Consider the following 288358-nt stretch of genomic DNA (forward strand, 5'->3'; position numbering starts at 1 on the left):
TACTGTCTGGACATCTGAATTGCAGCATTTGTCCAATGATCCTGTACCTTGGTTCTGTAGACATGGAGATCCTCAGGAATGATTGTTTGCATGACAGATTTCCTTGATTTATTTTCATCTGTAGTCAAGATCTAAGGATAAAGTAGCAAATTCAGTTTAACAATCGTATTTGCAATAATGAAAGAAATTTTGGGGAAAAAAAGTTCACATCATTAATATACTTAGCCATTAAGATCTTTGGCTATGAAGATCAGCCTTAACACTAGAGATCCATTCTGCCAGCTACCACATTTTCCCCCGAGGTTGAAATACAATAATTCTTTCCTAAGCTAAGATGGAGTCTCTTTTGCCATAATTGTTTAAAAATGGTGTGAAAGAATCATCTCTGGGGGTTACTGGGAACTACACTTTTCAGTGTCTTTCCTCAAGGTACCTCCTCAAGAAAAGAAAAAATGTTATCTTTCATTCACACGTACATACATACACATGTATATAGAGAGACTTATGCACATGTATGATTTTGATTTTTTTTTCCATCTTCAGGCATCCTAAGTACCCTGCACTACAAAGGAACAAGCTGGGATGAGCAGGTGAGCGGCCAGAAAATATAGATGACAGCTGAAACTTCTATTGGCAAATGCCAGGTAGTGCTATAGACTGACTCGCTTTGGCTGTACGTTTCCCAGGTGAGAACATATAGAACTGGCTTTTGCATAGCAAGTCTTTGAAGGATGTCAAAATGACCTTCAAACAAACAAAACACCAGTATTTCTTTAAAATACATGCACGAGGGGTTTTCTTGTCAGAATAGTAGCTACAGCACATTAACTCATTAACACTATTCAAGCTGATAGCCTTTGGTCTCCCCCATTAATCAAGATCACTCAGTGTCAAAAGCCCAAAAAGCAGCTACAGTTTGCCACATGACTTTAGCAAAAGTTATTTTAATTAACTGGAGAATGAGCAAGGGTAAAGCCTGGGTTAACCTGGGTTATGTTAGTGGTGAATAGCCTAAGGGAATTCATTGTCAAGGAAGTATCAGCTGACTGACCTCTAGGCTATGGCATCACTCTAGTATAGGCCATGCTGTGCTCTGTCCCATGAAGTCTGGACCAGTAACCTGCACAAGTGAGGGCTGAAATCAAGAGGTACTTTGAATATGACCTCTGTGGGGCCAGAGAAAGCCTTGTGAAGATATGGTAGGGCTGAGAGGTGAACAGGCTTGTGCAGTATGATCACAGAGAATGGGATCCAACAGCTCCAGTAAGCTTCAAGTTACACATTCCTAAGTTGCACCAAAACAATGGCCACAATCATCACACCAGGCTTCCAAACAGGAGTCTCTGTCTAGTTCTCCACATCTCTGCCCTTCAGCCACAGAATTTCAAAGCCTTCCTTCCTTCCTCCTCCCTGCTGACAGTTGTTCATTGGTTTTTACACATGCAAAAGGAGCTGTACTACAAAACTGCAAAACTGATAGCAGGCGATCTATTCTGCTGCTCCTATCCTGTCCCTGACCCGGCTTCTCCCATCCAGAATCATTTTAACCTTCTACATATTGTCTCCATTCTTGTTCACATTTCTTTCCTGCACCATAAATTCTCCATCAAGTCACCAAATTCAGCCTGCTTGCTCGTGCTTGAGTACCAACCTTGCATTTAGCCATATATTTTTTTATTCTGTAACTTGTTTTATCCATTTCAAAACCTTCCAAATGTTTGCCAATACCTTTTCTTTTGTGAATCCTGTCTGAATGTATGCTTCCACACACATTTATCGTAGTGATAATTTAAAAGGTCTAGAGAATATTTTCATCTGCCTACTGAGCGAGTAACCAACAGTAAAAGACAAGTCTGTAATGATTTCCATTTACTCCAGCTTAGAAAACTGACACTGCTGAAAATCAAGAAATGGATTTGCAAAACCACAAAGAAGCTCCAAGAATTCCACTCCATGATAAAATGAGCAGAGCGGGGCTGCCTCTTGGAGATCATTCTGCAAAATCTCATTGAAAATGGGAACCATTTCTTTGCCCGAATTAAGGCTCAGACAACAAGGCTGCTTCCCACTGAAACTCCCCCCACAGTTCAACTGAGACCCAAGGAAAACAGATACAACTGTAAATCAGAGTGTCTGATTTGGGGTTCAGATTTGCTCATTCATTTAGTTGCTTTCTGGACATCTTGTCAGATAACCTAGAAAAGGAATTAAAGGAAAGCATGAAGCTATTTGATACACAAGGTGAAAAAAACAAATATTTTAAGTATTTTTACCAATACAAGCTATGGGATGAAAGGACTGAGAGCAGCCCTGCCGGAAAAGATGTGGGGGTACTGGTGGATGGGAAGTTGAACACAAGACAGCAATGTGCCCGCACAGCCCAGAAGGCCAACCAAATTCTTTAAAGGCCCCTTCCAACTCTAAGGACTGTGATTTCAGGGAAATTTGAGAGTAGGAGTCAAAAGTGGTGAACGTGAGAAAAGAAACAGCTGGAAGCTGAGGTGGCATTTGTTTTCAGCAGAAAGGAAAGAAATAAATGAAGCAACACAAGAGTTTGTGGTCATGTTGGTACAGATATCTCTCTGCAGAATGTGATAGAGTTGCAGGAAAATTAATACCTATTTCTTAGCTACTAAGAAATAAGTGCTAGAATATAGGCTGAAAGAATATAGGACTTTTAGTTTTTAAGAAAGTTGTGGACAAATACTTGAAAGCCCATTTTCTTCTATGACCTCTAGAGAGTCAGAGAGTTTTGTCAGCTCTCTTGCAGTACACAATCAAAACAGTGATGCTGGATCCGGCCAAAACTCCCCCTAGCTCTGCACCCTATTTCTGACATTGATCAGAAGCAGACTCCATATGAAATAACACAGGAATAATTCAGCACACAATGGTGCTTCTCATGCTGAGGCTTCCCATTTTCCAGGAAGTGTAATAGGGATTGTTTAATTTATATTACTGTAAATACTGGAATTCTGTACTTCTCTGTCATCCAAACGGCACAAAAGTTTTTCCTGGTATACAGAAGGCACATTCTTTGTTGCATTTTGTGCCCACTGCCTCTTGTCCTGTCACTGGGTGAAAAGAGCCTAACTGCATCGACACCATTAGTTACTTACATGCGCTGATAAAACCTCCCTGAGCCTTCCTGTCTCAAGGCTGAGCATTCCCAGCTCTCTCACTCCTTCAGTATTAGGAGAGGAGTCCAGTTCCCTAAGACATCTTCACAGCCCTTTGTCGAATTCTCTGTTATGTCCTTGTCTCTCTTGCACCAGACAGCCAAGAACTGGACTCTTTATCTCAAGTATAGCCTCACTTACACTGAGTAGTGAGGAAAAATCACCTCTGTTGACCTGTTAGTGGCATTTGCCTAATATAATTGAGAACAGTATGAGCCTTTTTTGTGATAAGGACACATTGCTGATTCATATTCAAGTTGGTGTCCACCAGGACTCCTAGGCCTTTCCTGCAGAGCTGCTTTCCAGCTGGATAGCCTCCAGCATGTCCTAGTGCTTGGAGTTATTCCTCCCCAGGTGCAGCTTCTTGCATTTAAGCTTGTTGAATGCAATGAATAAGTTTCTTTTTATTCCATTTCTTCAGCCTGTTGCTATACCTTTGGATGGCAGCACGGCCCTCTGGCACCACTCCTTCCAGTTTTGTGGCTATGCATCTCTTTCATCTGAATTTAGAGCATGCTCTAAGAATGTACTCAGTAGATCTCAAGCTCACTGTATAATCGTCACAGAACATGATCAAATGGTACCTGAAATTCACAGTTTGGGAAATTCCTAGCGATATCAGTAGAAAATGGACTATAACTGGGCAGGCGTAATCAGTCAGCAGAATAAAACCATCACTGTCATCTTGACATTGCTGCCAGTAATGAACCAGCATTGCTCATTCTTCATCCCTGTGTTGATTGCAGTATATAAAAATAAAAATAAAAGATAAGTAAATAAGCTGCAAAATACTTCTGCTATTTTACATGTGTTGAAGTCAAGAATGATAGAATGGCTTGGGTTGAAATGGACCTTTCAGGTCATCTAGTTCCAACCCTCCTGCTATAAGTAGGGACTCCTCCGGCCAGACCAGGTTGCTCAGAGCCCCATCCAGCCTGGCCTTGAATTCTTCCAGGAGGGGATATCCACAACCACTCTGGGCAATCTGTTTCTATGTCTCACTATCCCCACAGTTAAGAATTCCTTCCTAATTTCTAGTCTAAATCTACCCTCTTCCAGCTTAAAGCTATTTCCTCTCATCCTGTCACTACATACCCTTATAAAAAGTCCCTCCCCAGTTTTCCTGTAGGCCCCCTTCTAGTACTGGAAGGCCACTATAAGGTCTCCATGGAACCTTTTCTCTTCTAGGCTGAAAAGCCCCAGCTCCCTCAGCCTGTCCTTGGATGGGAGGTGCTCCAGCCCCTGATCATCTTTGTGGATCTCCTCTGGTCAATGTCCTTCTTGTATTGGGGGCCCCAGAACTGGACACAGTACTCCAGGTGGGGTCTCACAAGAGGAGAGGAGAGTGGCAGAGTCACCTCCTTCAACCTGCTGGTCATGCTTTTTGTGATGAAGTCCAGGATACACTTGGCCTTCTGGGCCGCAAGCACACATTGCCAGCTCATGTTGAGTCTTTCATCAACACACACTCCCAAATCCTTCTCCTCAGGGCTGCTCTCAAGCCATTACCTGCCCAGTCAGTATTTGTGCTTTGGATTACCCCAACAGAGATGCAGCACCTTGCACTTGGCCTTGTTGAACTTCATGAGGTTGACATGGGCCCATTTCTCAAGCTTCTTGAGGTCCCAGGTCCAGTCACTGTAGAAATATTCTTCACCCACCAAAGAAGACACCTAAAAAAAATGTTTCCCCTGTACTTGCAGAAACTAAAATGCTCCCTGGAGAAGCCTAACATAAACCCTTCAAACTGTTTTCTGAGGCTGTCCTGTATTCATCAGTTATAAGGAGAGACTAATCTTCCAGCAATTTCCTGCCTAAAGTTTGGATATACTCAATAAATCTTTAGAGCACAAAGTGAAAAGTATTTCTATTTGCTGAACTCTTTTCCACTGTATATCTCTCCATCTGCTTCATGTTTTCCTTGTTTGTTTTAACTGAAGAAGGAGAAGAATAGCATTTTTTCCTATTTCTATTAAATAAAAAAAAAAAAGGAAATTAAATGAAACATCAGTTAAATAGGCATTTGCAGCCTATCTGTAGCGTAAGATTCTTTGTTCTTGATGCTCTGCTTTCATACTTTCTCTGTCTGCTTCTGGGTTGATTGAGATCCTCACTCGACACTGTTCTAAAGCACAGCTTTACAGCCACTAGCAGCATGCAATACATTCTCAAGAAACTATGCAACGCAGTATCCTGAGTATCATTTGAAGGTTTACTCCCTCACACATTTCACCGTATGAGAAATACACATACATTTAAAATATTATAGCCTAAATTGAATGCAGAAAGACATTTTTGCTTTGCTTCTTTTAGGGGAACAGATGAACAGTAGTTTTATGAAGAGGCTGCCCTCCACGTGAGAACACAGTCCTGCTGGCTGCTTAGCCGTGCTGTAACTTGAGACACATTACTATTCAGCAACGAAATGGAACAAAGACTTCACACTTCCACCCACATTTATTCCTATAGAGCACAAATACAATTCAGAAAGCACCGAATTTCAGATTTTCGGGTTTTCTACTTATAAAACAGGTAGAATTTTGTCCAAAAAGTATCTAAACCAAGATCTACCTGCATCTGTTCTGGAAATCTTTGGGTCTCATCTTCTTGTTCACTTTGCAGGTCTGACAAGTAGGAGCTAAACGCCAGCAGGAAATGAATGAACATAATACTTCTTTTTTTTTCCAAAATTCTATAAATCAGACATTTCCTAAACAGGAGGCTTGTACAATCTGCTGTGAAGACTGAACCCTCGCGGTTACTGCGTGTACAACACTGCCCTCCTCTGTAGGAAACCGGCAGCTCCTCAGCTGCTACACTTCCTCTGAAGGCCTTCTAAGCAAAGTAGTTCCCTCCAGTGTTTGAAAAACTCTTCAAATAGAAGACACGAAAGCATCATACAGAAATACATCCTGAAGCGTTAAGGATGGATCTGCCACTGCAGCCCACTTCACTGATGTTAAGCAATGAACTGCCAAAGGACTAAGCAGTGTTTACAAATAGTTGTTGTCAACAGAATGAAACACTGCCAAAGCATGGAAAGGAAGTAAGATGTCCCTAATGGCACTCAGGAAGAGGATGAGAGGCTTTATCACAGCTGTGAAACTTCTTAAGATGAATTCAAATCAATAAAATTAGGTGAAGAGAATTGAAAGAAGGAATGGAATTAAGGTAAGGGAGCACTAAAGCAGGCTAAGGAAAATTTAAAAGAAAGCAGATAAGGGTGACTGAAATGATAAGACTTTGGAAATGAGAATTAAAAACACAGCAAAACAAGTTTGTTGGATGCTAGCAACTATTCTTTTTCTTGTGCTCTGCTACTTGTCAAAGCTGCCTGCAGAAAGGTTTTTGAAACTGCAACCAAAAAAGAGAAGAACCATAGAAACATCCCTGTTAAGAAGAACAAGCACAACTCAAACAAACAGTAGAATCAGCAATGCTTAATTTGGAAAGAGTGTAACTAGTGCAAGGCAGCTGGGAGTCGCAAAGAAAGTATCGCCACATTATGTCTCATAATGTCTTCATTTTAAAGTTTTCATCAGCTGTACCTGCAAAATAGCTCCTATACGCGCATAAGTCAAGTTGTAACACCTCTTGCGCTTGGCATCAGCTGCAGCAGAGTGGCAGGGGGTAGCCAGCACTGCCTTCCAGCAGACACGCCAGGCCCACAACCGCTGGCACCTCTTTTGTTTTCTATAGCTTTGGCACTGCTATCTCTGGAGTGGCTAATTACAGGATAGCTTTTACAGTATCCCATCTCTCTTTTACAGGAGTACACAAAAGAAAATACATGATGGTGGATTACACATCCAAAATTTAAAATGGCAAATGCTTTCAGTCCAGTATCCTCCATACTGGACTGTTGCAGCTCAATATTTGAGGAAACGCAGACCTCTGAAGACTGAGAGACACTTCACTTTGATCCAAAATCACAAACAGATTTTGTATATGGCTGTGTGTCATAAGCCTTGTTGGGGACTTGCTTCTGTTACTTGACAAATTCACATAGAAGTACAGCACTCAGGCTGTCATGCAAACAGTGCTGAAAGTATACAAAGAACGAAGGCAGTGAACATGTGCATTTGCTCTGTGGGAACTTGCCATCACCAACATTCTGCCATAGCGAAACTGAAAGGGATTGCTGTTGAATGACCAAGTGATCAATCTTGTATGGTGAACGTCTCAGTAGCCCATCAGAAGAATGTCAAATCTTTGGATTATTTTAACTGTACTCTCTCACAAATACTTTGTTTTCACTGAATGCAATAAGAGAGAAAGAAGGAAAATCTTCAGTGCTTTAGAATACTCAGACTCAGCGGGATGATGGTAAATAAATATATGTACAAATATTTATCTTTGTTCTGATATTTCTGTAAGCAACAATTCATTTTATGCAGAAGCCTGGGCAGCGTGCAAAACTGTATTGCATTTGTGATTGTTTACAAAAGCATAAAGTTTCCCAATGATTGTTAAGCTTTCTGCCTTGGAGCTGTTTTGCTGCAAAGCTTACTGCCTTGAAAATGTATAGAATATGTAGTTGCATTATTTACCAACAACTTCAACTCACTACATAAACCTAAGTAAATTAAAGGGTATGCTATATAACAAAGTACTGTATTGCTGTAATTGTTTAATTTATTCCAAGATATGGGAATTTGGTAGAATTTGCAACCTAAGTAGCAAATTTCTGAATAACAGCTTTCATTTACTTCAAAAGATTCAGGAAAAAATAGGTCTTTCTTTTAAAAAGTACATTTGTAGGCAATCAGGCAATTCCACAATTAGAAGGATGCTATGTTGGCAGAGGTGAAATGTTCTGCTCAGCTTCATCCTGAAGACATGTGTCAGCATTGACTAGAAAGATCTGATCTCACAAAATAGTGTTTATTCAGCCCTTCTCTTTAATACCAGATGAGTTCAGTTAGCCCAGAGTAGGAGGGTGGTTTTGGTCACAGACAATGGGTACCAAGATTCATTTCTGAGACTACAAAACACTGAACAGCATATGAAGTCTTCAGTTTCCAAACCCTATGAGGCATTTGCAAGGCATTTATAAGTTTAGGTTTTACATTTTATTCAACTCTTGTATCTATGAATTCAAACTCACTTTGTCTTGGTTTTTGTCATAACTTAAAAGTCAAAATAATATAAAAAGAAGAAATAATTTTCCTATTCAATTAATTGTATGGCTTTGAATTCTCTACTTTTGCAGAATTCCAAAAGGTATCTGTATAGGAACTGTTGATCACAGCCTGAACCTTTGATTGACCACCTGAGGCAAGCAATGAGTCAGCTGTGGGAGCACAGGCTCCACCTCTCCTAGACCCCATTTAAGTGCTGATGGCCACTGAGGAAGAATCTTTTTCTGGAGATTGCTCCTTGTGGAGTTTTCTGTGAGCCTATGACACTGGTGAGCATTGCCATTTATTTTGCTTATCTTACCATCTTGATAGTCTTACTAAAACCTAACCTCTGTATACCTACTGAATATACAGCTATTGATTGTACTATGACTTATGATCTTATTAAAAGTGAAATCTAACCAACTCATGAAAACACAGGGATACCTATATGGGGCCTGCATGGTCCTCTATTTCCACTTATGTTAATAAAACAAAACTGATTTATGCTAGCAAAGGATCTAGATTGACTAAAATCTGCTATGCTTTCATCCAACAGAAATCCAACAGAGAGAAAGAGATGGATTTGTGCTCCAAGAAGACAGAACAAACTGTAGGCAATAAATTGGCTGCAGGGATGGGTAACTAAAATTAGCAAATTACAGTCATGCATTCACACATATGACTGTATGAAAGTATTGAATGGACATTGCTAGCACTGCTTCTCAAGCATCATGTAACAGCTAGTTGTCTTTTGTTTCTTCCTTTCTTGAATATCAGGACAAAATTTGCTGCCCCTACTTGATCGGATCTCTCCAAATTCCCACAACCTTGGAAAAATAATAGGGATAGATCTTGCAAAGACTGCAAGCAATTCTTTGAGTACTCTGGGATGAATTTCTTGTGCCAAATCAGCAGGACACGACCTATATGGGCAGAGTTTCTAAATCTGCATCTCTTGTATATATTTGTTTTTACTGTTTTTAGATGGCACAGTTACCCTTCAGTGTCCCAACACTGGCCAAAGTACACTTCCTTACAAAAAAATATATGTATATACAACTTCCCTAGATAGCCACAGTACAATTGCCACTTGCTTGCAACAGCCATTCCTAGATTTGAAAGAATTAAGTTATCACAAGGATACCTAATACTATCAATTCATGTGCGATCTACTGTAAAAGCAGATAGAACAACTTGCCTTTTGACACTGAAAAAAAATTGCAATTAAATGCTCTTTACAGCCCATCTCACACTGGTAAATGCTGCTAATCACGAGAGTTTAATTGAGCCAATATCTCATGTGTATTCATTTTAGACATAATTAATCTATTTTTCTATGCAAGCAGGACAACATCCACTCACTTCTTTCTGATGAAAAGAAATAAATTCCTTCTAGAACCCCCTTAGATGAGATAAGAGTTTTCTTCCATTAGGAAATAGCTGTAAAAATTCAGAGTGAAACTGGCTCAACTAAGCAAGATGTAGAGCATGAACTAACAGATACTCAAGCTTTTTCCAATTAAAATTTTAACCTCAGAGAATTTGTAACAGAACTCAAGAGAAATCTGAAGAATGAATTTGACTCAGTTGTTCAATGCATTGTTCGCTACATAACTTCTGCATTACTTAATTTTAAGCTTGATCTTTATCAAATACATGCTGTTTCCCTTCAACTGCCAAAAACAGATTAAAATATGTAGGGGATACTGGTGGATGACAGCTGGATATGAGCCTCAATGTGACCTCATGGCCCAGAAAACCAACCTTATACTGGGCTGCAACAAAAGAAGCATGGCCAGCAGGGCAAGGGATGTGATCTTGCTCCTCTGCACTGGCCTCACCTGGGGTACTGCATCCAGTCCTCAGTACAGGAGAGGCACGGACCTGTTGGAGTGCATCCAGAGGAGCGCCACATAAATGATCCAAGGGATGGAACACCTCTCCTGTGAGGGAAAGGCTGAGAGAGCTGAGGCTGTTCAGCCTGGAGAAGAGAAGCTGCAAAGTGACTTGATACGGACCTTTCAGTATCTAAAGGGGAGATACAGGAAAAAAGACGACAGACTCTTTAGCAGTGTCTGTGGTAACAGAAAAACAGAAATGGTTTCAAGCTTAAAGAGGGTAGATTTAGATTGGATATAAGGAAGATGTCTTTTACAGTGAGGGTGCTGAGGCACTGGCATGGGTTGCCTAGTAATGTGGTGGACGCCCCATCCCTGGAGACATTCATGATCAGGCTGGATGGGCTCTGAGTACCTGATGGAGCTGTGGGCCTCCCTCTTCAGTGCAAGGGAGTTGGACCAGATGGTCTTTAAAGGTCTCTTCCAACTCAAGTGATTCTACGACTTCATGATTCTATGAAAACAAATTTGAAAGTCTAAGTGCATCATTAATAGCATAGGTTTAAAATAAAAATGAATAAATCATGTTCATTTTGATCAGAGTATACCTTTACGTGAACCATACTTTTGTGATTAAGAACCAGGAAACATAGACATAAAAGAGAACTCTATTTCTTTTTGCATTGAATTAAGCCAACTTTCAGTATCAGAAAATGATCTCAGATGCTGTCTCCTCAAGTATGTGAGGTACTTCCCCATTGTACAGGCAAGCCTACAGCTACATTCAGTCACACTTGAATTTTTAATGCCAAAATAAATGCAAATCACTTTCCCAATCCAATGAGAGATATTTAAATTTTCCTGTAACCTTTTTAAAGCTGTATTTTCTTTTTTTCTACTGTATGAAAAATGACTTGCACTAGTTCAGAAGCAGCTGTGTGTTTTTGGACCTGTCATTCATTTGCAGCATTGTGTATTCACAGCTTAATTACCAGGTCATAGTCTGGCCGCTTTACAAAGTTAACTTGCTGGAATATCTAAAGCTTTGACAGAATTCTGCACAATGAGAAAATAAATCAAAACAACTGACATTTTTTCCTTTTAGGAACTGCAGCTCTATATACCATTACTTTTATGTGAATAGTTTTTCCTTAATTGTGTAACTATGGATGGAACAGAGCCATACAGTCAAAGCCAAATGGCTCCAAGGTTCAGGATGTCAAAATGTCAGTTTTTGATAGATTACATACTTAATTGTGGAAGTTAAGATACATGTTGAAAAATTAACCTAGGTTGAAGCAATTTTATTCTATTTTTCAAGAGTTAACAACTACTGATGTGATGTAGAATGTTCCCATTTTGCTATTTATTCCAGTGTCCATTAACCTGAAGAAGGAAAGAAATGCTTAAAAAAAAAATTGTTTGGTCAAATATTAAATGTATTAAATGTAATTGTAATCTAGACCCACAGAGTTCTCACTTTCACAGAGAATGCTGTTCAGAGATAAATGCTTCTTTTCTACATACAAAACTCACCTTGCATGATTATGAAAACACAAGGCTACTAATCAGATTATGTTTAAACACCGTACTGAAGGACATGCATGTATGAATTCATGTTCTTCCAGAACTGACCAAAATCAGGAGTAGCAGACACACCCTAGATATTTTCATTCAGAAATTACACCTATTCCCCTGCTCCCTCAATTACTCTGTACTGCATCCAGTGCATTGAATAACGCTAAGCAGATCAAGCTGATCTATCTTTTCTTGTGGCTCTTCTCCATTCCTCACTGAACATTCCTATTTCTCTAAGTGTCTTCCGACTTCTGGCACATCATTCCAGGCTACATTCCTCTCTTTGCCCTCTTCTGCCAAAGCTCACTTGCCCAAACTGAGCAGATGTCTAAAAAGGAAGGAATGACTTTTGGAAGGCATTGCTAAAAACTCCATCTGTTAGGGCAGAACATCTTGGAAAGCATATGGGCACAAATGTGATTTCTTTCTGATTTTGCATAAATTGATGTTCCATGGAAACAAATTATATCTGCTGTCTTAGCAGCCCCTGCTCCCATGTCCTACTCTTTCTCTACAGACATCTATAGCAAATCTGAAGATGGCAGCTGGATGGAAGTTGCCCAGACCCATTTCAATGGCTGAGTGTGGTGTTCTACAGCAGTTAAGTTCTGAATGATGATACAATGATGAAAAGCAGATGCAGCCAAAACAGTGTGTGAGAGCAGCCGCAGGTAACTTCAGCTGATCGTGAACAAAAAGAGAGTTTAGAGCTAGGAATACTACATAATATAGATCGACTTCTGACTAAAATGGATACAATTTTTTTTTTTTTTAAATTATTTGCTCTTACGCATGGCTGTTCTAACTTATAAAATCAAGTCAATCACAAAAGGACTGAATCTGACCCCTACATGGATCATACAGCTCATTTTGACTTTTGCAGTCTGCCAAGCCATGTATATTCATGATCTACCCTAGGAGGTCAACATAATACAAAAGAAAAAGCAACGCAAGCAGGCACTTCTGCTGTCTGTACCTTGACATAATTAACAAGTGTTTGAAAAGGCAGTGATGAGGACTTCACCACAGAATAACAACTATCTTAAATGGACTCAGAGACTAAATTTGTTTTAGTGTTTTTCCTTCTGTTGTCATCATCACTCCCTAAGAATGAAGTTAGCACATGTAAGCCCATCTCTGTTACACCTCATCTGGACTTTGTAAAAAGGCAAGCACTAGTTATGAGTTTCTGAGTGTGACACTGCTGAGAAGAGAATCACAGAATCACTCAATCACAGAATTGTAGGGGTTGGAAGGGACCTCCAGAGATCATCGAGACCAACCCCCCTGCCAAAGCAGGTTCCCTACACCAGGTCACACAGGTAGGCGTCCAGGCGAGACTTGAATATCTCCAGAGAAGGAGACTCCACAACCCCCCTGGGCAGCCTGTTCCAGTGCTCCGTCACCCTCACCGTGAAGAAGTTCTTACGCACATTCGTGCGAAACTTCCTGTGCTGCAGCTGATGTCCGTTTCCCCTCGTCCTGTCTCCACGTACCACTGAAAAGAGACTGGCCTCACCACTATGGCCGCCACACCTCAGATATTTATAAACCTGGATCAGGTCCCCTCTCAGTCGTCTTTTCTCAAGGCTAACCAGACCCAGTTCACTTAGCCTTTCTTCATAGGGGAGATGCTCCAGGCCCTTCACCATCTTTGTGGCCCTCCGCTGGACTCCTTCCAGGAGATCCCTGTCTTTTTTGTACTGGGGAGCCCAGAACTGGACACAGTACTCCAGATGAGGCCTTACCAGGGCAGAGTAGAGGGGGAGGATCACCTCCCTCGACCTGCTGGCCACGCTCTTCTTAATGCACCCCAGAATGCCGTTGGCCTTTTTGGCCACGAGGGCACACTGCTGGCTCATGGCCAACCTGTCGTCCACCAGGACGCCCAGGTCCCTCTCTGCAGAGCTCCTCTCCAGCAGCTCATCCCCCAGCCTGTATTGGTGCATGCAATTATTCCTCCCTAGGTGTAAGACCCTACACTTGCTTTTGTTGAACCTCATCCGGTTTCTTACTGCCCAGCTCTCCAGCCTGTCCAGGTCTCGCTGAATGGCAGCACAGCCTTCAGGCGTGTCAGCCAATCCTCCCAACTTCGTATCATCAGCAAACTTGCTGAGGGTGGCCACTATCCCCTCATCAAGGTCATTGATGAAGATGTTGAACAAGACCGGACCCAGCACAGACCCCCGGGGGACACCACTGATTACAGGTCTCCAGCCAGACTCTGCACCACCAACGACGACCCTCTGCGCTCTGCCAGTCAGCCAGTTCTCAACCCACCTCACTGTCCACTCGTCTATCCCACACTTCCTCAGCTTTGTTATAAGGATGTCGTGGGAGACAGTATCAAATGCCTTTCTAAAATCAAGGTAGACTACATCTACCCCTCTTCCCCCATCTACCCAGCATGTGACAACATCATAGAAGGCCACCAAGTTGGTCGAGCACGACCTCCCCTTGGTGAACCCATGCTGACTACTCCTGATAACCTCCTTTTCTCCCAGTTGTCTGGAGATGGTATCCAGCACAAGCTGTTCCATCACCTTTCCAGGGATGGAGGTGAGGCTGACAGGCCTACAATTACCCAGGTCTTCCTTCTTGCCCTTTTTGAAGACCGGAGTGACATTGGCTATCCTCCAGTCTTCAGGGACCTCCCCTGCTATCCAAGACCTCTCAAAAATGATGGAGAGCGGATGGAGAGTGTCCAGCTTCCCTACACAAAGCTTTCCACCTGGACTTCTGTGGGAAAACTGCTAGGCAGGCTACAGATATTTCCAAAAAGATTGGTTGTCCTGCTTCTGTACTAAATGAATATAGCAACTATGGGAACATAATCTCTAAGTATAGGAAAAAGAGAGAAAACTAAGCCTTAATATTTCATTCTCTCCTGAACCCTCAGCTTGTCTCAGCCTTATTTAGACAATCCCACTTCTGATGCACACCTTTAGGCAAACAGAATGCTTGCTCCAGAGTTCCTTTCTCAGCTCTAGCTTCTCACTTGTTTGGTTATACAGTCTGATAAGTTACACAGTTCATTCATTCTGCTCCAGGGAACCTCTCAGCCCATTATAATTATGAGCTTCATCACGGCATGTGAATATTTATGGGCACATTCCTTATCTGAGCCATCATTTCAGATTTTCTGCTTTGTTTATTTAAACATCATCTTTTTGTGAGGACTACTTCTTGTGGATTTAGATTAGACAGTATATATATTTAAAGATAAAAAAAATCATACATTCCCTAAGCCCACTGCTAATAATCATCCCCAGACACCTCCTGCAAACAGAAAAACTCAATAATAATGGCCAGTAAGAGTAATTTGATATGGAAAATATCTAAGTGACACAAAATATCATCTTAACAAGACAGCTATTGACATAGCCGGTTATTTTTTTTCTCCTCAGGAATGTTAATTATAACAAAGAAACTAGAGGAAATATATTTAGTTTCTCTCTCACCTACTAAAATTGTACTTGATGGAAGAAGCAGAAAAAATCTTCAGCTGGTTCTAAGAGCTAGTATCATATACACAAAACAAAGGAATTTTAGTCCTCTAGTCACCAGCAGGAGCTAGATATTATTCCTGAAACCCTTTCACTAAGCTCTGAAGCTGTTTTTCAGCCTTTGAAAAAATAAATAAGAATCCACTTTTTCTCCTGTAGAGAAGACCTTTGTGCTGTTTTTTGTTTTTTTTTTGGTTTTTTTTTGTTTGTTTTGTTTTGTTTTGTTATGTTTTGTTTTTCTGAAGAGTGACTAATCCATCTCTTTTTGGCATATAGAGATCCTCTTAAGTTCAACCTGAATTTATCACTCATTACTGTTTTCCAGAATAATTAAAATGCTGCCACTGTGCAACCTGCAGATGACTTAGAATCTCTACCTTAACATGTATTAAGCAGTGCATTTAAACACTTAGCATTAAAGAGGCTACACAAAAGCAGCAAGTGTTCAGGCCAACAGCAGAGCTAGTGAATGTTCCCCTTTGTTTTTTGACTCAGCCTTAATTCAGCTTGCCTAGATATGCTTCAATTTAATGCAAGCTGGAAAAATTGGCTTCATCTATCTGAAGTTCTCTTTACAAAACAGTAGGATAGTGGACAAATAAACATTTTGACAAGCACACAGGCATATAAAGGTTTTTACTGGGGACATTTTTGTCACTCTACCAGGCAGTGCTGAGAAGCACTGGTGCAATCATGTCTCAGTTCAGCCTCAAGGAATTCAAATGATCAGATAATGGCAATGAAACAAATCACAAAATCATTATAAAGAAGTGCAGCAAAAACAAACAGTGCCACCACCATAGTGGAGAGTGCAGCCACTGCTACACTTTGGCTTACCTAGAAGATGCAGACAATCTCTCACAACCTGCCCTTCTGCTCCCTGCTTGACTGCAGTGAGGCAGGAACTACAACAGAAGAACCTCAGACCAAATTATGTTTTCTACATTACTCATTATGAACATGTATTTTGTGCTGAGACAATTGTAACTTCGAGAAAAATATGATGACATATGATGAAAATACAGATGACATATGATAAAAAAAAGCCCGTTGTCATGGAAAAATTGCTTTCAGCAGTGCTTGCTACAAAATCTATAGTAAACAAAGCAACTTGACAGCAATTCCAAATCTAGAAATAAAGCACAGCAACATATTCTCTTTATGTAATTGGTTTCCCTTCCTTCTGGATGCATCCCTTGGATCATTTACAATTGCTGATATCCTCAATTTACAAGCAGGAGAGCTTCCCTGAAATTTTTTCTTACAACATCCTTATTGGATCAAGCATCCATTCTGTATCTGTTTCTACAACAGTAATAAGCAGTTGAGAATTGTCTTTATACATCTAAATGTATTCTGACATGTGCTCCACTACACTGATTTCAGCACGTTTAACACAGGATGTGCCACTTGTTGAGCTTTCTCTAACACGTTCACAATACCACACAGCAGACTGTAAAAACCTGAATCTTATTAATTTACTCCTGAATTCACTTATGCCAACTACAGCTCAGACACTGAAGAGAGTTTTTGCTCAGATAAGTCATAAACTTCGTTAGCTTTCCAAAGTGTACTGCAGACATTTCTCATTTTACTGGTCTCTCCAAGAAGCTCAACTCTTGGTCTTTATTTGGGGATGTTATTTCTTATACATGAACAGGCAACAGAGAAGGAAAACGAATTCCTCACCAGTTCAAATTTTAATTCAAGCCCAGGACACCCAAACCTAATGATTATTTCCTGTCCTTTTTCCATCGGGCAACTTTCCAGACAGTCTCTACCACTGCATGGGGCTGTTACGATCCAGGTGTGGGACCCAGCATTTAGCCTTGTTGAATGTCATGTAAGATTGGTTGCAGCCTATGCAGATCACTCTGTAGAACCTTCCTAATCTGGAGCAGATGGACAGTCTTGTCTAGCTTGGTACTGTCCACAAACTTAGTGTGAATACATTCACTCTTCTCATCCACATCACTGATAAAAATGTTAAACAAAATTGTTCCAAGACCATTCCTGGGGAACACCACTGGTAACCAACCAACTCAAACTCTATTCACAATTCTTTGGGCCTGGTCATCCAGCCAGTTCCTCACCAGCTGAACCGTACACTTTACCAAGCCATAAGCAGCCAGTACCTCCAGGAGAATACTGTGGGAAATAGCATCAAACATTTAAACAAAATACAGGTAGACAACATAGCCTTTCCCTCATCTACTGAGCAGGTAACCTTGTCATAGATGGGCATCAGGTTAGCTAAGCAGGACTCGCCTTCACAGATCCACACTGGCTGCATCTAATTATTCAACTCTCCCATATGTTCTGTATGGTTATTACTGAAGGTGATCTGCTCCATTACCTTCTCTGGAATAGAGGTCATACTGACAGGCCTGCAATTCCCTGGATCTGATCTTTCTTCCTCCCATTTGCTAATCTCCATCAATTGGGACAGCTCTAGTTAGTCAAGGACTGATGGTAAATAATTAAGGATGTCTTGGCGACCTGTGCTACCAGTTACTTCAGTACCCTTGGATGGATCCCATAGCTCCTCAGGACTTGTGGATGTAGTTCATTTACAGTTTCCCACTGGAATATAGGAGCTTTGCTTCATTCTTGATATAAATCAGAAGTCTATGTACCCTCATTTTATCTTATGATACTAGGAAGTCCTCCCAGTGAGTGATCTCACAACCTCAAGAATCATTTTCTGGTCTTGCTTTTTTATTTGTTGTGACATTCTTCTTTATTTTTTTTTTTCTTTCAGACACGGTGGTCATCAGCAACATCAAAAAAACAATCACCTTTAAAATAGGTATAGTCCTCTAGGAAAATTTATTCAATTAATTTACTGAGTAAGCCAATTAAGGCAAAATATATTCTTTGGAATTAGACATGCTTGCACTGAGTACAAATATTAGCTGACTTAACAGTATATTGTGTATGAAAATGTCCTTTGAAAGCGTCTAAGAAAGGTAAAAGCAGAAGAATACAAGTTAAAAAACTGTTTAAGGCAAACAAAGTATTTGTTTATTCTTTGTTTCTTAAAAAAAGTATTATTAACAAAATATTTTCTTCACAATTACTTCAGTATTTCTGAATAAAGATTTCAGATTGTGTGAGCACGGATGGAAGATATTCTTAGCCATGGAAAAAAAAAAAATAATCAGACAAGACCAGAAACTTTTATAAAAAACAGCCCATGACAACAAGAATGCAATTAAGACTTACAAATGTATAGAAAATGCAGGATAGCAAAGCAAGTGATATACATCCCACCATTTTCTAGATCAAATTGTTGACAATTGTAATTTAATAGAGGAAACTAAATGATTACATATAAAATGTGAGGTTTGGAAATAGTGTAGTAAATTACGTTACTGAAATGCAATGCTGAAATAATTTCATGTGTATATGGTATCTGATCTAAAAGTCACAGAGGCAACAATAATCCTGTGCTTTAACTGGAGATGAATCGCATCTCTGCTACAGAAAAGCTAAACATAAAAGAAGAAAAAAAAAAGATGCAATTTGGAAAATTGTATTTCAAAAATTCATTTAGTCCAGACTTCAACCACCTGGGCATGGACTTGTGCTCTTCAGCAATTTACTGTTGCATGTTACTGGAACTACTCATCTACTCAGCTTCAGTCCTGAGAACTTAAGTACACCAAACCTCCGTGGTGTGAAGTGTACCACTTAAGCACAGGCCTTAAGGAAACATCTACAGAAGTTGCCTCCCTACATTGAAATGCACATACAACATACATATTATGCTGTCAACATGTTTATATTACTAACTTAAGAAAAGTAGCTAAACAACAATCCCCATCTTTACGAAAAGTTACCGAGTAACTAAAATATTAAACATCACACCAAATGCCTTTTAAGGTGACAAGTAATAGCACATTCCACTTTATAAACTGTTACGCTATTATCCTACTTATAAATATGTTTGTTCTGATTTCCTCTTTTATGAATTATATAGGAAATCACATAGTTATCAAAAATTGGAATTACTCATTTCCACTACTGGAAACTACCTTCAGTTCTCAAAAAGTAAAATACAGTTTACAAGTAGATTATAAATCTGTGCTGTATCCCCACTTAGAGTATGTAACTTTTACAATTCCAGGATTAAAACCAGTATTCTTTCTTATCATGGATCAATCTTCTTTCAAACGGTCCGAGGTGGCAAATGTTGTTTGTACATCCCTGCTAGAGCCTTGGCTGCGCTGTAGATCATCTGCCGGCGGGACATGCCAGTGAACACCACATGCCAATCAGTCCTGTTGACGTTCAGCAGATTCTTCTCAATCACTTCACCCACTGTCACCAACAGGCCCGACCATCTCAGATTGTAGTCCTGAGGCGTGAGGCTCTTAGCCTGTATAAGATTTTGACAAGTGGTTATTCAAGGAGCATGAAATCAGAACTTTTATTTCTATCTTCACCACTACCAACTTTCAGAAGAAGCCTTTTCACGTCAGCAGGATTACATGGCACATAAAAGAATATCAGAATCCACATTTCATACTGCCCCATAATTTAGAACACTAATCAGACTTCGTGAGATGTGTGCATCACAATCCAAATCTCATCTGAACAGTTCAAAGCTAAAATAACTTAAGAGCATAAAGAAATTCTGTCATTACTATTAAATAGTTTTCTTTTTTGAGGAAGCCAAGGTATGCAATCAATAAATTACATTTTTTTTTAAAAAAAGTAGCTGTTACCCTTCCAAGATGGTTAAATTGTCCCTTCAAAAGTGATAAGTAACAAGACACCTGAGTCTGGCAGAAAATAAGTACAGAGCTATACACGAGATCACCGAGGGAGCACATTCTGTAATTCCCTGATGCTGGATGCAGAAGAAAAACAGTGGTGTAAGCATCACCACATTTATCTCTTCTCATGCTCATCCCAGGCACCGACCTCTGGCCACTCTTGCATATAAAGATGAGTAGGCTTCCAGCCTCAGTAAGACACTTCTGAATATTACTTATTTCTTCACAGCATTGCACATGGCCAAATTCTTCATACAGGTTTTCTCTGACAAATAACCAAGTCATCCTGTTTCCACTGTATGTACAGCAGACCAAAGTTCATTTACTGCCTTGTAAAATAACAGCATATGTAAGTCTGTAAGAATGTCCAGCCTGCTCCAATACGGAAATAATCTGTTACCAAAAGGTACACAAGAGGCAGACTCCTCTGAAAGGGAAAAGTAAATTCAATACTTGTTCTAATTAGTCAGAACATACTGTCAGTAAAAAGTAAATGATCTACCTGGAAGTAGGGAATGAATATCTAATTACACTATCTCCATTATGGTCCACATAATAGTCTAACTCTGAAAAGTTACATTCTACATAGATGCTTTTATCACTATTCCCTTTACATAAAAGAATAAAACACTCTATCAGTGAAAATTATGAGGAATGTAACTGCTTTTCTCATTTCAAATATTTAAATTTTTTGTACTGTGAAAAACAAACATTTATCATCTAAAGCATGTTTCTCCTCTGTTCTTAGTCATAAACACAACTATTCTACAAAACAAAAGCAAATGTCAGCTTTGTGTTCTATGTTAAAAAACTGCTTAGTTCGTATCAATGATTTGTAGACTTGTGACAATTTATGCAGTAACTTCACACAGCTGTGCTTATTTTCAGATAGGCAAATGCAACTTCACTGAGGGAAGTGAGCACTAATTAGTAATTTTTCTGAAGATTCACGTCTAAACCCCTTCTGAGAATACTGTGGAAAAAATAGAGCAGTATTTCTTCTCCTGCTATTCATCAGCTTTTCATAGTTCTAACATCTCTAAAAAATAAGAACTAAAACAATCAAATAAATGATCACTCTACTGGAATTGGTATTACCAAACAAACAAAAAAGAACGGCTATTTGTTTTCTCGAAACAACTCCCCATGAATCAAACACTGAACAGGTGTGGGTTTTTTGTTTTGTTTTTTTTTTAATTCTTTACAGAACCAGGAAAAATAAATTTCAGAACAAATGTATGGCTCATATCTGTCAGGCAACATGTAGTTGGCAAAGTTTGGAGTAATTCCTAGTGCAAGTCCAGGAAATGTAAGCTATCTCATGAAAAAATACAACTGGTGGTATTTAAGAATTACATAGTCCTAGCTGATTTTCAATAGGATGAAACAATTTTTCCAAGATTTCCATCTTTATATTTCAAAAAATTCAAGCCTTTGTCAGAATAGCACAGTCAAAACAGGATATCTGACTTGCTTTTTAGGTATGAGTCTGTTTGTTCACAGTGTCATCAAGCTCGTGCCCAGTTCTAGAGAGGTATCTACTAGGAATGAGTTGTAGGAACACTATCCAATACGGTATGCTATCAGTTTGCTGGTAATAAACCACCTAGAACCTAGGTATTATGGACACTTATGAAAAGCTGAGTGATCTCAGCTCATCCCTAAATGGAACGTTAGCTATTTCACTGAGTTGATAAAACATGCCTGTGTCCACAGACACTTCACTATTGCATAATTTTGCTGAGATTAGATGAAACTCAAAAACTTATGCGAAGTTAAAAAAAAAAAAAAGGAAAGCACATCTTTGGATGGGTAAGAGCGCTTACCTAATGCACCTGGTGCACTTGTTTAGTGCATCATTTGAGCTGCAAAGCTTTCCCTTCTCACCTGAGGAAGTGAGAATATCCTTATTTTACCTATTTAAAGATTGGTAAGGTTTACTTTTAGTCACTGAGCCAGAGAGATGGAAATAGAACAATGATAAAATTATATTCCATTTTGGAGGGACTATTTCTTCTTGGATAATTTTTTTTTGCTATTATTTCCTATCAGTTAATTTCTTTTCAGAATTCTTTTTGATTAATAGAAGAGTAAAACTAATACTTCCATATGCCAAATAATGCAGAATGAGACTCTCAAACAAAGCTTACTTTGCCACAAAAGATGAAACACTTCAGGTAGTACAAACACATGACTTAGAAGCATGTTTTATTTTCATTTCATAAACTGAAAGATTCAAGTGGAGCAACAGTAAGAACTGACATCATAAAGGTGATTAAAATTGAAGTCTTATGTCTAAACTGTGAATCTACCATTGGTTAAAAAAAAAAAATATATCTGAAAACTCACTTGCTGAACATACTGTAGAGGAACTGGTGTTGCCTGGGTAAAAGCTTCCAGATGAATTCCATGAACCGGGTCCTCAATAATCAGACATCCAATGTCAAACCACCTGCAATAGCATGCAAGTTATTTCACATTTGAGTACTGAAAATCACTGTTTAAAAGCATGTTAATACTCAAATTACAACTCAGCTATTTAAGAAAATCTACTATACAGGTATTTGTAATAAAGTTTCATTAAGATTTAATTTTAAAGTAAAATTAGTATAAATCATTTTTATTCATTTGTAATTACAATCCATCTGTGTAGATGGAAAATACTTAAGAAAACTAGAAAGTAGGAATGCAAGTTATATGATTTTGGACATTTTTGACACAGTCCTTGCAAGTCCTCATTAATTTAACCTTCCCTAACAATTAAAAACCTGATTTCTCACTCACGATGCGTATTTAGAACAATGTTCTGATATCTAACCTTACTATAAACATTTATGTTATTTAGTCCTAGGAACAGTTTGGCATCACTCTGAAAAAAGTGGTAGTGGTTACTGAAGCAGTACCCAAAATGTTTCTGTATCTAGCTTGCAAAACAGTAAATCTTTTCTCCCTATTGACAAACTGACAACACTGATAAGATCCAAACAAAACTAAGAGGAATGCATCAATGACTCACTGAATACAATTCCCAAAACAGTTGGACAGTTGAGATGCCAGAGGAGAAACACTCCAGGAAAAGCAAAAACACAAAAGCATTGCCAAGAATCACAGAAGATTTAGAAAGCAAAATACTGCAGTCACTGTTTTATGTATATGTCCTTATGTGTAAATTGTATTTTGTATTTTATCTTCTAAAGAGTGGGAAGCAATAATCTTGCTCTTCTGAATAGACACACAAGACTCCAATTTTAAGAAATGACTGGCAGTCACAATAGCTTAATGTCAGAACAAGAGTGTAGTGGAGCAAATGAGGAAGAAATGGTTCACTTCCACCCTCTTTTATAGGGGGAAACAGCAACTGAATGCACTTCTGATAGAGCACTACTCCTACTTGCAACTACGAAAGACAGTTGAGACAGCTTCATTGTTAAAAATAAATTGTTCCCAATTTATAAAGTAGTTTGAATCTGAAGGGAAACACAACAGAAAAAGAACACTGCAATATTTTCTGCAAATAGTATCCAGCATATGGAAGGGAAGTGATATCTTTCTGCTCTCTCAATGACAATTGAGAACTGGATCATTACTTGGAAATATCTCTTTCATTCACATATGCCTAAGTATGAAAAGGATATCAGCAAAATACAAACCAGATCCCTCATACTGGAACTGTAACGCCACAATGCCCACTTCAGAAACATTATTAATCAATTATTATCATTATGACCTATCATTTAACTGTAGAAAAAATAGGGTCAAAATAGTTCAAATGTTTTTCATAACACTGTGCAAGGAAACTTTCAAGATCACCTGTTCAATAAGAATTAAAGCATGCGTTATGTTCTTCTTTGTTTCTACTGTAACTGATATTGAAGACTAAGATGTTTGTGTGGCCTCTAAAGCGTGGGCAGAAAAGCTAGCATTCCTTTCAATTACTTGCAGTCCTAAGCCAGCTCACTCACGCTGACTACTTTAAGAACAAATAAAAAATATCTGAATTTTTATGAATTAGTAAATTCATAGGAAAAGAACAGCAATTATTTTGAAAAAGAAATCTGGTTGTCAGAGTTACTCCTTTGTGTATGTGATAAAACATCTCAATTGGACTAGATGGAAGTGAACACGAAACCAAAAAGAAAACGCTTTCTACTCCAGAAAATTCACCATCAATCTTCCACTAAGGATACCAAATGGAACTTTAAAAATGAAGCAAGAGCAGAGAATATTGAAAACAAATGAATCAAGACTCATCACTTGAAGAAAAATGCAAAGATGGAAAAAGAAAAAAACAAAACAAACAAACAAACAAAAAAACACATTTAATGTTTTGGAAGCTAATTATAAAACTATTAAAAAATGTCTGTCAAGAAGAATATGAAATTCAGGTTACAATATACTTGAAAGCACAATATTTATGTTTGTGGGAAAAAAAAAAAAAAAATCACAGTAGACCGTAGATTCTGACTGAAAGGAAAATGGTAATCTAGCATCTGAAAAAGTCATATTACTGCAAATGCCAGAACACCTCCAAATATGCTTCTGAATAAAATACAATTTCAGAGAAAGAGAGGAGAGATCACTCACAAAAGTGAGCAAGCTATTAGCCAAATTCCAGGTTTTACAACAGCTAGTTAATTTTGTCAGCTCAGTACTTACAGTATGGAAGAAATAGACAAGGATTTTGTCTATTCAGCTCTCAAAATGTATGGAAAAAAAGCTGAACACCACCAGCAAAATAAAGTCTGACACAGCAGTACTGAACACAGAATCTCTCCTGTCTTCTGCTGAGAAAGGTACTACTACTAACTCCTCACAGGCCCTTGCAAGTCTATAAAGAGCATTCTACTTTCTTTTCTCCTCTCATAGGAATACATTTAAAGTTCTCACTTGTCAGGAAGTAATTCCTCAATGAAGCTTTCCACTGACACAGCAGGCTGTTTTTCATGTATTACTCCCGTCCGACGCAAGCTGTCTATCCTTTCTTGGGCTCCCTGAAAAGCAACAGTCATCTTCAGAAAAAAAAAGCACAGCATAATACTTGCAGACAAATGCAAAGAAGAACAACTGAATGTATTTTTCAAGTTAAAATATGAGAGATGTTTGGAAAAATAAAATAGCATTAAAAAAATAAATTCAGAATGGAACCCCCAACAGTTAAAAAAGTTACAAGACTCATTAAATTTGTTATTTTTTCATGAAAAAGATCTACATTAGCTTTGGAATTCTTTGCATGCTGTAACTGTAACAAGTTTCACTACTAGTTAAAGTATAAACATGTATTCCTGTTACTCTCACTGCCACTTCTGCAGCATAAGATTTGTCTTTTTTGAATCCTTTATCAAGACTGTAAGACTAAAGGAGAACCTGTTATCAAGCCTGTTATCACTCTGAGCTGTAATGAAAATACTACCATTACACAGCAGTAGACAAATAAGTAGAGAAAACATACGGCTTAGCACTGTTGTGACCACTGCCACATCAGTTAGAGAGAGGACTTCATTATTAATAAGTGAACAATTTTCTTATATTTAAGAAACAGAATGCTAACTAGTTTTTTGCAGCACTTTTGTTTATTGGTCAGCAGGTGTTCCACCTATACACCTTACATATATTTATATTCTGGATATTTTCAAATCTCATGAAACACTCTTTGCTAACCCTTTTTGCACAGTGAATTCTCATTTTTTAAGGATTATTGTTCTTAATTATCTTTATTATTATCTGTTTGGGCAGATTCCTGTGATGTGAATCAAGCTATCTTTCATCTGCTGAATTAAGAGGGAGGCAGTCAATGAAATTATAAGTAGGTTGACAAAACTATTCTTCATCTGCTGTAAATGTATTTACAGTAAGAAATTAGAACTTGTTTCAGCAAGCCACTTCACAAAATCCAACTATAACAAATAGCAAAAGTTTGCTTACCTAACAAGTTGATCTCCCTTTACGGAAAGTCAGATTCCTTAAGGTAAATGTTTTTACAATCTCTCTTTTCATTGGAGGTACTTCAGCATTATTACGTATTAACTTACTTTTAAACCTGCAGCATAGCCCACAGGTTGGGGTGCGATGTTAGACTGTGCGGCCTCTCCAGTAACAACAGCCATCCCAAAGACTTCCTGAAAGGCATCTCTAATTGCTGCAACTTTTACTTCCTTATTAGAAGTAACCACTATGTCCAGTTCTCCACCAGTTTCTTTAAAAAAAAGAAAAAAACAAAAAAACAAAACACATTTAGTGTACATATGTATTTCTCTACATTCAGATTAAAGCTAGTTCAAATATATCTCACATCTGAGCGTATGCTTCACTTGGTATTGTCATTATCATGCATCACAGAGAAGTTCTTTCATGAAGCAGACGTAAATTAGGAAGAGTTAGATGATGAGCTAAGAGATTTATAGGTTAAAAAACAAACAAAAAAAACAATAGGAACTTAGAGATGTTCAGTACCTGGAAGAGAACCTTCAATGACAGCTAATGGATTTAGGAGAATACCTCAAAACGTTCATTTCTAAGGATGTTTGTCATTTTGGGAAGCAGTAAGAAATGTTGGTGTGATATAGAAATTCGTTCTTACAAAAGCAACCAAGAACACAGATTCAGTTAATAGAATCCAGTGAACAATTGTCAAATTTTGTAAACTTTTAAATAAATGATCACATTACTTCCTACTAGTGTTTGGACTGCAAATTGTAATGTTTTCCTGTTGCTCACCTTCCTCCCCACAACTTTGTATCATTTTTAGGTATTAAACATCCATGAATCCAAGAAATTGTTAATACTTCTAAAGAATTTCCATATGAAAAAAATGAGTTCCATAAAGTTTCACTAAGCTTTTTTTTAAACAATAAAACAAAACCACTTCATGAATTAAAAGAAATCTAGGAATATTTCTAAAGACTCATGAATTCAGTTGTACTTCAGAGCTGTCTGTCACAGCTACATAATTTTTACTGTCAAACTTAATACATGCAAAAATATCTCAGAAAACTTATCTCTGCTTTAACCAGGATTCTTAAAAATAGCTTGAACTTTTTTCAAACATGGTATATGTCAGTGTAAGTAAACTGTATCAGCAAGCTTAGGGGACGAGATAAACTCATGGTCAGTATGTCCACATGCATTAAAAGTAACAGGTCAGGACATGCCTTTTTTCATCTTTAGTCCATTGGCTGTGAATGATAATTGAGCCCAAAGGGAACAGACTACAGTGAGTCACCAGCTCTGTAGCTATTTATTAAATAGCACTTCCTGTAGTTTCTGCTAAAACAGAATATTGGGCTAGATGAACCACTGGTCTGACACAAATGCTCCGGGGACTGGGGAATCTCTCTCACAAGGAAAGGCTGAACAAGCAGTGACTCTTCAGCATGGAGAAGACAAGGCTCACAGGACACCTCATTGACGTATACATATAAATGACACAAAGGTACAACGGTGACAGAGTGAGGCTCTTTTCATAGGTGTTCAGCGCCAGGACAAGACAGTGGGCACAAACTGAAACATTAGTGGTTCCTCCTGAACATCAGCAAATTTTTGTCAATGTGTGGGTGGGCACTTGCACAGGTTACCCAGAGAGGTCGTGGAGCCTCCCTCTTTGGGTACCTTCAAAACCTATTGAGACACAGTTCTTGGCACATGGTTCTAATGGTCCCTTTTTGAGCTGAGGGGTTGGACAAAAAGACCTCAAGAAGTTTCTTCCAACCTAAAACAATCTATGATTTTATCATCCAAGGGTGCAGTTTTTCAACAAGGGCAGCAAATTAATAAAGAAACGGACTTTTAACTTGTCATTACCAAGATCCTGTGACTGAACAAAACCCAGTTAAACTACACCTGAAAGAAAAAAAGAGCAAAGCCCAGTGGTTTTGCTAAACACTGAATTCGACCTCATTACATCTGCTGATGGGTCTGCAGTCTTTATCTCAAGCTAAGAAAAAAATCCTAACTCCACATCCCCCCTCCAAAGGAAAAAAAAAAAAAAAAAAAAAAAAAAAAGCTTGAAGCCTAAATTTCAAAGAAAAGAAGAAAAGAACATTTTATTCTTTGGCTCATATTACTCAGTAGACTCTGATTACAGGAAATATCTTCTTTTAATGAAGAACTTGCCAGAAGTGTCAGAATAATAGTAAAACATATGTAAGTTCTTTTTAGGGTTTGTTGGTAGCTTTCTTGTTTTTTTTACATATCCGTTAATTTACTGGATGGAATTGTATGTACGTATCATTGAATTCTGGAGCAGTTATTCTAAGCACGGAAAAACAATGACAGTAAATATATAAATTAAGGAATCTATTTTTTCACTGATTTCTTCTTCACAGAGATCAAGCTCAGTAAATGTGCTTTTGCTGAAATTCATCCTGTTTGCAAGCTCCTGGGATAGAAAATCTGCTGATGAGATTTTAAGGCAACAACTGAAAACTATCCCATAACATATCTAATAAACTACTGCAGACTAGCTTAGGAATAGTAACTACGACTCATGCTCGTGTTCCACACAAGTATAGATTATGTTCATCACATATAAAAGTATATCCTTGTTCAACACAGATACTACAGAAAAAAAGGAACGATATTACAGCATTAAATGAAATGAATGACTCTGTCATGCGTAACAATAATACAAAAATATGAAAACCCAAAATGTCAGAATTTCATTTATTCAAGAATTTCATTCAGTGTAAGAATTGATTCAGAGACAGAACTGCCACATCAAGTTAAACTAAAGTTCCTGTACAGGCAATTGCATTGCATCTTTCGTGCTATAAACTATCAGTTCCACAGAAAATTTAAGATTCCTTGTCCTTTTTTGTCATAAAAATAATGATTTTTATGCTTATAATGTGACAAAACACTTACTATACAGACAGAAAATTTCCATTCCACGTGCTCGCCTTAGACTGAGATATTTACAATGAACCAGTGAAATAGTTCTGCCATTTTCCAGATTACCGGAGTAGCATTTGTGCACGTGAAAATATTCTTTTTACTACCTCATCGAGAGGCATTAGTACTTCCAGACTTTGGCACAAGGAATCTGAAATTACTTGAAATTGCAGCAATGGAGTGAGAGCAGAGAGGATGGGACCTCTTGCTGTTGAGGGCAAGACTTCCACTATTCCGAAGTTTTACAAAGTTTACAAATCTCTGTCCTAAGTCCATAAAGTACAATTACAAAATAAATGCAGTATAGCAATGATCAAGATTTACACAGCTACTTTCCTTTCCAGCATCCAGAGAACTTTGAGATAACTGCTGAACTTGCTTACTCTGAGTCTTAGAAGCAAAATGTATTATTAAAATGACTTCCTTCTCTGCATACTGCTGCTCTGCCCAATGAATACAGTGTCAAAGTACAAAAATGTCAGTGCATTCTGACAGATCTCACTAGTGAGCTGCTGGGATGTATTCACTTAGATTTAAGATCATAGAATCACAGAATGGCCTGGGTTGAAAAGGACCACAATGATCATCTAGTTTCAACCCCCCTGCTATGTGCAGGGCTGCCAACCACCAGACCAAGCTGCCCAGAGCCACATCCAGCCTGGCCTTGAATGCCTCCAGGGATGGGGCATCCACAACCTCCTTGGGCAACCATTCCTCCTTGTCCTATCACTATCCACCCTTGAAAACAGCCATTCCCCCTCCTGTTTATAAGCTCCCTTCAAGTACTGGAAGGCCACAAAGAGGTATCCCCAGAACATTCTCCAAGATATCAATCCCAGTTCCCTCAGCCTTTCCTCATAGGAGAGGTATTCTGATCATCTTAGTGGCCCTCCTCTGGACCCACTCCAAGAGCTCCACATCCTTCCTGTACTGGGGCCCCAGGCCTGGACGCAGTGCTCCAGATGGGGCCTCACAGGAGCCGAGTAGAGGGGGACAATCACCTCCCTCTCCCTGCTGGCCACCCCTTTTTCAACTCAGCCCAGAACACTGCTGGCCTTCTGGGCTGCACGCGCACACTGCTGGCTCATGCCCAGCTTCTCGTCCACCAGGACCCCCAAGTCCTTCTCTGCTGGTGCTCTCAAGGAGATCATCCCTCAGTCTGAATAAATACCTGGGATTACCCTGACCCAAGTGCAGCACCCTGCACTTGGCCTTATTGAATCTCATTAGGTTTCCATGGGTCCACTTCTCCAGCCTGTCCAGGTCTCTCTGGATGAAAAAAAAAATACAACCCACCATCCTGGACAAATTATGTCTTCACTTCTGTATTTTAATGAAATAGAAATCTCACATCACTTACAGTCCACTGTAGAAAAAACAAAAATTGCAGAATACCACAAAGCCTCCTAGCAATTTTCAAATTTCATTTGAAATATTGTGCTTTTCCTTCCAGGCTCGGCACTCACAAATGCTCCACACTTCACTGAACTGTTTTTAAAAATTTTAACTTTCCTACTCATTTGATTCACTTTAAATTTGCTACATTTCCTAAAACAAATAAAAAGCACGTAAATAAATATATAAAAATAAAAAATAATGCTGGTGAAACACGTCAAAACTGGAAGAAAGTCTCTACAGTCATATAAATACCTTTATTTTACCCCTCTGAGTCTGCCAATCTTTTGACTTGTTTTAATTTTAATGTGCAATTTTACAAAAAATTAAAATAGACAATCCAATAAGATTAATACACATAATACACTTTAATTTAAACTTCATAACACTTAAATAGAGACACAGTGGGAAAAAAAAGTATGAAACAAAGAGATTATACAGAAGACCTCGTCACTGATTTTTTTTTTATTTATTATTTCCTCACCATTCACAATTTGTACTAAAAGGGGATTACTATGCCAGTAAATGAACTACAGTGAAATACTGAAGCCAAATGAACCCAAAGATACAAATAAAAGAAACCAATCTCCAGAGTAAGTGGCTCATTGGACAATATGCTTGAGAAATCAGTACGATATTCTGTCTTTGAAGTAGCATACTGCATACAGGAACTTCAAATGTGTAAGCAGCATGCTATTAAATTAACCTATTATTTACATACGTTATGTAATGGTTTGTCACAAATACTTACTGATGTACGGAACCATGCCAGGATCCAGTGTTGTGATCATGGACTCCACTGAATGTTTGGTTTTATCAAGAACAGACTTTACCATGGGATTCTCAGCTACACCCTACATTTAATCAGACAGATTTCCATGTTACAATTAAAAAACAAACAAACAACTCTCTTCAAGTCTTGTCTTGCCTTTTTCTTATCACATTTACCTTTTTTAATGACTAGCATATCTCACTCATCAGCATATAAATGCTACAGGAGAAGACTATCACTGCACAGCTCTTCGGGTACAACATACTCTTGATATAATCTTTACCATCCTCTTCTGCATTAATGCGTCTCTCAGATGACTTAAAAAGAAACATCTTCAACAGCAATAATGGGCAACACACTTGATCTAGTCCTGTTCTGGGACCAGAAGACCTGAACATTTAGTAAGGTTGTGGGTTCCCAAAGCTAACTACGGGCATGGTAAGCCCACACAGCTAGATTTAGATTGTGCTAGCTTAAGCCAAGTAGGTCTCTTTCCTACCCTTCCTAAAGACAATACAATCTATTTTTGAATAGTCCGTTACTAAAAAGTATTTCTAGGGCAATTAAGCTGAAAGCTTATTAATAGATTCTACACAATACTGGAAAAAATGCTCTGTACTCTCCAGCCAAATCATAGGTGGAGCTGTTGACAGACTTTGAAGATGATTAAATATAAATACATATGCTACCCTGTGTCTTGCAAGCAGTCTTAATGATTGCCTGCATCTCTTCACAAGTTTATTTAAAGCCAGGTATAATCACAGGATGAAAGAAAGACAGCAGTGCTGAGCAATTGACAGATAAAGCCCAAAAACCAATTTACTGAAACCTTTTATAAAATTTCTTTGGTAGACTGACTCTTTAAAGTGTAACACTTAAACTGCATATGATTACATTTCCTTCACTACAGGACAAGCATTACACATGGTAGCACTGTGTATGCATTCTTTTCGACAAGCGCTTGCTTAATACACATACACATATTTTTACTAGCTCTAGAATCAGAGAAGTTTTAATTATCCCTGAACAACAACTCCTTAGCGAGGCTTCTTTCCCATAGGTATGAATACTATTTCTTTGTTGCAGGCTTAACAGAGGGGGGGGGGAAAAAAAAAAAAAAAAAAAATCACAATCCTACATCTACTGAGATATTACAGAATGACTAATAATGATTAAGTTCCTCACATCTCACAGTGAAATAGTTCACTATTAAATTTATATGCTCTTCTCACCACTGAGCAGAACACTAAGTCTGGTTACAAAATTTGATAAAGAAAATTACACAATTACTCATGCTAGTATAATGAAAGTTTTGGAGCCAGAGCCCACAGTAATCACTTCCTTGTCAACGCACACAACCCCAGCAGCTTTTCCGAATGGTAGCATCCATCTGTTAGCATCTTGTGATTTCTCATTTACCCATAGGATGCCTTCAAGGACAAGACCAGTACTATTCCTCCTTCAGTTCTCTCACAGTTTGAAAGCTTGAATGTTGTTTTAAAAAGAACTGAGGGAATGCTATGAGATCCTCAGAAACATTTGTAGTAACAAGTTTCAGGTCTGAAGTCAAGCAGTTCTTCTCCAAATACTTCCAGCTTAGCTGCCTAATAATTATAATATACAGTCCTTGCAGATTGTCAAGTTCCTGAAAAGCTGGAATTGTTTTTCCACCTGAGCAGACTGGTCTATCACAAAGCAGGGACAAATAATCTACATTTTTCTATCAATGTAGAACACAAAGTTGTTACAACACTGTGAACTATAATAAAATTAGATTTGGAATTTCTATCAAGTCGATGATAAGTCAACAGAAATCCAAATGGAGAATATTCCATACTGGCAGACTGCAAATACAAATCTATTGAAAATTCAGGTACTAACTGCCTCAATTGCTCAACCAGACAAGTACTCAAGATGTGTGGTGTAGTGATTACATTAGTATCAAACTTTGTTTCTGATACACTATATGCAACCAATCTTGGAACTTATCTGTAAGACTGCCATCTTAGACAGATTCAGGGAAATGAAATAGTCTCATTCTATTTCAATCCAACAATCTGTCAATTTTAGATTCTTTTAAGCATTATCTAATTTGAAGGAAATCTGTAAGAAAAGCAAATGATATGTTATAAACACCTGAGATAAAAAAAGCATAATAAAGTTAAGACTATTTACAGAATAGAAATAAGATAATTGCTGTAACTATAATGCTCATTCTTTAGCAGGGAATCCAGGATGTATTTCTGCAGTCATTACTTATTAGCCTCCCAGATTCCATCTGATCTTTAGAAAACAAGAGTGCTAACACACTGAGAACATTATGGCTTAATCAGAATTAACAATTCCTCATTCTCTGACCTACATACATCTTACTACAGTCAGTAAGAAGTCACAACTCCTTGTGAAGGGTAACAAATAAATAATAAAAAAAAAAAAAGTACCTTTATAAACCCCCACAGACCTCCAGCAGGTGCTCCACTCTGGGCAGTAGACACTCTAGGGTCTTCATGCTCCTCAGGAAAAGTGATTGCAGAACCACTTCCTGTTCCAGAAGCCAAAGGTGATGAGAAAGATGCTTGTTGAGTAATAGGATCTGCCAAAACACCTAGTAAGACGGAGAAATAAAACATAAATGTTCATTTATGTTGCTGTACTAAATTTGTTAAAATGCAGCAGCTTGCATTGTTTAATAGGAAATTGAGCAGGAAGAAGAAAAGAATACTGGGCAGATTTGCTTCATTTCTTGAGGGTCCCAGAACAATTCTGCTTGTTAAAGGTTAGCAGATATAACCACTGTAAACAAGTTCAACAATGTCTACCAATAGAACTGAGAATGCCTGTACATTACGTGTAAAATTAAACAATGGTTTTTTTCTTAGCAGGTTAGTTTAATAGTGGTGCTTTTTATTGTACTCAGATATTCATTAGAAGCCCTCTCCAGAGGAAAAAGAGAAATGGGTGTTGCTCTTTGAACAAAGAGACAGGAATGTTCTCATACATAATAAAAAGAGGTAGGAAAATTTCTAACCCTGCACACTGGAAAACGGTAGCAATAGAAAAAGGAGCAAATAACCAAAAATCTTTACATATTTTAAAGAAGACAAAAGAAAAACAATAGAAAAACTCAGCATTTTCCAACACAAGAAATCAAGAGTTATTTTTATCTTACATTGCCCAAATGAGAGGTCTTTTTAAACATTTTCCTAATACAAACCACTTAAAAGAGATATCGACCAGCAACAGTAAAACCATGGCCTGATAGCCAACAGCCAACTTTCCATTCCACTAGCAAAGATGACATCAGTTCAGCAACTACAGCAACCATTTGCATGCAAGATGTTTATTTTTAGCTGTCCTAATGTGATTTAGTGGCTGGAAACAAGAAAACAGAAGCTGATCTCATGGGAAGAGAAGTTTACTATACATACATTATATATGAGATTACAGCCTGAGATACTGCTATAATGGCTGAAATTGATTCTCTGTTCACGTTCAGCTGGACTTTCCCGTTCGAGTTAACAAAAACCACAGCTCTCAAAAAATGGTTTTTCTGGAAGTTTAGATGCTAGCAGAACTCAGCAAAAGGGAACTCTGTTCCAGGCCATGTCTGTGTTCTAAAGGCTACTCTCTCTTCCGCCACATGCAGCTACATTAATTAAATGCACCTGGAATACTAAGAATTTGAACTTGTAGACTCTGGCAGAGTGGTGGAAAAAAACACCCAAGAGATCCCTCATTCTGTCTCATCAATATAAAAGCATACAAACAAAAAGGTAAAAAAAAAAAAAAAAAAAAAAAAGTTACCTGTGACTGGAGGTGCAGAATATGAAGGCATCAGTGGGCTTTGTGGCGCTCGACCAGCATGACCTCTGGTAATATCATAGGTTGAAGACAGAGAAAATCCTGAAATGGGTGGACCAGTGGGAGGTACAGAAAGACCAGAACCAGTTGCAGAGCTTAATGGAGGAGGTGCAGAGAACTGGGGCAGAGAGGTACTAAAAGCTGAAGAGGTAACAGGAGCTGGGGCAGGAGCCAGAGGTGGAGCAATAGTAGAAACTGCTGCAGAAGGCACGAATGAAGGTGTAGCTGAAGTCATTATATGAGGAGGAAGTGGAGCCACTGCAGCTGGCAAAGGTGGAGAGTATGCTGGAGATGATATGCTTGGTGTAGCAAGTGGACTGGATAAAGCTAGGAGAGAGAAGAAGAAAAAAAGCATTTAGAAATATTAAGCCTTAACCTAACTGATTGAGTTACAGAGTTGGTTAGGTTTTTACAAGCAAGTTTTGAAATAGTCTGCTTTTTGCCCTTCCAAGGAAATTTTAGTTCTGCCTAAATTTGCAAAAAAACATTGACTTCAATCAATTCTTAGTGGCAGTATTATGTAAGCCATGTAGCTCTGCATTACTCTTTGCCTTAAGCTAGAAAGATGAGCTAGCATTTGCCTACTGAATTAACAGATGCTGAAGGCTGCCTCAGAAATTTATAGCTAGCACCGTTCTTTCTGAAATGTAATATCACTCATCTAAATACTATCAGTATGTACAGTCATTGGGCACACACACAGTTGGTTTGGGTAGAAAGGGACCTGCGGGGTCATTCATTTTCAAAGCCCCTACCACTAGACCAACCTGCTCAAGTCCCATCCAACCTGGCTTGGAACAACTCCAGATTAGGGCATTTACAGCTCCTCTGAGCAATCTGTTCCAATGCCTCACCACACTAAGTAAAGAATTTCCTCCTAAAAGCTAGCCTAAAACTCCCCTCTTTCAGCTAAAGCCATTACTCTTCTGGCTCATATCAGGCTGCCCTGATCCAGGCTGAAGACCTTATACTTGGACTTGTTCAATCTCATTTGGTTCACACAGGCCCACTTCGCAAGCCTGTGAAGGTCTCTCTGCACAACATCTTTTTCCTCCAACATACTGATCTCACCACTCAGTGTCACCCACAAACTTGCTGAGAGTGCACTCAATTCCATACTCCATGCATTAAAGACATTAAATAGCAGCAATCTCAATATTAACTCCTGTGTTAGACTCCTGACGACTGGATTCCACTTGGACATCAAGCCACTGACAGCAACTCTTTGAATGCAGTCACCCATCAATCCTTATCCACTGAGTGGTCCAGCTATCAAATCCGTGTCTGTTCATTTTAGAGACAAGGATGGGGACAGTATCCTATGCTTTCAATTCAAGCATTAATATACCACATAATATTATTTTTAATACTGAATTTTTAGTGAGAAAAATGTGACTGAATAAGCCTCACTATTATTTAAAATCTTGGTTTAACAATTTGCAATAAAGTGATTCAAAGGTCTGATCTCATGGTCAGTTTATTCTGACATGTGATTTTAGTATCTGTCATAGTTGGAAAAGCTGCTTCACAAAAATACACAGATCCACATGGAGGAAGCACATCACTCACTGTGCTTACTACATTAGGATACTCATTTTCCACTCCCATTCACCAATTACAAAAAGTTTTTTTTTTTTTTAAATTCAGCTTGTAAATTCATGCAAGTTAATAAGAAACAAACAGAATGTACAATAATGTTGAATTTTTAATATTCTAGCAAAAGGATTCAAAATCCACTCAAAATCCACAAACTGATTCTTTTGAAGATTTTTAAATAAGTTATCAAATTGTATAGACATGAGAGTTTGTATAGGCAATATACTTGTATTATTTTCAGCAAAAGCATTACATAATGATGGAAACATTTCCAAACAATCTTTTTTGAAAATATCTGCTAGGTAACAATGTGCTGGCACTATCATTACAGAACAGATCAGAAAATTTGTCTTTTTAGAAAAGAAAAATATGCAACTCAGAAAAAACTTCTTTACAGAAAGAGTTGTTAAGCACTGGAAGAGGCTCCCCAGAGAGCCTGTTTTTGCATTTCTGGTTCCCCTGCCAAAGAGGTGGATGAGTCACCATTCCTGAGTTGTTCAAGAAATGTTTAGATGTGATACTAAAGGACATGTGGTTTAGTGGGGTTATACTGGTGGTAGAAGATGGTTGGCCAACTTCTTCTTATATCTGACAAGTACTCTTATGTGGAGCAGAAGCATCAGCTCTGTTATTTCCTTGCTGCTCACTGACATTCACATAATTAACACTATCACCAATCTGTGATCTCTTCACTGGAATATTTCTAGGCCACATGTCCATTTTGTGAGGGTTCGTTTAGTTAAAACTGGATAATTCATAAATCCACTAACCCTAACACAGACAACACTGCAATACATGGAAAGTGACCAAGCAAGAGTGGTACTGTTCAAGCCCTCTGTGTTAGGGAACACCCACTCTTTCATCAGGACATCTCACGTACAACATGTCACTGACACACAGACCAATTGAGTGAGGGCTAAGGCAAATATTACTCATAAAGCTTGTTTTCTTACTTCACCAAATTGCAGGGACTGGAATGGATAAAAATATATACCAACAGAAGTTCTAATGATTTCTTCCCACAATGTAGTGAATTGCCTTACACCTCCATAGGGTAAACACACAGCACTTTGGAGGTCACTGTACAAACCAGAAGATGTACCAGAAAAAAAATGAAATATTTGGTATTCAGAACATGCTGTTCAGATTCTTGAAAAAAAAATCAGATATAATGCACACATGGCTTTGATTTCCACCTACAGTATTAAAAAAATGATTATCCAAGCTTACTACTATTCCCTACCAGAGTGTAAATTTGTTTTTTTAAACTCCTTTCTATATTGATATTCTAATTATGCACTGCAGCGTAAGTTACAATTTTTCTGTACTCATATCCTTAAAAACCGTAAGTGTACACATGTAACTTTATAAAAATATTTCAAGAACAAAAATACGTTTAAAATATTCTGTATGTCAAATATATGCCAGATAAGCAGACTTCCATGATTAAAAAATAATTTTAATTCTCCAAATTAGTTTGAAAAGCACTGTAATCATGCTGATTGTGACACAGCATTTTTGGATGAATTGCTGTACTTCAAAACACATGATTAAATGTGATTACGTTGCAGAATAAGTTTCTTTACCTAATGAGACAGGCGTAGCAGAGGCAACAGTAGATCCTGCTGTGCTTGGTGGGGGTGTACCAGGTGGAGTTGTCTCTATTCCGCTCTCTTCCATCATTTTCCTTCAGCTACAAATACCTGTCAGAAAAAAAAATTTAAAAAGCATACCTTCAGAAAGATGACAAAGATTTTTCAACTAAAATATGAGGGCCACAACACAGTGACTTATGTTATCCTACAGAGAGGATTCCAACTCTGAAGGGGGGGAAGGGGGAGAAACTAATCTCAAGCACACAATTGTCTCTCCTCTCCTATGCTTTATCCTTATTTTTAGCACTGTAATAAGTCAGATTCCAAGCCTCTTCCTAAAAATCTTACAATGCATGCTCAGTTACTATTTCTAATACACGCTGATAGCATTTAGATGAGTAAAACTACAAAAATAGTTAACAAATCAAATCCCTCATCCCGTTGTAAAAAAAAAAACCCTTAAACTATCAGGTAGCATTTTGCTGCATTACTGAGTGGTAGCAATTCAATCAAGGACTTGCTATTTTCAGAGCTAGCCACAGGAAAGGATGCAAAACATTACAAAGGGCAAGAGAGAGGACCAAAGCGTCTCCCGTTCTTTCAGAAGCAAACCACGACTAACCAAGAAGTTGTAGCCACCTCAGGTTTAGCACCTGAGCCAAAGCACTTGGTTAGACTCCATGAACAGTATTAGCATGGCTGCCAACAGCTAGGAGCCAGCCCAGAAGTTCCTGAGTCTGTGACTTAAAGTCTAGCAGTTTGCTAACCAGCAGTTTCCTCATTTGCATTAAAGAAAAACTTTACTCCTGACAGTAGCCAAGTGAAATCAAATGAAATTTACTTTAAATATGAACACAGTGAAATAGATCAGGCACAAAGAGTTATGAATACTACACTGAATAAGATTTCCAGTGCAGACAATTTCTGTAAAATCCAAATATCATACTATTCTGATAACAGTAGAGCCATAGAAAATCCAAAGTTGGAAAGGACCCATAAGAATCACTGAGTTCAATTCCTGACTCCACACAGCACCACCCAAAAATCAGACCATTTAAAGTCAGAAATGAAAGTAAATGAAAAAATGTGCTTGTATTTTGAAGGCCAAGTTACGTTGCAATTACTCTGTAGCTCCTTTGAATAAACTTGTGGATACAGTACTTCCGAAAAAGTAAAGCTATATGCTTATTAAAGAAAAAATAAATGGAGGTATAAAGCTACAGGAGAAGAAAAGGCAACAGTTAGAAAGCAGTACTTGCGTTGTTGCAGAGGCCCTGGTTCCTCCCAACCCTGGTAAGCTGCACAGCAGCAACTTACACCACTCTCTGAGATAAAATTTCCCAAGGAAATTTTAACAGAAGAAAAACCCTACATAAAGTAATTATATGTATGAAAATTTGAGACACTCGGGCATTTTACACAATATCCATTACGTGAGCAGCTACTGAGAAATGCCAGCTTATTCCCTTAACAATTTGTAGAGGAAAAGGATTAGGTAATGCGATTAAAAAAACTCATATATATAAAAAGAATTCCACTTGCAAAAATACATTTTTTCTCTCAAAGAAATAAGAACAAAATAGTTTTAAAAAATGAGAACAACAACTCTTTAAGCACTTAAAAGCCTCTCTTTAGGCAGGATGGGCAGGACAGTAATTGGTGGGGTCCAGGCTGTCTGTACAAAATTAGTACATCCGCCTTATCATCCTTTAGAAAGGAACTGCACCCAGCCTTCTGTTAAACTTCACAATGTAGAAGAGTTCATACTGATAAGATTCCGCCTTTTAATCAAGTTACATGAGTTTACATTCCCTCCTGTAAAAGCATTGCTGAAGTCATTCTTCTTCCAACTACCCACTGCAAAGCACGAAGGAATTTTCCACTGAGCAACTGATCACAGGCCAAAATCTCCTAGAAACATTTTGTTTTATCAATTCTCTGCTGATCCGCTGCTTAATTTCAGCTAATAACATAGTTCAATATTGTGGCCATGTACAGTGACTGAAAAGGTTCCAGGGAGCCTCTTTTCAAGAACTCCACACAGAACTTAAAGTTTTAATTCAAACAAACAAATAAAAATGCTGTTGTTTTCACATTTTCTCTCCTCATTTGTCCACCTCTGTGAGACAGCCAATGACCCACAAATGCAGCATGGCCAGCAGACAGCATGAGAGGGGAGTCCAGCCTGACAGCTGTAGGACTTGCTTCCCTACCTTGTGCTGTATGGTTCTGAGTACTCACTGCTAGGCATTGTCCTCAACAAGGTGGATGCCCTCTGAGCAATACCATCAGAAGCTCACTGCTGTTTCCCCTCTGCCTGTCCTCTGACCCAAGAACACACCACAGTCTTCTATGATTGGTTGGGTAGGAAGGCAAACAAACTCCTTAATTCTCACAGGTAGCACGCAAAAACAGCTGCCTGCAATATTTTGCTCCCCCCCCCCCCCCTCCCTCCCAATACTTCACTCTTTTCCTTCTCACCTTCTCAACCCTTTGCCAACCAGAGAACTCTGAAACCTAAATGCTCCCACAGTCTTTTTCTTGTGGCTCATCCATCTCCTCACATTTTCCATCTACTCCTGTTTCCTGAGTCCCTTCCGCCCCAAGATACTTTTCTGCACTTGTTTAAGCAGCCTCAAAGGGAAACAGAGCAAGATCCAGAGAACACAGGACTAAGAAGTCACATTACTATCTAACTCATTGTGAAGTTCTGACCTGGCAGCCTGCACAAACATCAGCTTTCTAAACACTGAGTTCTCAGCATAAGGCAGTAGCAGTTTGCATGTGCTGCATGAACTTTTTTTTTTTTGTCTTCTTTTAAATGGTTAAGAAGAAAAGACAGAAGAGAGCACGCAAAAGGTAAGGAAAGAAAAAAGTTGTAACAGATGTAATTGGGACGTAATAGCTCATCATGTCAAAAGAATCCACCATGGTATATAATTAAAACTGATTCTGCAGCACATACAGATTAGCACTTGAACATAAATGGCCTGCCTGAACACAGCTGTTTATCAGAAATCAGGAAGCAAGCAGTATGTAAGAGACATGGAAGAATGGAAACAAAAAAGAACAAGGAAACCAAAGATTTCAACATTTTTCAGTCCTCAACAAACTTTCCAGCGAGGGTTTCCAACTTCCCTCAAAGAAGATGAAGAATAAAAGCTCCAGAAATTCCAGAATTCTATAAATTCCAAAACTCCTTGTTACTGCTGAATGCAGAACTAGCCTGTGCTTAAATGATTTCTAAATAAACAAATAAATACTTTCTTTTAAAAAAGTATCAGTGTTTACACTCCAGGCCACAAACATAATTAACTGCCAAGAGCTCTCAAAAATTCAGTCTCATTTCTTAAAGATATAAATCTTTACAGAAAGCTACAGTGAGATTTTCTGCTTTTACAGACACATTTTTAAGATGCATCTAACTTCTTATGAAATGTTCATCACAGCCAGCTGTGCTGCACATCTGCAAGTTAGGCTGCTTAGACGAAAAACACACGCACATAATGTCAGCTTTACTAAATTGTTTGTTTCCTCTAGTGCTGCTTTTTGGTCAGCAAAGATTTTTCAAATAAAGCCACATAATGAAACAGAAGTAGATGGAAAAATTACTTAAAAAACCCAGCAAATAACAAAAACAAAAGAGACTTCTCCTTCTTGCAAACCAGAACACTTTGTACTAATGAACTAAAGAGACAAAGGAAAAATTCTGAAACAACCGAACTGAAATATGTACAAAGAGGCAAAAATTACATCAGTACTGCCATCTACTGATTTGTATGCAGAAGTTGACTGCAGAAATTTGATAGACTCACCACATATAAGAAAATCTTCATTTATACTTTTACAAAATCAAAAGAAGGGATGTAGGAAAAATAAATACAGTGAAAAAAAAGAAAACAACAACTTATTTGTACTGTGTGTACAACGTTCACTCATCCTTAAATTAACCCCTTTAAGAAGCTGCACGAATCATGTTGAGTTCCCAACACTTGCTTGGTTTAAAAAATATGGCCAGACCCAGAAGGCCACTCTGTAGCTGAGAAGTAACCATACTGATTCTCAACAGTCAGACCTCAGCCCTTAGGTGATTTCCCAAAGGCAAGGTCTGTATACAGGGATGGGAACAATGGACTCCACATCTGACTGAAAATTTTAACAGATCTCATGTTAAAAGCAGGAAGCCCTGCTTTCAATTTGATTTAGAGATTGAACAAGCAAGTTAATCTTTTTTTTTTTTTTTTTTTAAGTTTAAGTTTAATAGGAAGGAATTGCATTTATTTCAGTATTTTGCAATAATCTCAATGACACTACCATACTTCAAAACTGTTCTTCAGGTTATTACTCTAAAATACAGAAATTGACTATTAATGGTAAGATTACCTACAAATGGAGATAAGAAATTTCACATGGATAAGAAGACATTATCCAGAAATCAGACAGGCTTCAGAGTTTATGCTCGATCATATTTTCTGCCGTTCTTATTAACCCCTTCTTGCCTTTCAGTAGACACTCCTGCTAATAAATAAACTCAATATACTTAAGAGCCCGAAGGGGCAACATTGTTTTTTTCAAGCAGTCTGAAATGAAAAAAAAGTAGTTGGAGTACTGATCTCAAGTGCCATTAAACTTCTCATGTTTAAATCATAGTATGCGTATCTGTTTTACTTAAATGTGTGAAGCAGAGCAATGGTCACATACACCAGTGACAGCTACACACAAGATGGCAGCTTTCCAGAACAAGCAGCAGTTACTTATTTCATAGAGTCATAGAATTACAAGGTTGGAAAGGACCTACAAGATCATCTAGTCCAACCATCCTCCCATTGCCATTGCTACTATAAACCACTAAGCCATATCTCGTAGCTCCTCATCCAGACGCCTCTTGAACACTGCCAGGAATGGCGACTCCACCACCTCCCTGGGCAGCCATTCCAATGCCTCACCACCCTCTGAGAAAAAAAGTTCTTCCAGTCAGGAGCCATTCCCAAAGCAACCACCACTTCAATTAAATGTTACATCCCAGGTTGTGTCATAGACACAAAATTCGACTGAACACAGTAAGAGACCAAGGGGGACAGAAAAGCCTAAGAACTCATACAGGTTTGACAAAAAGATGTTAAAAACAAAAGGATCAAGATGTACACAAAAAAGGAAAACAATAAAGAAGGCGACATCCTACTGAAGATGAAGAGAAGCTGATCCCAATCAAAAATACACTGTTTGTGTTCTAAGTACATTAAGTATAAAACCTTCATTCAAAATATTCCTCGCATTGGTTTATTCTATGTTAGAAAGAGAGAAAAGGACATGGATAAAACTTCCTTCAGTGGCTGCAGGAAGATGCCAGAGGGCATACAAATCCTCACGGAAGCCAAAGGAAGGGCACGCAGGGATTGTGAGTCTAATCATCCAATATTAAATGATTGCCCTCAAGTCCAAAGTGAGGCACATAATGTGCAGGAAAAAAAAAAGTAAGAAGGAACAGAACTTTCCCACAGTTGTTTCATACTAATAACAAAAATAGTTGTAATCAAAACACCCACAATATTTTTCACTTAAAAAAAAAAAAAAAAGTTTTTACCAAGCCGAACCCAGACCTATCATAGCACCAAGACAGACTGAAATGCCAGGTGCGCTAGAAGGGCTTGTCCTATTGCTGATAGGGATATCATAGTCCACGTATAATGTTAAAAAAAAAAAAAAAAAAAAAAGGAAGTTTCACTGTAAGCAATATATAAATCATATAAGGCATTTTTACTTGTCTAAAAGCTTTCTAATCTTCTGAGAATTATTTTGTTCTCCACATTCTTAGTATACCGCTAATCCTTAGGATTTGTTCCATAACACATAAAATTTTGTCAAGTTTTTCTTTTTAAATATCACAAAGGCAGTATAGCTCCCAGGACCTCCGATTACTGTTGACCACAGTTAAGAGCTACTGATTCAATCAGCGTATACTATCACAGAATCACTAAGGTAAGGTTGGAAAAGACCTCTGAGATCACCGAATCCAACCAGCAACCTGTTCCCACCATGCCTACCAACCACGTTCCTCAGTGAGACATCTACACGGTTCTTCAACACCTCCAGGGATGGTGACTCTAGCACCTCCACGGGCAGCCCAATGCACTGTTACTCCTCCAGAGAAGCAACATTTCCTAATGTCCAGCCCAAACTCCTTCCAACTTAATGCCATTCCCACTGGTCCTATTGCTGTCAGCTGGGAGAAGACACCAACTCCCACCTTGACACTGCTTACTTTCAGGGAACTGTAGATATGACGAGATGCAATAGCTGCTGCACTTCCAGATGCTGGTTCGTTGAGCTCTTTTTGTGAGATAGTGAGCGTGAATCACTAAAATCAAGGACAATTCACTTCAACAGTGCCTCCAGCGTCTGAGCTGACACCACAGCACTGCCTGTCAAACAGAAGCCAGTCCTCGAGTGGAGGACGGTCAGTGCCCATGGTCACTGACCACCGGCACCGCGCGGGTCGCCCAGGTCGGAGCCGGGCACCCGGAACCCATGGAGGCATTCGGGCAGGGCAGCCGGTGACTCACCGCGCAGCACAACGCGCCAGCAGCAGCCAAGCGGAAACGTACGTCGTGCCGGCCCGGGCTGTTTGCCGCAGGGCTGCCTGGGGAACCCGCCCGGAGCGGGGGTGCCGCGGCCTCGGCCCGGAACCTCTATCCGCACTCACGCGCGGCGCGGCAGCGGCGCGGCCAAGGCGGACGGCTCGATCCCCCGCCGGCTTCTCCCGGCCCCGCCGGCTCCCACCTCCGCGTCCCCCGCGCCGGTCTCGGCCTCCCGCAGCGCCCCGATCCCCGCACCTGCCCCAGCCGCTTCGGGCCCACACCGCCGCAGTCGGACCGGCGAGCGAAGGCGGCGACGGCGGCGCTCCGGCCCCGCCGCCAGGCTCGGCCCGGCCCTCCGGCCACTCCCTCCCGCCGCCGGGCACGACGGGTGACGACGCGGCACTTTCCCGCGGCGCGACGGGAGGCGCCGCCGATCGGCCCCTCTGAGCACCACGGACGGACCGGCGGAACCGGCCCGACGGGAAAGGGGCGACCCGAGCCTCAGCCAGCGACGAACGGGGCGCTCGCCGGCCCCGCTGCCGACTGCAACTCCCGGCAGGCTCTGCGGCGAGGCGCGTGCGCCCTGTTGCCCCGCGGTGAGGTCCCGCCCCCCGCCACGCGTCGCCACGTCTCCTGCGGCGGGGCCGGCGGCCCTCGGGGCGCCCGATGGGGGTGTCCTTCTGCCTGAGGGGCGGGTCGCCAGATGGCGCCGCGGGTTCGGGCGGCGCTGCTGCTGCCGCTGCTGCCACGTTTGCAGGACCGTCTGGTTGTCCGTGCGGGGAGAACTTTCAGCCATGAGGCTTTCTCTCCTAGAGTTCTAATAACGATAATGCTGTATTTTAGTTACGGTCGCTATGGCAAAATACAGCCGTGAGTAGCTGTATAATCATTACAGAAGGGACGCTAGGCCACCATCTGAGAAGTTTCACTGTTCAGTTCCAAGGCGCTGCAGCTTGGACGTTCACAAGCCTCTGTGCGACTCGAGTTGCGCTCGGCAGCGTGCTGGCCTTTCACACCGAACTGCTGAAGAACAGCATCAGCTGATAGATTAGCTTTTCTGGTTAGACTGTGGTTTAACAATATTTTGTATAAAATATCCTAGTATGTTAGAGATTTGTGAAAAACATCAGCTTGAATCTCAGAAGAAAACTAAATTGCCAGTAAGGAATTTTCTGAGGGATCTGTAACTACTGAACTAAATGCAACTTGGAAACTATTGCTGCTTCTTCTGTCTTAGCTGCTGAAAAAATAACCAGCTGCATGCTACAGTGGAACTGAGTTTTGTCTGTTCCTTGACTGTTTCCCTTTTTCATCTGAATCAAATGTCTAGTGGAAAAGAGGATACAAAAAATGTTTTTCTTACAAATATTATATGCAGAGTCCTGTAGTGTTGATTCAAGTGGCAGTTCCTTTCCTCCTGCTTTAAAGGTTGCTTTTCCACTTTGCACTGGAAACTTGCTTTCTTATTCCATAGGGGCTCACTGGCAGTGTTTCTCATATTGTGTCAAGCTGCTTTTTATGTTCTGTCTCCCATGCCCCAGAAAGCTGGACTTGAGCTTGAGCTGAATTCCCCCTTGTCTTTGACTGGAATATGCTAGTATTTTATCTGTCACTAAATAAAAGGCCATTTATTAAATCCTTCATTTAGCTGAATGGAAGACATGCCTATCATGGTATGTGATTACTTACATGAGTTAAGGAGAAGCCCAGCAGAAACTGTCCGCTGTTCACCATGACATTGCTGGGATCACTGAGTTACATTAATTTTTGTAAATAAAGATTTTATATGCTTTGTTCCTAGGAAACCATTCATAAATGTTTAAATTTATTGATTTCTGTCTGACTTCCACCAACTCTTTCGTAGGTTAATTAATAGCATGTACAGGAAACAATTTCTACCACAGAAACATGATTTTTTATTTTGCTTAGTCGAGTTTTTTCAAAACCACTTTGAAAACTTTTATTTTAATAAGTCTTGTAATTCCCTTTATGAAGTGGTATAGTGAAGACAAATGAAATGGTTATGATTACTTGTAGTGGAAATGCTAAGTCATGGCTTGAAGCAGTGATTGAGCGCATGATAGGAAGGCAGGGGATCTCCAGTGCATGCAGTGGGTGAATTGGGCATCTCCCATCCCATGTGTATAAGGTGTGTTTTGCCCCTGCCCCTGAATATGTTCTGGGCATAAATACACTATGGGGTCTGACTGTCCAGAGAGAGATTTCAGACTAAGAGAAAGATGTGTTAGTATTTGAGTGGTGCAAGTGCCATTAAGAGACCATATTAAACATGATCCTGTTCGTCTGCCAGAGCTTTGCTGGATTGCTGATACTAAGCAGTATAGACTCCCGTGGGGCAAGAGGAAATCTCAAGAAGGGTGCAGGAACTAGAAAAAGTAGGCATTGTAAGACCTGCATGCAGCCGATGGACAGATCTATAAGTCTTTAGTCTGAAGACATGAAGGCCAGGGGCAATGAGAGATAAGCAGCTGCCAGAGAAAAGCAGCTGCTGAATGGCCAATCGGCAGCCTTTTGAGGGCTCATTTTCAGAGAGAGAACCATCCAGAAACTTGCATGCCCACAGGCGCTGCTTGTGACCTGTGTCTCAGTCTTATTCCAGGTATAGCAAAGAATCTCCCCTCTGACAATCAGAGTGAGACAGCCTTGCTAGGGGTGCCAGGTGGGCCGCCTCTTAGGGGGCTGGAGGGTGCCCTGGGAGCACCGGGCCTCCCCAGCCGAGTGCTTCCTGCCTTCCTGCAGCCCAGCTCAGAAAGGCCAGCTGCCTCCTGCACCTGCTTCCCAGGGCTGGTTGTGGCGGGGAGCTTGCCGGCACTGCAGCTGAGGACTCAGCTGGACGTGCTGGGGAGCACTTCCACACCAGTACCTGCTGCTGGCAAGTGCAGCGCTGAGGGCGATGGTCCCCTGGTGGGTGGGTGACGGTCCCCAGGACTGGATGGGGCGGCAGTGCCGTCCTCCTGCTCGTGGGCTGCGCTGGTGTGTTTGAGGCCCAGCAGCCTCTGGACCTCCTGGGCACACAGTCTCAGGGTGGCTTCAATGATGATGTCAGTGAAGGGAATGGTTATGGGTCCCAGCGTGCCCTGTAAGCTAGGGCGTCCCTGTCCAGCCCCACCTGGCACAGGTGTGACACGATCATGTTCTTCAACCAGTTGATCTGCACCAGTGCAACACCTGGATGTGTGACAATTGCTGGCTCCAGCCAGGGCAGCACTGGGTCAAGGGTGTCTTGTCTGACCCTGAAAAGTGCTGCCCACTCCTCTGGAGGCCACTCACTCTGTCTGGCTCTGCGGCCATGAGCTCAAGGGACGGTAATGGAGTGGGTGAAAGAGATGCCTCAACACTGTCAGGGCCAGTGGCATTGCCAAAGCTGATGGGCATGGGCAGTGCAGGCAGGGAGACGATGCACTCCACATACTCATCATCTTCCTGCACAGGGACCCGGATGGTCTGCATGGCCATCCTGCACAGCAGGCAGCTGTCTCTCAGCCTCGCCCACTGATGGTTGCAGCAAGTGCAGAATGTGTGATTACATAGAATCACATAGTTGACGTCCTGTTGCACATCACAGCAGATGGAGCACGTCTATGCCTCTTCTGCAGCTGTGGTCTTCTCACTGCAGGGGCTGGGAGAACTGGGGATGATGAGTTGTTCTCCTTCACTGGAGCTGCAGTAGTGGCATCTCACTCTACAAAAGGAAGGGAGGTCACAGTCACTCGCTGTCCCAGGCTGTAAAAGCCATCGGCAGCTCCTCGCAGGTAGCCCTCCCAAGCCCATGCTTGGCCATCTGGTGCTCCCTGCTGGCACAGGGCTGGACTACCCGCGGCTGCCCTGAAGGACCTCACGTGTCCCAGCACCACTCACCTCCACTGCTGCGGGTGCATTCTGCAGGGCCCTGGCTGCCTGCACTAGGCAGGCCCAGGGAAACAGAAGCGATGCTGTGGGGTCAGGCACTGAGATGCTGCGAGCAGCCCCAGGGATGACCAGCACAGCACAGTAAAAACCTTGCTTGACCTCCAAGCCTCGCAGAGCTGCTCAGTAGGGTGCAGGAAGGAGCTGGACTGAGCCAGGCTATGCCAGCACACCAGTGTGAGCAGTGGGGCCCATGTAATCACAGTCCATCCTCTGGTGATGTCACAGCCTATTGCTTGGTGGCACCACATGGATTGGGGAAGACCTTTGAGGTCATCAAGTATGACCTTTAAACGTAGCGCTGCTGGATCTATCTCTAAAACACATGCGTTGATCCTGCTGCCCATGGACTGAATTCAGCCCAGGACAGCTAGTAGCATGGCCCCACTTGATCATAAACTTTTAACGTTACTACGTGATTTTCAGTAATGTTTTTCATGAGTTGATTGCATGCAGCTCTAACGCTGACTGCACATATGGCAACAGAACTCTGAAGAGAGTAAGGCACAGAGTAGGGCTGACTCCACCTTGGGCACCCACCACACACACTCATTTGAACATGCATATAGCATGTTATCTGTGTTTGTGCCACTTGCAGAGTAAAACAGTGATTGCTGATAATTATATTTCAGCCTACATACACGTGTGCATTTCTTGGCCAAGATTAAATATTCCACTAGTTTGTTGCTCTCTTTTTTTCTGTAATGTTTCACTAATTTATTTAAATGTATGTAAAGATTTTTTTTATTATTATATACACTAAGAATATTATATATTACGTACGTGGCCCAAGATAGTTCCTCTTTACTCCATGAAGCCCAGGCAAGCCAAAAGCTTGGGCACCCATGGGTTAGTGCACAGTTCCTCATAGGTTCATACTTCTGGAGGATATTCAGTTATGAGGATTAGCCAAGAATGGTTGTTCCCTATTGCAGGAAGAAAATTTAGGTAGCCAAAGCACAATTAGAGGTCAGTTAGACTCCAGTACCCAATGGGGTACAACAAAAAGGGTGTTTTAAAGTATGTTAACACCAAAAGGAGGAGCAGAGATACAACCAGTCCATTACTGGATGAGGCTGGTCCCCCCACAAATATGGATGTAGATTAAAATAAGGGCATTTAATGTTATCTTTACCTGCATTTAACACTGCCACTGGGCAGGGCAAGGGGTTGTCCCCTCTGCTCTGCGCTGTGAAGCTTCATCTCTAGCACAATGTAAGAAGGGCATAAAGCTATTAAATAGCATCTGAAGGGCAAGGTGTATGAGGAGTGGCTGTGGTCCCTGGGTGTGCTCAGCCCAGAGCAGAGGAGCTGAGGAAAGCCCTCATGGCGACTGCAGCTCCTCACAGGGAGCGGAGGGCAGCGCTGAGCTCTGCTCTGTGTGACAGCGACAGGGCCTGAGGGAACGGCATGGAGCTGTATTAGGGGAGGGGCAGATGGGGGACAGGGAAAGGGTCTGCACCAGGGGGCGGTGGGCGTGGAACGGGATGCAGAGGGCACTGGGCACGGCCCCAGTGCTGGAGTTCAAGAAATGTTTGGACAGTGCTCTCAGGGACAGGTTTGCATTTTGGGTGGTCTTGTGTGAACCCAGGGATCAAACTTGATCCTTGTGGGTTCCTGGTCACTGATACAAATCATTTGAAGCAATATAATTTAGGTGATTGGAATTATTTTCAAAGCCTTCATTGCTGCAACAGATGGACTTCAGGATCTGTACATTTAAAAATGATGATTTCCCACCAAGAAGAAAATCAACTGCTGACAAGAAAAAAAATCACTGAAAAATCAATGAAGAAATAGAATTTATACATGCATTTGTGTGCAGAGTGGATGACTTTCTTTATTTAGATTTTTTTTTCCCTTGAATAATTAGACAAATATATACACATACTTTTAGCTAGTGCTGTACGTTGTCTGGAAGTAGTTAGTAGAGAACTTCAAACAGTGACCAAATGCCCTTTATGCGTGTGTTTGCATAACACAAAACAGTCAAGATAAACTACTTCGTGTCCCTTGGATTGTTCCCTGAAGACTATGTACTCTCCAGAACATTTTATAAAATGTAGCTATATAAGCAATATTTTTAAGTTACTTCTAAATTCACAATATTTTTACTAGTTTTTAATAGCCATCTAAAAATTATACCTAGTTTCAATTTGTACATGTATTTTGAAATAACCCACATAGCTACAGAAATGCAGTAATTTCCTAAGGCTGATATATTTTTAAACTCAGCGGCGTGGCTCCCTACACAAACATTTTGCAAGCCAAAAATAAGATTTTACTTCTCTTATGCAAACAAAGACATAGCAGTTCTCAGAAACCCAACTTGAAAATATGGAAGTGAATAATGACAAATCTTGATACTGGAAGCCACTCAACAATCCTTTGGAAGAAGCAGGCTTTAACTACAATGCCATTGGAATTGCTTTAGTTCTTATTGTTTCACAGACTCGTAACAGCAACAAACAGAACAATGAAATGGCCTTTATTTTTCAAGTGCAGAGCATACCTTAGTCACTCTATCTCCAGACTCATTCTGATCTGAAATTTAAGATGCTGATGAGGTAATTAAACAACTGTTATCAGATTCTGTCATTTTTAAAAACACACGCAAATATGTTTGAGGTATTTCTCTTTTTGTTGGCTGTCTTGTTTAAGGCAGTTCACTAAGTGTGTTCAAGGCTCTTGGTAAACTATTCACTTTCTCTTGCTAGTTAGACTCCTAAAAGTAATCAGGGTAACCCATATGTGCAGTGCACATCTGAGGCATGATCTTCTGAGTAGGTGTCATGCTAGCTAGCTACTACTTTAAGCCATAACCTAATTGAACCAGTTTTAAAAAATCTTTTGTCAAATCCTTCATTCTTGAGCAAACTTACAGTTAAACACCACGGCACCACAACCTGTGACCAGTGTTTTAGGTTCATCCTAGACAGTCTAAGTTTAAAAACAACCACAACAACAGCAAAAAAAACCCAGAAGAACAGTATGTTGTCTCCCACTACTCTCATGTTTGTACTTTAGTTTTGTCTTTGCAATGATCAGTCCGTGGTTATTATCCTAAGAAAAGGATGAACACCTTGCCTTTGGCACTTCAGTACTGCATCTTTTTCAAGGATAAAGCTTTACAAGAAACAGGCTTGAAACAAACACCCAATTCACAGAATTAACTGCTGAACTAACAGTTAGAAAAGTTCAGCATGTTAAAATCCAAAATCAGCCTTCCCATTCTGCAAAGCATATAAAAAATGACTTGATTTTATAAGAGGGAAAATAAATTACATTACTTGATAGTCCAGCAAAGATAACATTATGTTTTCCATTCAATTTGTCATCCTAAATTAAAAAGAAAAGGAAAAAAATCAACCATTTCCCATCTTTCATTAGAAACTTTATTATGTTAACCTACAAATATGTGAAGTGAAATAAATGGTAGTGAAGGACAAAATGATGAACATCAGTCATCTTTGGAAAATAGATATATTTTAACAACAAAACACTTTTTTTGTTACAGCTAAGAAGAAGAAGCCAGACATACTCAATAGGTATTCTTTAAAAATATATTACAATTCAGTCTTCTCAAAGTGAAGTCCTGTGGGCTAAAAAACTGAAAATAGAAGAGTTAGGTTCAGTGCTCTAGCACTAGTTTAAGTGTACCAAAAATGGAAAGATTTTCTATACTTCAATTAATAAACATGCACACATTTGTTTTCAGTCATTTAAACTACAGTATATATATAATCTTTAATATAAAGCATTTTTGTCAAAATTAGCTCTGTATTCTTCAGTCTGGATTTTAGAGCTTCAGTGTAAGAATTTTATAATTTGGAAATACCTAATTAAAATATCCAGTCGTATTCACAGTACTTTGAAAATTCAATGTATTTTAAATAATGCATCCCCACTTCTAATTTTTTACTTAATTTCAATATTAACTTGATTTTGCAGATTGTCTAAGCAGAAAGTACAACAAAATCGTTCTTCTGTAATCTGCATATGCATTTCCAATTAAAAGTAATGAGAATTGTCTGGGTAGAAAAAGATGAGGACAACATTTCTGTGTAACTGTGTGCTGTGACTAAAAATCTTTGATAAAGTAAAAAGCCATTGAGGTTCATTATGTTTCTAAATGACTAGAATTAACACACCTATGCTATTTTAAACCTAATGTTTATACTCACTACACACTTCTAAAATCAGCTATTACCCTTGTGCAGAATTTTGCACTTCATTCTACAACCATATTAGTAGAGGTGAGCTACCTCCATTTTCAGTGCTATAGTTGTCACTCTTACAATGTGAACACGGAGAGATAATGCATCTCTTCCCACTCCTATCTGTGGTGAAGCCAATTCTCTGTGTGGTCAGTATTTGTAAAATTATTATATCAACTTTCTCATTAAGTTCCCACCAGAATATAGCGTAGGTGTTCAAATGTATTTAGGCTCTCTAGAGAGCGCGGCAGAATCAGCAGAAGGGACCATGACAATCAGGAGGATTGAGTTTTTAATCTCATTTACAGTGACAGCAGTGTGCGCTCTGGAGCAAGCCTCCCTAACACTCGTAGAGGAGATAGGACTGCTAAGATAAGTTCCATGTGTTTTGTTGTTGTTGTTGTTTTTCCTTTCAAATGAATGCTATATAGATAACAATTTACTAGAAATGTATTACCCTTGCAGGTAATCTTCTTTTCTGCATCTACCGAGAATCATCTGATTAAGTAAATTCACAAGTCATTTTACCTGATCTAGAGTCACTGCAAACACAGCTCAGTCAGCTTAAGCTGACACCATACCCACATACAGAAAGCTGTTTTTGATTATGTGTATATTTGGAACATACACCAATGGCAGTATTATCAGAAATTCATCTCTTCTTGTGAATGTTTGGCTCGATATATCACTTGAGGATATGTGACATATTGAAAATTTTCAAGCATATTAAAAATCATTTATTGAGCTATTAACTGTTGCATATAGAAAAAAATAACTTTATATGATGAGAATTTAGCTAGGGGTCTCCAAATTTTATAGAGTAAGAAAATTAAATTTTGTGAGTTCATAGTTGCCAAATACAGCATTTTCTATTAATGGCTTCAAAGAGAGGTTTTATTTTAAAATGTTTCCCACAGTACAAACACATGTATGTACCATTAGTGCCACATGTACCAAATGCACACAAATCCAGTCAATATGGAGGGATTAAATGGTGACTGGCTTTTGAAACCTTGCATTTAATGTTTGTGCTGGCAAAGACCAACAGTGTGCAAGGAACTGAAAAACAGTCAGCCCTTACAGTCAGTGAGAAGCAGGAACATTAGGGGGCACTGCAAACAGGCATATACTTTATCAGGCTGGAGAACACTTGTAACAACATCTTGAATGCAGTTTTCAATTATCAACACTTTAGTGACAACAAATAAATGAACTGGTGAGATAAAAGAATAAAAGAAATGGTGTTTCTATTTCAAATCTGTGAGTCTTTTTCAAAAATATTTCCAAAAGTGTTTTTTTTTTTTTATTTTTTTCATCCACCTGATTTTTTTTTTTTTGCATTGACACTCTGTAGTCTTAATCTATCAACTCCTGTTCACATCACAGGTCTCACGTGCCCAAAATGTGGCCCCAATGCAGAAAGAAGACTGGAATGACTTTATACTTCCCATTGTATGTCATATGATGCAACCACCTACATGCTTTCCCCAAGGGAAGCATCAATCCATGGAGAAAACTTCTTCCAACAAGCTACAGAGCTAGAAGTGAGGGAGGGTGGAGGAGACTGCTGGGGTGACCAGTACATTAGCTGTTGGCATCACTGCAAGCTAGAAAATAATACCAGCTACAAATAATACTGCTATAGCTGAGAATATGATTTTTAGGTTTCTGAAAGTATCCTTCCATGAAAGAGAATGCCTAGTCCATATCAAGCATCTTATTTTTAAACTGCCTAAAAACATTAAGAGAACACTTTTCTTTCAGTGGATAGATACACTGGCAAATCTGATGAATTATGTAGATCATAAAGAAAGGAGTCTTCTGGAAGCTTGGTCTCCATCCACATAGTCAACAGAATAATCTAAACTTCGAAGAGAGAGTCTGATTTTTCACTTCTTTCTGCATTCTTATAATTATCCCCAACAAAGACACCTTGATATTTTATTTTTCTAATTAAATCAATTCATAATCTATTACATAATTGCTAACTGCCTCTTAGAGTATCAGTATGACATTATCCTTACTTTAACCCTCTTCTTCTGCCCAGAGGACTCTTTAACCAGACAAAATAAAGGCCACTTGGCAAAAATGCAAGAAAAAAAAATGGACACACAGTAGAATACTTTTGGAAATACAAGCTAGATCACTAGAAACACAGACATACAGCTTAAAAATAGAGGCAGAAATTAATGAAGAATGAGGGTACATGTGTCACGTTATTAGCAATGCAAAAGACCAGCTTAAGCATGTTTTTCCATACATCAACTATAAAAAAGGTGCCTTTTAGCAAGTATGCACAGAGATTGCTTAGTTATTTCTAAGAAAAAAAATCACAACATTTTACTGTTTTTACCCTACTATATTACAGTAATTATTACTACCTGTTTATAAAATGTAAACCGTTCCTTGCAAGTCAGGTTTACATAAATCATCACCTTTTTCCACTCCTTACACACTCAGTCCACACTGACAAAAATAAACTGATTTAATTTACATATTTTATGAAATAATTACTGATATGTTATGGATTATTAATTGTGTTTGGTAGAAATAGTGGTCAGAACAGGAATATGTGGAGTTGAAGTGTAGCAAATATTTGTTGAGGACTGGTGCTGGGTCTGGAGTACCCAGTGATCTTGAGGCATCATATAATTTTGATGTATGCAATGCTGTTATCATCTTGAAAGCTATTCAAATAAAGTATTCCCACCAACAGTAATGGACAAAAGAGCCTGATGATGGACTTCCCAAATAACTGCACTGTTGTGCTTACTTTATCTGATCTTGTTTCTTAGTATGTATGTCTTGACTAAAGAGCAGAATGAAAGGTAGAATTTGGCAAGACGGATTTTGTCCCACATAACTAATAACTATATGAAGTGACATTTGGTAAATTATACTGTCCTGGGAGTATTTGAAACATGACAAATACGAAGTCCATATTTAAAGTAGCTGAAGTGGGATCTGTTATCAAAACTGATCTACAGACTAAGATTTTTACGCCTGTATATTACAGTATAAATGTGTTGCATACTTGTTTCTATAAAATTAACTGCCACCAAAAAAAGAACTCAGGGCCTCCCAAGTGTGGCATTCATTCACGTGTCACTTCTATATGCAATACAAACCTCATGTTGAGATTCCTTTTTGATGTACAGCAATTTTCTGCTGGACAGATTAGGAACCAAATACGACTGTAAACTAAGGAAGGAGCACAACTATGCCACTTGTCCCATTGAGAGTCCCACTGTGCTACACTTCAGCTTTTGGAGTCATTCACTGCCAACCTCCTTTGTAGAGGATGTGGGGCTATCTCGAACTGGTAGCAAGTCATAGTGACACGGAATGTGGCTGTTTTTTGGAAGGTCATAAGGATCCTGGCTGAAACGTCCACTGCTGCTGAATGCTCCTGGGACAACACTCACTGTTGGTTCTGTGATAAAATAGAGCACATACATAGAGTGTGAGAAATGGCAAACAGAAGGCATTGTGTTTCATTTTAGGCTGTGTTACAAAATACTCTCTTCGTTTTGCTTCAATGTAAAGATTCCTTGTTGTGCTGTGTGCTGAAGTGAAGGTACAGAAACAAAAGCTGATATTAAGCTTTTTTGGCTTTGCACTAAACACCTCCAAGTTTGCATCAGAGCCCTACTATGAGTATATTTATGACAACATCTATCTTTGTGAGTGGACAAACTAAAAAAAAAAAAAAAAAGCCAAAATACAGGGATTATAATCTAGATCTTATAAAAGTCCTTATCAGCACAGTGCAGATATTGGCCAGCTGTGTCTTGTAATGTGTGACATACACATCATTCCAGTCCTAAGATCATTATGATAATAACTGTTCCACACAACTCCAAAATTTTCTTTAGCATCAGTAATACAGCAATGACATGGGACCCGTATTAGTAAAATGCCACTTCTATGGATGAAAATGCTTTATTTTTCTTACCACGGACATGAAACAGACCTTTTCTATCCCTCCCATACACTTAAGTCCAGCTGTATTAATTATTTACCAGCCTAATCCAGAGTTGAATTATATTGCAGTTAAATGCTAAGCATATGTTCTGCTGTTCTTTACAGAAAGGCTTTCAAACTAAGAAAAAATCAGAGGTAGCTCTAGGTTATAAAGCAGAGCTGAAGATACTTCAAATGATGGTCATGTGAATTACATCACTTATGAGTTTGTTGTTACAGTTTTTGAGCAGAAAATAGAATTGGATAGCCATCACTTTTTGTGCGTACTTTCTCATATGTTTTCATTAAGTTTAATGGAAGGAAAAGAGCCTTGTGCTCTCTATTTTAAACCTTCAAAATCTGGAAGCAGGTTTTCTACTTACCAACTTCATAAACGTTCTTATTGGCTGAAGCAGAGCTGGCGATCTCAGCATACGGGGAGTCCCTACGCGCTGGTGACTTCATTTCAACATATCCACATTCTGAACTTTTTGGTACAAGAGCTGGTGGGTCTTTTATAGTGGCATATGGGTTTTCAGAGCTGCTTAAGGAGCAGTTACTTAAATTGTATTCTGAATTCTTAACTAGATCTGAAAAAAGAAAAACATACTATTCTCTCAAGCACTCTACATAACATAGATTTTGCTACTAAATGGAGCAAAATTCATTTTCACTGTTACAAAGCTCTGCCAATGTACAAATGTTCTTTAATTCTGAGTTTTAAAAAGTCACTTATAAATGAGTATTTAAATTGAAACTAGACAAAACACTCTAAAATCTTTACAAAGAAATCAGTGAAAAATATGTCTACTGTTCCACTCTTTTATAGGCTTAATCTTGCCATCAGCAAAATGTCTGAGCAACTTCCGTTTAGCTAAACCTGTCAGATGCTCATTAATTTGTGCCTCATTTACATGAAGCTAAATTTGGCTTCCTCTAACCCTGCAAAACAAGGGAATATGTATAACGTCTATATATCATATATAATAAAGCACTGTATGACCTTATATGTCCTGTAAATACGGTGACAAACCAGATGCTCTTGTCTGCATATTTATTTGGCTACACTTTGTGTCCTGTTTGGATATCCAGACATTCTAGTCACCCTTGTCATATCCTAACCGTGTAACAAAAAGTGATGCAAACTAATGTATTCCCATAGAAAGTCTTAAGAGAAAATTGGATAACTTGAAAGAGGAAAATAATAATCACAGCCCTGAATTTACTAAGCTCTTAATTATCCTCTGTGCACTCATACTTCACAGAATCACAGAGTGGCCAGGGTTGGAAGGCACCTCAAGGATCATGAATCTCCAACCTCCCTGCCACATGTAGGGCCATCAACCTCCCCATTTAATACCAGACCAGGCTGCCCAGGGCTCCATCCAATCTGGCCTTGAACACCTCCAGGGACGGGGCATCCACAACCTCTCTGGGCAGCCTGTTCCAGCACCTCACCACTCTCTCTGTAAAGAACTTCCCCCTGACATCCAACCTAAATCTTCCCTCCCTCAACTTAAAACCATTTCCCCTTGTCCTGCTGTTATCTACCCTTTCAAAGAGTTGATTCCCCTCCTGTTTGTAGGCTCCCGTTAGGTACTGAAAGGCTGCAATGAGGTCACCCCGCAGCCTTCTTTTCTCCAGGAGAGTTGTGGACCTGTTGGAGTGTCTCCAGAGAACAGCCACAAAAATGATCCAAGAGATGGAACACCCTTCCTATGAGGACAGGCTGAGAGAGCTAGGGCTGGGCAGCCTGGAAAAGAGAAAGCTCTGGGAAGACCCGAGAGTGGCCTCTCAGTATTTAAAAGGGAACTAGAAGAACAGAGGTGACAGACTCTTTACCAGATCCTTTGTGATAGGACAAGGGGAAAAAATTTCAGACCAAAAGAGATTTACATTGACTATAATGAAGAAGTTTTTTACAGGAAGGGTGGTGAGGCACTGGCACAGATTTTCCAGAGATGTGGTGGATTCCTGGAGACAGCCATGGTCAGGCTGGATGGGCTCTGAGCATCTGACGGAGCTGTAGGTGTTCCTGTACATTGCACAGGATTTGGACCAGATAGCCTTTAAGGGTCCCTTCCAACTCAGAAGATTATATGAAATATATGTGCATAAATGAGAAATACCTCAAGTTACTGGTCCCTTTGATAGTATAGAAATTTTGCAAGTGTCCCAGTGCTGTGGCAAGTGCTGCCTGCTACCAGCTCCTGTAGCCCTTTGGTGATAGGAGGTGCTAGGAGTTTAGGGCAGCAGCATGTTTCAGCATGTTTCAGATTTACTTTGAGAAGCTTTCCAAATGCCTGCAGTAAGCATGAAGACTGTGGTACTGCAGGCTTGTAACCAAAGACAATTTAGAAGGGTTAACTGAATATTAATGTCATTTCATCTAGAAGCATCAGAAAATAAACCTCACCTTTCAGAGATTTTCCCAAATACCCCCTGTCAAGTCCAAAAGCTCCTGAGAAAAATGATATAAAAACATAATAGCTTTAAAATAAAATAAAAGTGATTATATAACACAGCTTCTGCAGCTTTAAAATTAGCTTTGAGATTAATTTCTAGCTTAGCAGAAATATTCTCTTATAAGCACTGTGAAAAAGCCCAGTCAAAGGGTTACAAAAGCTTCTTACAATTTGCTTGCATTCTTTCAGTAGTTCCCTGAATAAGGAAGGTCATAAGAGACTATTAAATTATCACTTTGTCATCACGTATGACACAGGTCATGACATTTTCTGCAGCTATTCCTCAGTGAACCTAATAATTGCTGTTTGATTAAAGTATGTTTTTTTTGTCTTGGTATACGATACCTATCACAATAACACTCTATCTTGACTGGAAACCCTCAGAGCATGGAACTTTCGCTCCAATTCTCAGTATTAGAATTCCAAGGATAATCACTCCCACTGCATGTCCAAGGTCACCTTGTTACAGTTCCTCGGCCTGAGGAAATGGCCTAAACTCACAGTGTCTAGGTCTGCAGCTTTGCAATGGTCTACTTGAAGCAGACTTATCTCAATACTAATCTTAATATAAACATCAATGGTCAGCAATGACTGACAACTCTCTTCCAAGACCTGACACTTAACCAGTTGTTAATCCATTCAGAGCCTTCTTTTCTATGCTAGAAAGTTTACAAGCCCCAAATCACCTATATAGTATCTCTATAAACAAAAGTAATAGTTTTGAAGAATGGAAATACACTATTTGAGAAATCTTTAAACAATAAATTGTATTCCCATACCATATTTTACTAATTAGTTCTCATTTTAGCTGTTTTTGCTAACACTAATGTTCTGGTCACCAGCCTGCAGTTACCCAAGCCACTCACCCTGTCCTCCAGTCCTCAGTATATTACTGATAGTACACTGCAGTAGGTTGAACATAGCTTAGTGTGTTAGTACAAACACTCTTAACTAAGAAAATGTAAAGCTGAGCAAAATTACAACTGAAAACCTTTTCTAAAATCCAGGTCTGAGAAATATCAGGGATGCTCAGGAGGAAGAATAATGGTTCCACACTATTGTTCTGATTCCCAGAACCAGACACTACGAAGGACCAGAAATGAAGGTACTCTACCAGAAATGGTACTCTAAATTATACTGGCACTGAAAATCCCTTACAAAATTTTCACTGGTCAGAGATCATGATCAGTGAAATCTAGGAGAATGGGAAAGAATGAAAAGACGTCAAGAGACAGCATAAAAGCAAGATAACGTAACTCAACAGTTCTTGGGAATTTTTCTTCTTAGAAAGAAGAAGATGCTCTGAGTTTTGGCTAACAGGAGGCTTAACTTAAGACAGTGTTCCTAGAATTTGCATAGGAAGCTCAGATGGTGAGAGACCTTTTTTAAAGCATTGATTCTGTATGGTGGGCATATATATATATACATGCAACCTCTCATTTATATTGCAAGAATCTGAAATTTTGCCAAAGATGACACCTATTGTAAAATACCCATTATATTTTGGCACTAATTAATAATATTTTTTTTAATATTAAAAAAATGAGATATTTTGCATACCATCTCTGCACAGAACATCAGACTGATTGACTGTTCTTTATAATTAGCTTTTTTCATCTTTGAGGATATTGCTTAAAGGAAGGACAAACCCATAACCCTGAACCTCACATTATCTGACAAGCCTGGCATAACAAACAGATTTAGTAGTGTCAAAATGGTACTCAGATACTTCTGATACCGAGAGATTGAAGAACGCTTTCTACATCGAAGAAAATTTCTGCTTTCTATCCCATACTAATATTTTCTCTTCCCTTCTCTTCTTACCAAGCTCATTGAGGTAGCCACCATGTTTCCAATCAGCAGGCAGTGTTCCAGTGTAGTCCATGATGGTGCCTCGCTTTCCAGGTTCCACATTTTTAAGGTTCACAAATAGCTGATTGTTTTTTGCCTATTTCAAAGAAAAATAGATGATGGAACCTGAAACTAACGTGGTGGTTGCTGAATTCCACCAGATAATAATCAAGGAAAGCAAAATAAATCCAATGAGAGACACAAGAAATGTAGTTACATAATTCAGTGGCTAACCTACACAGAATCATTTAGATTTTTCTGCTTTACCTTTGCCAGGGTCAGTCTGTCCATGTTGTTGACATGAGGTGGTGTAGTACACTGCGTTAGAGTATGATAACTGGGGTTAGAGAAATAGTGACTGTTAGCATTTCCACCATTACTATGAGGGATGGTTTCTGAAAAGGAAAAGAAAGAAAAGTAACAACTTAATGTAATGCATCGTATCTTTCTTATTTTTCATAGTGCTGCACTGATTTCAGAAACTGGTCAAGCATGTCTAGCATTTCTTGAATAAAAATGTGGCATACCTCTGAATAAATGAGAGATACAGAGCAGTAGGATACTAGCTATGTCCTTCCTTCCCCAAAGAGCATTCTCAAATGTTATGAGCTGACTTGTCTTTCAGATGTAGTCCGCTGCTGTCTTTAGCAACTGTAATCATGGCACTGTTCTAATTATGGACACTTCTACCCTAAACTTTGCAGCAACTTTTTTTTTTTTTTACTCTACCATTACCTGTGGTGGTACATCCTTCTTTACTCTGACAACTGCTTCTGCTAGCTTCTTTATCTGCCAATTTCCTTTACAGTTATTTGCAAAAGACAGCACTGCCTGCATTATCATTTATCCATTTAATGCCAACTTATGTGGATTTTCATAGCTTGAAAACTCCCATTCTGTTTCAGAAGCATTTCTCCTTCTCTTCATCTGTCTCAGACTTGAGCAGCTCTGTTCTCTGCCTTTCTATAGAACCACAGCTAGCTACAGCAGTCTTTCCATATTCTAGCTGTTGGCATCAAATTTAATATCTCAGCCATTACCACGTTTTGCCACACCTTCCAAGTCTGTTTAAAGCTAGGCACAGAGGAATAGTAAAACCTATACTTCCACTGGTTAACACAGAAAAACATAGTACAGTAAAGCAAGATACACGGTCGCTTGATCCTTTTTTCAGCAATTAACATATTTTACCAATGTCTGTCTAGTACTAAATGCACAGATTAAAAGACTGTGATACACAACAAATTAAATGGCTGTAGATGCTGGACCATGCTCCCTCTGAACACCATCTCTGGCAGCTGCAGGAAGGTCTCACTAGCCTACCACTGCATTCCAGTATTCCAGTTTATCACCAGCATGTCATCCTAGGTGCTGCTCTGCTGGCAAATGGCCATTGGCAAATTGCAGTCTTCCTCTTCCCAAAAAAGGAAGCCCTCCCAAGTCTGTCTTTCTAGGTAGGCTTCCAAGGCAGACTTTCAGACACTCTATGGGAACAAATAGTTTCCTACTCACTGCAGCCCTCGCTGATGCAAAAAGATGAGATGCACATTGAAGCCCTTTTAAGAGCAGATCTGAACCCCTTCAGAATTTGGCTGAAAACTCAAAGACAAGAGGCAGAGGGAAAAATCTGTTCCAAATCTCATTTACCTGAAATGGTGTAATCTGCATTGATGACCCTCATTGCAGGAGTATAGGTCACTGCAGGCATGTTTGTTTCTTTCCCTTTTTGCTTATGTCTGTAAATGATGAACAGCACTAGCAGGAACAGCACAATCAGGACAAGAATGACGATGCCTGCTATAGCCCCTATCTGGTAAGAGTCAGCAGGGATGGCAGTACTGGTACGGCTTAAACTGTTCAGGTTTCCTACTATAATTACACCAGCTGAAATACAAAAAGAAATGAAAATATATTGCATAAATTCAGAGGCTTATGTGTCAGGAGTAGAAGATGGTATTTCACTTCTGTATCTGATAATTTTAACTGTATTTTATAATGCCAAAATAGAGCCACATCCAAAAACAATGCAAAAACAACCTTAGCTTTCAGGACAAGCATTAATCTTTTTGGAGAGGGTGCAGGGGAGGGCCACAAAGATGATCCAGGGGCTGGAATACCTCCTTAGGAAGACAGGGTGAATTAACTGGGCTTGTTCAGCTCAGAGAAGAGAAGTCTGTGGAGAGATCTCATTGTGGCCTTCCAATACTTAAAGGGAATTTATAAACATGAGGGAAATCAGCTTTTTACATGGGTAGACAGTGACAGGACAAGGGGGAGTTGTTTTAAACTAAAGGAGGGGAGGTTTAGATTAGATGTACTGAGAGTGTTAAGGTGCTGGAACAGGCTGTCTAGACAGGTTGTGGATGCCCCGTCCCTGGAGATGTTTAAGGTTGGATGGGGCTCTGAGCAGCCTGGTCTAGGAGATGCTAGCAGCTGGCAATCCTGCACGTGGGAGAAGAGTTGGAACTTGATGATCTTTGAGATCCCATCCAACCCAAGCCATTGCTATGATTGATTGATCTGTGATTCACAGAAAGAGCTGAAAAAGTGAGAACAACTTGTAGGCAAAAGTACAGAGTAAATATATGCCCTATCAGTAGCTTTGGACAGTGCAGCACTGTAAAACATTTCATGCAATCTGCACCTAAGTGCTTTGATCCAATAAACTATCACTGAGGTATCTAATACTTACAAATCTATTGAATATATATATAATTAATAGCAGACTACTGAAACATACTGAACACATAAAAATAATGTAATGGCAATAAATGAAATAATAGGTTGACTAAGTTTTACAGCAAACAGTTATAGTAATTGGACTGCATCTAGGCTCTACCTTGATCACACCTCGCCCCCTTCCAGCCTGGGCTACAGTAACACGTTCCTGTGATGTGGTCACAGGTTGAGTTGTTCAGACAGTCACATATCTGTCGACATCCATATCCATATGTACCTTGAGGGCATTCTGTTCAAAATGAGACAACACAAACACAAAGGAAAAGCAGATGTAGTTAGTGCTTCTGGAATGTTTCAGTATAACAGACCTACAGCACTGTACCTAGTGGTACATTACAGACGTAGCGCTTGTACCTGCTACCAGTTGCTTCTGTCTGACCATGTGTGTCTGTGTATATGGCCAGCAGATGGCAATGTCTTATCAGTGGTACACATACACTAAAAAGATTTCCTTAAGAGGACCTCCCTGCATTTCTGTGTGCATGTATACATATGCGCATATTTAGAGGGAGAAAGAAACTGCATTTAAATTATCATACACTTTTTTTTTTGGTATGTATGCCCATCTCTGTTATAGGTAGATTGTTATATTAGTGTAGTACTGATGGTTTCAGGAAAGGTGGCATTTCTCCTTTTGAGACTCAGCTTTCTCAGTCTCTCAGGATTTTCGTAAATGCATTAATTCGTTTGTCCTTTTAAGATAATCTCACTTGTCTTTTATTTATTCCTGGTTTATAATAATTCACAGGGATATAGATGCCGGAGAACCTTTTTGCAGTCTTGATAAATGCAGATAAAAGTGTAATTTCATGTTCAATATACCTTCTCTTTCATTTGGTTACATTCCATAAAACAAGATTAGAATTAGTGAAGTCGATGGCTGAACTGAAATGAAAAGTCAATTTTTAAAACTGAAGTTCCAATTCAGAAATGTAAGAACATTTAACTTATACTGTTGAAAAATTAATATAATCACTATTACCAAATTATGGGATAAATATAAAATCTATAAAACATTGTAATACTGGCAGACTCGCCAAAGTACTCAAAATAATATTTTGATAAGATTCAAAATAACATTTCAATATGATGACATTTATGATGTTCTTAAAATCTTTATCTTTTCCTAAACATTACTCCGCTTTTGAAGTGAAACATCTTGAATCATCAAAATAGAATAAGATTTAAATAACTAATAACTACATGTTGCCAGTTATTATTTCACTGAAATAAACACACTTCCGAAATTTTCATATTTTAGTGTAGTTGTATTTTTCTTAGGAAAATCAGAATTTCTTTCCTTATTTTTAGCAGATTTACCATAGATGTCCTTGTCTATATAACACTTCTTCAAACTGGAACTAGGTTTATTGCTGAGGGAATTAAGTGTGTCTATAGAGCGAAAGTTCAGCACACAGTAACCTCCTCTCCTTTCAGTTACAGTCCTGCCAAGTGCGACAGGTGTTGCAGATAATTCCTTCATCTATCAAAAAGTCCTGTGCACAGAGCAGATGGCAAGCACAAGTTTAAACCTTCAAAACAGTGATTAAGTAAAATAAGAATATGTAGGATTTGTGTTCAATGGGTTGCTTTGCATTGCAATAATGCATGAAATATTGGAACACCGCTCACTCTGTAACATTAGCTAGAGCTAGACTGATAAGAGTTCTGTGCTTATGAACTTGATTATTCTTTTAATGTTCCACAACATAATACCACAATTGATGTCAGTGGTGTTACTCTTAATTTTCTCGGGTAAAGAATCACGCATGTAAGAAAATAAAATACCATTTGTTATGCTTTTATAATCCACTTGAGTGTAAAAACATATTGCAAAGATTAATTGTATCCACTAGGATTGATGTGGTACTACTTATCTTTAGTTTTCCACCCAATCATTTTCAATGTGCTTAATGCTAATGACTATTACTCAGATTCATTTGTTACTTTTACATTCATAACTGTCAGTTTTTTTAAGCAGTATGTCCAGAGCACCAAGAATGTAGTGAAAATACCTCTCAAATATTTCAACAAATTGAAAGAAACAAGCACCACTATCATAATCAGTCTTAATAGGTATTAATTCTGTGGGTATTTATCTATTTGGAAAAAGCCCAGGTCTGACTCCCAGAGCTCCTGCCCAGTTAAAATGCCCACTGAAGCCAAGAGATTGTATCACAACACCAGCTAAAACAACAGAAGCTCAGCCTCAGGGTTTGGTATTTTTTATCAAGACAACTGGGGCTCCTACTCACTCTGCTCACAGTGCTTCCCCATGAATCCTGTGCGGCAGGTACACTGCCCACTGATGTGGTCACAATCAGCTCCGTTCTTGCACTGGCATATCAGTGTACAGTCCTTCCCATAAAATCCAAGGGGACATCCTGCAATACAAGGAGGAGGAGAGAAAAAGGAGTGACGGGTGCTCCAGAAATAAAATTCAAATATTCTGATTATTGAAAAATCATTTCAATGTGACACTCTATAAACACAACAGATGAAGACCTACCCTGTTTTAAGGGATTTAAAATACTGGTCAGCAAGAACATAAAAATGAGATTGCAAATTGTGAAAATAGCAGACAATCAGAAAAAGGTAGCAAGAAGGACTTCATGCTTTAAGGGAAGCATGAAAGAAAGAGGGAACTTTGTGAACCAGAAAAGGGAGTCTGTTTAGTGATGAATGAACCTTTGGACACGTTATCCAGTGTTCACAGCTGATGTTGAAGCATAGAAGAATAAAAATAATAACATATTGTAACACAGCTCCTCACAAAGATATCAATGTGACAAAGACATGTCGCTGCTAAGAGATCATTATTCACCAGCAGGAAGCAAAATAACCACGATAGCTGACAACTGAACCAAAACTGAATGTCTTCCAGAGGTACATCCATATGGCACTATAGTGCATGCGTTCTTCCTTCCTGCCACTATGAAATTATTCTGCGGAAAAAGGTAAGTTCTGATTTAATGAAAAACATGCATTTAGACACTGAATGTTAAACAGTCTTTAGTTTAAAAATAACGGTTTGCCCAGATTGCAGAAAGGTGTAGGGGTGCCTGTATTGAAAAAATCAGACTGAAGTCATAGATATAACTATTAATGATAAAGAAGATGACTTTATTGATATCTATTGTTTCCCTCTCAAATGTCATATGAAATGTTATCAAACAGATATCTGATAGCCAGTCTTAATAGGTCACCTAGACCTGTGACTAGTGACTGCACTGCTTGTAAATGGAATCAGCAAAGACATCTATCACAGCCAAAGATAAGCCAGAAGCTACTCTCATGGCTTCTGCCAGCAATTGTGCTATGTTGTTATGTTAACTGTTGGGTCTCCAAAGTTAAAATATTTATTAGGGAGGTTGTTAGGGAGAGGGAAACAATTAACATGAAACCATCACCCTGCCTGATGAGGAACATCTATATAGCTAATAGCAACTATGCTACGGTCTGCAGCCATAAACATGCATGTGTAGTGATAGCACCTGAATGTCAGAATGTGCATGTGCACATGACAGACTCTTCCATTGGGGTATCTGCCCGTGGCCAAATACTGTTTGCTCTGAAGAAGGCCTTAAAGGGAGCGCAAATGCAACAGCATTCTGCCACTGCTTTTATAGGGGCTTCCCCTGCAACCATAGAGATTGCATTTCTGGGCCAAAAAGGTTCAGCAGCAGGTGGATAAACTGAGGAATAAAGTGTAAAAGTACTGAAGGAAAATTCTGCCACTGATTTGTAGACCTGTAAGACTGTGAACAGACAGTTAGGATACTTACGTTGCGTACAGTAAAGGCCAGTCCATCCTGGGGTACATTTGCACTCTCCATCGTAGGCACTGCAGTAAGCTCCATTATGGCAGTTGCATGTGTGGATGCAGTTTGGTCCCCAGTGAGAAGGTGGGCAGGCTGAAAAAAATACAGAGCAAGTGACAAAGATCTTCGGTACTCATGGCTGGAGCGCTGCTTTTATATTTCTATCAATCGATACAGTTTTACTGATTGTTTTGAAAATGTTATGATGAATTAATTTGATACTAGGTACTGCTATTAAAATAGTGAAGTGATTAAAAAATGCCAATGACTATTGAGATAGCAGAGAAGAAAATTTTGTTCATGTCAGAACATTACTAAAAGTAAAGGGTGTTGTAAGAACAAGATATGCATATTTATGATTGTTGATCGTCTGAAATTAGTGGTCAGCCAAGAAAGAACTTAAATCACACACAGGTGCAAGGTTAGAAGTTACAAAAAAGTCACTAATTCCAAAAGAAATTAATGAAATGATTATTTTACACGTGAGTGAAAGGCTTTCATACAAAGCAAATACTTTGTCTTAAACCATGAGCCAAGCCTCAACAGTCACATCCACTCATATTGCTAATACCATTTTCTTGCTATTGATTCAGTAAGTACATCTCTCCTCCTAAATATCCTCATTTTGTACACTCTACCAAGTACCTACTTATTTTACCATAACAAAACAGAGAGCTGTCTTGCTACCATCTTCTACAGGTATGGGCCCCACGTTTATTTTGGTATCATACTGAGTTGTAGATGCTAAACTCTTCTCAGACCAGCAAAAGTGTTCTGGTACAGATACAGCTAATTTAGGCCAATCAAACTATGAATGCAGTGAATCTATGAGGCATGTTATTAGGAACACACTTCCCTGGAAATCCCAGCATGGTATCTTTTAAATGTTGATATACTGAAGCCCTATACAGTTTCTTTTCTTCATAAAAAAATTGCTTGATTGAAATTTTTGCATGCATGTGTTGCAGACTCTGCATTTTGGTACCTAACAGAATAAACCACTGTTCCTCTCAGAATTTTGCTTCAGATTACTTTCTTGTCATTAGTGATTTGCACAGATCAAGTAAGGCATCTTGAATGCCTAGTTATTCAATAACATAACTCAATGAAGCAAAAGAAAATTAGGGTCTAGCCTTCTTTTCAAGTAGGTAACTAAATCTTGACTGATTTTAGCATATGAAGACTATATCCAGATAAAGTAAGATAGAATGATGCTAAAAATCCTTATCTTTCAAACATATTTATAACAGGGAGAAATAAAATATCTAATGAAAAATACTTAGTAAATCATAGTAGAAGATTTATTAGTAGCATGAAGAGGAATTCTTCATCTGAAGAAGAATTAGGACATTCCCGTTGACAGAATACAAACTTGTGACAGAGAAAATGTTGGCTTTCTTCTAAGCCTTGCTTTTAGCTGTCTATGCAATGCTAGTTTGTTGTCGGTTATAGGGGTTTTTGTTGTTGTTGTTTGGTTGTTTTAAATGCCCCAGATATTCATATGACTGTCCTACGGATATAAGCCATGAGATGTACACAACACTACTGGGACGTGGCTAACAGCACAGACAAGGAAATAGCTTATGGACCCTGTATCCAATCAAGATTAATCTGGTCATAGACTGTGTTATATTGGAAGAGACCTTTGGCATCATCTAGTCCAATATCATACTTTAACAATTTTCAACAATGAGAATTTCACAGCCTCTTCCAGGATGAGGACTTCGGAGCCTCTCTGGGTAGTTGCTGTGCTTGACCACTCACACCAAGGAATTTTTTTAATGAATTCAGTTAGAGCTGCCCTTCCTACAACCTGTGAGCATTGCCACTTATCTTTTCACACTGCCCTTCTGAGACAATTCTGATATATTTTTTCTACAGCTCCTCTTTGGGCAGCAAGTGGATTCTCCAACTGCATGCAAATGCAATGCAGAAAACTTTAGGATCTCTCTGTAATACACCATGATGTCCTAATTTCTGGCTTACATGGTATTTATTTATCAAAAAATAGAGAATTTGCAAAGATAAACTTTTAATTAATTTACACAGATAAACCTTTAATTAAAAATAAAGGGAAAAATGTTGATCCTTACGCTGAGAGCAGTCGCTACCAATCCACCCAGGATAACACTGACAGGATCTGTCGATAGGGTTGCATGTTCCATTATTGGTGCAGGTGCATATTCCAATACAGTTCTTGCCAAATCTGCCACTGGGACATACTGAGAACAAATTTCAGTTTTAGAATTCCTGAATAATCAGCATAATATATTTTTTATTAGTTAAAGAATAATGAATTTATGTTTGGATTAAGTAAAGTTATTCTTAGTACAATAGTACAGTGACACGTTATGAAATCTGATAAGCCCATTATACGTACTTGTTATTCAAGTACTGTATATAAGAATATGGTACTGTTCTGGAGAAAGGTATTTTTTTGTACTTAAGGATCAAATTTTAAAGAGCTTAAAAACTGCTTAAGATTCTACATTTATAAACTGCACATACCGCTGCATGTAACATTTTTATCCTTATACTTTCAGTAGACAGAATGAGAATTATTACAGTGCTTGGTCTCTGCATCCCACAGAGTCTTTACTATAGCTTGTACCTTCATTACACAGAGCTCCAGTAAATCCAGGTAAACAGTCACATAATCCAGTAATATGGTGGCAGGGGCCACTGCTGTGTACACACTGTGGACATGTCTGGCTGCACCGGTGTCCGTAAAACCCAGGGGAACAAACTGGAATCAGAAAGGACAAACTATCATTGATTCCTGCGCTTTCTACAAGAGTTCTTCAGTGCATTTGTTCCTAACTACCAATTAGCTCTGCTTTCTAAATATGCAAGCGTTGCAGCAGTGGTTGTTAGAATTCATACAGCTCAGCGCTGTGCCCTCACGTAAGATTTTCTCATCTTTCGCAGGAGCTTACTGTGCTCTAATCAGTAACTACGTATTTGACATTTTATAACTTGTCAGGCCACATTTCACTTGTACTATGCTTGAAATGCACATGTACTTCATATATTTGTCCATATGTGATATGTTCTCTACATACATGAATGTGAATATTCTTTAATGTATATCTGAAGTACTTTAAAAACAGATTTAGTTTTATCAACAGATGAGTACAATCATCTTAAACCTTGACTTCCATGTTTCCTAACTTGATAGACAAATTGCCATCACTTCACTGAGAAAAATATACAAATGTTTTCTGGCCATCCTTTCACTTAATTATTCATTGCACTCATTACATGGTACAGACTAACTGCACATCAGCTACTTCTAAAAGACCTTGCTATTAGAAATTCAGTTTTATTAATTCTCTAGCCAAAAGCACTTAAAATTTATTTTAAAAAAAGAAAAATAAAGAAAAATAAAAAAGACTTTTGCATAAAATTGTTTCCTCTGTTGCTCTCTTTCTCACCTTTTTTTTTCTTTTTTTTTTTTCCCTAGTAAACTATGATGTGATTCATCAAGAGAAATAGTTGTTGCACAGCAGCAATCAGCACTGACAAAAACTTGGAACCTTTTCAATATTTCAGATTCATTGAAGTCTTTCAGTTATAAGCTTGATAGAAGTTATGTGGCCAGATCTCTCCAGAGAGATTAACTTTTCCAAGTGAAACAGAGCCAAAAGGTCTTCCTGTTTACTGAACAGGCACTTTCTGATTGGAGTCCAAATTATCCATATGACCTTTGTCTTCCCAGCTTCCAGACCATGCAAGGGCTCTGGGAGCCACTGGCATGGAACCTGTTTGTCCTGGTTTTAGACATAGTTCCAAAACACAAGGAATACTTTTGCAAGTAGTCTTATATTTACTCTACCTTTGGGTTATTTGATTAACTGTAAGGTCTCTACAGATTAGATAGTGAGAATAATTACTGAGCTTAGTTAGAAATCCTTAAGGAATACTAATGCTCTACTGATGTGGGATTTGGTAGTATCAGAGGCAAACACATTCTTCAGCATGAAATCTTGCCATTTGTGGACTGTTCATCTTCTTCTGGTTCTCGTATCTTCTGGTAATTCTAACTTCATGACACGTTCTTTCTTTTCTGCCTCTTCTGGAGAGGCCTTAGTAGCAACACTCCTTGGCTTTATTTCCCCTGCTCCTTGACCCTGTGAAAGTAGAGCTATTTCCACTTTGCAGAAGACTTGCATTTCTCTGCTCTGAGCACCTTTCACACAGAACTACAACTGTGTAAACTGAAGAAAGCTAAACTGCTAGAAAACTGTCACAGATTTTCTTGGGGGCAGATAGTTGTATGTCATATTCTTGCCTTCCTGTTTCAGGTGTGAATTGCCTCATTCTATCTGCATCTCTTCCCTTGGAGCATTTAAATTTTTTAGGAGCATATTCTTCAAATGCAAATATGTGTATCTATGGCATCCTTTACTTACGCCTGATGCTGCTGGCCATTTACCACTGCTTCAAAATGGAAGCCTAAAAAAGGCAGTAGTTACACTAATGATTCCTACCAGATTCAGTGGAAAGCTAAAGTTTTGAGCTTCTGAAACTCATAGATGTTTTATTTACCTGCCAAAATATGCATTATAAAATTAATAATTGTCAATTGCATTTGAAAATGGTGACCTTAGAGCTGAGTCTCCTACCTTATTTATTTCTCAGAAAGCCATGAACATAACAATGTCACTGCACAAAACGTGAATAAAGTTATCACAGATTTGTGAGTTTTGATAGGGACCTCTGGAGATCATCAAGTCCAATCCCCTGCTAGAGCAGACTCCCTGCAGCAGGTTGCACAGGAAAGCATCCAGGCAGGTCTTGAATATCTCCAGAGAAGGAGACTCCACAACCTCTCTGGGCAGCCTGTTGCAGTGCTATGCTACCCTCACAGTAATAAAGTTCTTCCATATGTTTGTATGAAACACACTAAGTTCCAGTTCGTGCCTGTTGCCCCTTGTTCTATTTCTTCATATCACTGAAAAGAGCTTGGCCCCATCCATTTGACACCTGCCCATTATATATATATAAACATTGATAGATTCTCTTTCAGCCTCTCTTCTCCAGGCTGAAAAGACACAGGACTCTCAGTCTTTCCTCACATGGGAGATGCTTGAGGTCCCTAACCATCTTTGTGGCCCTTGACTGGATTCTCTCTAGAATTTCCCTGTCTTTCTTGAACTGGGGAGCCCAGAACTGGACACAGTACTCTAAATGTTGCCTCACCAGGGCAGAGTAGAGAGGGCTCTTTTTAATGCAGCCCAGGACACATCAATGTTCCTGGCCACACAGTCACACTGCTGGCACATGACCAACTTATTGTCCACCGAGACACCCAGGTCCTTTTCTGCAGAGCTCGTCTTCAGCAGATCAGCCCTGAATTGACACAGATGTGTGAGATTATTCATCCACATGTGAAGGACCCTACACTTGTTCTTGATGAACTTCCTCAGGCTCCTGTCTGCCAGATTTTGTTAAATGGCAGCACAGTCATCTGGTGTGTCAGTTATACCACAAAAAGAAGAGCAGTACTACTTGGAAAGATTTGTTGACTTCAGATGACTCTTCTGTGCATTCATACATTTTTACAATTGAAAGATCCCGTTAAGGACTGTTTCACTGTATTTCCTAGTGCAATTAACAAAGCTAATGAGGTATTATATCTTACTCATTCCATGTTGCAATGTAGTTTTAGTTACAGAAAGTTTTACTTTGTCCTTACTTCTCTGACAGGTGGTGCCTCGGTATCCTGGTGCACACTCACAGATTCCATCATCTGGAGAGCATGATGCCCCATTTTTGCAGTAACAAGACAGTGAGCAATTTGGTCCCCACTGTCCCTCAGCGCACACACTGTCACAGTGTATACCTGCAACCATAAACAAGATTGTCATTATATTGTAAATATAAAGAGCTTTTCTAAACAGTTATTTTAAACTTTTGTTTCTCAGAGGACTCATTGTTCAAAACACTGACAACAAAAACTGTTTATGAAAATATCATTAATGTCAAGAGAATAGAACAAGAACAAGGTAAACATACATCTCTGTGCCTGCATTTTCCAGGCCCCTGATTATTAAGTTTCTTTTACATTCTAGAAGTAGTAAATTCTATATGTACTTAAGAGCTGATCCCAAGCTCTGTAACAAGTACTTCCGTAGCCAATTCACATGGCATATAAGAACTCCATGAGATGCTACCTTCAGGCTTCCTTCCCACTAGCACTTTAAGATCTACTAAATAGACAAATGCAAATCCCTCGGTATTATAAAGAGCTCAATCATTTTCCAGGATAAAAATTCTTTTTTTTCTCTCACTTTCACCAACTGTATCAGTAAAGAGAAATTAAAGTAGAAAGTAATTAAAACGCAACAAAATAATGGCTTTTGCTTCTTCCATAATGGCTGCTTCAAAACAGCAAAAGCTTATTTTCAAATTTAATGTTAGGTAAATGCATGACAAAAGGCACTGCAGCAGCTTTTCCCCTTGAATGTAAAAATTCTTAAGGTCTGAGATAATTTTGTGTAATAATGGGGTGCAGAACACAGAACGATTTCTAATTAGTAGTGAGCTGATTACCGCTAAGCCTCATACCAAATGGAAAAATGTAGTGCACACAAAGAGTTTCAAAACACAACACGTGAGCATTCCAAAATGCTTAGCTGCAGCATTGTTAAGGATGCTGGTCAGTCAGTCGTTTTGTCTAACCATTTCTGGCATAAAATTGATTAGAAGTTCACCAGTGTGAACCCCATACATAAGCCGTAACGCAAACCGCTCATTGTAATCACACTTTATCACGTTTTTTTTCTGTTGCAGCACAGAAACATTAAATATAACACTTCTAGTTCCTTCTAACGCTATCTGCCTTCGGAAAGAAAGCTGCATGCTACATGCCAGCAGGCACCACCGCTGTGGAACTCAGACTGTATTGTGTCTACAGTACTTTGCATTAACAATTAAGTATTATTGTAGCGCCTCTACTGAACGAAGCCCTTCGCTAAGGGAAAAGTGGACAACATCCAACCACAAGTCTGTCTTGCTTTATAAGTATTTCCAGAAAAATATGTCACAGGTCCGTGGGCTGACAGAGTTCTAATAAAGCAAAACAGTTTCACATGTGACAAGAAAAAATCTTTAAGTCTGAAGAGCAAAATGCAGTGTTCTTGACAACACTGAAAAATAATTACACTGTTTATGCACAGATCAGACACAGAAGTTACTTCCCAACCCCCACGGCATGGGCTGTGTAACGCTGCCTACGTCCAAGGACCAACTCTCTAATTAAGGAAAGGTGAAGTTGCAGACACTCAAATTGTTTGTTTCTTTGCAAGACAATCGACAGTTTGGACAATCAAATATGTGGCTCAACAGATTGCACCAACTACCGCTAGAAAGAGAGAAAACACTTGATTTTTAGAAGCCAGGCACCTGAGAGCCCAATGATTATTTGGTTAGTACCAACCTGACAAATGAAAGGTACCCCCCAAAATGAAAGCCTTCTTCCACCATGACTAACTTTTTCTTTTTTGCTTGCACAGGCAATGCCATTCTGCTGGTTTTATCTACTACATTTGAGAGGCAGAGAGCATAAGCTGGCTCCTCAGCATCTGGGTCAACTTTTTCATAAAAGTCTCTGCTTGTGTGTGAACAGATATAAAAGAGGGGTTTGATTCTGAGAGATGCTGATGCACACAAGCAGGATGAGATCACTGCATTTTTTTAGAAACAAGACCACTTATTTCAGGCACTTAGGACTGCTCTGCTTGAGGCTCTCAAATTGAAAACTTGGGTTTGTGTCTGTGAAAGCACAAGCTGACACATGCAGGGGCTTTCAGGGCTGAGCCTGACATTCTGTTCACTTGAGTGTTATCCGTCATATCATACAGAGCTCTGCTCAGCGAACCCCAATAGAGAAAAGACATTTTTCACGGAGTCCTAATGAGTTTCAGTGGTGTTCAGTATACAATGGTCACTGTTAACAAGTCAGTGGTTGCCAAGAGTTACCACAGTGCATTATGTGCAGTTATGTAGACCAGTGACATACAATAACACCAGGCTCAATTATATCGTCGTGATCAGTGCACAGAGGATGCTTTATGACAGCATGGTGTCAAAGGGTGATACTGGGCATACTGGGACAGAAAAGACGAGGGATACATACTACACAGATCCACAAGAGTTACAAGAGCGAAGCAGCACTATTAAAAATAAAAAAGAAACAAGTTCCTCCGGTACACATGAGGGAAAATTATCCATTCGGGAAACTAACATTTACCTCTTGTTCCCCCTTTTTAGCACATACAAGGAGGTGGTTGATATGATATCCCTCTGCTCAGCAAAAGCACATCACTGAATAATAGTTGTGACAATTTAGCGTACTGAAAGAGTGCTAATTATGACATCTATTTCACTGTAAAAGCAATTTTATTATATTTGCTGCTGATCATAAACAAAATCAATTGCACTTCTGTGTCTGAGAGTGTTAAGAATGACTGTAGCAGAGAAGAAATAGAAATTGATTCAGTGACTTACTACCTCTCTGTTAATAAAAATATTTTTAAGCCTCACTCAGTAGCTCATAATTAGATAAGATAAAATAAATGGGAAACTGAGTTTCACATTTTCAAAAAGTTAAATATAGATATTTTTGAGAAGGAATATGTCAGAAATATTAAAAGTTGAAAAGTAAAATAAGAATTTCACAAAACCTGATGCTTTACATGCTATGCTTTTACAGAAAAGCTAGAAATGAAGGAGAAGAAAACAACACTTCTTGTAGAAGTTGGAAACAAGATTAGACCCAGCTTTCACAACATTGGTATCAGCAGACTTACAATTGCTGCAAAATTAAGTGACTATTAACTTCATATGCAACAAAATTGGTTTTGATCAGTTTTTGTGCTGATTTTAATACTGATAAGGATATCTGTGAGGAAATGTTTTTGCCAGAGCAATGGACAAAGAACTCTTTGATGGCCTTCACAAGTTGCTAGGCAATAGCTGAATGGTCATGATAAACTTCAGCTAAGCTGCTCTGAAGAAATGCTCATGCATTTTATATCCAGTGCTTTATGTCAGGGGCCCCACATTTAAATCAGCACTCCCCCAGCATCTGTAATTGAATGAATAAAGAAAACAATTATTTAAGGATAGGAATGTTTCTGCCCATGCTAGCAGAGTGTTTACATGCTCTCCATACTGTATTTTTAATATTTTGATACTCAATGATGCGTCCATGTGAGTTCAACATAGAGTTCATTTGTCTTAGCTCTTAAAGGGGAAAAATTCAACAATTATTTCTTATGATCTTCCAAGGTAAAGTTATTATTGGACTTTTGTTATTTTTTTATTTTGTTTTGATTAGTCTGATAAAAGTTATCCAAACATTAATAAGTAAAGATTTTTTTTTCATATATTTGCTATACAATTTATCTTCACAATACGTGGAATTTTCAAGGATACCCTCAGAATTAAACCTTATTTGGACAGTGCCTTACTTTCCATTGTTCAGAACTGAACTTAATATACATTATGAACAAGATTGAGCCTTCAAAATGTTTATTTCTATCAGGCTAATGATGAACTTCCATTATCACGCAACCTTTTATATTTAATTACTTCGGAAAAACTGTTAAACACTGAATTACTACTGCTTAAGTAATCTGAGACTTATGATGGGAGAAAACTGGATCAGAATTGCTTCTCTGTCAAATGGATATGTAGCCCAAATAAGGAAGCAGTAACACAGTGGAAATGGTGGAAAAATTCAGAGGCGCTGCTTAGAAGTACCCTCATTGTCCCTAACGGAAGGGAAGGCCTTGATCCATAGCTGAAGGAAGTGTCTCATTAAGCAGCTACGAAAAGGATTAAAGATTTTTCTCTAGAAGTTCACGCTGCTGCTTCTTCTCTGAAAGCTGTAGAAAAGTTTGTGTCTGGGAGCTCTGGTAGGAAGCCAGGCACAAAAGTTCCTGTACAGCACTGCTATGTTTCTCAAAGCCATATTGTTGCTGCACACTCTCAACCAACCTAGAGATGCTTCTCTTGTCATCTACAACATTTTTGGTAGCCACAGGAATGTAACAGGAAAACATCATTTCCCCCTTTCTTACCTTCAAAGCAGGTAGAAAATGAGTGTACTTAATGAGCTGATGTAAAGTTGTTCTTTTAAGATAGTGATATTTATTTTACTTAAAGACTTACTGCAAGGCACAGGCAACAGAGATGTAGGCACAATGACACAGTTAGGGTGGGCCAAATCCCTGAACTGAGGTTTGGAGAGTAAATACACTGTTTATCATGGCACCATGCACACATACAAATTCAGTTTGTGCTGCACAGAATATTTGCAACAACAGACACTTGCACTTCAGAAGCAGAGAGAAGTTGGCCAGTGTGGAGGAAAGACTGTCTTGGAAGAGGCTCCTGCCTAGGGTGCAGAAGGACACCAGCACTGTGCGCACTCCCAGTGGCATCTCATTCCTCAGTCTGAATGTGAGAAAGGCCTATGGCAGTACTCTTTTATGTCTTTTTCTTCTATGTAGTAGAAAAAAGAAAATTGTGTACACACTAGAAGCTAAGGAGCACGGGAGAGGTCTAGCTGGTGCTTCCCTGGGGACCTAGTTATTTGCATCAGTGGAGAGGGTGTCAGATGACAATCCTGTCTGCTCTAATCCAGCAACAAATGTGCCTCTCAGTAATAATGTTGCGAGCCCATGGAAAGGACACAGCACTTCCTCACAGCAACAGCACATCTGGTGATGGACAATCTGACTAGCATCAGCAGGTGTCCAGCACAGCAAAGTCACCAATATCCTATCTGACACAGCATATGAATAAACACCATGTGCGCTGGTAGAATGTAGGCTGATATTTCTGCATCTGTCTTTTCCATAAACCAGTGCTATTGTTTTGGTTCAGATAGCAGACTACCGGTATTTCACAATCCCTGGCACAACACAGCCTTTAAATTGATTTTTAAAATAACAAGTGTGGTATGACATGACATTTCTTCATAAACAGAAAGGTCCAAGAGAACTACATCCAAGAAAGCACAACAGCAATGCGTTACCACTGACACCCACGTTGTACTGCAGTAAGCAGACTGTCTGCAAGAAAACCTTTGCCTCTTTTACAATGCTTTAATGAAAAATTTCAGTTTGCAAGAATATGGATTATCTGATATTTTAGGCAGTTTGGATCATCTGTGTTCTTGGCAGCTGCTTGCAGAACAGGTCAAGTTTAAGGAATGAAATTAACAGGTACCATGGTGCTTGCTGGATTGTGCGGTTTTTGAGGGAAGGGGTAGAGGTGGCTCTTTTGCAAAAGTTAACTTAAGGTTTTGGTATAAATTATTAGGAGGCTTAATTATCATTACTTGTTGAGGAGGTATGTTTTCTTTGTCTTTCCTCTACCTTTTGGCTTTTTATTTTAATGCTTCTTACTCTTTTCCACTGTCTAGCTATTGCACTCTCTCCAGATGAAGAAAAGTTATTTATAAGTCATAGTGAAAATGTCAAGGGATGAGAGTATTTGGGACAGACATCATCTTCAGTGTGGGCGGATGTTTCTCATTTGTACCATCATGTCATGTGGCTCCTGGAATGTGAGGGAATGGCAAGATTGCCTGGAAAAAAACATCACCCTTAACTCTTGCTTCTCTCAACAGAATTAATCTGCTATAGAGTGAGCACTTAGGAGTGCAGTCTCTAGCAGGAGTCCTATATAGGAAGGGATTTTGTTTAGGATTCAAAATCCAAGTATCTGCGTAGATAAAAGAAACTAAATTTAAAACATAAAGGTTATTTAAACAATTTCAATTATTTCTAGAGTTTTGCCACAACTCCTGACACAGTACTAGAAACAGAACTTACTGATTCACTCATAGCTACTATTTCCAGATTATACAACAGGTGTGTTCGAAAATGAAACTCATTTAAGAAACTAAGCTATCTAGCATCTTAATGCTGACAGAATGCTCAGCTACAGTTCTGTCTTGGGACCAAAGCACAGGAAGCATGTCAGCAAAGCTGGCCTGGCTATCTGAGGTGCATGCATCCTACTAGGGCTCTGGCTGTCTCTAGGGCAGTGCACTTCCTCTGCCCCAGTGCTATGGCACAACTGTATCATCCAGCAAGGGAAAAATCTTCCGCCCCTGATCTGTTTCTGCAGAGTTACATAAACTCTTTTCTCTTTCCCTGAGGAAACTAGAAAAATGCTCTAATCAGAGAGATGAGAAAAGTACTGCATTTAAGTATCTTCTCTGAAGCTTTACATAAATTTGGAAGCATCAGAACATTCTGAGAAATTTGACTTGAATTCACTGATTTATTCTTGTTAAAAAAAGATAATAAAAAAACTGATTTCATATTCATAAGCTTGTTTAAATGTGCTTTTTTAACACTCCCTTCAATGTTTGTTCAGCAAAAACAACCATCATTTGTTTTAGCATCAGACTGATCCCAAACTGAGTTTCCTGTTTGAGTGTTGGTTTTCTGTTGTTGTTGTTGGGTTGTTTGGGGTTGATTTTTTTCTTTGCTTATTTGGTTTTTTTTTTTTTTTACAAATTCTCCACCTGTTTCTCCACCTATTACGCACACACATATGCATACAACAACCTTTCTTAATCCTGAGATCTAATGCTATTCCCTGCAGGGTAACATTATATTACAGCTATTTGAGAACCTATTTCTAAAATATTCTTTCCTTTTTTAAATTTTTCTAAATATAAATGTCTACACAAAGAACAGATTCCTCCTGGGTACAGATCCAGCATGTGAAGTGTGGGAGGAAGATTTTTCCAGACACTGAGTATAAAGCAAGTTATCCCATTTATGTCATGTTGTATGTCTAGACATCACCAACTTGTTGAAACTAGTCTTACACACACTGCTGAGATGACATCATCCAGGGATGGATACCCAATTATATCTACAATCACGTAGGAAGTCTAAATATGCAGAAGAAGCAAGCTTTTACTGAAGGCAAAAATATTTTGTCCTTTTCAATATTTGAATTCCAGCACTGTTAGGATTTGTACAATGCTTAAGTTCTTGTCACTTCCTAGGTTAGTTATTTCCCACTGGTGTTATTTTTTTAATTTGTTACAGAAAGTTGCTGATTTTTGCTACGGCCTTTCAGAACTACTGCTTTTAATTTGGCTTTACTCAGTTACATACTTTTGGTCTCTGATGATTTGTCCCAGTACTTGAAAACTCGTAAGACTTGATTTGGACAGTACATCCATAGCTTGTGAACATTACTAACTCTCCCCACCAAGGTCACTCAAGATCTGCAACTGTTCACGTATCTTTCAATGTCTGTATGCTTTCATAGATTTATTAACTTCACACATTGTATTTTGAACAATTCAAATAAAGTTTTGAAAAAGAATGTGCAAAGACATAAATGCAACTCTGAGTGTACTTGCAAATAAGAACATCAGAGGCCATTAATATCCTAAGAAAATAACCCATAACACAAAGCAGCATCTCTAGAAAAAAAATGGAATAATAATGTTTGTTTGTTCATATAGGTTGGGATTGTTTTTGTTTATCTCCTTGCTTGCTTGTTTTGTTTAATTTGTGTTTTTTGTTTTAACAACCCATTCAGATAATCTCTATTGTTTTTGCATTCTTGTGGTAGCTATTTCCCAGAGGTATCTGAGTGGGTGACAGCAAGTTACACTGCAGCTTGTGGGAGGAGAATAAATTCAATGAAAGCCTAGCACAAAGGTAAGTGCTGGCTTTGGTCTGTCTTTCACACTGAAACCAGATACAGGACAGTACAATAAGGAAAAAGCCTCTTCAGAGAACTTGGCACAAGCGTACAGACAAATTGCACAAATAAGAAGTAGGTAAGCTGTACTCAACTATAACTAATCGACCTGAACTGCAGACATAGACAGAATGCCTGTGATCTACCTACAGAGCTGAAAGAAATAAGCACGCATAAAATTTGGGGGAAAAATCAACAGAGATTGTATCTGAGAAGTCATAAGCTCTACAAAAGCTTTTATGAGCAAAATAATTTGCTAACCATTTCAAATCCATTACTTGTTGCAGATTATCCACTCATCTCCAACTAGTATGGCTAGAAGCACTAGAGAACAACTGTATAATGGACTACCAATCAAGTAGGAAAAATATTAACTTATGAATGGGTGAGGTGATATTAAACAATACTGTACTACATCTGAAATCACAAAAAATTCCTTTCATGAAACAGCAGAAGTTAAAAGGTACATTTTTCTTCCTGGCTTTTCACTATTAAATGGAATGAGTCCATACTTGAAATTAGATCCTTGCAATGCTACAGCAGTGAGTATCTCACAGTGAGACACAGAATCCAGAACATTCTGCAAGACCAACTCATGCCAACTAATCATAATTGAAGATAAATGAGTTTTTCCAACATTTACAGCATAGAGATCTATGTGAGAATTAAATCTTATAAAGGGAACATTTATTTCACAATGGTAGAATCTTCCCCATAGTTCCATCATACTTTCAAAAACCCTGCTTTCTATAAACAACATTTTGACAACACATGAAACACAATTCTGGTGAATAACTATATACATTTCCTAAAGCCACAACAACAAAGCTGCAGGGGGGAAAAAAAAAAAAAAGAAAAAAAAAAGTGCAACTCTTTTCACTCAGGACAAATTATGTAAAGAGAATCTAAAAAGTATGAGAAACTTCAATGGCAATACAGCTTGCGCACAACTTATAACAAAGCTGCTAGTACAAAGTTGATTGTCAACAGCTGTTCGACAGTTTTATAAGGAGTCATAATTTGGAGGTACACAGGTTGGAAGATTTCATCTTCTATTCCCAGTTTTCTATAGATACCACAATGACTGTGAATCACAGGAAGGGACACAACAGCCACAGAACTGGCCCCTTCTCCTTCCAAGCCCACATACTGCTCTTCTACCCACAAAAAAAGAAAGACAAGACCAAATCCCATCATACAGGAAACTCTCAGTGTATTTTGCAATGGTCTCTTTTGTACCTGACCATCCTGGTAGACAACGGCAGTAACCCGTAGTTGGATGACAACCATCTGCATGGCTGCAGTCACAGCGTTCAGCACAATCCATGCCATATGTGCCGTCCTGCAGCCAGGAAAACAAAACAAAACAGAGATGATGAGAACTTGGAGTTGGATGAGAACAAGTTCTGGTCAGTCCTGCCTCAGAAAAAAGAAAACCTCAGATCTCTTCTAAGCCTGTAATCAGCTTACTTAATATAAAATGCTTCTGACTTTTGGAAAATGTTGATGCTCTACATTTTCATTCTTTTATTTGAGCGAAGAAGATAAAGAATTAATTCTGGCTTAATTTTTTACAGAATACAAATCAACCCTATCACTAATAGCAATGTAAGTTTCCTGTACTGTCTCTCTAATTTCTCTTACAGCTGAGTCCCTTGTCTATGACCCAGGAGTCCTAGAGATGGGAAATTAATTCACTTTCCTTCCCGCCTCAGATTTTTTTTCCCATGTATTTGTCAAAAAAAAAGAAAAAAAGAAGGAAAAAAAAAGATGCCATTTAAACCCACAATCTCTAGAAAAAGAATTAAATAGAAGTGAAATGTACTAAAACACATATTCAGCGTAAAGTTTATTTCATAAACAATGCACACTGTAACACTTTCTTTTGATTAATAATGTTGTCCTCTGCATAACAGCATAGAATATATTAGAAAAGAAGCTCTCTGGGTATCACACATTACACAAAATTATATTTTGGCTGTTGAACATTTTTGAACCAACAAACAAGGTTATCAAAAGATAAACATTACAAGTTAAATAACCTTCTCAGTATGTTCAACTGTGCCAAAAAGAACACCGCTGATTTTCATGGAACTATATCAGAATATATGAATTTGATTTCCTGTTCTTCAGGTGCCACAAACTTTTAGACAATAATTTCATATAAGGTCAATCAGAGAAACAAAAAAGAATAAAATTTTTACTATTTTTCAAAAGAAGGCAAAAATACATCTGTAAGTAGAAAATGTAAATAAAACATCAAAACCAAGAAGAAAGGCAAGATAATTTTGAGTAATACTTCTGGGACTACTCACAGCAAAGAAAATAAATAAAGAAAAGATATGTCAGGTTTAAAAGACAATCATTTATGCTCAAGATGAAAAACTGGTCAAAGTTACATTAAAAAGTGGAATAAAACATATAATTCATCCGGTATCTTTTTTTTTTTTTTTTCCAGTAGAGTTTCACAGATCTGTAGGATACAGATATTAAATTCCCAGTCTGTAGTAGAAAAAATCATGCAGTACTTGAGAATAGGGAGAGTTTTGCGTATCTGAAGAATCCATTTTTACAGAGAGAAAAAGAAAAGATTAAGGAAGGCACTTCCTTTGTTTATAATCATATTTGAAATAAAGGAAATTCTGAAATATACTGCTGAAAAAGGGTAATTCTAGTCTGCTATGTATTTTGTCCAAACTTAAGTCAGTCTTGATTAACAATCTGAACAGTGGTATTGATTTTCTAAATCTAACGAAAAAAATGAAATTCATTGATATGTATTTACATATGGAAAAGATTCTATTTGACACAGAAATAAAAGGAAGTGAGTGGAAAGTGAGAAAGTACATGACAATAAGTTGATTGGCAATTGTAAATTTGAGAATTTCTTTTGAGCACTAGCTTGCTATATTTGAAACAATGGAGCAAATGGCATGAAACAATACTGATCTTTTCTAATGACCCACTTTTAGAAGAGCTAATGGAACTTAGGAGATACTTATCAGTGTCTTTCAGAATTAGATGCTAAGTGATAAGCAAAGCTTCTGTAGAAAAACAAAAATTAGTCTTCTAATTGAGATGTATTTGTTAGAAAGGCTGCATAAATACACACAGGAAGCATTCTAATCAGATTTCCAGAATATTTTAGAGTTTGTGTGCCATTTTACTTACTGTATCAGAATGAGCATATGCTAAACTACATCTAAAAAAAACAAAGACATTCCCAAAAAAATCTTTAAGAATGCTCTGAAAGCAGTTGATTCAAAACAAAGGTGTGGCTTCCAGTCACATGTTGTAGTTCAGCTACTTTAATCTTGTTACTGCTAAACAGAGATAGTGAAAACTGACAGAAGCTTGAATATGATGCACAGCAGGGAATTTAGATGGTTCATATTGAATTCAGGCGATTCCTTTACTTTCACATTACGCCACCAACCTGCTAGGAAGGTGGCACTGCAGAAATGAAAGGAGGACAAAGACAGGAAAAGGAGAGCAGAGAGAAGTTTATTAAAAAAAAAAAAAAAAAAAAGAAACAATAAAATTTGTTTAAAATTTCCAAGAAAACTGGAATCTGTCATTAGAAAAGATGGGCTCTGGAAAAATACATTTTTTCCACCAAAAAATTATTTTTGTTTTGTTTATGAAATGTATTTAGAATAGTTGAAAAATAAAACAAACTGTTTGCATTTTCCATCTTCCTGTGTTTTGAAATTAAGGATTTTTATGGCTTCTTATAGTGTAGAACAGAACTGATTAGACACATGTCTGTCTACAGAGTGATTTCTGTCTGGGGTATAATAGAAGCCACAGTCCCAATAGAAAAGCAAAGGCCTGTCATGGGATTGCATGATAAGAATGCCTTCTCATGCATGACTGAGAAAGGAAGTTCTTCATTCATACCTTACCACAGTTATGGCTAATTTAATTAAATTTATGTTGCTACATGTGGAATATGTCTTTGCTATATTTTTCTGTCATTGTTTTTCCTTAAAGTAGTTTGATAGAAGCAGTTTTGATGAGATTTCATGCTGAGAAGGAGGTAAAAACTATGTTTTTCAATAAATCCTAAAGGAGCATAGGAAAAGTCAGGTTAAACTTTCAGGTGTGAAATCAGAAAAAATGTTCATCTGTGCATCTCTGTCTTGTGTAGTCATTTCTTGGATGGTCATCGCTGCTGGACTTGTTATCTTAGAGGTCTTTACCAACCTTAATCATCCTAGTCATTCTACACTGTGCTTCAGTGTGCTGTGCAGCAGCAGTGTGCTGTGAAGCATTTGCTTCATGTCCATAACGTTGAATCTGGTCAAACATGGGATGACTTTTAGGTGCAGTGCTTCTTATGGATTTATTCTCATGAACTGAGAAGAATTATACTAGTGTCCCTTTGCCTGGTATTAACACAATGCCATATTGAGCAAAATGATTGAATTACCTGGCAAGGGAGTTCACACTTTTCTCCTCTCCAGCCCGGGGCGCAGGTACAGGTTCCATCCAGAGCATTGCAAGCCCCTCCGTTAAGACACTGGCAAGTTAAGTTACAGCCAAGTCCCCAGGTACCGCTGGGACAATTGATTGAACAGTCTACACCATGCCAACCTACCATAAACAAGAATTAAAGGGACAAATTAATCAGGTTTTCCCCCAACTCCTCACTGAGCACACATTTCCCTCCACCTCCCCTTTGGAATCTCCAAGGCACACAGAATCACTATAGGATAGTGATACTATTTCAGCTGAAAATTTGTCTGGATTTGAACAAAGACGCAGAAGGGCACCTTGTAACATCTGTGCACAGCACATACTTTGCAGTAGGTGCCAACATACAGGAGCTATTGATGAGAGATTTGAAAGGAAATCACAGACACCTTGAAATTTTGCTGAGAAGCACTAAGTATCTTGAAAGGTTTAAGGGATAGCCTGAAAAAAAATTATAATCTTTTCACTTAAGCTGCTACTTTCATAGTTCTTACACCATTTCTAAATATAGACAGTTCTGCAGTGTGGTTTTAACAGAAATCTTAGATTCTCCTCCCCACCGCACCCCCCCAAAGAAAAAATATAAAAATAGAGGAAATACAACAGTAAAGTAGTGCACAAGCTGGATTTCTCCAAGGATACACAGAAGACCTTGTAGATGACTTCTGCACTTTCTTCAAACGCAAAATAGAACGTAATGGAAAGTGTCTCTGAAATGCAGCATTCACCACTGATTATATTTGATAGTAATGATTCACAGACTGTGCACTGGATAAACAGAAATGTAAATAGGTTTTAAAAAATGTGATCAATTACTGGGTATGACAGAAAACAAGTGAGCCAGTCATATGTTATCATCAGCAATGACACAAGCCAACTTTCCAATTTTGTACCTTGTTTACAGTAAGCGAAGGGAAAAATAATTCAGCAGAGAGTACAATCAATAGACTATGCAAAACAAATGTATTGAAATAGAGCTGCCTCATGTCCTATATTGATAATTTCAGAGTTTAGGGGTCATTTCAGGAAAAAATGTTACACTATAATAGCTAGAAAATTGAGACACTTTCTCTCCAGTGTTTTTCAGGGCTTATTAAAGTTTCCTTCTCTGTCTCCTTAAAGAGCTTCCCATAGCATAAGCAGAGTTAAAAGAGGCAAATGATATCAGAATTGGAATCTTTCAATGGCAGGCAGGTTACATTTTCCAAATGCATGCTGATCTACCCACACTAACCTGCTTTTCTCAGAGCTACAGAGCTGCCTCATCTCTAAATATCATGACTGAAAAGCAATGTGACTACTAATTCAAAAAGCAGAGGAAGAATTTTCGTAGAAGGAGCAAAGCAGGGAAGTGGTAGTTATATGCAACATGTGAAAACTGGAAGGTATTCTCATTTCATTGAAATCTATGGGATCTTCATCATTGTCTTACCTGTGTCAAACCAACCTCCAAAGAACTGGGCACCTGAGTTATTAAACTTATAGAAAATATCCTCAGTTAATAGGGAAAGGATGTAAAGAGACATGATCAGATATCTGTAGCACCTCTCCTATGAAAAGAGGTGGAGGGAGCTGGGCTTGTTCAGCCTGGAGAAGGCCCTGGGAAGATCTCATTATGTCCTTTCAGTACTTAAAGGAGGCTTAAAAACAGGGAGATTTACTTTTTAAACAATATGATAGTGATAGGACAAGGAGGAATGCTTATACTAAAAGAAGGGATATTGAGATTACATATTATGAGAAAATTAATCAGTCAGAGGATGGTGAGGCCCCAGCTGCCCAGAGAACCTGTGTTGCCCCATCCCTGGATGCGCTCAAGGCCAGGTTGGATGGGGCCATGGGCAGCTGAGCCGGGGGGGGCAGCCCTGCCTACGATACGGATTGGGGCTGGGTGGGTTTTGATGTCCCCTCCAGCACCTCCAACATTTTAAGAGTGGGAGAAAACATAAGCTGGGCTCATGGATTTGCCTGCCCCCTCTCTTCTCAGTAATCCAGCATCACAGCTGAGAGATGATGCCTTTTAAAAACTTTCTTACAGCAGAAATGAGAAAAAGAGTACATCCTCAGTGTGTATTTCAGGAAGGGATCTTTAAATAGAGCTTAGTATTATATTTTGTACTGAATGGGAACTCATATAGACCTGTAGATCTTTACATGTGAAAAGATCTCTTCAAAACTTGTCTCTTACTGAGAGACCAACATCAGTGTTAAAGTGGCAGAAAAATAATTGTGTCTCTGTGGTACAAAGAGTGTGGTAGGCAGAGCTGGTGCTCATCCAAATGGAGCAGAAGTAGGGCTGCTTTGGCTAGTAAGCCTAACAACACATAAACTGCATACCAGAAGTCATTCTAGCAAATCCTAGCCCTATCACGAAGAGACAAGTGGCAGCCCATCTCAGACTAAATAAATACTAGTAGTTCATCCAGCCACAATATCCAGCTCTTTCAGATGAATACAAAGTATGTGTCCTCTTCTCTGGGCAGATGCTCTCCCATTTTTCACCTTTCACTGTAGGAGAAGCATAGAGAATAAAATATATGGCCTTACAGTTGGTCTGCTGTTTATTAAATGCATTGCTTCTTCCCAACTTCAAAAACTCAACTTGATTTTATGATTTCAGAATATTAATCTGAAGACACACTTACCTGCTTTGCAGGCACAAGAACCGTCTACTGGTGAACATATGGCTTCGTTTTTACAGTTGCAGACAGAAGAACAATTTACTCCATATGTACCCGGAAGACAAGGAGTACCACAATCAGCACCCTGTGTTACACAAAAGTAGAGTCTAAAAACTCTTACAGAAAGTTCAGGCAATATAACTGTATCTCTAACATCTGGACATGGAATTGACTGATTGTGATGACTGACTCAGATGCCACACAAGTCAGAAAACACACAAGCCACAAATATCTTAGGCTGTCACTAATTTATCCTGAATTTAAGGGAAAAGAAGTCTTTCACACTAAGTTCTCCATGATTTTTAGGTCTACTATAACCATTAGTTTTCTATTTGTTGCAATGAGAGCTCATGTCACATAGCTAATGAACAGCACATGATGAGATCAATAGGTGATATTTTTAGTAATAAAAAAGTCCTTTGCAAAACCAAAATACAGCCAGATAGTAGTTTAATGGAAATTACTGTGGTTATGTAAAATCTTTTAAGAATTAATTTAGTTGAAATATTACTGCTGGAATAGTCATACTGTAAACCACATTTCTGTGTTAGGTTATTAGCATCCAATGCACAAAGAACAACAAATGTGTAAAAGCTATTGAATAATGTATCTTAAACTGTAAAAACAAGTGTCTTTGTCCAGAGTTTCTCTGAATGGAGCACAAGGAATCAAGACCGTAAGATAACAACAAGTTCATTCCTTTATTTACATCTCAGGAGCACTTCCTCATTTGTATATCAATATCCTATGAAGCAGTGAACTTTCCTATCTTAACCATGGTTACATTTCAGTACTTAGAGCTAAACACAAATTCTGCCTTTCCAGGGTCTTATTCTGTAACACACCCTGTGATAGCCAAATATTCTTACCTCTCCTTTACTGTGATATAGAAAGGGCACTCTGGCATCTTTAACCTTTCTGCACTTCAATAAAGAAAGTAAAACTTATTTACCTTAAACCCAGAGGCACAGGTGCATTTTCCAGTCACGCTGTCGCAATCAGCACCATTTTGGCAGCTGCAGATCTGCTGACAAGACTTGCCATAGAACCCTGGAGAACATGTCTCATTGCAGTAGAGCCCAGACCAGCCAGGCTTGCAGGAGCATTCCCCAGACATAGGGTGACAGCTGCCAAGAGGAGATGAAAGGATAAATAATTCAGGGTTAAATGTGACACCAGTATTTTTTTCCAGAGAACAAAATGCTGTTACAGATAGGTTGCATAAAGAATCTTGCATTCTATGCATAGAGATGGGTTTCCTCCCCAAACCACAGAGCAAAGGGCTCTGTCTATACATGTAAAAATGCATGCCAACTAAGATAAGAGAAATTAGTATTACGTATCATACAGACATTTTGGGAGGACACGGAGAGAAAAGAAGATATATCATTTTTCTGTAGCTTGTTGAAGACAATCTTATCTCTTAAAACATAGTCTTTACTATTAAATATATATCCATGGTTACTGATATTAAAGTGATGAAAGCATTAAAATCCCAAAATGTATCACTAGATGTTTGTTTAAACAAGAATAGGATCCTTTTCATAAGGCTGACCAAATTCAGCAGCAATTTGTCTGAGAAATGATGCTTCACTAAAATAACAATACAACAACTAATCCTAAAACAGTAACACAACATTAAATGAGTTACAAGCATGCTCTTTCCAAACCTCTAGTTTAAAAGAGAACAATAGGCGTCTTTCCAGGAATGCTACAAAACCATTTGCATTGGGCAGAATTCAGATATACCACCAGACCAGGAATCTTTTGGCGAATATCTCCCCTGTGTTGGCCATACCTGGTAGCAGACCATCTGTCCCTACCTGGAACAGCAGTTCCATTGAAGGGCCAGTCAGACAGCTGTTGCCTCATAACAAATGGACATTATCAGCTGTGCTAAGATGTATGTGCTGGAGAAGTGGACACAAAGAGGTACTCTGTAGGACTCTGGCAGATAAAGCACTTGCTCAATTCTCACAAAAGGAAAGCCTTAAAATACAAATCCAATATATTTACAATGGGAAGACTGTTTAAAGATATTCGTCTGCCACTGATTGAAGTTTCTTTAAGTGCTGGAAAAATGTGCCTTTGTCCAGGCATGTTAAATTACCCATGACAAGAGACTGATTCTGCGAGATTTGCTTACAATTTGTGGGGGGGGTGTGTGGTGTATATGAAATAAAGTATTTTCCTAACCACTGGAAAGTTTAAAAAAACACCTACTACACTTATAAGTACTATAACATAAGTAATAATCATGTTCTTTGAAAAAGTTGCAGGACAAGGAAAAGCAGTACGAATTGCTCTTAGTGTCAAGATACACTCTTTCAAACCAGAAGTTTCTTGTTATGAAACACAACCGACAGTGTAGTGCTGATCAAGGAAAGAATGAATTATAAAAGCATGGAGTGTTACTGTACAGTCAGTTCTGTATATACAATTGTGTACACTTTAACAATACAAGAATTTGAGGGTCATGAAGAATTAAAACCTCTTTTTAAAAGTATTAAGCTAGCATACATAAAGCCAGGAGGAAAAGTTGTTTTAGCTAAATGATGCATGCAAAATTGATTCAAAACTCATGGGATTCACAGTCAACACTTCTGGTTGTTTATTCAGTTATAAGTATACTGCCAATGAAATTACTTGGAACAGAACTATTCTCATGGAAAACGAAATGCTAGACTAAGAAAACACATGATGGGAGAATCCGATTTGTACCCTATTCTTAACTCCAGCCTGTAGACATTTAGACATTTTGTAGTGGCATTTTGGATCCAATCCCTAGGTTTCATACCAGTGGAAGAATACAGGGCAAGGAATATGGAAGGGTTGTTCAATCCATAACTGAACAGTCATTAGAATATGAATCAGAATATTTTAAGTGTAAAATTAGTTCTGTCATTTTAAGACATATGAGTAAATCCCAGCTTCATTTGTTGTTGGTTCTTTTCCTTTCAGAATAGAGGGAGACTACATGCATGAGCAAGCATTAGGTATGAAGCAGACAGAGGCATCGACATTCTGTGCCCTCCCAGTGAGTGTTACAAGGCATACTTGCACATATATTGATTGACACCAAAATTAGTACTCCATAATTTGTAATTAGATGTAGGAAGCTGGAGTTGTTCTAAAGCTTTTGGTGGGTTCTCATGCAGTTAGCTTAATTGTCAAAAAGATTTATGTTAAGATAGGGAAACAAAGACATGTTGAGAAATACTGCCAGCACGTTCACTTTTATTTGCACTTTTGTTCACACTTTCTAGAAGTACAACCTTACTTTGTACACTGACATAAAATATATCTGTGATAATATATATTATAGCAATTCAGATGAGTATCTTGATTTTCAGCCAGCTAACTCACTCTAGATTTATTCTTGGCTGTCTAGTAAAAAGGAGAGTATCGATAGTGTCACCTAATCACGGAACAGAAGTCTGTGTCTGATTTTCACTCTAGCTCATACCTATGAAAAGATAGGTATCAGATAGGTAACAGAAAAGATCCATCTCATGACTGAAGAAGGTTGTTATCTGCTGCTGTCCAAAAAGAACAAAATCTCTGGAATACACCTGTATCTAACCCTTTATGGGGTGTATGGCTATTTTGGCTGCTACTGTTCATAGCTAGAAGAGCATTGTGCATGCCTTTCATTAGGCAGGAGCTCCATTAACCAACAGCAGCAGCGAATAACTGTAGCTTAGCCTACCCTACATGTAAATTGACTTCAGTTTTTTAAAAAAATGAATTATTGGCAAACTTGTTTTGATGCCATTTCCTCAATCAGAATATCATAATAGCAACGTGTACACAACAGTTTTACATCACAGTGGTTTTTCATCTTTAAACATTTGAAGAAGGCTAGATACCTTCTTGTGTACTGCAACTTACCTACAGATCACAAATGCTCACATGTAAACAGTAGCATATAGTTGGCTGTTTTTTGTCTTTTAAAAAAAAAAAAAAAAACTTTTTAACCTCCATATGACAAATTAAAAGGAACTCAACAGCACAGTAGGTGTGGGAGCATGTTTGCAAGAGCATAATAACCAATGAGGAAAACAAAAAATTTCAAGGCTTCACAATTTTTCACACGTTTCATCTGAGATAAGGAATATTTTTTGCTGCTAACTACTTTTTTTCATTAACCTTTAGTTCATTTTCTTATCTGCGAATGCAAGAATGTAAACAATAACATGGAGCTCAGGACCTATCAACAGTTCCTTTTTGAGAAATCTGTGTCAATGGTCATATGTAGGTGAAAGATCCCAAGAAGTCCCTTCAAAGTCCTGGATATACAGACACATGGAGTTTATAAAAAGAGGAGATACAGTACAGTATCGTTTTAGTATCCTGGGACTACTGACTGCTGTTAAAGGGTTAATGCTATGAAGCTCTTTTGGCTCAAACAAGCCCAAATATTACTTGTGATAACAAAGTACGAAATGAGAATATTCCCTAAAGTGTTAAGAAAGTCGTATCCTGGATGACTTGCTTCTCAAAAAATTGCTAAAAGTGACATGTCTGCAGGGAAGTTCTCACTTCTGAACTATTTGTTTCAGCACTTATTTGGAGCTTAGTTTGGAGGAAGACCAACTTTTTACTTAGGCAGATGGTCATAAGATAAAGGGAAAGCCTTTGAAGTAGAAGGGAGGAAAAATTAAGGTTAGATGTTAGGCAGAAATTCCTTACTCAGAAGGCAGTGAGGTCCTGGTACAGCTGCCCAGAGAAGCTGTGGTGCCCCATCTCTGGAGACACTCAAGGCCAGGCTGGATGGGGCCCTGGGCAGCTGAGCTGGTGGGGGGCAGCCCTGCCCCACGGCATGGATTGGGGTTGGGTGAGCTTTGAGGGCCCTTCCAACTCAATTCCTTCCAATGATTACTCAAATAGTCTTTTAGCCTTTGATTTCTGTTATTTGCTGATATTATTCACCTATGACAAATACACTTTTAAAGTCATGAAAATTTTTGTTTTCCTCGCTGGTTACTATGCCCTTGTGAATATGCTCCCACACCTATAATGCTGTAGTCTTTTTATTTGTCATATGGAGGTGAAGATGTTCAAAAGATCAATCAACCATATGTTACTGTTTACACGTGAACATTTGTGATCTGATTTGATGACAAGCTGTCCTACGCAGTATAAATGAAGAAACAGCTGTGTTGAACATGAACCAGAAATAATCCCTGTAACATCAGCAACACTATACATTGTAATGCGTTTCTGTCAAACAAAGCTTCTGCAACAGTCTACAGACACATTTGCAGAAAAGTAGCTAGCATAATTCATAACGCAATAGTATTCGGTCTCCCAGCATAATTTGAGAGCTAGACAGGTCAGCATTATGATTCCATTTATTCTTGAATGTATTGCCCAAAGTGGCTTGATTTTATGTCAAAAACACAGTTTTTAGTGTTTTCTTTTAAGGCATCTCAAGTAAATGGGATAAACAGAACTGCAAGTACATGACTGTGCAAGCACATGAATGGAAAGTAAATTCAGCTTGCTGTCACATCGACTTGCCAATGAATGGTAATGTTCAACAACTCAGGCAATCCACAAAACAGTTTTTCACAGAGCCCTAGTAGGTTATTTCCACATAGGTGCTTGAGTGCTTTAACATCACTTCTAAATTCTAACTAAAGGCTTTTTTTTTTTTTTTTTTTTTAAATCTGTATACAAAGTACAACAGCATTCTATGCTACAGTAAATAATTTCTGCAAATTTCTCTGACAACAGTTTTCAACAGTTAAGTTCATCATATACTCACAAAAGTTATATAAGGTACTGTGACTATTAACAAAGGTACATGTAAGCAAATGCAGTGACCAAAATATTTCATCAAAGGAACAGTTTTGTAATAAGAATTGTTTTCTAAATACACCGACTTGCTTCAACTGACATTCCTCCTTCACAGCTGAAAGACTGTCTCCAAATAGTTAAGTATACAGATTTTCATAACAGTATGTTCAGAGTGGAGTCCACGAAGACATACAAAACTCAAAAAATAAGACTATGTCTGAGAAAGGAGAGATGGGAAAAAGTAAGACAAGTGCAAAACTACTTTTAGTTGGTTTCTACAGATCAGATTTTAAGAGCTTTCTGGTGTTTAAGTGACAATTAAAAAAAAATTAGATTTACAATTGGTAAGGCTTCAGAAATTTCGGATTAAATTACTCACCTGCTCTAATTCTTACAGAGGGGAGGGAGGGAGAGAGAAGAGAGAAAAATGGATTCTTCTTCCTTACTGGACTCAGTCTTAAGGCTATATACCCATTGATTTCAATTGAGTTCACATTTAAGTATCCCAGAGAATGGACTTCATACATTGAGGAATACAAAGATATATTCATTTGGTAAATATAGAAAAAGTATGACATTTTGTCATAACATTTATGTCATGTACCAGTGATTGAATGTAGAGGTTAATATTAAGAATAAATACACATACTTGTACCAACAATCAGAAGCTCTTTGGAGTTGGTATCTTCTTTCTTATTATGGCTAGAAAATACTAAAGACTCTCAGAAATGTTTAGTTGCTTCCATTTCCATGAATGTATATCAGAAAGCCCTTCTGCATCAATAATTATTTCTTTTCAGATTGTATTCTGATCTCTCAGGCCTACACAGAAAAAGAGAACAGGCTATAGGGTGTAAAGCCTACCTCCAGGTATTATGCAAGTGGCAGGGACACTTTTTGTCACATTTGAGACCATAAACTCCCTCAGGGCAAAGCCTTGTTTCACAGTGCTCTCCAGTATATCCTGGATCACAGAAGCAAGCACCACTGATATGGTAGCATTTTCCACCATTCATACACTGGCAGGTCTCAGCACACTGTACTCCATAAGTGCCCACTGGACACTCATCTTGACATCTGTGCGAAAAACAAAGGAGAAAGCGATTAATTTTACTTTAAGTAAATACAGCTTTTAGGGATTTAAGGGAAATTCTGTTTACGAGGAATCTGACTCAGGTCTAAAATTTGTCATAAGTAGACCAAGAATTTATATATCATTATATTTTAAAATGCCTGTCTCTCTGGATTCCTTTGCTTGCAAGCCAGGCTTAGAAACACTGCCTCCGCAGACTACTCTGGGAAAGATCTCTCTTCTCTCCAACAAAGGAGACAACAGGCATATACAGACCACTGCATTTCATATTCAATAACCAGAACAAAATTGAATCCACTTAAATCAGAAGTTAGGTATGAAATGTAATAAATTTTCAAGAATTTTGTTTTCAAAAGATGTCCACCCATATTTTTTATCTTTATTTATTTATTTATTTTTGGTTAGTGATCTGGATATTCCACTTAGCAATATTGTGAACAGCCAGCAGACATCTGTGCCCCTGCAGACACTCAGGCAGAAGATTCCTTGCAACTGCTCTCAGCTGACTCCAGAGAGAGTATTTTCTAATTATGTTTCCAAACATACGTTATTTTTACGACTTTATTTCCCGAATTTCATTCTGACATTTTTCTTTATATGGTTTTCTTTACCCTTAGTAGATTCATATAATGACCTGAGAAAATCATCAAGAATCCCAAACTCTTTATTTCATCTGACTTTACTGATTTTGTATTTATATGATAGAGAAGACTGGAGTTTAACCCATGGGTATGTAGCAATCATTACTTATTGCTCCTTAAGGAGAATGTCTCCTAATAAATATAGCTGTTCATCAAAATTTTCCCTTTCATTTGCAGAGTGTTTAGAAGATAACTGGTTTAGCTAATTTGTATTTCATTTATCTTTCATACATTAAACACATTTACATAAAGATCAGACTATATCTTTAACTGTCTAGGCTTGACTACTAAAGGACAATTTCCACTAACTTTGAACTTGAAAATCGATTCCTAGTGAGTCCTCTCATAAAAGCTTGTTCAGTGATTTTGCAGATATGATGCAAGCTTCATCTTCTTCATCTTTAACTGTCTGTAGCACTACAGAACCACTAAAGGCTCCAACATCAAGGAAATAATAAAATACTGGTTTGTGTGTGTCAGGGTCGACCGCTCAGCTCAACAGGCTCATGTCCCAGAGCCAGGGATGATAACATTTCATAGCTTGTGTCTCAGGGAAAATATCCATGTTCAACAGTATAAGTATCCTATAAACAATTAATTATGTAAACATAGACAAAACAATAAAATATCTAAATCTCAGAGCTTCTGACCAGAACATTCTGAGACCAAAGCCTTGAGCCTTGTTGTCAGTTCACCAGGGAATAATATGCACATAACATCATCTACAATTTTCTGGGTACATGTACGCTTTATCAATTTACAGATTACCTGATAATATGACACATTGTTAATGCTTTTATCAGTTTAAAACTCGCTGATTTCACCAGTCATAAAAAAATCTAAATGAAAGTCTCTTTCCACTTTTCTTATACAATTAGCATTTAAGACTAAAACTGTATGATTGATGGTTTACTTCAGGAGAATTTCAAAGGCTAATATGATACAAGACACTGCAACACATTCAGCAGAGCCCTGTGAGGTACAATGGGAAGGCATATTCATTTCATGCTTCTGTGGTACATGCCTCAGTCTGGGAATTTTAAGGTGTAACTGGAGACAGTAATAAAATCTCTTTTACTTCAAAGGGAGTTACAATAAAGTGGAATCTATCTAAATTTTTCCTAATAAAGTTATACAGATAAAGCTGAGAATGTAATTTCTCCAAGTGACAACCACTGATCCCACACCAATGAGATAAGATTTATTTCTCCAATTTCTTTTTAATACCATCTTCATCAGTTTTGAAGAGTTCAGCTTTAAACTAAATCCTCTTGTGTTAAATTAGATCACCTAGAAACTGAGTATACTCCAGCAATTCTTTTTTTCTTGCTGTATTACCAAATTCCAGGAGCAGCTAACCGCACTGAAATCTCAGGCAGATACTAGTGAGTTAAAAACAGAAGCTGAGAATGGTTTAGCATCTTTTAAATATTGTCCTTTTGTCCATGCTGCTGGTATGTTCACACTTCCTTAGCTCATTTCTTGTAATATTTCCAACCCTTGCCAATCTACAGCCATGAAATAACTGGCTGTCTATAATCTTGCTTCCGACCTATTCCTGCCCTTAAAGTATCTTGAAAAACAAGAGATTGAAAAATCCATCCTATTTTGTAGGAAAGAGGGAGCTCAGACTTGTAAAAAGGAATCAAAATACAGCAATCTGCAAAGAATTTCAGACTACAGACAGATTTATAATCTGAGACAAAAAAAATTTGCTTTAAGAAAGACCAGAGAGTGATATGTGCATTCTCACATGAATATTCATTTGATTTCCCTGCTGAAATATGTATCTTTAAATGCATCTACCAATTACTGCACTGTTTCTTCAGAGACAAATGTACATAGGTTGCTCCAAAAATAATGCCTCCTATTTATTCCAACAGAATCTACAACAGATACAAAGAGTAAAATAATGCTATTTGACAGAGCAAATTCTCAGCTACAAAATACTCTTTTTCAACATAGTCAACAACCATTAGCTACACATTTTTGCCAGTGATGAACTAAGATCATGCATGCCAGGCTTGCAAAAAATTTGCACCAGCAGAGGTGACCCACTGTTTCACTGCTGCTATGACAGCACTGTTGCTAGGAAAATGTTGCCCATGCTGTGCATCTTTCATCAGCCCAAAAAGAAGAAAGTCAGAAGGCACAAAATTCAGAATATGTGATGGGTATGGTGTGATAGTCCAGACAAGATGGGCAATGTGCTCTACTGTCTTCAAACTGATATGGGGCCTGGAGTTACTGTGTTGCAAGAGAAAGGTTGTCTTCTTCTATGTCCTGACTCTGAAGTTTGAGCCTTCAGTTTAGTCAGCGTTGCAGTGGTTTGTCTGAGTTTGAGGAAATGCAGGATCACTTAACCTGCTGAGGAATGTGCCTTAAACATTTTCTTTGATGGGGAATTCACATTTCCACTCCATGGATTGTTGTTTTGACTCCAGTTCATAGTGGTGACACAACATTTTGTCACCAGTAATGATGTGATCCAGGAAACTGTTACCTTCAGCCTTGTATTGGTTCAGTAGGTCCTGACAAACTTGCATATGATATTCTTTCTGTTCCTGTGTAAACATTCATGGGACCCCACCTGGCATAAGCTTTCATAGAATCACAGAATCATAGAACCATAGAATGGCTTGAGCTGGAAGGAACTATCATCATGCTCCAGTGCCCATGCCACAGGTAGGGTTGCCAGCCACTAGATTAAGTATTAGATCTGGCTGCCCAGAGCCCCATTCAACCTGGCCTTGAATACTTCCAGGGACTGGGCATCCACAAGCTCTCTGGGCAACCTGTTCCAGCACCTTAACACCATCTCAGTGGAAATTTTCCCCCTGACATCTAAATCTTCCATCCTTTAGTTTAAAACCACTTCCCTTTGTCCTATCAATATCTACCCACGTAAAAAGTTAATCTCTCTCATGTTTATAATTTCCCTTTAAATACTGGAAGGCTATAATGAGATCTGCCCGTAGCCTTCTATTCTCCAAACTGAACCATCCCAACATGTCTGTAGAGGAGAGGTGCTCCAGCCCTTGGATTACCTTCATGGCCTTCCTTGGGACCCTCTCCAAAAGCTTGACATCTTTCCTGTGCTGAGGATCCCAGACATAGACACGTATTCTAGCTGGGGTCTCACCAGGGCAGAATATAGGGGGATAATCATTTCCTTTGCCCTACCAGCCACCTCTCTTCTGTGCAGCCCAGGATACTGCTAGCCTTCTGGGCTGCAAGCACATACTGCTGGCTCACGTTAAGTTTTTCATCTACCAGGACCCCTAAGTCCTTCTCAGCAGGGCTACTTTTAAGGAGTTCTTCTCCTTGTCTATATATATATCTGGGAATACTCCAACCCAAGTGCAAAACCTTGCACTTTGCTTTATTGAACCTCATTAGGTTCAAACAGGCCCATCTCTCAAGTTTATTAAGGTGTCTCTGGATGGGCATCTCTTCCTTCTGCCATATCAACCACTCATCTTGGTGTCATCAGTAATCTTGCTGAGGGTACACTCAAGCCTATAACCTATGTCACTGATCAAGATATTAAAGAGCACAAGTCCCAAGACAGACCCTGGGGGGACATTACTCATCACCGGCCTCCATCTGCATCTATATCTGTAGATCACAATCCTCTGGCTGCAATTATCCAACCAATTCCTCATCCACTGAATAGTCTATCCTTCTAATCTGTATCTCTCCAATTTAGAGAAAAGGATGTAAAATGTGGGAGGGAACCATGTGAAAAGCTTTGCAGAAGTCCAGGTAGATGACATCAGTTGCTTTCACTTTGTCCACTGATGCTGTCATTCAATCACAGAAGGCCACCAGATCGGTCAGGCATGACCTTCCCTTCATGAAGCCATGCTGGTTGTCTCGGATCACCTCCTCATCTCAAATGTGCCTTGGCATGTTTTCCAGGAGGATCTTCTCCATGATCTTCCCAGGCACAGAAGTGAGGTTCACCAACCTGTAGTTCCCTGGATCTTCCTTGCTCCCTTTCTTACACATAGGAGTGATGTTTCCCTTCTTCCAGTAACTGGGGACTTTGCTTGACAGCCAAGACTTTTCAAATATGAGGGAAGGTGGCTGGGCTACCACATCAGCCAGCTAAGGACTCAACTCTGTGATATTCATTGTGACCTTCTTTTCAAACACATTTAGGCAATATTCAGCTCTGTACATGGTTCCCTGATCATGATCTACCAAGTCACACAGATGAGCTTATCAAGACATTTTTCATTTTGTGGTGTCACAGCTGTGCATGGCTGTCCAGAATGTGGTTTGTCTTTCTCATCGCTACCACCACTGCTGAAACACACCATCCACCCCCTCACTGTGCTCAGATCCAATGTTTGGTCTCCATAAACATTCACCGAGCATCAGTGAATGTCAATGGGTGCCATTTTTTCTGCATAGAGGAATTCAAGGACACACCTCTGCTTCATACACACTTCCATGTCAGACATCGTTCTGTCAAATTGCCCCTCTGCTGCCATCTGTCAGAAAGCGATATATAATGGCATATCAGTGGGAAGATTCAACCTCATCAACCTCAACTAACATCAACCTCAGACATCACAGATCACCATAATAAAACAGGAAGCATTTATTTCAGAGCAGCCCTCATAATTTTTGCAGGCTCTGAACTAAGTGTGTCTCTTCTTCATATTTTTTTTTTCCTTATGCCTGGCACAGCTTTCTCTATGTCCTGTGAAGCTCATGTGGGAAGAGCATACAGTTATAATACTTACTATTGTTGGCAGAGATCCCCTAGACTGACCACAATGATTAAGACAGTGCTGACTTCAGCAAATGAGTTGTGCGCTGTTTAAAATGTATGCAGGAAAGCTTTTTTTTCACCACTTTTCCCTGCTTCAAAAATTTTCTTTCTTCTGAAATCTACTGAAGATTTTTTAACAGCAAATTAGAAAATACCAAAGTTTCATTTCAGTATTGAACACAATACTTCAGGAGACAACTCTCCAGCCTGCTCACTTTGAAGAGGAACTGGAGGAGCCTTCCTTGCTACAGACCCTGCCAAACATCTGGAGAAAACCAAGAGCTTCACTCCTTACCCCACAGCTCTATCTGTATCATTCTGCACAGCATTCGAATGAAGACCCACAGGACACTGGCAGTGTGTGGGCCACAGCATAAAACTCCTGAAACCAAGCAACTCTTCACAGAAAAGTAATCACTTTTAACTTGAGATCCAATATCTGATAAGTGATGTGGAAAACACTTCACAAAACTTTTAATTATCTAATGGGCTTTTTCATTTGTCTTTCTACCACCTTCTCCAATTTCTCTGTTGTAGCAGATCGCTTGCAGGTTCAGCAGTCTGGCAAAAATATTTTTTTTCTTACCTTTCCCCTGTGTAGCCTGGGCTGCAATTGCATTGACCTGTCATTGAGTCGCAGATCCCTCCATTGTGGCACTGACACTCCTGGGAACAGTTTTTCCCATAACGACCCTCAGGACAAGGCTGACCACAGACCATGCCCTGTGTATGCAGAAAAAGAATCTTACAATTCGATTTCAGGTTGAATAGACAAGGAAGAAAGGTTTGCAGTGAAGGGAGAGTGAGATCATGTCACTCATTTAGTGCAGATCCTGGAAATGAAAGGCCCATCTCCATCTCACAGTCTGTGTTTCAGCATTAAATAGTAACAGTCCTCCAGGATTTCCATTTAGCAGGCCAAAGCTTGTGGAAAATACTATTTCTAAGCAACACTGAAAATTAAAAAGCAATTAAGACTAATTGATGTCAAACTCTTCCCAATTTCTTTATCAGCAGCCATACATATCAAGACATCTGAAAATGCCCTCCAGTGAACAAGAGCGTAGAAATCCACAACTGCTGTAATGCCCCAATTATACGAGTTCGTGATCTCTTGTTGTTATTTCTGATGAAAGGAAAAGCAGTGAAATACCTTAAAAGCTTCTTTTCCACAAGACTTCAATTTCTGAACTGCTAATTACATATTTGGGATTAACTGCAGTTATGTACTGACAGAAGTATCACACCTTAAGACTTTTAAGAAGCCAATTCAAGAGAAGCAGGTTCACAAGTGTCTCATCTGGTGGAAGATACATGGGAATTTTAGCTAACATAAGACACTTAGAGCTTATTTGACTACTTTATGCCAATTTTACACGGAAAGCAAAAAGGTTATGTTAACAAAATTGTCACACAAAATTGAAACATCTAAAACTGTTATTGAATTATGCTTAAATAAATATTTGGAGTGGATAACTAATCTAAAAGCTAAAGAGTATCTTATTAGTTATTAGTTAATTAGTTTGTGCACTGGCAGAAATTTTTCACTACTTCTTCATATGCTGTATTTCTTTACATTAGTGGCATTGAGGCCAATAGAGGAAATACAGGCAAAATGCAAACAACTGTATCCTGTGATCAATAACTTGTGTTCTTCCATCATGAAATGGAATAAATGTTAAAATTACCATACTCCAAGTTAGGTTGACAGGTGAGCAATGCTCAGACAGTGAGACATCATTTGCTCACAGTGATCTACCCTTGCTGGTGAAGAGCCCATGTTACCACTGAACTCCTCATATACCATGAGATAATTAGAAGTTCAATAAATGTGGATTTTCACCCATCATGGACATGTATGTAGAAAAAAAAAAAAAGAATAAATATGACTGTAAATACTATCTGCAAATATTTTCTAAGGAAACTGTTGGGCTTTGACCACTTTCCATCTTCTTGATCACCTTCCAACTTCCTAACTCAGAACTGGTAGTTTGGTAAGGGAGCTTACATGCAAGTGAGAAATTTCATTTGTAGCTTCTTTCCCTACCCACTGACCAGAGGGTAGAAAGTGAAAAAATAAAGGTCAAATTCTGATGTCTTGTTTCTTTATCACCACTTAACACTACACCTTAAAGTTTGGGTTTTGTTTTGTTTTGTTTGAAATGTATACTATACATTTGAAAATATATGCAAAATCTCCTGCGAAAAATGCATAATGTCTCTCTAAGGAGCTTTCAGCTCCCTAGAGTATTAAGTTCTATCTGGAAGTGAACACTTTCTAGACAAAATTCAATGGATACTACCTGTTTAGGTATAATTCACGTCCCTTGCTTCCCAGGACTTTACATGGTTAAAACAGCAGTGCAGAGCTGGAGGATTTTCAGCAACAGATGGTTATTCAAGTATTTTATCCCAGTTTTTTATGCTGAAATACACTTCCTATTACTCCTGGCTACATTTTATGTTCTAATTCACTGCTCTTTTTTTATGCTGTCTGAAATCTAGAAATTTGGAAATTTGGCAGGGCACTGTTGATTTTAGAAAATGTTTTTACCATCCATCCTGGTGGGCATGCACACTCCCCAGTCACGTGGTGGCAGATGCCTCCATTCTGGCAGGGGCATCTTTCCTCGCACTGCGGCCCATGCTTCCCCGGGGGGCAGAGATCCTCGCAGCTGCAGAGGTGGTACACAGCAGACACAACTGTTACTTTGGCATAAGGCTCGCTCTCCAGCTACCTCCGTATTACTAATGCTATCATTTGTTTGTGGTCAAAAGTAGGCAAGAGAAAGCAGTTCACAACAGAAGCAAACTGAATAGCGTTATACAATAGGTTGTATAGCATCCCTGCAACACACCTAAGGGAACAGACCTAGAATGTAACAGAAGTTACCTTCTGTAACTAACAAAAGTTACTCCAAACTTGGTTTCCCCTGTTAGCATGCTTTATACTCTGCATTTCCCCCCTGTATACAACATGCCCTCTACTTACAAGGCTCCAGTGTATCCAGGAGGACATCTGCACTCTCCAGTCACGTGGTCACAGGTGGCTCCATTCTGGCACTGACATTTCTGATGGCAGTCATTTCCATACGTCCCTTGGTCACAGCGCTCCTCGCAGCGCCAGCCTTTGAAACCAGATGCACAGTGGCAGGCTCCAGTGATGGGGTTGCACAAGGCTCCATTTTTGCACTGACAGCGGCTGCTGCAGTGAGGTCCCCAGTGGTCACTGTCACAAGCTGGAAGAGCAGAAGGAAAAATGTAAACCACTTTCACAATAGCTCATGTTAGAGAGCACTGATGAAACTATGAGTCAACCGTAAGACAAAAAGAAAGAAAAAGTTATACACCAAAGTTGTTATTGGACACATCTTCAGCTCCATAATATTTTTGGTGGTAAAACATTATCTGGATGTAACAGATTTGGTTAAATGTGGTCTTCATGATCACTCAAGTGCATCTTTTCTTGTGTGTGCCAATGCAGCCCATTAGAACCCCATAAGTAACTACAAAGGGTATCTCAGAATCAAAAGAAAAAACCTCCTGTTTAGGAAGAATTTTTTTTAAAGTGAGAAACATGGGAATTCTGTAAAGAAGAGGAAGGTTAAGGTCATTTAGAGTTCAACAGGAATGAGCTAATCATATGGTCAAATGACCTGGTTTTATTTTTGTGTTCTATCAATAACAGCACTGCAACAGAAAAGCGTCAGTTGCAGCTACTGAAAGTCTAGGCTCCCCTCAGTGACTGACAACCATTGTTCTCTTAGTCTTCTCCTGGGGCAAAAAAGACAGGCAGAGAACAGGCACGCTTTCCTGGAGTACAGCAAAGTAATTCGAGACAAATCCTCAGGGTAGGAATTGTTCTGCTACAGGAGCTGTTCAATTAGGCTACACAAATGAAAAGGGATTAGAGCCTTTTAAGATTTTTTTCCCAGTAAAGATCACAAGAATCTGTATGCTTAATGGGGATATTGTGAACACCTGCACTCAGCAAAATGCAGAGCAACAGAAAATATTATATGCATTAAAAGTGTCCAGCAATACTGTCAAACTGACAGAATGATTCCACCTTATTGTCACTGTGGTTTCTCCATTTATCGACTTGATGATACTTATTTTCTGCTCTGGACTACACACACAACACCGTACACCCCTATGGCATACAGTTCATTACAAGATGTCTTTACCCACAGTAACACACATTCATTCACAACTTCTACCTACTTATTTTCAGCACACTCACATGGAACAGAATAGACAATCTGCTTACTGAGCAGGTGATTGTCCTCAGACAACTAAATATTTTGGGATATAATTATATATGTAAGAACAGTGGAACTTTTGAGACAGATACAAGTTCTTTCATGACTGAACAGACACCTCTACACTTGTTTTTGTTTTTTTTTCTTAACACATTAGTATGGATTCAGATGACAGTCATTCTTCTGCTCCCAGACAAAATATACAATTTAAATTTCAGTTATTCCTCATGGAATAATAATTAAAACAAAAAAAAAGTTAGGGATGCCTGATAAACAGAAGAACCCAGATCGGCCAACAGCACATGGCTGTTCCAGTGCAGAACTAATGATGAACATGACCTAAAGCCACCCTTAGATATAAAGACATGGCAGAAATGTTTCGTTGATAAATTCCAGTTTGTGCTCTTTTCCCACTAGCTGGTAAGTGGTGTGCAACAACATTCACACACAGTTTGGAGAATTGGTTTAATTAGTTTCAGAGCCATATAGACCAAACCCACCTCACATCTACCATTGCGCAAACACCCAGGCACGGAGACTGTCTTGCTACTCACTTGTGAAGCAGCAGAGCCTTGCTCTCCTTCTGCTCCTTTCACCCATTCCCAATCTGGTGCCTCTCCCTGGGATGCATCTTGCTGACTCCTGGGGATTTACTGACATATGGGATGAACGTGCTGTGCCAATGAACTTGAACCTTTCTAGACTATTTTACTGCAAGAGCATGCACTGCACAGAATAAAATAATTTATTAGCTTCCTGACGTGATTTTCACATTGCATTTGCAGGAAATCATTAAAATAAAAAGCAACAGACGGCTGCTAATAGGATTTCCAGCCTCATGACCATTCTCCTGGCAATGGCCAGGTGGGTAACAAATATTGAGTGCGTGATTCTTCATTACAGCACAACAGTGAAGCATTCCACCAGGACTGTGATGGCTGTACCATAGTATGGATGCACAACAGTCCATTATGCAAGGCCTGTCACCAGCCTAACATCTAACTGTGAGTAATGGGCAGAGCTGTTGAGAAATTTGCAGAATTAAGGGAAAAAAACTAATATTTTTGAATGAGACATGTAAATAGTGTATTTTACCTCTACATCTAATGACTGCTAATCAATAATATTCCCCCTAGGAAATTAAAGTGATTTGTCAGAAACTGATACTCCATTTACCATTAAAGAAAGAAAAAGGCAACGGGTAGAAATGTTTTTTGTGATAACTTTATTTTTAGTTAGTTTTGAAAGCTGAATTTACCAACTATTACATCAGACTGCTTCTGATACTTCCTAGTATTCAGAAACTGAGAAAGCTGAACTGGAAGTTGCACAGCTGCTGATCTGGTGGAATGGATAGTTTCTGCATTAATAACTATCGTCAGATTACAGACTGTCAGCTGGAGTTTAATCAGAGTAGCTGCTCTGCTGTCCTGACTGCACCAAGGTCACAGACACACACACATATGCTAACACGACATGCACACACGCACCAAAGTGCCAGCTACTGGCTGCCAAACAGAGCTGAGGTTGTACATCATCTGTCTCAGCACAGGGTGTGCATGAAAGAGAAGCTAAGTAGAGAAACAAGAGTCCTGAAAAAGCCAGTCTGTGCACCATGGTTAATTTGCTGTATTTATCATAAAGAAATAGCCAAATACTGTTGTTTTATGCAGAGCACTATTCTTGCAAAGGTGAACATAATTTGTTGCCATCTTTTTTTTTTTTTTTTTTTTTTTCTTGCATACATATTGTATTCATCCCCAGTTGCTTGGTTGGCTTTTTTCTGTTTGTTTTAAGCAGATGTGTTATCTAACTGCACTGCTCGATATTGAATTCCACAGGAGACTCCTGAGGTCCTTCCTACCTTCATCTTACACTGCTGGGAAAAAAAATATTTCAAAGGAAATGCTTAACAACATGATGGTGTTGATGCCCTATCTTGTTGCCATTTTTGTTTTTATACTTTCTGCATATCACGCAATGCTACAGATATCAGGTGGGAAACTTTTCCTTCAAAAGGCTGCTCAGTGAAAGTAAAAGCCTCTGGGAAAAAGGGCACCACATTGTATAAACCCTCAATTAAACAAGCAGATATGGTACAAAACTCCAGGATAGTACAAGTCTATCAATACATAGAAATGCTCTCTGAAACTGAGTGCCAAATGTTGATTTTAGGAACATACAGAAGCTCAAGGATTCATGTGTGAAGAAAACTTTTGAGAAAAAAAAAAGAAACAAAAATCCATGATGTAGATTGCCTTTTTTTTTTTTTTTTTAATCTTTTGCAGCATTTGTGAAAGTTTAATGTACTGTATTTCCCACAGCTTCAATGCACACTGTCATTATACGAAGCTGGATGTGTTTTTACGCAAATGGTTTCTGAACCGCTGATGATTTGCAAATTGCAGCACAGGGAAACTTGATATTTTATAACACAAAACATTGATTTCTATAATTATTTAGAAGCATCTTTGAAGAATTTGGTAATTTCTTTCTTATTCTGTATAAACAAATACATTTTTAACAAAATGAGATTGCACAGTTGGTGGGCTTTTTTTGGCTTTTTTCGTTGATTTCACTGAAAGGCCAAAAAAAAAAAAAGAAAAAAATGAATAAGTTATTCTTGACAAACCTATCTTGATCACCTACAATTTTATACTTCTGTAAAGAATGGCCTATAATGAGAACAAAATAAGGCTATCAAATCAGGTCAAAGAACATTTCAGTAAAATTATACTTAGAAACTCTTAGAAATTCTCCTTAGTGATTTTTTTGTGGGTTCTTTTTTTTTTTTTTTTGATTGATTGGTTGGTTTATTTAAGATCTGACTTCTCCTTCTGTCTTTTTTTTTTTTTTTAACTAAGAGGGATTGAAAGCAAAAAATCATAGCAAAACTAAAATTTACTGTTTTTACCATCGTTATTTGAAGCTGTCCTCCATGCACCTCCAAGATAACAGAATGGAATTTTATTTCGGATTGCATGTCTTTCTGCCTTTTTACAGGAAAACACTGTTGTAAATTTCTGGAATTGCATAACATTGTTGCCAAAACAGAGGGGACTCTTATTGGTGTACTGGGCTATAGAGCTTTTATGGTCTTTTAAAACAACTGAGAACAAAATCTCCATCTCCAAAAAGCAGGTACAAAGTAAACCACTCCCTTTCCTGGCATGCAGTACTGTCAAGAACAAATCTAAAATAAACCAACTGTAGCAAATACGCAGAGTTCCTCTCTCTCTCTTCAAAACTTCAAGATAATTTCCTCAGATAAGTCACAGGCAATAGTAAGTGAAAGACAATTTTCTTTGCTCCAGTGTGTAAAATAAATTGAAGCTGCCTGTAATTTCAACATTAGCTCTGATCATCCTTTATTTGTTTCCAAGTTATCATGTCAAGGATAAATCTAAATCTTTGCCCCTTCCTTGGCATCGCTTCTCTGACTCTCAGATATCTATTGGTTTGTCCTTAGTTTCATGGCCTTTATGGTCTAGCACTCATCTATCATTTCTCATTCAGTGTACAAATATCAACCATCACATTTACACTGTCCATGACATTAGGCCCTTTGTTATATTTTGAAACTGTTGTCTTCCTTGCTTCTCCTCAAGTAGCCCCTACAATTTGGCACAACTCTCCATACAACAAACTATAAAATTGCTGAATTGTCCTTCTCCATGTCTCTACCTTTCTATGAAGTCTACAAAAAGTTAACACAAACTGTGAAGCAAATACACTGAAATCGCTGTGTCATTCGCTTCCTCCCTTGTCTTTTAGTGTTTTGAACTTTGTTTTTATCTGTTCTTTGCCATCAATTACAGGATCTCTAAGACAGAGGCAACTTTCCATTCTATATTTTTACTTGCAGAAGGTCAACCATATCCCAAGCTGTAACATAAGAAGTGTGAACATCAGATTGAGGGAAGTGATTGTCACCTTCTACTCCACTTTCACTAGGACCTGGAGTACCAAGTTCTTGTGCCGCCAGCACAAAAAAAGCATGGAGCTGTTGGACTGGGTCCAGAGGAGGTCCACAAAGATGCTCAGAGAACTGAAGCACCTCTCCAGTGAAGAAAGGCTGAGGGAACTGGGTTTGTTCAGCCTGGAAAAAAGAAAGCTCCAGGGAGACTGCACTGTAGTCTTTCAGTATTAAAGGAGGCCTGCAGCAGGAGAGGAACACTTTACCAGGGAGTGCAGTGCTGGACATATAGTATGATAAAATGTCTTCAAACTGAAAGCAGGTAGATTTAGATTAGATATTAGGATGAAATTCTTCACTCAGAGGGCAGCGAGGTCCTGGCACAGCTGCCCAAAGAAGCTGAGGAGAAGCACCTCCTCCTATTGCCGGAGGTGCTCAAGGCCAGGTTGGATGGGGGCTCTGGGCAGCTAGCTGGTGGGGGTATCTCTGTCCATGGCAGAACAGTTGGGACTAGATGACTCTTAAGATCCCTTCCAATTCAAATAATTCTGTCATGCTATGATTATCAGGGAATAACAACTACTAAGTATGGCTAAGTATGGCCAATACTAGTAAAATAGAAAAATACTGAGAAAATGATGATTTATCCGAAGGAATAACTCACTGACAAGCTTGCTAAGTGCCCTAAGGCTGTCTGTATCTTAGAATTTGGATTACTTCTCTCAGCTCCAGAAGTCAGAAACCTGCCTAACATAAATCCACATAATAGAACTAGCATTTTAGATATCCAGTTAAAAGTAGACATAACATACATCATGCTTCAGATCAAAATCTTATCAGAAAATTGGGTCGATATCCTTCTTGACAGAAAAGAGAATATTTCACTTACATAACAAGACTCAGCTAGATCATATTTTACATAAATGCATTACATACATTTAGTCCATGCAAAACTAAATGTGAATAATACTTTATGGGTCCTCAGTTACTCTTTGCTGATACAGACAGGAAAAGTCATAGCCATGCAGATGCTATTCTTAGTGATCTTAATTTCTAAGCTTGTCTCTGTTTAAAACATTTATTGATTAACTAAGAAAAAGCCATAATAAAAATATAGAAGTTGTCACAAATCTAAATCCAGATCATCCTTATACTGGAAAGTTTACAGAGTACTGAAGCTATTCTTTGGTACTACAATTTGGTTAGCTATTAGTCTAAATTCATGGCATTTGTTTCCCTTAAGATACTCCTGCAGGGTAGGGAACAGATAATTATTTTCCCAAGTGAAATTAAAACCAAGTAAATGTCAAGTCCTGCAGATTCTGAAATTAATAAATACTCAAAATTTGAAAAAATGCATAGACCCTTGTCAACCTATGTGTCAGCCTAGATTTCAAGACAGTAAATACAGAATACAGCAAACAGAAATTTCAGAGATGTATCTAACAGGCAAGATAACAATGTAAAACAATGTAAAAAAAAAATATTAGAATAAAAACCTCCTTAAAAAAAATTAATTCAGAGCCTTATTTAATAAACATGTAAGATTATTTTCCATACACTATTGAATATAGTCTGTTCTAGTCACCTTCAGATATTATGAAAATTCATGCGTGTACATATCAGAAAATCTTTTCCTGCAGAAAGTCACTCAGGGTAATTATAAAATATCAATTCATTTTAGTAAAAGACTTATTTTACCTACATCCCAGACACAGCAATGCATAGTGTTTTTTTTTCTTTTTTTCTTTTTTTTCCCAAAATACACATTCTATTAAGTCTGGATTTCCTTTGAGTCTTTTACTTCTATCTGATTTCATTTGTTATATTGAAGGCTTTTTACCCTGTGGCATATTTTTCATTCTTGCTTTTTGTTTCGTGTAAAAGAAAGGATTTTATTCAAAATGCTAAGCTTTAATTTAATTTAGAGATTTATTACTTTTTTCAATTTTTACTTTGTAAAAGCTTTTTGACCCGTGAAGTGGAAGAACAATAAAAATGTGTTTTTCAGATCCTATGAAAGACTGGAACTATATGCCTTTCACATGCCATAAATTTCAAAAGATTCTTTAAAGTGCTTTAGACATTATAACACAAGAGTGGAAAATTGCTAAGGAAAACACATACAGATGGCTCTTGGTGTTCAATTTATCTTGGTACTAAGATGAAATGTGTTAAAAATAATCACTATTACTGTAAAAGTTATAAAATTATAACAATCTGATTGTATTTTTAAAAGCTGACTGCTGTCCATGATCCAGATTTAGCAGATCTCCCTGTAAATACTAGTTTTTATTCTTTCTTCTTTTTATAATATTTTCTAAGATCTTGAAGGTCACCTAAATTTTTACATTAGTCAAAAATATTATCCTGTGTATTTAGCCAGCGACTAAATACATAAGAAATACTGAAAATATGTTTGCATTGTTACTGGGGAAAAAAAAAAAAAATTATGCAGAGGTTTTCCAACAGATCAACTCGGATAACCACAAATACACTGAGCTTTAAAAATAATCAAAGACAAAAAATGATGTGTTTCTCTGATACAGAAAATTTTTATAAAGGAATAAAATGATTACCGATGTCTTCCTTCAGTAAATCTCAACTTAAGTAAATTCTGTAACTGATAACTGAGTTTTGCAGAAAATATATTTATTTTTCTTCATAATTTCCTGTAGTGACTACACTGACAATGAAGGTGATAGCAACTTCCAGTAATGTCTGTTTTTCTTCCTAGCACCTGATCTAACTTGTTATTGGGTTAGTTTCTGAGTCCAAAGGTACTAGCCTTCTTTGAGGTGAAAATAAATTGTTCAGCTAGCAAAATTGGTAAGACAGTCAGGAGATCTGCAGGCATTTCAGCGAAGGACATGGGACTGTTATGTGTAACAGGAAAAATTTAAATTTAAACTGCTTATGGTGTGTTGTCACTTTTGCTAACAGGATGTGTTTGCACATGTGGCCATTCGGAAGCTGGAAGGAAAAATTCTACATTACTTGAATGAGCTATTTCTCTACAACCCGTAAAAGCAAACAGCTCTGTATTAGGACACTGCAGTTTCACGAGTGTGTTTAGCAATTTCTAAGTTCCATGAATTAAGCTTCTGCAGCTTGAGCACGTGTTTAAAATCAGAATTTATTCTTTAAGACTGCTATAGCTTAGTAAACTTAAGCAAGAGCTAGTTCTTTATGTATACCTCGTAAGCTCTTAGAATGCTTTTGAGAAACAAAATCAGAAAGCAGTGCCAGCATTCAAGATACACAGGCTGTGCTATTGAACACACAAGATGTTTCTGGGTACCCTGCCTCGGGGTGTTTTCATTCGGGTGCAAAGGTGCCTGCAGAAAACATTCTCGCATCCGCTTTATAAGGGTTAATGGATATTACAAGCTCCACTGAGAAACTGGCAGCGCCTGCAGCTCACGTGAGTGTCTCACACAAGCTGTGCCAAGCAATCCAGTTTCTGCCATATTCTGCATCTGCCAAGTATCATGAAGAACACAGTAAGATTTGAAAACATCCACAACAGTAAGTGAAACTTACTAACTGTAGCAGAGCTACTGCACCTTAGAAGTTTCCTTAACAACTGTATTTATAGGTTAAAAGATGGTTTTCTGAGATTACAGCTTTAAACACCCTGCTTGAAGTATTAAAGAAAAAGCCAATGCTTCTCTTCTTACGGCTTATAAAACCATGGAGCCAAGTCATGCCTTAATGCCACTTGTTCTACCTCTGTGCCCTTGGACTATAGTACATTATACCATACTCGGACTATATATAGATTTACTATTAATCACCATCAGAATTAATTACAGATGAAAATACAGCAATTCAAACAAATCTGAGATTAAACAATCGAACAGAAAGTGCTTATTCATGTTTCCACAGGCAATTCTAGAATACTTATCATAAACCAGAAAAAAATACACGTCATTCCTTTCTTTCCTTTATTACTCAGGACAGCTGAGGACCAGGAATGATACATCGTTTGCAGTCAAGCCAATGTAATATCAATTTTGGCCTTTTGCCCCTGCTCCAAGCTTATGCAGAAACTGTCCTATTGATTCTGACTGAATTATTTGTGGACTACTAGGCATGAGAAGAAAAACAAAGAGAATGTCCTGATTGCTTACTGGGGCTCCACATTAGACTGCCCGTGTACCTAAAAAAACTGACAATCAGGTCCATATTTTATGTTTTACAGCAAATACTGTTCTACTAATGAGAATAGAAAATGGGCAGAAGAAGTAATTTACAAATGGAAAAGATAGTTTGATCTACACATCTGATAGCCAGCTATCATTGTATATAGCAACTTCTATAGAAGACTGCTTTATACACAGCCTGCTGTCAAAAATGTTCTCACACAATAACCAACTTGACACATGCAATTTAAAAATCTGATATAAAAAATCTAAAATAGGTGGGTTTGGTTAATTTATCTCTCCTCAGACTAGAATTAATTAAATTGTTCTCCTGAAGTTCACAAACATTTCTTCAAAGTGATGCTGACAGCGTGCATGTTGTGCTGACTCACTTGATTTGAGGTTCAGCATTACAGGTTCAGCATGTCTTCTACCCACTCATTTGTCATTCATCTACTGTGCTCAGTCAATAAATTATTATTAGAATAACTTGTTTTGCATAAGTTTCATTGTTTCTTCTAGAATGGAAGGGTTCTGTTAACGAGTGACCACCTAATCCAACTCGTTTTTCCCTTCAGATATATGTATGTTAGGACATCTCCTTCATTTCCCAACAAAAATCAGTGCAAACCAACAGTGAGTTATAGACTGCAATACTTTTAAATAATAAGAAAAGGCCTGAGGAAAAAATACATTTCAAACAGACAACATTCTCCAGGGAGATATTAATTAATGAGTCAAATTTGGAAAACACATCACAGTTTTACTCATAGAAGAAAACATCTATTCATATTTTGCTCTCAAGAAGGGTTTTCAGAAAGGCAGAGAACATGAACGAGGGGAAAGTTAAGAGTTGATTTAGAAACAGGCACTGAATGAGGACAGCTTCAGAGAAAGAACACTGATAAAGTACTCTACTTAAATCTTCATCCCTTTCCCCTCAATTGAAAGCAATCACTGACCTAGGCTATTAGGAGGTAATGGTTGCCACAAAAAGAAATGAGTCTCTGAAAAGTTTAATCCCTGAAAAGGTTATTAGACCGTAGCTCACACTGGTATGCAAAGATCAGGAGGAAGCTTGCTTATTCAGCTTTTACTGTATAATACACCATTTAGTCCATGCAATCACTCTGTCACTTTTAGAGAACATTAAAGTGTTTAGAAGGCACTTAACTGCAATTACCTCCCAGGAATCCACTGCACCACAGCATATGGTTTAAAAAAAATATTTTAAACAAAGTGGGTAAATAGAACTGAGAAAAACAGGTAAAATTGACTGTGGGGTGTGTGGCATGGCAGATGGACAGAAACTACTACAGGCCTTACTCTGTTCTCAGATATTTACAGATGAAATGACAGTGTAAGGAGAATAATCAATCCTAGTAGAGAAAAGATTGTGTTTTGGAAGAGAAAAAAGGAAGTTCAGTTCTGCAGATCTATGAAAAGTTTTTTTGCGAATGTAGAACAGTTGTTTCCAGTGTATTGGTGTCCATGTAAATGAATCAAGAACTCCAATCTGAGAGTTTGCTTAATACCACTCACCCTGAGAATAATATCCTCCTTTTCATCACAGTATCTTATCTGGTCATCAGTAAACGACTACATCCCTGAACGTCTGCCCAACAAAAGTACTAACATGTCTTAATCATTGTTCCTTCTATATTGTTCAATGAAGTAGTCAAATACTTATATGATACATATAAACACACTATTGCAATTTGCATGAACTTTGCTTTTAATTAATAACTTATTGTATCAAGGGAAATGATTACAAAAATAAAGTAGCTCTTTATGCTACCTTATTGTGCTTTTGTGTTACTAAAATTAATCAAATCAAAGATCAGGCAGAAAATTACAGTTAAAAGAAAAACTCCTACATAGGGCAAGCAACAAAATTCAATGCCAGAGATCCAAAGACTTGCTGTCTTTCCAAGAGTACTCTCTGCTTTTCAAGTTGATGTGATCTGCCCTGTAGCTCTCAGACACATAGACAAGGAAATTACACATGGCTAGCAACAAAGAGCTGCACTCAAAAGAACAACTTAGTGAAACCAGTGTCTTACTTAAATTTGTAAATATGGAACAGAACAAATACCAAGCCAAATCTCCCAGCAATGTATGAACAAAACCCTTTCATCTGCTTAGCACCTTCCCGTTCTTCTTCTTGGCCTAGGCTAGCACTCTGAAATAAATATCTGCAGTTCCAGTTAGCTGTAACGCCTGCAGAAGTCTTCAGAGGATCGCAAGACTCTCTAGAGATTGCACAGTTCAAAGGTGCACAAAGGCTCTCTCAGTTTCAGCCTGTTATGTATTCACTTGAGAAAATAATTTTGGTATTGAGACTGCCAAAACAAGCAGTCAAAGGCAGTGAAGTGAAGAAGCAGCACGGGAAAATAGCTGTACATGTATTCAAAATGAATTATAACAGGCAGGTAAGGGAAACGGACTCTAGCAAATCCTGAGAGAGAAAGAATTATTTCCAGAGTGAGATTTAAAGATTCCTGACTCATCTAAATTGCCTTTTCAGTGAGTTTCAGATTTGGAAATCTCAATAAATAACGGTATGTCCTATTCTATGTTGCATAGCAATGCTCACTTTTAAAAATCTGAGTAGTTACAGAGAATCTCAATTTATAAGGCTTAAAGTTGAAGGTATAAAGTTCACAAGGCATAAAGTTATCATTTTTCAATCATTTCCTTTGACAATTCTGCACACTAGATCAAAATTTACATACAGAGTTGCCAACTATTTTATGCTTGAAGCAAAACTTTGCTTCTTTATATCACTTTTAAGTATACATAAAGACCATATACCAAATATAATAATCTTACAGTGACAAGTTACAACAAGTTCTTTTTTGTGTAATTCATTAATTCTGTTTCTCACCCCATATTTTATAAAATAAGCTGCCTTCACAACAGATCAGTTCCAGACAGAGTAACATTAGCACCTTGCTTGCAAAGCGAAACAAAACACGTTTCCCTATTTTTATTAAGTGGGGAAAAAAAATGACAGTGAAAATAAATCCGAAATTCTTTTTAACCTGCTTATGATCTGGGTTTTTCCATAAATACTGTTTTTACAGAAACCTCCTACTAAGTAAACTCATAGCATAGTATCTTTGCAAGACATCCAATCTGTTATATGAATAAGATTTTCATATGTCTGTGAAATTTAAATTATAAACATTTATTTATTTTTTATTAATGACTAAAAATACATATTCCTTTCAAGTGGATAGTTACTATCAGTGACCTTCTTTGAATGTGATTCTAATGAAGTACACAGTTGTAGTGTCAGCCTAAACATGATATTTCCTAACACCTTGTGAAGGGAGAGGAAAGAATAGATAATCTGTTATAATGAGCAAAAGATCCAGAATTACTCTGAGAAACTCCGTTTTGGGTAGAGCGAAGAAAAAAATCAATTCATGGTCTACACAAATGATTATCTTAGACAGAGGAAGAGACAGTACACAAAGATGTCACTTCTGCCATGGAGGAGTTTGTGTCCTCTGTCAGCACCCTGTCTTACTGCAGCCTGGCTCCTTGGCTGCAGCACATGGTCAGCAGGTATAGAAAGTGGTAGTGACTAAAATGGTTATCAAATGCTATTACTTCAGTACTTCATGGATTTAATATTTTGCTGTGTTCTTGTATCGAGTATGTCACAGCCTCTACCTTCATAATTTTTTATTAAGCATGACCACCAGCTGACTGGTGTGTGAGCACAGCCAAACACCAAGCATGATGGTGCCTATCTGTCTTCCTCCTATGTGTGTCCCTGATATTCCTCTCTTGTTGCCCTTCTTTTCTGCACACACTCTTAAAGCAAAGAGGAAGAAGAAAAGAGTTGGAGAAGGATCACTGAAGTGAGAAAAATTGAGAGAGATTGAGCCAACATGGAGGATCTATTAATGCAAGAAGGGAACACAGCTCGGTTTAAAAAGCTGCGGTTTAAAAGCTCACAGCTTTTAAATTTGACCTTGCACTATCATTCTTCATTCATCAAGGAAGCAAAAAAATTGGGGACTTCATCATTCAAATATCATGTTATTTACTTACTGCAGAAACTAAATTCTATACTATTTGGCATATTTCTGAGCATTAAATATACCATGATATTTAGGTGCTGGTGCAGGATAAAGTTATCTGCAAGTAAATAGAGAAATATCAGACCACATATAGTAACTTGATAACTCAAACACCCTGACCAGAAAGCAGGAAACCAAGCACAGGATCAGTGATGATCTTCCCCAAAGAGGGGACAAAGCAGTGAAAAGAGCACAAGATAGGCAGAAGCAGGTGAAAACTCACCACTGGAGCAGTTGGGTCCTCCCCAGCCAGGCTCACACTGACAGGTGTTTGGGGCAATACAACGACCATGGACACATTTCTCAGCACAGTGAGCTGTCAGTGAAGGAAATACAAAAATAATAAGTTACAGCTCCTAATACTAGGAAAAATATTCAAAACTTACCCCCCAATCAAGATGTTTCATGCCTCCAACATTGTTTAAAAGCAAAGTAAATAATAACGCATTAATGTTTGATGGCCTCCCTCAAAATATGTTTTCTAACTTCTGTCTCTTCTATTTTTCCATGTTTTGAAGGCTCCAGCTAAACTATGTTGATATCATTCAAATATGTCTACATGTAGAAAAGAGAAAATCATCCATATTTAGTGAAAAAAATAGTCATAATACAGGTTGGAAAGCTGTCTGGCCATGATAGGGGGCAACTTGCTTTATGTGTCTCTGCTTGAGCAGATTGTTGGATCAGGACTGCCAATCTCAACCCACTCTGTCATTCTGTGAACCCAAGTCTTATGCCAAGGGAGATGGAAACCTCAGCAAGCAAAAACACTGTGGATAAATATGATTTGCAGCATATCAATATCTTAACATTGATTTTTTTTTTTGAATGGTTGGTTGCACAGTTCAAAACACTGATGACAATTAAGGTAACCCACAAGGTATAAAGTGAAGCTGCTTGAAACTTCACTATCATTACTCATTATGCTTTGCAACCACATATATATGTGTTCCTACAGTTATGGCTTATTTCAATATAAGGCTTTCCTTTTAAACTTTTAAACAAAACTTGAAATGGCTCCAATACCCAGGACACCAATATAACTGACTCAGAATACAAGACAGTGAAGAAATTGGCAATCAGCAAGTTGCTGGCAACATACTCATAAAGAAATGCTCTTAGCTTTCCAAAGTACATACAGTGTAATAATTTCCATCCAGTTCAAATAGGAATAAAACTTCAAAAATGTGCAAAGGATGAGAATTTTTTTATACCTTCATTTCCAGAAAAGCTATGACAGGAGACAAAGCTGGTGTTTACGAGAAGATTAATGAGACTATACACAAATTATTTATGTTTTGAAAGGATTGAAAATACTATGCAATAACTAGGAAAAATAACAGGGTAAATTGCAAAAATTGCAATTTTTTCCTAATTCAACATCATGAAGCAGGACAGTCATCTTTACATTTTGTGTGGCCACACAAAAAAGAAAGCCACAAAGTGATAAACAGTATATATTACTGAAATCATTGGTTATTTGGGATCACAGACTACAAATTACAACCTTTAAGTTTCCTTCTTAACTTTTATGCCTTACAAGTCACTTTTTAGATGTGCATTAAAATGATCTTCACTAGAAATTAACAGGGAGAATATTCGTAACTGTCCAGTAACATAAAGTACAAAACTATTTCATATTCCCTATTATGGAAATAGTTACTAAATAATACAGCACACATTTCCATTTTTTACAGCTAGACATGAATTACTTACATCTTTGAAGATTCTTGCCTAACATGTGCTACCTTTGGCGCTGAAGGTTTTTCAGTGGGCCAATTGTGTGAAAAATCTTCCCAGTAAACCAGTAAAAGACAGTATGAGGTAGCAGAGCAAACATATGTCTCTCCATGTGCATGTGTGAAAATCTTAATATCAACACACAAAAGCCATCATCATTAATAATGTATGCATTTTTGACACCGAAAACTCTGCTCACCCTACAAATTAGAATACATGTGGATAAGGAACACTGATGAACCTTATAAAATGTTGCTTCCAAACAAACTCAAAAACAGTTAAAATATGTGGCATACAAATATATAAACTTCTTTCTGAAAGTAGGATAACATGTAATTCTTTACTTTGAAGAGGTTGTACTAAAGCCAAGAATGTTTCAAAGATGCTAAAAGTATATCTGTTTTTAAAATCCTGGTTTTCTTTTTTAAGTTTCATAATGCCAAAAAATATATCCAAACAAGGAACAATTTCCCTCTATATTCCAGATATACATAAAAACCTATTTGGTAACCAAAAGAATTATTCTGTATACACTAACTAGTCTAACCAATTCTTGTTAACAGTACTGTAGTTAACATTCCTAAGTGACTGTCTGTACCAAAATTTTTGCAATGAATACGGGGACAACGGAACCAAAAACGTGCAAGGTGCAAGCAATGTGAGTAGTACTAGAAAACAAGCAGAATAGGCATAAATGTCATCAGGAACAGAGAGAATTTTCTCATTCCTCTTACATAAGCTGTAAAGAAACACACTTATGTGCAAAAGCAAATGAAAAACTTATTCTGAAATCTCTTTAATACTGAGCAGTGCAAAGAACCACCAAAAATTCACTCACAGCAGTAAATTGTCTGAATCATACCTTGTTCCTTTCTAAGCAAAAATCAGTTATCATATGAAAAGCAATCAGAGATTGCAATTGTGTATTTGCTTTTTCATCTTATTTTCCCCATTCTTCTGTGTTTTATTGTTTCCTTCAGAATCATCCCTAAAATTTTGCCTTGTCCAACTCACATACCTATACTTCAGCGGATCACATCTTTGCATTTTGTTAAGCACAGGAGGAAGATTTGCCTTTCCTGACTATACAATATCATCACCCAACTTGAAGCATCCATAAAATATCCTTCCCAGTTCCCCAGACAGAGAGTCACCTGGCTTCTCAAGTTCTCTTCCTATCTCATTTGTTTCTGCCACCAGCCAAATAAAAATGCCCTGGTGAGCAAACTCAGCAACATAAATCACATTGGAAAGATGTGTCTTAAGTGTCAAGGCCATCAATACCACAATTACAGCAAGCTGAAAATAAAGTGAGGAAAGGGCTTCTCAGAAAACAATCAGTTGTAGAATGCTGCATCACCACAGTTTTGGAAGGGGTGCTTTTACCAAGGGAGCTAAGCCATACAAGAAACTTAGTGTATGCAATGCAATTTTACATCAAGATGCCGTTTTTACGTACTGATTATAGGGCTCATAATGATACCAAAGAGAGGAGGGAGATGGTGTTCAGCTCAAGAGAAGACTACAATTCAAACACCTACAACATGCTGATGGACTCCAACATACTACCTTCAGTGGAAGTGCAGACTGCTCCTCCTACTACTTTAAATATCACAGCTGAGAGGAGTAACTCCAGCATCTTATACCACTTCTGAGTTGGAGCGTATATGAAGAGTGGAACATAAAATTTGAATTTTCTGAATGGTATTTTTTGAATCTGTTCTCTATGATTAAGAAAGTGCTATGTAGTTATTTAATCATAAGTCACCACTGGCAACATTTAGACAGCTGTGCATTCCATTACCTAATGTAAAAAGATAGAAAAGTATTTCCAGTAATAAGATCTGAAAAAGACTATTCTTGCCTTTAATTAAAGTTTATGCATGCATTTTTATATCTGTCATTTATTCCCTTTATAAAGCCAGACATAAATCAATTAAAATGAATAAAAGCTTGAAATATTTTGATTGTAATTATGCACATAGATAAATGAGCATGAGAATCCACTACAGTTCCCAGATTAGATTTCCAGCTTTTGAACAAATGAGTCACGTCATCAAATAAACAATTCCTTGAATTTATACCTGATTGCATACCTGAAATCTCCTATTGAGTGAAGTTCTGATCAACTTCAAGGAGAATTAATATTAGAAAGAGCAGAGTGATAACTGAATGAGGTCTGCTTTTGGTATTAAGTATATCTGTATATTATTTATTCACAGAAATTATTTCCAACAAAAGAAATCATAACAAATGTGTGACTCCATGCTTTGCCATTTCTGCTAATACCATTCTAACTGTATTTGGATACCTACAGTCTTTGGAAAGAATAACTTGAAGAGTTACATCCCATTTTTCAGGAAAAATAAGCTTCTTTACCTGTTAAAATTCTCAAAATTTTGTGAGTGATGTTTGAGTGCATAAATAATTTGTACTTAAAATGGAAAAGAATTCTTAGATATTGCATTATTTTATTATTGTATTATATTACCTCTAACTTCCTTTACCTTAATTAAAGTATGGTCCCTCAGCACTTTTTGTGCAAGATGAAATTCATGCACTTTTTAAACTGCATTATAAATGTGCCATTTTCAAATGAAGTCTTTCATTCTACACTGCACGTTAGAACAAATCCTTCGGTCAATCCTTTTTTTCTGCTTTGATATCTGCTTTTTTGAGTGATATTCATTTATGTACATCAAGATAGATTCTTAAGTCTCCCCATAGTCTGCCTATTTTCCATTTTCTGTCGCAGGGAAATTCAACAGGCTTAATCCTCCCTTACTGTTCTTACGAATCTGTTAGACTATAGAAATTGTATGTAAAGTTAATGTTTATACTACCAAAATGCTGCAAGGATTAATCTACTTTGTCAACGCACAACAAATCAACAGATATTAATGCCTGAATTCCTTCATTTCAGTAAGATGGTAAAAATTGGGTGGATTTTGTAAATGTAAAAAAAAAAGAGATGATTAAAAAAAGGGATGATTACGCTTTTTTGTAAAACCATCCCAGAGCGGGCCCAGCCTAGAATCCATATGATAAATCTCCTTGAAATTGAGGACAAAAGTGACAGCAAATTATTTGGAATACATAAAAGACTAAGCATGGAGTTTTTAAGTCTAAGAGTGAATTGCTTTATAAAACTTAATAAAATGAATCTACCTTTGAACCAGCCTGCAGAGTTCAGATCACCTCAGGAAGTCCATTAAGTCTAACTATGAACTATGAACTACTTTCATGGTATATCTGAAGGAAACCTATAAAAATATTCTTAAAAATGCACTGCAATCATTAAGAGAAAATAAATAAATAAAGGGGGAAAAAAAAAACAACAGCCAAGCTACAGTTGTCCTGCACTTCTGCAGCTGTCAATAGTGAAGCCAGAAATCAGAAACTCCATCTCCGTTTAAACAGAACTTATATAAGGAGTTTACAGAACAATGTAGCAGTGGAAGTACTGCTATCCTCCTTCTCATAAACATTCTAGTACTGATGCCTAATGCAATGCTGGAATTTAAGTAAAAATATTGGATTTTTTATCCACCTGAAGGCAAACTCAGGTGGCACAACTACTAAAGGGTGGCGAAGTTTGTGTTCAGAATGACTGAATACTCCTTGCTGTAATTAACTTTGCAAAAGAATCTGTCTACTGGCCAAAGGTTACATAGAAAAAACACTGTTTTGTCATATTATTAACATAATTTAAAATATTGAGCTCGAGCTTTCTCAAGAGGTTCCCTGAAAAGCTTCCAAAGGCTACAGATGGAGGCTGACTTTTGGTGCTGCTTTACTGCTTAATAATAGTGTGAATATCTTACAATTTCCACAAACTCAGAAATACTGGAAGAATGGGTATTTGAGTTGTTTATCAGACTTCTTTGTTCTTTTTTTTTTTTTTCAACAACAGGTTATTTGGTATTTCTGTATCTTTGGTACTCTAACCAGATGCTGATGGTGCTCCCACGGTATCAGTTAAAAATGGCTTCACCACTGACCTTAGGGAAGCCATCTGTAAGTGCCTTCTGAAAATCACATTTCTTATCTGATCAAAGACTTTGTGAGGAGATAGGAAGCCTCAATTTTAGTTGCAAAATGAAGAAACGGTAATTCTTTTGGGGAGTTTCAGAAGGACCTTCCTGAACTACCTCAACCTAAACACATTATATCAATGTTGTTTTTCTGCTGATGACAGTACTGCTGGCAATATTTGTTTCTGTTATAGTCTCTGCTACTAGTGTTACTTAACTGTTTCTGGGAAAAAAAGGTGTGCAGGTTTTTTTCAGCCTGCTAGTAGTGATTGTATCTGTATTTAAAGTGCTGACTTTTAACTGCGATATGATATATAAGCTTATAGGTGGCTTTAACTAAAATAAGATTACGCTAAAACTCTGTGTCTGAATTTGGACAGTTAACAGTACAACGGTCATTTGTCGTTTAGTGAAGAATAAGCAAACAAAATAAATATTGTGTAAGTGATAAAAAAGGCCTGTTTGTATACTCTCCATATGCAAGTTTACCTACTGAATCCACAAATCCACTGAAACTGAAACACAAATATAACTCACCAAAGACAGAATTTAACGTAACTCTCATCTACTGAAAGTTTTCAGAACAAGTATTAAAATTAGAGTCACAATTCCACAGATACCTGGTCCTAAATAAATTCAAGTTAATCTATTCAGTCTGGACTCAGAAAGATTCTGAAAAGTATGTATGTATAACGCATAAAATTCAGACTGTGCTTTTATCTGACCATTGGTCGTTCTTTTCCTACATGAATACAACATTTAGAGCCTTCAGCAATGTAAGACAACCACATTTTTACAATGGCTTCATACAGTAATAAGCAATTTTCTTCCCATTATAAGCAGTGCAGTAGCACTACCATTAATAAGCAGTTACCATAGGGGAATAGCAAATTGTAAGTGTTCATGCTGTAAATTCCCAATTAGTATTTTCAAAAGGAAGTTACAGGATTTCAGTTCATCACTGTAGCAGTGAAGTGTTGACTAATACCCAAATCGTCTACCAGTAGAATTGAGCTTTTTAAATTGAGAAGTCAAATGAAGGAGCAAATATAGAACAGCATATCAACAGCACATGTATTTTACTGTTCTGTTGTTATTTTTCTCCTCTACATCCTCCCCAGAGTAAAAAATAATCCACACTATGGAAACAACTCTAACAGAAATCCTGTTTGCATTGCAGAGCAGCAATGACAAGAAGATATCTACAACACTTGTTTCTTATCCTCTTTTGTCTTAACATACAAAAAAGAGAGGAAGTGCATGTGTATTTTTCAATATGGTCATCATTTTCTTCTAGAGAAATAACTGCTGTTGGTTTTTTGACAGTGACACAGGAGAAGAGTCTTCCTCATGTCACTATCCCTTACAGGTTAATTCCAGTTGAAAACATCACACTTATTTTCCAAGTTAAAATGGACAACCAGCCATATCACACTGTATGCAGGTACAGTCTACTCCAGAATGTGTAAGTGCGGAATGTATAGTACAGAATGTATAAGTTCTGTACTCCAGAACATCTAAGTGAAAAAAGCTAGCTGAACATAAAGCACAAAATGTTCCCCATATTGTGTTAAACACTGAGCTCCTCCATTTTCCCTGAGGAAATGGAGTTCTCACTCCAACTGGTGATCATGAGGAGTGAAGGACCCTCATGCTCATGCAGGTCGATGACTGCAGAATCAAATAAATGCAAAGTTAGCTCCACAGGAGAATTTTAATTCTTATGTAATTTTAAATATGAATCAGACAGATCAGATTAAGAAACTCACATTTATATTGAATAAATAAATTAAATGTACATGCTGATAACTAATTTTCAGACTAAAGACTTATCTTCTTCACTGTGTTCTCCTAAACTTGGTAGCAAAATCCAGTGGCAAAGACAAATATCTCATTACCCACAATTTTGTAGAAGGTTTTGCTGGAGGAGGTTTTGCTCCTGCAAACACTGGAGGAGGTTCACCACTGTCACTGTAGCAGTAACGGAAATGATAAAGCAATGAATGCATCTCTATTTCTCACAATCTTGAGATAAAAGCACTAGGTTATGCACCATAATTCAAGCTGGAGGCATGAGGTCACAGACATGGTGACTTTGGCCAGGATCTCATCTGGGGCTGCACTGTGTAGGCCAACCAGTCCAGATCTTGGCTGGAGGAAGCAGTGCTAGGAACAGATGGAAACTAAGGAATGGAGATAGTTGTTTTCCCATACAGCGCATTCCCATTCTGTTCCCTAAAATTAATAAAAGTATACGCACATATATAATATAGCAAATGACAGCATATGCACAAGACTGTCTCTGAATAACTTAGGCTCTGGCACCTCACCTCCTACAAGTCACCCACCAAAAGGGAGCGAGCAAGGCAATAAACACACAGAATATCAAAGCAAAAAAAAGCTAGACTTACGGACACACATTTCTCTGCTTTCATAAAATCCAGGGCAGCACTGGGATTTACGCCTGTACATCGTTTTTTCACCATGTCTGTAAGCAGTACGGTAACTGATTCTAAAGGAAAGAATGAATGATTGTTGCATACATTTCACTTTGAAAACTGAACGATTTATATTCTTATGTATCTTTGAAAATCTACAGCCACTAGTAAAAGGAGAAGAAAAACACTCCAAGAAGAGACCTTTATTTATCTGCTGTTGAATTCAAGAGTCTTTGTTGTTCCCCAGAAAACCTTATTTCCATGGGCGCCCAGACAACAATAAAGTTAAGCATTCCAGCTACTTAAGCAATGCACAAACAGGAGTATCACAACCTTCACAACTAGCAACTCCAAAGAAAATTAAAGGCTAGCAAAATAAATCCATTTGCTGTATCACTAATGGAATCAGTTTCCAAGGTAGAGACTTCTGGGGTTTATCCTTACAAGGGTGAGTTAGTTTCTATAGGGACAGAGACATTGCTGTCTCTGTGTCTCTCTGTGCTGGTTAAGTGCTGGTTAATGTGCTTTAAGAAATCTTGAATTGTTCCTTAGAGATATTCAAAAGCCATCTGGATGTGATGCAGGACCACTTGTACTAGATGGCTCTGCTTGAGCAGAAGTATTGGGCCAGATGACTTCTAGACATCATCAAATAATATATTTATACTTCCCTTCCAAGTAACATACATTTTCCTGAGAAAATAAGATTCAAAGCAGCAAGGTGCCTCATGACATTTTGGAACAAATACATCTGACAGGATCTGGGGAAATTAATTTAATTTACTGCATACTTTTTTTCTAATTTGTTCTTTTTCTGTTAGATATCTGTGGGATGACATACCCTAGCCTGCTAATAAAATTTATGTGAATTTGTTTGGGTTAGGCATTTTCCAGTTGTCAGATATCTTACGTATTACACGAATAAATTACTATAGTTAAAATACCCTATATATCATGCTATAATTCAACAGACATAAGATCTCTACAAATACATATACAATACCAACATTTTGACAATATTACCAATTATACATCACCTGTGTCGTGTGCACTTAAACCAGTTTAGGATGTCAGTACAACTGGTGTAGTAAATTTGATCAAAAGGATGTGGATATGACTCTTGCACTGTAACTGAATAACTGGGGAGAGACAGAGAGAGGGAGGACATATTATTAAGCAAGTGTTTTAGAGTAATAATTACTGAAACAGATAAAACAACTGTGCCAACCAACAGTCTGTTTAGCAGTCAGAACTTATACTTAAGTCCACGCTTTTTGTTTGCTTGTTTTCTGTTTAATTTTGAACAGAGAACCTTTTTTCAGAAGTAATATACTGAAGGTCTTTTACTGCTTTCTGCCCAATTATGAGTGTGGTGTCCTAGAAATAAATCTGTGCTCTGATATCCAGACTCTCCAGAGCTGTCAGTGGGACCAGAGGAAAAGATCTTCTGCGGCAGTAGGGAAAAATATTGAATCACCCTAGAAAACTCTTGTGCAGACTGTTTGTGCTGGCAGCCTATCAGTCCCTTTTTGCGTAAAAGGGTTAGAAAATATGGGAATGCGTGGTCTCTTCCTGTTGTAGCACTGGTTCCCAGGAGCAGCCAAAACACTTACCGAGTGTATAGCCCATCTGAATTTCCATGCCACCTTTGACCCCTCAGCACCTACTACAGGGTAACAACCACAATCTCCTCCTACTGCTGTCATCACCTATACTGAGAGAAAACATATCCAGATCCATTCATTCCTCACTGTCCAGAACTTGCTCTGTGTTCTCCCTATTTCCTAAAAAGGCAAGCATCTCTAATTCGTCCAGCTGTAAGACAGCCTGACAAAACTGTGCCTGCTTGTTGCTGAACGCCACATCCAGCTCATCCACTTTTGCTGTGATCAGAATTCATCTGTGAAGATCGTTTTATAACAGAACTGGTAGATTTATAGCACTGCCACTGAGCGCAGCAGCAACAAACTTGTATCTGTGGGCTTTACTCTGCTATAGCTGTATTCATTCCCCTGCTGCCCGTTCTAAGAAACAGCACCAGTTTCAGGAAGTTCACTTGCAGGTCCTCCTCATTTCTGAGGCTTAAATAATTAGAGAAAGATAAAACTTTATTCAAAAACTGGATGTGCTTGATGAATATTTTTTCTTCTGCAGACTTTCATCATTTTAAAACATGTTATACTCTGTAAACATTACTGGTTTTTGCCAGTTTATTTTCACTACTATATGTCTTCCCTCAAAACCTTTTATGGATAAAAACAGAAAGTAAAGGATATACAACGTGGAGTAGCATCAAGTAACAACCTCAACTTGTGCCTGAATGTTGTAAACGGGTATTTAGTATGGTAAATTCATATACCAAATACTGTATATACTAAATTGCATGCAAAGTATCTGCTCCTACCCTTGCTTAACACAAGCTGAGATTAACTGCTGAGGAAAGTCCTTAAGAGCAATTTTTAAATGCAGACTTTATAAAACATTAAATACAAGTTTCAGCTTTCTCTGCAAAGATTTAGTCATATCAATTGCATATAAATGTATAGTGGCTCAGCAGCATTCCCAGCGTAAAATACAATTTACTTCCAGTGAAGACAATACTTATGTTTTCAAATGAATACTTAGACTAGCTGAGGAAATAGCTGATCAGTCATGGCCTTAATAAAATAACAGCAGTGAGACATTCAGGCCTCATTTCACTACTATAACCTTCACTCAAGAAAAGTACAACAAATGCTTGCAGTTCAACCTCTCCTACCCACTGTGAGCTACTTGCAATTAACATGAAATTGGTGAACAAATTGATTAACTAAATGGATGAATTTATAGCTGTATGTTACAAATTTCTGAACCTCATCAAAAAAAATTAAACAACAAATCTTAGTTTAGATTCCAAGAATATTGAAAAGGAAAGAATCAGCATAATCAAATTTGGCCAAACTCCAATATGGCTAATTGCATTTTGCATATGTAAAAGCTCCTTTTCACTTAAATAAAAAAAAAAAAAGCTTTGATTCCTTTCTTGTCCTTAGATGGTTCTGTAACATTGCCTGTGCAACTGTTGTGGTTTTTGCATTCTAACTACTACCACAAAGATGGTTGCATTTCACCCTAGCATGAAAGTCTTTTACTTACCCTGAAGTTACTCTGCCCAAGCATAAAATTTTATTCCAATTCATTATTCGATTGAAAGTTTTAAACCGTTTAAAATGTGTTAAGTAATACATACTAGTAAAACATACATTATTACAATCAGTATTTGTATCAAATTTTCAAATAGTTAAAGAAACTATTACCTTTCCCAGTGGCTACACACGTTTGGATCTTCAAGATTCAAAGATAAAGTTGTCCCCAGCCAATGGTACAGGAGAATAATAGGGAATCCAGAAAGGGTGTTCAAATGAAGAAACATCTTTTCAAAAAGGTAGCCTGTAAAATATATATATATATATATTTATGATTTATGAAAAACAAATGATAAAGGAGCCAAAACTAATTACTCATTTTATTAGGATATATATAATCAATGGTTTGGTGGTAAAAACCAATGGGTACTTCAAGAAACATGTGATGCCTGCCCAGCAGCAGTAAATACATGTCCATTTTTGGTAGAAAACAAATGGAATCATTTTCTGTAAGTGGCTGGACAGCCAGCTGGCAAGCAGTACTGACCCATCACCAAACTGCAGTCCTGCAGCCATTCAGACTCAGACCGCTTCATGGTGGTTGTCCCTGCCAGATAACAGATATAGACAGCTGTAATTTAAAGGAAAGACTAGAGCCTCCTGAAGACCACAACAACAAAAATACCCTCATTAAAGGTTTGGCTGTCAACATGTCATCAAAAAGCCTGAACTTGACTTACTCAAAAAAGTGATTTGTGCTACCCCATTGATGGATAGCAGCACCAACTTTTTCAAAACTACAGATAAAGACCTTAGACAGCTTCAGTTGATGTGGCACTTTGTTAAAACCATATCCCCGAAATTATGAACCGGTTTCACAATACAGCCTCTATAAGGATGCCTAAGCACTAAAAACCTGGGCCAGCGAGGGTGCAGTGCCCAGTGTCTGCTCGGGAAAGGCTGCATCTCAATACCTGGTGCTACCTTGATTTTAGCTCGTGCACAAAACACCTCCCCACAGGGGATAGGGAAAGGTTTCATATGATTTTTTATTAATTCTTCAAGATGTTAGACAACACTATTAGTAGACGCAACGTTAGCTCACGATTTGCAAAGAATGTTACAGTGCCTTTTACTAACTAACCAATAATTCCTATGAAAGCAAATGAATTAATAAGAGGACGAGTTTCAATCAATTTGCTTTAAATCATCAAAAGACAGTGTCACATTTTATTCTAGTGTTATTGCTATTTTAAGTCAAATTCCCCATATAGCCTGCATAAATATCCCCTTCGTTACCAGTTTTGCAATTCCCAAATAGAAAAAGCATTCTGCTCGTAAATGAATTAGCTTAATAACATAAAAATATAAAAGACTATCCCAGTACTCTGACTGAGTCTATCTTAGATTTCAAGCAAAGTTTTAATTTACATACCAAATCACTTAGAATATGACTTACCTTGAATTCATAAATGCCAGAATGAAAGCTGGCAGAAGATAATACGTAATGGCTCGAACTACCCTTCTTCCCCTTCAGGGAAACATTTGACCTTATATGTCAATTTTCAAACAAACTTTAACAGTATATTACTTCTGAGATCATACCAAAAAAAAAAAAAAAAAAAAAAAAAAAAAAGAGAATTGAGTCTAATCTGCAGGATAATAAGAAAATAACTTCTGGTTAATGTACTTCTTTTCAAATATTACAAATACTTTTAACAAAGTAAAATAATTGAAAATAGAAATTTGTTATTTAAAATATTATGGAACAGATAAGAGCAAAACACAACAATAAATTATTTTAAGAGAAAAAAGGCTACAAATCCATGAAAATAAGGAAATGGAATAGTCTTCCTCTTCGGAAGTCGACATAAAAAAACTCACCGAAAGAAAATACTGTATTTAAGATATTTGGGAATGCAGAGGTGATCCCATTTTGCTAAATCTCTCTTGAAAAATCATGGCTGCTGAAGGACGTTTCATGGACTGTAACTGTTTCTCTGCATAGCAGAGTAACCAATGTGCAGTTGTTTAAGAAGGAATTAAAGCAGCTGTATTTTCAGCTAATAATTTCAACAAAGTGGCGATTTCCCTCATTAGAAATAGTCACTTTGATTATGTGGACTGTACACTGTATTTCTTTTTTTTTCTTCTTCTCAACTTCAGTAATTTTCCTTTTGGATACATTTAACAAAGTATAAAATTAATGAAATAAAATTAAAAAAAGAAAATTTGCATGAACCCCCTAGTGTAAAACTTGATTGCATTCCCGATCTTTTGCTTAATTATTAAGGAAAATCAAAACAGAAAATCAGCACCACTGATTAGCATTGCTAAAGTGTTTATACTAGCAATAAAAAATGCAGATGACAGATTTAACTCTTGATGTCTGCAGTTAGCACTGAGATGCCCTTTTCAGAAATTCACTTTTCTTCTTACATTTTGCTTAAACCATCTTACCCAATAATACATCAGTGTCCTCTCTACCTACGTACAGTGTACCTTGATTTAAGTAATAAAAATGTTCAGGCTGCAGGATGCCTTATCTCTGTAAATCAGTTATTAGTAGAAGTGAGAGGGAAATAATAACACACACTAAAACTGAAAGCTCCTCTGCCCTGCTACATAATATTGTGTAATTCATAAGCACTTTCTATCAGGCATGTACAGAAAACTTTAAAATCTGATTGTCCTAAAACTTGGAGTAAAAGCCATCTTCATTTGCTTTTGAGAAGGATCTTTAAGGTAAGTCCTGTGCAATGAGGTCACAGTCTGTTTAGATCAGATATATCTCTGTTTCCATGGGCTTTAATGCAGTCCCAAAGTTTTAAAATGTGAACAAGAAAGCAATGCAGCTGCATGAAGCATCCGTAAATCACTCCCATACATTTCTGTACTCCTATTAAATATACTTAGCTCATGACATGTCTACTTTATCAAATCAAGATATTAATAGCCATCAATAATAGTCATATTAACAAATCAAACATCCCAAGGCATACTGTAATTACTAACAAGCTCATTTTTAAGATGGAATAACAGGTGTATCTTAAAAATATATTCCCCAAAATTATAAATACTCACCTAAAACACTTTTAATGTGAGCAACTACATGAACTACATTAATCCCACCAGTAAGCAGATGAAAAAGCCCGTATAGTATATATATGGCACAAACAAAGCTAACAAGTGCTGTCATCTGAGATTTTTAGGCACTTTCTCTGTGAATACCAGCAGTGCTGATACTCCGCACACATTGTTTTGTTATTGTTTTTTCTATACAATGTAGGATCAAAATCAGAATAAGTAACAAAACAAAAAAAAAAAAAAAAAAAAAAAGTATTTTCCTCTGACTACTGAATACTGAGATGTGATTTCAGATGAGTTTCTCTGCCTGCTCCAAGCAGAGCCACAAGCATAACACAGAGGACACAGCTATCCCTTAGACTGGTCTGCACAAAAGGTAAATGGGTGGAACTGGGGGAGAAGGGGAAGATAGAGCAATGCAAAGCAAAAAGTGAAGGTTGCTCAAGGCTGTGAACAAATTTTTTATGGTCAGCAAAATCAAACGTTGCTGGTGAATCAAGCAGGATTAGAACTGCTTTGGCAACAAAGAATACGATGATACAGTTGCTAAAATGACATAATGCACCCAAGACTGAGGGAAATGCTGACGTAGCTTTCTCATTAGTGTTGAAAAAGCATTTTTACACTGCAATATAAAAAATGCAGCAGGAATACGGAATTTAATTAGAGGATGAACTTCAGGACATTAAGATCTTTCTATACTCTGTCGTGATATCTGTAAAATTTTACAACACAGTTCTTTTTGCAGTGGCACAGCATGGGTATGTCAAACAGTGTTCTCTGGGCTGCAGTTCAATGGGTTGTTTTAAATTGCACTTACACTGCATTATCCTCTATGTACAGTAAATCCTACTTTAAAAAATCTTCATTTTGTCTATCACAGATGAACTCTCAGACTGAATTTGTAAACTGCATAGTCACTACTAAAGATTCTGTTGCTGATGGTTCTGTCCTTACAATCTCAAGGCCATGAAAAAGCAAGGGGCCCTTACAGACTGCTACCCGCATGTAGAAATTACAGCTCCAGATGAGATAAAAACATTTTGTAAAGATCTTTTTGTGAATTTTTTGGTTCTTTAGTTCCTACTTAGTATTTCTGATACCTTTAAGCTATTCTCATTCCCAAGGTTCAGATCCTCTACCAGATCCACAATTTGTTTATAAAATCATCTCTTACACAGCTGATGTCAAGTGAAGCAAAATCTGAAACTAATCTTGTCAATAATGATTAGTCCCATGTTAACTTCTATGAAGAAAATCTGATTGTTTTAATTGATTGCATTAGAAAATTAATAGATGGAAGAGCAGAGAGCAGTTCTCCTTTGGAAATCAGTTGGATAATGTCACATGAAACCTCACTCATAAAATAAATACAGACTAACCTGAATAGCATCTTTATCACATAAACCCGAGATGGCTGGGAAAACTTAAAAAAAAAAAAAAAAACAATCACACCGTCTCACCACAAGTGACCATCTCTTCTTAAATGCTCAAAATATGTCACTCTAAAGATATCATTGCTAGTTAGAAGAGAACAAACTACCATTCATCTTCAAAGCTGAGATTTTTCTTTACAGAACTTGTGAAATTTGGACAGTTTGCTAAATGATAACTCAAGAATGGCCTAAACTGAATGGCTCTTTCACAACCATCAGAGATGACAAGGTCCTTTCTTGGTGCAGGTTAAACAAGATAACCCTCTTGTGCTTCTTTAAAATATTGGTTCACAGACAAATGTGTTCTGACAGGCCACTTCAACAGTACTCTAACTAAGGACTTGCTTGCTGAATACGCTAAGTATATAAGTAGCCACAAAATGCAGTAATCCAATCACTAAGCTCACTCCACAAGAGAAGATATTCATTTTCTGATTTCACATCTTAGTACACCAAAGCAACAGTCCCTCCAGGATTCAACTTCACACTCATTTATTCTTCTGCAAGCTCTTTCACAACAGAAGTCCCTCGGGATGGCAGTCATTTATACCAATTGCCTACAAGGCAATTAGCAATATCCCATAGTACTCTATCAATGAAGAGGGTTTCCCTAAGACATTTAAGTACAGTGAAAAAAAATGAAAACCTTGAAAAGTCCAAAGCTTTTCTAAGACAGACCATGAGCAGTTCACTGAAAAAATGATTTCAGACTGATACCTGAGAAATAATCAAATAAAAGGCTGAATATGCTGGAACAGGTCTTTTTAGAAGCATTTTGCTTCTTTTTTCAAGGACTATACTATGGAGGAAAAAAAAAATTACTAAATCACTGTTTTTCCTTTATTTTTCTGTTTCTTTTTAATTATCAGTTGCTTCTATGAATAAAAGGAGCTTAAGTAATTGTAATGTCTGCCTGTATGAATTGGCTTAGTGCCTCAAAAATTCCAAATTGCATTTAAACTGAAATTAACAGAGACCAAGTTCCAGAGTACAGATCTAAAAGGAACCAGGCATTATTTGTGTGTAAGTTGTGGAAATATCTGTTTTGGAATCTATGGTGTCAGGATACTTTAACTAGTGATATAATTTCATAGGCTGCATCGCTGTACTACTAATTCTTTAAAGAAAAAAAAAAAAGTGGAATAATATGATCTTAAATAACAGAAAGCATCTGTTAAACTGCATTTTGGAATGGGCACTTTCTACTTAAGCATGAAAACTTTCAAGTGAAGGGCTGGAGTGGCTGGCCAGTGTCACACTACATATTGTTTCAGAATTGTCTAACGAACTATCAGTGGCTCTATGTCCAGGTGGAGGCCAGTTATAATTGGCATCCACCAGGAACTTGTCTTGGGATTGGTACTCTTTAACATCTTTATCAACAACCTGGATGACTGGGTTGAGTGCACTCTCAGCAAGTCGATACCAAGCTGAGAGGTACAGCTGATAGAACAGAATGGAGGGATCCAGGGGACACGCACAAGCTTGTGAAGTTGGCCCATGAGAGCCTAATAAGATTCAACAAGGACAAATGCCAGGGGCTGCACTCAGGGCAATCCCAGGTATGCATACAGACTGTGAAAAGAACACACAGGGAGTGGAGAAGGATGAGAGGGTTCTGGTGGATGAAAAGCTGCACATGAACCAGCAGTATGTGCTTGTGGCTCAGAACGCCAGCAGTATCCTGAGCTGCACCAAAAGAGGAGTGGCAGCAGGGAGAGGGAGGGGATTATCTCCCTCTACTCTGCCCTTGTGAGGGCCCATCTGCAGTACTGCGTCCAGCTCTGGAGCCCCCAGTACAGGAAAGATGTGGATCTGTTTGGAGTGGATCCAGAGGAGGCCATGAAGATTACCAGACATGTTGAGGGAGCTGAGCTTGTTCAGTCTAGAGAAGAGAAGGTTCTGGGGAGACCTCATTGCTTATAAACAGGAAGGAGACAGACCTTTTTTCTCTGACAGAGACAGGACAAAGGGGAAATGGTTTTAAACTAAAAGAGAGGAGATTTAAATCAGGTGTTAGGAGGAACTTCTTTACCCAGAGGGCAGTGAGGCCCTGGCACAGCTGCCCAGAGAAGCTGTGGTGCCCCATCCTTGGAGGCACTCAAGGCCAGGTTGCGTGGGGCTCTGGGCAGCTGAGCTGGGGGGACGCAGCCCTGCCCACAGCACTGGTTGGGGCTGGGTGGGTTTTGAGGCCCCAAGCCATTCTATTATACCATGATACAATGAAATTGTCAAACTGGAATTAAAAGGAGCAAAAGAAGATAATGTCACAGATTGGAAGAATCAGAAATCCTTTCAGCTCTATATTAGCTATGCTGCCCAGTGTTGCAACAGAGTCCCAGACAACAGGAAACTGAAGCATTTCCTGCCTAGCTTCACCTGCTGTACAAACCCAAAAAAGAGCTATCCCATCACTATCTTGAACTGCATTTTATAGGATTCGGTACTTTTCCTGCATGTCACTCATCAGTATCCTTTTCAAGACATACTCTTACTGTAGAAGATCAAATTAAGGTTTCTGGATTCTTGAAAAAAAAAAACAACCAAGGTTCTCTTTGGACCATCAAATTCACTTACAGTTATGCAGCATTTTCACTATACAGTCAAAATGACAAGGATGACATATCCATTTATCAATCCCCTTCTCCTCTCACATACCAGTGTTAAAAGGAGAGGAAAAGAAAGTTCAGTGGAAGTCAAGTTTGCATGGGGCAAGGAGGCATGGAAAAGAACAAATGCCAGCATGCCAGATCCTTTACAGATGGACTCATTATTATTCCTCTGGGGCAACTTGCCAAGCATCACAGGCATGGGGTCCTTTCACTGTATGTCATTTTGCACTAAACCAGAGCACCGTTGACATTAAAAGATTTTACGTTATTTTCAGGCAGATAACAAATAAAGGTCCTGAACATGCAAGGTCATGATCGTTAAGGTTACCTGTTGCACATGTGTGAATGGCATATGGAGCTTGTCTGAAGATTATTCACACAGGAAGCTGCACAGATGAACTGTTAACTAATAAATCTTTCAACTAAAAGTGCTGTCCAGCTCTTTTCCAACTAGATGAAAAAAACACGCAATAAAGACAGCTGTCTTTATTAAAGCTGTCTAGAATCCAAGACAAAGTACCTGAAAAGTGCAACTTTAGAAGATGAACAGTGGCTAGAACATAAATCCTGATATAAATTCTTTCACAAGAAACATTAGGTGGACTATATAACATGATGTCAAGAAGGTGTACTTCGTATCTGTTTTTAATCTGGGTATCACTGAAGAATGATTTATTGTTTTAACATTCATCTCTTATTAAAAAAAAAAAAAAAAAAAAAGAAATACAAGTTCCTCAAGATGTTTAATATTCTTTCATCCCAAGCCAAATAATGTAACAAGAGTAAGAGATGGTTAAAGAAGCTACATGTGGGATGAGGAAGGACAAAGAAAAGGAAATTACTTCTGAGAATAATTTATTCTTCACCAGTTTGGTAAATAGATCACTGAAAAATGTTAACAGCCTGTGTCCATACTCAATAGTAGCATTGTCTCAGGCTCAAAATTTTAGGTAATCACAACCTATGGCTTTTTACCATGGAAGAACTTAGGACCAAGAGTAGTCCATGTGAAGTGAAGGGCATGCAAAAGCCTGGCTTTAGAAAGACCAACTTCAATTGCTGTACCTTTCTGCTGAGTTTTGTGTGGATATTCAGACATTACTGTTTCTGTGCAAGCTATTGCAGCTGTGGTCTGCACAGAGGTTCACGATTGTCCTCCCTTTTCATTCCCTCTCCACAGCTGCTGATGGCCCCAGGGCTGGCCAGCTGCTCCTGGGGAAAGCCACCAGCCACATTTTAGAAATAAACAGCAGCGAGACACAGGAATGTGCAAGAGCCAGGATCTGACTGGTTCCTTCCCCCCCGGCTGGGACAAGGCCACCAGCACAGGGAACTGCTGTGGTCTGGGGACAGGCACCAGGCACAAGCCTGAAGGGCCAGCAGGCATGGGGCTATGCAGAGATGTACCAGTGGCTTTCAGTCTGTACATAGATGGCACCTGTCAGCACTGGGCATCCTTCCCAGGATAGCTGTTGATGGATAGTAGTAATGAAAGTAAATACTATACTTTTTAATACAAGTGATAGAGTCCAGGACTTGGTCTAGAATCCGTATCCAGACTTCTTCACTCCCTTTTTCTATTTTTAATCAAATAATGTAGTCCTTACTGGACCATCAGTCTGTTTAATTGTACAGATGAAGGCTAGAGAGCTAAGATGCATGTGTTTAGAGAAAATTATTTCTCAAGCTAGATGTCACTGGCATGTAAGAAAGCTCTGTTTTAACAGAATAACTTGGTAAGAAATCTTTACTGAATGTCCCCTAATAAGATAACATCGCCAGACATCTGATATCTTTTTTTTTTTCCCCCCTAAGGCTATTATATTCATGGATGCAACTGTGAAAACTTTGTGGTTGCTGACAAGTTGCCTGGGACAATCCTGTGGTTGCCTAAATACACCAATTCCCTGGTTCCACTTATGTGGAAATTCTCATTCATAGTTTTACCCACTCTTGACCGTAGCTTTTGTGAACTTTATTTTCCTATTATCTCAAGCACCAGCCTTCCAGACACTGTATCCAACACTTCGCTAGTGCATAAAGGAGTACAACCACAGGACCCAGACAACTCCTTTGGCTTCCTATTCATTTAGGATCCATTTCAAATGTGTCTGCCCTTCTATAAAAGTCTTTTGCTTTCTTGTTTCAGCTCTCTTCAAAGACCTCCTCTGTTTTTTTCCTTCCCCAATTACATGCACGTTCTCTTTTTCCACATACACTTCCATATACATTAGATTCTTCTCCTCCCCAGACACAGCCTCTGTCAACACTGACAAAAATCTTCAGTCTGCAGTTCCCCACGCTTCAGACAGCCTTTCTCTGGACTCTTTCTTTATGAACATCACATGTAAAAACATACTCATATTCTTGTTGCTAATAAGTTTTGTAATTTGTGAGCAGACTTGCTGGTAACACTGCTTCAATATATTTATCTTCGAAATGTCATTTTTATATAACATTTTACAGCAAATAAAATTGTTATTTCAGATAGCTTCTGTTTCATTATTTAGACTGAACATTTCATTCCTGTAAATCTTCAACAAAGCACTCCGGACAAACTACCACAGGACAGTCTTTAATTTTCAAAGAAAAAAACAAAAAAACAAAAACCACAAAAAACCATTGCCATCTCATTTTAACAGTCCATGTAGCACTGAAACATTTCAATGCATTATTTACTAGGTTTTGTCTTCCACTTTCAGCAATCCAGTTCAAAGCACCTATGATTCACTGCATAAGACCTCCCTTCACACAACAAAGCAAACCCAAAACACCCTGAGAGAAGAATGGGGAAACCAGAAGTGTCTTAGCTCACATTTCATTCATTCATTTCTTCTACCTTTTATTTTGGCTTTACAATAGTTAGAATGGATATAGCATTCCTCCATTCTTACTCAAAGGAGAAAATTGAGGACTATAATGCAAACCAAAAGAGCCTAAATAATTCTATTTAACAAAACCACAGTAAAAGGAGCAAATCATATTCTCTTGAAGTCAATGGCAATCCTGCCCTAAAGAGCTTTCAGTGACACTACAGGATAACCTGCTGAGGCCATTTTACACAGTGAGGAACATGTTAAGATCAACCATGGGAGCTCTTTTGGAGTTGCTACTGGATAGAATAATTGAAACTGAATCTATAAACCAATATATGCAAGACCAGACCCATTTTCCTGACTAGTCATTTCATTTCTTACTTATCCTCCTCCACTATAGCTAAAATACAACATATGAAGTCCGTAACGAGATGCTATCAAGTGATCACATTATGTCTATTTATAGTGTTGCTCTACTTCATTGCCTCTGCTCCAAGAGAGCCTGGGTATGATTCAATTTTACTGTGTATACCCTTGATAAAGCCTATGAGCATCTGCAGTTATGAAAACAGTGTTTGTATCTGTGAGCCTTGTATTTAAATAATCTCTGTCCTTTACTTAATAGCTTGTTTGATTTCCACTGCTCCCTGACATTACAGGGTGACAACCTGGATTGGTGTCCTATCCGTGGCCTGTTATATCTGCAGACACATAAGCAAGCAGTTATGGAACAGCTGGACATACCTAACTCAATACTTCATTCTTAAAACAAATAAATAAAAAAAGCATTGCAAAACATGTTTGCAGTTACGTAGTTTTAGTGCTTAGTCTCCCAATTTGTCAAAAGAGAAGAAAAAATATTCCTGGAGAGGAATTCAGCTTGTCAGTTGCCTGAGGGCATAGGAGGGATCTCTCTTCTGTAAGTTTGAGTGTGAGCACACATATATGCACGTTGGTGCCTATATATACACAAAGGTAAATGCACACAGACTTGCATAGATTCACTATACTTCTAGCTACATGACAGAAGCTGGAAAACAAGGTGCTGTTTATTAAAAAATAAATACCACCTTGAAGAAATAAAACTGTTACCAACACTAGTGATTGGTAGTAACAAAATATGTTCTTTCCTTGAATGACAAAGTAAACAGCTGTGCACTTTATGCATTAAAACACTTTGATATGAGTCATTTCATATCAAACTTTGCAGTAGTGATTTATATCGATTTCAGTTTTCTCTCACCTCAATTTTGAAGACATCCCAAATCATTAAATTTTTAAATTCATTTATTTTAATGATGAACCAGATTTATCTTTAAAAAGAGTGCCTGGTTCATCATTAAAATAAACTAATGAAAGCAACTGCCTTAGATGCTCTAACAATCAAAAGAAGATGTTTTTAATTTTAATTATTTTTTTTCCAAGATAATTTTTCCTATTAAAATATGTTAATTTACTTTGGTTCCAGGTTATCTGAAACCTTCCTAAAAATGTCTGCTGCTAATTCCAGCCAAAAGCAGTGTAATTTGAAGCTAGAAGAATCAAGACTGCATTTTTATTAACTTGAGCACAAGCTCCTAAACCCCTCAGATTGTTATCCTTTAGGACACATGTTGCATTCTTTAAATCTGTACCTCTTTACAGTATGAGTTTCAAAAGGACAACAGTCGCATGAGCACATATTTGTCATTACAAAAATGGTCTGTATCAACAGATAGCATTCTCTGATACAGCACCTTTAGTGACAAGGCATCCTATTCAGAGATCTAATTTTTGCAGACATTTGTATGCCTAATTCAGAAAACCTCTATGGTGGTGGGTTTAATGAGGTACTTTGTTATTCTCTGTAATAAAAATTAAAAGAGAGACAGAATTCTTCAGCTTAATTGCCACATCTGTTAGTAGGCACTTTACTGTGATTGACTAGAGCGAATGTGTCAGAGATTGTGCCAGAAAACAAGCAAACCTTGTAAGTAGAGTTATAAGTTATAGCCCAAGTGGTGTTAGCAGCATCTCTGTTACATCTTCTGCTGCTGCTCAGTTAAAATTACAGGAACATTGACTTCGGTTCAGACATTCATCAGGAAAAAAAAAAGAGAGAGTTGTGTGTTTTTTTTGTTTGTTTGTTTGTTTGTTTTTTAATGGAAATACAATGCATTCACAATGGCTAGAAAGAAATGCGATGGTCACCTGAGTGCAGGAATATGTCACCTCTCATTAATTAATGAGATATAAACAATTCATAGAACCATAGAGTCAAAACTCCACATTCAGTAGTACATACACTTTTAAGTTTGCTAACAGATGAGCAGCCAGCTGAGGGAGCAGTAAAAAACAGTGCAGAGTTTGCAGAGGGACTGGACAGTCCATTACAGTCAGGGAGCTTCTGGGTAGAACAGTGATGACATGGCACTCTCCTTCGATCAGTGTAGAAATTAGGGATGAAACCTGAACTCATGAAACTACTTGTTCCCTCTGAGATCCTGATCATCCCAGCAGCTCAAAGCTTAGCCAAGTGCATTGTACAGAAATAGCAAACCAGCCTGCAATTTCAGGTGGGGAAAATCAAAGCCAATGTAAGTGCAGGCAATGAGAGGAGACACCCCAGTGCTGGGAGGAATCCCATGGAAATATACTGCATGATGCCGACAGCTGACTTCTGATGGCTGAAGATTCAGACTCATGGTAATTACACCTGGTGAAAAATCCATATGCAGCTGGAACATGACCACTATTGCACTGTCTTTACTACAAGCTGAACTCCTATTGGATTTAAAATCCATGTGGTTTGAATCTACCAGTCCTGATGTAGTAGCAAAATGACTCTGAGCTTACTAAGGCATTCTCCCTCGACTAACTGCTCTTTTTCAACTTCACACGCTTTTACTAAGTGCACAGAAATAAATGTTGCTATTGCTAGCAAGGAAGATGGACAGCCCACCTGTCAAATTGCTTGAAATTACTTCTTTTATTCCATTTCATTCAGGAAGGAGCAAAGAATTATTTGACCTTCCTTACTGATTTTTCTGTGCCATTCTAGAGACTGAGAAGAAAGGGAGGAACGCATGCAAGAGCAATGAAAACTCTACTGATATCCATTGCATCCGCTCCTCAAAGGCAGAAGGATGTCCTTGTGCTGATATCCATTGCATCCGCTCCTCAAAGGCAGAAGGATGTCCTTGTGCTGATATCCACTGCATCCGCTCCTCAAAGGCAGAAGGATGTCCTTGTGCTGAAAGCTAAAGCAAAGCTGTCTACCGTGAGCTGACGCAAAAGATAGGCACTTCATTCAAACCAATCTATCAGCTGCCTTGTCCATGAATAAATCTTTCTTCTCTCTGGAGAGCAGACTGAGATTCAGATTCACTCCCTCCAAGAGTGACCAGTTTTTGGAAAGAGTATTCCCTGCCTCGCGAGACAAGCCAGGGCAGATGTTCTCTCACTATCTGAAGATCTTTGTTGTGCTCTCAAAAGCCCATGGCTGCTCCAGACTATAAGATGTTCGAGCAAGTTCCTGAGTGGTTCCCAACCTTGGGAGTCTCTTTCCTCTTATGCGACTCTTGCAAATAGCTCTGAATAGACGTGCTATCTCCCTTAACCTCTTTAATTTAGCAAAAGATAGGATTTCCTTTACTTAAGCACACTTGCTTCAACAAATATGTCAATAAATTATCTCACATGCTATATTTTTTTTCAGCACAACTCTCTCCAAGAGCTAGAACATTTTTTGTCCAATACTGCAAGGCTTTTTGTTCATAAGGCTACTATCGAGAGCCACAGCGTATATGTATTTAGACTCCTGTCTAGATTTTGTATTTAATTTCATAAGACAAATCAACAGCAGACTGGAAAATAGAAGGGCTTCCTAATCCATGTTGTCAGTGTACCCTTAGAATTCGATGCTTCCAGTTCACTATTTTGCCATATTGAGCTTACCTTAGCTGTAGCATCATTGTTATAATCATAAAAGGCAGATTTTGGGGTCTTAGACTTTCACAAAGTAATTCCCATATGGACTCTCGTGCCAGTTTTTGAGTTTTTTTGTAATAAATTTGGGTCATGTCAGTAGGAGCAGATAATGCCTCCTTATCTGCCTGTTTTTTCATTTATTCTTCCAATTGGCATTCCTTTTGTAAACTATCATGAAGAAAAACACACATACATGCCTAAGAAAAAAAGCTTCATGTACTAAACCTTAGGTATTTCTCTGGAGATAAGCAATACAACAGAAAGCAAGGTAATTTTTGGAAGTCTTGTAAGAGACTATCACAGGAGAGGAAGAGGAAGATTCAAGTACATCTTAAGATGCAGCCTCCAGAGATACTTCTGAATGCCATTGAACATTTTCGGAGTGATTGCAGCGGACTCCTACTTCATTCCAAAAAAATTTTACCAAATAACAAGAGGCAGAAAGCTATCAATTACATCTTCTATCATTGCCAGAGGAGAAAGGGTATTTCCTGCCTCCATCCTATACTATTTTAGCAAACCAATCCAAACAAAAACCTACTTGCTGAAGTTGATTCCCTGTCAAAATAGAAGTCAACTTATAAAAAGGGTGGGGTTTGCATAGAAAACTTGACAATCTTCAATTAAAAAAAAAATTTTTTACTATATCTTAGTGATAACAAAGAAACCAAATTGGGGTGTTTATTGAAACCACTGCATCTTTTGATGTTCACTTACTACGTAGGATGCAATCACTGCATCCTTTGAGGTTCAACTCTTGGCTGTTGTTATACATACACAATGGAAATAGATAAAAACTAGCATCAAGAACGAAAGAACGGAGCACATCTTAAAAGTGCATTAAACTTGCAGAACAGTATCTTTTCAGACATGTAACCAAGTCTCTTCTATTCACAGCTATCTTATGTCTTGAAAGTGGTGAACCTCCACAGCATACCTGTAGAGGAACATTTACAATACCTATGCTCTAGATCCAAACTGACTCTGAAGCACAGGGGGCACTAGTCATGCTATGCGTTCTCAGTAGAGTTCACCACTGACTTATCAATTCATCTTTTCCCTAAAAGAAAAATTAATAATCTGTTAAGAGACTAGTTGTCTTGGCTGTAGAGGCAGTGCTGGACCTCCATATGCTCACATGCCCAACAGCACATTACCCGAGCAAAGCAGGAGGATGTGTTTGCACACCTCACCTCAGCTACCCCTGCTTCCACTGATTTCACTTGAGCGATGACTTTATCCAATGCAAGTGAGAACATCAGGCTCTTAGCCTCTGCCCTCAGGCCTTTTATTTGAGAAGAAGGGAAAACAAAATTTAAAACACATATGTTTGCAGATAGCATAATTTTTCATGACATCTACTCCTCAGTTTTAAATACGCACTTCAGACTCTCTGGCAGACACCCTTCAGTAACAGTTGTTATTTACAATATCAGTCTGGAGGAAAAAGGAAAAAAAAAGAAAAAGATTAAAAGATCGAGTTACTCTTCACTTCCAAACAAGCCTGGGCACAGCTGTACACCAGCTTCTGAGCAACTGCTCTGCAAGCAGACAACAGGGCTTCTGTCTCCCCGCGGGGTTTGCTCGGGTCACCCGTCCTCACGCGCCATGGGCCTGGGCAGTGCCACGACATGGCAGGAAGGGCCACAGGTGAAAGGGAGGTCTGGAGGAGCTCTGGACTCTGGGGAGCAGTGTACCAACAGCCCCAGTGCTGCCCATGGCAAAGGCGTAGGGGCAGAGGGGACCAAATTGATTTTTCTCAGATTTCTCTTGATTGTGGAGGCAGTGAGGGAGGGCTGCCACTGATGCCAGGACCGGCGCAAGCAAGGCCTTGCAGGCTGGGTGTCACTGATCGGTGCAGTCCCTTTGCAGACCATTCACTTCCAGCGCTATGGAGAATTCTGTAAAGGCTGAGCAGGCCAAGGGAGTTGTATTTTGGCTTCTAGTTCTGCTTGTAAATATGGCACTGGGAAAGTGTACAGTCTTCAGTGCTTTTTCTTTCCTTCAGTCCATGCCAGGAGGCAACCCCAGGCACAAAGCGGCAACAGCACCAATCCGGCCACAGGTGCCAAGGGCTTCACTGTGGCAGAAGAAACTACTTCTTAACTGGTACTTGGAACAATCATTTCACTAACTGGAATCCGCTATGATGACAATGTCACCACAACCAGGTATATCACAATAATAAGTCATCTCTGAAGAGATTGATAATTTCCTCTTATCTGTTTGCTTTTTCATTTCTTTATTTTTCTCACTGGTGATCTTGTTTAAACTATGACAAGGAAAAGTACGTATATATGCTTAAGAGAATAGCTTGATGTACTAGAAGTTTGGTTTATTTACATATCAAATATGTTAGTTTATATTAAGAACAAATTTGTATTTTATATCTATTATGTGATTTTATATATTATATATATATATATGTATATATAAATGAAACAATAGTCACCAAGTACAGTAATTTAGAGACTTCCAGTGCAACAGAAAATACCGCAAGGATGAGTAGAACCTGACAGCACTGAGCAGAATGATGGCAGTTTATGCTGTGAGAGACAGAGATACTGTATGTGAGAGGCAAGAATCATACAGCTCCATTTTAGCAGTATGCCATATTCATTTTTAAATACATACTCAAATGTCTTTGTCTTATGTGACCTCAGAAATAAATATGGTGTAGGCTGATGTGATCTAAACATGAAAACATACTTTGGACATGAGTTCATTTGTACAAATCCAAATGTTAGTATTTGGAAACAATTTCCTCTCCCTGAGAATAAAGGCCATGTGAGAAAACAGATTTCAGACTCAAAGAGGCTGCATGCTTTGCCGTCCTTTTTCTAAAGGACAATTTCCTGTTTTGTGTGATTTGCACTCTTAAGACATTAGCAATGACGTTATAACTGAAGAGACTTTTATGCACAAAAAAAGTAATTATATAGATAATTAAAATGCACTGCAATAAAATAGCTTGGCCTATATCCTTTAGTGGCAGCACAGACAGACATCACAAGCATCATTTCCATAGTGCTTCCAGGAGAGAAGGAAGGCCTGGCTCCTATGCAGGCTGGCACATTCCTAAAAAGCTTTTAAAAAATTGTGAAGCACTGATCTTTTTTCTTGAGGACTGTTCGAAAGAGGAAAAAAATTAAAAAAAAAAACAAAAAAACATATATGTATCCTGTCTAGCGCAGCCTCAAAAACATTTATTCACTTGACTCACTCAGAAATCACTCATTCCAGAAGGCATCTATTATCAATGGGAAGGACATCTTAGACCAGCAACTTGGACTCTCTTGAACACAGCTGGGCTGTATTCTCACTATATGTTTTTCTATTAAATCTTTTTCTATTAAAAAGATTTACTAAAATGCATAACATAAATATTGGAGAAGCAAGCTCATCAGGAGTCTAAGTACTAAGTTTGCTCCCTCAAACAAACATTTCATGGTATTTCACCAGGAGCAATGAGACTCTTCAGTATCGGCCATGCACACTAAAGTTTAAAGAAAGGAGCAATCACCAGAAAACATCCAAGCAACAGGTCAAAATTAGCTGGGATTTTTATTGACATACAAAATTCAGAGTAAATCATTAAGCTCTCTAATCCTGATCCTCAATCGCAAGCAGCTTGGGAAAAAAATAATCTGTGAGCAAAAGTGCTGACTCCATACAGATCCTGCAAGAACTCCTAACTGTCATTGGTATGGAGTGCACAGGGTGAGTGGGGTGAGCACACGCTGGATGGACCTTCATTGGTGTAAGTGCAAGCAATAAAATCATCAGTTCCCCAGACACTTATTCATTAAAATACAGCTATCAATACGTCATGTTTTTTGATTTATCATTTGCACCTCAAACACAAAACACAGCCTAAACGTCTTCAGCTTACTTCTGCTGACACAAAACTCTTAATACAGGTGTAAGTAATTTTGCTAATAGCCTCTCCCAATTGAATAGACAAAAAATCCTCTATAGAAAAACCTAATGACAGACTACTAAATAAATAAGATGTATTATTTAATGCAACTCCGTTACAAGTTGCAAAAAAAAAAAAAAATGCTATCTGTTTCTCTTAGCACTTTAAAAGCTTTTCTGAAGTGAAATATTCACTAGGAAAGTGGAAACAAAGTAGAAATGATGTGTCAGTCCAAGCAAAATAAAACAGCAGAACACAGAATTCCTTTGTATCCTGAATTTCTGTATTCCAAAATTTTATTAGTCATAAATGAGAAACACATATTTGAAAGTTTCAGGAAATTAAAAATATTGAACTCATAGTGCTTTGGTTTTATACTAGCACCAACACACCAACAAACAGGCAGAGACCACTCCATAAATCATGTTTCCTTCAAGATGAATGCCTAAGAGCAAGCGTTAAAGACCAGTTTATTAACAGAGTTCTCAATCAGAACTCAAAACAAAATGGTGACATATGGCAGTACATGGGGAATGAGGCAAAAGTACCTCTGCAAGGCATCATCCCAGCCACTCTGGCTGGCATCAGGTGCTACATTCTGTGTGCTGGAGAAGACAATCCAGCCCTCAGGGCTCCACAGGCAGAACAGTTGTTTTTAAACAAATACATTTCTAATTGAAGAGCTTTTCAGTCCAGCTGCTGTACCCTATTTTTTAAGTAGATTTACAATGGCTGAGGCAAGTATGCTGCCTCTGAGGCCAAGACTGTTGCAGCTCACAAGTTGTCAAGGGCATTTCTTCATTTATCAATTATTCTGATTTTTTCCACTGGTCTTGAACACTTTCAAAAGGATTTTTAAGTCACCAGACAAATGCTTCCTACAAACACACATGAGCATTATTTATGCATAACATCTAGCAATCACAACATGTATGTGTTGACACAGACTAGAGTAGTACAAAATTTTGCAAACGCTTCAGAGGAAACTAAAATTCAATTATGCATGCTCAAAAGCACACTGTAGTAAGCAACCTTGTAGCACAGGGCAAAGGAGTGGAAAGATCTGTTTGAGCTCTTGATTTTCTCTGATTCCCACCATCTTTTTTCTCGGTTCTACATCACTTTTGTTGTTGTTGTTGCTGATTCCTGACAGCAACTTAAAAAAATAAAAAAAACAATACACAAACCAGTTATGTCATTTTGTAGTACAGTTTAACGATCTTGGCACACACACACGTACACACACACATACATGTCTTTTTCTTCTTTTTTAACATGCAACTGCTTCCAGTATATTCACATTCTCAGGGCTACCAAGCTTAGTTTGACTATTGGCTTTGGGAGGATCTGATGCCAGCCAGCCATGCATAATGGCCTCTTTGTCTAGCTGTCACATGAACAGTGTCGTGTTACAATTATTGTCACTCCGGGCTAAAACTGCAAGGCATGCTTTCACACAAAACGTTCACTTTGGATCTCTTTTTGGCAAAGCCTCGTGATGAAGACTCTTTCACTCGTGCAGTTAATCAGTTTAGCAATTCTGAAACTTTAAAAATAAGGATTCAGAAGCTCTCATCCAAATCAACTAAAACTTCTACACATAAAGAAAGGGGCAAGTAACAAAAAAACAACCTTGACCTAAATCATTATGCATGAACCAAAACCAGTCTCAAGCAGTCAGTAAAAAACACTGTCATGGTGCAAAAGGTCTGAATGAGGCCAACAAAGTAAAACATAGAAATAAGTTTGACTTAGTTCACCTTTGCAGTATGTGAGCTCATAGTATACCACCACAGTAGTGGGATCCCTCTGAAATCCAATTTAGGAGACGAGCACAGAGTCACAGCTGCAAATTCCTTCCCTTTGTTCAATCAGCTAACAACCTCATTGTTCCTGGCTGTGTCTGTGACACAAGGCAGATGCACCCTGCAGCCCTGATCTTTAGATATGAATTATGAACATGTCTCAACTGCACATCACAACAAGACTGCAGCATATGCCTTCCTCAAGCACATGCTGTCTCCTCGTGTGAAGCCCCAGCATTCAGGCTGAGCCAGGACTGAGCTCTCAGATAGCTCCCATAGCTCCCACACCCAGGGCTAGCATGCAGCAGTGTACAGCCAGCGAACACTATCACGCTGCATAGAGACACTGCAAACTATGGATAAGAATCTCTCACAAGTTTACCTAAACCCTTTTGCTAGAGACTGTTTTGTCTGAAATAACTGCCAGAGACAGAAAACTCCAAGTCAAAGTTATCTCTGCTTTGAATATTTCTCTTCTGTACCTTTGAAAAATGCCCACAAGAAAAAATTATATCAAAATAATGCTATAAAATAAATCCGAGTAAGTTAGGTGATAGTGTTACTACATGTTATGTAAAACCTCTAGATTCCCTGAAAATAGATAAGGAAGATTACAGTATAAAAGAAACTTCAAAAGATGCCGTGAACATGCCAAACTCATTGAGACTGTACACAGATGTTTTTGTTTTCATTAATGCAAAATCTTCTCACAGGGCTAAGACCAAAATATTATGAACTACATCCTCTTTTCTTTAAAGAATTCTGTGCTGCACATATTTGTTTCATAATAGTACTACTCATTTTGAAGAGGGCTTATGGAATCTACCCCTGAAGGAGATGAGCAGAGCACAGCAATAACTGATAGCATACTGCTTTCAATGTATGCAAAACTTTAAAAAGCGATGGCTTCTTTCCAAAAGATGTGGGAGCGTGCATGGAACAACAAACTACCAGCTTGCTTACTGTTTCCTATCTAGTTCATTTTTCTTTCCTTTGCAGAGCTTTAATGCAACATAACTGCTACTAACTCTGGGTTTCATATTCCATCCCGCTATTGCTCCTAGATGTGTCAGTCACCCTAAACCCATCTTATCACTCTCTTGTTCATGTTTCTTCCTTCAGATGCCTTGAGCAGGCCTCCCAGTTCTCAGCATTCTCCCTTACTGTTTCAAGCATAACCTCCCAGTGCCTTCGATAGACACCAGTATGTCAGGTTCGGATCCCGCAATCATAGGCTAAACAACTTCACCTGCACCACAAAGCTCTGCTGGTCTTCTCCAGATCAGGCTGACAACATCTTCTGCATGTCTGTAAGGTCATGACTCCTGAGCCACTATACAGACTCCAGCTATTTTACTTACTGCCCCCAGTAACTGGTGAATCATCTTTGACATAAGTAAATCACAAAATACTCTGATGCTCAGAACTTAAATTTTCTGGATGATTCCTGCAAATGTCCAAATTACAGCTTTCTATCTACACAAAAAATCTCATATATTCTAACATCCACCTGACCACTTTAGCTTTTTCTTGGTGTATCAGAAATCTGACTAATACTTTTTCATACAACTTCAGAAATCTTCTACAATGAATGTTTCCCTGTTTCCACATAGGAAAATACTGTACAGCTCACTGAAATGCTTTCTCAATTGCTTCTTGTTGTTAAAACTCATGCCTCTCATGGCTTCTTCCCATACCCATCAGTTCTGGCACTACATAAAATGTTGACCCTTTCTTTGGCATGACCATGGAACCAGCCTTCATTGCTAATGCACTGTTTTTTTCAGACAAATAGTTTTGAGCTGTCTCCTGTTTGAAGACCTCCACTTAGAAGGAACTGTTACTTGAGAAAACTAGCTTTAATCCCTTTCCACATTTTCTTTATTATTCTGAATAATAATCTGATAGCTGTTTTCATGATTTCATTGTCCCTCCTTCATTTCTATTGACTTTTGTGTTAGATTTTAGACTATAAAGGGCAAGATCGCTTTTGCTACTGTTTTTGTGTTGTTGTACAGTTCCTGTTACTAGAGCCATATAACCCATAGCTGTTAGTAGTGCTAGTATTTCTGCTTTAAATATAATTTTATATTAGGTCTTCATATTCTAGTAACTTTGCAAGTGTTAGCTTGCATTTCTGTATCTTCAAAAATAATTTGCTAGCCATAGAAGCAGTGATCTTTTGCAGCAGCAGAAAAAGAAAAGATTCAACACATTCTCTGAGGTCATACAAGTCAATGTCAAATTTAAAATTACACTTTTTAGTTCCCAATCTATATTTTTCTTGCACATTAAAAGGGCTCAGAATTAGTACTTAATTACTGACTATGAGGTAATTTCTCTGACAACCAGATACAAAACACAGATAAGACATTACAAGCTGGCTGTCTATATTTTAATATAAACCTAATGTGTACATCCAAAGGAATGAACCACAAATCCTTACAGAAGAAAACATTAATTAAAGATCAGACAGTTTGAATGGGTTAATTAACAAGAATGCTGACACAATCAATAAAGCCATTCTAGTAAAGGCAATCTCTGCCCAGAATACCCCTCCCACTTTTCTGACAGATGGCTTTAGATCATGCAAACCCTTTTCATAAGAAAACATTTGGAATAATAAGATAGAGATTCTGGTAATAGATGAAAAAAATAATGCAGTAACACAGCTTCTATTTATTAGGTATCATTCATCAAGCAAGGTGCTGCTTAACAGGAACAAGGGTGTGAGAACCTTGACTGTAATATCACTACTCCTCACCACCCCACACCTAAAAAGAGACTCACATTGGATTTTCAATGTTCTGTGCTAGATTCTGTTTTAAATAATAATAATAATAATAATAATAATACATTGGATTACATCCATGGCACAGCATTTTCCATGTAAAAATCAACCTACCCTAACCTTGACTAAAACTGTAGCACACAGGAAGATAATCTGTCCATTTCTTTCCTTCCTTGAATGCCACTTACTTTCCATAATGAGAACTAAAAGTGCTTAGACAACAAATAAGTATGTGGAGACATGATGCAACTGCTGCCAAGTAATCTGAATATAAATTCAAGGGACCTTCACCAGCTGCAATAAACGTACTCCAAACTCCATTAGATGTTAATCAAACTTAAGTACTTTAATGTGTGGTTCCTGTGCTCTTTGCATAGTTGAGTTAGCTGCTCTTGTTGAAGTGCCTTTGCTTTCGTAGGTGCGTGCTCCCACACAGTACAATTCACCCTTTTGTGGAAAACATGGTTATGAAGGCTGCTGGTGGACTGCTCATCAGCCAAACTTCTCTGTTAGTCTGCAAGGCAGGAGGCTGCTCTCAAAACTGAGATCCCTGGGCACCAGAGGACACAACCCAAGCTCCCAGTTGCCTTTCAGGCACATATGTTAATTTTAACCATGCATGCTGAAGCTATAGCAGCTAAGGGCAAAACTTAGGGGGCACAGAGGAATAAAACATCATGTAACTAGCGCAAAGGCAGCATGGCTTCAATATACTGGTGCTGCTTTTGGAGAGTCAAAACTGGTGAACACAGCTCTGCCCTTGGAGAGCAACTGCAACTCTAGTAGGTGACTTCCAAGGAAATTAAACAGACATAACCAACTCACTGCACACAGGTCATGAGCAGCAAGCAGCTGAATTTTTTATTTTATTTTATTTTTAAATGCAAGAGAGAGATTTGAACTAGTGAGTAAGGCATGGGAAACTCACTCCCAGCCCTGTGAACTGCTCATCTCCTACCAGGGATCTCTTTAAACCCATAACGCTATGACTAATAAATACATCATCCAAAGATGTCAAATGCAAAGTTGAGCAGCCCGAACAGCATTATTAACAATCAATATTAACATGATGCAACTGATCTACCTCCTGTGGGAGCAATCCGCATTTAGATTTGTTTGTGTGACAAGGACATATGGTGATTGCAATTGTATTTGCAAGAAAAATTAAACAGGTTGTTCAATATGAGGTTCTGTGTTCTGAAGCTGTGCAGGCACATGAGTTGTATGAATAAACAAATTGGAAAAAAGGTCTAAATTGCATTGTTTGACCAGATTATTAAAAACTCCTCAACACACCTGCCCAGTTGGCATTTCTGACATGGTATCAGTTCTTGTTTACCACTGCATTTCATCTGCAGGGCCAAAGAGTGGCAACAGGTACAGATGATTTTCATCCATCCAGTCTGCCATTCTCCTAAGTTCTGACTCTGGCTTGGCCAGTTTCACCCCGCTGCATATCCAGAAGGACACACAGAGATAATCATGTACGCTTTCCTCCGTTACTGTGCTATTGGGCACAAGTGCCACTTAGGGGTGTTGATAAGAAAACTGAAGCCAGCTTTCATTTTTAGTCTTCCATCAGACATGCTGCTCAGTCTGAGCACATCCAAAGCTCTCCAACTTATCTACTGGGAAATAAATGTCAGTCTCCAGACTTTTCTTTTTCCTTCTAAGTTTCCGGATAAAAACACTTTTCCTAAGTAGAGTCATTATGTTAATCTGCTTTCTAAACTGCTGCTGCCAAAGCTCAGTTACAAACCTGAGAAAGTATTAATCCCATCAGCACTAATAGCATATCCAAAACAGAGGCTTTAAATTCTGTGTAATCAGAAGCTGGTACCCAATAAAAACTTCAGAGCTCTAAATGATACTGGGATTATATGTCTACTTTGACTACAGGAAAATACTCAGCAATCGGTTGCAGCATTTAAGCAGTTCATAAGATTACAAATAAGGCTGCACTCCTGGCTCGTTCTAGGAAAAGCAGCTGTTTTGGGGTGGGTATTTTTTTCCTAATTGATTTGAGCCTATATTTCTAGTTTGAGTCCGTTTCTTAGCTGAAGCAAACAAACAAAAAATGGAAATATTTACACTGCTATGGATAAAAACAAAAGAAAATATGTACAGGACATCACACAACAGAGTTTTTCTGGGCAGCTCGTGCTGAAAGACATACGCTGGAGCGAAGTCAAGCTGTTAAGCAGATGTGCACATTTCCATGTGCAGGTCATGCTTATTTACATACGTAGACAAACACCTCTGTCTCTCAGTAGATGCCACAGTGCCTGTACAGTCCCTGTACAGGCTTGTCAAAAACTTTCCACGAAAACTACGATAACCTTTAAAAACAAAACATCACCCTTTCGTTCACATAAGGCGTGTGCCCAAATTCTGAGAAGTGTGTTGTCGTTCTTACTAATTCTCACCGCACCCTGAAGCGTCCGCGCGGGAGAGAGACAGGACCCCGAGCCCCAGAGCCCCTCCACGACCCGGCTCACCCCACAACCGCAGCGCACGGGGTGCTGCCTGGTCCCCGCGCACAGTCGTGGTACCGCGCACCGGAGGCACAGCGGGACGCGCCTCGGCCAGCGTAACGCCCGCACTGCACCGCACCGCACCTGCGGGATGGCCGGGCCGCCGCTGCCTACCTGTCCGCGGGCGCCCTCCCCGTCCGAGCGGCCGCTGCGTACAGCCGCTCCGCCGCCGGGTCCCTGCTGCCGCTCCGCCGTGCGAGGGGTGGTGTGTGCAGAGGGACTCAGCCCCTCCCTCCGTCTCTCTACTTCTCTCTTTCCCTCCCTTCATCCCGCCCCGCCGACGGCTCAGCCCGGTCCGCCCCCGGCCCCTCCGCCCGCGCGGGGGGCAGCGTCCCGGCTGCGCAGAGAGTAAGGACGGAGACGGGCGGGTCCCCGCGCTGCTCCCCGATAGCCCCCGTCTGGCCACTCTCAAGAGGAGTAAGACTCAGGGAGCTCAGAGGGTGAGAGCCTGCAGAGGATGGATGTCCTCCAAGCGAATGCTGGAGGGATTTAGCTTTCCCGGCTGCCTCGAAGCTCTCTCGCGGGTCCCAAAAGCGACAGGCAAACGGCCGTGGCCCTCGCGAGCACTGCTCGGCATTACGACTTTCTCACTCGTCTATATTTACACATAACAGTAGAGATGGATGTGCGCTTGTTTTTCAAGTGTTTCGGGTAACTCCCGCTTGTTGACTGAAGTTGTAGATTGGAGCGATGGGAGGAAAATGTTTCGTGCAGCAGCGCAATTAGCGCTTGCAACAGAGAGTCTCGGAAAGACTGACAAATACAGTTCTCCCTTCCTCCCCTCCTCCCTCCCCTCAGCCTTCTCCTTGCGTGGTTTCTGTAGGACAAACAAACGCTGATACGCTTTCAACATAAAAAAGGAATCCTAAATAGCGAGGAAGGTCGATAACCTGCCCAATTAGCTGATGCACGAGGAAGCCCGCCCGGGATAAACAGCGAAGGATGTGCACCCGCAAGGAGCGGCGGGTTTGGGTGCAGCGGGCGCGGCTGCTGAGCGCCGGGCTGCGCGCATTTCCCGAGGAGCAGCGACCCCTGCGGGATGCCGCCGGGCTCCGCTCTGCGCGCACCGGGACAGCCGGCACGGAGAGATCTGCGCGTATCCGCAGCTTGCAGGAGCGAAAATAAAATATCCATAAACCAGACGTTCGCCTCCCGTATATCTGTGTTCCCTCTAACAGGAACTAGTTTTGCTTAGATCTCCTCTCAATCATTTAAAAAAATGAAAAAACGTGAGCAGTGAGCATTTTTCTTTTTAACAGAAAATTTATTTTCAAGTGGATTCAAATTAATTACCCAGATTCCATGCAGATTTTTTAAGACAAACCGGAAAAAAAAAAAAAAAAGAAAAAAAAAAGGGCGGTGGGGGGAATTATCTGCCAAGGAAGCTGATCTCACTAACGGAAGGAGGTCATCTCCTTTCTGTGGTCGTTGCTTAGATTTGTTTAACTTCATTTTATCCACTTTCTTCTTATCAATGCATGTACCTTAGGACTGGTTAGTGTTTTAAAACACCACAATTTCTCCAAGTAATGGTAACTCCATAATTTAGCTGTACGGTTCCCTGCTGTTGTGGTGTCAGAAAAAAATATACCTTTACATATTCATTCTCTGACTTCAGCCAAAAAAAACATTACGCCACTTCTGTATTACTTCTTGACACCTCTTACAAGCTGAAGAGGTTTTCTTTCATCATTTGTTCACCTCTAATGAATACATACAAATAGTAAGAAAAGAGCTTTATATTCCTCATCCTCTTTTGCCATGTGAACCACATTCTTCTGTGAACTGTCTCATTTTCTTTAAGGGAAGTGGCAGAAGAATGAGGAACTGTGCTGTAAGAATGTGGCCCTAAATGCTCTTTTGAAGACAGCTTCCTTTTTAGCATGCTTTTCATGGAAATGTACATGCCAGATAGAAAATGAACAAACTCGGCAGCAAATGATGTGGTGATGTTCTACCAGATAACTGCTTCTCCTTCTCTCTCTCCTGTCTTTGTTTGGTTTTGTATCACTGTGAACCAAAATCTTCAATGGCCTGAAGCCAATAACTGTGTCATATAATCAAGATAAGAATTTTAGAGATGGGCAACATAAATCAGGGTCATTGCCAGCATTATTTACTTTACAAGCATGTTCCCGCCTCTTAGTCTAAAAGCCTGCACCACTTTATAATCATTTGGAACATTATTTTCACTCATTACAAATGTAATATATCGTGTTTTCATTTCCAACATCTGAACCTGACCTCCTTAATAAGACAAAGATTATAACATTGCTCACAGCTTATGTTCAAACTGATTTATCAGTTCAAGCATTGCTATCAAAATCATGAACCTGTAGAGAATCAAACATTATACCACAATGCAGCTCTTGCTAAAAGTTGTGTTAGGTTCAGCTGATAACACAAAGTGCAATTAAACTTAGCTGTGGTAATACACCTGCTTTGAGGTGAGGGGAACTGGCCTCTGAGTCTGTTTGACCATCACAGCTGACCACCGATGACTTGGATTAGATTTTTAGCTTTCAGACAGTGATGGATGGTGTGAGGTGAAAGCAATTCTGTGCTGCACACTCAGAAGAGTTCTGAGTCAGTGGCATTGACTGCAGATTGCTGGCCAGAAACACACATGGAAGTGCAGTCTTCCTGTGAAAAAGCAACAAAGACATAATTTGTGTTCTGAGTACAGGAAAGAACTAAAATGGAGGATTTAGAATGGCTGTAGGAAGAAGTCCTTTACTTGGAGGGCAATGAGGCTCTAGCACAGCTGCCCAGAGAAGCTGTGGTGCCTTATCCCCGAAGGCGCTCAAGGCCAGGTTGAATGGGGCCCTAGGCACCTGAGCTGGTGGGGGCCAGCCCTGCCCATGGCAGGGGTTGGGACTGGGTGGACTTTAAGAATCTTCCAACACAAACCATTATTTGATTTTATAATCCTGTGATCTTCATTACTGCAGGATACTTACTTTTTAATGAAACTTAAACGCCATTACTGATTCACCACATCCTTCTCTCTAAATTGGGGAGGTATGGATTTGAAGGATGGACTGTTCGTTGGATTAGGAATTGGCTGGCTGGGCACAGCCAAAGCGCTGTGATCAGTGGTTCTGAGTCAGGGTGGAGGCCGTTCACAAGCAGTGTCCCTCAGGAATTGGTCTTGGGACTAGTGCTCTTCAACATCTTCATCAACAATCTGGGAGAAGATCTCCTTGAGAGCAGCCCTGTGGAGAAGGGGGTCCTGGTGGATGAGAAGCTGGACATGAGTGTGCATTTGCAGCTCGGAAGGCCAACTGTGTTCTGGACTGCATTAAAAAAGGGGTGGCCAGCAGGGAGAGGGAGGTGATTGTCCCCCTCTACTCGGCTCTTCTGAAGCCCCATCTGAAGCACTGCGTCCAGGCCTGGGGCCCCCAGTACAGGAAGGACATGGAGCTTTTGGAGCGGGTCCAGAGGAGGGCTACTAAGATGATCAGAGAGCTGGAGCACCTCTCCTGTGAGGAAAGGTTGAGAGAACTGGGCTTATTTAGCTTGGAGAAGAGAAGGCTCCAGGGAGACCTCATTGTGGCCTTCCAGTACTTGAAAGGAGCATATAAACAGGAAGGGGAACAGCTATTTTCAAGGGCGGATACTGATAGAACAAGGGGGAATGGTTTTAAACTGAGACAGGGGAGGTGTAGGTTAGATATTAGAGGAAGTTTTTCACACAGAGGGTGGTGAGGCACTGGAACAGGTTGCCCAAAGAGGTTGTGGATGCCCCATCCCTGGAAGCATTCAAGGCCAGGCTGGATGTGGCTCTGGACAGCCTGGTCTGGTGGTTGGCGACGCTGCACATAGCAGCTCAGGACTCTTGCAGGCCTAAGAGGTGGTGGGCCACCCCACTGTGCTGGCACACATCAGTGTCAGTCAGTTGGTGCACAAATATCTCCATGTAGCACAGAGAGCACAGCAGCCAGACCAGGGCCCCCTCTTCCAGGCCAGCAAGGCACAGACTGACATGATGACACTCTTCACTGTGGAAAAAGCATGGTATACTAGGGACATGCTTGAAGTATTTTGCTGGTTTTCATTTTTTCTTTTCTTCATAATTAACTATTTTAGAATATTTGTTGTTCCTTATATCAATGAAAGTGCTGTCATGGTTTGACAGCTTATATGGCCCATGCTCTGGAATGTACCTCCTCTGGCATTTTAGCAAATCTCACTTTTTATGAGAATCATACTTGAAAATACTTCTCCTTGGTTGCTCTAGCAATCCGCTCTCCTCCTTGCAGGCTTGTTTGGGGTTGATGGCATTCTGTGTCTGAATGCGTAGCTCTTTGATAACTACAACAGCATACAGCAGAGTCTGTGCATTTGTGAGATTTGCTGGTGGCTGTGCTACTCTGGGACATGAGATTTCTGGGTGATATGGAGAGGAACCCAGAAAACACCCCAACAGTAGAATATAGGAAGTAATTACCTTGCAATTGGTAGGTGAAGATGAAGTATTAGGAAAACCTGATTGGTTCACTGAGCAGATAAACTAAGCAGTTGCTTTCCTTATATGTTTTTATCATATTGACTGATGCTGTTGTAGGTATGAAAAGGGATGAAGGACTGAAGGAGTCAAGAGTGTTTTTTTCTCATTGGGCTCATTTTGAAAGTATTGTCTGAACAGAGAATGGGACCCTGGCGCTGGGAGTGTGGCATTTTCATATGATCTATGGGCAAAGAGATCTGACCTAACTTTACGTGGACCTGTCTTGACACTTCAGAAATACTATTTGAAAAAATGCTGCTTTCTACAAAGGACTGGTTTGGGGGCCTTGGTGTGGGTTTTGTTTTTTTCTCCTTTTTTTCTTCTTTTTATTTGTTTTGGTATTAACTGTACCAAGTTATGTTCATATTTGAGGTTCATTTCATGTCCTCCTTTACTGGCTTTTGTCTCACAAGCAGCGCTTTGGCGGGTTTTTAATGTAAGTTCACGGGAAAGAGAGCTTTTCAATTATTTGCTTTGGTTGTGCTCAATTCAAGTGGTGGTTACTGTGGTTTATTTTTCTTGGGTATTTCATCTGGGCTGTGCTTTTCTTAAAAACATATGTCCTGATGAAGAGAGGTTTTGTTTTCCTTTCTCTGAAAAGAGTTGAAGAACATACGTGGTCAATAGGATGTTAGGCATGAACACAAATACGTGAGAGCCTCTCTCGTCCATTGAAGAGGAAGTGGGCAGGAAGGGAAGAGCTGAAGTGCTTGTGGCATGTTGGGTTCACATACATGAATGATCTGCCTGTGAGCGAGGTGAAGCCATCACCTTCTGTCCACTGTTCTCTTCTCAGGAGAGCAGGACATGGAAGTGGTGGGTGTTCCTCACCCCATGCAGAAGGAAACAGCTCAGCTGTGGTTGGCTCTGTGTTCCACACACTCGGGTATTTTGAAGTGGGCGCATTTATAACATTTCCATCTCTGTTCTCACCAGTTGGGAAATCACTTATAACGCTGAAATTTCCTTACAAACACTCCTCTGCTTTCATGTCAGCCTTAACACTGGGCTCCAGGACAGCTACTGTTCAGCAAAAAAATGGTGGTATTCCTAGAAATAGCATTTCTTCCATCACGTTAAGCGGGAAGAGGAATTTTGGTCCATGCAGCTAACAGCTACTAGTCTGCTAGTTAGGTGTGGCATGCTAGGAGCCATCCCAGTGGAGCTCAGCTCTGAATCAAGAGCAGCTCTTTCTGACCATCCTTCTGTGCTTTGGTCAGTGTAACTACGGTATACGCTGGAAGGATTTCACTGTTAGGCAGACTGAAACCAAAGGCTTAAAATATTGTGTGCTATGTGCCTAACAATTCACTGTATGATAGAGAAAAGTGCTTTCCTACAGGTTTCAGAGGCATGTACAAAATGCACAAAGTGCATTTTCCAGTGACACAGCATTGTTTGGTGATGCTGGTCTCCTTGAGAGTGAGAGACATAAAGCTGAGGTATCTCTGAACAAGCTTAGCCTCAAAGATAATGTAGGAGTTTTGTTTAATTCACCTTTTCCAAGCTGTGCAGCTTTTTTATATTTCATTTCCATTTTATTAAAACTCTTGGAATAGAAAATGAAACTTGTTTTACATCTATTTGAATTCAATTCCTTTGAACCTTTCATAGTATCAGACATTATTGAATTTGTAGATGGCTGTGCATTTGCATTAGATAAGTATTCAAGATTGTTATGGAATATACATTGTAAAAGTGTTTGTTGATCCAGAAATAGAGTCCTCACCACCATTTAAGAAATACTTTTTCTGAAACTTGTTTCAAAAGACGTGGATTAATTGTACTACTGAGTTGGATTTCTTGGTACATTGATCTGTATGAGCACATTGTTCGTAATTCAACTAGTTTTCCTTTGTTCCCAATCAGTAGATATTTCACAAAGTAATATACCTGTAGAAGTGAAAAAGGGAAGAAGCACATTCTCTTCCAAATCAGTTTTATGAGCTCAGTACTGTTACGTTAATAACGATACCATGTGTAGTATTTTATTTGGGAAGTGCAGACAGAAACAATCACTGTGGTAGGAATGGTGCCTCTGTAATCATGCTCTGTTCCCATCATCCCAGTTTAAATGCCTCAGCATATTCGACTGCTATTCGCAGGAGTGAAGTGACTGGAGTTCAGACCCTTGAGGAAGAGGCCTGTATTTCTCGTTCACTTTGCGTATGTTCATCGCTTCTTCATTAAGTTCTTTAAGGTGTCATCTGTAGGAGCGGTTGTAAGGTCGGCTGGATGTGAGCTATCTCTGGTTACTGCTGTTCAGGAGATGCTGTGATACAACACGGACACATTTTCATGCATGACAGCACTACAGAGCTCCCGCATTGGCCTTGGAGCTCAGAATTCCAAACCTCCAAATCCATTTGGGTGACCAGTGCTTCTGGGGGCTTCAGAGCGACGACACAGACCAGCAGTTCCTGCTGGAGTTCCTCGTGTCTCAAGGGCTGGCTTTGGCTCTGGGTAGAAACAGCCCGTACTCGAAACATTTCTGCCATCACTCACTCTGAAATACAGAGCAAGGGTGGATAGACTGTTCTGTGTGGTTTGGAAAAAAAGAAAACATGTTCTCTTTCTGCTACAGCAAGCTGGTGGGGGTACTGCTCAGAAATAATCACCAGGTGCTTAAAGTTAGCAGTACCCCCAGCAACTATCCCCTGTATGTGGAGCTGGAGGGGAGAGGAGAAGCCCTACAGAAGGCTGTGCACAGCTTGTACTCAGTGTGATTTCTGCAAAGAGGACAAACGCCATAGCATTTGGAGATGGGAAAAGAGGTGTGCATTCCTTGACAGGTGTGATAAGGCTATGGGAAGATGACAGTGAGCAATGCTGAACTTGAGTGCTTGCACACACATAGACCTGGAGCCGAGGGGGTGAGTCCTTGAAGGAAAGTGGAAAAGCACTGAGAGTCTTTCCTCAAAAATTAGCATTAGCTTATAAATTATTTTCATATTTATATATATATACACTTTTAAATGCTTGTAACTAGGAAGTAGCATAGTAAGATATATATTTCATGGTAAAAAATGGACATCAAATTACTGTAAGCACATGGATAAAATGGGTGAGTGACTTCAAAAGGCATTAGTTCCCTGTTTAAACAGGTGAAGGAGTGAAATGAGGGCTGGTATGCTTATGGAAAAGGTCTTAATTGGAACTTAACACCAATAACTTGCTCAAATAGCAGAGCCCTACAGTAGGCATGTCCAACCACTGACCTCCAGACCACATGCAGCCCAGCCCTGCCTGCTTTATGTTTGCCCACTGCCCCACACCATCATGGTGGCGGCTCTACCCGGCCCTGAGCACACACCTATCGCTCACGACAACCACACAGTGGTGTGCAATCAGCACTGTCAAGGCTGAAACCAGGGCATGGGGAGGGCACACTGCAGTGCTGACTTGAGTGATGGCAAATAATTGTATGCATTGTGATATACTGGCTAAACACTGTCCTGTGAACGACAAAAGATAACTAGCTGTGCTTTCTGTTTTGATACAGGAACTTGAGAACAGGTGTCAAGACTGAAAAAAAAAAAATTAGTAGATTAGTCAAAATCATTATCAGTCTTAGTCAAAATAAGTCATCTATGAGTTTTCAAACAAAATATTTGGTGTTGCAATCAGACATTCAAATCAAAATGGCAAATATGTTTAAATGAAGACATTATTCAAAGGCAAAAGTTTCTCTTGACCCTCTGGATGAATATAGTCCTTCTTTTGCACATTTTAGTACCTCATAAGAAAGTATGTGAAATTAATTCTCATAGAATTAAACTTTCCAGTTCATTTTAGCCTCTTAATAAGGTAAATCAAATTAGCAAAAAGAAGCAAAGGAAATTGATTGTTGGTTGCAGAGGTATTCGAGTAGAAAATTCGACACACAGTCTAGTTAAAATCCTGAGGTTGCTATGGAGTGTGATTTATCATTAACATAGAAACATAGAAAATAAATAAATAAGGCAAAGCCATACGCAAATTACCTGTTAAGAATTTTTCTGTTTCTGCTTTTTCTTTTTTTAGTCCAGTTGGTTTTGCAGAAAACTTAAAGCTAAATAATAAATTATGCCTATATATACAAATCCATCCTCAGAGTTTGCAGAAGGAAACTGAGGTGTTCAGAACCTTGTAAAACTGAGTGCAGCATAGATCAGTCAAACCTTTTATATGCAGAAAACAGAAGCAACTTATCACTAAGTTAGGTCCACAGTCGCTGGAATGCTACATTCTGCTTGGCACTCACTGCTGACATACAGATTTGCATTGGGAATAGTCAGAGGTGCCTTATATATATATTTCAGTGCTTAAACTAACAGAATCTGTGGCATTTGGAATTGTAGGGGGTTTAATTAACCCTCCTTAGGATTTAGTGCTTTTTAATTTACTTTAAAAAAAAAAAAGTGTTATGCGACTACTCATTCTGAATTATAAATTTAGGTTAAACAAATGATTGGCCTTCCTTACTAGTGGGATGTTATTGAAAGATAATACAAGCTATATTTATTACTACGTTTCCAGCAGAGTTGGGCATTTAAAAGTCAGTAAAAGGCTGTCAGTCTAGGTAAAAAGAAAGAAAGAAAGAAAAAAGCACACACACACACATACACAAAACCAAAACTGCCAATGCTGCCACATTCCCTCCAATGAAATTCCATAGCTGGAAATCCAATTATATGTTGCTCATTATTTGCTACACGCACTCTGCTCTTACTCAAGTCCTGGATGCTCATATTCCTGATGTAGTTGTGCATTCCCAATGTTTAACATGCTGAATATCTAACTGCACTGATGCAGCATGTATGAGATGATTACATTGCAAACAATATATATATGCAAACAATATATCCTGGAAACAGGATTTCACAGAAAATATACTGATATTGCCTGTAACTCCGAGACACAGCAGATGTGTCTGTGTTCAGCATAGCCCTTATTAACTACTGCACACATTAATAACTCAGAGGAGAGAAAACAATAAAGCAATTATATTTGCAGCTATTCACTGCAGAATCCTTATGATTCCGAGGGTAATAAACCAGGCACAGAAGAGTCAGAGTGGATCTCAAACTGGAAAGCAACATGGCGCTCAATGTGCACTTACAGTAATATTAATTACCTTCGTTGTTGATGTTGTTTTTTCATCTATCTTTTTTAATCCTTTTTTTTTGTTGTTGTTGTTGTGATATAGACTACCTTCATATCTCACAGGAAAGTAGGCCATATTATTTGCTTTCTTCTGTATAATAAAGTACCGTTCATTTTGCTGAGAAGTATTACTCTACCTATAGAAATGACTTACACATTTGAAAGATGCAGAAGCTGTAAGGTGCTTATTAATGTGTATTCCCTTAGTCGTGTTACAGATCCACAACCAGAAGAGTAATAAAACAGCAGCAGAAGAACACTTGCAGGGTATTTTATTCTGTAGTTCAGTGTACTGTCTCACAAACAATTGCAAAAGCTCTAGACACTACGATGTGTTAAAGTACATTTATCAAGCAAAGGGAATACAAACCACAAGTCATAGGAGCAAAGAAAGCTCTTTCTCTATGTCTTCCCAGGAAAATGGAGTTGAGGCTACTTAGTGTAATTCCAGCCACTTCAAAGAAAATATCACTTCACATCCAGCAAAGCAATCAAAAACATCTAACAGGGAAAATAATGACTTGATGAATATCTGTGTACTGTTTTTTAAGTTCAAATGACATACGCTTAAATTCAAACTTTAAACTAAAGACTAAAACTTTAAACTAAAGAGGGGAGGGGAAAGGGAAAGGAGGGGGATCTTCTGATGTCAAACACTGTATGAATTTTGGAAAGAAACACGTACCCTGCATGCCATATTTAGAATATTTGGATAATGCTTTTGAATTTCACAATCAGCTTGAACTGCTAAAAACTCTGTCCAGCAATAAATGGATGTAGGGCAGTTCCTGAAATCCAATAGTGACATATTTCAGTCAGGTTTTCTTCAAATTTGCCAAAATTATCACCTCTGTGCTGTGTTACAACGTAAGAGAATAAATGATTGCAAACGTTCTTAAGCAACTTAATGTTTCAGAGGCCAAATTCATGCTTTCTCCTCTCAAATCCACTTGAAATATGAAAACAATATAATATTTCCTTAAGATCTCCTCACTAAATGTCCCGTTCTACAGTTCTGTAATTCTAAAGAATGGTTCCTAATCCTTTGACAGAGTATCAACATCTCAGACCTGAAGTATGTGATAGTTGATTGGTATCGTGAAGTGTTGTTGATATAGAGAAGGACCTGGGTATCCTGGTCAGCAGTGGGCCCTCATGGCCAAGATGACCAGTGGTATCCTGAGATGCATTAAAAAGGATATGGCCAGCAGGTTGAGAGAGACGATCCTCCCCTTGTATTCTGAATTGATGAGTCTACATATGGAATACTACGTACATTTCTGGGCTTCCCAGTACAAGAAAGACAGGGAACTACTACAGAGCTCAATATTGTCCACAAAGATAATTAGGGGCTGGAGAAAAGAAACCTGGAGAGGTTCAGCCTGGAGAAGACTGAGGGGGGATTTTAAACCTAAAATGTGAGTGTCAAGTGGATAAGGCCAGGATCTTTTCAACCACGCCCAGCGCCAGGACAAGGGACAACAGGCAGAAGCTGGAACATAAGATGTTCCATATGAACATGAGAAAGAACTTTACTGCGGGGATGACAGAGCAGTGGATCAGGCTGCCTCAGGAGGTTGTGGAGTTTTGTTCTCTGGAGATACTCAAAACCAGCCTGCAAACTTTGCTGTGCAAGCAGAACATGCTTTAGTGGGAGTGGAGGGTGGATTCATTGACCTCCAGAGGTCCCTTCCAATCCCAGTGACTCTGTGATTCTTTTATTCTGTGGATGTGACATATGAAAAAAAGCACCTCCAGCATCCCCAATATGTAAATACAACAACTATTAGATATTAATAAGTGTTTCACAGGCTAGTCTAATTTTGAGCAATATACCCTTATTAATCCCTGCTTTCATCCATATAAACAAAATTCCACTCAAACTCAATCCAGTCATCATCCCTAAGACTTCTCTGGGTGGTTTAGGTATACTTTACTGATGACGAAGTACGTCTTATTGTTCATACTGCATAATTAATATCTGGATTTATAGGTTTGTGATTCTGGAACAAAATTCATTACTTCTTTTGTTTGAACCCGTTTAAGCACTGAAAAATTTGTAGCTATTCATGACAGTGTTTCTATTACTACACAAGTAGAGTACCAATCTCTTGAGTGATTACTAAGACTAGCATGTCATTATATCAGCTATGAAAGAAGTGAAAGAAGCTGTAGTGATTTTAGGAGTGGTTTACACAGAATAAGCAAGGCAATCGAGCAAAAGCATAAACAACTGCATCCTTTGTCGTGTTTCACATCAGTTTGTGAAACATAATGCTTTTAAATAACTTTTCTAAGTTGGAGTCATATTCTTTCCCTTGAATACACTCTATCTCATACACAGAGAATCAAGGTTGCTAAAAAGAAATCCAATCTCATGAGATATTTTAATGTGTATTTGATAATAAATAGCATGTACCAGTTATTACTGTGGGACTTGAAATAAACAAGCAAAAAAAGTCAAGCAAGGTGCCACAAGGTGCCGCTCTTCTCAGTGTCAAATAACCAGCATCTTTCTGCTTCCTATTGCAGGACAAGAGAAAATGCTGTAAATCATAATTAGAAATGCAGTTAGGAAAAAAAAAAAATTGTTTTGTATCCTGATGACTCTCCTTGAGGAATGAGGTGTGTTATGATTGCAATTAAAACCATTTAAAAGTCAAAGCGAAAGTCAGAATAAGTGAAGCAACAAAGGAGTGGAGTACAATGTAAAGAGACTCCCAGGCAATTTCCAGGCTTCTCTTTTCTTTTCACTCTATCATCATACAAAATTCTGATCACACACATTAATCCATGGTAATTACTTTGTATCATGTTCAGGCAGCCTCTCAATATTCTGAGGAAGATCTCCCAAGACCACGGCACTGTGGATGTTAGGATGTCACACACAGACTTCTCTTTAATTTAATATTTGTCTCATCCTTCAGCCTCAAATGCCTTCTGACAGTCTTGTCTTGACTTTCTGCATCTGTGAACTACATAAACTTTCTTTCTACTCTTTTCACTGCTTTTCTTCAAGATGAACTGGTCTGGATTTAAATCCGTTTTAAAAATGTTTACAATGAAGTGGTCTTGGCAGGGAGCAGCTCTCTTTGATCAACACAAATTATTGATTCATTTGTTTTTTAAGGAAATTTGAACACACCTTGATAAAGGAATTATAGTCTCTGATGTCATGAGCCAAAATAATCAAAAAGGTACCATTATTTTCAAAGAAGCCCTCATACTAGTACAAGTTTAACTGCAAAAATGTAATGTCACAGAACTAGAGTGGTTACTCTACTGGCAGACAGGTTCAAGATGTCACTAAAAAAGGATGGAATATAGATTTTCTATTAAATTTTCTTAGTACTTACAGTATAATATTCAGTAACTTTATTATTTGGCCTTATAATGGCAAGCTTTTTCAGCCTTTAGACTCATAATTTCAATTTTTAAATATCTTATGTGATGATTCTTACCAGATAGTTATCTTTTTATAGCAAGTAAAAATAATAAGAGGATTAACAACAACAACAAAAACCCACAAACAACTCCTAATTATATCCATTATATAGTTTTAAAAGGGTCTGATTTTCTGACCCTTTTCTCATTACTTCTGAGAAACCGTCCTTGTAAATGTGTGATCTCTCTTTGGAATACAGGAATTCCTTGTTGTGACACGGACAATTTTCTTCAAATTCATGATTAATATTTATTTTTAAAATTTTAGTAACTAATAATGATTGTTGATTTCTTGTCGCATGAGATATCCTCATGAACATCAAGAAAGTCAGTCAGAGAAATGTGTCCAATCAGTATGATCAAGCAGGCCATCATCACAGGAAAGTGAATGCCAGAATACATATCAAAATGTTACACTAGACTAAAAATCAGATGTGTCAGCTGAAGTTTAATGGCTGTATAAATAAGGAGAATTAATTTGTATTTGATTTGGCAGAGAAGCAAGAATCATGGGTTGAATGAAACCAGAGAGGATATACGATGAAAGTAAAAGGATAAGATTTTATTTACATGAAGCAAGAAGAGATTTACATTGAGAAGAGATGCATAGGAGGTAAGATATTTTTACTCTTCTTGGGGATGAAGACAGGCTTTTGTAGCAACACAAATAATAAGTTGTGATCACAGACAATTAAGCAAGATAATTAGGAAAGATCATGGACCACAGATGCTATACGACCAAACTGAGACAGGTCAGCAAAGTGACCACCAAAGGTGAAGCCTGAGTTGAAGAGTTCACCCAGTTGTAAGCCTGGATAATAGTCATTACAGTGGTCTCTCACAAGAGACAGAGGAAGAAAAGGTAACAGTGAAAAAACCAAAAGGGAGATTAATGTTCTGTTTTACTGCCAGAGAACTAACAGCTAAACAAGGGGAGTAGGGGTGTGGGTGGAAATACTTACTTTTGGATAGAAAGGATAAAATGTCTAGTTTGTGTACACGTGTGCTCCGCTTTCAAGTTTTAGAATCTCCAGTTGCACCTAATTGCTCAAAGAAAATACCAAATGGAGTCAAAGAAATACTGTGGAATCAACTATCAACTCATAAAGAAAGGCTACAGTGTTGATATATCTGAGTAGATTATGGAGAAGAAAACAAACAAACATATCTGATAACATTACTCATTATCATACAATTACTTTAATTGGGAAGTGCTGCTGAAATAGAACCATTGTCATTTCCAGCTATTTTATTAAAATCCCAGGTCTGTTTGCAAAACATGATGAAAAGCTTCATGACAGTAACAATAATGAAGTATGGTGGTATTACCACCATTGATATCATACACATTGTCTGCAATGTGATCATAATTACAGCAACACCCAAGGCACAAATTAGCCCATCATGTGTCTGTTTGCAGTACCAGGGACAGTGCTGCACAGTATTTTAGGAAACCATGATTAGCTTTGAGTCCAGTTTGACAGCAGATCCATTCAGTGGTCCATGCAGTATAACAGAACTGAATTTTGCTGCTATCATTCCAAATTTGTTTGAAGTCTAGCTAATAAAGATTGTACAACGCAACACATTTTTGATAGCTACTTTTATATAGAGAATCAGAGACCCTCATCTGTGAAGAAATCACAGTAACACCATGTTCAGCTAGATCACATTACATTGAAAGGTGAAAAAATATTGGCCTTTTCATCTTGGCAATTCAAATTCTTTAAACACACATAGGTCAATCTATACAGCTGTTGCCAAAATCAAGGAATAATGAAGCAGAGGCTGAACTCATAGTAATTCTGCTACAAAAGACTCCACAAGAGCCAAATGATGTGTTCAATGATTGTCTGGGCATTGTCAGAGCACAGAAACCACTGCTGTGCAGATAGCCCCAAAGACAGATACATCCACCGACCTAGAAGATAACTTCCTCCTTTCTAGTCTCCCCTGCCTGAACAATGAACAGTGCATTATTGGTCCCCTAGATGTTTGCAGTGAGGATCATGGATCACTGCAGTCTTGGCAAACTAAAGCAGGTGCTGTGGAAATCACAAATTTTACAAAGGAAGGCTCAGGTGAAGGGTCCAGCAAGCAATGATGAAGCCATCAATTCCTACCTTTACGAAATAACTTAAGAAGCAAATAGTAAACCCACTGTTTAACTTCCTATCCCTTCAAATACTTCTATTGAGAAGACAAGTTGTGTATGAGTTTGAAGACAAACCTCTTCCATTTGTTTATCTTTTAGTTTTCATACTGAAAGGAAAAAAATTTTGCATAAATAAAAAGACATGCCCAGTCATAGAAATTTCTCCTGCAGTTGAATCACCATGACTAAAAAAGTTTTATTACCACTCTTTCACATGAAAACAAAGACCACAATTAAGGTGTTAATGAGGCCCACACGTAGTCAATAGTATGGCCGTGACCTGCCAGCCTTGCACGGAGGGAGGCAGCATGTGCAGGGCTGGCAATGAGCCATGTCCCAGCAACACAGACAGAGCTGAGTGATGCATCCAGACATCAAACAGTGAATGGCATGGGAAGGAGATGGTTGCAAGCTTGTTCAGCCTCAACATGAGGAAAATGAAAAATGCTTCCGTTCCCTCCTAAGGAGCAAGATTCTAAGGCTTTTCTGACAGCTGCATGACACCTTAGTACTGTAGCTTGTATACATAGCTTTTATTACACAGTGAGAAGCTAAATGGGATTATCCAATGATTAAAATAAAGCATATATCAGATAAGTGATTAGCCTTACTAGAGCTAAATTGTTTTTAAATCAACACAAAACACAATGTTACTGCAGTCATTATATGACAGAAAATGCTTATGCAAATATCCATGGCATCAGAGATAACGGGTTACAGTATGGATTATGCCAGCAGAGGGATAGTTACCACGTGACAAAGAAAGAAAGAGTACTGAAAAGAAAAATATCTCTGAAAAAAAATAAATAAATAAAATGAGGTGAATAGAAGTATTTTATACTATGTATCATTTATAATCAGCATTAAAATAACTATAATTTCACCTGTAAATACACTGCTTTATTTTTAAACTCAGATTACATTAAAAACAGGAGAGAATTTTAATGTTTTACAGCATTTAGTAATAGATTTTAAGATTTAAGGGATGGGATATGATTTCCTTGTGTTTGATTTTGAAGTGATGGATTGGAAATAGCAGCAATAATCAGCCTTCGCATAATGTTGACAAAATTTTGTGTGAACTGGAAAAAGAGATGATAATGATGATACGGTATTGGGAAAATTTCCTTTAAAGTCTTGTATCATGAGACAGTAAATAAGAGCATCATATTTTATAACAGTACATCATCAGTTAATACATCATTTCAAAGTACATCTCTAGGCTGAGAAATAAACTGTCTTTTCTTGTTCATTTGACATCTGGGAGGTGGATTCCAGAGCCTCACATTTAGCCTTTTTTTTCTCATTTTATTTTAATCCAAAAATATTTTTTCATTTATGAAAGTGAAGTGTTGTAATATACTATATGGAGAAGATCTTTCTCTTTAGCAGATCAATACAGAGAACACATGGGAAGACATTTTTTAAGGAAAAAGATAGGAATGTATAAGAGAAAAGCCAAATCTTCACTTAATGCCAGACAACTGCTACTTTTTCAAATGTCATTTATGTGTAGACAATGAAATAGTATGGCTTTTTAGTTAGAAAAATGACTGCTGAGACCATTACATAATTTACTGAGGGCACATGGACCAAAATTACAAATATTATTTCATTCCCCACTTATTCAGCTGTGTGATCTTGGAGATGAAAGCAATGTGACATTTACAACATCCATTTATCACAGCAGCCTCACAATTAATTGAAGACAAAGCTAGTGCATATCCTAGACTTCATAAAAAACTTCCTACAAATACTGCCCACTGATATTTGAGTGAAGGAAATGTTACTACGAAAAAACTTGTTAAACACAAACATATTGGACTCTTCTTAGCATTCCAAACTAACACTGCATTTTTTTCCAGTACTATAAGCAAAGGAATGGCCTGACCCAAAGCTCTGTGAAAAGGATGAAAAGAGTCACATTGATTTCCAATGGGCTGTGGCATGGTCTGTAAACAAGTGTCTTGGAAAACTCACAGCAGTCATCACAGCACTGCTCCATTGGGGATTATTAGATGTAAAGCCGAATTCTAAGTGCTATCCCAACCACTAATAGGCAAAATTTATTTTATTTGTCACTACACTTAATGTTCAGATGACTACTGGATTAACAGATAGTGGAAGCTCATATGCAAGTAGACTCTAACTTCACTTATGTATGTCATTAAAGCAAATGAAAACGTTCTACAACTGATGTTCATACTTTAAAAGCCACATTGTGTTTTTTGAATACGTTTCTCAAGCTACTTTGCCTGATGCTAAGATATTTGTCATTTCTTGCAGTTATACCTTATTGCAATAATTTGCTCTAATATTTTCTTGATGTTCTTCTAATCTTTATTTTAAGTTAATGAATCTGTGACAGTGTGGTTGTTCTTTCAATCTGTTACTTTTTGTAATATTTGAATCCATCAAGCCTTCAGAGTTTAAACCAGGGTAGGTATCTCATAGATCTGATGGCTCATGGCATCACATAGAGAACAATGTCCTCCCAAATAAGAGAGAAAAACAGACAGAGATTCTCCATGACCTACAAGAACAGGAATACAGCGCTGGCAGGTGTCAGTGCCTTGCCTTTGCTATGGCTAACAGGGTTGACACAGTCCCAGAGTGCCCTGCAAGCACAAGAGTTGCCATTTTCAGGAGAAAGCTTTGGGAAAACATGGAAAACAGCATCTAAAGTACTAGAAACCTTGTAGTGAGAGGTGTAGAGGATCACAGAGAAGGAAAAATTATATTCTTTCTTTTTCCACAGTGGCATAAGTTTCAACAGAGAGTGCCTCAGCCTTAAAAATATTTATGGATGGGGTTTTCCATATAAAAAACTATGTTTTAGCTGCTATTGTTTTTAGGTTTAATCTTTGGTGATTTTCAGGTTTGATGATTGTGTGCTCATTGTACATTACTTGCAAAGCAAAAATGGCCCAAGATTTATATATAAGATAAACTTTGAAGTCAAAGTAATTCAGAAATCCCCTCCACGAACACTACACTTGTTAACTACCTTGTTTGATGAGAGGAATGATTAAAAACACAGTAATTATTAAACATGCAAATATAAACAAAACATACAAAGGTAATGAAAAGCATATTGTGACATATGTCAAATGTATGGAGTAGCAAAGATAAAATCAAAATACTTGAGAAATAAATATAGAAATCTGGATGCAAACCTAATTGAAGGCCATTAGGTACAGCAATCCATTACAATATGAGTTCTTTTTAGACAGAAATCTTGAAAATAATTCCAGACACTTTTTAAGAGATTCAGTAAATGATCAAACAAATACATAAATCAGAAGAGCTTTGTCCACCATAGGAGGACCCTGGCACAGCGTATTTAACCATTGAGTCACAGCTGCCCTTCAGATCTAAAGACATTTTATGTGCTAGAATGAAAAACAGGATGAGGTTCCACTACTTCCAGGTCTCAGAACATATTTTATAGTAAGCTGCACAGCAACTCATCATATTCCTTAAGCAAAGCAGTAGTGACTCACATTCTATGGTGTTAAATCTTTAGTCATCTGTAACATTTTGCTGCTCAAACAGCTACAAATATAAAGGAGGACTTATCACATAACCAACATATTAAAATGAAAAGTCACTTTGTACTGAGCTATCCACAAGAATGTACCAGAAATCTGAAAAGCAAAACTGGTCAATCAGAGCACCCTAATCTTAGTATCTCTTTACACAAGATGTAGTATAGGGAATTGACCTTTTTTTTTTTTTTCCTTTTTTAATACTTTTTTCCCGGATTCAGAATAGCCCAGATTAAGTTTCTACTTACTAATTCCTTAACTTGGTTAATAAAGTTTATGGATTTTTCACCACTTAATGTATACATTCAACTATTCTATTACTTGCCCTCAAATCTTGTTCCAAACTATAGCTTGCTTTCCATTTTTATTTATTTACTTATTTATTTATTCAGGTTTGGAGTACTGTATTTGGATTCATATTCAATTAGTAACCCAAACTCCAAAAAATATCTATTATTTCTTTTATCCTTCTACAGTCACATATCCTCAAAGGGCACTGCTTTATCCTGACTGGGCTAACTCTTACTTTTAACTTAGCTTCTGTTTAGGGCTGCATTTTGGGGTCTGCCAGGTATCCCTGATACCCACACTCCTAAGCGTATCTTATTCAAGATTTCTGTAGCTTCTGGGGCTATAACCTTGTTTTTCCCTGTTTGTGTTAAAGGCAGACTTAGAATTCTCCATTAGTTAATACTGTTTGATCCTTAGCTCCAGTTTTATTTAATTTCTTGCCAGAATAACCTGACATGTACAAGAATTTATGTATTCCTACTTGTTTTCTCAGTCTATATTTAATTAATCTCAAATAGTAAGCCTTTTCTTATTGGGCATTAGCTCCTTCTACTGTTACAAAATCATCTACGGGCAGTAAGAGGCACCTGTATCCACCAAAAGATAAACTTCTTTATCCTGCTCCCCTAGCTGTAATTTAACCAGTGGATCTGCTAGGGTAAATTTCCCAAATTCCCATCCTTCATCTTTGCAACCAGAGACTGTTCCCTCTGTCTCAGTAATTTACACATTACTTTCATTCCAGTGGGGCGGAGCCCTCCCTGGGCTCTTCCAGCCCCGCCTCACCTCTCTCTCTAGTGCCGCGACAGTTAACAGCTGCTGTTTTTCCCAATTTCCTTACTATCTCTGTTTCTCAGTCAGTTTTTGCTTGTTTGTTTTTCCTTCACATCACTCACCTCTCCTCAGTCCTGACATCCCTGTTACACCCTTCTCATCTTTGCTTTCCTCAGCCTGTATTCTTCCCAAACTTTTTACTTTCCAAACTCTCATCATTACATAAACTACTAACATCATATTTCAGTTTTACCTCCTCCTCTTCAGAGGCTTCCAGTGCTAACAGTGGGATTTCGGGTTTCCTAGATCTCTGCAGAGGCTATTCTCACTTTCAGTGTGCCCTATCCTCTCCGCCTCCCCTTTTGCAAGTAATGTTGTTTACAGCAGCAGCCATCTGCAGCTCACTCTCTCACACCAAGTTCTGCTTGTGGGGGAACAGTGCCGAGGGGTTGCTCTCATGCCAGCCCAGATAAACTCACTTTCTCTTTAACCCTTTTCCTTTACTGCACTATTCGTACCCTAAGTTACACTTCCACGTACCCTCAATTCTACTTCTGTATACCATCAACAATTACACTTTCTTATACCATCAAAACAGTTTGTCCCATTCCTTTCAAAATCCACAAATCAAACTGTACAGTTCTTTAACTTCCACAAACACCCAGCATTTGGTCTCTCATGATTAAGTACTCAATTATAAAATTGGTCCCATTATCCCATTTATGTTCCTAGTTTCTTATTTAATATTCCCCCTGACTCACCAGCAGTGTGTCTCCAGTGAGCCAAAATACACTCCGGGGGTCTTCTCGGCACTTTAGACACCCTCAGTTCCATAACAGCCTCATACATGACATGACATGACATGACACTTTCACGACATGAACATTTAACAATCACAAAGACAGTGACAATAATCAATACAATTTATCCTCAGGATCCTTCCTCTCTCTGCCTCCCTCCAGAGCCCAACCTTCTCTCTGTATTCATTTCCCACACTTGCATATCTGCCCACCTCCTTCTCTAATAAACAACATATTAATGATAATCATCATTTCCATTCATGAGTAGAAATTAGGCCCTAGAAATTGATCTAATTGTTCTGCTACACTTATAGGATCCTCAATTAAGGAATTCTTCTTGAAACTCCTAGCTTTTCTTCTAGTAAAAACAGCAAGCATTAGCATATCCTATTTCCCTTTGATCTAAGGAGACTGCCCTAAGAAGATAAAGTGAAGTATTAGTAAGGTTAGTGTTAGAGAAAGGAAAAGTCTCCAGGTCCCATGAACATTACTCCAATTCCCTCAGTAATCGGGAGTGCATCCTCTCTGCCGCTTGCATTGCTTTAGAAATTGAAGGGGGGAAAGTTATCTAAGGGATCCCATTTATGATCTTTCTGTTTCTCTTCTCTTTTTCTTTTGAACTTCAACTCCTTCTTGTGAGGAACTTTTTACTTCTTGCACCCATTAAGCGACATAAGCCAATTCTGTTTCAGAAAAAGGAGTCTTACTGTTTTACATATAAATACAAAGTCTGACAGGTCCAATCTTTGTCAGACCCCTATTTTGGTCAAAATAATGATTTTCCCTGCAGTGGCTATCTAGGCTATGTCTGTATACAGTATTTATACACCTTTTCCCTGTTCTTTGTCCCTACTTTTGGGGTTGTTTTTCCAATTTTGAAGCTTTTCTCCCAAGGGGCTATCTCAAGGCACGTTTTCAGGGACCTTTTTCCCCTGCTCTCGGGAACTCCTATTACCCATTCCTCCAGAATGCTACCGTGAACTCCCCAGCTCACAGGTTACCACACCCTGAGTTTCGGATTTTGGGCCCAATCCCTCAGGAGTACTATACTCCTATCTCTCAGATTAATAGGGGTGTACTGCTGGCACTTCGCCAAGTGCACAGGGTACCGTACACCAACAGTTCCCTCCCAAGACTCTTCCTTTCACCAACACAGCCGCTTCGTCCGTCCCTGGCTGGCCCCTTGTGGGATAACGGAACCACAGGTTGGGACTCCGCACTCACTTTGCACTAGAAGTGCGTCTCAGTCACACACACTCAAGAGTCTCAACCGACCCCCAAGGCAAGAGTTAAATTCCCTTACCTTGGTCCGTGCACGAAGTTACCGGGTCGCAATGGCCGACACCCGTGCCTACCTGCACCTTGGCTTTTACAGAGCCCGTCCTTTATGTAACAGTCTCGGTTTCTTATCAGCTGTCCCAAGGAGTCACCTCACCACCCAGACAGGACCGCTGAAATCAGCGGGGTGCACCTATCCTGTCCAGGGCAGTGGGGGAAACCCCCAAGGGGCGATAATTATCCCGGATGAGACCCCAAATTGTTGGAAATATCCAAATAGTTTTCTAGAATGGTATCTCTGATAGAGCAGATTTTATTCGCGATTGCAATGGTGGGCCTCCTGCAAGCAGAGGGCATCCAAAAACAGCGGTACATCTTTTATTCCTATTCCCCGACGCTTATCTCTTTCTCTCTTAGTTTCTAATTGGTTCAGTACTTTAGGTTCACAATCTTCTCAACGCTTCACTAAGTATGGAAACACTGGACAAACATAAATTTTTGCTGCATAAGCATAAATCTGTATTTAATTAACTTATTCCACACCTGATCATTATTCTGCAGATATCTGCTTGTCCTTCTTCCCACAAAGATAAGCTCAGGAGAAAGACGGGAGTATCTTGGTGCCTGCCTGTCACATCCCAACCTTCTCATGGAGTGAGACAGTTCAGCCTTGTGTAGAGGCCCTAACTTTTTTGATGTTTGCTAAATCTGTTCTTCTTTTGCTAGGAGTTTCTTATCCTAACAGAACAACTCTATGATATGTTTTCTAATCCCTAACACACTATACTTGCATTGTTTGGAACATTTAACAACTAGTACAGTTTTGCAAGAAAGAATTAATCACATAATTCAGTAATAATGTTTCTAAAACATGCCACTAAGATATATAGTATTTTACTTCTTAGATCAACTATTTCTAAGGATAAGTTACAGAATACAAATGTATTACGTTCTACTTCTTCAAACCAATTGCTCTTCTTAATATCAGATGCAGAAACAACATTCCATTCCCACAGGACCTCACTGGAGAACTACCTGGCTTCAGCAGGAATTCTGTTTGAATAAACTAATCAGTCTGGGGACCGTGAGCCCTCCTCCTTCAGGTTCTTAAATCCTGTATACAGACCCCAAAGTAGGCTAACCTCCTTTTTGGAGTGAGAAGGATAAAACCAGTCTGATACCTGCGAAACCAAGAACACATTTTCCTCTTTACTTACCCCTGCTTTTCTACCAGGCTCTGCTGAAAGTATCCTCTCCTCAAAGAGTCTTCCTTCCATCCCTTCCCAGCATTTAAATGTCCAGCCCTTTCCACTCCACCCATGACTTAAGGTTTCCGAAGTAAGCATTGAAGGCACAGTTCTGCTCCATGAAACATTAGCTGGGCACAGACCAGAGGCAGGACTCCCTGGGAAGACCAAGGGAGAGCCAGATCACTGTGTGCCTTGTGGCAAACTGGAAAGGCCTGTCTTACAGCAAAGCAGAACACCCAAACCTGACACTGGGTTTTCTGATCCTGGCACAAAAATGAACAGCTGCCAGCATTATACTCCTGTTCAGCTGAAGGGATTAAGATAGGGTCTGAAAACGAGTCACTGGGAACTGACTAATCCTCAGCAGGCACATATGTTTACTCTGCTCCTTAATTAGGTATGTCATGGTGGTCGGGTAAGGCAAGTCTCCTGGCAGCTTTCGCGCTGCAGTGATATGCCTCACAGTGCACAGGCATACAGGGGAAACTTCAGATTGTACCTGCAGAAGATATGCCTCCCACTCCCTGGAGTAACTACAAAAGCACAAGCAAGGCACGTAAAGAAATACAGCAACAGAAAGAATGTAAGCCCACAGCCCTTCTTTCCCAGCAGCAAACACTTGCTGCTTTTTATTAAAACACTTTTCCAGAGAAAGGAAAATCAACTCACTTGAGAACTAAAACACTGCAAATTTCCATACGCAGATGAATTTCAAAAGATCCTGAAGCCCTCTCTTTAGGCCATGTAATCTAAAGGAAAGGACAAAAGGCTCATAGTTACAGACGAGAATGCAACGATTAACTTCAGCAGAGAAAGATCCCTCCTTGCGGGACTGTCAGATTGATATCTTCCTTAAGTTAGCATCTTTTCTACTCTTACTGCAACTTACTGTGTTATTTTGAGCCCATTTCCAATCTCCTTTGGATTTACTCATGTATTCCAAAAACTTCACACTGTCCACCAGTATGGCTAGCAAACATACCATGTAGTGCTTCAAGCTGTTAACAGAGAGGAGTACTAAAAAGGAAGAATCTCTGTGTTTGACTCTTTTTCCTCATTTTCCACTCAGTTATGAGTACAGCTGCTGCCTGAATTCAATATTCAAAGGTTAAAAAAAAAAAAAGCAACATATCACACCTTTAACATTCTATTTTATCTACCTGGCTTCTGCTTGAGTCATAGGGAAGTGGACATTTTCCCTAAAATTCAATTTACCACTGGAAAAGAAGAGAGTTTACGCCCACTGCTCTCATTTATTTGCTCAGACTGAGTTCACCTTCAGAGGAAACGTACCTTCCCGCAGGGCGCCAGCAGAGGGCCGCGCACGCCGAGGCCGCGCGTCCTTCCCGGGCGCAGCGCGGAGCTGGGCCGTCCCTCGGCTTCTCCCAGGTGGGAGTCCGTAGCCCCGGCCTGCACGGGGTGAGCTGGCAGGGGTAGAAGGGGGGCGGCGGGAGGTTTTGTGTTGCGGGGCAGTCCTGCCTGCGGCTGCTGTGTTACCCGCGGCGCAGGCAGTGAGCGGGGCAGGCCGCGGTGGTTAGCTCATTGGGCGCCTTTCAGTTTGTATACAGATTTGGGAAGGGGCGGGCGGTAGTGGGAAAACGTGGTGCGCCCGTGAGCGGTTTGCAAATGGAGGCGGTCGGTACAGGGCCGCATGGCCCAGCTCATGCAGTCCTTGCTGCCTTACGGTGTCACCGTGTTTTGTCGTGCCGCGTCATCCTGATCATTAGCAAACTGAAACCCACTGCCAGTAATCGTCTTTTCCTGGCTTACCATACCTGCTTTTGAATCAGGAGGTATAAAAAAAAATGCAAGCCCCCACTGACTTGGCCATCAGTCTGCGTCTGAATCACAGAATGTTTTGTGTTGGAAGGGCCCTGAAAGCTCATCCAGCCCCAACCAGTGCTGTGGGCAGGCAGAGCTGCCCCCCCCAGCTCAGTTGCCCAGGGCCCATCCAACCTAGCCTTGAGCACCTCCAGGGATGGGGCACCACAGCTTCTCTGGGCAGCTGTGCCAGGGCCTCACCGCCCTCTGAGTAAAGAAGTTCCTCCTAAGATCTAATCTAAATTTCTGCAGAAGCCATCATTCCATTGTAGAAGGCCACCAGATTGATGAGACATTATCTCCCTTTGTGAAGTCATACTGGTTGTCTCAGATCCTGATCTTGCATCTGCCTTAATATATCTTCCAGGAGGATCTGTTCCGTGATCATCCCAAGCACAGATCACCAAGCTGCTGTTTCTTCATTTCACCTTTTCTCAAAAATGGGAATGGTGTTTCCTTTTTTTCTGGTCACTGGGGATTTCACCTGACATCTGTTTCTCTTTTCTATGCTATTCCTTTGTCGCACTAGAATGAGGAATTAATGGGGAGTCAAGTCAGCAGAACAGAAATTTACAAGGTTTCTTTAAGACAAACAGCTAGGAGGTATTTAGAACTGGGATCCATTTTAGGCAAAGTTAGTAGTTTTCTTGTTGCTGATATGTTACTGTACAGAAAAAGGGATGATCAAACCCATGCTAAGGTTCCAGAATGAAATAGTGCACCATTGTGCAGTATATACAGACAAATGCCTGTCTGGTCATAGTAATTTCATTTTCAGGTCTACATATACATTCACAGAAAGAAAACAGTATGCAATGCATAATCTTATCCATATATGTAGGTAATTTTGTGTATAAAACAACCAGGAACATATGGCAAGAATCTGTCAGTGATTTGGAGCTGAGACTCAGAATATATAGTGTCCTTGATAGTACAGAGTTAGGGAGAAAGTCAGCTGTACTTATTTTTCAACTACTAATGCTAAGCTAAAGTTTTTACAGCTAATTGTCTTGTCCAAATAATGGCTAGTTTTAGTCTCACATCTTATTTTTCCAGCATCTCAAGATATGGATAGGAAATCAATTCAATTTGGCTTTGCAAAATACACCATGGGCCAAGTTTGAACTCAGAAGTATAATCAGTTAAATTATTGTGTACTATTGTAGTATAAGAAAGGCAAGGTTTTAAGTTGCAATTATCCTTTCCTTTTACATTTATGGGTTAATTTTGTCTCTCAAACAGGTCTTTATAATTGCCCGGAGGCAGGAGAGTGAAAAGCGCAGAGTAATCATGTTGAAAGATTTTATATTTGCTTTTAGCAGTTTAATTTTTTCATGACGGAAGACAAGTCCAACACAAATACAAACAGGATGTGAACACTGTGTGGCACTTCCCTGGCTTTTTGTGAGCGGTGAAACAGGCTGGAAGTGACCTGTGAAGCTGGTCTCTGCATCTCAGGAGCTATGTTCGTCTCAGTGAGGGCAGGCAGTGGGAGCATGCTCCTCCCATGCTGCTGTGGTGTTGGTGTGCGTGTGCTGAGTGCATGGTCCTCTGAATGCTGCTCAGGTGAATTTCACTATCTTCTGATCAGTATCAGCTATGCTGAACCCTACACAACAGTAGAAACCTCCTGGATTCCTGCACCACCACAGCTCTGGGGTTTTATCCAAAACATTAATCTTTTTACTCAAAAGAAGATTATTAACCCCCCTCCCCCCCCTCCCCGATTTATGTGCAGATTTCTGCAGCAGCAGAACCATGGGTTATACTTTGGTAAAGTTTGGGTTGCTCTTTGCTAGCACCTTGCTTTATTGCAGATTGAATGCAGCTGTTCTGGCCACTGCCACATACAGATGCTGTTCAGCAACTGTAGGCTTCAGAAACATAAGAAGTCAAGCTGCATCTTCTGTACTGTGGAAACATGATGGTGTCTGACACTATCTCGCCCTCCCTGTGGGCAAGGTGTCTCAGGGTGCTTGCTTTGTGCTGGAGGAGCAGAGCACATCTGGAGCCTTTGCTGAGACTGGTGTCATTTCATAAATCAGATTAGTTCTTTGAGTCATTCTGTAGCTGGCATTACAGCATGGCCTTAGTGTCATTTTCCAGGGGTGAATTTGGCAACCAAGATTATACAGTCCTTAGATTGTTTATGAAAACATCCAGCCAAAGTCTGTGATCTCCTGCCAAGGCTCTTCTTTTAGTAGTAGTACTGGTTAACGAAGATTTGCTCCTGAACTCTAAATACAGCATTGCTTATGGTTATTTGAAATTGCTGGGGGAGTAAGACACTGGACTGTTGTTTTTATTCTTGTGAGATCCTGAAGCTCACTGTTGCTAGCAGCATATCCACTTGTGTTTAGTTGGTGTTTTGTCAGTGTCGTCCAAGCTTGGATTGGGATGGAGGGGTCTTAGAGCATGGATAGAGGAGAGAACCAGAGTCATTTTACATACATCATACGTGTAAGTGGGGGAATAAATCTGTGGATATCTAGGTTTTAATCATTCTGCTGTTCACAAAATAGTATGGGGACAATTGTCCTTGTTTTGAAGGAACGAAACTTGGCTTACTAGGCTGACAGCAAAAGCATTCATTTAAAATCTTGCCAGAATGCAAACTATTTGTTTTTTGACTTTTTTATCTTGCACGTGTGCAAGCTGACATAGTACATTTCACTGTGCCAAAAATACATCCTCTCTGAGCAGTTATTTAGTGCGGATTTAAATATTTCTAAGTGATTGAGGCTAGTTGCCATCATCCAGATTTGCATTTTTTTCAAAGTGTTTGAAGTTTATTTTGTATTTGCTGCATAAGATTCTGGACAATGAGTTTTCCACCCAGCTGAGTAAAGCAAGAGCGCTGCCCCATGGCACAACTGGCAGCAAGTGTGACAGCAGGCACTGCTCTACGCCTGCAGCTGGCATTCCTGCTGGTACCGAGCTTGGCACACACAGCTGAAGAACTCTTCTAGTTCCAGGCTGAGCAAGAAGCCCCAAGGCCTGTTCACTGCACAATATTCCATTTTGGACAACATTTTCTATGTGGTCAAGGAAAAAAATAAAATAAAATTCTTTCCTAGTATCTGAAATGTGCCCATTTGGGTTGTAATTTTCAGAGGGTAATACTTTTTATTTGTTTGTTCTATTGAAAGTTCTGGAGATGTGGCAGATCACCCTTGCCCGAGTCCTCTGGGAAGACAGATATTTCTGACAGCACAATACAGCAGGTGGAGCTGTGCCAAGTTGCACCTTTGATTTTTCTTGTGGTTGTTGATTAGAAACATAGCTGTTCAATAGTCTTAAGTTCCGGTTCTGTGGCAGTATTTTGTTTTCCTTGTTGGGTGTGCTGGCTAAACTCTTCTGTCTTAAAGCAGAGCAATGTAATATTAATACTTGGAAGTCCAGTGCATACACTGGATTCTTCTTCACTGCACATTCTAAAACAAGATTATCGGTTGCAACTTAGTCCTGCTTTTCTTCTCTTACATTTGTTTATACTTGAGTTTAAACTTGTGCTGTTGCATGGTACGTTTGTGGTCCTCTGCAGTTAGTAGAACCTTAGGCAAGTTCTGCTTGAGTGGAAAATGAACAGTTTGACTTTGTGTAATCTGACTTGATTGCCGCAGTGCAATGGTAAATATTGCCTGTGCTGATGTTCTCTGTGCAGACTCCCTTTTGTTTCTGTTCTTTGCCTCCAAGTCCCAAAATGTCATTCAAAGAATCCCTTAAAATTAAGCTGGGGAGGAAGCACTGTTGTTAATAGTCTTGCTGTAGTTTGATGACTTCAAGAGTCCAATTTGCCACCCTTCAACAGCAACACTTTCTATGAGTTTTCTTAAACTTCCCCAAAGAAAGTAAGAACATATCAGCATCTTTCATAAATTAATTTGCTATTGTAGGAAGGATTCAGGGTGATATGCATGCTTTTATTATACTTTTGTTAACTACTTATAAAGTTAAATTGTCTTGGCTGCAGCATTTTATTCGCAGCAGGAAGCATTATTTTAATATTCTAATTAGGTACAGATTAGTTGCTTGATGGAATAATTTTAAGTAGAATATGTCAAGCGCTGCAGCAAGATTACTGAGGTTCAAAGCATAGCACTTTGATTTGGTTAATATCACGTAATTCTTACTAGCATATATCAAGTTGAAACTGTTAGGCATTTATGCCAGCGTTTGTATTACAGAATTTAAAAGAGACATTTCAGCAAGGAAAAATATATTTTTTAATGGAGCTGCAATTCTTGAGCTACTTCAAACTATTTCTGGTCTGTCACAGAGTTTTTCTGGTTAAAATGTTGATCTGTGAACATAAAAGTGCTGGGAAAATGGTTTGATTGTATATTTTAGAACTGTTACTGAAGAACCACATTAAGCTTAAAATTGAATTTCATTATTTATACCACAAAACAATTAAAGCATATGTTTTATTTTTGCCTTAGCAGGACAATGATATTTTGTTTTCTGAGCAGAACAGTGCAACTAGCAAGTACTTCCAGTCTACCGGGAAGACGACTCTGTTCAGCTCGCGCGAATAAGCCAGTATTGACTCTGTTCACCAAGGTAAAAGTAGTTTTCAGAATAAAGCATCAATATACACAAATCCTAGATGAAATGGCTTGACCTTTTGTGTAGTTTTGGTCATTGCTTTTAGGGTGTTTTTTTACTCTTGGCTTTACAGCGCTTCCTTCTCACAAGCAAGTAGTTACAAGTAACAAATGGAGATTTCAGGACTATTCAATCTCAGTGACACTGTGGTCCATTTTCTAGTAGAAAATTGTTCTCTAACTGCTAGTGTTTCATCCTGGAAATAGACATCAAAAACAAATTTTCATACCTAATCTGTTCAGGACAGGCATAAACGGTCAAAATAGGCTCTTCAAAGCACTCATTTAATTTCACTGCTATATTTGAGACTGAAAATGTATCAGAGTAGTACTGATAGTATACGAGGAAAAAGAAAAGTCTGCTATCACCCTTTCTTTTGCTTTACTCGCTCTGTGAAGCTAACAGGAATAAAATGGAAATAAACCTTTGTCTGGGGCACAGGCTGTTAGGATTCTTAAGCACATGTAGGAAACAGGTGTCATGAGCAAGAATGGTCATCTGTGAGCTACTGCCTTCCACAAATTGTTATTAAGAATCTGGTTTATCTGCAGAGGTCTTTTTCACTTTCAGATGGAATGGCACACTGCAGTTAACTGCATTTATGTCATTATGTAATTTCTGAGGTTCTATAGAATAATGTTAAATGCAAAGCACTGAGAATGTTGATATCAGTATGGTAGTACTTGTTGGTGTTGGGTGAGATTCACATGATTTCCTCTTCCTGAACAATGTTTGTTCATTCCCTTCCTAGCTGTAAAGGAGTATTTAAACTGTGTAACAGAGGAATAGATTTTAAAAGTCCTCATCACTTGTTTCTTAATCAGTGGAATGCATTCTTTAAGAAGGGTGGTACTGTACAGCTTTCTTCTCTGCTTGCCTGATTCAGCATGAATTCATTCACAAAGCAAATGTGATAAGGTAGGGAATAATCTGGAGCTAAGCTCATTAATAATTGGAAAAAGCTCCTCTGTACGATATTGTGTCTCAAAATCTTAAACTAGTAACACTGTATGAAATAAAATTTTCTGGGTGCGGAGTTCAAGTAGCTCTCTAAACTGTCCTTTTTGGCTGAATGTATTTTTAATGTAAAATGTTTTTCATGTCTCATATCACTGTCAGTTGCAAAGAAGAAGGCAGACTGCTTTAAAACTAATGACTGCTCTTAGTTTATATTTATTAATTGCATTTCTCCCTCCTTCCAATTTTTAAGAATGAAAAGAAAAGAGGAAGAGAAGGCAGGAGAGAGCTATGGCTTCTGTGACCACATCAAACTAGTAAATGCTAGCATTGCGAAATGGTCTTCCTCCTAAGAGGCTTTGTTTATGCCAACACAGCATTCATGCAACAACTGCTCCAGGTTTTTGTTTTTGTTTTTTTAAAAAAAGGTATTTTTTTACAGTGTTACTGTAAGTCAAATCAGTTTTCATGTCTCGTTTTACTGTGTAGCTGTATGAGTGTTTATGTTAGTACAAAAGAAGTGGTGGCAGGAACATAGGCATGCTTCCTTCAGCTTCAGCATAAAATGAATACCAAACTGCAGACAGAGTATGCCACATAAATGAGAATTGTCTGTAGAAGTAAAACTTTCCTTCCTAGCGTGTGTACTGTCAAACAGATCCAGCTAATAGTACAGCACAGGTCTCTTTAGGTAGGGATTTTTACTGTGTCAGCAGTAGGAATCCCACTTGCTGCAGTAAGATACCTTTCAGATGGGAGATTGTGTGAGACAGCCTCAACCTGGCAGCCCTATTACATAATAGGATAAATTCATGGCAGAGACCTACTATTGTACTAATTGACTGAAAAAAAATATGGTAATATAAGTAGACCATTTAAACAGATTTCACTGTTAGTGGAGTTAGTTCACTGTCTGATTCCAAACCAGTGCCAATCATATTAGTACTAACACTTGCCTTCTGAGCAGGAGCAAAAACGTATTCTTTGCTGAAAATTAACTTAGTTTTTTAAATGCTTTTGTGTGACTGTTAGAAGGCTTACCACAAACCTAGGAAAACTAAGAATATCATAATAACGCTGCGAAGTGGCTGGCTCTTTGAACTGAATGTGAAGGAGTGATGTGAAGAATTGATGTGCAGGATTCTGGAGCATTTCTATCTGATATGCACTTTTGGGTCTCTAGTATTGGTCTATCCAAAAGCCACAAGCAAAAACCCAGAACTGTTGATGTTTATCATCTTGTGTAGGTTTTCAGAGCAGAAAGATATGTCTCTGCATGAAAGACAGTTTAGATTGGATCTGAATTGAAAGTATTTAATCCAGATGAGTTTACATATGGGAAGTAAGAAAAAGCTACTTCAGATTAACTCTATATATAAAGAAACCGTAGACAGATTTATAAGTGGGAAGGAGTAGGTCTTTTCCAGCTGTAAGTGATGTTTCATGACAGAAGAACCCCTGTATGTTTTGCTGTATGAATTGTAGGCCAAATTCCACTGCTACAGATACTGAAGCAGCATGCCTTCATGTGAGTCACTTTTTCACATGAGCAGTGCTCTGACAGTCATGATACATCATGAAGTCAGCTGATAGCTACAGAGTAAGTCTAGGGAATTTTCAGAAAGGTGAGGTTTTCTTGAACCCCTCTGCAGGTCAGAGCTGTTTCCCAGTTCACTCAGCTGGAGGTTTGTTGCCCTCCTACCTGTGCAAGTTGGGAGGTATCATGTTTAATTTCTATCAGACATTGTCAGCCTATGTCATGTTAATTTGAACTGACACGAGTGACTTGATCTGTAGTGGAACAGAAGTTACTTGTATGAGTCCCTCACTTGCTCCACTTCTGACTAGAACATTATGGGCAGTTGTTTCCAACTGGAGATGGCAACACTTTTACCTCCAGCTGCCAGCCAAAAGAAGGGATGTGTTTATGGCCCTATAAAACATTATGACCTTCTAAACCTTTAGAATAGCAGTTGAAAAATGTTAATTTGTAAGAAAAATAACAGCAAATGTATGCTTTTTGTGGATGAAGCGAGAGTAATTTCTTTTTGTCCATGCTGCAAGGATAAAAATTTAGAAAGCCTTAAGACATGAGAGAAATGGGAGAGGAAAACGACGTTTACAATAATGATAACACCTGCCTGTTTTGTACTTTACAGTGCAGCTAATTTTTGTGTTTTACTTTGTGCTTTATGATGGTCTCAATTTTTCCCCTTTAGAAACCTTGCCCTCTTTGTGATGAAGCAAAAGAAGTGCTTGAGCCATATAAGAGAAGGGTAATGTATTGCAATACTGTACACATTTTATATAGAGAAAAAGTAGTTCATGAGGATTCTTTCTTTGAGAAAGAAAATTGCTTGGATTTATTTGCATCCATTATGCTTTCATGGGTGACCTCTTCAAGACAATTTCAGCACTGAAATTGTCTTGAAGACTGAAAATTTCCATAAAATTCATTATCCAGAAAACATTTTGAGACTATGCAACTGAAATAAGTATTGGCAAACTAAGCCATCGTACACTTAATTGCAAAAGTTTTTAAAATCACTGGACTTGTAAATACTGTTTCCTGTCTGACAGGAGTTTACAATTCTTATGGTGCAGGTGATCATACCATTTGGGAAGTATTTTGGTAAATAGGGCTTCAAATGTTTCAACTGTATTGAAGGACAGTTTTTACTGTCCCTTACAGTTCTTTGCCCAGAGAAGAAGTTGTTAATAGTAGCATTTGAAAGGGATTGCACTGTACTGCCTGACAGTTTGTTGTAGCTAATATTCAAAGGAAGGGGTTCTTTACGGGGGATCAAAAGTACCTGTCTGGACTGGAGTGAGTGCTTTGTAGATGCATAGCTAAGGACTGTGGCTGCATACATTTTGTTGCCACAAAATGGACAATTTTTTGCAATATAGAAGAATAAATCCAAAAGCACGGAGTGAACCTTATTTCATTTCTGAAAAAGAATCTTCGTAATAAGACAAGCCAGTTTTCTTTTCCACTGTCTAGTATGTACTGACATATTTCTTTTCTGTCACAGTTTATTTTGCAGGAGGTGGATATTACCCTTCCAGAGAACTCAGCATGGTATAATAAATACAAATATGATATACCTGTTTTTCATTTAAATGGAAAGTTCCTAATGAAGCATCAAGTAGACATTCAGAAGTTTGAGGACCAGCTTACAAAGCTGGAAATGCATAATGATGGAAAGCATTGAAGAAAATACAGTTGTTCCAGTGTGGTTCTGAAACAACTGTGCAAAATAAATGGTATGAAGAAATACTACTTGTTATCTGGCCTTACTTTTCTTATAACTTATTGTACCTATGTTCTTAAAAAAATTGGGTGACTCATATTCATATTTAGTCCAGCTGCCTCAGTAGCAAGTGTACGGAGCATCTGCTGTATTCCTAGACTGTGACTTTTCATTGATAGAATAAATGTTGCTCCATAGCAGCAGAGAAAATGAAATGTGCTTTGAGATTGTTAGTATGTGTAAGCTACAGGTCTGTAAGAGACATGAAGAAGTATAGGAGTCTGTCCCAAGTGCTCATTTTGAAACGGTGAAGAAGGCTATATAAATGTGCTGTAAATGAAAAGGACACTTGATTAAAGGTAGCATATGCTCAGTGAAGGAGGGTCGTACCTATAGAATAATAGGTACAATTTGATGAAGCTGTTATTCATACATAAACAATTAAGTGGTTTTTTCTCATGGGGTGAACATGTTGCACTTAATATCTTCTACTGCAAGCTTTGAGCTCCTCAGTACTAGAGTTACTCCCCACCACAACTGAGAAAGAAAGAAGAGAATGAAGTACAATAGAGCCAAATGAACAGGATCTGTAATGGAAGCAACATTTATTAACTCCAAATTAATTTCTACTAATGCCATTAATTTCAGACTATGAAAAGGTAAGCAAGAAACCCAAAGAGCTAATTTTAAAATTTTCTGGCTTAAAATAATAGGATTTCTCCCTTAGAAATGTTTTTTGTTTTTTTTTTTTTAGAAATAGAAATTTCTCCCTTAGCTATGTTTTTTTTTTCTTTAAAAGAAAAAAGAAAAAACCCATACATTAGTACATTGTCTTTTGCTCTCCTTAGAGATACTCATAGCATATTTGTCCATCGTTACAAACCAAGTGAGCAGAAAACTTCTTCCTCTAATTGTATTATTGGAACACTGCTTGAGCCTATGGGCTAGGGTTCTGGGGTAATTCAATCCATTCTTTGTACTTTCTGACAGAAAGGAGTCACATTTCTTTTCACTCTACAAGACAGCTGTAAATCCATTTATCATTTGGCAACAGTAACCTTTTGTGAAGGGTACTGCAGTTCTTTTAGTGCATCATTGGTAATGAAAATATGTATGGTAAACAGAGAATGCATATGTTAAATATATTTTCATAAGCAGGAGAAAAGCAAAAAGTCAGCTGTTCTAAGGTGAGTGGTCTGTAGTAAGCACTGAAAAAAAGTCAGTTTAAGGTCTCCTTGATAGAACTTTCTAAAGATAAACTCATACCTATGTGGTGCATTTCTGTTCTTTTCTATCACATGTTCTCTCTTTATTAAAAATGTAAGCAAGGATGCTTAGCAGACACAGTCTTCAGAGAGGGAAGAACCCAGACACAAAACTCAATAAGAACAGCAAGCTGAAATTCACCCAGATCCATTAAGGCTTCAGCTCTTAGGGTATGGTTGAAAAAGAAAACAGCTAATCCACTACTGTGAAAATGAGTAATCCCACTATGATCCCGTCCTGCAGTGTCATCTTCTATTGACTACCCAATTCTGATGGATTCTTTCTGGGCAACAAAAGGTGAGAAAAAACTTTTTTCCAGTTCAGCAACTTGAGTGCACTCTGCAAGGGATCTGAAAATATCTGAGAATTGTTAGAAGAGAGAACTGTAAGTTGTGGAGATTGTTTAAAAAAAAAAAAAAAGAAAAAAAAAAAAAAAAAAGATGAATTTCTTGGGAATAAGTGACTGAACCCAAGTAACCAAACAAAATATTAAATGTAATGTTTCACCAACAGGAGAAAAAAAATGTGGAACCTGTTACAACAAAATGCTTCTTGCATTGTGTGCTGCAGCATAGTGTTACTCTACCCACAGTGCTTTTCACCGTTAAAATGAACACAGGTCCCTAGAGATGAAATCTTCCACACTTTCTGCAGTTTATAATGCTGTAAGTTTGCCACAGGGTACCGTTAAATAATACGTCTGAATTATCTCTTGTGTCAGCAACTAAATGCCAAGAACTTTCTTTGTAATTCGGGATGGTTTCAGACAACCTGGATTTTTCCATGCTGAGAATCTTGTAATGAGATAACTGACACACAATGCTTTTCAAGTATACATCAAACTGTTTTCTAAAATACACCATTATTATCTCAAAGATATACAGGACAGAGATCTTGCCCCGTTTCCCAAAACACATAACTGACAGAGGCTGGAATAGCCATTAGAGAGCAATTTTCCTTTAGTTTTAATAAGCTCTGTTTTTGTGGAGGGAAAAAAGGAAGCCAAAAGCAGGTTACCTCATTGTCCTTATTCATCTGGGTTGTGGAGGTTTCTCTTCTGTAGTCAGTGGCAGATTTTCTTCCTCTTTACTTTGTAACATGGATGGTAACATGAATTTTATAATAGCTTTTGACTGTGGCTTAGCCTTTATCAGTTGGATGGAGGTTTTCTATTTTCGCTGTGGGTACTAGTGGTGTATAATATAGAGAGGAGGGCTGACTGCCTCTTCCAGCTCTTCTTCCAGTTCGGAGTCAAATGCAGCCCTGTCTTATGCACACCTCATCTTATTTTTCTTGTCAAGGAAAGGTCGTCATAGATATGCAGTAGGCCTTGACTTCTGGGTAGGTCTGGAAAGATCAGTTCCAGCCTTCCAGCCACCCAACCTCAACCACCACCCCAGCCATTCAAAGCCAAACATGGGATATAACACCAGAGCCTTCCAGCAGTGTAGGAAAACATGCTGCTGTTCTTCTGTTTCAAGGGAGAAGAAGCTCTCTTGGACAGAAGATGAAAACAGATCATTAATGTGGAGTGTGGTCTTGCACATCTCACAGAAGGAGTGGACCTGCAGTCATTTCCAGGTGAAAACCCCACAGGACAGAGTGATGGGCAAGAGGCTGGTAGTTCATTTTGGACCACACATGCTGCAAGGTTCTCACTGCCAGTTTAGGTTCTGTCAAGGTTGCAGATGTTAATTTCTTTTCTGTTACCATCGTTATTCTCCTAGACTGGGAGATCCTGAGTGGGACCAGAATTTTGCCTTAAATAATTAACTGTTTCCCATTTCCTTTGATGTCCAGGGAAACTAAATGGAATGGTGTTTCTGAGTCTGTTGCTTTCATCTTCCAAAAAGAAGGGAAGGAACAAGTCACATGTAAACTGTTTTTTATGTCCTATTTCTGGAAAAGTGCATACACAATGTCCTGTCTTCCTCCAGTAACTATAGTTTGCAAATACCCACCAAGCTTACCCACTTATCTGTTTAATTTCTCCAGCTTTTTGTTGATGTCTTCACACGACACATCGCACAAATGGGATGGCCTCATTTGAGGAGGGCTGGTGTGGCTCTCTGTGTTGAAGTCTGTTATGGTGTTGTTGAGCTTAGGGCTGGGAGTAATAAGATTGAGTCTCTGTGGCTAAGCATCAGGGGCAGGGCCAACAAGGTGGGCATCCTGATGGGAGTCTGTTATAGACTGCATAACCAGGATAAAGAGACAGAGGCATTCTACAAACAGCTGGCAGAAGTTCATAGAATGGTTTGAGTCGGAAGAGACCTTTAAGATTATCTAGGTCCAACGCCTGCTGCTATAGGCAGGGACACCTCTGTCTAGACCTGGTTGCTTGAAGTCCCATCCAGTCTGGCCCTGAATGCTTCCAGGGAGGGGATATCCACAGACTCACAGGTCAGCCTGTTCCAGTGTCTCACCACCTTCACAGCAAAGAATATCTTCTTGATATTTAGTCTAAATCTACACACTTCCAGTTTAAAACCATTTCCCCATGTCCTGCCGCCACCTGCCATTATAGAAAGTCCCTCCCTAGCTTTCCCTTAGGCCCCCTTCTGGCACTAGAAGGCCGCTATAAGGTCCCCTCAGAGTCTTCTCTTCTCGAGGCTGAAGAGCCCCAGCTCTCAGCCTGTACTCATAGGGGAAGTGCTCCTTTGACGTGCTCCAACAGCTCAATGTCCTTGTGTTAGGGGCCTCAGAACTGCACTCACAGAATCACAGAATCTGTCTAGGGTTGGAAGGGACCTCAAGGATCATGAATCTCCAGCCCCCCTGCCACAGGCAGGGCCAAACCAACCTCCCTTTTAATTCTAGACCAGGCTGCCCAGGGCCCCATCCAATCTGGCCTTGAACACCTCCAGGGATGGAGCATCCACATCCTCTCTGGGCACCCTGTTCCAGCACCTCATCACTCTCTCTGTAAAGAACTTCCCCCTGACATCTAACCTAAATCTTCCCTCCGTCAACTTAAAACCATTTCCCCTTGTCCTGCTGTTATCTACCCTTTCAAAGAGTTGATTCTCCTCCATTTTGTAGGCTCCTTTTAGGTAGGCGTGCGTCCTTGATGTAGACAGACATCAATCTGTTTGCTCTCTCTGTTCTTGGAGCTGGTGGGGAGCAGCAAACTCTGTATCAAGCTGTAACAGCCCACAGCCCTGGAATATGGCATGTTTTAGGAGTTTTTTGAAGGTGGTAACAGAATGTAATGTCTGAGTTGGAGTCCCACATGCCAAAAATGCAGTCAAATAGTTGTGGACCGGCCAAGAGGGTGGGGTGGACTGAGATTCCTCTTTGCCTATAAAGTCTTGGGCAAGCATAACCATACCCACCTTTGGGACCGTCTCTGTTGGCACTGTCGCATGGTGAACCTGGACCTGGGGCTGTTCAGACTCCAGCAGCACCAACACAGCACATACACATGTTCAGGGAGCATGAAGCCCTGCCGATCTGCTGTCACAGCTGGCTGGGCCAGCAAGGCATACGGGAAAGGGAAGGGCCACAGCTGTGTAAATGTTATTTGGTACATAGATGTTATAACAGGTTCCCATCTAGCAGTAAGGCATTTATCCTGTTTCATTCCGGTAAGTACTGATTATTAACATGCTTGTTTCTTGAGCAGCTTGCTGGTTGTCTCTCAGTTTGAATTTTTTATACCACAGCTCACTATCCACAGCAGCACTCATTCCCACTGGTGAAATGCCTGATACTGCATCAAATGTCTCAGAATACCCTGGGAGGAGGAGAGTGTAGGAGGTACAGACTAAGAAAGAAAACAAGACATACTGGAAGAAAGTGATACCAGAAGAGTCTACAGCTTAGAAGTCCTTACATACCTTATGGAATACCTTATGGTATTTCTATGCATGGATGTTATGATTAACATGGCGCTGATGGTAATATACATGAATACAGGTTAAGGTTCATTTTTTATCTTCTCTGGTTTTTTTAATAGAATTATATTCAGGCATGAACATTGAAAGCTATCAACATAATAAGACGTCTATATTAATTTTAATAATATCTCCATTCATTTTAACCAGCTAGAACAGTTTTTTGAGAATGGAATTTATTCTTCTGAAAACACTATTCTTCCAGGCACACAGATTTAGATTTTTTCCCCTTTTGTTCCACAAAAGAAGATTGAAACCAGTTTTTATGTCTGAAAATAGCTACGCATTTTTATGGATCTTGACAAGTAAAGTATTTTCACTTCTGCCTATGTTCTTGAGTGTATTGCCAAAAATGATTATGTTTCATACTATGCTCCTCAGAGTAGTTTAGGAAACATCCTTTTGTTCATTAAAGTCATAACGCTGGACATCAGGAAAATGTTCTTCATGAGAGCGGGTGGAGAAGGAAGAGGCTGCACAGGGCAGTGGGCACGGCCTTGAGCTGCCACAGTTCAAGGATCATTTGGATACAGGGTTTGGGTGGTGCTGTGTGGAGCCAGGAATCCTTATAAGTACCTTCCAAATCAGGATATTGAGAAGAAGAGTTAAAGCAAACTGTCTCAACTATACTTCCTTTGCTTGCTGCATAAGAAAAACTCCTTCCTTGTCTTGTCCAGAGAGGCTGTGGATGCCCCATCCCAGAAGGTGTTCAAGGCCGGGTTGGATGAGGCCCTGGGCAGCCTGGTCTAGTACTAGATGTGGAGGTTGGAGGTCCTACATGCAGCAGGTGGGTTGGAGCCTGATAATCCTTGAGTTTCTTTCCAACCCAAGCTATTCTACCATTCTATGATCTTTCTTTATTTTCTATCCAGTTATCATATCAGAGACAGTGTAACCAAAGAGTATAAGAACTTCATTTAATTTGTATAGTCATCATTAAGCTTATTATGTGAACAGCATTAAAATGTGGTTTCTTACTGAGTGTTGTCCAAAATGGCAGATAGAGAAAAACTGATGGAGTGCAAGCGATTTTTCTGAAGATGACTGCAGCCTTGACATTGAAAGTGTAGACACATACAATAGTGACTTCAGACTCAACATACATGCCTACACTTTCACATCTGGTAAGATGGCCTTGTGAAGTTTGGTGGTAAGGCGTATTTACTCCACAGGCTGTGTGGGTGGAAAGCAGCATGGGCTTGTAGAGAATGCATAACGGAAGTAGTTGCAATTAGAAAGATGCTAGAATGGTGACACTCACATAACTGAAATGCTTCTGAAGTAATATCAGTGATTCTTTTCTGCTAAATCCAGAGCTGGGCTTGTACTTTTCTGTGTGTGAGCAGTGTGCTTCAAAACCTTTGCGATTCACCAAAGCAGCTGCTTTATGGCTGAAGTGGCTGTAGGGTTTTTGAAACACATTTAAATAGGTATACTGCATGCTGCTTCCATCTGTTTGAAAGTAGGGAATAGGGTTTTGGGAATGCATGCTGATAGTAATGGCTTATGAAGCATGTTATTGTTCATTCATTGTGAAGTGGCCCCTTCTCAACTCTCTTAATGTCTGCTCGTCAAAGAGAGCAACAAACACACATTTTGAGTAGGCTTTGCTAAATCAGTCTAATTTTGACTAATGTTCAGAGAGGTAATTTACATTAAAGCAAGTATTATAAAAAAGAGGAGGGGGAAGGGGATTTCTAAACTGCAGTTCTGTGAATAGCTCTGATAAAAAGTATTAGCATTTAATGCAATATTTTAATTCCAGAGATTAATTAAAATAGTTTTTAATCTCTTCATTTTGTTTTCCAGGTCTGTATCTATTCCTTTTCATTGTAATTATGTCCCTTTGGATTGGATTTTGCTGTCTGTGTTTCAAGTGACTGCGTGAGAAAGTTTGCTTTCATGCAGCCATGGCTGATGTAAAACCAAGGAGCAATTTTAGGGCAGTTTTGAACATTGTGACCATAATGCTTTTTAATCAAAACCACATGGGAATTGCAGTTCTGCTATCTCTTTGTGGATAATATTAGCCAAGTTTCATCTTCTTCACACTGTGCTTACTAGAGTCTTAGCTTTGTGCTAAAAGCTTCTGTGGAGGCATTCTGTAAATTGAATGGAGATTAAAACTAATTGCTTTCTATGTAAGTCCTGGTAGAAATTTGAATAATATGTTGAAAATATCTTTTTTCTAAGTTTTTTTTTCTGCTATTGAAAAACTTTATGTCACAGAAGAGGTATTTTCCTCTCATATCCTGCAAAATTTTAATAATGGTGAAGATCAGGCATTGTGTGGTTTGATTAAAAAGACTCTGGGAACAGTGGAATTAAGAAGTGCTGTGATTATTGAGGATCATTTATATCCCCAAACTTTAAACAGTTCAGCAGCAAAATTTGAAGCAGAACTTCCAGTACCTCAGATGGAGATTTTGTGGACGTTAGTCATAGTAAGTTTCTAGCCAAGAAGAAGGCAGGTGTAACAAGCAGTTTTCAAATTTCAGATCTGAGCTTCAGGTTTTGAAAATACCATGTATAAATTCAACAGAGAAGTCACTCAGTAGTGTGACATGAGACACACCAATGTCACAAGTTTAGAAGCCAAACCAATGCATTTTGCCACTATGCTATTGTCTTTTGTGCACATCTGAAAGGTTACATGAGCAGAATTTCTTAGCTTAGAAGGGCTTTAGGAAGAACAGTTCTGTCATTCACCATTGTCTCTAGGCTATTTTGTTCCAGAGTGAGAAAAAGTAAGAGTTGTCTAGACTCATCCTTTCCTGACCTGCTCTTTACAGCTGTATTGGGTACATACACTAAGCATTGGTACTGAAAACAAAACTATACAAAAAAAATACCTTGTTAGAAATACATCCCGAATGAAGGAAGAAGTGGAAGACTTGATCCCTTTTAGTCCCTGATCTGGTTTTGGTTAGGTCTTCTCACCTTTACTTCTGCTTCTGGAGTGGCTGAGCCATAGTATTCCCACCTGAGAATATATTCAGTAAGGGCTACTTAATGCATGGAAGTCAGCACATTATTGAAATGCACAGCATTGCCTGACATAATTCTGTGCCCCTGCTTTAATTTGATTTATTGATTGTAGTAAGTATGGAATACTATCAAGGGGAAAAATACTTGTATCTAATGAGGTAGAACTTATGTTGCTACTTTTACACAAATTCCCAAGTTGCCTGGGAATTTTTCTTAAATGTTAGTCTTCTGTTGCCCACTCCAAGTACGTAATTAAAGCATTTAATTTAAACATGTTAACTATAAATGATTTGTCAGGTTTTTGCTTACTGTTTAATCAGAGAATCCCAATTACTATTTGGCTTTAAAGCATATGATTCTCTTGAATAAAATGCTTGCTAAATAACTATTTTTGTAAAAAATTTCTATAATGCATTACAAATCCACATATGAGCCAGAAAAGGAAGAGGCAAAAGATGCAATTTTATAAATCCACGTGAATCCTCAAGCTTCTTTAGGAAGGTAAAAAGCCCTCCAAACTCTGTTTAACTTTGAAAATTGCAGTTGTTAAAAAAAAAGAGAAGAAGGAAAAAGAAGTGAAAAGAAAAAGTGAGTATGCTTGATACTAATTTAAGCAACATTTTAGAGTGTCACAGAAAGATGTTTTCTGCATCCAGTCTGCTTACGCTAAACTACATTTGCTTGTGCCAAACTGAATCTAGCTTTGGGTGCTGATACAAACCACCCATGTTAGATTAAGTAGTTGAATATCTGCCCGAAAAGCCTGGAATTAGTTGGATGAGTAGGCAGAGTCATGCGATGATGATTGAATTTGAATCTGTTTTATGTAAGCAAGTATTTGTTCACTCACAGAAAGTCCTGAGCAGAAAAAAACTAAACTTATGAATACAAGGTATGCTACACAGATGGTTGTTGCAATAATTTGCAGAAACTTCTGTAGGCAGTTCTATGGATTAAACTCTTCTAACTCTAGACAACAGAATTCAGGCATGTGACCCTTCAGTTATATTTCAGATCTGTGATCTTTGCCAAGCCTGTAGGTGTTCCTGGAATTCCATCCTTCGTCCAGAAACAGTTTTGTTTTAGGACTGGGCAACAGCGGGATTTCAATATTTGTTTGTATTAATCAGTCTCCTCCCAGAGTAAATAGGATGGTGGTGCTCTGCCCATAAAAATTTTGTGTGGACCGTCACTGCATTGTTCCACTTCCATTGTGGTGTTTCTAGCTGTGGTATGTAGTATTCTCTGGACAAAATGATCCTAATTTGGGTAGGGCCAGGCAGTTAACTGTGGGATCGTAGCTACCTTTGCACACTGATTTTCCTGTCAGTACTGGTGACATGCGGAAACAAACTCTATAACCACAGAATAGTTATAAAGCAGGTATGTTTAATCAGCAGTGTGCACACACCAGATGTGGAGAGGATATTTCCACCTAGCCTGCATACTGGAGGGCAAGAAAGGCACATACTTAAAGAGCAAGCTGCTTACATATACATTAGATGTCCAAGAAAAGGTTGGGTTATTAGAATGAGTCCCAGAATGACTGACATCCCTCCCCCACTCCCCCCTCCCCCACTACCCAAGTCTCAGTTTTTTTACACGTGTATCTCTTGGTGCTTATTTGATGGTCTTTCTGATGAAGGCTGTCGTCTTATTTTTCTTTGACCTGGATCAGGTTGGAAAACACCTAGCTGGCTCTAGTTCGTCGTCTCATTGGCTACAACTCTGTCCACCAAACCGCTACTTCCTTGATATTTTGTGGTTTCACATTCCAGAGATAGGAAAGCTAACACTGTTATTTGGAAAAAACAGGGGACCCACTGTCTTTACTTTCTAACTCTGTAGAAAAGCATCCGTTATTTGCAGCAAGAAGCTGGCTTAGCAAGGCCAGATTTGTGGCTGCCAATTCAGCACCCCTTGAAGGCACCTAACTTTTAACCTAAGTTATTTTCCTTAATTTACTGGGTCTGGCCATGATGGAGGTACTTATCTTCTTTGTGGCCCACGTGGTGCTGGCCTTTGGTTGTTGATAGCACAGCAGTGCTTGACTGTTACAGAACAATGACTGCACAGCTGTGAGTCTCTCTCTTCTCTTTCCTATACTCTGCCCATGCAGTGAGCAGGTTGTCAGCAGACTGGGCCTTGGCATTTGGCTGCTGGCCAGAGACATGGAGTCATAGCATCATCATAGGTCATAGAGTGATCTAGGCTGGGAAACACCTTCAGGATTATTAGCAGTCCAACCATCAGTCCAATCTACTAAGTCCCGTTGCTAACCACTCCTTCATGCCATATACACGCATTTCTTAAATACATCCAAGGATGGGGACTCCAACACCTTGCCTGGACAACCGGCACAGAGGAGTAATGGAGCTCTAGTAATCCAGTAGTGAAGCTCTAAGAAAGATTGACTAAGAAAGATTATGTGTGCTGTTTATTTCTAGAAGACAGCACACTGAGGTGTGGTACAGAGGAACTCAGGAACAGCAGCATTAGGTGCTGATTGGATTGGTCTCCTGGGAAGATGCCACTCTGTCTGGAGACATTTTTTTCATAACATGAGAGAAGACGGTGTGGATGATCTTTTAACTTGGGTATGGTAGCAGGCTCATAATTTTTTGTATGTGTGCAGAGATGGAAGTAATTAATCAGGGAATAGGAAGTGCATCAGGTTTCTTTGAGAACTGTTGGGTGATCCAATAGGACTGCCTTGGATCTTGCTGCATCTGGGAGTGATGCAAAGTTTTGTTTTAATTTGCTTGAAGTGCTGCCAGAAAATGCAAGCTGTTTCTGTCCTGATTCTGTTGTTAGATGAGGTGAATGGATGACAAGTAGTTAAACAATAAGTTAATTTGAATGGAGTTCTACTTAATATGTTTCCTAACAAAGAATAACTAACTTTTCCCTTTGCTTTACATTACAGTCACATGTATTACAATCACACTTACTATTTATAAACGATGCAACAATTTAGAATAACTATAATTATCTGATGAACTCATTTTTTTAATTTCCTTATTACAAATCAGTGCAGAAGATGAAAACCAGAACCCTAACTCACATACATAAAGCAATGAAAAAGTGCTTGATGTCATCTATCTTTCTGAGATATCTAACTGACCAGGGAGATGTACAGCTGATGTTTATTTTAAGGTATGTCAATGACTTCATTTTTTCTCCATTTATGCAGTGGGAAATTTCTTCTTAATAAATTTGATTTTTTGTCCTCCTAAAGCCTTTGACACTGTCCCCACTCCTAAACACACTTGCTATCGTTAGCCAGAGGCATTTCATGGTGAAAAACTTGTGCCGCAATAGATGTGGTTAACAAAATAGGAAATCTTGTTCAAAACAACTAAATAGGCTCTTTTCCCTGAGATAAGGGAAGACGTAGAAGTCTGAAACCTTGTGCGTTCTTTTTTTTTGTTTTTTTTCTCCTTCCTTTTATAAATACAGTAATAAAATGAGATATAGTTTGGTTAATCCACTTGGAAGGAGACTCAATTGCTACCGTCTGATGTTGGTCTCAACAAAGTCTAAGAGAAATCACTCCATTCTAAACCAAACTCCTAAATGATTTTTCTAGGTAACTCTTCTCCCACTTTTCTTGCTTCTTTGAATGATATTTATTTTCCTCTTTGATATCATATTCATATAAGCCTCTTGGATCATCTTCAGACATCCCAGTGTCTTCCAGCCATGAGCCAGCAGTGTGCTCTTGCTCCTTGGAAAGCAAATGGTATCCTGGGCTTCATCAGAAGAGGGGTGGCCAGCAGGGACAGGGAGGTGATTGTCCCCCTCTATTCTGCTCTTGTGAGGCCCTGGAGTACTGCGTCCAGGTCTGGAGACCCCAGTACAACAAAGACAGAGAGCTGGTGGAGAGGGTCCAGAGAAGGGCCACAAAGATGATCAGGGGACTGGAACACCTCCCCTGTGAGGACAGGCTGAGGGAGCTGGGCTTGTTCAGCCTGGAGAAGAGAAGGCTGCAGGATGACCTTATTGCAGCATTTCAGTACCTAAAGAGAGCCTATAAACAGGAGGGGAGTCAACACTTTGAAAGGGTAGATAACAACAGGACAAGGGGAAATGGTTTTAAGTTGATGGAGGGAAGATTTAGGTTGGATGTCAGGAGGAAGTTCTTTACAGAGAGAGTGGTGAGGTGCTGGAACAGGCTGCCCAGAGAGGCTGTGGATGCTCCATCCCTGGAGGTGTTCAAGACCAGATTGGATGGGGCCCTGGGCAGCCTGGTCTGGTATTAAATGGGGAGGTTGGTGGCCCTGCCTATGGCAGGGGATTTGGAGATTCATGATCCTTGAGGTCCCTTCCAACCCTGGCCATTGTGTGATTCTGAGATTCTGTGATTTCTCTTCCTTTGGCTGTATATATTTGTCAGCACTGAAGGTGGTTTCTTTGAAAGAACACTTTGGCTGCAGGCAGGACTGGTACTATGGTGGTCTTCTAGAGTGACTGGCAGTGTGGTTGGATTGTGTGTGGTGCCTGATTCACTGTCAGGGTGCACTGGTGTTTGTGCAGTGGCTGGGGCTGCAGAACACAGGGAAGAACACTTCTGCACTTATGCAGTTTATTTTGAGTCTTTAGTGATCCTTTTTCTTTACCTCTACAGTCTTATTTTAGGTGACCCCTACTGTCATCATTAATGTGTCACAATTAAACCTATCTCTCATTTCTTAGCATTTATCTCTCTACCCATTTCCCTTTAGCCCACTTCTCTGAACCTTTCTGAATGAGTAAACATTCTGGTTTTATGGACTCAGTAAACTTGAGCATAAAATGTTAGACAGCTGATCTTTTCCCTTGGATATGAATTTTACTCTTTTTTTCTTCTTGTTCTCAGCCCAGCTTGTCAGACTTGTAACCAGCATGTGTAATTTCTTGCTCAATTGTGCTGCCTACAAAGAACAGTGTTTTTAATTCTTCTTCTGTTTTATCTATGTGGCAGTTCATTTTCTTTCTGACCCTGTCCTCTGTCCTTCAGTTTACTGTAGATTGCTCTAATCTTGTTCTTCCCAATGGCCACAGCAGTCCTCGTTGAGGACTCTTGATCACCCTTCTGTAAGTGCCTCCACAGAATTCAGATCCTTTCTAAAGTCTCACATAACTTTTCCTTCTTTATACTTGTCTTCTGTAGCATGTAAACCCCTTCTATTATCTGCTTGACCATTGACACCTCACTGCATTCTCTGAGGGAGTGTCTCCTGGCCAGTCCCTTGTTTTCATTCGTGTGTGGGACACCCTTCATAACATTGTCCTCAGAAAGTTCGTATCTCCCCTTTCTCATTCCCTTCCTGGAGATAAATGCCTGCCACAATGCTTACAAGAGAAATTACTGACTGTTAATGACACAGGAAGGGTAATTGAAAGTGGTTTATATATTCCACTTAAAAGAGCTTTCCTTGATCTCCTGCACAGTAGCTCTTAATATTAATTGTATATGTTTAGAGCAGACAGTCCATTATGGTTGAACAACAAGGCTCTCTCTTAAGTAACAACTGCATCAATATAAACAATGAGTTACCTGAATGTGAGCACCTTTTACCTAAATAACTTATCTCGTTCTATTCCATTTACCCTCTGTTGCATTTTTGGATTGGGAGTATAAATGTTTTAGGACAAGGACTTCATCTGCTTGGGAAGTACTTCATACATGAGCAAAACCAAAACTAAATAAGAAGCAGATCATCCTTATAACACTATTATTAATACAGAAGGAGTAGATGCAGCATTCCAGAAGAGTTCTGCTCTAATTCTTCATGCGATGTACTCATTATCACATGCTTCCAGATTCTGGAATGCTGAAACGAAATGTAGCTTCAGAGTTAATCAAGGCTGAAGGTCTGCACGTGCACTGTTACTCATTACACTGTCAGTTGATAAATCTGCTTCAAACCAAATGGGTATTTTGAGACCTTGACTTCATATGTTACTAAGAGGAATGTCAAAGCTGACAAAGGCTGATAGGCAGTTCTCCAAAGGGTAGTTTCCTATTTCAATCCAAAAAACATGAAAATTCACTGAGAAAAAAAATAAAGGAAATGGAGTGCATGGTTTGGGAAGAGGAGACTCAAATTAATGCGTATGTCCTACCCTAGGTGCCTAATACTTTGGATAGCAGACCATAGACTCACAACCACAAGACCATAGAGTCATTAAAACCTGGAAAAAGGATGAATGAGTTCTTACAGAACTGCTGATTATTTCCTTTAATATTTGAGATTAATAAGAAGGAACATAGCATTCTTGAGAAACACGGCTGTCTGGGTCATAGTCTCAGCTTCCCTGCAGTCTGTGTTCAGTAACTGCTGGAAAAGGCTAAGAAGAGCTGAAGTTTGTTCACTCAGGGTGTTTGTAGTCTGGTGCTTTCTCTAAGTGACGGGTTGCAATGCACATATTCTTTATTCCATATATATTTTGTAGAATGTATTTTTAGAATGATCTGTACTGTATTGCATACTATAAATATATGAGTATATTTTTTTAAAAAAAAGGAAATCATTGTAATTTCCCTTCATTTCTGTAGTTATTAGTAAGGTTAAAAGCAATACTAACTGGTGCTATGACTAGATTCATCTCTGAAGGGAAAACACTTTGAACTGAATTGGCACTGACTGACCAGTTAGCACTGGCCTTAGGATTCATTATATTTCATAGTGAGAATCATAATGCTAATGAATATTTGCAACACTCTTTGACTTGAACTGTTGATCCTGGACATGTTTTAGACCTGAAAGCATAGTCAAAGAATGATCAAGCAGAATTGGGGGTTTTCTGGGCATTTGTAAATAAGACAGGAGGGAGTGCTATTTATATCCAATGGGCAGCTGGCAGTACAGCAATATGTGAAAAATCTGCAAGTATCTCAGCAACAAACTTTTACAGCAGCATTCTCCCTCCTGTGCAAAGACTGGTTTGTGGTCAGGGATGTAGATATGTGGATTTTACTGTCACAGCAGCTGAAAGTTAAAATACAAATAGTGCGATATGTCCCGCCTCATTAAATGAGCAGTTTGGTGGTTATGTGATCCAGATGGTCTATTAAGAAAAACTGTAACTCCTCCCCTTTCCTGTCTGTTCATTTTTGTGCTTTGTGTGGAGCAGTCACCAAAAACCTCAGACAAGAGACAATGCAGGCTTTTGAAGGGGGATGGGAAATCTTGATCAGAAAAGTCTTTCAAAAAACTGTTAATTAGTATAAGAAGAGGTCTGTGAACAAAACCACACCATCCTTTTAGGAAAGATTAAATTCTGTCCTCTCTAATCTTCCCATCAATTCATCATGGCTGTATGGATAAACTGTGGGAAATGGCAGAAGGTAGGCATTTCTTCCTTACGTGGTAGCATACACAACTCTTCAAGTAACAGAGGAGGTTGCCAGCACCAAATGGAGTCTTCACACATTTCCCTCCAGTAAGAACAGCAAAATGCTGGATATTGTTCTCTCCCTAGCTTCTTTCAGTTCTGAAACTGAAGCTTCCATGTGACAAAGGGCTTCAGATATCAGAGACTTGTGGCTTCATTGCGAAAGTAAACAGAGGAAGCAGGTAAGGGCAGATGAGCATGGAAACTGGCACTGAGCCTCGTGAGCAGCATACATTGACTATGCTAGGTGAAATTCCAGGTGGGAAGCAAGGCACTAGAAAATCTCTAGATGATCTGGAGATGCTTTGGAGTTGATCTTCTAACAGTTGTTTTACCACTGATCTCGGTGGGAGTCAGATCAATTGTTTCCAAAGTACTTCAGATGTTATCTGATAGTGTGGCTGGGCATTTAAACCTCACAGTGGTTTTGATACTTGTCTGCAAAAAGATATTTAGAATTGTAATAATTTGTCAATCTTTGTATTTCTTAATGGTTAAATATTTAAGGCACTAGGTGCCTTATCTTTTGAGTATCCTCCTCACAAGTTCTTCTTTTCCTCTTAAACTAATATTTCTGCAGATGTTGACCTTGTAACCTCCGGCTTCAAATTTATCCTTTAATACTTGTCCCCTACATCAACAATGTTGTAGAGATAAATCTGCCTAAAAATACACTGGAAATATCTGTGATTCCTGTGGCTTGACAGCAAATTCCTAGTTCTGAGTTTCTGGCATGCTGCTTTTATGCAGTTTGCTATTTTCTCTCGCTAGCTGAAGCTTTTATGTGAGGCTCTCAGCAGCTTTTGCTGTAGCACTGGTAATTGTTAGACAGTTAATTGTCCAAACAATTTTTGACATCCTTTTAACATTTTTGCTGTAGATGGTTGTGCTGTAGATGGTTGATCATCAATAGTCAATCTTCCTGCTATTTGGTCAATATTTTGTCAAGAGAATTTTGTCTCAAGAAAACCTGAGATTAAGATATAGCTTCGCCCTGAATGGTGCATGATCCTGCAAGATTCGGGCATTACTGTGCTAGCATTTGATCATGATGTTTGGACATACACAGTACCACCTATGAGATCAGTAAGCTGATGGCTATGATATCAGTAAACTAAGCAATGTTGCTTCTGCATGAAGGCTGAAGTGCCAAGTCCTTTCAAAATATCTTCAAAGTCATACTAGGCGTGCTGATTTCCTTCAGAAAACCTGCATTACACATCTGTTGGTAGATTATTATCCCTTTTGCCAGAGACCACCAATCTCTAGACTTTTCTTAATGGTAGACAGCGGGAAGGGGGATTCTTTATTTCCCCTACCTTTGTTTTTTCGCTTTCCTGTGCTACTTCCTCTTCAAAATTCTGCTGTTGCTTCAGTCTTCTTTCTAAAATGGTAGTGATCAAAGCTTCATTTCACAAATGAATTTGAAAGGATCGTTTGCAAGTATAGCATAACACTTGATTTTTAAACTGCATCAAGCCTCAGTTTCTTTAAGTCATATAAATGTATGCCTTCCTCCAGGAAAAGCATTTTTTTTTTGCCAAATCTATTTTGTATTATTTTTTTTTTAATTGCAGAGTTGTTGCTAGTTAATTATCCCCTTTTATTGCCTTCCTCTATCCACCTTGCTTTGTTACCTACTTTCTCTTCTGCTTTTCTTTTTCTTTTTCTCTCCTACACTTGGAGGTCTCCACACTGCATTTTTCATGCTGACAAATGGATTCTTCAGAGGAACACAGCACTCACCCGTAAAGTCAACAACAAATTCTGTAAATAACAGGAGATAGTGCTTGCTCTTATTATCTAGAACTGTCCTAGGCAGAGCTCTTTAGCAGCATACAGAGGCTACCTCAATTACACCCAGTTAAATAAATAAAAGTAAATTGAAAGAGCTCGTCACTTACCTTTGTTCTAAGTGACAAGAGGTCTTTGAAGGCTGAGACAAATCTGACAGTGAATATCCAAGATGGGTGGCCTTGGTCTGTATCTTTAAGAACTCAAGATGCTTGTGGAAGGTATTGATGTGTTTTTTTGGTTCAGTGTGAACATTCTGCAAGAACAGCCTGGCAAGAACCTATTCTGGAGCTCTGCTGTTGAGTAAGCCTTTTTTGTAGTACAAGCTTGGGTTTTTTCGTGTTAGAAACAGTGCGGTAAGCAAAATCTATTTCATTTCCCACCTGAAAACAGAAAGCCCTCTATATAGTTGTCTGCTTCTGATAAAACCTTGTTACGGATCTGTGGTCCTTTCCAAACTGAAGAGCAGAAATATGAATGCAAATATCTTTGCAATTAAGATGATCATCAATCCAGGCTCTACAGACCTCAGTAGTACGTAGAGCTACAGTGCTACTGCACAATGATGCCAGATGAGACTGTGTCATCATAGAGCAGGGATTAGGCCAGCTAGCATGGATGCCCCCAAACAAACAGAAGTTCTTCAGGCAACTCTGCGTCTGCAAAGAGAGCTGTGAACCTGGTTGACTGCTTGTAATGCTAGGTCTGCTCAGACATTCCGATTGACTCCACAGCCAAGGTTAGATATTTAAGCCCTTTTACCTGAATGAAGAAACAAACACTGCAGGCAAGAAAGTATTCTCATCTCTAAGGCTGTCATGAACATGCACTGAATCCTTGTACGTGATGGTTGTCTTCTGGCTCTAATTGGAAGGTTTAATAATTTCTTCTGAGCATATGTGTAATGTGAGCTCCAGATGGACATGCCATTAAATTCCCAGGCTTGTTGGATTGAGTGTGTGGAAAATCTGGGTCATAAAAGCAACATTTGGCATGTTTTCAAGGCTCACTGTGTTCTTACTGTATTGTAAGTATGCACTGATGTACATTACATCTAAGTTATCTATTTACCTTGTGCCTTCATCATGATGCATATTAGCATGAGAGGTAATGGCCTCAAGTTGTGCCAGGGAAAAAGTCCAGGTTGGATATTAGGGAAGATTTCTTCTCAGAAGGAGTAGTGATGCAGTGGCATGGGCTGCCCAGGGAGGTGGTGGAGTCACCATCCCTGGAGGTGTTCAAGAATGGTGTGGATGTGGCAATGGGGGATGTAGTCGAGAGCATGGTGAGGTTGGATGATCTTAGAGGTCTTTTCCAACCTAAGCAATTCTGTGTTTCTGTTTTCCAGTACAGAGAACATGAGCCGAATCCTCTGTTTTTGGAAATGTGAGCAGAAGTACTTGGGGTATTATCGCACTCTGATCTAGCTTGGCTAATGGTCAGTCCACACAAACTGTTGAAGTAAATGACTGACCAGTGAAAGAGAGATAAGAATTCTATTTGAAAGGAGTTTTAAGTTGTTTACAGGAACAATAATAGCACTGATAAATCTTACATTTTAGAACTGTAATTTTAAGACAAACAAAAAATAGCATGCATGAAATTCTGCTTGGTTACATCTGACTATGGATCTCTGACTGGAATTTCATAGCGGATCTATAAAGAGCCAAAGGTGGAGTAATTAGCCTTGTACCATATGCAGAGGCAAAAATAATTGCATGCTTGTATTGACTACCCTGACTTGGTAGCAAAAGTAAAGTTACTTCTGTAAGTCTTGGACAGACAACCAGTATTCCTCTTTTATGCTTAACAAATGTTTTTTCTACAACTGTTAGTGTTTTCATGGGAAGTTAACTACATGGCTTCTCTGCATTCCACACAGCATGAATAAAACACCGCTGGCAAAAGCTATAAATCAATTTAGAAAGGCTGTTAGTACATGGAAAAACTAAGAGTTTTGTTACTTTAGTGCATTAAGCATGCACACTACTAGACACATTTGTCACTCTGGGGAATTTACTTAACAAGGAATGTCAGACAGCACTAATGAATATGTGGCAAAGAAGTAATAATGGAAAAAGCTGTCAGCTGCTAATTTTTGTTATTTAAGATAGACAAGTGTAAATTTATTAAAGAGTTTTAAAGTGTTATGCAGTAATGTAGGGGTGTTTAAAGTTGTATGTGAGGATGCTGTATGGTTGCTGACAGCTTTTTCTTGCCAAAATAATTTTGTTCTTCCCCACTGTGTGCAAGATTTTATGGCTTGTTTGCTTTAGCAGTGCTGCTGGCAGTTCTCCAAATTGCCTTCCACCCAGAAGCGGCAGCCAAATTAGAGCTATGCCAAATCAAAACTAATGCAGTATTGGTTTGTTCCGTGTTTTAAAATGTGTGATTCACAGTATTTAGCAGGTTGTCATTTACTGATACAGCAGTAGCTGAGTTTCTCATTATATATGCTGAAGCAAAAATAAAATAATAAGAAGAATAAAAACAACAGGAAGGGCTCAAGCAAGTCCTGGGCCTTAATACTCTCTGTATCTTAGATATGACCTGAACCCATTTCTGCTTTGGTAAGGAAAGAGGACAGACTCTGGAACTTCTGCTAGACCCGTCTTACTAAGAAATCTTTTTTTAGTTGTGTTTTGCAACATAATGTCACTTGTAACCTAGGGAAAAAAAGTAATTCCCTTAAGCAATATCTGGTCTTCCATGTCCCCTTTTGCACTGGCTGCTGCCAAAAAAAAATATATATATATATATCAGTGAGACAGGAATGGGAATCAAAGGTGACAAATTGTAAATGTCTTTTGTAAGTTGTTTATTTTTAATAAACAAAAACACACAACAGATTTTGTCAGAGTTTGAGAAATTAATTACAATATTTGTATGTTTACATTTCAGTATTTAGCATCTGTGGATTATTCCATTTATGTGAAGTTCTTGGACGTAGTTCAAGAAAGGAAGGAAATAGGCTAAAAAGAGATGTGTGGAATTGAAAAAAAAAAAAACAACAACCAACAAATAGAGGTATTAGACTTAATTCACAGACTGCCTGCCTCTTTGTAATCACTCTGACAGGTGCTAAATGAAAGTGTGTTACTTCTACTGCTCACAGAAATAATTACACAGAGAAGTACCAGTGGTGGCTCCAATACTGTATTTATAAAGAAAGCAGCAGTAGGATTATGAATAAATCAACAGAACACCTTCAATCAAGGTGAATTATTTCTTCTTTTTAAACACTACTCAAGATTGAAATTGTAAATAAATATTTCTTTCATGTTTTCAGATTAAAGATATATTAGTAACTCTGTTATTTTTCCCCTTGTGCTTTCCAGTTTTAATTTTGAGCATGTAAACTTTAGTAAAGAATGAAATAACTAATCAAAGCCAACAGTGGCTAATGCTTCATTATCTTATGCTCTTTGTAAAATAGTTTGGCAGATGGTAAGTGAAGGGAAGGTAGGACTGGAGGACTACTACTTTCAGAAGAATAGAGATTTAACATGCATTTTGGTGTGGGAATTGTCTCCGTTTTCTTCCATTGAAGGAAGAATCAGCAACTTAATCTCTTGGAGGTTTCTGCTGTTGTGGCCTGAGGATGGGCAGTTTTTCCAACTTTCCCAGAATTATCATGGGTTATGATCAGCCCAAGGAAGCAGTGTGAATGAGCCAGTCCAGACCAGAATGTAGAACTTTGGGCACCATCTTTTTTACAGGCTTAATTTCAGTTGCCAACTCCTTTGTCCACAACTATTAAGTGTACAAAAGCAGAGTTGAGTCAGTGTTCCTCTGTCCCTGAATCTACATGTGAAAATGGCAATTGGGGTGATTTTTCCAAGGCAATACAAAGAAAACCAGAACATGTCACTGTAACAGAATGCAGTTGTCTACGGCCTGGATCTGAACTCCTTCTGCTCCTGCTCAGCCACCTTCATTTCATTTCACAGAGCAGTCATGAACTAGAGTTGCAAGGGAATTTGCTTGGCGGTGTCTTATGGCTACTGATGGTGTCCACAGGAGTCCTCAGGAGGGTAAAAAGAACATAATGGAAAGAAGAAAGAAGAAAAAAGAGGTGAGTGAAATTCAGATAAAGTGTACCATATCTTTTATACCACACCACAGATGTATGCAAAGGCTCAGACCAAATTTCCTTCATCTTGCTGCCTCAGGAAATACTGACTTCATTTTGTCTGGATGTATCTGCCTATGTATTTGTCTCTAAACCACATGTTAAATTACTTGCAGCTAATTTATAGGATGTCTCAGTGAACTGGGAAAACAGAACTATGCTACAGTAATGAGAATGTTCCCCAGGAAAGTCCTGGTTCCCACTTAGCTCTGGGAGAGGGGGGAACAGGGTTCAGATAGCCGCCAGATAGTTAATGCATCAAAAGAAGTGGAGTTCTCTATACACAAAGATGCAATGCTCAAAAGAGGAAAAAGGATATACTTTGAGACTCCACACTTTCCATTAAATGTCTGAAAAGATTTTTATGAAATATTAAGGATGTGAATGTGGTAATTGTTTTCGGTCTCTTATTCTCTTAATTTTCTCTGAGGGTTCATTGAAATAGATATAAGTTTGAATAAAATTTATTCTACTTGTTCTATTTAGAAGGACAAGGAAGAGTGCCTTTCACACAACTCTCTATGCACTTTTCTTATTAGAAGCAGTTTGGATTGAAGAAGTCCAAACCCCGTGTTTGAAATCTTTTCCCCTATTATTTGTCTGCATTCCTTCTTTTAAAGGTAATCTTTTTCTTCTTTCAGGATTCCTGATGCAGAAGCAGATAAATTAGATGTCTAGTAATTCTAAAAGCAGTGATAAATACTATAACAATGATAGTAATGGGTTCTTCTACACGATGAGGCACTAAATGAATCAGTCTTTTCATGACTAATCCATGCTGGCAGTTTTGCACATCAGCCCTCAGACTGGAAATTTCAACCTTGTCTTCACTCTGTTTCCTGGAAGCATTAACATTTTTTTACCACAGTAGAAATGGGCTGAATGTTTCAGTTTTACTCCTGACCTTCGCCTTTTGTCTTTTGAAGAAGAAATGTTGGTGTTAGGGGAGAAGGGGTATGGAACAAGAGGAATAATTTTTAACATAGGTTTAACATGATGCAAAGACTGCTTTTTGTCTATGATAAAGACAGTCAGTTACATGTTGCCAAGCCCAGCTCACACTTTCTTTATGCCTCTGTATGTTACTAATGAAGCATCAAGAAAGACTTGCTGAAGTTAGAAACACGTTGCCCACATTAGTCTTTTCTATTTTTTTCTCAGCACTTTATACCCTGTAGTTTTCTTAATGGATGTCACGCATAAACCCATTCGGATAAAAGAAAAATTGAGACACTGATGACTAACAAGGAGATGGGACTTGATATGTGTGAAGAAGTCCTTAAGAAGATAGTGGTAGGCAGCTGTAAATGCTCAGATGATTGTTGCTCTATGAAAAGGCTGAAAAGCCTGTAAAGATGGGGAAAAAAATCAAAAATATTAGTTTTTAGTGAAATAACACAAGATCATAGCTAACATCTTTCTCCCTTAGCAGATATAAGGGTATGTTAAAGAGATTTTCAGTTAAGCTAACACAAGCTAGGTGTCTAAAGAGAGCATGAGAATGCTCCCAGTTGGAAGAAGGCACTCCATGGTGCATTGAGCTTACATGGCAAAATTTTCGTACCATGAGGGTTGCAAGGGTGTCCTCTGTGAGCTGAGCCCAGCAGAATGCCATGTCAGAGCAAAGCAGCTGGCCACACTATTTCTAATGCAGGCCAGGATGACCTGCATTAGGTCCCTTTGCTCTTCACAATCATCCAGCCACTCATCCCCAAGCCTATAGCACTGCATGGGGTTGTTGTGGCCAAAGTGCAGGACCTAGCACTCGGCCTTGTTGAACCTCATCCCATTCGCCTCAGCCCAGCGATCCAGAATATCTAGATTGCTCTGAAGGGCCTCCTTACTCTTAGGCAGATCAACACCACCTCCCAACTTGATGTTACCTGCAAACTTTCTGAGGGTACACTCAATCCCCTCATCTAGGTCATCAATAAAAATATTAAACAAGATGGGCCCCATTACCGAACCCTGGGGGACACCACTTGTAACAGATCACCAGCTGGACTTAACTCCATTAACCACTACCCAGAATCTCAGAATCACAGAATGTCCAGGGTTGGAAGGGACCTCAAGGATCATGAATCTCCAACTCCACTGCCACAGGCAGGGCCACCAACCTCCCCATTTAATTCTAGACCAGGCTGCTCAGGGCCCCATCCAATCTGGCTTTGAACACCTCCAGGGATGGGGCATCCACAGCCTCTCTGGTCAGCCTGTTCCAGCACCTCACCACTCTCTCTGTAAAGAACTTCCCCCTGACATCCAACCTAAATCTTCCCTCCCTCAACTTAAAACCATTTCCCCTTGGCCTGCTGTTATCTACCCTTTCATAGAGTTGATTCCCCTCCTGGAAGGCTGCAATGAGGTCACCCTGCAGCCTTCTCTTCTCCAGGCTGAACAAGCCCAGCTCCCTCAGCCTGTATTCGTAGGGGAGATGCTCCAGTCCCCTGATCATCTTTGTGGCTCTTCTCTGGACCCTCTCCAACAGCTCTCTGTCTTTCTTGTACAGGGGGCTCCAGACCTGGACACTGTACTCCTGAGGAGTACAAGAGCAGAGTAGAGGGGGACAATCACCTCCCTGTCCCTGCTGGCCACCCCTCTTCTGATGGAGCCCAGGATACCATTTGCTTTCTGAGCTGTAAGAGCACACTGCTGGCTCATGTTAAGCTTTTCATCCATGAAGACCCCCAGGTCCTTCTCTGCAGAGCTCCTCTCAAGGACTGCTCCTTCCAGTCTGTATGGATGCCTGGGATTCCTCCGGCCCAAGTGCAAAAGCTTGCACTTTGCTGTGTTGAACCTCATTAGGTTTACCCGGGCCCACCTTTCAAGCCTGTCGAGGTTCCTCTGAATGGCATCCCTTCTTTCCATCATGTGAATTGCACCACTCAGCTTGGCGTCGCCAGCAAACTTGCTGAGGGTGCACAGGATTTCATACCCGCTGGGCATGGCCCTCAAGCCAGTTCCTTACTCAGAGAAGGGTATATCTGTCCAGGCCACGGGCAGCCAGTTTCCCCAGAAGAATACTGTGAGAGATTGTGTCAAAGGCTTTGCTGAAGTCTAAGTGGACTACATCGACAGCCCTTCCCTCATCTATCAGGCTGGTCACCCAGTCGTAGGAAGAGATGAGGTTGGTCAAGCACGACCTGCCCTTCATAAACCTGTGCTGGCTGGGTTTGACCCCTGGACACCATGCATGTACCATGTGATCTCACCCAAGATAAAAAAAGTTTAGCTGCTTGCTTGAAGAGTGCTAGGGTAATGCATCACACATAAATCTATTCTTTCATCTGGTAGTCTAATGACACATTAACCTATAACAAAACACTGGCTCCCAATGCCTTGGAATCTTGTGCTCTGTATTACTGACATTATAATCCATTTCCATAATGCATCCAGTCAGAGTGCTCTGCAATTTTGTAAAATCACTGCAAGACTGATGTTTCAGGTTTCAGTCTTTGTCCCCCTTTCAGTTTCTGTTTTTCTCTTTTGTTTTTTTCTTTGCTCTTTTTCTATCCTTAAAGCAAAGAGTGTGAAATTAGTGCTCTCAGAATGGAGGTCTAAGTGTACACAGAAGGTTGTACTATAAATTGTGCCCACAGGAAGAAAATTGTTTCTCCCCACTATGTAAGTGAATGTCAAGGCATTCAACTAATGATCTTTTGGTTCCCAGAAAGCCAGTTCTCATTTAAAAGTTTCAAGAGTTGGAGGCAAAAAACTAAAATCAAGCCTGATAATAACCAACTGGCAGTCCTTTCTCTTTAAAAAACCTTTTTCAATGAACTGCCAATACATCTTGCTGTGTGCTTCTGTCAACTGCTGAAGGGCCCCTAAGTGCCCTAACTGCAGATAGCTCTGTAAACATTGCTTTTTCCTCGGCACCTTATCCTTTTCCTCTGCAAGCTTTCCTTTCTTCCTGCAAAGACTTAACCCAAGTCAAGTAAGATTTTGGATCAGAAGCAAGAAGTTTGCACAGAAGTTTGTCACCTAGTGCTTTAATAACATAGCACATCTTTTCCTTGGCAGTTTTCGATTTATTGACAGGATCTAACCAAACCTACTGAGAGATTCTTCAGAGAGTATCCACATCTTTGCCATCTGCCTTCGGGGGCATTGTCCCTTTGGGAAGCAAGGACTGGACAAACTGGACAAAAAACAAAAAACAGTATCGGCTGAAAGGATAAAGACAAGTTGCACACACTAAGAAGATGTTATCATTTTAATCAAACGGATTAGTTTAGGCTCTTAAGATCTTTTAAAATGCAATTGCACAGAGTACTGGCAGATAAGCTGAGAAGCAATTGGTTCACCTGTATTTGTTTCTGTTTTAGGTTTAAGTGCCTAACATTGAAATGGTTAGCTTGAATGCTTTTGAATTCAGAAGCTAAGACGACGTCACAGACGTACTTTCGATATGCAAAAAATGTCAGCTTCATCAGTCTTCCTAGAAGCTATATGATTAGCTACTGACAGCATTTTGAGAACATGTGCAGTTCTTTATTTGCATGGATGTACAGTTGAAGCAGTGATAAATTCCTTTTCAAAAGCAAATGAAGAATTATAGATATAGTAGAGGCCGACTTCCTGCCTGGCAAGTGGTTTCTGAACATTTATGTTCTTGCCTGCCCATTTGTTTCTTGATTACTTCACTGATCAGATGCATTTGCAGCCTCCATTTCAGTTGTCTCACCTGTCCCTATTGTATGCAGATGTCACTGAAATGTCTTCATAACAGAAAGAATAAAAAACAGAATTTGAATAACATTTATGGAAGAATGTTAACTAATCTGATAGGTATCAGCTCCTCTGTATAACTGAGGAGATGCAGCAACTAATCTGTACTTCATTTGCAGCATAACTTTAATTCCAGCATTCTCTAACTCCACTTAAACTGTGAAAGAAACTGCACAATCTGCCTCACAACTGGTATAAGCCATTTCTGGCTGACTTGGAATTTCTAAGTTTTAAAACAATAAAGGTAAAAGTATGCACAAAATATTTGTTAACATAAAATACATAAGTACCAAGAGAAGAATATTCCTTCTAGAAGAAATATCATGATGTCAAGCTAGAAAAAGGAACTAAATTTAATTGTTGGAGATTCTATTTTTATATATATATTTCTAATTAGCAATTTTTCTAAAATGTGTTTCCAAGACTGTTCTAAAAGTATCCAGAAAATCTGATCTTGCTGTTGTGTCCTATTAGCCCTGATGTGTCCCATGTAACGTTAACAGCAAGGAGATCTTGTCACTGTGGAGGTTTATTACAAACCTCTCTTCAAAATCAGTAGATCCAGAGGTCAGTTTTAGATTCACAATTGTAGCTTGGATTTTCTAACTACTGCAATACAAGAGAAGTTTATGACACAGTGATGTTTTATATAGTGATGAGGCTGAGAATTTTAGGAAAAAGAGGTATTACATAGGAAAAAACAGTGAAAATTAGGTACTATCTCATAGGCCAGATCAAGAGGAAGGACAGGGAAGTAATGACCTTCAGTGTGGATATAGCTTTATTTCACAAGGGGCAGAGCCATGTGAGAATGTGAAAACTGAAATGATGCAGTAGATAGGAAACCTTTTTACATTTACTATTGGAAAACCTTGAAGTTATGTGTCATGTATGTTTTACAGATCATCCCTGTTCCATTGATTTGAATACAGGCTCCATTTGAGCTTCTAAAATTACTGGAAATGAAATGTAAAATACAGTTTGACACAAGAAAACTGTCTTTCCTCTTCTATTATTACTCTTTCAATTTTAATGTCAATTTCCACTGATTAGTATGTTACAGAAACAAATGTTTCTGTGTTTTAGAAACAAATTTGGATTATATCAAAAGCCCATTGGCTACACCAAAGCCCTGAAGTAGTCTGAAGGCTACTATGTAGAACATCAATGTAAACTATGAGATAATGTACACAAACAACTTGGACAAAGATTACTGATCCCCAAACTTGCTCATTGAGTGGGTAAAAATCTCTAACAGTTTAGACACAAACATGACATTTTATGGGAAGAAGACAAACTTTGTTATCCAAGGCACAGAAGCAGCTTTACAAGTGACTAAAATGCTCTTCCAGGCTTATTCAGAAGCAAGTTCTTTAATGGCACCATCATTAGAAGAAACACAGTGTTAGAGCAAGGAAGCAGAGGGGTCTGGAACACAAGTTTTATGAGGAGTAGCTGAGGGAACTGGTATTGTTCAGATTGGAGAAGAGGAGGCTTGGGGAGACCTTGTCACCTGGAGGTGTTCAAGAACCATGTGGATGTAGCACGGAGGGATGTGGTTACTGAGCATGGATTGACAGCTGGACTTGGTGATCTTAGTGGTCTTTTCCAAACTTAGTGATTCTGTGATTCTATAAAGAATAATAAGCTTGATGGATCCAGGATTTATTCTTTAGAATAATTATGTACTAACTGAACTGAGAGTTCAGCTTTCAGTAGCATCTGTTCTCTGTGGAACTGTAATAAAGTTGGTGATAGTTGCCATTCTGTTTTATGTAATAGAGTTGTAAGGGTGTTTTGTTAACAGAACTCAAGAAATGAACAATCTTGTTAAACATGACCTGCTCTAATTTGTTGGCTGTCATTGCAACACTGCTGTGCCAAGGACAAAATAAGATTACTTAGGATAACCTAGTCTATAAATTTCACTTGAAGAGTTAGCATATTCCTATTCTGAGCAGATCCTAGAAAAAATAGCATTAATTAACTGACTGGGGACATTTGTTTTAAAGAAAAAACTTACCAATTGAAAATAATTTTATTAAAAGAGAACAGAAATATCACCTTGCTTTAATTATTGAACAATATTTAGTGGTGATTAATCACTGCTGGCATTGCTGCTACAGAAGGGAGACGAAATATTCAATCCATATAAAAATCTTACAATGCTTTAGTCAGATCTTGGATGCTTTTTAGTAAGTTTTATCTTACCTGTCAACATTGCTGGAGAAGCTAGAAGGTCAACAACCTGTGCAGAAGAGAAATCAGCTGTGATAGTATCCTGTTATTACAAATTACCCTCACGTATAACTTTTCCTCATCATATTAGTTTTTCAAACTAATGCACTGAATGATTTATGTAATGATGTTTCTGACACACTATTTCCCACAGCTCCTGCAACAAATGCTCACTGCTGCTGCTCTAGAATTGCCAGCTACTTAACACTGCTTTATGTCTGCTGCAGTCTGAATAACTCTTACCACCTACAAACCACTTTCAGAATAACCATGTGAAGACCATCATATTTTGTCTGAGTTTGCATAATTTGACTAAGCTGTGGAAGCTGTGAGCATCTTTTTTTTTTTTTTTTTACTTCTTTTTTTCGTTTTAAGAATAAAAATCTTATAAAGATTGCATAAATTTGATTTGAATTGCTGCATTTCATGAAGCAGATATACTCACTTACCCATCATGACTACATGGAGGGAAGCACAATGACTTGGATAGTGCATTCAGGAGCTCTTTCACTTCTGATCAATTTTACTAAATATTTTTATGTTGACTGTTCTGCAGAAGACATAGAGGTACATTATGTCCTGTAAAATCAAAGACTGCCAGAATGTCAAATAGTCAAAGCCATGAAATAAACATGTGCATCATGTAGGTTGACAGAGAACCTTAATGAGCTGCTACTCAAATGTTGTGTATTTTTTTAGGAAGAACAGGTTAAAATGGAGCTGTGCTTCCCTTTGTGCTGGAAGGTGGTAGCAGTGAGGACAGTTGGTGTCACTTAGCCCAGCTTTCAACTTTATGATCAGAGAAAAGTCCATGAACAGATTCCCTTTTGAGAATAGAGGGAAGAGCTCCATTAGATTCTGCTGATCATTGCTCTTTTTCGGTATTCTGTCATATTTTTGTCAGTTTGCCCAAGTGTTGCAGCAGCTGATGGTAAAACCACTGGGCACATGTTAATGCATTAATGCATTAAAATTTTCTGCATAGAAGTACCCATGGTGAAAAAGTAAGAGCTACTGCTTCCTGCCCTAACTGTGATTGTCAAGAATGTGCAGGCTTTGCAGAAAGTGAGCCAAAGAATACAGGCAACTGGCACCAAACCTTTATTGGCTATAATATTTATTAGGATGTGACTGTAAACATAAATAAAACAGTGTTATGAAGCTATTTCAGCCAGGTGTTCTGAAGTTTAGTTTTGTTTCCCTATTAAAACTAGCACAAAAAAGCATATCTTATTACAGCCCTTTAGTGGGATTTTATCATGTATTTTAACCCCTATCTTACAATCAGGATATAGTACCGCATAGTGACAGCCAGTCTTCACTGGGGCTGTCTTCATCATCCTTTTTGCTTCCCACTGAAGTCCCCCTGGAAGAAAACCAAAACAGCTAATTCTCTTGATATATTGGGGAACCAAACATCTCCATAGACACCAGAGTGGGAACTTTTGGGAGATAAGGTCTGAGGACACTAAAGATCATGATGCAGCTGCAGAGACAGAGACAGTTCTCCTTTGATATATATATATATTTTTTAATTACAGGCAGTGCGTTATTGAGAGAGTTAGCATGAAGTAAAAGGGTTTTAAATTGTACGCTTCAATAGTTGTTACTGTCTCTTTGGGATGGTCATTGTGTGGTGCCTACCTGTGACTTGGTGTTCCTCACTAAGGATGCTGCAGACGTGCTTAATTCTTCTGTTAAGACACCACCAGTGAAGTGAAGAAAGAGGAAGTAGTCCAAGATGCTTGGACTGCAGTTGAAATGCAAGAGATCTTCCTCTCCTTTTGTTATCAAAACTGAGTGTGGTATCCTAGTTATCAGTGTAGTTGACCAAAACTTTCTCTCAGGAAAGAGAGCAGTGGGAGGCAAGGTGAAAGCTGCACTAGCCTGTACTCTCCGCATAGTTCTGTGTATTGAACAGTGCATGAGCAGCAGAAGAATGCCTTTATCACCTCTGAGTCATTTTGAGGCCTTCATGAAGTTTTTTTTCCTTCCTTATCTTATTCTGATAGAATGGCCCTTGGCTGAAGGTGAGTTATCTTGATTGCATAAATCAGTGGTCTGATTCATCATTCACTAGCATCTGCAAAATTCTTGGAAAATGCAAACTATAGTGCGACTACTGTGTGTTCCTGCTCTTCCATAACATTCCAGCAGCAACTCTGGCTGATAAGTGAAGATTTAGTTGGTGGATTTAAGCAGTTAAGTTTTGCCAGGAGTGGAGCAACAGTACCAGAAGCAGCTTGGTCTGTGGTTGTCATATCAGCATTCTGCAAGGACGTCCAGTTTCCCCACCAGCCCAGTGCTTTGCAAGCCTCACTGGACTGAAAACTGGCAGATTTGTCTGGTACTAAGTATCTTAGGCGTTAGATAATCAGTTTTTTGAGGGTTTGAAAAAGAAGTCATAACTGACAGAAAGTCAGTGTTAGTTGTTTGCTTATCTGCTCTAAGCTATTCAGGAGAAGCATTAAATGCATTTATCTATAACGTGTTTGGAAATAAAAGGCTGTAGCAGCTCATGTTTGTACCTAGACTTAGTAAATATACAGAGCATGTTCAAGCTTCTCCTTATCGACACAGCCATATCATTAAATGCAGCAATATCATCACACAAGTTACTGCCTCATTCTTTGGGCTGTTTGAACCATTAAATAAATCTTTAAGGTCTGATTCTTTTTGAGCTCAGACATCCATAGAACTGAAGAAAATAACAGAAAATAACTTCTGCTGTTGGAAACCTTGTAAACCAGTACAGAAATAATCAGACTGATTTCTCAGGCTGAACCAAACGGGCCAGGTGGGGGCTGAAGCAAATGCTGGTGCCAGCACTCAGCTGATGGAGCCATCCTGAATGAGTCCCTTGCCCAGGTTATGGAGGCTGTGGAAATTCAGGAGGGAGTAGTTGCTGAACTTGACGATGGGCACTTGGTCTCTGAAGCCTTTCTGGGGAGGTTATATCCCTGGATCCTTCACAAAAAGTCATGCTGATTTGAGGCCAGGCTTCTATGCAGGCTGGTGCTAAGGAATCAGGTCAGGGCCTAGTGCGGCTGGAAAGCTTTGCCCTGGGACTGATTGGTGGCCATTGCCCAGAATGTTGTTGATAATGTTCCCTTCCTACAACACGCAGAAGAAATAACCATTTCTAGCAATACAGCTTAAATCACATGCGAGGGAAACAGGTACAGCAGGGGAAGAAGAATTACTCAGTGTGATTGGGAACATTAATAAGACACTATAGATTTTGTCTCCTAAGACTGGCCCCTGAAGATGATCAAATTTTAAGATGTTGGAAATTGAATCCTATCTCTTTCTTTTCCCCTTCCAGCAAAGTGAGAAGTCACTGTTTCAATACTGCTGAAGCTGTAATTTCTCTGATTTATTGCATAGGCCTCTGCCAAGGCAGACAGAAAGATGAATGAAATAGCTAATCTTCCATTCCTACTTTCGTCCTGTGTCTGTAACTTCTCAATCCATGCATCTCAATTGCAGCATGAAAGGATTGCTTCTCTTATAGCAGCTTATTTTAAATTTAGGCTTTGCTAAAATCCAAGAGATCAAAGTATCTTCAATAACACAGGAGGAACTGATCCTTAATAAAGCCCTTAGAGCTAACTTGGAAGTTGTAAGCTGACTTCATTGTACAGGAATGGTCAGTTGGCCATTGCCTATGATTATAGGTTTTGTGGCAGAGGTAAGGGCACATTTTTGACTGGAAGTAATTGTTGACTGTGAGGCTAGTGGGGGATTTCAGCCATGGCCTACAACACAGAGGTAATGCCTAACTGTTATGTGGCAACCTAAGTCTCCAGTGCTGCCCATGCAAACAGCCAGTATTTTACATGAACCACAAGAAATGCATCAGGGAAGAAGAAACAGAAGTACTTCATTTGACATTACTATTATAATCACATCAATACCATTGAGGTATAGAAATCAACAGGCAACTCTCACAGTCCTTTGAAATATTTTGCACACGAGTGTGCTATTCTTGCTTGCTTGCTCTCACTCACCCACTTGTTCATACTCTCAAGAGTTTGATCCGACTGTTTGATTTGAAAGTTTCTCCCAACTAAATCAACATGGAATAATGAAAAATTACAGACCCGAATGACTACTGTGTGGGTTTTGCCACAGGAATTGATATCTTTAGTCTGTTAAAACCAGGTCATACAAGGACATCTTCACCTCATCTGTTACCAGTGGCTAGCAGACCTTCACCATTTGCTTTACAGTTGGTTAGGAGCACAGTGTGTCGAGGAACATTAAGTAGGTCCATCTTTTTTTCTCCCAAAAGATTCAAGTGGAAATGAGCCAATTACTGCTTTTCACTTGCACAGAAAATTAAACAGGTGAAATTTACTAACATCTGGTCTCCTTCACTGCTTCTGCACTGTCCCACTGTCATTACATGTCTTACTTAAACATTAGGCTCCTTCAGTTTTCCTTTGGATAAGATACCTGAGCTTTAGAGAACAGCAAGCCTGAGTATTTGGGGACTGAGAAAGGGAATTTTCTCTTTTTGTTTTGCTTTTTCAGCTATGCTTGGCAGGCACATGCTGATGGATTTATATAAGGAGATAAATAACCTGAGTGTCGTTTTTGGGAATACTTATGTACAAATACCTATCCATGATTAGTCCACCCACAGACTGTATCAGCAGCCAGAAATGTAGTATGCATGAAGAAGACACCGGCAGTCTGAAAGGACCAATATCACAAACATTAGATGCACATATGTGTTTTAACTGAAGTAAGGCTGTGACAGTACAACTCTGGAAAAGAGCTGCAGTGAGAAGAGGTGTGAAGATGGCTTTGACTTAATTTCAACTAATTTTTTTAACTCTTTTGAATAAATGCTCTTTATTAGAGCTACAGATGTGTTGTATTCCTGGAGGTATTGAACAAACAATATGTCAATAAGTGTGCCAAATCATTAAGATGAATTTTCTAGAACTATGTGATACCAGGAGTCATTCTGCATTTGTAGAAATTAGATGAAGATCACAACTTTTGTTATCTTAGTGACGGGGCCAGAATCAGGCTTCAATGGATAGCTAGGCATTTCATCAGTTAAGAGAGCTAGATAGAGTCATAAATCAAGAAACCATTATATATATGTAGTCTTCTAAGGAAATAAATGGCAATGTTACAATTTGGACAACACTTATTAGACTGCTGAAAGGTTCTAGAAGCACTGGTACAAGATGAAGTGCCATCATCAACCTGTTTTTGCTGTTATAGTCTTGTGCCAAATTTATAATAGACACACAAGAAAATCTGCATGTCAGGGTTAATTTCAATGCAGAAGTCAAAATAACACTCAGAGATCAGCACATTCTCCACATTTGGATTGCGTTTATTTCTCATAATATTAGGGCTAAACTTAACTATTCACTCTTTTTCTTATAATTTATGTTGCTAACTCCACGCAGTTCCAGCCCTGTCAATAACACCCTATCAGCCCCCTCTCATCTGCACGCCTACCCAGTACAGGGACATGAGAGACGCACGCCATAGGGTGTAGCTCAAGTGCCAATTTAATGCTGCACAACAACTACCTATATACCGTGACATACGACCGCTCAGTGAACCTGTGACCCGTCAAGTACCACCCAGAAATACCCCCTGTACCTACCACCCACCTTAGCCCAAGTACCACCCACACCAAATACCGCCCACACCTCCCCCCTCTCTATGTCATGCTACCGTGTCCCTACTTTCTACTTTTATTTCTTTCAGTCATTAAAACAAGACTAGTTCGTAGAGGTGCAGATATACCGGATCCGCTGAAAAATTAGTCCTTATCTACGGTGTCGTTGAGTAGAACTGTTCCCAATGTCTGTCACTGGGGGATTCTCCAGGGGCAAGGTCTCCTCTGTTGCTGGATTATCAGTCTGGCAAGAAGCCTAGATTCCCAGGTCATCCCTTCCTTAACATTGAGAGCGACACCTCTGCAGGTGCCATTGTGCGTGCTATTATGAAGGAAGTGTTAACCAGGATCAGCCTTGAGATGTTCAACTTCTTGCAGTGCGCTGTCCAAAGAGGAAGAATGGGTAGCCAGTCGCCGTCTTCAGACTGTCTTGTCTGCCACTGCCTTGGCTGGACTCGGGGCTGGTTTTACCCATTTCACAGGGACCCAGCAAGGGCCACTACTACCTCCTACACACGCGTACCCGTGCCCAAGCACCAAGAGCGGCTGGAGCTCTTTTGACCATGCCCCATCCAGACCTCGAACTTACACCGCCCCAATCGGATGCCGATCCTCCCCAAAATCATGATCACCCCCTCGATGTTCCAAGTGGTTCAAACTGTATAGAGCTCTTAATAACAATGCCAAAGGGCACAGTTCCTCACGGGGAATCTCTCCCCCCCTCTCTAAGAGCCATGAGATGCGCCTTCAGCATGGCATGCGTCTGCTTGATAATGGCCTGACTGGTGCTGTTGCCAGCTATTCCTGTGACGTGCTCGATGCCCCACAGGTTACACCAGGAGCGGAACACGACAGTGCAATAACCTGGGCCCGTTATCAGTTTTTAGGCATTGCGGCACACTGAGAACCGCCACTGCTTGATGCAAGGCTTGCACACAGTGTCGAGCTGTCTGAGCTATTAATGCATTAGCCCATATCATTCCACTGCAAGTATCTACCACAACATGTAGATACTTCTGGCGTCCAAACAGAGCGTACTCGGTTACGTCTGCTTGCCACAACTCTAGGGGAGGCAACTCTTGCGGGTTCACCCCTGGATGTAGTGTGGGCAAATTAGTGGAACAGGCTGAACAAGTTGCCATGATCTACCTAGCAGCAGGCAGCGGTAAGTTGTAAAGGTGAGCAAGGGCCAAGGCGCTTTGGTGATATAGCTGGTGCGAATGCTCTGCGGCTGTGGCTGTGTCCATGTTGGCCGTGTAACATGCTGCATCAGCCAGCTTGTTGCCCTCTGAGATAAAGCGAGGCAACTCCGAGTGACTGTTGACATGCATGAAGAAGACAAGAGCCATGCGCAGGGACAGCGCATTATAGAAGGCAACTGCGGTGGGAGTAGTGCCCCCAGTACAGTCCCTGCAAAATGTAGCCAAGCGAAAGCAATACTGGCTACCAGCTACCACATTCGCAGGTTCTGCCTTGCTAATTAGAGCTAACAGCACTGCTTTCAGCTCTAATTGTTGGGTAGATGTGTCTGGGCAGATCTCAACCCGTTTGCACCACTGCCTCCCATTGTGCCACATCACAGCGTATTTCCCAGTTTTTCCCCAAAGTGTCGGTGAAAAGGGTATGACCCGGTAGTGGCTGATCACTGACTGGAACCTGCGGTATAGCTGTCAGCAGCTTACATAGCTCCCCAGTGAGGTAATTTGCACTGCTCTTATCTCACCGAAAAAACCCTCCAAACTGGTTTGTACCGCAGGACTATTCTGAAGATATTGCGCCCAAACGTCCCCTGCAATCTCAATGGACATGGACTCGGGCTTCTCCCCCATGAGAGTGGTAACTTTTCACCGGACCCAATAAACGGCTTGACTAATAAGAGTGCCCCACTGTGGCAAAGCACCTTTGGGCACTGCCACATAGCCCCATAAGATTGGTAGCTGTATTGCCCTTTGATGTAACACTATTATGGTTCTCTCCTGCTGTAAACCAATGTGACCTCGTAGTCTCTCCCTTGCGACCCAACAATAGAGCGCCGCGGATTGCATGCGAGACAACAGAGAAGAGATGATACGTTTTTGTTGCAATGACAATTCTTGTGGAGCTGCTAGATCTATATCAGCTTTGAGATCGTTGGTTAGGATTTTCATATCCGCTGGCACCAATGGCATGAACTGTTGGAGCCATTGTATAGCCCCTATGAGAACCTGAAAGTCATTCAGGGTTGTCACGGCTGTATCCGCCAAGATGACCTTCTGCAGCCGAATCAGATGCTTCTCCACCAGGGTACCTAAATACTTGATAGGAAACATTCTTTGAGTCTTGTCCTCCCTCACTTTGAGGCCTCTTGCTAACAACCCCTCCCAAAGGTCCTTTTCTATATTGGGAGTTAATTTTTACCCAGCTACCAAAATGTCATCCATATACTGATAAACCATGAGCTGTGGGTACTTCTCTCAAAAGGGTCTCAGGACCAAGGCGACATGCATCTGACAAATGGTTGGGGAATTTTTCATACCTTGTGGCAGTACAGTCCATTGGTACTGCCTTGCCGGTTCTGCATTATTAACAGCTAGGACCACATTTTTGCTGGTTTTGTGTGGAGGGTAAGAAGAGGAAGAGGAAAAACCAAAACTTTTGGAAGACTAACTCCCTCATCCCAAACATCAAAAACTCAGCTACTGCTAACTAAAACATAGCAAGATAAAATAATACGAAGTAAATGAGCTTTATTGAAGGAGAGGGGCTTGTTAGATGTCACCTTCAGAAGGACGTGGGAGGATCACAATCTCAGAATAAGAGAAGGCATATGAACATGTAAAATTATCTGGAGGATGCTAGACAAAGCACCACTTACAAGGTGTTTTGTGTATTTGCAAGGTGTCATTAGGTGGTTCACCACTGAATAAAACTTTAGAAGACTTGAATATACTCCAAGTAATTTTCAATCTCACTGTACTGACAAATACAATGTACAGGAGAGAAAAGGTGTTGGCACTCCCTTCCTTCAGCTTAAGTTTTCATTGTAGTTAATGCACATAAGGTTCAGTATAGAGTAGAGAGAATGCTTTTACTAATGCAGTTTTCTTGCATAGAAAGGCTTTACAGGGTAAGACTTTCTGGACGCATTCAATAAGAAAGACTGAAGTGCTCAGTACAGAAAGTAAATGTTAGTATTAAATGTATTTATGCAGATTAGGTCTAGGAAAATAAATAATTTCATGTACAGATATCTGAATGATTTTTATTTTTAATTTCAGCATAGCAAAAGAGCAGTATTCAGGGTAAGATAATCTTTATTTCAAAAGTGAGGTCTTGAAGAGAAGTCATATTCATGAAGCTTCTATTAAGTTTTGGTTAGCAAGCAGAAGATGGACATAGCTGATATCAGTAGAGTCTGGTACTAAAATGTAAAGCTATTAAATTGAGGAACATTTTTAATTTTCTAGATTTTTTTTTCTAATTTTGAAGTGCTTGTAATGAACATTTTTTTATTTCAATTTCCCATCCATAGTCAGGACTCTGATTGCAATATTTTAATGAGATCATATTTGAGTAAAATCATCACTGCAAGCGTTGTCCCTGTTCTCGAGGTCCGGTCCGCCCGGGGCTAGCGATCTCCCCTCGCTAGGACCATAACAGCACTGACACCAATATGAGGATGCTGCAAATGGCATTTATTATGACTAAACAGCGATTTATATATCCTACGTGCTTTGTCTACACCTCTCAAGCACGCGTGATGACCCACACAGCAGAGCAGGGAGGGTCCTATCCCATCACATCCCAACTCCTCGGTAATGTCTACTACAACATCTCCCCCTCCCCATGCTCAGCAAAGCCTTGCCCCGTTACAGCACGTTATTCGCTTACTGCCTAATTACTCTAACGTAGATCATACAGAGGGTGATACACTACATTCTTAGGTAATTCAAGCTGGGCTAATTAAAGTCACATCCTAAAATACTAGTAAAATTGCAGACACAGAGATTTGAGTGATTACTGGTACCTACAGCAATATCATCTATGAGTATAGAATTATAAGAGGTCCTCATACAAACACACTCTTTCCCAATGTATATAAGCACTGTTTCAAATGTCCCATTGCGATGAATTTCGAAGATGACAAATGTTCTGTTCAGTATCAAGATAAGTGTTTTGATCCTTAAGAGTACTATGAGCAAAAGCGAAAGCATTACATTCTTAACCGGTGCTATTAAGGACACTTTTCCTCAGTGAGTGAGGTCTTCAGAAGCAATTCCTTCTCCTGTTCTTTCGTCGATCCTGTCTGTATTCTGGGCCTTCCGAGGAGCCAAATCTGCAAATGGGAGGGCTCATGATCCAATTAGTTTTTGCTAGTATCTGGCCATATCTTTCTTGACAGAACCCAAACAACTTTCCCTGTTCCCTGGTGCCTAACAGCAGCGAAACCCCTGCCCCAAAACAATATTGACCATCCCCTTTCCCATTGTCCACTCTCTGTTCTTATCTTTATTGGAGGTCCTTCCATCAGGATTTTGGGTTGCCAGTGTTTCTGTACTGGAGTCCAATTACTTTCTCCCTGTTCAAACTGATTCAACGCATAAATAGCCTTAACTGGGATTTCTGCTTGTCTCTTGACCAGGATTCTCTCCCGGTACCCTTCTGTCTCTAAAAGGACACATATCTTTTCCTTGAGGAGGCGACTGGCACGTTCCACAATTGCCTGCCCCTGGGAGTTACCAGGAATCCCTGTGGAGTGGGATATTCCCCAAGCTGTCAACCATTCCTGGGTTGATTTTGAAGTGAAATAAGATCCATTGTCTGTTTTTATCTGGCTGGGTAACCCCATAGTAGCTATCACAGCAGCCCAATGGCTCTGTGCTGCGGATGAATTAGCCTTTGCATGCTGGGTAGCCACGATCATGGTGGAAGCTGAATCCACAGTAACAGCAATCCATGGGCGAAGGGCCATCCGAGATTCCCATGTGAAATCTGTCTGCCAGATCTGCAACGGCCCTAGACTGCGTGGGTTGACTCCTGCACCAATAGTTGGAGCAGAATTGCAATGCAAGCACGCCTGGACTACATCAAGAGCCGCTGACAAGGGAATAGAACAGGCTCGTGCCAAAGCCTGAGCCCCTGTGTAAAGGGTCGCATGAAGATCATGCACGTCTCTGACCATAAAGACTGCTGTACCCGCAGCCTTATCAGCTACTGCATTGCCCATCATAAAAAACCCCGGAACCTCTGAGTGACTGTGGACATGCAAAACTGCAACTGGGGCCAAACGAGTAGCCAATGTGTCTTCTAAGAGACTGGCAGCCTCTGAACTTGGTAAATCTTCTTGACCCATTCGAGCCAGCAGCTTAGCTGTGAAAGCAGAATCCATCACTATGTTACAAGGAATATCTCGCCACATCTCTACTGCGATCGCCACAGCCCTCACCTCCAAGAGCTGGACACTGACAGAGGGGTCGGTAAAGATAGCCGTTTCCCATACTCCATCGAAGCCTTGCCAAACTACTGCTCCCTGTTTCGTGCCAGAGGAGGCATCCATAAACAGAGTGGGCCCTTGAAGAGGAGTGACCTGTACCCTAGTAGCCAACAACACTTGGAGAGGGCACGCTAATTCAAAAACAGGAAGGTAGTCTGAGAAAAGCAATTTGCTTCTGAAACCCTGGAGCGCAACAAGAAGAAGCTCAGGGAGAGGCTGCAATTCACCAAAGGAATTCTGCAGATAGATTATGTCAGGTTCCCGCAGGAACACTCGCACAAGCATCAACCGAGCCTTGCGGAGAAGAGCCATGAGGTGAATGCTCGTGTCGGCTGGACCGAAAAGAGCCACCAAAAAGGCTCTGGCCTTGCGCTTAGAGCGTGTCCCATGACTGCAGCCGCCCCTGCTTCACTACAAGTCACAGCCACTTCCAAAGCTTCAGTGGGGTTGAAACGAGTGAGCTTAGCATCCATACTGCTCTGCAAGATATCGCACCATGCAGAAACCAATCCTGGGGTGAGAGTACGGGGTTCACTGGGATCTGCGCATTTGAGCTGATCATAGAAGGGCTTCATGAGCCGAGCAGGAATCCCCAAAGCCCCTCTAACCCATTGTGTTGCGTCAACCAGCTTTTGAACATCCCAAAGAGTTGAGATGTTCGGCCGGATATCAAGCCCCACCAGGCGGACCATAGCAGGTCCATATTGATACCCCAGGTATACCACCTCCGGGCCTCTCTGAATCTTTTGCTCAGAGATCACGAAACCAGCAGTTGTGAGAGATCCACAACCTTAGATTCCAACAACTGCAGTTCCGAAAGGGAAGGAGCTGCTAGCAAGAGATCATCCATGTAATGACAGAGGACACACTGTGGGAACGCCTCCCTCATTGGCTTCAGTACTCTCCCCACCACAAACTGACATATGGTAGGAGAGCATGCCATTCCTTGAGGCAAGACCCGCCATTGATACCTTTCGATAGGCCCAGCATTATTCTCGGTTGGAACAGTGAAAGCAAACGCTTCCCGGTCTTCCTCTGCCAGAGGAATAGAAAAGAAGCAATCCTTAACATCAGTTACTACTAACGGCCATCCTCTGGGAATGGCTGATAAAAGAGGGCCACCTTGCTGCACGGCTCCAAAGGGGATCAATTGAGCATTAACCGCATGTAGGTCGTGTAGCAGGCAATAGGCCCCTGACCGTTTCTTAATGACGAACACAGGGGTGTTCCACGGACTAAGTGAAGATTTAAGATGCCCAAGGCGAAGCTCCTGAGCAAGCAAATATTTAAGGGCCGCAAGCTTATCACGTGAAGGGGATCACTGATCTACCCAGACGGGGCGGACATCCCATCTCCAGCGTAATGGAATGGCATGAGTGGCAGACAACTGGCAGACAGTGGCCCTAATCATAAATTTGTAATGCATGCTCCAAGCCCCCTCAAGAAGTCCCTCCCTAATAATGTACCTGGCACTTGGGCTACAAAGGGAGTTATCAGGACAGGTTTTTCAGCGGTCCTGTCCCTATTTATTGACATGATTTTGACTTCATCCTTGCCCTCTTTGCTGGGAGAGAACCTCCCACACCCACCACCGCGCGAGATGGAATCAATGGCCAGTCACTTGGCCATTCGTGATCCAATATGACTGTGACATCTGCCCCAGAATCCACGAGTGCGGTAACAAATATAGATCGTGGGCCTGCGTAGTCGGGGGGTAACTCCCCAGCATATGAGACCATAATCTTAATGAGGGGACGATCCTGACAATCCAGTGTCAGCACCACTGTGGGCGTGTGATGAACTTGAGGGGAGGGGCCCTGGGCCAGGGGGACCCTCCCACCTTCGTTTCCCTGCTGGTGTTCATCTCTCCCGAGCATGCTCTTACTTGGGCACTGGCAGGCGGTATGGCCATGGCCTTCGCAATTCCAATATATCTGTCCTATCAGCTCCCTGGCTGGGCCCCGCGATCCTCGCACACCACGTGCAATCGGACAATTTGCCTTAATGTGACCCGCTTGACTGCACACATAACATGGCCCCTGGGGCTGTCGCACCTCAACTGCAGTGACGATAGCTGGCGCTAACCCTTCATTGGTCAGAGATGCTGTTTTTTGCTTATCCAGAATATACTTGGTCATCTCTCCAGACATACTAAGCTATGGAGCCGCACAAATAAGTTCCCTGATCTCCGGCTGGCTCCGCTGCCGGAGGCAGTCCATAATAACTGGACCTTGGCCGATTTCGGGAGCTCTGACCCCTGTATGGCCTTCAGGAGCCTGTCCGCAAAAGTAGAGAATGATTCCGTCGGCCCCTGGATCACTTTGGTCCAAGGGTCCACAGGCTCCACACCCTTGGCTATTCTCTTAAATGCTTGAATCATCGCGTCTGTAGCTGCTATGAGCTCCCCTGGCCTAAGCCTGGCTGCTTGTCCCTGGGGGGTCTCCATTCCCCTGACCATTCCCGCCAAGCACATTAACGAGGACCCATGTAATGGGTGGTCAGGAATTGATTCCGCAGTCCCTATAGCCGCTCGCAATCCTGTCATCCACTCTGAGGACCATAATGTATACTGTACTGGAGACAGCACCATGCGCATCAAATTCGTTATGTCGTGAGGGAGAAGGGGACCTACAGATGTCATGGCCTCTAAGGCATTCAGGGTGAGGGGTGAGTTCAAAGACTCGCTTCTCCACGCAGTCTAACAGGCGGGTAACGCCCTTCGGATCAAGAGGTACTCACTCAGGGTTTCCTCTATTGTTTACAACAACTGGGAAAACTTCCAATGATCTTCCTTCATCTATCAGACTAGACCTGATCTTTCCTCAGTCTATTAAAGCGCCTCTCTAAGTTTCCCAGAACGAAGCTGCTTCTGCCTCCCCCCCACTGTTCTGTTCCCTCAGCTCCGTGTCAGGCTGATAAGGCCTCCGCGCTTCACCTCCCCTCCCTGCCTCCCTCGGCTCAATCCTTGACTGATAAGAAGTTATCTGCCGAGGAGACTCCTGATTGGCCGTGCATTCTCTGATCTCCTTAAAAGGATATCATGGCCACTGTAGCCGAACAGATGGGTCGAGGTACGGTGGTGGGCAGTCAGCATCTTGTCCCCCTCCATCAGGCACAGGCGGGGCGGTTGGCGGCAGTCGAGTGCAGTCGCCATCTTGTCCCCCCTCACTGGGCACGGCACTGCACGAACACCTAAAAGGTATATCGCTCCTCACATCCTCCCCTTTATTCCGGAGATCGTTAATACTTTCACCCCGACTACCCCTCCCATCTCCACCAGCTGCTACAGCTACGCCTCCTGCTCCCCCCGCCAGCAGGATAAGCCCGAGAAGCTGTAGGGCGGCCCCATCGCCTCCCCCTCTTCCTTTGCTGTTTTTAATATCCCTAGCACCAAACTCCATGTTTTAAGCTCGGCACCCGATTGAGCATTCATCGTGTGCTGCGCAAGCAGCAAAGTAATCTCATCCCACTTCTGGGGATTCAAAATATCCCTGGGGCCCTCACACACCCCCTCATGCTCCAAGCGGGACACTATGGCAGCCAATTCCTTCTTAGAAGGCATATCCCTACTGCCGTAGTCCTTACCCAACTCCTTACCCAACTGCAACAATACCTTAACAACCGATTCCATCCTGCGCAGGATCAGGCCACACTCTGGACCTCAGGTCACACACCAGACCTCGGGGGACATTAGGAGGGCAACAGGCCAACGTGCCTCACACGGGGCACCACTTGTTGTCCCCATTCTCGAGGTCCGGTCCACCCGGGGCTAGCGATCTGCCCTCGCTAGGACCATAACAGCACTGACACCAATATGAGGATGCTGCAAATGGCGTTTATTATGACTAAACAGCGATTTATATATCCTACGTGCTTTGTCTACGCCCCTCAAGCACGCGTGATGACCCACACAGCAGAGCAGGGAGGTCCTATCCTGTCACATCCCAACTCCTCATTAACGCCTACTACAACATGCAAGAGCTGAAGCTTGAAGAATGAGATACATTAAAAATTGCAACAATGAACAGCAACATTGAACAAGAGAATTAACAGTTAATCTGTCTGTAGAAACTTTGTGACCATATTTCTCCAGATATTCTCCTTTAATAATTAAAATTTGCTTTTAGCTTTCCATTTCTGGCTGTATTGGTCCTGAAATTTTCCAGTGCCCATCACCTTTGCTAACAAGAGCTACCTATGTTCTTAATCTTGCATGCTGCTACATGAAGAAGCTGCTCAGTTGTGATCCTGCTCAGGAATTACACTGACTAAAGCACTGTGAGTCACATAAAAACACAGGTTTCAAACTGTTCCATTCGTCAGAGAATTCACGTACACAAGCTGTGCACAAACAAGACTTCGTAATAAAACCAGGACATGAGGTAAAGCAATATAATATGTACAACATTTGTAGTTTAAACAAGGCCAGGAGAAATCAGTTGACCTCAGCTACAATTTACCAGTGTGAGAGGAGGACGAAGCACAGAACTTAATATACGGGACAGGGATGTAAATAGGTTGCTCCAAAAGTAATACCTACTATTTATTTCCACAGAAATAACAACAGATAAAAAGAGCTAAATCACACTGACTGATAGAGCAGATTCTCAGCTGCAAAACACATCATAGTCACCACTATTAGCTGTGCATTTTAATCAGTGATGAACAAGAGCCTGTATGCCACACATAACAATTTGCATCAGCGGAGGTAACCCACTGACCCTGTCACCACTGCTGAAAAGCACCATTCACTGCCTCACTGTGCTCACACCGCCTGTTTGGTCTCCATCAGTGTTCACCAAGCATCGACGAATGTCAATAAGTGACATTTTTTTCCACATGGAGGAAATTAATTTCACATCTTTGCTCCATCCAATCCATCTTTGCTCCATGTCAGATGCCATTCTGTCAGACTGCCCCTCTGTTGCCATCTGTCTCACCGCAGCAAAATGTAATAGAATACTGGTGAGAAGGTTCAATCGTTATTGTCACACCACCAACATTCACTTCTGACATTGAGGGCCAACATCGTAAAATAGGAGGTATTAATTTTGGATCAGCCTTCCTTTCAGCCTTACAGTGGCAGTGATGAGAAAATGATGAGAGCTATTCCTGAGCACTTACAGGGGAAAACACAGCCTTGGTTGGACATGAAGGTTGAACTTTGTTCTCCCTTAAGATTTAGACTAGAGGCAATGAACAGTAACGGCAAGTCCAACATAAGACCTCAGTGAGGTCAGTGGTAACTTTTCCTTCAAGTGGAGCCACATTTGGATCAGGTCTGGCTTGACTTGTTCCCTTTAAGACTTAGTGTTTAACAAGTAAATGTTGGTCTCACACTGTATTGCTGCAAGACTGAAGAACAGTCAGCTTTACAACTTCAGTACATTGCAGATGCAATTTGTGTACATTTTCCAGCCATCCCAAGCTGCTCAGATGCAGTCTAACTGCTTAGCCTGGAAACATGAATGCTATGCAAGGTGCGCCCCAGAGGGCAGGAGGAGGTGTGCTGTGTTGGAGGAGAACCCCATGCTCTTGGGTTATAATTTTTCTGGTTAAAAGAGCAGCAGAAATGAAGGATCCAAAGAAAGGAGAACCTAAAGGAGATGACTGATTGGTTAAAACTGCTACTGCTGGAAGGTGTAACAGACAAATTTTCTGAAGAAATGGTGGGTTCTTGCAGAGAGAAGGGTAATTGAAAGTTTTGTGGCTTTTGTGCTAGAGAAAGAACACTGTCAGTAATATATATTGTACTGAAAAAAAGACAGATGATTTTGACAACATCATGTTACTGAGTGATTTTTAAAGCTGAATCCTGACCCTAAAGGACTTGTCCTTTGGCTATTCTTGAACAGAAATGAAATCTCATGGTGCAGGTCTTATGTGGCAGTTATAGGCCAAAACGTAAACATGCATCTCTGATATTAGGTTTCAAAATCTACTTTACACAGCTTTATAATTTAAACTGATTTGGAAAAATGAAAGATAATCAAGAATCTACTTCAAAGCAAAAATGAGCTTCCAAGTCTCTAACTTGCTTGCTTTCCAGTATGTAACTAGACACTAATTCTGTCACTGATTTTTGGTGCTTTAGGCCAAAGTAGTATAAATTGTGTCTGGCATACCTTAAGGTAAAAATAAATCACTTGGAAACAGTGATTCTGTGCACTGCCAGCCTAGCTTGCAAGCAGCCACACTTTGAGCACTTTGAGCCACTCCATCAAGCACTGGATTTATTCACTAAGCTACATGATTTCTGTGAGAAGTTCATGACATCTGATCAAAACAAGTGGAGAGGGAAAGCACTATCCTAGCGTTTAACATAATTCTGGAAGCAATTGTCATTTTGCAGCCTTGGACTTGGTCTTCTTGAAAAAGTATCTTGGGGTCTCCGTCTGAGCAGTAACTACACATGTGATGCTGTGGCCCCAGAAGGGCTGGTGGGGGTGATCTCTCGCAGGAGTAGCCTTTGAAAGACCTTTGACCAAAAGAATCTGTAAGCAAGTGGTGTCTGTCAGACATGTGGCCTGGAGTACCAGGAAGATTGTTACAGGGAATGCCTGGTAGACAGAGAAAGGTGGTCTTCAGCAGAGCTTTTATGCACTATTTGGTGCACACTTCTGGCAAGTGCCAATTAAGTGTACATTTTTGGAGTCTGGCTCATAAGAGCAACCACTGCCACGGGTTTACAAATGCAAAACCGGCAACATATACAGAAACGTTAGTTTATATCTTGGATTATTCATAGCAGAGTGCAGCTAGACACATTAAGCTGTTCCATTCAAGCCTGTGTTCCACTAGTTTCTGAAGGTGCACAGAGCCTAGTCATGCAAAGAGCAGTTGTGAAATATGGGTTTTCTGCAACCCACACTACCCTGGAGAGTGTGGACATAGCTTGCTCATCTTTCTCTGCCTGCAGCACTCAGAAGTTACACTGAATCCTATCTTTCCCTTGTTTTTCTAGTAATCCAAAATGCTTCTAGGAAAAATGAGACAGACTGGCTTTGCATTCTGACTTGTGAGAGGAAAGGCATCTCCACTAGAAAATGCTGGTAGGAAAGAAAATGTACATCTTTCTCTATAACTTGAAAGAAGGTATCACTGCTATTTCCAGATTGGTTGTAAACTACTTTTGTAAGATTAAAATGCCACCCAAATGCAGTATCGTGCTTTCTTAAATGCTTCAGCTAGCAAATATTACAAGCTCTCCTTCTATGCTGGTGACATCTTGCATTTTGACAACTATCAAAAGAAGAAAAATTTACGCAAAAGACTTCAGTTAACATCTGAACATGTAGACATAAAACAATGTATTAAGTTCTGCAGTGCCAAAAATGTTCATTGCTCTTGTGGAAAGTAGTTCAAGGTTCAATAGATGAAAAAAAAAAAAAAAGAAAAAAAGAAAAAAAGAAAAAAAATACTGATTTCTGACTGGGCCATGAGTTTGGATGCATGAGTGGATGGCTATTAAAGACTATTCATGCTGAATTGCTTTGGGCTACTGCCTGAGACTAGCACTCAGTTCTTTGATGTGCATGTTTATAAAATTGTATTTTACATGCAGCATACTGCATGGTAGTCTTTAAAATCCTTAGAGCTTTCTGAAGTCAGTACAACTGAGAAGAAAATGTTATCCATAGCATGAAGAATTAGTAAACTGTGGGCTGAAACACCCTGCCTGAAATTGCCGAGTATTGGTAAAATTCAGTATTGTACTACTTATTATTTTTTAATATTCTCTACAGTGAAATCTTGCAAGGAACGTAAAAGGTTACTTGCCCTCCTCGATACGTAAACAAGCATTACATCTTCCTTTTGCAACACTCTCAATTATCTCTCATGGCTCCTGCGGGGCTTTTTGTTGTTGTTGTTACTGTAGCTGCTACAAAATGAATGCTGTTGAAAGGTTCACAATATTCCTGAACTAACCTGTACGGTCGTGCACTTCAGTAATAGTTGGATCCAGTGAGCGCTTAGCAGTTTAGATGAGATTTTCTTACATGTTTTCCTCTACCCTAAGCAACACATTTATCAGATGTAAACATTTCATTTTCTCAAATTGTAGAAATGATTTTTATATAATGAAGAGCCTAAGATTCTTGTGGGTGTTATTTCCCGTGGGATTCAGATGTTTTTGAAGAAAGTCTCTGTACCTCATTTTGTTTTCTTTTTGTTATTATTTCTGCAAACAAAACAAAGTCTATTATTTATAATAGCACTTGCATCCACTGAAGCTTCAGGAAGGCAGGCCTTTCCCATTATGCATCCTGGTCTTAGTTGGCCTAGGACTCAGTTATTTAAAGAACAACACAGGTGCACACAGGATTACACAACAGGACTGAAACTGAGTCCAGGAGGAAAAAGAAAGAGTAGCTGATAGGCTGGGATCAGGAAGACATCCAAAGGCATGCCACAGAGGATAGCCCCATCCATGAAGACGCTCAAGGTCAGGTTGGGTGGGGCCCTGAGCAATCAGATTGAGTTGTAGGTGTCCCTGTTCATTGCAGATGGTTGGAATAGATAGAAGATCTTTAAAGATCCCTTCCAACTCAAAGGATTATATGACTCTACAATTTTACTGTTCTGTGCTTCTATAATTTTATGACTCTAGTAGCTGGTTGGGAGACTGGGCCATGTGTGCCCTTCTGACAGCTTGTATAGGACAAGATTTGTGTCTTCCAAAATCATTAGAGGGTTGCCAGTTGAAAGAAGTATGGATCACATTCTAAATGATATAATCTACAGCTACAAACACTGCTCAAATAATCACAGCTAAATCCATAATGGTAGTTTAACTGAAGCAGAGTTCTTCTGTGTGGAACTGGTTCATCTCCAAAGGAATTGTGCAAAATAGGGGTAACTTGAAGAGGGACATGTTTTGTAATGAGAACTGCTACAAAAAAGAGATTGTCTTAAGAAGCAAGATGGCAGGCAACAGCCTAAACTTCAGAGAGGGAAAGATGTGCACCTGTTGTCCACCATCACCTAATAAAAGTATCACAGACAATCTTTTGATCCAGTACTTTTTATCAGACTGCAACAGTTTGCAATCCAATGTATTTAAGTAAGATTGTTAGGAGAAATAGAAGCAAAAGACATTTCTACACAAACTGCACCTTCCAGATTGCAGTGTGATGAAGAACTGTATCTGCCATCCAACTCTGCTAATCACCAAGAGCCATCCAAGAGCACAAGTTACTGTTCAGTCAGTGCCAGACTCCGCTGGCAGATTGCTCAGACAGGGCAACAGTGTGGATGGGTTTGTTCCTGCATGACCATCAGGCAAGACGAGGTGCAGCAATGGGCCTTAGTAGAAGATATGGCCCTATCAATTCACAAAAAAACAATGTGTGCTTTGGTTTCTCCTTAATCACAGCTAGTATGCCATTTCTCCTTGATACTGGCTGTTAATTTTATTATTGAACAGTGGACTGCATCTATGGTGGAAAGGGAAATAGTCTTCTGGAATTTAATAACAGAAATTGGAAATAAAAACACATCTCCAAACATTGCATTTTAAATAATGTTGTATTTCTTAGGAAAAAAAAAAAATCTTTAGATAAGAATGTAGTGTTTTTCTTACACTTCCTAAGTTTTGGAGTTGACTGATGCATGCTTGGGTTGCACGTCTTGAAACTGTTTGAGTATAAGAAAAGTTAATGGATTTCCAGGAGCTCTGTGTGAATATTTATTTAGCTTTTGCATCCCACCATTTGAAGTGTAAGATCTATTTGCACTGTGCAAATCAAAATCACTTGCAGCATTAGTGGAAAATTTCCACTGCTTAAAAAAATGTTATGATAATTTAACTCATCAGCACGATAATGCTTTAGGAAATGAGGTCAGTTCAGATACAATAGGATAAAGTTCAGTACGGATTCCAGTTTTTGTTGCTAATTGCAAATGCAGATGTTTTCTTCTTAAAATTCCTTTCCAGGGTAGTGATGCTAGTTTTCAACATCTCCCACTAGAGTGTGATTTAAAAAGAGTAGTAATATTTTGCTCAATGGCAATTTTTTTTTTTAGTCTTGTGGTTTTTCTTGATACAGAAGTCATAAATTTCTTACAAAGAAATATAAGAATGGGAAAGTTAGATGCACTAGGCAGCATATAAAGGAGCATTTGATGAGCTCAGAGGGAGCATGCTGCTAGCAGTAATCGGCAGCTGACAAAGCCCAGAAGCAGCTTGTCTCTGAAACAAAGATTGCAATTGTTAGGCAACATTTGTTTATGGGGCTAAGCCACTTATCCAACGTAGTTCCATTAATTCATGTAATGCCAAGAAGAAAAGTACTCGAGATACCTCTGAATAACTACTACAGCACTAGAAAGCAACCCAGACTTTGAAATTATTTAAAAAATAACAACCAAAACAAGCAGCAGGGGAGAAAATGCAGAGTGTGGCAAGAGAGTAAAATGTTGACCTGTATTTTAACACTGGAGGTAGTACCCAGTGGACTGGGACTGAATAAGGAGAGTAAGTTATCACTGATGTTCTCTGGAATGATATCCAATAAATCATGACGTGGAGAAGGATGTAGGTTGCACTTGAGCCTTCTACCCAGTTCCAGCAGCGACCTCAGATAATTTGCTGGAGCACACTGCATCTCAATTCCCTGCTGCAGATCCTTGCTTCACAGTGATGGCTGGATTTAATTTACTGACTATACATGTAGTACCTGCAGGATTGGTGGGGCTGCAGACTACTGTGATCACCTGAATCTGTAATTGTGTGAAAAAAAAGAAGGAAGTGGACTTCATATTCCACAAGTTGCATTTTTCACTTTTGCAAATAACAAAAGTGGATGCAAAAGTAGCAGGAACGTACATAGCCAAGAATGAAGTGGATGGAAAAAAATCACCACAAGGGCATTTTAATTGGTGACTAGAAGAATGTGTACTTCCTTCAGGAGGAGATCCACTGTTTTATTTCAGACCAGAAATTTCAAATTTCAGAGGACACAGAACAGCTCCAAATATTTTACAGCTGTTTTTTTTTTTTTTTTTCCCCTTGAATGTCACATTTGTAGTACAACCAAAACACATCTTTACACATATATATAATATACAGCCTACATATATGACACAGCAAGATGTCTCAGTCAGTGATCACGAAATGATCTGGAAAATGGGATTTTTAGATATTAAAGTGATTGTACAAGAAGGTGAAGAGAAGAAATACTCCATGAACAGCATAAGCATACAGTGAAAGATGGAAGACAGGTCTAAAATGGGAAGATTACTCTAAGAGACAGTTGGACTTTGCCACTCTCACATTTCATCTTATGGAGGTGAGAAGAGAGAGTCAGAAACTGGTAGCAAAGAAAAGTAGGAATACTAAGATAAGGAAAAATGGAATAAGTATGTCATCATCAGGCAGTCTTAAAATAGATTTTGGATAGACAAGAGATGTGCAAGAGGAGCGGGCGTAGTAACAGAAAAGAAAGAAGAGCTAATTACTATGTATCTTCAAACATCCAACCAGATCCAACCTCTTCTCTCTCAGTTTTCTGGCACCTGAAATAACACTTATAATCTGGCTTCCGTCGTTTAACACACTGCATTCTCCTGAAATCAGGGGGAAAAAAAAAAGTTTTTATAGTCTCCAACATTCTTTAATAAAAAGAAAAAAAAAAAAAAGGAAATAGGTCAGGTATATTTGCTATTCCAAGGTTGGATATTCGTGCAGGTCTGTGCTCAGAAGTTTGAATTAACATCATTGTTGGGACGTTAGACATGCTCTAAAGCTCTGCAATTAGTTGCATCCTCTGATGCTTTGGCAAATTCTCATGGAATCATGAAGTAGCTGATAAATGTGATTGTAACACCTTGGGCGGTCACTTTATACGCAACAATAAACTGACTGTTGTGCTTAATGAGGTCAGTGAAGCATCCAGAGAAGATATACAGCGTGGGTCTGCACTGCCTGGGCTTTTCAGGCTTAATGAAGCAGATCTTCAGCGGCTGGGTATTCTTGTTGAACAGTCTCAGTATGGATTTTAAAACTAGTGTTGCTGATGTAGATGTTCCTCCATTCTCCTTGGAGCACTGTGGCTCCTCCTCTCCTGCAAAGTCTGCACCTTCTATGTGTTAATGGTTTTGACATCAACCATTTGCCTCATTTTCATTTTAAACGAGGAGCAGAGTCTTATTGCCTTTCTTGCCTATTCTCTGAATGCTACATTCACTGTAAGCTGGCTCATCAGCCTGCAGCCTTCCCTCTAGGTTGTACACAGTCTGAAAATACCAACAGGAATCCCATGCAATGTGCACGTTGACGGATGCTTTCCTATTTTAGATGCCTTTCTAAGAACCCAAGTCCCCATGGGAAAAGTTCATCCTGCGAGTTGCATCTAGCGTCCCTGCCACATCCTCGCGCATCACAGACTTCCCGTCATAGCCTCCCGTTCAGGAGGCTACAGGGAGCGGTGCCATTTGCCCACATTACAGGATTTCTCTTAAAGGAAACACCTTCGTTTAAAGAGTGAACGAGCTTTTAGTCTTTGAAGGTGTTGCTTCCCACTGCGGTGCGGTGCAAATAGGAGCGGTGCCTGAGTCTGAACGTTTTCCTGGAGGACCAGAGGCAGCACAGACAGGAACGTGCCCAGTTGCAGCGTGACTGTCACAGCGGTAATCCACGGCAGTCTGGCTCAGTGGCACGCGTCCCGAAGCCGTGCTCGGAGCCTACCCCCCACGCAGGCAGTCAGTACACCCACACGTGCAAGCACGCAGCCTCCTCGCTGTACACCTGCGAGCAGCGACACACGAAGGCACCGAGAGTTTCACTTCCCAACCTCTGTGCTGACCGAACAGTCATCACTTGCTTCCCAGCTGCCACCCGGACATCGCATAAAATACACTCTAAGCGATAGGGAAAGGAGCAGAGAGGAGAAGGACCGAGGCAGGCCGTGATTTCCACCGCACCGCGTGGCAAGGATCACTCCCGCACGCTGTTTCGGCGGCTCCGCGTGACAGCGCCGGTTGCGGGCAGTGGTGCCTCGCTCCGGGCGGCCAGGCGGGGTCCTGGCGGGGTTGGGCGGCCGCTTCGCCTCTTCGCACAGCTTCCCCTCCTCGCACGGCTCCCCGCGCGCGGCCGGGACAGCCTCCAGGTGCAGGGCACGCACGGCAAGGGTTGTGCGCTCCTTGCAGCGCTCGTGTGGGGAGAAGAGGGAGAAGGGCTCAGCCCTCTGAGCACAAAGGTAAAGGCAAAGCCGAGATCACGCTCACTGCCGGCTGCGGTTCGGCGGAGCCGGGGGTCGGCGCGGCGGGGAGCGGCGGGCGGAGACGTGGTGTGACCGCCGCCCCCCGCTCCCTCCGCAGATGTGCGCCCGGCGCGGCGGCCGCCCTCCGCTATGACGAATGGCCGCGGCAGCCCGCCGCCCGCCGCCCCACCGCTCCCCGCCGCGCCGCGCCGTTAAGAGCCCGCCCCGCGGCGGCCCGGCTGGCCCGGGCAGTGGGCGGCCGCGGTATGTCATGCAGGTGGCAGCCAGGGACGGGCAGCTGCTCTCCTCCGTGGTGCGGACCCTCGCCACGCAGAGGTAGGAAACGCGGGGAGCGAGCGGCGGGGTGCGGGCGGGAAGCGGGATCACGGCTGCGCGGCGCGGAGCTGGAAAGATGCGTCGGACGGGGGTTGACCTGGGCTTCGGCGGGACGCGACCCTTCGTCTTGCCGCTGTGGGGTTGCTCACTGCTGTCGCGTGAGTGGCCCGGAGGCCCGAAAGGGCTGTTCCCCCTTTATTTGCAATAACTTTTTCAAACCCGGTGGCTCTGCACGTCCCCGTGGGAAGCGGGCGGGCGCAGAGCTGCGCGCTCCGCCCCGCTTCGCTGCACCCCGCTGTCCTCTTCGCCCCGCTGCCGCGAGGAGCCCCGCCAGCAGCTGCGGTGGAGCGAGCCCGAGCGTGGGGAAGCCGCTGTGCCCCCTGAAGAGAGACTCTTCCGTAATAAAGTTGGTTAAGTTCGGAGTCTCCAGGCTTTCTCTGGAAGGAGGAGCGCCCTCTGCACATAGAGTCATAGAATCACAGAATGGCTTTAGCTGAAAGAGACCCTTAAGCCCATCCAATCGGCAGGGCTGCCACCCACGAGACGAGGCTGTCCAGGATCCCATTCAGCTTGGCCCTGAATGCTTCCAGGGATAGGGCACCCACAGCTTCTCTAGGATGCTGAGAGAGAATGCTGGAGAATTGGCCATGGGAGGAAAGTGCTGGACACGGCATTCCCTTCCCAGGCTGCTCTTATCTACTCTTGGGCAGCAGGTGGGGGATTGTCCCGAGGAACGGTGAGTGACAGTGCCCTCACAGCAGACGAAGCTGTTCCCTCATTACCCTCTCACCTGCCAGTGCTGTATGTTTGTCTTCTCCCCTTTTTAACACCCACAGAACAGACACTGTAAGTAAGCATATGCACATGCCTGTGGCTGTAGCCTGGCAGCCTGCTGCACCGACCACAGAGCAAAGCATGCACCCTGCGTTGTGAATTGGTGGTGTCCCCGGCGGCAGGGCTGTGTGCTGACCAGCAGTGTGTCTCTTCTCCCACAGCAGTCCCTTCAGTGACCGCCCGATGTGCAGGATCTGCCACGAAGGCAGCAGTCAGGAAGACCTGCTTTCTCCTTGCGAGTGTATGGGGACGCTGGGGACCATCCACCGCAGCTGCCTGGAGCACTGGCTGTCCTCGTCCAACACTAACTTCTGCGAGCTCTGCCACTTCAGGTTTGCAGTGGAGCGCAAACCCAGGCCGCTGGTAGAGGTCAGTATGAGGGTCACATCCTCCTGAGCTCAGCCCTAATGAGCACATCGTGTCTGCTTTATGTGGGCATCACAGAGATGCTCTGCTGAAGCAAGAGCAAGCTGGAAGCCTGAGCTCTGCAGGGTGAGGGCAGGAGCTGAAGGAAAGGGCAGGAGCAACAGAGCCTGACCGATAGTTTTGCTTTGCTATAAACATAAGTGAAGGTTTGGGGAGCAGTGTGTGAGGAGTGCATAGTACAGCAGCCAGGGTGGTGATGGTGAGAGGTGTGTCATAAATATGTGGTAGTTTCTACTAGTTATATTCAGAATATTTAATGTGTCAAGAACTATTTTTTCCTTGCTTCTGAGAAAGACAATACAAATCAAGGAGCCTAGGAACCTGGCTTCTGTATTGAGCTCACAAGAAGTAATTGTTTTTGTGCAGTGTCTGTCATTTTCAGCCATTCTGGAATGACCTTTTGGCCTCCTCTTGTCTGGGTACCAGACCAGACCGCGAATTGGTAATTGTTCTTCCCTTATCAATTAAAGTCAGTTTCGGTGAACAATAGATGTTTTAATGAAGCTTGCCAGATTCAGGAAAAGAGGGGAAAAAAAGCCCAAGACATTATCTCTACCATGTTATGTCTTTCTTCTTTCTCTGTTTTCTTTTGGAGGAAAAAGAAATATGATTTACACTGAAATTAAAAGTGAATTACAAATAATAACTATTTTCAGAAATGATGTGAAGTATCTGACCATAGCGATGGTGACACAAGTACTTGCATGCTAAAGTTTGTGCTGAGGGCAAAGTTCTTGCTTACCTTATTACCACAAACTATAGCAGAATAGGTAGTAGTTACGCTGTTGAAAATGAGGGAGAGGATGTTCTGTTTTGCCCTTTTTCACAAGTAGAAAGACACGGGACAACACTGACAGGTGGGATTTGGGTCAGAGCATGGGCAGTGAGCAGTTCTCATTGGAGACCACCAAAGCTGCTCCAGGTTGGGTGAAGTGAGGTGTTCACACTTATGTCTAAATCTGAGATCTTTGTTATTCCTTAGGATCCACAAAAACAGAGATGTGGGAGCTCTTCTTTCAGCCAGATGCCCTGAGCTAGGCTTTAACTCTTTTTGCTTCCTTGTTGGTGTGGTTTTGGTGCAAGGATGTTGCCATCCTGAACTGTTCTTCTAAAAAGAAAGATGAGCAGTCCTGAGAGGGTGCTAAGCAGATTGATTTTAGAGTCTGTCTTCATCAAGCTGTTCCCTTACAGTGGCTGCTCCTGAGCCTTCCTTTGTACAAATAGAGCATAACTTATCTCAGAGAAGCAAAGAAGCAAGCCTCTTTGTGCTAAAAATCAATTGTATTATTATGATATATGATATGATATATATCATACATAAAGTAACAACTTAAAAGCTGCCATTTTTTCCTCAACTGGGTAGAAGTGGGAAGTAGGTGCAGGGACATTTCTGAAATACGGCACACGTTGCTCACTGAAGTTTTTTTCTTTACTACCCAATCTTTTCTTGATTCTCAGCCACCACATCTACCCCACAGTATTTTAATGCAGTTATTGGCAGCTGCAGAAAGGCTTGTAATAAAGCAGCAACTAATTCTCTTACATTCCTTTGCAGTCTTATAGAAGGAGTGTGTTCTGATTTAGAAGAGAATCAAACTTATTCTTTCAAAGCTGAGAGCATCAAAGACAAAAAGTGACTGAGATGGGCTGTTTGCAAGAAGACAAACCTAAGCAGGAAGATGTCAGCCAGACTTCTTGATTTCTATTACTGTGATTTAAGTTTGCACTCAAAGTTTGCATTAATCTATTTCACACAGTGCTTTGTATTTTCCAAACCTCCCCAGGCAAATAATTACAGCCAATCTGAAAAGTTCCCAACATTTAGTTGCACACTGCAGCTAAACCAGGTTCAGATTTCCAGATCCTCTCACTACCTATGCCCTTCAGCACCATCTTATCTGCCTCCCTGCGTTATCTAAAGTAACAGGGCATGGAGAGATGATTATCAGATGGATCAGGGCAAACTTTCACAAAAACCTGCTCTAAATCTTGGACTAATGGCAAGGCAGAGTGACCACCTGCTCTTCTAATTCTATTATGTGTGGATAAGAGCTGTGTGTGTATGTTTGGATGATGGGATGACAAATAAGGCAAGTATCACAAGTATCATCAACTCTCCAAGCTGTTTCTCACTCATGAAGTGCTGGCAAAGCTGACAGTGTGAGGCACAACCAGAGTCAAAGTTCTCTTCATTTAGTAGAATAATTAGTTCTCCAAAGGTTCCTTGGAACTAGATAATGAAAGTGGTAAATGGTCCTCTTAGTGGAGATGAATGATGAGTTTATGGGATGTCAGGAGGGACTGATGTACTCATAAGATCATTTATAGAGTGTAGCCAAGGCAAGCATATCCAGTAATTCCTCATCAGGTCCTGTCTCATGCAGAGACTATATCCCATTCATTGGTCAGTAACAACCAGGATGAAAATGCTTGAAGCAATCAATCATCATATTAATCTTTTCTCTTAGAGATTTTTCTTAAGGGAAAAAAAAAAAAAAAAAAAAAAAAGGAGTTGCTTCTGCCTATTGAAAGAAATATCATTCACTTTCTTAAAAGGGACAAAAAAAGAAAAAAATTCCCCTGACTAGCTTGATTGCTGCTTCTAATGGGGCATAGCCATAAGTGTGTGAAGAAGATCTGAAGATCTCAAAGGAAACAAATTGACTTACTTACTTCCTCTACCCAGAAATGTCATACCCAACAACCTTTCATGTTGTTAGCACCCAGGAGATGCTGCATCAGTAGTGGGCTTGAAATGAAGTGAGCAGAAAGTGGCATGGCTGCCTGTTCAGCTGTCTTCCTTCCTCCCCTGTGCAGTTATTATGGAAGCAGCAGAACATTTCATGCTGCACTTAGTTATTTGGTCAGAGCAGTTTAGTGGACCCATTCAGTTTCTCCCTCGACCATGGTGTCAGTTTGTCATTAGTATATTATTAAATGAGAGCAACTACTCCATGAAAATTTATTGTGAGTTGGCTTTTTGCCTTCTTTTTAGCAATTGCTTACGTTCATGCTAAGGATGTGTGCCCATGCCCTTGAATAGGAGACCTTTAGCTCAGATTAAGGGAATGTCTCTACAGCTGTGTCCTACCTCCTGCACTAATTTGCACAGGATGCAAAAATGCAGGAATCTCACCTTTGCTTTCTCCTCCCGGCTTACATTATGAGCAGCAGCATTCTTTTTTTCTGGATTTTTTGTTGTAAGTTATGGCAAAAGAAATTTGATTTTGACCTTTGTTTCATCTTTCATTTGTTGTATCTTTTCTCCATCCTAAGTTTCTATCTGGTCTACTGAGTTCCAAGGTATGTATTTCTCATAGGAGACTTTCCTTTAGCTGTTATGCACTGCAGGCTTCTGTTTGGTTGAGATACACTTCTCTGTGAATGTACAATATGCTGAAGTAGAGTCAGGAAAGTCAATCCTCCCAGCATTGTGTTTGTGAAGTTTTGGACATTCTTGATGTACATTATCTTAGCCCAGATTCTTTTCCTTAGAAGAATTGTGTTTCTTAACTATGTGATTGGGACAATATGTATTCAGTCTTCAAGGAGTGCGAGTTGCTCTCCACCTTTTCTACCTCCAGGCATCATGCCATGGTTCTGGATGGTAACTATGAAGGCTGTGGTCCTGTGTTTTTCTCTGATGCTGGGACATACAGAGTAATGCAGGAGGAAAACAAGTTTGATGTTGGTTTTGATACCTGTTTACCACACTCTCATTTTTGCCTTTTGCACTGGAAGAAGTGCTCAGTGTGTTGTTCTTCACCAAGTAAAAGAAGTACGCACTGGGGGTGTGCAAGCATTTCATCTCCACGGGTATTTATCAAAGCTTGTTCGGCAGAAAGCATTGCTCTTCTTTACATTCTTCTTTGTCTCCATACCTTTGGTCTCCTTTGTGTCAGAAGTGCTGCCCTGTGTGATTTTACAGTCACTGTTGAGAACCGCTTGCTGCTAGGCACTTCACAGGGTCAGTTGTACAAGTGGTTAGAGTGCAGCAGATGTAGAGTGATAGGGGTTGACAGCTAACCAGGAGCTGTCGCGCTCCCTTCACATGTCCCTGCTTCTGCAGGGATTTTGGCTCAGTGGATGGGCTGATGCTTCTCTGCCTTGGACTTTCATTTCACAGCTACTCATGAACTTGTTCACAGCAGCTGCACTGGAGATAGCTTGGTATGTAGTTACAATAAAGTAAGAGTTGGAATGTGATAGAAAAAGTGCTTTTACAGTACATTTGGACATAGAGGTATGATGCATGGCATGTGCCTAAGGGTGCCTCATCTCAAAGGGAAAAAAAAGCTGCTGTGTTTGTCCCCTATTGCCAGAGGGAGCCTTGTCACAACTAACCCAGAACCTCTAGGCTGAAGCAGCAGAAACTCTAATTGGTGGAGAAAAGGTGAGTCTGATAGTGGGGTTGGTACAGGTAGACCTGACATTGCTTGTGACAGACAAAAACAAATATCATGGAATCAAACTGCAAGTGAGTTTTTTGGATCTTTCACGTTTAAGTAGGATTCTTCTTTCACTAAAGCCAGTTTATGGTTCTTGTGACCTGGAAGTGTGTGACAATAGTCACATGGATGTTTTTGCTGTGTTTAAGCACAAAGGTTTGATAAACTTTATGTGAGTATTAGGTATCATCTTCGCTTTGATTTCTACATTGCAACTGTATTGCTTCCCATGACCTTCCTCCAGAAATATATCCAAAACATGGCACTACAATGTACTGAAGACCAACAAAATGTTAGAAAACAACCAGATGCACCATCAGTGTGGCATAAGAACTTCTAAGACAAGCTAGTATTGCTTATAAGTTATTTACATGTTTTAAACCAATCAGGATTTGGTATCTATTGGTTCATTCTTTCTTCTTCTTCTTATTTTTGCAAGCAAACAAGCAAACAAAAAGCAATTCATTAACAACATAAAACCCATAAGTAAAACAGCATGACTAGGAGAAAGAATAAAATCAGAATAAACATTGCAATATTGAGTAGAAATTAACTACAGTTTTTCACCCATCTATTTCTGTCTCTAGAGGTCATACTAGAAAAGAAAGAGAGGAAGAGTTAAGTAAAGCATGCATTCTGATTTAAAACTTCCAGGATCTTTGCACTGAAACATGAGTTTATTTTTTGTGTAAGGCTTTGAATCATACTTTTTTTATCTGTTGTATTTCTTTTTTCTTTACTTTTCTTCTGCTCAGTGAAACAAATCATTAGCAATTGATTTGTTGCATGCTGTTGATAGAGGAATTGCTCTCCAAATCAGAAGTAAAATGGTGACTTGGTGTAGTCACCACTAGGAGTTGGGCTCAATGATCCTTATGGTCTCTTCCAGACAGGATATTCTATGATTCTATGAAATCTTCTATAAATCTCGGAGCACAGAGGAGCCCCAGCTTTCGGTGCAGCATGGTTGTACAAAACAGGTTGAGCTCTTTTGCCTGCTTCTGCGGGGAATAGGGGGTGCACTTGGAATTGCTGTAGCATGCTTTAAAAATGGGAACAGAGTACTGATGAAGCACCGGCAACAGGGAAAGTGCCCATGATCTACTAATATAAATAGTTGGAAAAAGAGCAAGCAAATTACAGCCTTAAACAAATGAGTAAAGGGACAGCACTTTGGAGAAGAGAGCGCTTGAAGATCTCAAGGCTGTCACAGGGGCCTCTCTATCAGACTGGCTTACATACATAGATATATGTCCTGCCTCCCTTATTGACCCTAAAAATACCAAATAGGAAGGGCAAAGTGGGGGAGATGCTTTTGTTTCTACTTGTTCTCAGCTGCTTAAATGCACCCTTAAGGTCTAAGACACGTGGGCAGAATTTGAAGCAGCTGTGCAATCTTCTGGTAGAAGTGTGTTTGAGTTAAAGCATTGCAAAAAGAAATAGCAATTAACCTTGTGAAACATAGAGTTTTGAAAACATGACCTGTTCAAGACTGCCTTCCGGCCCTTAGAATGCCCTACTGTATTCATTTCTAGTGGGAGAGTCCAGAGATCAAAACAAACTGCTCATAGTCCTGTAAAATAAACAAAGTAGTTAGTGTTCTTTGCAGAAAAGCTTTGCAGTGGTTCTTGACTCTCTGAAGAAAAGGAGGCTTAGGGGAGACCATGCTGTTCTTTGCAACTCCCTGAAAGGAGGTTGTGGCAAGGTTGGAGTCAGCCTTTTCTTCCAAGTAACAGTGATAGGATGAGAAGGAATGGCCTTAAGTTACACCAGAGGAGGTTCAGGTTGGATGTTAGGAAAAAATTCTACTCAGAGTGGTGATGCACTGGCACAGGCTTCTCAGGGAAGTGGTGCTCACCATCACTGGAGGTGTTAAAAAACCGTGTGGATGTGGCACTGAGGGATAGTGGGCATGGTGGGATGGGTTGGTGGTTGGATTTGAACTTGTTAGAGGTTTTTTCCAACATTAATAATTCTGTAATACAGTTCTGGGCCACCAGGTCATCATCTCTCTCCTGCAGGCAGCGTTTCCTACCTGCAGGTAGCAAATGCTGCCTGCAGGAGCCAGTCAAAGGCTGCTGCTTCTACTGAGAAAATAGCTAAGATGGAAAGTTTCAATGTACTGACTTCTGGGAGGGCTATCAAACTTTTATTGACTGGATCGTGGTATTTGCAGTGTGCTACAGTATGTGTTGCAAATAGTGAATCTGCTTCACTTTGGATTAAGATCTAAAACCATAATTTTTGTTGATTGATTTTCTTGATTGCTTTTGTTTTTTTGCCTAATTGGGAGGACATTCACACAAAAATGGAATGGTGGCTTTACAAACACACAGATAAAATGAAATACTGCTCCTCTCCAGTATCACAGAATCTTTTTTCTTGACACATCTTGGAATCTTTTACTTGTTAGAAGTATCATGTGAAATATAAGTGAATTAGAAGTCGGTAATAGGAAAACTGAACAGCAGTAATGTTACAAGATTCAATATTGTTTAATTGGACCTCCAAGAAACGTCATTGATTTTGTGAGCTTAGCATGCCCTGTTGTTTGTTTTTGCTATCACAAAATTACTAAGCCTGTTTTTAGATATTAATGTTGTATAATCCAGAAAATGAACACCACATCTGCCAGCCACTTGTATTATCACAGCTTGGTGAAGCACTATGTATCACACTCCTGCTTTCCAGCTGTCAGGTTGAAAGGTCCAAGTGGCAGAATCTGCTATGGTGTGATAGCTACAGCCTGCAGTACTCTGCTTCATGCTTGCTTCTAGCCCAGGGTTGGTTTCTGTCTGCACTGTTGCTTATGTTTAGGTTTGTTTTTTCAAAACACAATAATTTAAATTGTATCCTATACCACCCTTATAATAAACCTCTTATTCTCTTCGTGTATGAAAACGTGCAAATGAGATTGTTATGTTATTTCAGAAAAGTATCTTTGGCTTGTTCATATATCAGCAATGAATATATTCCCTAAAACTTTAGTTAAAAGGAGAGTTAAGTGCTGACACAGGTATAAACAGGCCATAATGTTGGCATAGCAAACTACAGAGCTCAAATCTTTAGTTTTCAGCTGTCACATAGCTGGAAACTGTCTCTAGGATTGAAGGAGCATTTACACTGGCTATCACCATGGCTCCTCCAAGAGCAGCCCACTGAAGACAGCAGCGTTGCACCAGTAATTGGTAGTTGACCTAAGAAGGAAAAATACCTGAAATAGAAATTCTTTTTTTTCAGTTGAGAAATGTTTGTTTTCCTTGCTAAAACATTTACCTAAAAAGTTTTGAGCGAACCAATAATTCCAAAAAAATCCAAATGGAAACAAATGCAGGTACCAATCTGGGAGACATTTTAAGTTACAGACTGGTAAGCTCTGCTTCAAAACATCCTGTAGAAAAAAAAGCTTAAAACAAAAATTTTTGAATTAAAAAGTATTTGAACAGAACTACCTACCTATTTAAATTAAATTACTGTATATTTCTTGTACATAACTGGTCATCTTGGTATTTAGAAATATCATAGAATCATTAAGGTTGGAAGAGATCTCCAAGATCTTCAAATCCAACCATCATTCCAGCTCCACCGTGCCCACTGACCACGTCCCTCAGTGCAACATCCATACTGTTCTTGGACACCTCCAGGGATGGTGATTGCACCACTTCCCTGGGCAGCCTGTGCTACTGCAGCTCCGCTCTTTCAGAGAATAATTTTTCCTAATATCCAGTCTGAATATCCTTCATCCAAGAGAAGTGCTCTTGGAAAACCAGGCAGTATTGGCCATTCTTGACTTAAAGCTCAAGAGAAAACCCTCCCATTGGGCACCGCCAGAGTGACACTAGAGATGACAATAATTGCTCTTAGTTCTGCTTGCATGTAGGCTGCTTTCACTGAGATTCACTGTAAAGCCATCAGCATGAAAAGAATGGAATGAACTAGCATGTTTGATCTGTAAGAAGCTATTTTTTGGCTCAAAGGGAAACAATTCCTTCCTGTCTTCTCCCCCAGCCTCAGATATGATAACACTATAAATATCTTTAACTAAAAGGCAGGGTGGAGGATTTTCATCATATTCTGCAGAATCTCCCTTGCTGCTGATATAACTCAAGCAGTATTTATGTAAAATCAATTTTCCAAGCAGAATATATTGAACAAAAAAAGGGCCTGCCAATAGAAACTGTGAGTGGCCTTAGAATCTGACACAGAAAACACTAAAGCAAATACTTTAGTTTTTGTGTGTCATTCAATTGGAGTCAGACAGATGAAGTGAGTTCTCCTAGAACCGGGACCTTGGTAAAATACCTCTGACTCCTGGAGGTGCTTTGAGAAAATTTGCTGATTCAGCTCATTGTAGTTGGGTCAATAAGAGCCTCTCAAATGTGCCCTCAGTTTCTTCTTGTTAATTCCTTCTTCAGATGGAAAGCTTCTGCCACATCTTAGTACATGTGTATTAAAAGTGTTTTGGGGTAGATCTGGCTTTGTGCGCAGTTTTAAGCCTAAGTGAAGTTTGGGAAGCCAGTAATTGGCTTACAGGCCAAAAGCCTTCCAGGGATTGCTGCAAATCCACATCAAGTTCTGAAGAGCTGGAGTTGGCATTTAGCTGAAAGAAGCAAGGAGATGCTCTGATGAGGGTCAGGAGCTATGTTTTGTCTTTCTGGGATGAGCAGTCATTCAAATTCACATTGCCTGGTCATGTAACTGCAGCACATCCTGTGTGTGCACAGTGTGTGTGAGATGAAGGTACTTTGAATGTGCTAGCAGTGTTTCCTTCTGACAAATGCAGTATCTCTGATATTCTTTTCAAAAGATAAACAGTTTCCTTCATGATCTGCAGATTCCTAGGAGGCTGTTCCAGAGCTAGAACATCTGAAAGCTGGGAAGTTTTTTCAGTTTCTTAGCCTAGATGTATTTATGACCAATTATTAGCCATTTGTTCTTATGCCAACATTGTCCATTAGCTTAAGTAGCCCTTCTCTTTTGCTGACATCCCCCATCAGTTCTCCTGTTTTTCTGGCCACCCCTGAGATGCACCTATAGACATGATTTTGCTGGGGTAATTGAGAGAACCTCTGAAGTCTGCTCTTATGACAAAGACTCTCAGTCCCCTCTGTGCTCCTTCTCTGTTCCAGCCAAAGCAGAATCCTTCCTCGACTGCAGGAAACCAGATCAGGAAGTTCTCCCAGTCCTGCAGTCTTCAGCATGTTTCTTAGCAAGAGGCGTCTGCCCAGGGATGTTGCCATGCACCATTGCTGCCACCGCTGCGCCTTCTTGCTCTGGCTCTCTGCCTGCATATCTGGAACAGTAGTGGATGTTCACTTCAAGATGGCACTTGGTGATGGCACTGATTGCCAGCTGGGCCAGTGTTTAGCTTCAGTTGTGACCATTTTTTTCAAAAATTGAAATTATTGTTAGAAGTCTTAATTTATGGCGGATGTAATCGAGTGCATTGACACATTTTAAGAGGAAGGGTTTCAGAGTGCCATAGTGCAGGTCTGACAGTTGCATCTGGCCTTGCACCTTGTTCTTTGCCAGCATGGCAGCCCCAACTCTGCTGCCAGAGCCGTTAATCAGCTCAGCACTTTGCTGGAGCTATTGCGTGGGTTTCACTTTCACCGAAGGATTTGCTGACTTGGCTTTTTAGCTATAAAGTAACTTGACAGTGCACATTTTCAAAACAAAAAACTGAAATCTAGAATCTAAACAGGAGCATATTTGAAAATTCGTGTGCGCTACTTCAGATTAAAATGCATGCTGTGACTGGAATCTGTGCAGCTATTGAAATTACTGTTCACGGAATCACTAACCACAGGGATGGGAAATGACCTCTGGAGATCACCTGGTCCAGCTCCCTGCAGAAGCAGGTTCCCCTGAGAACTTTGGACTTCCATTTTAGAAATAGTGAAATTACTTCAGCTTTTAAAAATGGACTATAAGAATTTGAGCTTTTAATTTATTACCTAATGACTTTAAATAACTGTTATTTACTCATCTGTCCTGGCCTCTTCTTGTATCTCAGTTACTTAGTTTTCGTTCTTTGTTCACATGGGTCAGACAGACAGAAATGGTGCTGGGAGCCATTGGATATGAAGCATGCTCAACCTTTCAATCAAGTTAATCTGCAGATCACCAAATGCTGTCTCTATTCAGGTGCACTGTATTGTACATTGTGAAAGTCACAATGGGATGGAGGAAACAGCATCTGCCCTAATGTGTGTGAATCATATAATCATAGAATCATTAAGGTTGGAATAGACTCTAAGATCTTGTTTGTATTCCTATTTCCAAAACTATGAGAAAGATGTGTGCTTTGGAAAAATTATAGAATGATAGAATCATTAAGGCTGGAAAGACCACAATGATCACGAAGTCCAACCAGCAGCCCATCTATCCCCAAAGTGCCCACTAAACACATCCCTCAGTGCCACACCTTGAACACCTCCAGGGCCAGTGACTCCACCACCTCCCTGGGCAGCCTGTGCCACTGCCTCACCGCTCTTTCTGAGTTCAATTTTTTCCTAATATCCAACCTGAATTTCCCCTGGTGCAACATGAGGACATCACTTTTTGTCCTATTGCTGCTACCTGGATGAAGAGGCCACTCATCCCTAATGTGCCTTAACATGTCTTCTAAGAGGATCTGTTCCATGATCTTTCCAGACAAAGAGGTGAGGCTCACTGGTCTGTAATTCCACAGGTCCTCCTTCTTCCACTTCTTGTAAATGGGAGTGACATTTTTCCGGTCCCCAGAGACCTCACCTGACAGCCACAACTTTTCACATATGATGGAGAGCGGCTCAGCAACCATATCAGCCAGCTCACTTAGGACCCTGGGGTGCATGTCATCTGGCCTCATAGGCTTGTATACGTTCACTCTTATGAGGCAGTCTCAGACTTGCTCTGCCATTACAGCAGGAGAGGGATTTAACCCTCCAGTTCCCCCTAGAAGCTCAGGGATGAGAGCTTCAGGGATATGAGAAATATGAGAATCCTGTCTGCCAGTGAAGACTGAGGCAAAAAACTCATTTCATACCTCAGCCTTCTCCGTATCTGTTGTGGCCGGTTCTCTTTTCTCATTTACCAAAGGCGGTACACTCTCTGTGTGCCTCTTCTGACCATTTTACCTATAGAATCCCTTCTTGTTGCTCTTAACATCCCTCTCCAAGTTCAGTTCCATCTGCACCTTGGTTTTCCTAATCCACTCTCTGCAAGTCTGGACACCATCCCTGTATTCTACACAGGTGACATGCCTGATGCCATTGGCCTTCTTGGCCATCTGAGCATTCTGCTGGCCCATGTTCTGCTGGCTGTAGTGTTGCATGAGTTTGTTGTGACTGAAGTGCAGGACACTTGGTCTTGTTAAAGCTCATAGATTCATGCAGTTGGCCTCAACCTATTGATCCAGCCTTTCCAGATTCCTCTGTGGGCCCTTTCTATCCTCATGCAGATTGACAGTTCTTCCCAACTTGTTGTCATCCACAAACATACTGAGGGTGCATTGCACACTTGCCACATGGACACATTCCTGCCTTTCTCCTTTCCATAGATGCATGGCGTTTCTCACTCAGCTATACCGCCTGGGTTCTACTGGCTGTATGTAACCATGCTGAGCATGCTTGGGGAGCAGCCATGCCTCTGTCCTCTGTGGCACTGGGGTATGCAGATGCTGGAAAACTTGTGCGCAGCTGCTGCCTGTGGAGACTGAGATGCAGAGCAGAGATGCAGAGCAGGTGCTAAGCATTTTTCTGCCATGTTACCTCTTAAACAAATGCATGTCACAAACCCTTCTGACAGCTGCTTGTAAAAGCAGAATCCCTGCTGGCAGGCGTGTTGAGTTCCTTTCATTTTCCTGTCAGTTTCTCATTACAGGGATTCGTGGAAATTGAACAAGGAGAAGTTGAAGTTGCAATCAGTCATGTCTAGAATGTCTAGAATATACCCTGAGATTGTTATGCATGCATCCTTTAACACACGGAACAAGACTCCAAGGAAAGTGTTTGCAAGTTTTTCACACATGGCTTTATGGTGTTCAAACTCCATAAACTGCTCATAAGTGGACCTAACCCTTCTCCCTACACACACCGTGGGGGTGAGCTGGGTGTGTTGCTCCTGCCCTCTGCCTGCCCTGCTGCAGTTGTGGGGTGCATTCATTAATGTCAAATCTCTGTCACTGCTTGGAAAGGAAGGAACGCTACTGCACAGTCCTCTTGGAAGAGTGCCTTGCCTTGCATCTGAAGTTGCTAGTGGATATACGGAGTAGTTATGAAGCTCTTCATACTTAAGATTTTGTGCTCTTCAACGTTTTTATCAACAACCGAGATAGTGGGATCAAGTGTCCCCTCAGCAAGTTTGCTGAAGGTGGAGTTGACACAATAGCAGGAAGGGTAAACATACAAAGGGACATGACAGGCTCAAAAAATGGGCTCACAGGAACCCAGTGAAGTTCAACAAGGCCTAGAGCAAAGTGCTGCACCTGAATCAGGGCAATCTTAGATATGTGTACAGACTGGGAGAACTATTTGAGAGTAGCCTCGTGGAGAAGTATCTGAGGTTTCTGGTAGACGAAAAACTGGACATGAGCCAGCAGTGTCTGCTTGTAGTCCAGAAGGCCAACAGTATTCTGGGCTGCACAGAAGAGGGGTAGCAGCAGGGAGAGGGAGGGGATTGTCCCCATCTATTCTGCCCTTGTGAGGCTCCATCTGCAGTACTGCATCCAGGCCTTGGGCCCCCATAACAAAAAACTGTGGAGCTGCTGGAGTGTGTCCAGAGGAGGGCCATGAAGAATACCAGAGGGGTAGAGCACCAATCCTTTGAAAAAAGGCTGCAGGAGCTGAGCTTGTTCTGCCTGGAGAAAACTCCAGGGAGATCTCATTACAACCTTCCAGTACTTGAAAGATGTTTACAAGCAGGACAGGAAACAATTTTTATATGGTCTGATAGAGATAGGATGAGGTGGAATGGTTTTAAACTAAAAGAGGGGAACTTCAGATGAGATGTTAGGAGTAAATCCTTTTCTCAGAGGGCAGTGAGGCCCTGACACAGCTGCCTAGAGAAGCTATGGTGCCCCATCCCTAGAGGTGCTCAAGGCCAGGTTGGATGGGACCCTGGGCAGCATCAGCTGGTGGGGGGCAGCCCTGCCAAGGGCATGGGGTTGGGGCTGTGTAGTCTTTAAGGGCCCTTCCAACCCAAGCCATTCTGTGATTCTTTGATCCTGTTATTTTAAAGTAAGTGACTTGAAAGCCTGCCACAAATTTGTTTAAAAGTATATTTTTATGTTCCTCTGAATTCCTGAGTTATGCTGAAAAAAATGAGTCTGGTGTGCAGCCACCTGCTCCTGAACGCACTCACTTCTGTGCTGCTGTTTTACTCCATATTCAGCTGAAGAGATACATGCTGCATTTATTTTCCTGTAGTGGGCAAAGTGGGAAAAGGTGAAGTTGAAAACAGCAGGTTGGGATACCTGGGTGAGCATGATTGCTACAGTGGCCATGGTTCCTGCTGCACTGAGAGCAAAGGATGAGAGCACTGCCAACCAGAGTGCAGTGCAAGGCCGAGGACTGGTGTATAGCCCTTTGCTGGCTGGGGCTTTTGGGTGGCACCACAGCAGAAATGTTTCCTATCTTTGGTAGTACTGTGCATATCTGAAAAAAAAAAAAGAAAGGAAAAGGAAAACAAGGATGCTGCAGCAGTCACAGAGAGCGACCTGCATCTTACAGTGGCAGAGGCTGCATAGCTCAGTAGTCATCCTGTTTGAATACTGACTTGAATTATGAGGTTTTTAAATTAGAAGGCCTCAGTGCTCTGTTCCAGGCTAAACTTCCTTAACCTCTGCTATCTGAAATCCTGTTTAAAGCAACAGGGGCATGCAGGACTGATAGCTGTTCAATCAGCCTTCACTTCAGGCATTGACTTTCAGGCACTCTGTTTTGCAAGATTAATATCCTCTTAATAAAAGTAACCTTGTGTGCATTCACCTCTGCTTGCATGCAGATATCTGAAGGCAAGTTAAAAGTGGCTTTGCTAGTGTTAGTGGCAGCTTTACACACATACACACATACACACACCTTAAAATAGGACAGAAAGCAGTAACAAGAGTTACTGCTCTGGAGTTGCAGAAGACGTGCTCTGCTGGCTGACACTTGCTTTGTCTGTGCTTTGCCTGCAGTGGCTGAGGAACCCAGGTCCCCAGCATGAGAAGCGGACTCTCTTCGGGGACATGGTGTGTTTCCTGTTCATCACTCCACTGGCAACTGTCTCTGGCTGGCTGTGCCTGCGGGGAGCTGTGAACCACCTGCACTTCAGCAGTAGGCTGGAAGCTGTTGGCCTCATTGCACTCACTGTTGTACTCTTCACCATTTACCTCTTTTGGACCTTAGTGAGTATGGGCATGGGGGAAAGAGTAGAGCAAGAAATTAATTACACCTCTACCACTCTAGAGTGCTGTAGAGTGGGTGAAGCATGGCATAAAACATCGTTTACATTCAGAGATCTCTTCATTCCATGTCTATTAAGTTCTTTGGAAATTCAGAAAGATGCAGACGGTCTGTACTTCTCAAATCCCAAACTCTGGGCAGGATAGTGAAGGGAGAGAGGAAGCAGTGAGGAGGAATTCAAAGCAGGTGCTGCAGCATGGTGATACCATCACAGAAAGCTACCAGATTGGTTGAGCCACAATTTTCCCTTGGTGAATCCAGGCTGACTATTCCTCATGACCTTTTTCGCTTCCAATTGCTTGAGATTGCATCCAGAACAAGCTGTCCCATCACCTTTCCAGGGACAGAGGTGAGGCTGAATGGCCTGCAGTTTCCCTAGATCCTCTTTCTTGCCCTTTTTGAAGACCAGAGTGACACTGGCTATCCTCCAGTCTTCAGGCACCTCTCCTGCTCTCCAAGACCTGCCAAAGATGATAGCAGTTCAGCAGTCACTTCTGCCAGCTCCTTCAGCACAAGTGGATACATCTCATCAGGGCCCATGGATTTGTGCACACTGATCCCACCTAGATGCTCTTGGGCCATCTCCTCCTCAACCAGAGGGAAGCTCTCAATTTTCCAGACTCTCTCTTCCCTCCAAAGTCCAGGAGTCCTGAGGGGGAGTCTTTGAAGTGAAGACAGCATTCAGCATTTCCACCTTCTCAGCATCTCCCATTAACAGGACACCTCCCTCAGTCAGCAGGGGATCAACATTATCCCTAGTCTTCCTTTTACTGTTGACATACTTTAAAAAAAACGCTTATTATCCTTGGTCTCGTTTGCCAGCTTCAGCTCCAGGTGAGCTTTAGCTTTCCATGTTACTTCCCTACAGGCTCTGACAACACTCCTATACTCTTCCCAAGAGGACAGGCCCTTTCTCCACATTCCATTAACGTTCTTCTACCCTTTGATCTTATCCATGAGCTCATTGCTCATCCACACAGGTCTCCTGATTTCCTACTCTTAGGATTGCACCAATCTTGAGCTTGGAAGAAATGCTGTTTAAATGTTGCCCAGCTCTCACAGGCCCCTTTACCTTCAAGAGACGAGATGCCCATGAGATACCTCCAAGTAGGTCCAGAAGAAGGTCAAAGTTGGCTCTCTGAGTAGTCCAGAGTAGCAATCCTACTTTTTGCCTTACTTCTTCCACACAAGATCTTGAACTCCACCATCTCATGATTGCTACATCCCATGCTGCCCTTAACCTTCACATCCTTAACAAGCCCATCCCTGTTGAAAAGAACAAAATCCAGAAGAACCCCCTGCCTCATTGGCTCCTCCACCACATGTGTCAGAAAATTATCTTCAACGCATTGCAGGAACCATCTGGACTGCACGTGCCTGGCCATGTTGCTTACCTAACAAATATCTAGATGATTAAATTCCCCCATGAGAACCAGGACATCGGATTGTAAGGCTACTTCCAGCTACAACGTAGAAGGCCTCATGGACTTCATCTTTCTGATCTGGTGACCTGTAGTACACCCCCACAATGATGTCAGCCATCCCAGCCCACCCATTAATTCTCACCCACAAGGTCTCCACACGTTCTTCTGCCCTCCCAGATGGAGCTCATTACATTCTAGTTGGTCTCTCACATAAAGGGCAACTTCTCTACCTTCACTTCTCAATCCTGTCTTTCCAAAAAAGGTTGTAGCCCTCCATGACAGCATTCCAGTCATGTGAGCTGTCCCACCACAGTCCTGTGACTGCAGTGAGATCACAGCTCTGCAACTGCACACAGATCTCCAGCTCATCCTGTTTACTTCCCACACTGCATGCATTGGTATACAGGCAGTTAAGGTAAGCAGCAGGTGCGGTTTTACCCATGGAGGGACACAAGAAGATTTTGGATGTAGTATTGGCAACATGACCTTCTCTGAGGAGTCCTCGCACGATCCAATGGACAGCTTGGAGGTTTTTCCTGGCAATCTCCAACAGTGACAACATCCCTCAGCTCCAATCTGTCTCCCTCAGAGATTCCTGGGAGCCTCTCAGGCTGCTGATTTCTTGCGGCAGCCCAGCTATCTGCTCAAGCATCTCCTTGAACAGGGCACAGCTGCAGCCATGACAGCCCTCTCCTCCCTCAGGACCCATCAGACCTCCAGATTATGGAGCTCTCCACAGTCATTATTTTGGGTGGTCCACCTGGGTGCACCCATGAACCCAGAGAGGCTGCGTCCCCTCAGTCTGTGTTGCTGCCTCAGCCCGGCTGTGCGACGAGTCCCCACCACGATAATGAAAGAGGCGGTAACACCGTAGAGTTCCTAAAGGAGGAGTGGAGAAAGAAGAAACGAGGCTCCTGCCGTCCCTCCCGCCCTGCCCCGTGCGAGCTGTCCGGGCTAACTGACGAGCATGCCCCGTTCGCACGTCCCGTTCGCGGCCCTCCAGGGTCGCGGCGCTCCCTGAGGGCAGTTTTTATACAGGCGGGGGGTTGGCTGCCCTCACTCCCGGCTCCGCCCACACAGCGCCGGCGCCCGCGGCGGCACAAGCGCGGCTCCTGCCCGCTCGGGGCCGCGGAACTGCCGCGCTGACCTGAGGGCTCTGCGTGGCTGCTCAAGCCGCGGTTTTGGAGATTGGTTATGATTTACCTCTCTGCCAGGATATCTCGTTGCAGTCATTACACGCAAAGACTTCTCCAGAATGGATTTTAAATTTCCCCTTGTCCTGTCACCACAGACTCTGCTACAGTATCTGTCCCCTTCTTTCTTTTAGCCTCCTTTTAGATACTGAAAGGCCATCGCGTCTCCTTGCAGCCTTTTCTTCTCCAGGCTGAACAGCCTCAGCTCTCTTCTCATAGGAGAAGTGTTCCATCCCTTGGATCATTTTTGTGGCCCTCCTCTGGGTGTGCTCCAACAGGTCCATGCCTCTCCTGTACTGAGGACTCCACATCTGGATGCAGTACCCCAGGTGAAGCCTCACCAGCACAAAGCAGAGAAGCAGGATCTCCTCCCTTGCCTTGTTGGCCATGCTGCTTTGGATGCAGCCCAGGATAAGGTTGGCTTTCTGGGCTGTGAGGGCACATTGCTGGCTCAAATTCAGTTGCTATCTACCAAGTCTTTTTGGCAGGGCTGTGCTCAATCCTTTCATCTCCCAGCTTCTACTGGTAGTGGGGATTGCCATGACCCAGGTGCAGACTGTACACTTGGCTTTGTTGAATTTCATGAGGTTCTCCTGGGCCCACTGCTCAAGCCCATCTGAGTCTCTGGATTGCATCCCTCAAGCATATAATTTCATTTAATTGCTTGTGACGTGGACACATCTGACCTTGCTCATTAAGATTTCAGATGTAAGCTAGCAACATCTACTGCTACTGTTTTGACAGGGATGAAAACTTCTAATTCACTTTATAATGTTTCTCCTTTCAGAATCCTACAGAGAAATGTATGCACCCTTTAAAAGTTACTTAGCGCTTGGAGAGTATGCTAAGAGTGATCTTGATATAAAGGCATGCTCCAGCTGGTTTAACCGAGGCACATCTTTAATGCCCACTGAGCTGTGCAAGATATAGTTGAATCAGAGCCATCGCACAGCCCAGCAGGAAGTGGATGGGCAGTGAAGCACTGCATCCATCGGGCGGGCGCGGGGCTTCCTGCCTTTGTGGGGTGCATGGACCTCCTTGCTCAGCACCGAGTTAGCTGAGTGGTGGAGCGGTGGAGCGGGACGCGGTGGGGAAGATGCTCAGGCGCTGTCCGCAGTACTGAAGGTGCCCTCATTTCCCTCTCAGCATTAGCGCTGGAAGAGTTCTGAGATTTATGTGTGTCTGTAAATTAACTCATCAAGCTCAAGTGGTGGTGTATTCATGCACCTCGGCAGAAGGCAGATTTATGAAAGCAAGGTAGAGATTTACAGCAACTACCTTACAACTGGCAGAGGGCACACTCCACCTGTGTGCTCAGCAGCCTGAGGTGCAGTGCAGGAAAGTCCCAGCCCGTGTTTGCCTAGGTACGTGCCAGATGTGCAGATTTCCCTTCAGTTCTTAGTGCTGAGGAGATGGGAGAATCCTGTTCTGCTTGCTTAGTTATGGCTAGAAACATGTTGAGAGCTATTGGGTAAATTACACATGACCTGTGATATAATGCTTCTCTAGGTCCTGAGAAAATTAAGAAAACTAATGTTTAATTTTACTTCCCATAAATCAGCTTATTCTCTTGTAGGCAAAAGCTGGCACTTAGGTAATTTAAGCACCACAGTATCCCAATAAACAGAAAATGGGAGAGGTTATTTTTAGCACCCAAGCAGCTGTCTGATCCCTTCCACTGAAAGGGAGATCCTCCCTAAAAGTCCTCCATAAAATGCTTTTACCTTTCCTCAGTTAATCACTGCAACTGATCTATGCCCCCCAACACACACCCCAAAGAAAGAAAAGTCCTGGTCTGCCCAAGATGAAATCTTCAGGAAAAAAACTGATTTCTGTTTAAGGATTCAGGGCCACGTTCTGCCTCTCCATGCACCTGGCTGACCTTTCTGTGAGACCAAGTTGAGGACTGGGAGCAAGAGGATCGGCCATGTATCTTCCAGTGTAATGTAACTGCTGGTTAAACACCAAGGGTAGCCAAAATGAACCCAAATTAGAAAGACAAATGCTTCCCCTCCCTATAGTATTGAGGAGGTGGACAAAGAACCTCTGTGTTGCAGTGCCCAGTGTGGGAACAGGCATTATTGGTGCAGTGTCTGAGTAGCAGCAAGGCAAGGAGCACTGGTCTAGATGCTCTCAGTGAAACTGAGCAGCTGACATCCCTGGGAAACTACTTCAAGGCAAGAGCCCACTGAACTAGGATATTCTGTGAAATGCTGTAAGCAGACAAGCAATTAAAGCCAGGAGTAACAATCTTCCTCTTTCTTGAAGAATCACATATCATGCAACAGGAGAGCGCAGACTGAACTCCTACTCACTTATCTGGGGCGGTCACAGCACTTTGCATAGCATTCATCTTTGCAGAGTTTTTTTATTTTGTTGTTGTTGTTTTTGTTTTTTTTAAATTGTTTCCTCTCTCTCTCTACCACATTATTTCTGCTGATACAACAGTGACTACAGTGCCTTTTTAAAAGAGATTTCTCATATTCTTACATATGGGCTGTTCCTATATGAGGTGCGGACAGACTGCTGTACTTTCAGGGGGAGCAGAGGAGATGTAAAAGTGGGGAATTAATTCATCAGAGGAAAGAGGTGTCCTTGGGCAACTGCTCAGCAAGCAACGATCTGTTGGTTTCTCTTGAGATAAGAACCTAATAAAAAATAGACTTTTTTTTTCTTTTTTTTTTTTTTGGTCCCTGTATGATTTTACAGAATAGAAAATCATTTATTTAGCTAAAAGCACTCTTTTGCAACTAAAAGGGTTTTGCAGGATATATTCATAGGCATGTAGATGATTAGTGCAGAAGCACTGTGCTCTGTAGCCATCCACACCACCAGCACTACATGTCAGGGAACAGATGCAGCACCTGTGTAGCACCCTCTGCCCTCTGAATGGCAGTGACCAACTGAAGTGGCACAGGTGCATAAAAATCAATGACAAATGATAAGCTGTGTGTGAAAATTGCATAGCACCTCTGTGCTTGCTGCTTGGGTCCCTTCCTGCCTGCAGCTCGGGAACGTCATCCTTGTTATTTGGCACATCTCACCCAACAAGCCCCAAGCCAACTAACAGGTGTTTGACATAGCTGTGTAAGTACAGCATTGCACATAGACCTAACCTGTGCACTTGGCTGCCACTAGAGTAATCAGTAGACTACTTTAAGCCATCTAGTATATAGTCACAGCAGTCATTTCCCTTCCACTATTAGCGGGCCACACTTAGTTTGAAATTGGTTACCTGAGAGCAGTAAAAAAAAAAAAAAAAAAAAAAATCAAAAGACAACCCCGGCCGAGACACCAATTCTGAGAGACAGTGCATGCTGGAAGTCAGTCACACTCATCTCGTGGTACCGATGCAATCCTGAATTCAATACATTTAGCAACAAAGCATTACAAGGTGGAACATATGGCCCTGTTAGTGTCTGCATGCAAGCCTTCTCCATCCAGCCAGCTACAGAAATCATCAGATTAACAACCTCAAATGCAAATTCATCTAGTTATAAATGGCTACTAGCTCTTGGGATAGACTGGCAGGATGTCTGGTTTTTCATTTCAATGGAAGGGAATGAGAACTGCATAGCAGCTGAACGTAGGGCACAAGCTGCTCTTCTCTGCTGTGAAAGCTTGGGGAACAAGCCCTCTACCCATTTGGTTTCATCTTTGCCAATTTTACCCTACCTAGTGAGGCTGCTTGTAGGCTTTCTGTCCCACTCGAATGTGTTCCCCAACCCCTCACGTTGCTTAGAGGAATGAAGTGATTCTGAATGCACCTGTCTCCTTTCTTGGCAGGTATCATTTAGGTATCACTGTAGGTTATACAACGAATGGCGTCAGACCAACCAGCAGGTGATACTCCTCATCCCCAAGTCTGCCAACATTCCCTCCAACCAGCAGTCCCTGCTGGGCCTGGCATCAGTCAAAAGGAACTCAAAGGAGACAATCGTTTGATTTGGGCCATTCTGCTCTGTGGCTGTGCACTAAAGACATTTGCCTCAAACTCACTGTGCTCAAACACCATGCAGAACCCAGCAGCATGCTATCCTGATGCACAAACTCTTCATGAAGAAGGAAACTGCTATCTTAATTCAAATGGTGGACGCTGCAGTCATATGATATTTGCTAAGCTGCCAAATGTGTTTTGTGGAAGCTCATGTTAATACTTGGATCATCAAGTGATGCAAACTTTTCTATTTTTGTTTAAAATAAACTGAAAATTAACAATGCAAAACAGATGTAGAGTGCTTTGTTTTTATTGTTCAGTAGTATATATATTTTGTCCCAATTAATTTTATTTAACGGATGTTATTCCAGCATTTTGGATTATTAAAATACTTTTGTGTAATGAATTCTACTTAACTTAAACATGATGGTACTTAAACATGATGTAGTGAGTGGAAGACTTATCCATTTCTTATTTTATAGGGAAGTTCCCTGTAAGAAAATTCTTCAGGAATATATTTAGAATACATGGAAGAACAAAGTGACACAACTTGCAATAATCTTCCTATTTTGAAGTACTCAAATGTTACATTAAGTAACACAACAAAACTCAGGGAACAAAAATTTTACTTTTTCCCCTCAGAAGCATCAAATGAGGCATTGCATTCTGTACTACAGTTGTGCCAGTGAGTATTGTAGTTAGCCAACCTGCTGTTTACATCAAGGTGAATTTAACTCTAATTGTATAAATTAATTTTGCAAGGCAAACTCCACATACATAATAAGTGAGATCATTAGGCATGTCTCAGGAAGCAGGAACCCACCTTGAATGATAATGAGCTTTACTTGAAAGCCTGCAGAGCCTTTCATTCTTCAGGTGGGATTCAGCAGAGTTGACGTAAACCCTGGCCTCTCATAGCAGTGAGACAGTGGCTTTTCAAGAATGTGTAAAACCACCTACAGTGGTAACTGAACTGTATTTGGAGTCTGAACACTAGACTATATTGTTGAATGGCATTACCTATTTCCCATTTGGTTTCACATCCAATTCACTCAGCAGTTGTGCTCTTAGAGACTAAACACACAGACTTTTTTAAAAACAAGAAATAATGAAATAACATTTCATTAACAAATTCTGCTAGAATTAGAAATTGATGCATAGTTGCTTAAATATATACATTTCTAAATGTAGATAGTAATGCCACTATGTGCATTATTGTTTTCCAAACTCTGCAGCGATAATAGAAGGAACACCTAATAAGAAGTTCACCATCAGAAAAGCTTAGGGCTGTGCTTTAGGAGAGAGATAAACTTAGTACATCAAGACAAATCCATTAACATGACTACAGCTAGACTTGTCCAAATAATTCCATAAAGAAGCTGCTTATCAATACTCCTTGAAGCTGTCAATTTCATAGTATAAAAAGAATCAGTTATTTGAGCAACAAATCTCAATTTTATTCAGACATAAAACCGTAGTTTCATATCAAGAAACAAACAACTCTTCATGTGAGAAAGTTATGAACGTACAGATCTGTATCCTTTAGTTTCACTGTAAGGTCAGGAGTTGATCATGTATTTGGCAGTGGATACCTGCTTCTCTTCCAGAACAAAACCATAGGAAAAATATTCAAAATTCTGAAGAAGTGTATACAAAAGTGTGACTGCTTAAAATGCGTTACCATATCTCTTAAGAACAGTAACTATCTGGGTAGAAGATTGAAAAGGATATAAGCAGTGTTCTAGGTTACAAGAAGTTTGCCCATGAAAAAGTTCAGTCAGAGGTATTCTTTTTGTTCTATTTTTATTTATTTTTTTGGTTTTTTTTTGTTTGTTTGTTTTGTTTTATAAAACAAAAAATTGGGCTGATTTGGAATTCCAGAAGTAACAAGGAAAATAGTAGTTCAAATCAAGCTGCAAGTCATCTACGCACAGATCAACTTCAACAGAAGAACTTGAAATGGCCAGCCTTTGTTAAATCAAGTTTCATTTCTGGTTTCAAGAAAGTTATTTAAGCAGAAGTCATCCTGAAGCAACCAGAGAAAGCATGGTATGTTGCCACACTAGTTTCTGTACGTCACGAGCAGGCAGGGCAGAAACGGTAGGCAAAGACACTACTGGTTGTCTGCCAGGGATTTTCTTGAGAAAAACAACAGAAAAGACCAGACACACATCTAGCCTTTTCCACTAAACCTATGGAAATACTGTGCACTTCACATTCATTCTTGTACTTTCATAAAACACAAAGAAGGTGGGTGATGTTAATATCTTATTCGTAGTTCTGATCTGCAGTGAAGACTTGCAGTCAAAAGGCTTTCCTGAAGCTCTTCTGCCATTGTTGCCACATCAAATCTAAATTCCAATTAACAATTTCAAAACTGGATTTCAGCAGATATTCTACAGCAGTAGCAATACATTTATTGATTAGATACAGCAAACTGTATCTACAGCTACCAGAACGCCTGGGTGTACAATAGTATCTGTTAAGCGAAAATACAGGTTAACTAATAAAAGTTTCAGGAGGTTGTTTTTAATAGTATGTAATTCCTTTTTCCACTTGCAAGGTTCTTTCATGCAGCTGGCCTTGCTGTTCACATTCTTTTTCCATGAGAAAAATGATAGAGGTAGTACATTCAAATCAGTATTTTGAACCAAAAGGGATAAAAACCAGCAACTTAAGTCATCAAAAACAAAACAATCAAGAACCCATCTCTAATGTTTCACACAATGTTGATCCATTCCTTCCTTTCACACTCTGTCTGCTGATGATAGACCACCATCCCTGTATATACCATTAAGCTCAGAGTCCACTACAATTCAGTACAGTGCAAAAAGTCAGGTTTTCCTTCTGTGCAAGCCTGATTTGTCACCAGAACAACAAAAAAGACAAAATCAAGGTGAGATTAAAGAAGTAGTGTGTGGCAAAATTATGATGCTGAAAAGGGAAGACGTTCAACAGCAGGCAGCTATGTAACCTCTCATTCATGATGAGGAGAGTGAAACAGTGAGAGCAGCAGTATACAGCACTGTAGGCAGAAAGAGAGGAGAATATATGCAATGGATAGCAGAAATTTACATGTATGACTATACCACTCTTGTAATGAAGTTTTAGAAATACCACAGCCTTCTGCATGAACATCACAGCATAAGTAGGATTAATGAGTCCTCAGGTTTATTTTTTTGTTGTTGTTTTGTTTTTAACTTGGCTCTATAGTTCTATGGCCAGACTGAGATTTCAAACGCCATTTACATTTTATTTATTTAAAACAGCTCTGCACTGCTTCCCCAGTAAGAACTCATGAAGGGCAGTCGGACAACTTGCATATAATGAGCATTAGGGCCAATATCCATAGACAGTCTTTGATGCAGAGAGATCCCAGCTACCATCAGGAAAAAAAAATAGGAAAAGCTACAAGAAGGACCAGCTGTGCACTGAAAGAAAGCTTGACCTTACAAACAAAGGTAAGATTAAAAATTCCTACTAATTACACTCTTCATCTGTTGATGAGACCAAGCTCTATTCAAAACGCATCTGCTTCATTAAAAAAGGATTTTCTGTGCAAGCAGGAAAATACCTATTTACTGCCTAATACTATTTGGGAGCATCCAAAGTACCTCTGAAGCTGACTGACAATGCAAAGTGCACAACAAAGACCCCTACCTTTATAAATACCTAGCAAGCCTTTAAAAGTCTGAAGTATGGATAAGCACTACATAACACAGCAATGGTAACACTGTACTATGTACCAACTCACTGCTGTTGTTCCATACTTTTTTTCTTTATCCCATGAAGCAACAAGAAAGCTTTTTTGAACCCAAACTAACATATCAACAGCTGCCAAGTCTGCTAGTATCTGCTTTTAGCTTTTATCCAGCTTTCACTGTCTTTTACACCTCACTCTGGCAACACTACAGAAATACCTTCCTCCCTTTGATTACAGAACTAACAACTTTTCCCTCAGCTGTATCCTGAGCATACAAAATACTGTCACAATAAAACTTAAGGATAATGCTGATGTGCTATCAACAGCATTCCACTCTGTTGAAAAGCAAAAACACCATCTTCAGGGGGGAAAAAGGAAATGCTACAGTTGCACAGAAAAATTAATGCTGTAACTGCATTCCATGACTTAAATTAAGTCTGACTTGTTCACCAATAATCTTTTCTGTTCATAAAACAGAACAGCCAAATTAGCTACAATACTTTGCACCCAAATGTTTTTTTGGCAACTAGATGAAAAGCAGCCAACCAGACCATCAGTATAAAATGCTTTACGTACCTTTACCAATGCCATCACACCTAAGTTTTCTTCGTTCAGAGTTAAACACACTGAGAACAAGTTCTGTTATCTATACAGATTCATTAAAGAAAACTAGAGGGAGGCTGCTAAATGCACACTAAGCAAAAACAGAGACAAAGAGTAGCTACTTTTGCTGTGTTCCTGTATCTAGCCGAGAATTATAAATAATTAAGTGCCCCACTGTTTCCTCAATATTAACTGCTGTGCTCCAAGAAAGTCTAAATAAATATTCTCCTTCATCCTACATAGCCTCTGTTTCTTTTATAAAATGCTCTATTTTGGTCAAGAGCTTTAAAAGTTTTTATTCCCATCAACTACTTACCTTCCCTGCCTGGAAAAAAGTACTTCATAGTCAATTAGCATATTGCTTTTTCTTTAAAAGCAGTAGAAGGACATAGTGCTTATAGTGGACATAAAAAGGCATCACTTTCTAGACTTGGAATTTCCCATAAAAACACCTTTTTAACTCCAGAAACTCTCAAATCAGTACAAGAATGCTGGTTAAGACAATTAAGTTTCCCTGCGAGATTTTAAGAACAGCATTAAAACTGCTTCTACAGAAGTCGACAAATTAATCCTTAGCTTCTACTGAATAGAACACACAGTCATGAACAGCTACTAATTTACATGTTTTGATGTCTACTTGGGAAAATATTGTATCGGAATACACAACCGCTAGACTACCTAGGTTGGAAAAGACCTTCAAGATCATCAAGTTCAAACATCAATCTGGCCTAACAAGCCCTATCACTAACCCCACAAGTCTCAGCAATATGCCCATATGTCCCTTACACACCTCCAGGAAGGTGACTCCACCACTACCCTGGGCAGCTTGTTCCAAGACTTGACCACTCTCTCCACGGACAAATTCTTCTTCACATCCACTCTGAACCTCTCTGGAGCACCTTGATACCACTTCCTCACGTTCTATCACATACAGCAGGGACAGATGTTGATGAAACACATAGCAATTTGTAGCATGCAGCTAAGACTGCTTACACCAGCATTTGTTTATAGAGTTGTCCACTACAAACCAACCATGATCTAAATGTTAGTTGCTTTTACTATGACCAGACCTAAACTCAATCTTCTTAGCTAGGAACAGCTGATGGGAATACACTTTGCTTCAGGAATACTCATCATATAATAGCAGTGCTACAGAAGTCAAAAGACTTGCTTATTAAGTTCTTATTCTGATTTTCACAGGAAGAATATATGTTAAAAGATATATTTCTAGCACTGTTGTGTTCATTTTTTTTTTTCCTGTTGCAAGCAGCAAGTTACTAAGCAGCTTTCACCTGCCAGGTACAAAACAGATCAGTATCAGATCTTGATCATCTGTGTTGTCAATTCTAGAAGTGTACCTAGAAGCAATCTTTAACGTTACTCTAGAAGTAGAAATAGGAGCCGGGTCTACAGAGCTAACTAGGACACTGTTTCATTCTTCTCCAGCTCATTAGCTAACTAATGACCTTCAGAAAATGAAAACACATTTTGCAAAGCATTACATTAAAAACCAACAAGCTTATTTTCCAGTGATCTGATACCTTTAAAGAATTCATCCACCTGCCTTCTTTCACCCAAAATGGTAACAGCATTAACTACAACAGTTAAGAGGTAGGAAAAAAACAATACTGACAAAATCACATCTTTCAAGCTTGAGGTCAGTGCTTTTCAAGAGACTAATTAAAGTTGGGACTGTGGTGAAGAGATGAGGACTTTGTTCAGTCTAATAAAGAGAAACTTTCGGAAGCTACTATGGGACTCACATGAAATGTAGGAAAGGTGTTCATGGTTTTTGTTTTGCTTTGAGAATATAGTTCAATAGCAAGATCTCCATCTGGTGGCAGGATGCTTCCACACTAAATTTCAGCAACATACAGCACTTCTCTACTGCCATCTATCGCAAGAGTGTCGACTTACCTGAATATTCAGAAGACTCAAGCAGCTGCTCCTAGGTACATGCTCCCATAAATGTTAAGGTACTGTTCATCATTCTGCAGTGACAAAAAAGGGTCTACAAAAGCTAGAGCCCAGAACACTGATACATGCTAAATAATCTCTTATCAATGGTGAGGAAGAGTAACAGTCCTATCTAACAGAATTGTAATGCTAGTCTGTGCTATTAGTTTTGAAAACAAATAAGAAATGGAATAAACAGTTTACTACAATTTAAGTGTTCATTTATACAGGTAATGCCTGTAACACCAGTGTCTCAGACTATAATAGAAAAACATTATTCTTAAGAAAAACAATTAGACATAATGAGAATATTACAGGATATGAAGTAATACTGAAATTATATGAAAATACTACATAAATACTTAAACGCTCACGTTTAAGTAGGAAATGAAATCAAGTTTTATTTCAGGGTCTAATGCAGTTGTTTAAGCCAATGTTAGTACCAAAAGGAGGAGTCCCACCAATCTCTGTCCATCCACATAAGCCTTGGCCACCTCTAACTTCTGCTGGCAAAAATTCAGAATGTCATGATGTAGTTCATCAGGATAGAAACTGATTTAACATGAAAGACACTAAAAACTTCTGTTTTTCAAGAAACTGATAGCAAAAAAGCACAATGAATTCCCATGCTTCTGGCCATTAAAAAAACCTTCAGATCAAGACGAAGATAACTACAGAAACAGTTATGTAAACTTAGAGGCCCAAAAGAATTCATTTTTGAAATATCGATGTGTTCCTTATTATTTTAAGAGAAATCTTTACAAATCAAGTGCCACTGTTCCACTTACATGCAGGTTTTTCCAAGTTCAAATCCTATCAGTTCTAAATATCTAGCAATCATTCAACTTTTAATTCCATTTTATCACAAAACAAATTTCAAGACCTTAATATGAAGTATCATACTTTATTTATTCTTTATTCAAAACTTTCAAACAGTAAATAAATGCAGAAAGAATTGAAACTTTCCACACTGACAGAATTACAGTTGTTTTCCATAGAAACAGAGTAGATTTCTAGAAGACTTGGATCTGATCCTAAAAACTGTAAGCAAGCAAAGCAATCAATACTAAAATTGACTTTGTTACAAAAAAACCATGTAAGCAAATTTAAGCTGATACACTACCTTAACAATACAACTAACACGTTTAACATGAATCCCCTTTCCAGAGTAAGAAACCTAAGCAAAGTAGCAATAGAAAGTTGTTTTTTTTTTTACTGCATCCTTCATGAATTGAGTGCTTACATGATTTTACGGTTTATCCCCTTTTTTCTTTTTTAGAAAAAGTCTATTTTCTATAAGAAAGTTGTTCGTCTTTGATCGCGCTTAAAAGAAGTCTTCAGTACAAAAAGAGTTCATAGTATTGAAAATGCCTTTCCCTTCCCAAATAGCACCTAAATACAAAGAAGTCAACAATAGATGGCTGGAGAAAAATCAATCCCTGGAATGCAGAAACTTCTAAAGTTTCTATTTAAAAAGACTGGCATATAAAACTATGGGTAGGGAATGTCATTTTCAAACAGTACACAGAGTTCAGAATCACCAGTTCATATCCTAACAGCAAGCTACAGGTACAGTTTCTTTTACAAAACTTCATTTTCAATGTCAGGAAATTAAGGCCATTAGACTTTCAGCTTAAGAACTTACAGAAATAAACTACAAAAATACACTGTGCTTCTGAGAAGGCTATTCTGTAGACAGTGATCACCATTATTTGAAGAACCTGGATGACTGGAAAGAGTTTACATGATCGCACAGTTTCTGTCAGATTTCCTTGGTCTCTCCTGTTACAAACAGAAAAGTCATGACTGGAAAAAAATCCAACAGCAAGGTATTCAGGAATCAGAAACAGTATAATTATATATATAACACCTATTATCAGTGTATAAAATTACTAGCCTGGTATGGTCTAAGCAAGCTGTAATACAATGTCTTGACCCTATGAAGTAAAGGAATGCTAGATATCCTGTTATACGAGGTAATGGAAGATGGGCACCACTGTAAGAGACTGAGAAGCAAGTGAGAAGCAAATAGTTGGTAGAAGAGTAAAAGGAGACTACCACAGTAATGATATGAGAAACAGTTGGAGGAAGGAGCCTTGCAAGGCAGGTATTCCTCCAGACTGATCTCATTATCCTGTGAGGATTACGCAGAGCTGCTGAATTGCAACAAGCAGATTTAGTGGGGAAGGAAGAGATGTGGCAAACTACACCTGTACTCACTTCAGCAGAGACAGAAAGATAGCCACTGAAGCCCCTCCGGCCCACTTCCAGAATACATTAAATCTTGAACTGTTCTTGTGCAGGGGTAGAGCCATACCTCAATCACAACATTAGAGGAGGCCTGGCAGACATCTGAGACCTTGGATTCATTTCTGAAACATTCTGAAGAAGCACTTTACTTCTCCTTAAGGGCCACAAAAACAAATAAGGCAAAGGGCTGCCCTTTCAGATGTGCAGATCCTCCACAGCAGGAACAATCACTGCTGGATCCAAGGGTGAGAACTGTCTCTTTCTATCTGTATTTTTATTTCTCTCTTTTTCTCTCTCTTTTCAAGTTTTATTAGAACAGATGCAAGTCAATTCATCACAGCTTACCACTAAAACTACATTTCTTACATAGCACCAATAATCACATTCCCTAGAAAATTTGAAACTACTCTTGTTTGAATAAACTCGTTAGACTTACTGGTTCTGTTTTAGTATCATCTTCGCCTTCTTCCTCATTCTCAAACTTTATTTTCTTGCCCTGAAACCATCTGTTGTCATTTTACCTTACTGTGCCCCAAGGACACCTCACACCTTACGACTTCCATACTTACCCAGGGTATCTTGAAGTCAAGTCATGACAATCAGAAATAACAAAGGTCATACTGGACTTTATAGCTAAAAGCATCATTGAGATTACACAGCTGGTGAATACAGTAGTGAGCATATACAAATACCTCAGAAATTTTTATATTAAAAAAATCCACTGTAGCATTTCTTTTGCTGAAGAGTTAACAATGCTTTAGCTGGAGAACACACTCCAGAAACCACAGCTATCACAAGAAGCACTTCAATTCTGAAAAACAGTAGTAAAAGCTTACACCTATATCCAGTGCCACTATGATACAACTCAGTTACAGGCCAAAAACATGCCTGGCAAAGAACATGATTTCTCAAGCAATCAGCTCTCTTCATTTTTTCCTGCAGATTTACATACACAACTTTAGTTACTGTTCTACATTCACTCTCCTGACCAATGTTAATACCCATAATAACTGGAAAATAAGTTTTAGCTGAAGGAGCAAAATATCTACAAGATGCATGACCAGCAGGCCAAGGGGGGTGATCGTGCCCCTCTGCTCTGTGCTGGTGAGGCCTCACCTAGAGTACTCCGTCCAGATGTGGAGTCCTCAGTACAGGAGAGGCATGGACCTGTTGAAGCACACCCAGAGGAGTGCCACAAAAATGATCCAAGGGATGGAACACCTCTCCTGTGAGGAAAGGCTGAGAGAGCTGGGGCTGAACAGCCTGGAGAAGAGAAGGCTGCGGGGAGACCTGCGAGCGGCATTTGAGTATCTAAAGGGGAGCTACAGGAAAGAAGAGGAAAGACTCTTCAGCAGGGTCTGTGGTGGCAGAAAAACGGAAATGGTTTCAAGCTTAAAGTGGGTAGATTTAGGTTAGATATTAGGAAAAAAATCTTTTACAGTGAGGTGGTGAGGCACTGGAAAAGGTTGCCTAGTAATGTGGTTGATGCCCCATCCCTGCAGACTTTTAAGGTGAAGTTGGATCAGGCCCTGGTCAACCTGAACTGGCTGTAGTATCCCTGTTCTTTGCAGCAGAGCTGGACTAGATGGCAATCAGAGGTCCCTTCCAACACTAAGAAATCTATGATTATGTGACCTTGGCCTTAGAGGAACTTATTTGTCCATTACAATTACTGTCTTTTTAGAAAAGCTACTTGGTTAAAGAAGTAACACAAAACTCAGAATGCAAACTACTCAGTACACTGTATCGGAGTATTCTCCCATGTTTCAGAACATTTTATACTGCCACTGCAATTTCACACCTTTGCCTTTAGAGTTGCATTTTTTTCATCATGCCTGACATTTTCTCTCCTAGAGGAAATGAAAGATGTAAGTTCCCTAAGTAAGCAACTACAATTTTATGTGAACTAACTGAAGGCAAATGGCATATATTATATGGCATATATTTCCCTCAGTCCAACTGCATCAGAAAGTTTAAGAAAATATCCCATATCTAAAATTTCAAAATTTTAAGTTTAAAAATTTTTTCGAATAGTCCACCATCATGGGAATACATGAAGAATTCTTCCTACTAATTTTAATAATTCTAAAAAGTTATGTTTTAATTCAATTACTGATTTAACAAAACAAAAACAAGAGAACACCCATGCTCAAACAGTTATGATACTTGTGTAAAAAAAAAAGAAATCACTGCTTTTATCTTTTCCTTTTCTATCTAAGCAAATTTGTTAAGACAGTAGTTTTGACAAGTCTTAACAAAATACCTGTTGGTGGATAACAGCTTCAAGAATTTCTTCACCTTCCTCCTCTTCCTCTGCATCTACAGTTGTTTTAAAGACAGTCCTTCTCTGAGCAACTTCCTGCAAGAGGTACATTTTTAATAATTGACTCTAAAGAGCTGATGATTATCTATTTGTATTTTGAGAAAGGGGAATGCCACCTGTTCAGACAGCTAACTGCAGAGTTTGTCTATGCAATGCAGCACGTGGAAGTATATAAACAGCATTCCTAACACTTCAGTTTTAAATCCCTTAACGATTAAAAAACTTCCTAAAAATGCACATGTCAAGCCTTTTTTTCCCGTAACTATTACAAGAAATTTGTATTTTATTATTTTACTTCAATTGCTGCATGTCATAGTCACTGATCTACTTAAAATTAACACTTATTTTCCTAACTCCTCATTAACACAGTTTTCATGGGAACAAAATAAAAACAGAGCACTGAAAAGTTCACTAATATCTTTTACCTTCAAAATTTAGGCACTCCCCATCAGGGAAACGTGAGAACAAATCATTCTCTTAGCAAACAAGGGAGTATATAAAATTTGTAAGCTTTCTCAACACTGCACCCCTATATTACAATTAAGTTCAAGAAAAGTGCATAGTATGCTTGGCTAAAAGCAGCAGGAGAAAATTTTACTACACTCTCACATGCACTGAAGTACAAAGAACTAACAGTAGTTCTACCACTGTCTTTACAAGACTAGATGCTGGAGTGGCAATATAGTCAAATGCAAGTTTGACACATCTGAGTTACTTTACCTGCCCCTGAGAATTTTTCAGCACAACTTCCACATCTTCACCAGTGCCCCAGGAATTCTGGTTCCTCCAGATGAAGTCAGTGGGAGGGCTAGCAGTTACTCCAGCATTTGCAGCCCAAATCTGTTCAAAGTCACAAATGAATATTACTTGCTAGTCTTACATAATTCACTTTCATTTTAGGCAACACCATTGAATCTCTTCCGACTAAGAAAAAAAAAAATTTTTTTTTTAAACATTAAAATATCCTTCCTTTTTTTCTTTAACATGACACTTTTGAATATGCAAATGCACCAACTTACAGTCAAAATTATTGCTGTATATAGAAAGTAAGTTTCTAAGAAATGTGGCTCTGTTCACTAAAAATTACCCTTCCCAACATATGACAGAATGAATGCTAAATAACAAATAACTGATTTTTTTTCTGAACATTTGTATAGGAAGGACAAAATCAAAACATTACTGACATACACGAATTGACCTAAAGCCAGTTTGAACTGAACAGTTGAAGCTTGACAACTTACAGTAACAGTCTGTCCTGCCTTCAGTACATATCTTGAGGTATATCTGTAAATAGCAGAAGTGTCTCCTATTTTTCTGATCAATTCCCAACCTCCCATAGGTTGATCCTAACAAGAAGGATAAAAAGTTTCTGTGAGCAGTTATTGTGTTAAACATGTAGGGTAATTTACACACATGGACATGATGCATATAAAATTTTTGATTTGCCTTCAGCACATAAATAGCTACAGTTTTAGTCAAGCTGATCTTTTCTTATTCCAGGTTAAATTTCAATACATTCCGCTTTTCCATTCTGATGTCACTTTTTTTTTTGAATTAGTGTTTATTAGTTTGCTTCAGGTTTTATTTTATACCTTAGCCTACATAAATGCACAAGTATTAAACCTTACAAATCTTACACTTTGTCTAGCACTCCTGATTATTCCCACATGCAATTTAGAACACTGCACTACAGACTGTTGCTCAAAACTATATGTCTGGCTAAGTGCAATAACTGTGAATTATATGTGGCTACCTAGAGCTGATGACTCAGCTATGGATAAACATATGTATAGCTAGAGGTCACCTATAATAGAAGGGAATCCCATATGGTACAATGCAGAGGGAAATTACTGAAAAAAATGGTTAGGGAAAAATGGGAGGTCTTAACACACTAGGGCATGTTAAAGTCATCTTTACAAACATTTAAACAACACAGGATTATTTTTTTCTCCTTAAACAGAAGTTAAAAGTCATATCATGGGAGGGACCAATTTAATGCAACAGTTGATATCCTTCAAACAAAAGTACAAGTAATAGTCAAAACATTTCTTTAAGCGAAATGCCTTTAAATATGGTTCCACTGTCCCACTGATGCAAACTATGCAAACTGCAGCCTATCCACAGAAAAATAATCTGGAGAAGTTCTGGAATGAGCACATATGCTCCTTCCAAAAACTGCAAATGCAACCAAGGAAAGAAGGAAAAGTATAACTTAAAGACGACATACACAAGTATTAGAGAGTGTCTCTAACTAATCAGTTAGACCTTCACAGATGTTTAGATCTTCATTCTGCATCAGTGCTATTTCTTTTGGGCCTTCTTAAGGCAGAGAGAAACTTCTGAAGATAAGAAATAGTGCAAATTGAATTTAGGCTATCAATGATAATCATAACTGTGAAGCCAGATCATCTGGCAAAGCAGAACTCTAAAGAATTTGGCACCTTGAAACCATTAAAAACAATCAGGAAGTTGTTACCAACAGAGAATACGGTTGGAAAGAACATTCTGTGACACACTAATTTTTAATGGCCCTCATTTATAGAGCCTTAGTTCCAGAGTCAACATTAAGCCTGAGATGTGATATGGTGCTGAGAAAGTCTTCTACCTAATCAGCCCACTGTAAAGACATGATATGAGCACTTTCAAACCTGATCAGAGGTGTTCTTCAAGCGGATGAATTTTCCATCAACATCAATCTCCTCAATAGAGATATTTCCAGTGGCAGAAGCTGAATGGGAGATGCTGAGACTACTGCTGGCTTCAGATTCTTCCACATGAGTTCTCTTCCTCTTTCCTCTGGTGGTACGTACACTATGGCTTGATGAAGCTCGTGAAACTGCCACTCGAGAAGATGGGCCTGAAGGAAGTCTGAGCCTAAATTGAAGAAAGAATCAGAATCACAGAACTGTAGAGGTTGGAAGGACCTCTAGAGATCACTGAGTCTAGCCCTGTGCAGAGCAGGCCCCCTTACAGCAGACTGCACAGGTAGGCATCCAGACAGGTCATGAAATCTCCAGTGAAGGAGAATTCACAACCTCTCTGGGCAGCCTCTTCCAGTGCTCCATCAGGAAGTAAAAGGAAACAAAACAAGTTATTCTACCCTCATTTAAAAACTTTCTCCATATCTTCTCCTGTTCCCATAGAATTACATAGCTAAAGGTAGAGGAACATTGTAAACAAAAAACATTACATCAGAATTGAAGCTGTAACTACTTTTGACAACATTTTAATTCTTCAAACAGCTCATTAATGCTCAGGGACATGAAGTACAAAAGACTACTATATTAACATCATAAAATCATCTGCGTATGTTTACTGCACTCCTGGGTAGCTGTACTAAGTTCAAAAAAGCTCACAAACAGCAACTTATATTAAATTTATATTAAATTATATTAATTTATATTAAATTTATACAAAAACATCAGTGGCAAAACCACCACCATTGGTACTTCATCCCCACACAGAAGAATTAGCTCAGAGGAGAGGAGTGCCAGTAAAAAAAAAAAAAAAAAAATAACACAATTTCAAATAACTGTGACTTGCCAAGTCAAATTTCTCAGTGCTGCTGAACTCCGTAGTCAGGTGTAGAAATTGTAGTTATCTGATGAATTAGGTTATCACAATAGCTATGACAGTATCAAATTAATCCATGCTTAAAGCAACTTGTGTAACAACTCAGGGCTACGTCTCGATAGAGGAATAATATCTGTATCCTTGCAGAACAGTTGGTCAGATACTCAAGAAAGTTTCTCTCACAGAGCTAAATGTGTATCAGACACAAGGATGCAAAGAACAATGCTTTGTTAACAGTAGTAAAGGGCTTAATGAATGCACACCCAGTAAGAACTGCCTTTTAACAGTTAGACAAGCAAGCACACAGTGTCACCATGTTGCCACGTTCTTTCATACCTCTCCTCTTCACTCTCCAGCAATTTCCGGTATGCACTGATTTCCGTATCAAGCGCCAGTTTAACATCCAGAAGTTGTTCGTAGTCACTAAACTGCTGCTGCATTCGATTTCTCATCTCTGTCACTTCTCTCTCATTCTCAGCCAGTATTCTGCGGAAGTTTTCCTGTTCCTTGGACAAGGTGTCCTCAAGCTCATGCACTCTATCTTGCCATGCTCTACACTAGAAAGCATTGAAAAACAGTGATCTAAAGGATAGCTCACTCTAATGTCAAAGCACTGCACTATTCTGGTAATCTGAAGTTCAAAATACCAGGCTAGGCATCCTCTTTCTCTCTCTCCAAATTCAAGCCCACACACATTCATCATCCTGTTCTCCATGTTTTCTTTAACACCTTAAGTCCCAATGAAATTTGCAACATATTTCAGAAGGCAAACATTTTCACATTTCAGAAAAACGAATTCAGTGTTACCACAGCTGAAGAAGAATGGAACTAAAAAGTCAGCGTGTTTAAAAATAACACTGGGTAGGACACAAAGAAAATGAGCTTGGTGAACTTCAAAGCTTGTGGTACATAACTGTTTTTCAGGTCTCAAATGTACGTTCCTTGCCTCAGTTTACTGCTGCCAATTCCAAGTTCTTGAAGAAGTTTGTCTAAAGGAATAGTGAATACCAGCATTCTCAAGGTCTGCTGAAATTGCAGTGGCAACTGGTCCACAGGGAAAGCTAATTTGCAAGGCACTGGCACAGGCTGCCTAGTGATGTGGTTGATACCCCATCCCTGGACTTACAAGGTGAGGCTGGATCAGGCCTTGGGTAACCTGTTCTAGCTGTGATGTCCCTGTTCATGGCAGCTGAGTTGGACTAGATAGCAATCAGAGGTCCCCTTCCAACTCTAAGGATCATAGAATTCTACAATTCTATGATCTTAATATTGTATACGCAGAAGGGAATACTTATCAAAGAATAACTAAATCATGACACTTTTAAGATCTACTTTCCCTGAGTGCATTTTTTCAGCCCGATGTTCTCTGAAATACTTTAATTGAAGGAAAAAAATAAAAACAAAATCAATGCTCTAAGACCATCTTGTCTGGTTAAATCACCAAATTTGCTGTGAAGGCACACTACTCAGAAAGTCATCATAGTGCAGGGACAGCAAAACAAGCAGCCTACTAGGCTGATGCAGAGGACCAGTGTAACTAGATGCTGCTCTTAAGACTCAGATGGGGCTTAGTGTTTCGCAGACGATTACAGAATTTGCTGAAATTCACAGCACATACCTCTGCAGATTTAGAAGTTTTCTAAACTTAACAGCCACTTTAAGTTAGCAATATGACACTGATATTTAACTAAGGTTAGAAGGAAAAAAACAATACATTGACTGAGCTATCAGAACAATGACAATCACAATGTAAAGGCAGAAATAAGAGCTAAGTAGCCAGAAGCCTTAACCCAATTCTTGTGCAACCTCATGCACACTGATTACACAACCTGACCTATTTTACAAAATAATTTTACTGTATAAACTGGGAAGACTCATACCCAAAGTTGTTTGGAAAGTGCATGAATATTCTTCACCTGAAGTACACTGAATTTTGAAATTCTATGAGCCTACTATACAGTAGCAATGCAATTCAAAATTCATCACTAATCATAGGAAGGATGAAAACAAAAAATTACTAATTATTTATTGGAACAAAATAAAGTCTTCACCGCAGTCAGCTGATAAGTACGGTTCTGAAATGAGCTTCATAGCGAATATTAATATCTGACCAGCTTTTCACTCCAGATTTTCCAGCACACATGACTATTTTGATCAAGTAAACTAGCATTGAATGTGTGACTTTCGTAGGTTCTGTCACACTTCTACAAGCATGATCTATAATACTGTGACCTGACACTACGTCCATTTAGCTTCAGCTCTACAAACCTCAAGTGTAGCTACTTGATGCATTTCTTCCTCTAATTTCATCCCAATCCTGGCATGATCATTCAATTTCATAATTTTTAAAATAGCTCTAGATAGTAAATGGGTCAAATATGGAAGAAGATATCAAGCAGACTGTTTATTTTAGCTCTGGCCTGCTGAATACTGTACTAAAGCATTCAGATGCTGAAGAAAATAACTAAATTGTTTAGAATGTCAAGAACATACAGCTTGTGCTTAATACTGTCTTATCTAGAAAACAAAGAAGGGTTTTTGCACAGTTCTTACAAGACCTTATGTAATAGGATCAGATCCTTACTAGTACTACAAAAAATTTTTCAGTTTTCTCTACATTTGCTGGTACTAAATTGAGATGAACTCTTGATTCCATTAAGGGTGGAGAGGTGTTGCAGAGATCTAGGCAAATTAGAGAGCTGGGCAATCACCAGATACACAAAGTTTAACAAGAGCAAATGCTGCAAATTCTGTGAATCCTGCACTAGGGAAGGGGCAACCCTGGTTATACATACGGACTGGGGGATGAGTGGCTAGACAGCAGCTCCACAGAAAGGGATCAGGGTGTTCTGGCTGATGGCAAGTTGAACAAGAGCCAGCAGTGTGCCCTGGAGCCCAAAGGGCTAGCTCTGCCCTGGGTGCAGCCACCAGGCCCTGTGCTGCCACCAGGAAAGGAGGAGAGGGGCTGTCCTCTCTGCTCTGTGCAGCCTCACCTCCAGCACTGCATGCAGATTTCAGCATCACAATATAAGAACAGCATAAAGCCATTAGGAGTGTCCAAAAGAGGGCAACAAAGACTGTGAAGGGTCTGCAGGGTGAGGTGTGTGAGGACTGGCTAAGGTCAATTGATTTGTCTGGTCAAGAGCAGAGGCAGTTGATGTGATGCTTCATGGCAGCCTACACCTTTCAAATCCTCTGTAGCACAGAAGATCAATTTTGTCTAAAGAAGACATTACAAAAATAAGTTCATACAAAACAACAAAACAAAACAAATTCAAAACACAATGATTAACATACTTACAAACTAAGGGAAAGAATGAAGTCTTTTACATTAAAAATCAACGATTATTAAGACTGAACAGACATGAAAAGCTTGTTACCTCTTTCTGAATATTGGTGATATAGGAAGACAGTGATTCAATTCGCATACGACTTTCACAAAGTTCTTCTCTTATTGTGTTGGCTGTACAACTGTGCATCTCAGATGACTGTCTAACATTTTCAAGCTGCAATAGGTAAGACATCAAATTCAAAGTATTCACTTAAAATTCAAAGTATCTTTAATCAAAAGAAAAAACCCCGTTTCCAAACAAAACCATATACAATATGAAGATGCAAGAGTTCCTCTCTCCAGTTCTAATATATAATAAAACATCTCTCTCTTCAGGGGTTAAATGTGGTAGTTCAATTACCATGTTGGATTGCTCTATCTAAAAAACACAACCATCCAAACATTTATTGTAGGATTAACTCAACTCATTAAAAGTTTCCCTTGAAGACATTACTTAAACTGGAATGCTAAGTTTAGTTTTTACTAAAAAAAAAAAAAAAAACAGTATGTATCTTTATGTATTTAAATACTGTTTTTTAAGTATGTCTGAATAGACACTAAACTGAAATCACTGATTTTCTACAGAAGCGAGTAAATAACTGATGCTGATTATCAGACACATGAGCACATTAGTTACATGCCTTAAGATAACAGGTACCAATGCCATGAGTCACTGCTTCTTCATTTTAATTTATTACATCAAGTTCAAATAATTTTGTTTTTAGACTGTTTAAAACATCCAAAAGGAAGCCTCAATTAGAAAAGATTTTTCAGATTATAGGAAGATTTTTGCTAGATCTTATCTAAAATAACTTCTTTTCTCTAGATTTTCCAAGTCAGGCTGAAGCCCTAAAGATAAGCAACTACACAGTTCTCCAACTTTGTTTTTAAAAATACTGAACGCAGTTCTGAAAAACATTAAGTGCAATAAGAAGCCACAAGAATCAGGTTCAGTTGAGACATCAGGATCCTTCCTTACAAAAATTACAAAAATGCTGAATCGCAGTAGAGGAAGGAAATGATGAAGTATAACTGATCTCAGTTTGAGTAGAGTTTCATCCTTCTATAGATGCAGAAATGACTGGGTGTGGTCAAGGTCTCCACACAAGAATTTTGATATATACTGTCTAGGGATTTGGGAGTGCTGTCTTCTCAGTAAGCCATGCTACAGATTAAGCTTTACACAAAATACCAAACACTACACTTATTATTTGATTTGAGACTGTTCTGTTTATAATAAACACAACTTTCCTTGAATTCAAAGTAATCTCAATACAAGTCTTCTTCCACATAGTTCGTTTACACAGTGCCCTCTATACCTATTTTGTTGTGCTGTTTAAGTTTTAACCCTGCCTCCAAAATGAAATCTACAAATGCAGATTTACCTTCAAAAACATGGTGATTTTAACCCAAATGCCAAAATGAAATCCTCTGAAATCTAAGAAATTGTGTTAGGATATCCCTCCATTAAACAAAGCAAAATAAAGTAAATCAGACAACTGCATGAAAGAACATTCTCACCCTGTTACTATAAGCCTGTCTGAGCTCTTCTTTGTACAGTTTCATTTGTGCATCATACTGTTCTCTTATTTCCTTCAATGCTTGGGCCAGTTTATACTGATATTCTGTTTGACGCCCAGAGTCAACTTCAACTAAGAGACTTTCATGTTTTCTTCTCGTCTCCTTCATTTCCTAAGGAAAATAAAAAGACAAAATCACCATTCAATAAATGAGAAAAAGCAAGTTTTAGTATCCGATTATCCAATGAGCAGATGGTAATAGAAATTTCAGCTAGTCTTGTGAGTCTTTATTAGAGAAGTTGAGGACTTCACACTAGGTATGAAGGGGGAGGGGGTTAAAATTAGGCTCACTAGTGATGAGCCTGGGGGAATGACATCAGGGTTGGGAGTAAAGCCAACAGCTGAGCTGAAATGCATCTACACCAATGCACACAGCATGGGCAACAAACAGGAAGAGCTAGAAGCCATTGTGTGACAAGCAAACTATGACTTAGTTGCCATTACAGAAATACGGGCAGATTGTTCACATAACTGGAGAGCTGCAACAGATGGTTATAAGCTCTTCAGAAGGAACAGGCAAGCAAGGAGCGGATGGTTGTGTGGTTCTCAGTATTTGAAAGTGTTTTGATGCCGTAAAGCTTGGGGCTGGGAATAATAAGGTCAAGACTCTATGGGTAGGGATCTAGGGAAAGGCCAAGAAGGCTCTCATCTTAATGGGGGTCTGTTATAGACATTCTAACCAGGATGAAGAGACAGACAAGGCATTCTACAAGCAATACAAGAAGTCATGCAATCACCAGCCCTTGTTCTGGTGAGGGACTTCAATTTCCCTGATTTATGCAGGAAATACAACATAGTCCAGAGGAAGCAGCATAGCAGACTTGAGTGTGTGGAAGATAATAGCCTGACACCGCTGGAGCCTACCAGGAGACCTGCTCTCCTAGACCCACTGTTCACAAACAGAACGACTGGTGGGAGATGTGGTGACTGGAAGCTGTCTTGGGAAGAACAACCATGATATCATAGGAGTTCTTCATTTTTGGTGAAGTCAGGAGCAGGGGGTCAGCAGAACTGCTACCCTGGACTTTCAGAGGGCAGATTTTGAGCTGTCCAGAACATTGGTAGAGAGGACCCCTTGGGAGTCGGTCCCAAAGGATAAAGAGGTAGAGGAAGGCTGGACATTCCTCAAGACGGAAGTCTTAAAGGTGAAGCAGTAGGCTATTCCCCTGTGCCACAGGATGAGCCAGCAGAGAAGACAATCAGCATAGTTTAATAGGGAACTTTTGCTGAGATTCTGGAGGAAAAAAAATTACCTCCAGTAGAAGAAGGGACAGGCAACTCAGGGAAAGTACAAAGTTGCTAGGATATACAGTAAGAATACTAGAGAGGCAGAAGGCTAGTGTGGACAACCTGGCCACTCTAGCATAAGACAAAAAAAAAAAAAAAAGCTTTTACAAATACATTATTAGTAACAGGAGGGTGAAGAACAATCTCTGTCCTTCAATGCATGTGGCAGGGAAGAAAACCACTGATAAGGAAAAAGCTGATGTTCTCAATGCCATCTTCGTATCTGTCTTCAATACTCAGACTAGTTATCCTTGGGGCACTCAGCTTCCTGATGGGGACTCTGGGATGGAGAGTTGAAAAAAGACCCAACAATTCAGGAGAAAACAATTAGAGACCTACTATTCCATCTGGACTGCCACAAGTCCATGGGGCCAGATGAGATCCACTCGAGGGTGCTGAGAGAGCTGGCAGAGGTGATTGCCAAGCTGGTTCCACAAACTATCAGGATTCCTGGTCAACTGGAGAGGTCTCAGAGGACTGGAGGCTTGTCAACATGAGGGAAGGAGGTGGATGAGGGAAAGGCTGTTGATGTAGTCTGCCTAGGCTTCAGAAAAGTCTTTGACACCATCTCCCACAGTATTCTCCTGGAGAAGCTGGCAATCCATGGCTTAAACAGGTACACTTTCTCTGGGTTATACACTGGCTGGAGGGTCAGGTCCAGAGGGTGGTAGTGACTGGACGTAAAACCAGTTGGCATGCAGTCAAGAGCAGTGTTCCTCAGGGGTCAGTACTGGAGTCTATCCTGTTTAATATCTTTAATGATTATTTGGATGAGGAAATTGAGTGCACTCACAGAAGGTTGCAGATTCTACCAAGGAGTAGGGAAGTGTTCATCTATGCAAGGGTAGAAAGGCCCTACAGAGGGATCTGGTGAGGCTGGATCACTGGACTGAGGCCAAAGGGATGAAATTCAACAAGACCAAGCACTGGGTCCTGAACTTTGATCGCAACAACCCCAGGGAACTCTTCAGGCCTAGGGCAGAATAGCTGCAAGGCTGTGAAGGGGAAAAGGATCTGTGGGGTGTTGGTCAATACTCAGCTAAACATGAGCCAGCAGTAAGCCCAGATGTCCAAGAAGGCCAACAGCATCCTGGCTTGGTACCAGTATTGTAGCCAGCAGGACTAGGGAGGTAATTATCCCCCTGTTCTTAATACCAGTGAGGCCATACCTCAAGTACTATGTTCAGTGCTGAGCCTCTCACTACAAGATAAAGGCCATGGAGTGTGTCCAGGGAAGGACAATGAAGCTGGTGGTGAAGGGTCCAGAGCACAAGTCTTATGAGTAGCAGCTGAGGAAATGAAGACTGTTTAGTGTGGAGAAGAGGAGGCTTGGGGAGACTATCACTCTCTAAAATGACCCAAAAGGAGGTTGCAGTGAGGTGACATGACAACCAAAGCTATTTCATCATTTATAAGAGCTCTGAGTTCATGTTATTTGCCTGTAATAAAAAGATGAAAACCTTCCAGATACAAGAGAAGTAAATTCTGCTCAGAATGGGCATTCAAAAAGTTATTCTATTATTCCAGAATGACCCTTCAGTTATCCTCTGTCCTTTAAAAATACAAATATTTTACACCAAGAAAATTTACCTCCTCATACATATTCTTACGGAATTCCAAATCCTCAATGAGGCTCTGACAACGATTTTCAAAATCCACCTTCTGTAAAGTTTCATCTGCAAGCTCTTTCTTGGCCGTAGTTAAAGAAACCTCAAGCTTTAGGAAAAAAACCACAAAAGCTCAGCACGATTATGTAGCAAAACTCGCATAATACAAACAACTCATCTGCCTACTGATACATTAAATAGATATTAAGATTGAGGTTGACAATCAAGTCTAGTATTTAAAAGCAATGATTTTTTTCTCCTTTGTGATTGCTTGCACAAGTGAATTATAGATTCTGTAGACTGATAAGATTCATGCTAATGATAATTACTAAACATCTTAACAAGCCTTCATTTTTTCTACTTGACAAAGAACAGCTTCCTGGTTTCAGATGTCTCCTAGACTCATGCAAGGCATTTTTTTGTTGGTTTTGGTTTTCTTTTTGCTTAAAATCACAATTAAGATACTTCAAAGGGTCAACAAAACTGTAAGGTTTTTTTACTTGCTATCAGATGTCCTGAAGACAGAGTGCCACAAACAGAACTATAAGGAATGAAGAGAATCACAAATTTAAAAGTAGGAAGTACTTTTAAGTTCCAGCATTCTGACTCAACTGCTTTCAGGAAGTATCTTCAGGAAGAATCAAATACACGTTCTCAATACATTTTTCATTACCCATTATGAAAGACAACTACAGCTTCTTTCCTTCAGCCATCTCTCATTGCTTCATCAACCCTTTTTTTTTTACTAAATAATTATTCCAGTCTTCTTAAGGAATCTTCCTTGCTGCAATTTAAAGCTATCAGCTTTTGGTTGGTTTGGACTGGCACAAACAACTGACTGTAGCAGTCCGTTAAGTGAAGGCTACAGCTCTGCTCCCTACAGTAAGTTCATGGTCCATTGCACTTTTCAGATTCTTTCTGGAAGAACAGTACTGAACCAGTTACTCATCTATATTAGTGACCTCAGTCACCCCCAAGAAGCAGTTTGCCAGTGTTTTAAGTCTATTTTCACCTCTTGATATGTTCATCTACAGAACTATGATCCCTTATACTCTGCCAAGCCTGGAATTTTAAAAGCACTCTACCATTCATGCTTCTAATAAACTGAACCATACTGAACATACACCTATTCAATAGTTTTGTTAAATTCTGATCGCAGATTTTAAGTTCTAGATTTGCATTCTTGTTTTGGCTACAAAGTTGCATTTTACCACAATGACATGCAGTTCCTTAGTTAATTATTTCTGCTCCTCACCTCCACAATTTGAGCTCTTAAATCCTCAACTTTTTGTTCCTGACTTCTCTTATCACTAAGAGCTGTGGCCAGCGCAGCTTCCTTAGTATTTAGCACTGCTTCAACCTCTTGAAGTTTCGTTTGAGCTGCATTAAGATCAGAATCCTTTTTTGCACAGCTGGAATAAAACAGAAAGCAGTAAGGAAGAATAGAAATACCCCAAGGTAGACAAGAAAAACAAGGTGCAATCTAAACACTTTATTCATTTAATTTACTTTTGTTTAAACAAACTACTTAGTTCTGTTCTCTTATACTACAATTACTTAGTACTTCATTTGAACTGTAGAAACTTTATTATAGAGGAAATTGTGTGTCAAGGGATTTTATAAGTGCTGTATACGTGGAAAGTGGTAACTGGTTTATTAAAGTTGCCTTTCGTTTTCTCCTTCACAAGCCACTGTAAAAGTGTTCTACCCCCAGAGTTTTAATAGGTAGAAATAAGTTTCTCCCACCAATTGGCCCTTTCCATACGGTGGAAACAAATAATCCCAGTAGCCCTTTTCACCCACGCAGGAACTTGTGCAGATCTACAGTCCACCCTGCAACCAGTCCTCTTTCAACTAACAAACCAGCTTCTAAATGAAAATTGAGGTTCACTATGTATAAGACAACACTCCATGAACAGAAGCTGTAGTATAGCAAGTTATTTTGCAACACCCTTCTAATCACACATCATGGCTAAATTCCACAGGTCAGAGAAAAGATACCCAATATTTTTTACATAATAGTCTGCCATCAACAAAACTGCACTGGTGATGAGGTAGAAGTGTCTTTATTTTTAAAGAGGCCAACATTGTTTTCAAATTATTGTTCAAACTAGTTGTCAGGTCTATATAGGTGCCCAAATGGAATTATTCTCTAAAGCATATGCAAACAAAGCAACCAAATGAGAAAAGTAAAATAATTCTAAAAGTTGAAATATTTCCTCTCTGGAATATCCATACTTCTCAGGTGAAGGAAGCAGCACATAGAAATACTAAATATTTATAGTCAAGCCGTAAGCCACACTACAGGAATAAATGGATTAGGACAACAGCTAGCAGATGTCAGTTACCACATTTCCTTGGGGAAAAAAAAATAGAATTCACAACACTAAAAAGTGGAAGCTAGAAACCAGTAAAGACTCTTAAGAACTAGATCCTAAAGGTCAGAGCATGAATACAGCCAGTACTTTCCAAATCAAAGTACTGCACTTACAAGCATCAACAGCAAAGCTTCTCAGTAAAATGAGACCAGCATCAGATCAACACACAATTTTGAAAAGGAGAAGCTTAAATTTAAGTGGCTTTTCCAAGATTACATGCAAGTACACGCAATTACTCACAATTTCCAAGACAAAAGGGTACGCAGAAGGCTCACCAAGAAGTTGTATGAATCATTTTGGAGGAGATTTAGGCCGTACAGCCACCAGATGGCGGGCTTTATGTAACAGACTTAGCCTTAAGCCAAACCCATCTCCTCCGAATGACACAACACACACTGATGTAGTACACAGCACAACAGACACAGGCTACTCTAATCTCAAACCTGTTTTCGAGCATTTATTAACATTTCTGCTGCTCAGTGCGATCCACTTGCTCAATGGTGTTTTACATATGAATGCTCATACCCAATAC

The 288358-nt window shown here is 39.8% G+C and overlaps 5 protein-coding genes and 1 pseudogene across 13 annotated transcripts in view; 2 read left to right on the forward strand and 4 right to left on the reverse strand.

Moving 5' to 3' along the window:
* Nucleotides 1-18225: 18225 nt before the first annotated feature.
* Nucleotides 18226-45082, reverse strand: PRRC1 (proline rich coiled-coil 1). 2 transcript variants are annotated; one of them, XM_085213225.1, is made up of 9 exons: nucleotides 44944-45082; nucleotides 38102-38218; nucleotides 34863-35246; nucleotides 33500-33663; nucleotides 31038-31140; nucleotides 26035-26198; nucleotides 24893-24996; nucleotides 22355-22457; nucleotides 18226-19605 (listed from the first exon to the last, which is right to left on the reverse strand). In XM_085213225.1, the coding sequence occupies exons 2-9, from the start codon at nucleotides 38196-38198 to the stop codon at nucleotides 19396-19398; spliced, it is 1329 nt and encodes a 442-aa protein (XP_085069351.1). In that variant the 5' UTR covers nucleotides 38199-38218; nucleotides 44944-45082; the 3' UTR covers nucleotides 18226-19395. The 2 variants fall into 2 exon arrangements, with proteins under 2 accessions (XP_085069351.1, XP_085069352.1); XM_085213226.1 differs by lacking the exon at nucleotides 44944-45082 and adding an exon at nucleotides 44674-44812.
* A 1550-nt stretch (nucleotides 45083-46632) lies between these two features.
* On the reverse strand, nucleotides 46633-48480 carry LOC146542277 (uncharacterized; annotated as a pseudogene).
* Nucleotides 48481-51987: 3507 nt separating this feature from the next.
* On the reverse strand, nucleotides 51988-178243 carry MEGF10 (multiple EGF like domains 10). Of its 3 annotated transcripts, XM_085213112.1 has the most exons (27): nucleotides 178111-178243; nucleotides 177487-177566; nucleotides 176785-176972; nucleotides 128825-128957; nucleotides 126566-126667; nucleotides 125502-125602; nucleotides 117540-117632; nucleotides 103892-104138; nucleotides 103454-103574; nucleotides 101486-101622; nucleotides 95247-95459; nucleotides 89533-89707; nucleotides 88545-88665; nucleotides 85856-86019; nucleotides 82663-82765; nucleotides 73370-73516; nucleotides 70283-70417; nucleotides 69765-69893; nucleotides 67636-67764; nucleotides 66106-66234; nucleotides 63951-64079; nucleotides 62759-62995; nucleotides 61379-61506; nucleotides 61085-61208; nucleotides 59212-59256; nucleotides 57179-57385; nucleotides 51988-56265 (listed from the first exon to the last, which is right to left on the reverse strand). In XM_085213112.1, the coding sequence occupies exons 4-27, from the start codon at nucleotides 128938-128940 to the stop codon at nucleotides 56105-56107; spliced, it is 3393 nt and encodes a 1130-aa protein (XP_085069238.1). In that variant the 5' UTR covers nucleotides 128941-128957; nucleotides 176785-176972; nucleotides 177487-177566; nucleotides 178111-178243; the 3' UTR covers nucleotides 51988-56104. The 3 variants fall into 3 exon arrangements, with proteins under 3 accessions (XP_085069238.1, XP_085069235.1, XP_085069236.1); XM_085213109.1 differs by lacking the exons at nucleotides 176785-176972; nucleotides 177487-177566; nucleotides 178111-178243 and adding an exon at nucleotides 153737-153922; XM_085213110.1 differs by lacking the exons at nucleotides 59212-59256; nucleotides 176785-176972; nucleotides 177487-177566; nucleotides 178111-178243 and adding an exon at nucleotides 153737-153922.
* Nucleotides 178079-187486, forward strand: CZH5orf63 (chromosome Z C5orf63 homolog). 5 transcript variants are annotated; one of them, XM_085213113.1, is made up of 4 exons: nucleotides 178079-178206; nucleotides 183084-183201; nucleotides 186423-186479; nucleotides 187239-187486. In XM_085213113.1, the coding sequence occupies exons 2-4, from the start codon at nucleotides 183088-183090 to the stop codon at nucleotides 187416-187418; spliced, it is 351 nt and encodes a 116-aa protein (XP_085069239.1). In that variant the 5' UTR covers nucleotides 178079-178206; nucleotides 183084-183087; the 3' UTR covers nucleotides 187419-187486. The 5 variants fall into 5 exon arrangements, with proteins under 5 accessions (XP_085069239.1, XP_085069241.1, XP_010724315.1 ...); XM_085213115.1 differs by having other exon boundaries at nucleotides 178085-178206; nucleotides 183081-183201; XM_010726013.4 differs by having other exon boundaries at nucleotides 178105-178236.
* A 52366-nt stretch (nucleotides 187487-239852) lies between these two features.
* MARCHF3 (membrane associated ring-CH-type finger 3) lies at nucleotides 239853-263527 on the forward strand. The gene is made up of 4 exons (XM_085213595.1): nucleotides 239853-240543; nucleotides 241539-241746; nucleotides 256414-256623; nucleotides 263085-263527. Exons 1-4 carry the CDS (start codon nucleotides 240365-240367, stop codon nucleotides 263241-263243), a joined length of 756 nt encoding a protein of 251 aa, XP_085069721.1. The 5' UTR covers nucleotides 239853-240364; the 3' UTR covers nucleotides 263244-263527.
* Nucleotides 263528-270381: 6854 nt separating this feature from the next.
* LMNB1 (lamin B1) overlaps nucleotides 270382-288358 on the reverse strand; it is a 25499-nt gene continuing 7522 nt past the window's right edge. The window contains exons 2-11 of one of the 2 annotated variants that reach the window (XM_085213539.1): nucleotides 286704-286860; nucleotides 285432-285557; nucleotides 282496-282666; nucleotides 281024-281149; nucleotides 277980-278200; nucleotides 276719-276944; nucleotides 275312-275416; nucleotides 274791-274910; nucleotides 274011-274106; nucleotides 270382-271279 (exon numbers count right to left, since the gene is read on the reverse strand). In XM_085213539.1, the coding sequence (XP_085069665.1) occupies nucleotides 271238-271279; nucleotides 274011-274106; nucleotides 274791-274910; nucleotides 275312-275416; nucleotides 276719-276944; nucleotides 277980-278200; nucleotides 281024-281149; nucleotides 282496-282666; nucleotides 285432-285557; nucleotides 286704-286860 (1390 nt within the window). In that variant the 3' untranslated portion in view covers nucleotides 270382-271237. Of the gene's footprint in view, nucleotides 271304-274010; nucleotides 274107-274790; nucleotides 274911-275311; nucleotides 275417-276718; nucleotides 276945-277979; nucleotides 278201-281023; nucleotides 281150-282495; nucleotides 282667-285431; nucleotides 285558-286703; nucleotides 286861-288358 lie in introns of both variants that reach the window. The other variant, XM_085213540.1, reaches the window with a different exon arrangement.

Source organism: Meleagris gallopavo, chromosome Z (genome assembly GCF_905368555.1).
Source record: "Meleagris gallopavo chromosome Z, MGAL_WU_HG_1.1, whole genome shotgun sequence".
NCBI lineage: Eukaryota > Metazoa > Chordata > Aves > Galliformes > Phasianidae > Meleagris > Meleagris gallopavo.

Bases quoted from the DNA above. Each gene is read 5' to 3' on its own strand.
- PRRC1 (XM_085213225.1), bottom strand. From the start codon at position 38,198: ATGATGGAAGAGAGCGGAATAGAGACAACTCCACCTGGTACACCCCCA. The intron at 31,141-33,499 runs GTACTTTTTTTT...GATTAAATGTAG, and splicing joins GTCTGTGGGGGTTTATAAAG to GGTGTAGCTGAGAATCCCAT. The intron at 24,997-26,034 runs GTAAGTTAATAC...GTTGCTTTTCAG, and splicing joins GCTATGCTGCAGGTTTAAAA to GGAGCCCAAGAAAGGATAGA.
- CZH5orf63 (XM_085213113.1), top strand. From the start codon at position 183,088: ATGATATTTTGTTTTCTGAGCAGAACAGTGCAACTAGCAAGTACTTCC. The intron at 183,202-186,422 runs GTAAAAGTAGTT...TTTCCCCTTTAG, and splicing joins TATTGACTCTGTTCACCAAG to AAACCTTGCCCTCTTTGTGA. The intron at 186,480-187,238 runs GTAATGTATTGC...TTTCTGTCACAG, and splicing joins TTGAGCCATATAAGAGAAGG to TTTATTTTGCAGGAGGTGGA.
- MEGF10 (XM_085213109.1), bottom strand. From the start codon at position 153,890: ATGAAGGGAGGGAAAGAGAGAAGTAGAGAGACGGAGGGAGGGGCTGAG. The intron at 86,020-88,544 runs GTAAGTGTGTCT...TGTTTATGGTAG, and splicing joins TTCTTGTGCCTGCAAAGCAG to GTTGGCATGGTGTAGACTGT. The intron at 61,507-62,758 runs GTAAATGAGATT...TTTCCTTTTCAG, and splicing joins TGCAGATTACACCATTTCAG to AAACCATCCCTCATAGTAAT.
- MARCHF3 (XM_085213595.1), top strand. From the start codon at position 240,365: ATGGCCGCGGCAGCCCGCCGCCCGCCGCCCCACCGCTCCCCGCCGCGC. The intron at 240,544-241,538 runs GTAGGAAACGCG...CTTCTCCCACAG, and splicing joins CGGACCCTCGCCACGCAGAG to CAGTCCCTTCAGTGACCGCC. The intron at 256,624-263,084 runs GTGAGTATGGGC...CTTTCTTGGCAG, and splicing joins TTTACCTCTTTTGGACCTTA to GTATCATTTAGGTATCACTG.